Consider the following 258724-nt stretch of genomic DNA (forward strand, 5'->3'; position numbering starts at 1 on the left):
ATAAATAAAATAAAATCTCTAAATTACTCTAGAAGCTATTAATTTTATTAGCTTAATTAGCTTACTTTTCTATAATCTTTCTAATTATAAGCTCTTTTTAGAGCTTCTTTTAAGCTTTTTACTTTAAATATTTAATTTATAACTCTAAGTGTTTTATCTTTTAATTTAAAAAGGTTTTTAGGAGGTATTAATATTATTCTCTTATTATTTATATTTAATATTAATATTTTAAGTTAAATTTAAGGTTTACTATTTTTACTTTAATTTTTATTAAAAGTAGTATAAATATTATTATCCTCCTCTAAAATATCTATAATTTCTTTATTTTATTTATAAAAGTTATTATTAAATAAGTTTAGTATATTAATTTCTCTTTTTTAGTTTCTAATTATAACTTAAGGTTCTAAAGTATATTTAGAAGTAGAGAAACTTCTTAAAGCTTCCTTTTAAGTCTCTTTATATATTATAATATCTTATAACTATATAATTAAAGTTTTTTACTTTTTAAAAGTATTTTTTATTATATTATTAGCTTATTCCTATATACTTAGAAGCTTAAGTATAAAGTTTAAAAATAACTTAAGCTTTAGTTCTTCTTTAATAATATAATATATAATCTTAGCTAGTATTACTATATATTTATCCTCTTTTAAGTAGAACTTTAATTTATTAAACTATATATTATATATTATAATTACTCTCTTAAATATAAGTATTTAGATTTTATATATATTATATATATTATTAATATATCTAACTAAATATCTAAGGTATCCTTATAAATATACTTTATAATATATTCTTTTTTATCCTTTTTCTTATTCCTTTTTAAATAAATATATATAATAACTATATATATATCTATCCTTAATATAATTAAAAGTTTTTCCTAATTATAAATATATAAAAAGAAACTTATTAATAGAAATATTAAGTATATTATTCTTCTTTAACTTAATTTAGTAACTTCTAATTAATCTTTTACTATAAAGATTAGTTAAAAAGATAAATCTTTATAAAAGTTAACTCTAGCTATATTTTTAGAAGTAGATTAGCCCTTTTTTATATCTTAATACTTTTTAAAATTACTTTCTAGCTAATATGCTCTAAACTTCTAATTAGCTCCTTTATATCTATTAGGGGCGTTTTAAGTATAATTCTATTATTCTTTACTTAGTATTAATAATATATACTACTACTAATAGTAATTATAGCTACTTTATTATCTTAGTATATAATATAAATTACTAATCTATATTATTTTCTAACTTATTATTTAAAGTAGAAAAATATTATAAAGACTTCTTTAAGTAAGTAATATATTAGAGGGAAACTTTATAGTTTATTTAAATATTTATTCTTAATAATTAAGATATAAAAAGTTCTTAAGATTATTTTAAAAAAATAATAAAAGATATCTTAGAAGATATAATAATATAAATAAATTACTTTATTTTCTAATTTTAAATATAAAATAACTTTCTTTATATAAGTTCTAATATATATTTTATATTATATCTATATTAAGCTATATATCTTTACTTTCTAAATATTTTTAACTATATATTTAAAAGCTTTAAGATCTAAGTAGCTAAAATAAAAATATTATAAGTATATATTATCTAATTAATCTCTATAGTAGTTATATATATTTTATCTATAAAGGGTTTTTACTAGCTAAGTTATAATAATAATATATATAAAACTTATTAATATATTTTTAAAAAAGTATAAAGAAAAAGGTTTATATTTAAAGAAAACTAAATTATATTTTTAGATTAATATAGTAATAATTATACTTTAAATAAGGTTTCTTATATATAAAATATAGTTAAGCTTATAAAACTAAATCTTCTATATATTAAAGTAGTTTTTAGATATAATATTAATATAAAAACCTTTAATATAAGTAACGTTTTTAAGTATAAGATTACTTAATATCTATCTATTTTAACCTTTAAAGATCCCTTTAAGAATATAGGTTCTTTAGCTTAAAACTAAGATCTAAGTTATACTTATTTCTATAATATTTTTTAAACTAAACTCTATATAAAAGTTACTTAGTAATAGTAATTTATTATTAACTAAATATATAATATTATAGTTATTATAAACTATACTATATAAAAAGATATATAGTAAAATAGATATATTAAGTAAGTATATCCTTAATATAATTACTTTAAGAAGGTTTTTTAAAATAATTAATATAGTTATAATATTAAATAAGACTTTAGTATTTAACTTCTAACTAAATCTACTATTCTAATTATTTCTTCTACTATAGTTTCTATATTATTAGCTTCTTCTACTATATAAGCTACTTCTTTTATAATTAGTATTATTTATTTAAGTTAAAATCTATTTTTTATATATAATTATAACTTTAGCGCTTATCTATTTATTTTAATTAAGTTTAGAAAGGATTTTTTAAACTTTATTATTATTTATAGAGATCTATTAAAACTTATAAAACTCTTTATAAATATACTTTAAGTATTTATATATCTTAGAGGTTTAGGAATACTCTTCTCTATATAGGTAGTTATTAAGATATATATTAGAGGGGTTATTAGACCTTCCTCTTAAAATAATAAAAAGTATATTTAATTTCTAAGATCTCTTAGTAAATAAATACTTATAAACTAAAACTAAGAAAATAATCTTATATTACTTTAAAATATATATTAAAAACCTTAAACTAATATTTATAATAAGTTATATAAGTTTAATATAAACTTAGTTTAAAATAAGTTAATATCTAACTACTTTAAAGAAAGTTTATAATATAAGTTTTCTCTAAATCTCTAGAATATTAAATCTTTTTATTTCTATATAATAATAATACTACTTTATATATTAAATAAAAAGGTTAATATTAGAATTAGCTTTTTTAAATAAATAAAAATAGTTTTTTTAAACTATATTAATAATTATAAGTATAATAAGTATAAACTATCTCTTAATCTTATATATAAAGACCTATAAAGTTACTTCTAATTAAGTTTTATTATTTAAGATAACTAATTTAGTATTAATTAGAATAAAGCTTAAAACTATTTTATTAACTTATATTTAGAGGTTAAAGTAATATATTAAGAAAGTTTATTAATCTAAAAAGCTTATTATATAATCTTTAATTACTATATTATACTCTAACTTAATATTTTTATAAATAGTAGTTTAAAGTATTTATAGAGATTTTAAAAAAAAAATAATCCCTCTATCTTATTAAGAATAATACTTATATCCTCTTTATTTCTTAAAGTTTCTATAATTAGATAAATATTCTTTAATATATTTTTAATAGCTTTTATTAGATATTTAGCCTCCTCTAGATATTATTTTACCTATTTATTATATTCTTCTTAGTATTTTATATTTAAAAAAGTTTAATATTTAATAATAAACTTAAAGATCTTTAAAGTTATAATTACTTATAAAAAGTTAATATAATTATTTATATCTAAATTAATATAATTTTAAAAGCTTTTTAAATATATATAGAACTTAAAATAAGTATATTATATAAACTAATTACTTCTTAATATAAGAATATTTCTTATAAAAGGAATTTTATTATTAATAGAGGATATAATAAATAAAGATAATAAAAGAATTAATAAAAAGTTAGGAATAAGTTTTTTATATATAATTTATAGTAAAGAGGTAATCTAAGCTATTAATAAAGCTAAGTTTATAACTTTTATAAATTATAAGTATATAAGTTATTAGGAATAAAAGTATATTATAGGAGTAACTATTTAGAAAAGTAGTCTATATTATAGGTTAATATCTATACGCGTAGCTTACGTAATACTGCACGTCACGTGACAGGCGGTGAGGCTACGGCTCAGATTGAGGGTATCGCAATAAGATCTGTGATAGCGAATTGTCATTTTTAGTGACGCATACCAAGTTGGAGATAAGCGCGCCTTAGCCAGAATCCGACCAGTACGGACAATTGGAGTTACACCCTCAAGATAAGCGCGCCTTAAGGAGTCATGTCAGCATCAAGCTGAAGTGGGCTTTGCAGGCTAGTAGGGCTTAGATTCTGCCGGTTCTGATAGCAGCAAACCATTGAACATCAGTGATCTAATAATGTAGGAGTTCGTTGCCTCATCCGTCGCAGTATATCAGATCGATGGTGTCCTGAGAATTGGATGAACTCAAGACTCAGCCGTCTAAGATCACATCACATTCGCAAAACTTCAACCGGATTCGCAACTCTCAACATGATGGATGCCGAAAAGAAGGGAGCAAACGCTCCGGACCTTCATGACTCTAGCTCTGTGAGCTTCTTCATCTAGCTCCTCGTGCAGAATACGAAAGCTGACCGATGGTGATAGTCGCTGAACGACCGAGGCCAGATTTCTGCCATTCAACTTTCCGAATATGGAGTTCATAGAGGGTTGCAGTCGCATCACATCCAATTACTGGCAATTTCTGGGGTCATTGGAACAGGTGAGTTGACATAGAAATTCAACCAACTAGGGCAAAGGTGTCATGGTCAAAATATGAATCCGCGCAATGACTGACAATCCAAGGTCTTTTCGTTGGCACATCGGGCGTGCTTAGTAGTGCTGGACCCGCTGGCCTTCTCATCGGATACTCCATTTGGTGAGGAAATCGCATAGCATAGGCCCTTTACCCATGGCCTGACTTCTTATAGGTGCATTTTTCTTCTTTGCGTTGCTCACGCCATGGGAGAAATGTCGGCATTTTTACCTGTCCCAGGCTCATTCGTCACACGTAAGTGATATGATGTTATCCACACTGACCCTACGGGATAACTCAACATCTTAGACATTGGACGGTTCGTTGATGAAAGTGCCGGTGTGGCCATGGGATGGGTGTACGCATACAGGTAAGGGTTCCGTTGTGAGGTCAAATGTCAGCATGCTAACTCTACCCGAATTCAGCATGTGAGTAACCTTTGCACACCAAGCAGAACCTGATAACGTGACCTTAACATAATTTCTTTTCTCAGGATGTAAGTTTTGGACTGGGTAAACGTGGGGATCTTTGAGCTGATAATTTTCTCTGCAGGATTTTCACCGCCGCCGATTGCACTGCCTTGGCTGGCCTTTGGTCTTACTGGTTCCCGGATATCAACCCCGGCGTCTGGGTAGCCTGCACATTAGGAGTCGTTTTCGTTCTCAACTGCCTTGCGGTCAAGTACTTTGGTGAGGTAGAGTTCTATGCTTCAATCTTCAAGATCTTCCTGATCTTTGGTTTTTTGCTGTTCACCTTCGTCGTTGTCCTCGGCGGCAATCCTAAACACGACCGCATCGGCTTCAGATACTGGAGAGACCCTGGGGCTTTCAACGAGACATACACAACGGGAACCACAGGCCGATTCTTATCCATCTGGGGGGTCTTCAACACGGCGGCTTTTGCCATCGGCGGCCCTGACTTCATTGCCAACTGCGCATCGGAGGCCGTCAACCCGCGCCGCAATATCCCCAAAGCTGTCAGGCGTGTTATCTATCGGTTGATCTTCTTCTTTATTCTCTCAGTCTTCGCAGTTGGGCTGCTAGTACCGTACAATGACCCCACCATGCGTCAGTTCTAATGTTTGTCACTCGACGATGTCTCCACAATGCTGACACTAATCTCAGTCACGGCCATCGCAAGTGACAATGGAGTTGCCAAGTCGCCTTTCATCATTGCAATGAACAGACTTGAAATATCTTTCCTTCCTGATCTTTGTAATGCAGTTGTGTAAGAACAGTTTGCACCTTTGGGGATAGCATCGCTAACGTCTTATTCTCAGCATCACATCTGCTTGGGGTTGTACAAACTGTCTCCTTTTCCAGGCATCACGAACCGTATTTGGTCTCGCCAAACATGGAAGAGCACCCAAAATCTTTGCCAAAACAACAAAGACAGGAGTTCCCATTCCGGCATTGGTCCTGTCTACCGCCGTTGCTTCTCTTGCCTTCATGACTTGCAATACCGCTTCTGCTGTCGTTCTAAATTGGTTTATCAATCTGGGATCCACAGCTATCATGGTTGCTTACATTCTCATGATGGTGAGTTTCGATGCACTGGATTGATGCTTACTACGAATTGCTAATCCGTGCAGGTGGCAAACCTTCAGTTTCATAAAGGCCTCGTGGCGCAGGGAATCGATGCCGCAGGTCTTCCTTTTAGAAGCAAGTTAACACTTGAGTACAATGTCCTGGACCTGTGAAATATGACACTGATAGTTTTCAAGCCTACTCCAACTACTTCGCCATCTTCTGGGTCGGCATTATCCTGCTTACGAATGGCTATGGCAAGTCGAGACCGGACAACCTCTAGGAGCGTATTTCTGACACGTCACTAGGAGTTTTCATCGAGGGCCATTGGAGTTTCTCTGGTTTCTTTACGGCATACTTTACGCTTGTGTTTTTTCGTATGCTTTCCACTCAGACTGATCATGGACTCATGTTTCAGTCTTCGATATTTCAGTAGGAACGGAGACTGACGCTCTTAGTGATCATATTCGTTGGTTGGAAAATAGTAAAGCACACGTCAATCGTCAAGCCCGAGGACATGGACTTCAGGACTGGACTAGCTGAAGTTGAAGCGCATGAGGCTGCTTTGGTTATCAACCCCCCGGCGACGCGTTACGAGAGGTAAGCTTGTTCAAACCACAGGTATCCCGACCGCAGCTAACAGGCTAGATTTATGGATTGGTTATGGTGAGAGCGGAGGGGGGATAGGGATGTGCTGCACTCCATTAGGCCTGTACACCTGAGCACATAGCGCACTTGAATGCAACTTTGAACGTCGGTGTATGTATTCGTGCTATGCATCATTTTGTGCTGACTGCAACCTCGGAGAGTGGCATTTGCAACGAGATGAAGATCGTCGTTTTTCACCCAAGATAGTGACAAGCAATGATCGTCGAATTGAATCGCCGACCATTCCGGCCAAGGTTATGGGAGAAAGGGGATTAGCACCGTCTTGGACTGCCCAGAGAAGTTCCGATGAGTCTTATCCCCTAGCAAGTTGGGATGCAAAAGCAGGGATACTAGGTGGTCCTGCTGCAGCGCAACGGGAATCGGAGATCCTTTTGCAAGCATCGAGTTTGGACCGCGTGCACTGTCTTCACAGCGTTTTGTCGGGGGTTTTAGAAGGGGGGGCTGGTCCGATCTGAATGGTCAACTATCATCCTCTAGGGCATCGAATGCGTTGTCTTGCTGCCTGAAGAAGTGTGCCTTGGGCCCTCTGAGAGTAGTCTGCTTCTGTCAGATTTACAATTTTGACGCAAGTCAATGACTCTCACCCAGCTGCAACCTCTTAGCTGCATCCACTGCGGCCGTGGGGCAGACGTCTCAATGGCACCTTCGGCAGGGCTATTTATGCGCCTGGCTGAGCAAACTGCAGACAGTGTGTTGGTTGGCAGAGACAATTGGCACACAGGCCCTACAGTGGCACGAAATCCCAGCCGCTTTCTCGGCTCTCATTCGCTCTGAAGCAGCGGTGATGTGTCTCTTGCAGGCATAACATCCGTCGGTGAACATGCCTATTCATTGGCCAGAGTTCGGGTGAGGGGTCGGCCCACCCTGCATTTAAATACATCCCGCGTTCCAGGACACCGTTTTGGCTCGCGTTGGAACCATCTCGCGCTGACCCAGCTTGTTGGTTCAGCCTCATTCCACATGGACGACCTCAGCATGGAGGACGTCGACAACTTCGATGTCGCACATGCGGTGGAACATGCCACTTGGCCTAATAACGTGCCCGATCGCGAGGTCGTCATCGAGGCTGACGATCAGGTGATCTTTCATTCTTCTCGTTTACAATTGAGAAGTCTAACTTATCGATAGGATAACGACTCAGCCATTGGAATTGTCAGTGCCTGCCTCCAATATTTGATGTGATCTTTCGCCATGTATTCAATCTACCAGCGGAGCTGACTCCGATATCTTGTCCAGCAAACCCTTGCTTCATCAAGAGGGAGTCTTGCAAGTTCTATCATGGACTATCGCGTTGAAAATGGTAGAACTTATCACAGATATAAGGATGGAAGTGAGTATTGTGAAGCAAGGGGAACCGTGCTTCGCCGGGAGATCTAGGCTGAATGAGATTTCAGAATACAACATCCCCAATGATGAGAAGGAAATTGAGAGACTTGGTGAGTTCCTTTCAATAGTTCCGTTGGTTCATTTATAATGTCAGTGACATGTCTTCCATCATCTTCAGTCATCGGGACTCTGCTCTTGTGACCCCTCTATCTGCCCTGACCACCGAATACCTGCATCGTCGCCTTCACCCACTCCAGTGATGGCCTCTCAACAACCATGCCTTTTGAATCATATACATGTAGGCGAGAGCCAACGCGATCTTTCCCCATCAAGACTCGTGTGTCTAATATGCGAGCCAGATTTGCAACATACTCTATTCCTACTCACTTTCAGCGACAAGCTCGGAATGGCCCCTCCCTGTGATAAGGGAGCCAGCGCTGGCCACGTCCTCGATATCGGGACTGGGACTGGGATCTGGGCGATAGATTTTGGAGACGAGCACCCAGAAGCAGAGGTTTGTTATTATCCTCGCAACCCTGATATTATGCTTATGCGTTGCAGGTTCGTGGGATAGACCTTTCTCCTGTGCAGCCAGATTTGTATAGCCTTGCCCAGCCGCTTCTGATGACCAAATATTGATGCTGATAATTCTAGCTTGCCACCAAACGTGCGGTTCGAGATAGCAGACTTTGAGGAGCCATGGCCTTTCGGTCGGCATTTCGACTACATCCATAGTCGAATGATGAACTCATCTGTTGGTGACTGGAATGAGTATATTCGAAAATGCTACGAGTAGGTCAACTGCGTCTTCGATGCGACCATGCCTAATTTTGTCTCAAGCAATCTCAATCCTGGCGGGTGGCTGGAATTAGTCGAGGTTGATATTACCCCATTATCCGACGATGGCACTTTGCGACCAGAGCACTCAGTCTCGAGAACGGCACGATTACTACAGCAGGCGTCAACACTATACGGACGGCCATACCAGGACGTCAAGGAATTGAAATCAATCATGATGGAGGCTGGATTCACTGACGTCACCCTCCTGCATTTCAAGTGGCCTACGAATACATGGCCGAGAGAAATACGACATAAAGAACTAGGGGTCTGGCATAACGAAAACCTGGTCAGAGGATGGGAAGGAATATGTATGGCCCTGCTGACAAGAATGCTCGGCTGGACAAGGGAGAATGTCCTTGCTTTGATGGAAGAGAATCTGAAAGAGTTCTCTGACAGGAATATCCATGCGTATTTCTCAATGTAAGTGGACAAAGCCTGAAGAGCAGTTGCAACTGATATCTTGCGAGCTAACGAACTCTTCTTAGTTGGTCTATTTATGGAAAACGGCCTGTACAAGCAGGAGGAGTTTCTTCGGGGAGCATTTGAGCGTTCATATTTGACTTGCAATGGAAGGCATTTGCACACTGTAAAAGCGCGCTGTAGCGTGGGATCTGGCCATATTTATTTGATCAATTTTAAGAAGCGAAGATCTTGTGTCGCAGGGCAAGAACTCAGCCTAATGACTCAACAAGTCCTTTCATCGCCGCACGGTACGTACAAGCTGTGAAGGAGAAGTGCAGTCTGGACTTTACATCATACAGACATTCTAGCCATTTTGGTAAAACTGAGGTAGATTATTGATTTGCCTCCATGCTCTGAGCTGCCGTCCGGACCCTGTCACCTCGGTTTGACGCGGTGTGGAGAGTGACATGCCCAGGTTGGAGACAGACCGGCGTGCCCCATTCCCTGCGGAAGCCGGATCTCGGCGGCACCTCCACCCAATTCTTCATTCGAGTCAGGCCTCACACAATAATCCCTTCACCATTCTTCAGTAGAAGGGGAAAAAGGGAGCTATGCCGGCACCTAGATCTAGGACCACGTGCTATCAATGTCGAACTAGAAAGGTAAGCCTCCCAAGCATGTACGTACGTTTACTCAGTGACTAAATCGCCAGTCAGGTCAGATGCCAGGGCTGGCCGAATGGCTGTACAGCCTGCAAACGCCTCGGTTACCGGTGTTCCTTTGAATCAACTTCCTTGACCTCGGACCCGACACCGACGCAATTAGAGCGTCGACGCGGCGAGCGGGCTTGTAATGAATGCCGCGCGCAGAAGATCAAGTGTTCAGGCGAAAGCCCAACTTGCGCCGGCTGTCGGCGGCGGGGTCGAGATTGTGAATATCCAGAAGCAAAACGACGCAGATCACAAACTCAGACCAAACAATCATTGGGAACGGTCGCCGTTCATGATGATTCTGACAAAGCCGATGCTTACAACGTTTCAGACTCCACAGTGTCTTTGAGTGCTGCAGAGTCAAGTCTTGTCAATCTCGAGCAACCTCGACGAAACTATCATTCGGACCCACGGGCTCAGGCCTTACCACCTACTGACACACAAATCCAACTAGTAGATGATTTCTTCAACCATCTTTATCCTCTTCCTTTGTATTCTTTCTTGCATGAACGGTCAATAGGGCAACGATGTCAAGAGGGTAGCCTCGATGAAAGCCTGATTCTTTCCATATGCGCTATTTCCGCAACCCGTCTGCATCGCGCCGCTTTTCATCCAGACTCAACCTCGGTATGGGTTCAGAGGGCAGAGAACCTAGTATGGTCTCATTTGGAGCATCCCACAATCTTCCGTACCCAAGCACTGCTTCTCATCTGTCAGTACCACATCGAGACTGGCGGGCTTCAAAAGGCCTTCATGCTTTCATCGATTGTTTCTAGAGCAGCAAGTGCTCTTCGATTGCAGTACGAGCGGACAGACATACACCCACTTGCCCAAGAGATTAGGCGTCGACTTATGTGGGGTTTAATACTTTTGGATGGGCACTTTTCGAACGGTCTGCCCGAATGCGAGCTTTGCCCATTTGAGAATGTCTATCTGAAACTCCCCTGCTCTGAAGAGGAACTTACATTGCTCCACAACCCTGAGACCAATGAGAACTCGCCCTCTTTGTCTCTGGGGAGCGATCCTGAGGGCGGGCTTCTCTCCACAATCATTCGAGCGGCTACTATAAGGAGAGATATTTCAAGATTGAAGCGGCAGATGTGGCTCTCTGGAACACCGCTACCGCAACTTGAAGCTCTCGCAAAGTCATTCTCACATGGTCTCCAGGCGCTGAAGGTCAAACCATACTGTAAGGCGACTCTACGGAAGCACTCGACGTCTCGTTGGCTCTTGAGGTATGTAGTATCGCATTTGTCATCGCACCAAGGACATTGCGATTTGCATCGCCTTTTTCTCTCCGGTTACTCCGAGGCTGCGTCAGACGTTGTTCTTAGCGCAGTCTCTCAAAAGTTTATGGCAACGGCTGCAACAGAATGCTTTCAGCATGCCACATCTATCCTTGAGATTCTCCACGACTTCAGCGAACTAAGACTTGATATAAGAGTACCCGATGTCGACATCGCCATTTGCAGCTATCATGCAACACGGATACTCCTTTTCCTCGGCAAATCCAATCTCAACCCATATAACTCGGGTCTCGATCCGGATACAGCTCTTAACAAGGCCAATTCAACATTCAATGTCATACATAGTCTATTCAAAGGCTCAACAATAGCACGTTTCATTCTTGACGACCTAGAATGTGCTATCGCGGCATATCAGCCATCAACACCTGGGAATGATCATATTCCTCCGCTGGATAGTGGGAAGACAAGTCCACATCGACCGAAATTCGCAATTATGGCGAAGAAACACCAGAACCTGGCCGTTCATAGCATATTGAGACAAGCGCGATTTGTTGACGACAGTTCGGCTGCAGTAAGCTCTTCGAATGAAGCAGCGAAACAAACACAGCACGCAATGGCCCATAGGTCTCGCAGCGTCGAGGTTCCAGTAAGTAACACCACACCAAGCCAAAGTTTAAGCTTGGTGGAAACATCTACCGCAGATTTGATGTCAGGCACGACTGAGTGGAATGAGGACGTGCCAATGGTCGAAAACCTAGTTGAGGCCTCCGATACAAGATTTTGGGGCGACTGGAACGAAACTTGGGGTCTCGATGAGTGGCCGATGGAAGCAGACGAGCACTACTTCTGATGGGATCCGGGCTTTTCTAATCTTTCAGTTTCGCACGATCGAAGGGTATTTCTGATGGTATCTGCTGCCCATGTTGACTGTTTTGTCTGTGTTGTCTACATTATAATATCTGTGGATCTGAAATCTTTTGTTTCTATTGTGTTTGCCATCTTTTGTCTCTATTCGGCCGATAGCTAATTTGCAAAAGGGCTCTGCCGGTAATTTATTACTGCCATGGTGGAGGGTGAAACTCGAGTGATTCAATCAAGTACCGGCATCCAGTCTAGAAGCCGCTTTGCGTGCACACAGTTGTAAAGAATGTAGCGAACGAGGTCACTCAAGCCAAGTACTTGACTGCCTCCTGCCGCTTGAATGATATTTATAGCTCCGAGTACGTGGTTTGAAGCCATTGATATGTCCTGAATCATAATCTAGGGTGACAGTCAGCGCAGCCATTGCATTGAAAGTCATCACATAACATACATCGTCGAATGCTAAAACCAGGGCTCTTGTGACGGCTTCGCGTCTCGACGAAGGACCATCTGACAAGATCGTGCGCCGAAGGTCTTGGATATATCTGAGTTTGTATTGAATGGCGATTTCGGCGTACTCTTTTTCTGACTTGACAGTAGAAAGGTGACGGCAGGCCGCAAGTAAGAAACCTTTGAGAAAGTCTGTGTCTTCAGAGCTTAGAAGCACCCAATTATTTCGTACATGGTCGTTGTGCTTGCCCATGTAATTTAATACTGGGCATTGACTAAGCATTTCGGGCACGACAACTTGAACATCTAGGAGTGTGGTCAGCTCACTTGTGCACGTTGCAATCGACTTATGACCGACGACGTATCATGATACTGTAATTAAGTGCAACTCACAATGCTGAAACATGTAATGCTCTCTTGGTGTGAGTGACCCAAGAAAGCTCGCCAAGGGTTCGTGCTCGAATGCCCCAGAAATATTTGGCGGAAGCACCAGAGTTATTTCGTCACGTACGAATGATGCCAATTTTTTCCAATTACTTGACATGCGCTCCTCTGAATAGGCACCCTCGCTGTCACCTTCTGCGACCCCCGATATTTCTCTACGTTGCGTGTGCTCCGCCATGCGACGCCTTCTTGCCCGAGCGTGAGCAACACGAGCAGCATGGGAATGAGCCTGCCGTCTCAGGTTGGCCGAGTCTTTTTGAGCCGGGTGGACCATAGTAATGAACTCCATTTCAAGAGTGACCTAGAATCAGGCTGAAGAAGATGAAGGAAAATCGTGGCGACTTAGATGAAGCGTTCGCAGGCAAGTTGCGCTCTTGAGAGTCAGTTCCGAGTCAGATTATCATTGGTATGAAAGAATCCACATTTGTCAGCACAAAACTCGCCGAAAAACTGCCTTGAAGTTCGCCAAGAGTTGCTCCTACTACATTAGGACTAGCTCCTCGCAGTTCTCCGCATAGAGAAACATGAATGATGGGTCTCCCTAGAAATGGTACGGAATTTCGTCGCCGATCTCCTCATACACCGCTTCGATAGCAGCCACCACATCGTGCGGCAATGGTCCTTGTTCAATCATGTCAATGTTGGACTCCAACTGATTCACGCTAGAAGCACCAATGATGATCGAGTCGCCGTGCTTGCTACTAAGAACGCTGTGATGTGCCGTCCAACGAAGCGCAACGGCGTGACCGGCGATGCCGTGCCGAGATGCGGTTTCAAGTGCCTTTTCGGTGGCGGCCATGATGGAGGGTCTCAAGTAGAGATTTGCATACACCTCGCCAGAGGAAATCTTGTGATGAAAGAATCCATAATCAGCCCACCGAGCGAGACAGGCAGCGCCAGCTGTTAGGGGAGTGTGCTCACCGATCTGTCCCATCGCCCACCAGCCTTGGCGTTTTTGTGATTGCCAGCAAACAAGCCTCCAGCAGCGGGGCTGTACGCGTAGAAAGCAATCCCATTCTTCCGAAGAATAGGGAAAAGATCCTTTTCGCCACTTCGTACAACTGCATTGTACTGACCCTGGTAAACACTCGGTTTCACATAGCCGTATTCCTCGCAAATATCGACAAACCGTTGGACTTCTTCTGCTGTGTAATTAGAAATCCCCCAACGCTTGATTTTTCCTTCGTTGTATGCCTGAGTCATAGCTTTACATGGTTCCTCGAACGGGGTGTCACGGTCAGGAACATGCAGATATTCGATGTTGATTTGCGGGATCCGCAATGTCTCGAGCGAGAGGTTGATCTCGGACAAGACTTCGTTCTTAGCATGGGTTGCTGGCTTCCAAGACATGACTTTGGTGTCGATGACAAATCGTTCACCCGCTGAAACAGCTGCAAGCCTAGGCTCGCAGCTTCCCGGTGCATGAGGTGAATACATGCGCGAAGTATCGATTTGGTTATACCCACGCCTTGCGAAGACGTCTAGGAAAGACCTGACCTCGTCAGGTGTGTCAAAACGTGCCATGGCGTCGATAGACTTGTCCCCGATCTGCACATAGCCATGGTCAGACATACTCCAGCAATGGCGTTGGTAGAACTTACATTGGCGGCGCCTAGAACCAAATTGATGACAGATTTCCGGCTGTGTGACATATTTGCTTTGTGTAAATTTATAGAAGTATCAAAGGTAGCGGTTGTTGTTCGAGTTTGATAACGAATCTTCAAACCGCAAGGACGGGACTTTTACGCCCTTATATACATCGATCATGTTCATCGATCAGTCACTGCAGAAGCATCAATCTTAACCGTAAGAATATGCTCCTACTAGATCAAGCAAGTGCAATAGTTGGTACTCGGATTTCGTATTATTAATTGAGATGGTAACGCGGACAGCCTTGATGCTCCGGCACATAACCCATGCTCCTACTCCTTTAGGCAATTGCAACGTGGAGCTTGCCAACTAGCCTCCAAAACCCGGCGCTCTCAGTGGACGCCATTGAGCAACTTTGATACAGCCAACTTGGTATGTATCGGTTCGTCCCCAATCTCAGCCATCTTCTCGCTAAGAAGCTTTGTCATCTTCTTCACTATGTCTAGGTATTTGGGGTCGTTGTAGCAGTTGAAGAGCTCGAGCGGATCCTCCTGGCAATCGAAGAGCTCCCACTCCTTTTCTTCCCCACCGGGACGCGCACCCTCCATTCCCAAATCTTCGTTGTACCAGTAGATCAGCTTATATCGCTGATCGCGCACACCATAATGCGCATAGGCTTCGTGGATTACATCTCGATGCATCCAATACCTGTGGTATGCCACTTGCTGCCAAGACGGCTCGACTCGATCTTCTCCGAGGAGGAGAGGTCGAATGGATCGCCCTTGCATGTAGCTCGGGATCCGGACACCGGCAAAGTCGAGGAAGGTCGGTGCAAAGTCCACGTTACAAATAATATCATTGCACACAGACTGCGGCTCAATGGCCTTGGGGTATCGGATCATGAACGGCATCTGGAAGCTTTCCTCGTACATGAACCTTTTGTCGAACCAACCGTGTTCACCCAGGAAGAAGCCCTGGTCAGACGTGTAAATAACGATAGTGTTTTCTGCAAGACCCTCGGACTCCAGCCAGTCGAGCATTCTGCCGACGTTGTCATCGATGCTTTGTATCGTTCGCAAATATCGTTGCATATATCGCTGGAACTTGAACTCTGCGAGCTCCTCCTTAGTCTTGAAAGTGAAGACTGTGCCGTCATCTTTGCAGACTAGCTTGAGCTTTGTGACATCCTCAGGGGCAGGAATTTTGCGATCGTTCCACCACCAAATGTCGATCATCTTCTGGCCAACTTCACTGCTGGGCCCCTCAGGCTGGACGATCCCAAGGTCTCCATAGGTGAGGTCCTCGGCGACACGCATCTTGGCGACTTTGGCTGCATTTGCCCGGTTTTTATAATCATCCGTAAAGGTGTCAGGTAGTCGTACCGGGTCGTTGTAGAGGTGCTTGTGCTTGTTGTCGCACTCCCAACTGCGGTGGGGAGCCTTGTGGTGGCACATGAGGAAGAAAGGGCGCTGTTTGTCACGATTCGACATCCAGTCGATGCATTTGTCGGTGATGACATCTGTTGCGTAGCCTGGTACCCGATTCATGGTGGACTTGCCGCCATGGGGACCAGGTTCGATGAACTGAGGGTCCCAGTACTCGCCCTGTCCTGGGACGACGCTCCAGTAATCAAAGCCGGTCGGTTCGCAGTTAGCACCCTCTCCAAGATGCCACTTGCCCACCATTGCAGTTTGATATCCACCGGTCTGGAGCTGTTTGGCCACATTCGGAAGCCTGCTGTTGAGCTTGGAGTCTAGGGTCGTGACGTTGTTGACGTGGTTGTACGTGCCGCATAGAATTGCCGCTCGAGATGGTGTACAGATACTGTTGGTGACATAGCAATGATGAAATAGCATGCCTTCTTGGGCAATTCTGTCAAGATTGGGGGTGCTATTGATACCAGCACCGTAGCAAGAGATAGACTTGGCGGCATGATCGTCTGCCATAATGAAGACAATGTTGGGGCGGTTTTGGGACTCCATGATGGTACGACTGGGCGTTCTGCTTGATACAGACGAAAGAGATGGGAAATGGAAACTTCTTGAAGAACAAACACTCCCTGACGTCTACTATGCCTTCCCGTCCTCTCAATAGGATCGATTCGTGGACGACTCGGGTGAAATCCGGTCGGATCGGTCCTGGATGAGACGTCTACTGCCCGAGGTGGGCACTGCGTTGCTTCCAGGCTAATGCAAACTACGGTAGTCGGCGAACGATCGGCAACCGGAGCAGTGCGATGATGATTCGTCAATCGTGAGTGGGGGAGCATGGAGACCCCCGGCCGACTTCCAAAGACGGCAACCAGAACCTGGTCAGTGTTGAAGGAACGAGCAGCTGAACATCGAGCTCCCCTCATCGAGTCAGAAATGGTACGAATCCGACAACCGGTCTTTCTTGCGTGATTTGATGAGCGGGGGCGCGAGTTCTTCCTATGTCCTTTCACTCCATCAAGTACATGACCTTTTCTCGATCGACCAATCCCAACTCAACGCGACCGACTGCCGACACGCTGAACCGGTCTCGTGGGATCTTGAGAAAATATCTGGCAGGGTTCTAGGTCTTGAAGTGCTGGTTCTCATGACGTTCCCCGCGGGGTCTCCGCATTACCGGTCTGGTGGGAACTCACAAGGGGGCACCCATCATTGCAATTGTGCAAAAGACCAGCTGAACACGAAGTAGGGGATTTGCTTGGTGTGAAGGATAACAGCAACCGACGTGTAATTGATAGAAATTCACTTGATGATTATAAGAGCTGTAAACCCCCCACATCTGGGACTGGACTGTCATGATCACGGGCATCCCGACACCTCTCTTTGCAAATTGATTTCACGCCTGCATGCCGCGAGTAACATCATGAAAGACCAGCTCTCTGCGACTCATGTTGAAGACTCTGCTGACAAAGATGGCATTCGTGAGCTAGGTTCAGCTTCTCAAGGGTCAGAAACCTTGACTTTGAGACAGACATTCCGCTACTACTGGAAGGCTGTCGCATGGTCTCTCTGTGTGTCCAACGCAACCATCATGGAGTCATATGACCTTCTTCTAATCAACTCGTTCTACGCTTTTCCGCAATTCCAAAATAAGTATGGCGTGGAACTACCAAACGGAAGCTATTCTGTGCCGGCGCGCTGGCAAATTGGTCTGTCAATGGCCAACTTGGTCGGCATGATCATCGGAGTATTTGCCAACGGTTACTGCGCAGACCGATGGGGCCTGCGAAAAGTCATAATAGCTTCGCATGCTGCCTTGATCGGCTTCATTTTCATCACATTCTTTGCGCCATCTGTTGAGGTTCTCACAGTTGGAATGCTCCTGTTGTAAGTCGCATTCAAGGCAACCCTTGGGCAAGCAACTCCAGCTGACTTAGTCCTGTCGATGACAGATCCCTGCCTTGTGGTTTCTTTGCCGCCGCAACCCCTTCTTACGCCGCTGAAGTTAGCCCTCCTCAACTCAGCGGCTATCTCACGGTGTATGTCAATCTCTGTTGGGTTATGGGAAAGATACTGGCCTTTGGCGTCTTGTCCGGCACTCTCAGCATAGAGGGTGAATGGTCCTACAGGATACCTTTCGCGCTCCAGTGGATATGGCCTCTGCCTTTGATGGTGGCCACATACCTAGCTCCAGAAAGTCCTTGGTGGCTTGCAAGAAAGGGGCGAATTGAGGAGGCTGAAAACAGCCTCCGCAGGTTAGTATCTGCGCCCCTAACAGTCATCGACCCCAAAGATTCGCTTGCCACAATTGTCCGTACTATTGAGGCGGAATGCCTGATGAGCATCCAAGGATCATACTTAGACTGCTTCAGAGGTGACAGCCTGCGCCGGACAGAAATTGCAATGGTCAGCTGGGGCTGCCAAATCCTACCTGGATTCGCCATCCAAGTTTACATCACCTACTTCTTCACCCTTGCTGGCCTCGACTCGTCGGACTCCTTCAATCTGTCGATAGGTTAGTGCGGTTCTGGCTCACATGTGATCACGCTGACCAGGGATACCTTACAGGCAATGCTGGCCTTGCGTTCGTAGGAACAGTGTCGTCGTGGGCTTTGATGACAAGATTCGGTTGGCGTACGATGTACCTTGGTGGGCTCATTGCCATGTTCCCGGTCATGTCTCTCGTCGGTTTCCTTGACTTGGCAACAAGCACGCCTTCCGGAGACAACGTGAGATGGGCCCAGTGCGCCATGCTTTTGGTCTGGTTCTTCATTTACGGTAAGTACTCTTCGCATCATCGACCGATAAGCCCAAGCTGATGTGCCGACCAGGTGCAAGCATTGGACCCGTACCTTACGGCATCGCCGCCAATGTTGGTGCAACCAATATCAGGGTCAAGACAATCTCGCTTGGGAGGAACACCTATTACTTTCTTTCAATTATCAACACCATTGCATCTCCGTACTTGTTGAACCCACAAGAGGGTAATTTGAAGGGAAAGGCAGCCTTCCCCGCGGTGGCGTTCACGTTGCTGTTAATCGTCTGGGCTTTCTTCCGGCTACCAGAGATTAAGGGCATGTCGCCCGAAGTTCTCAATAAGCTATTCGAGCAGAAAGTCCCAGCGAGGAAGTTTTTGCAAGAATCAAAGAAGTATCAATGAGAATTTAGGGGGGGTAGAGGTGCGGTTTTGCTCTCACCAGCAAGTTTAACTGGAGTCTCTGAGGGTCATCATATAACAAGGTCTGATGCTATGCAATGCGAGATCTCTCCAAGTACAATCAATGTAGAACCGTGTCTTTACAGCACTTTTCAGACGATGAGTGGCTAGGAAGGTATTTGAGGCCATGTAGTCTAAACAATCAAAGAATTCTCTGTAGGATGACAGAGTGTGAGGACACGTGAACTCCTTGATTCTTGCATTTGAGACACCAAAAGGCAAGCACAGCCACTCCACTCTCACAAACTCTTCACCATCGTTCGGCTTCCTCCAAGGTGTGTGCGCCCCCCATAGCGTAGTATATCATATCCGACATGGGGCGCCAACGTTTTGATTTTGGCGGCGTCGTGAAGTGTTTCGGAGGCCAAACATAATGGTCGACATGATTGTAGGCGTCAACCTCAACTTCCACGGGCTCATCGTTATCTTCCTCTCTGATCTCGTTTGTATCAGGGTCATAGATACGTGCTCTTATGCGGAACAAGCTCTTAGCTGGTTCTTCCAACCCCCATTTGCGAATGTGTGTCCAACTTTTGCTGCCAAAGTCTTCCTGAATATCGCTTTGCTGAATGTCACTTCCACTAAGTGGGAGGCTTTCACTGTGTCTGTGATCCTCTTGTCGTCTTTTCTTGACAATCACCATGATTTCTTTCCTTTTCTCCTCCCCATTCATGAAGTGTCTCTGAACTCCAAAATTGCCCGGCAAACGCGTATCCTGAGAAACTGGAACACGCGTGCTTGCATCAAGGACGTTGCATGCTTTCCCAGAAATGGTTGAGCGGTAGATGGTGACAGTGGCGGCGTCATCCCGATCGTCCAACAACTTTTGCTACGTGTATGGCTGAGGCCATCGCAGATATCTATCCATGATTGACTCGTCATGGAAAACATGACCGAATGGCACAGCTTCGTCCATGTGGGCTACCAGATCCAGGCGACTCGCTGGTTCCCTGGCCATCGCGCTGAACGGTCCGTAACCTAGCAGTGCCGAGCTATGGCTGATATATCGAAGCTCCTTCCATCCATGGCTTACACCAATCAGACCCGTGAGAGTGCTGTAACTAATTGGGGGAGATCGAGTGCCAAGCACAGTGAGTGTTTCTAAACATAGATTCGGGAGAAATTTGAGAACAGAGGCTAACTGATAGAAAACGCAGAGGTCGCTGCGTCTTGGGTAGTCAACTGCCAGCTGGAGAGGATCGCCCACAACGCGCATATGCCTGATTTTTGGTATTGTTCCAGGAGGTGCCGACAGCAGCATGTCGAGCATCGTCTCAGGATCCTCGAAATGGAAGAGTACATGGCCGATCCAGGTGTCTCCGATTGAGTTGTAAGCTGTTCGACAAGTTCGCAATATGGCGAGGGCATTTGGAGCTGGTTTGATCCTGATTCTTTTCAGTCTACCGACGTATCGCTTCCCATGACTGAGCCTCGTAGAAGCGAAAAGGTGCGAGAAAACGTTGTTGCGTAGCTCTTGGGGTATGCCGTGGAAGAGCCAATCCTCTCCGCTCATGTTGTTTTTTGCTTGCTGATTGGGCATCCGTCGTGGTGGGTGGATGACAGCCATTTCGTGATCGGTTATCGACGTAAGAGAGATTTTATTGAGAGATACTAATAGATATATATCAAGTGATGTCAAGGGACTGCATGGTACACATGTGTCGTATTTGTCTTCAGCACGTCTCACATAGAGTAGACCTGGTGGTTTGTGCGTCGCTCCCCTAATCCTTTTTGTCTGACGACAATATGCACATCCGCAGAGATGCCACGGGATCCATGTATCGTGGCACAGCAACAGCCATTCCCTACATTTGCATTGTTGATTACCTTTTCCTTCTTTTCCCTTGACCTTGGTTCTTGGCCCCTGACGACGGCGACGACGACGACCGCCTCTCTCCGTGGCTTCCGCTTCAGACACGATGGGCTAGTGTGCTCGGTTTCGCAACTTAAAACACATGCACTGGGCAATCAACGATGAATGCCCCAGCCAAGAACGGCTAAAACTGGGTAAGCTTGATCATGGACACAACAGTAGATCTCTGTGGCCCCAGATGCTATGACAATGTGATTTTCCCAGGCTATCTACCTAGCTGATCCAACAGGCTGGTCTCCGAAGAATGAACCGACCTGGAGAAATACCTGTCGCAGACTGAGACACGAAGATGACAGGTTAGATACGTCAAGTCTCAGCGCAGCATTTTGTGAAGAATTCTTTTGTGAATTTTTATATAACTATAGGGAATATAAAGACCCTTTTTTCCTCTACCCTAACCTAAGTTAGTTTTCTTAACTACTATATTTTTAAATAAAAGTAATAATAGTAATTAACTCTTAGAGCTATTTACTATATTTCTTATTAAATATCCTATTAATCTCCCTTATATTATTCTTATTTTTTAAGTTCTTAGTAATTTTTTTAAATCTCTATTTAATTTAATAGAGAACTTAGTTCTAAAGGTTTTCTAAGAACTTAATATATATTATAAAGAAGTATAGAGATATTATATTATTATTTTTAGTTATAAAAATATAACTAAACTATTATTAAATATATAGTAAACTAATCTCTTTTAAATGTTTAATATTACTAATAATAAAAACTATATTAATTAAATAAGAAGTATATATAAAATTTATTTTAGAAAACTTTAAATATAAGTTATAGTATAATAGGGGGTTACTTCTACTTAGCTAAGTAGTTTAAAAATCCCCTTTATATACCCTATAAGTTAGCTATAGAGGTTACGCTATAACCCTCTATATATTTCCCCGTTAGAGTTATACAGTAATTAATAAAGTGCGCTTCTAGGCGGTAAACTGCGAAGAAGAAAACTTAGAAGGGAAGAAAGGGGGTCTCGGCGCAGCTTGTGAATCCCTAACCAAGATCTCACTGACAGTTTCGGAGAAGTTGAACTTAAGAAACCATTGATTTCATAGGCCTACCTGTGTTCCGGTCCAAGGCCTTCGCTTCCCCCCCTTGGAAGCATCTCGATGTCATTGCCGCCCTGCCGTTTCCAGTGCCGACGTTTTGAGAGCCCGTTCCTGAGGCCCGTAAAGAGCGGCGACGACATGCCCCCATTCTGTTGACGGCGAAGATGCTTTGATTGAACGACATTGGGAAGGCTTGACCACAGGTACCATGCCAAGAAGGTTAGGCCCATCGGAGACAATGACAACAAGACATACTCCCAGATGCGATGGGCTCGGTCTTCACCAGTTATCTCATAGATATTCATACCGTAGATACTCTTAGTTGATGACTTTGATCAGCAGGACATAGCTTGATCTCTAAACAGATAGAGGCTTACCGCAGCGACTTGCAAAGGCAAATAAAAGAAAGTCAGCAACGCTACACGTCGGATGCTAGCTGCGAGGTAATTCGCCGCTTTGGTCTCCTGAATAGCTACAACCGTGTCCGTGAACGAAGCAAGCTGGAAGACCTTCACAGTTCCGCAGATCAGCCCGTTTGTCTTGATATTCCAGTAGCTCATCATTCTCTTACCAAATTCACTAGGACTTTAGTGGTCGCATCAAGATCTTCAATCCTCTTCTCTTGGGTATTAAAATCATACTCTATTCTTCTCAAAGAGTTTCTTAGAGGCTCGAACTCTGGCGCTTGCGAGACAATGTCATTGTGGCGCATGTAGTCCGCAACTCGGGCTGCTTTTTCAACGCGGCTGCGGGCGACTGTCCAGAGCCTAGAGAATTTGTGAAGGGAAACTGAGAGTTCTTTTTGGCGCTCATGCGACGTCTGTTGTTCTGTGATGGTCTGGCTCTGTTTCAGACATGGCATTAGCTGCTTATTCTTGCGCGGTCTCACAAATTACTGCTCACAATCTGGTCCAGATGCTCCTCGGCTTCAGCGATGAAAATTGACCAGTTATACGCAATTATCTGGAACACCTGAGGAATGATTTGATTCAAACCATGGTAGCCTTCTTTGGTCCCCACCCAGAGGTTGTCTTCTCTGCGTACAAGCCTCTTTAGCCCCTCAAAGATAAGCGTGTCAGCAGTGTCAAGCAGAATCAGCCCGCCGCCGCTAATTCAGCATCAGGCGAGATATCTTCGTGATGAGACTCGGAGGCGTGGAACAGATAGATAAAGTCGATTCGCGTCGCAAGCCATGTGTGGTCATCATCGAAATTGGCGGTCGGGGAGGTTGGATGCCTTGTTGATTCAACCGGTTTGATGCCAGTGGGGTACATGTCCATGAGTTGGAGATTGAAGTAGATTTCTGTCAATGTAGGTCAATGTGGGGTCAGACGGTCTCTCGGAGCTTCATTACGTACGCATTGGGCTACCCAGTCCCACACTTCGAGGGACGTAGTGGAAGTTGAAGAAGCTTGGTGGTATGCCCATGCAGTACCCCAATATCTGTACAACTCTCGGGCAAATCTCGGTAGCGATGCTGTCGGCTGATTAATTTCCGCATAGTCATATAATGGTGATTGATTACGAGAACGGGACGACTTACAGGATGTCACTCGCCGACTCATGTGGAGAGGGCCACATTCGGGCGACGTCCAATAAGTAAGGCAAGCCACTCGCGTCACCCCTCATATGAGCCCATTTCCTTCCAGAGAACCCAAAATGATGAACATTGAAGTTTTCATTGTTCAAATGATCCCGAACGTAACGTTCCAAAGTGTAGCAGCATCTCAGGATGAGACTCGTCCCACGGCCAGGCAAGATAGGATTCGTCGTGGTCCTCGTCAGCCACGGGAGCCACATCGTGGTCTTTCATCCACCAAGCTTTGGCAAGAGCCATGAGGATGATGATTGGGATTTGAACTGCGTTAGCAAGACTCAAGACGGCATCTTTAAAAGAGGTCAGGCAGCGATTTACTACATGTATATCCAGCCTGATTCGCGTGTTCTGGCTTAGCAACTCTTCCTTGTCGCGAGGTATGCATGATATCGGGGATTGCCGGCCTGAAGCTGTAATTAATTACACAAACATCCGCCAGCAAGAAATCAGGATATAGTATGGTTCTGTTTGTCCCCGCTCGATTGTATAGGTTTGAATAGCTAGCATAAGATTACCCGGCTTTCTAGTCAGAGGAAGTAGACGTCTCCATTAATGCGTAGTAGGAAGTTCATGTTGGAAGGCTTATTCAGTGTGATCAATATTTATCAATTCAGGCTCAGGATCTCAGTTAGGTCATTAATCCCTAATTCTCATATTCGGCCTATTCGACCGCAGTGTTGCGCTCGTAGTCGGGATTCAACCATCGTCGCCATCTCGTCTACGCGAAATCTGCCTCATCAACGTTCCTCAGGAACGAAGTGTACCACTTAACCAAGTTAATATGCCCCTTCACACTCGTCTTCTCATCGACGGTGTGAATACCCGCCCACTCGTCGCTCTCAGGATCATATCCAGGCAAAAACCTGAAGATATGCGCCGTCAGATCCCAGTAGTACCGCGTGTCCGTGTTACCCGTCATAATCCCCGGCGAGACAACCACCTCCTCGCCATACAGCGCCCTGGTCGTCCCGCTCAGCACGCCATACGGCGTCACGCCCTCCACGCTCGTGGGCGTCACCGGCGCGGGCTCGAGCTTCTTGTCATTCCCGCTCAGCGAAATGCTCGACGGCGTCTCCTTGCCGTCGAACGCGTGCAGCGTGAGGTTGTACTTCTCCGCAACGGGCGCGATCAGCGCGGCGATGTGCTTCTTGACCGATTCCGTGCTGTCGCCGACGTTGACGCGGTGGTTCACCACGACGCGCACCCGCTCCGGCAGCGCGTTGATCTTGACACCGCCCTCGATGATGTCCGTCGCCACCGAGGTCGTGAAGAGGTACTTCACCTGCGGGCCGGCCTTGGCCGCCTCCTCGGCGAGCTTGTCCGACCTGCGCTTGCACGTCTTCTGGCTTCCCGAGGGCAGGAGCTTCTTCAGGTTGGAGGGGAACTCCGGGGCGTACGAGGCGCCGCACTGCAGCTTGCCGAGGTAGGGGTTGCCCTCGAGCAGCTCGGACTTGTAGGGGCTGCCCTCGATCTTGGTGACGAGCTCGGAGAGGATGCCGATGCCGGTGTGCGGGGGCGGGATGGAGGAGTGGCCGCCGGGGGTGCGGACGACGACCTCGACGTCGATGTAGCCCTTCTCGGCGGTGCCGGGGAGGGCGAAGGTCTGGCCCCATTGGGAGTCGAAGCCGGAGCCCTCGTCGATGAGGATGGCGGCGCCGTCCTTGCCGTAGCGCTCGAGGAGGAAGGGGGCGAGGTGGCCGGCGCCGCGCTCGCCGGAGATCTCCTCGTCGAAGCCGAAGGAGAGGACGACGGTGCGCTTGGGGGCGAAGCCGGCGGCGAGGAGCAGCTCGACGGACTCGAGGATGCCGATGAGGGAGTTCTTGCAGTCCATGGCGCCGCGGCCCCAGACGAAGTAGCCGTCGTAGGCGCCGCTGAAGGGCGGGTGCGTCCAGCTGTCGATGGTGGTGGGCGCGACGGGGACGGTGTCCTGGTGGGCCATCAGCACGGTGGGCTTGAGGGAGGCGTCGGAGCCGGCCCAGGTGTAGAGCAGGCCGTGGGTGTTGACGCGCTCGAGGGAGAGCTGCTCGTGGACCTTGGGGAAGGTCTTTTTGAGGTACGCCGAGAAGGCGAAGAGCTTGTCCCAGCGGTCATCCACGCCGACGTTGCCGTAGTTGTCGAAGGACTCGGTGGGGATCTGGATGGCGCCGGAGAGACGGGCGATGGTCTCATTGCGGAACTTGGGCGTGTCGAGGAACTTGTCCAGGTCGGAGAGGGCCGCGGTGGTGAGGGTCGGGAAGAGGGGGTCGACCTGGCGGCAGGCCGGCGCGGCGGACGAGCCGGCGCCGGGGTGAGTGAAGGAGGGGATTGGGATCGCGGAGGGGGAATGGAGGTATGTCAGGAGCAGGGCGGCCGGGAGGAGGGACCACCACGCCGATGCGCGACGCGGGGCCGAGGCCGGCGGGCCGTCGTTGGAGGTCAAGGGGAGCTTTTCAGACATGGTTTGTCTCGGTCGCAGCCGTTCGGATTACCTAGTAAGTTTGCCAAGTCCCAATTGAACCGAGTCAATTGCAGATGAGAGGAAGAAAAGGAAGGAGAAAAAGACAGAAAGTCTGCTGGACAAGAGAAGACAGAAAGATAAGGCGAATCGATGATGTGCTCGCCTATGACAAATCGGCCGCTATCGCCCCGTTGCCGAAACCTCTGACGAGCACGAAAGCAAAGCTAAGCTTGTGCGGGGCCGTTTCGCAGAGCTTCGAGCTTCCGTATCGGGTGCGAGTGGAGGTCCCAACGGACCGGGATCAGTGCTGCTGCGACTGCTCGGCTATCGGGCGCTTTGCTCGGCTGTTCGTCTGATTCTGGATGGCTGCGCACTGATGCGGAGACACTTGATCGGCACCTTGAGCCGGTAGAGGGAATGGTAAGTTGTGGTAGTACTATTGTGGTCAAATCATGAGGTATCCGCTATGCTAATGTCTAAATATCAAGCCACCTCTAGATGGCATATTATTTTCCCTTCAACTTATCCAGGCGCGTCCTCGCGGCGCGAAGGAGAGCCCACGCCACAATGCGGTAGATGATGACGCACCCCGCCAACGCCGCAATGTTGACGTTGGGGTTGACGTTGAACTTGTACAGCTGCAAAACCTCCTCGCCCGTCTCGATCGGACACTGGCCATTTGGCAGTCTCTGGTCGTCATTACAGGAAAACTCAATGCCTCGCAGACTGTACGGCGCGACTGCACGCGTAGCATATCTAATCGGAGACAGGTAGTTAAAGATTTTGTACAGCTTCGGCATGTCAATAGACATGATACCCGCCATGGTGTTTGCCACCGACATCAAGACGGAGATGATGTTGACGGCGAACCCGGTGTGGTTGAAGAGCGTGTTGAACATGATGCCCACCGACTCGCCGCAGGAAACGATGCCGAAGCAGGCAAAGGAGCACACAAAGTACATCTCCACCGTCCGCGGAAGGCCGACTGCGAAGTCTGCCAGCACACCAAAGATGAGGGAGCTGATGATCTCGAACGGGAACTCGAGGACAGAGTAGGCAGCAAGAAAGGCCTCCACGCTGTACGCCCCATCGTCATCCTCGCGATAGAAGACGTCGCGCTCGGCGGGAAACACAGCGACGTTCTGCAGCATGCCCACGAAGTAGAAGGCGGCGATTTCTTGGATGAAACCCATGCGGTTCTGGACCGAAAAGTAATCCTTCTTGAGCGGCGCAAAGAAGAGAGCGAGGACGACGCCCAGGGACACCACCTGCGCTATCCGTGCAACGAGAAGTGGAGGCTGACGGCGGAAATTGATGAGGCCTCGGTGCAAGAGAATGGGAAAGGCCGTGACGAAGGAGGCGCGTTTGCGGACCAGGGCGCCGAGTTCTGCAGGGGTGGCCAGGGACGCCTTGTTGAAGGATTTGCGGGGAATGGAGGGAACATTAGAGGGTGATTTTGTAATGGCGTCTTGCGCCTCGTCTTCTTTGGCATCAATGGGTTGCGTCTTTACCGACTTCGTGGAGTTGCCCTCTTCGCCTTCTTCGATGCCCGGGAGGCGCTTATCCAACGTTTCTTGAAGGTCGCTGCCAGATTGTGTTCGCCATGCCTCGACAAGCTTTCTGACCTTTTCACGGCTCTCAGCTTCTCTCTGCTCGTGTTGCAGGTCGATGGTGATGAGATCAAGTGCAAAGTCGGCAGGGTTGCTGTGCGCAGGACACTCGAATCCCTGGCGGGTGAAATACGCCAGCATGTCTTTTGCCGGCCCGGCGTAAGCTGCGGAGCCACCTCTTGCGAGAAGAAGGACGTTTCCAAAGTGCTGGAACAGGTCGGAACGAGCTTGGTGGATGGTCAAGATCAGCGTCCGGCCTTCGTTGGCGAGACCTTGCAACACTTCCATGATGGAATTGGCCGTAAACGCGTCTAGACCGCTGGTCGGCTCATCCAAGAGGAGGACTCGGGGATCGCTAAGAAGTTGTACGGCGATGGTGACTCGTCGCTTCTCACCGCCAGAAATACCCTTGACCAGCTCGTTTCCGACGAGGTTATCCGCGCAATCCTTAAGACCCATCTTGAGGAGCACTTCCTCCGCGCGTCGGCACTTTTCGTCCTTGCTCATGTGTGCAGGCAGACGGAGACCAGCTGAGAATCGAAGAGTTTCGCGAACAGTCAGAGACGGCAACAGCGCATCATCATCCTGACAAACATAGGAGCACACGGAACGGATCACCGTGTTGGACGGAGCAGCTCCGTTGAAAGTCAGCTTGCCGGACGGCAGATACCGCGTGCCGATGCTGTTGCGAAGTCGCAGGGCCATGGCGTTCAGAAGGGAAGTTTTGCCGCTGCCCGAAGGGCCCATGATGATGTTCAGCTTTCCAGCCTGAAAGGTCGTGTTGACTGGGTTGAGAATGGTCTTTCTTGGCAGCTTCTTCCCCGACGGAGCCCTCTTATCCAAATCCAAGGCAAACTCATCTAAGCCGACATCGATAGTGCGCATTTCCGATATGGAGCGTACTTTCATCTTTTCCTTGCCTGCCGACAGATCAGTGTCGGAAACCCGGGCGCGGGCGATGGTCATCTCTTGCTTGATAAACTGAAGGCCAAAGGCAGATATCAAGCAGAAGAAGACGACGAAAGAAGCCATTATGACGATTGGCCGCCATGTCCAGTTTGGCGGAAAGCCCAGGGAGTTCATCACAAAGTTGCCGGTGTACTGGTTGCACTCCGGATTCGAGAAGCCTCCCTCAAAGGGACAATCATATAGCGCGTTTGTGAACTCGTTGCCGCAATAAGCACCGAACCCGTAGAACTGCAAGTGTTAGTGATCATATCTTGAAAGAATTGTGATGACATTACCTGGTACGTAATCCACTTGAGCCATCTCACATAGACCGGTATCGTGTTGGACTGGATGAAATATCCGCAAGCCATGCTTTGCAGCGTAAACACCATGTTTGCTATCAAACTGGCGCCCGGAAAATTGCGAGATGCTGTCACACACGTCATGGCGCATGTGACTGCGATGTAGTGGCTGATGAGGGTGATGGCAAAGAAGGTGAAGAACTGCGTGGCATCGTTGTCGAAGCCGGCCATGAAGTAGAAGATGACCGAGAAAAGAAACGGCACAGGGAGATCTTCGGTGAAGAGCCGGGCGAGGCGGCGTGAAAGGAGGAAAGGAATGGCATCAACACAGTGTTCGCTGTGCTCGCGGTCGTATGTCGGGATGTCCAATGTGAGGCGATACACCTCGAACACGAGCATCAGGTAACCCTGCAGACCGGAAATGGTGTAGAGTGCACCTTGCCGAGATCGGATACCAGACAGGTCCTTGGGCAGATCGTAAAAGATGTAGCCGGTAATGATTGCCATCAAAATGGCTTCCATTATGGCGGCAGCCATGCCCATAGGGTCGCGGTAGGTGATTTTGAAAGTTCGATCGGTTAGCACACGAAGCTGTCGGCCATATGTGGCATGCTTCGTGGTAGCAGACCTCAGACTCCGTCTCCGGCCTGACGTCTCCACGATCTTTTCCGATGGCGCGTATTTTCGCTGGCTCTCATGGATCCACGCCGCCTTCAGTCGATCAACTCGGGCTGTCGATTCCTCCTCGAGCTCAGGTGTGCGGTTGTCAATGGCAGCGACGTCGATAACGTACTCGGCCGGGTTGACGAAGGGGGGAAGCTTGAAATTCATACCCTCAAACCACGGCACGCAGTCCTTGGCAAGGCCAGAGTATACCGGGCTGCCCTTGGTGAGAATAATCAGGTTGTCGAAGAGGTCCCAAATCTCGGATCGAGGCTGGTGGATCGTGGTGATGACCGTCCTTCCCTTCGTGGCCAGCTTCTTCAAAGTCCGCACCAACTGGAATGCGCTCGTCGCATCAAGACCGGTTGTAGGTTCGTCGAGAAAAACTACCGAAGGGTTTGCCAAAAGCTGCACGCCGATGCTGACCCTCCTCTTTTCACCTCCAGAACACCCGCGATGCTGGTTGTTTCCTATTCTTGTGTTGGCGCATTCCTTCAGTCCCAATTCCAGGATGACCTCTTCGACGATGCGCCGTCGCTCCTCGGCAGTCGTTGGCGGCGGCAATCGCAAGTCAGCAGAATACTGCAGTGTCTCACGCACAGTCAAGGTCGGCAGAAGAATATCCTGCTGCATGACATACGCATGACGAGCATTATATACGCCCTCGTTTCCATTGAAAGTAATAGACCCGCCCTGCGACAATCGAGTGCTGAACATGCGCTCCGACATGGTGTTGAGCAGCGTCGTCTTACCGGAGCCACTTCCGCCAATGATGGCTGTTAGGGTCCCGGCGGGCAGGGAAGCGCTGACATGATGCAACAAGGTTTTGGAGCTCGACTGGGGATTAAACTTTGCCTTTGCAAGCTCTAGGTATGTTGCAGGGTCGAACCATGAAGGCGAGGTGTCTACGCTCACTGCCAGGTCGCGAATCTGAACGTCGACGGCCTCGACATCGTCGAGAGAGATGTGGCCGGCGCCGGAGAGAGAGAATCGCCGCGCCAGGCCTGTCTGATCAGCCAGCGTATTTTGGTCCATCGTTGTGTCGACGGAGCTTGCGCGATCGATTTTGTCAACGTCGACCACGACAGGTTGATCGTCGGCTGGCGGAGTGGTTTGCGACAGCTGGTGGTCAGCAGCCATATTTGCTTTTGGTTCTGACATGGCGAGAACGGGCTCGGCGACTTTTCACTCTAACTCGTCCTCGTCCTGGGCATGCTGCCTCTTCAACGTTGCTGGTTGGGCCGAGAAGTGGACGGTGAGATCTTGGCGATAACCATATAGTTGATGTGGACGAGGGGCACGGGTTAAGAGGCGATCGAAAAGCTGACAGCAGAAGCGGCAGCTGGACTAATAACGGGTTCGGATTGGCGATGGAGACGAGGTGTCGACGGGCCGCGAGGTGAGAAGATGACGGCGTGTGAGAATGTCTCACAAGCAACTGCTTCGAGAAGGAAAGCGACCACGAACTTCCGTTTGGGGGTGATGGCGCCGATAGTCAACTGGTTTCCAGGACGAGGCTCCGACTCGGATCGCCGAGAGTAAAAACGTCTGGAGGAACAAGTCGCTGGCAGACTATCCAGTGTTGATCGAGGACTGAGGACTCCAAGGAAAGGGTCGCAGGAGTCGCAAAGAAGTCAAATGTCAGCCCGCAGCAATAGACAAGATATCTACCGAAACCATGTGAAGAATGGCTGGTTGACAGGAAGACAAAAAGCGCCACGAAGATGAAAAAGTGAGATGCGGCTGGGTGGTGGATGCAACCTCGAGCTCCCTCCCTCTGTATGCTGGTGGTCGATCTCGAGCTCACAGCTCACCGTCCAAGACCCCAGCACGAGCGTAGAGATCCGGTCAGAGTGCTTGAGTGCTTCGTTTCTCGTGCAGGCGAAGGGCGAAGCGAGGAGGCCAAGCCAGGATCAGAGCTGCACATTGCTTTTCCCCTCCACACGAGTCCACACACTCAGTCCCGCAGTCCCGCAGTCCACAGGCCCCCTCCCCTCGTCTTCGGTTGCAGTCACGGGCCGGCAGGGTCCATGGCGACATACCTAGTCAATAGACGTAAAGTATTGGAGCGAGTGCGTCGTCTGTTGGTCGGTCCCGAGGCATTATGTCTGTTGGCGCGCAGACGTCTGTTCTCTATGCTGTCCTTTGGCGGTCCAGGCCCATGCCTCTGGCATTGACGGCGTCCATGACAGCGCGGACGGCGTGCGGGAGGCGGTCGTTGGCAATGCGACCCAGCCAGCTCGGTTGCTCGACAGGAACATGGGTGGGCGGGTTCTGAGAGAGACGCCATGTGGGTGGAGGGGCAGGGCGAGCCAAATGGGGGAAGGGAGGCATATCGACAACTGGGCGACGGACGACGGTCGACGGATGGGGCTTAGGGGTGTCCAATGTCAGTGATTCCTGGGCTGGGAGGGATGGCGAGATTTGGAGATTCCCAGGCGGTTGGCGCATGTCAATGACACGCCGATGGCCATCGACTCGACAGATGCTACCCAACCCAAGTTGTTTGTGCTGTGCTGTGTGGCCTCGGACCTCGTTTGCTCTTGCGTCTGCGCTGCGTCTTTGCGCTCTTCCGTGGCTTCGGATCCGTGACAGAGTGACTGATCTGCTGTTGGTGGATCGGACATTGTGAGATTGACAGGCTGAGACCAAGCCATCTGGCAGATCGTGTCTCCTCCTCCCTGGCTTGAGGCTGGCTGGCTGGAGATTGAAAACGAGACCGCCATCCCATCGACAAGTTGTTTCCTCATCAAGAAAACGCATGTCACCGACCGACAGGAAACCACCACTGGGCAGTGACTGCTCCCGGGGTGTACCTTCGATTTCCACTGCTCGCTTGCCTGCACAGTGGGTCCCGGTACGTATCTACCGTTCAAACCCGTTGAACCCCTGACATCGCTTAGCTCGTATCATTCGGTTAAGGTCGTGCTCGCTTAGAAGCGTACGGGCGATAATGCTTGGGGGCCGCAAGTGAACGGAGCCTGCACCGCAGCTTCAGCAAACGAAACCCACTGAAGCGTGGATCACGGGGTCCCTGGACGTCGTGATCGCGGCTTGTTGACGGCGGGCGTCGACTGTCGTCAAGTGTTTGCTACAGGTACAATGTCTACCTAGGTACAGATTCCCAGCTCTGTGCGACGAAAGACAACCACCTGTTTCCCATTGTTTTGGATGCCACAATTCCACGTGAGATGGCGACTTCTGGTCTTGGAAGTAAGCATGTTTTCTACGTTGTCTCCCAGGCCACCCAGCTTGGAATGTCTCACGTCCTCATTACCAATACCACCTCAAAGCCCAGCTTGCGCGTCGTCGTTTGGAAGTCAGGAGCCAAACTCATCAAATTCTCCCAATTCAATCTCAATCTCAAAGAACCAAAAAAGAGCCCCACGAGGCCAAGTCCGGTCCCACGTCGCTTAGACGCCGCCAGTTTGACAGCCCGGATAGCAGCATCCTCGGTTCGCAAGCGAGGCCGACTCCAGGTCTCCGCACGTCTCAATCATCTCCATCTTCATCTCCCTCATCGAGGCGCTTGTCTTTGGCCCGGCCTCTCACCGATTCTTCAACGGGAATTTCTCAAAAAATGTACCGGCGGTCGGTCATCTCCGCGCCACCAACACAAAAACACAAATCGAGCGCCGCAATGTCTGTCAAGTACTGGGCTGAGACCTGACTGATCGGCGGGATGCATGCCCGGGAGATCGCGTCCCCCTCGCCTCGAGCACCTCGGATAACTTCTATTGCCCTCGTGCCCTCCAACGACAATCCCCCGACACACCTCCGTCATTGGCTGGTTCAACGGCGTCTACTGTCTGGATCATCATGAGCTTCATGACTCGATGGCCCGCAAATGACTTCGGTCTTCACTGGTGTGAAGGTTCTTTTTGTCCACCCCAACGAGTGTTTGGCGGCATTCGCAGAGGCTCTTTACCCGCGCCGAAAGAGGCCACCTGCCTTGACGTTCTTCTATATGACTCTGCCGTCATCCTCCCAATCGTCATCGCTGTTTCCTGGGTATGTTAAGTCTCTCAACATCGAGTATACTCCGAACACAAGGCTTTTAGTCCCATTGGCAAACAATAGCTGCTCTTCTCAGAAATATGGGACTACAGCCTGTTTGGAACCCTGTTTGACTTCAACCTATTCTCAGTCTATCAAGTGATGGGCTTCTTGGCCAGCTTCAAGAATCAGACCACATTGCTTTCCACGGCGTCCAGTCCCAATTGTGGTTTCCATCAACAAGTCCATATCAGTGCGCCAACTTTCAACGCGCGAGCACTCGTTGTCTGTGACAACCAGGGAAGTAGACGGTTCGGCGATACCCTCATTACAAGTCTATCAAGAAAACAGCTCAAGCATTATCCAAAAAGATATCATTATTTACCAAAATGCGCGCTACAAAACTCCATCCGTGCAAAAAGCCCCCCTCTCCATCCTCACTTCGTCCTCTTCTCGACGATAGCCTGACCCACAGGCTTGCCCTCAACAAACCCGCCATTCGCACCCCCAAACTCCCACACCTTACGTCCCCTCACCCACGTCTCCAACACCCGTCCCGTAAACTCCTTGCCCTCCCACGGCGAGCACTTGTTCTTCCACCGCATATCCCCGCTCCGCAGCGTCCACACATCCGCATCATCAAACACGCACACGTCCGCGTCCATCCCGACCTTCAGCGCTCCCTTGCGATGTCCCAACCCGACCTGCGCCGCCGTCTCCCGCGCGCACAGCCGCACAATATCCACGATCCCCGGCGCCGCCCCCTCCCCGCCCTCCCGGATCCGCGCCTGCGCCGCAGAGTGCACAATCGGCAGCCCCAGTCCCACGGACGAAATTCCGCCCCACGCAGCGAAGAAGTCGCCCCGCGCGCTCGCGTCCGCCGTCGCGACAGCCTGCTCCTCCACCAGCTTCTCCGCGATGATCTTGTCGACGCTCTCCCCGGGGATCGTCATGTCAATACCAGAATCGGAGTGGTGAATGTTGAGCGGCGGGCTGTCCTGGCCGCTGGTGACGGTCGTCGGCTCGAGGCTCGCCGGGAGGAGTTTCAGCTGCGGCGTGCAGGGCGAGTGGTCCGAGACGATGGTACGGATGCACGAGTCCGGCGCGACGAGCTCCTCCCACAACCCGTCGCGGTTCGAGCGCTCGCGGATCGGCGGGCAGCACTTGTGCCGCGTGTCGCCGTCCTCAATGTCCTCGGACGCGAAGCCGAGGTAGTGGAAGCACGTCTCGGCGGTGATGTTGATGCCGCTCTTGCGGGCGGCGCGGAGGAGCGGGATGGCCTGCGTCGCGGAGAGGTGGACGATGTGCAGGTGCAGGTCCGGGGCGAGGTGCGCCAGAGACAAGATCTCGTCGACGGCGTATGTCTCGAAGGAGGGGGGCCGGGACTCGAGGAAGGTGTTGTAGGAGGTGAGTTCGCCCGTGGGCGCGGCCGGGGGCTCAGACTGCTGGACGGCGTCGCCGACGGAGTCTGCGATGGGCGGGATCATCTCGGCGTGGAACATGAGCGTCGTCGGGGTGCCGTTAAGGGTCTTCATGGCGAGGGCGACGTCAGAGGATGAGACGGCGGGGAACTCGTCGACCTGGGTTGTGTTAGTTACTGAGGCTGTCACAAGGGATGGGTGGTACTTACACCGGACTCGATGAGGAAGCCCTTGAACCCTCGCACACCAGCTTCGACAAGCGGGAGGAGCTCATCCGCGTTACCAGGGATCACGCCGCCGTAGAAGCCAACGTCAACCCAGCATTGTCCTTGACTGGCAGCGAGCTTCTCCTTGAAGCCTGCAACGGTGGTGGTGGGCGGGATGGCGTTCAACGGCATGTCGACGACGGTGGTGACGCCTCCCGATGCCGCAGCGCGGGTACCAGTCCAGAAACCCTCCCATTCGGTGCGGCCGGGCTCGTTGAGGTGAACATGAGCGTCGACGAGGCCGGGCAGGAGGAGCTTGTTGCCGTGGTTGATGTACACCGTCGACGCCGGGAACGAGGTCTTGGGCAGGACGGCGGGGATGATGTTTGTGATCTTGCCGGTGGAGGGCGAGACTGTGATTGTGGCGGGAGTGAGGACGAGGTTGTCCTCGACGGTGAGGACGGCGCGTGTCGAGACAAGCACGACGAGGGGCGCCGCTGGCTCTTCGGGGGCTGTCATGGTGAAGGGCCGATAAGAGCTTTGGGGGCCGGTGATAAGATATGAAGGTGGTTAGGGAGCTGTGAGCTTTCCCCAGGTTCAAAAAAAGTTGGTTTCTGGGGGTGCTGCGAGCTTATCTCTCGCGGGGTGTTGGTGGCGGGGTGATCGAGATAAGAGCTCGACGACGGTTGTTGCGGCGTGGCTTGTGATAAGAGGTGAGAGTCAAGACGAGTGAGTGGTGTTGGGTATCTGACGAAACTCTATGAACTCAAAACTCGCAGCGTCTACAGGTGGGCGGTAGTGTGTGTGAGAAAAGAAGAGAATGAGAAAGAGAAGGAAGAGGAAAAGAAGAGAGAAAAGAGGGCGTCAACGACAATCTCACAGGAAGAAGTCGTCCGTCAGTCGATCCACAGCCCACCGCCTCGCCCATCGCTCACCACAGCCATCCCGTCCTTCGTTCCAGGCCGCACTGATTGCCCCCCTTCTTCCCAGCTTCCATTCTCAGTCCCGTCCCGATGTCCCGATAAGATAACATTTGCTCTGACAAGCAGGACACACGACAAAGGGAACGAACGGCCCCGATCAGCCAACGAAATCACAGGCCGAGACCTCCCACACCCCTCGTGTTTGGCTGCCGTGGGGTGCGTTATCGAAGCCTTCCTGAGTTCCTTTGACTTCCCAAAGTCGCGCACCCCGGGGGACCCTGAATGTCTTCATTGCTGTTATCAGCAGCCTGTGATTGGCTGGCCGCCATCGGATGAGGCCGTTTCCCGATCTAGAAGGCTTTGGTAAGCAGCCTGTGTCCAATGAGAGCGCGTCCCAGCGACGGGGGGCAGATGAGTCCACCTCGGGGGTGTCCATCGGCCGTTCTCGGCAAGGCTTCCTCGGGCTTCCTCCTTTCTTATTTTTCTTCTTTTGATTTCCGATGGGATTTTGGCTTTGTGGTGGTCATCGCCGGCGTCGACAGAGGGACCGAGCTTTCAGCCTTTGCGAGTTTCGATCGAGTAATGATCGAGTAACAACATGGCTTCTTTGGGGAGTCTGGCCCGCCCATTGTTCATGCGCGCCAGCAATGGAACTGTGGATTCTGCTTAGGGTTTCCTTTTTCTGCAGAATTTCCCTCGATGTGATGCGACCTGGTCTTGGCCTAGACCTGCTGCGTGTGGTGTTTGCCAATGGGACAATTTGCATTCTGCATCGAGTAACGGCTTCAACACCAGGCTTGGCCGCTGTTGGCTGGGGGCTTGCTCTTACTCGATAGATTCACGATGAAGGCAACCCAAGCCTGGCCTAGATACGGTGGGCGGCGAATGAGAGAGCCTCCGATGGCGGTGATCACGCACCACCTACCGCGCAAAACCCCGCCGTCCCCGTGCCCCCGAGTCATCGACTAGTCCATCCGCGAGGAAATGCGTGAAGCGGTGACGATGCATTCGCTGACTGACCGACCCGGCCCCGACACCCGGGGCCTTCTTCTGCCGTTCTCCCGTTCACCCAGCCCTCCGACCCCCGTCCTGGAACGCGTTTCGAGAGCACCGACGGCGGAAGACGTTGTTTGATCTGTGCTTGGCACATGCTTTTAGTTTTCTTCACTCATGTTCCCTCTTTTCTCTGTCAGAAATAAAAATCTTCCTTCGTCCACGGCAGCTGAGATCAGATGAGACTTGAGCAGGCGAGTTCATCGGCTGAAGGCGGGAAACATGGGACCGGCCGCCAGGCTAAGCTTCGCTGGTCCCTGACCGATCCCTGCGTCTGATCATGCTGGCCCTTTCGGGGCGCTGCAAGCACCTTCGCGCCATCGAAGCAAACGAACGAGCAACGTAATGAAAACACCGTCTCCACGGAGGTCGCCGTCCTCTCAGGAACCCGTCGGCCCTGTCGAGGCCTTGTCGGCTTTTGAGTTTCTGGGGGACTGTATTTTGATCGAGTAAAAGATTCCCGTCTCTCCAATCACTAGTTCAGTCCGGCCATGCAGTCAGTTCAATCCCCGACGGCTGAGTCGACGTCGAGGCAGGTCCATCACCACCCCCGAAACCCCGCGTCCGCAGGCTTGTGTCGAGTTTCGTATCAAAATGGGAAAGTTGTGTGGTATTGAGCTGCAGGTTTTTGGTCCTCTACCTCACCTCGCTGAGTCCCGAATGCCTTCCCCTCCCCTCACCCCGCGCGCCGCCGTCTAAGAGTGTTGTATGATATCGTTACATGTACTCGCCGAAGAGCCCAGATATTCTGTTGTACACGTCGAATGCAACATACCATAATGCATGCATTCCAGGTTTTTGTTTGTACAGTTTTGTGTGTGTGGCCTGCCGATCAATCATGACCGCGCTGCTGCCACCACGCACTCGTTTACTTCGTCCTCTTCAACGCCTTGACGGCCATCTCAATAAGCCCGTCCTTGGCCTCGCTGTCCGGGAACTCGCTAATGGCCGCGATCGCCCGCTCCGAGTAATCCTGCGCTAATGCCCTCGTCTGCTCAATACCGTCGCTCTGCAGAACCAGCTCGCGTGCCTGAAACCATGTTAGCTAAGCTTTCGTCCGGACTGTTGGACGAGCTTACCCTTGTCACGTCGCCCTCCTGCTCAAACTTCCTGCCTACCAACGCGCCCAACTCCGCGTTCTCTTTCCACGCGAACAGTAGCGGGGCTGTCGCCAAACCCAGCTCCAAGTCGGCTCCCGCCGGCTTACCAAGCTCCTTCTCGCTCCTCGTGTAGTCCAACATGTCATCGACCAGCTGGAACGCGAGACCCAGATTCTTGCCGTAGGCGTAGGCGGCCTCGACCGAAGCAGCATCCGAACCGCCGAGAATAGCGGCGGCACGGCATGACTTGGAGATCAGACTGGCCGTCTTGAGGTACGTCTTTTGCAGGTAGTAGCTCAGAGTCTCCTCCGAGTATACCGGCTTGCGCTCATCCTGGGCCGTGTTCTTCAGCTGCATGAACTCGCCCTCGACGAGGTTCGCAATGACAGTAGCCAGCAGCTCTATTACCTCGGCATTCCTCAAGCGAGCCAGCGCGACGGAGGCCCTTCCGAGGAGGAAGTCTCCGGCCAAAACGGCCATTTTGTTGCCAAACTCGAGGTTCGCCGAGGGGGAGCCGCGGCGTGCTACGGAGTGATCGATGACATCGTCGTGAAGGAGCGAGGCGGTGTGGATCAGCTCGGTGATCTCGGCGAGACGGCGCTGGGAGGGAAGGATATCGGATTCCGAAGTCTCAATAGGGTCGGCGGAAGTCAGCGGAGAGCTGGGGTTGACATCGACGAGAATGCCGGGAGGAGATATCGCGGTATCAACACCGCCGGAGGGGGGCTGCATGCGGGGACCCTTGGGGCACTGCGCTGTCGCTCTTGACATCAGCAGGACAATCAAGGGTCGCATGTGCTTCCCCTCTGCCTGTGTATAGTACTTGGCGACACGATCCAGAGACGGATGACCTGAGCCCAGCAGCTTGCGAATGTTGCCCGTCAGCAACTTCATCTCCTTGGCCACCGTCCGCAACGGGTCGATGTGCATGTCGCCCTTCGGCACCACCCGATTAATAGCATTGGAAGCAATGTTGGAGGCAACAGATACAGCAGCTCCCCATGCTGAGTTTCGGTTCGGAGTAGAATGGTAGAGGGCGGCGGTCACGGGTAACCGAGCATCGAGGGGCGCAATTCGCCTACATTGGGCGCATCGGGAGGAGGGGAGGAGAGATCGTGACGTTGTGGTGTAGGTGCTGCGCAGCACCGCTGCTCCCGGTCGGAGCTGCATGGCTCCGGTAGTGCTCCAAAGGGTTTCAATGGAGAGAATAGGAAGTCGCTAGAGATCCCAACGGCATCTGTATCGTTTTGACGCACTCAAGACCCGTGGTTGTGGCAATTGGCAGCTGGAGGCGAGTGGTGATGATACGACTTGATGACTTTTTTTTTCCCGCTTTCCATCTCAGGCCGCACCAAGCCCGGTCCTTCCCTTCCACTGTGGCTCTTAGGTAAGGTACGTACCGCGGGACGAGCTGCTGGGCGATCCAGGCACAGCTGGTCAGCTACGTACTTTTTGGGGAAAGTGGTGGGACAGAGGCACCGTGATTGGCTGCTTTGGCTTGATCCTTCGATGACAAGCTGTGCTGTGTGCCTGCCTCGGTGTCGCATCGGAAAGGGACGTGGACTTTCCAACCATGTTGTTGGAGTCGAGACTTTGGAGAAGCAACACAATTACCCCGATCTGACGGTCGTTTCTTCTGGCTGCAAACCATCTTCATCCGGATTTTTATCGTGAAGGGCACGAGCACATCGACAACATGGTACGACTTACGATGTCGCCTTCCATCGTGGAGGGTCTGCAGAAGCTGGCTGAGGCCAGGCCGGAGATGGACGATGCGAAAGTCCACGAAGTAAAGACAGACGATGCAGAGCAAACGCCAGAGCCAACACCTGAATCAGGAACAGAGCACAATACTTCAACACTAGAAGAGCCGAGTCTTGACGAGCCTGCTGTCGGAAGCCCCATCACCCACAGTCAGATACTGGATCTATGGAGGAACCTCAAGCAAGAAGGGGTCGATGGCTTCTCCCTGGAAAGCTTGCTGCGAGGAGCCAAGGTGTACATCCCGCCGCCGCCCCCAAAACCTGAACCGGTAAGGGACTTCGATCGTGTCGATTCGCCTTCTTCAACTAATAACTTTACCGCAGTCCGACGAGTACAAGGCTCTCATGGCCCGCCTACGACGCGAAGAGGAAGAGCGAACCTACCAGCGCATGTTGAAGCAGCCCTCCCGAATGGAGGCCTTCTCGCAGCAATTCCCGAACGCCTCTTCCAGAGCACACGTCTTCGCCGAGGTCAACCGGCCGATGCGCGAATCCGACAACGGCGACGACGAAGTTACATTCGGTGATGTTCAAAAGCAGGTCATGGTCATTCTCAACTTCCTTCTGAGCGTCGTCGGCGTAGGTGCGACAATCTGGATCGCGGCTCGCTGGTGGAGCCTCACATCTCGCATTTTCTTGACTATGGGTGGATGCATCGTGGTGTTGATCGCTGAGGTCGCCGTGTACTCTGGCTATGTCTGGAGAATGACAGAGGCCAAGGCGAGTCGGAAGGAGCCCAAAGAAATCAGGGAGGTGATGCAAACATGGGTCGTGGGCCAAGACGAAAAGACAAGCGACGGGGACACGGTGTTGCTCGACACGAAGATGCAAGATACGGACGAGGGTATACGACGACGATTGAAGGGCTCGGCATAGCCGTTTATTCATATCGAATTATTAAGAGTTCTATGGCAACGAGAAGATGCGCATGTACGTGCGTGTGGCGGTCATCCAATCGTGCCGCAAGCTTCTGACTGAGCAGCCTGCCACTTGGCTTCGGGATCAGTACCAATCATCCAGATGGCAGTAACCAGCATATCCATACCATACAATGATGGTGGTTACTCGTCTCGACTGCTGAATGTAAGTCAGAAAACCAAGCCAAGTTCACGTTGGGTCACGGAGCAGCCCGGCCGTCTGGGCCAACAAACTCGGCGCCGATTCACATGTCCTGTTGTAACACGGCAAGCGGGGCCATACGAAAAGCACAAGATCTCGCCGATTAGCACCCCCTGCACTTTGACATTTGCCCATTAAACTCAATCCATGTCATATTCCAATATCGCAAGCGTTTGGGCGCGAATGCAGGCGCCACACGTGACCTTGGTGGGCGGAAAACGCGACTCGACGCGGTCGATGCACGTCATTCCTGCCGCGACGCGCTTCGGTGGGGCCCCGAAAGCTCTCGATCGATCCGCCATCGCCCTGCGAGGCAAAGACAAGACACCACCACAGCATCGACCTTGATACCCGTCCGTCTCTATTTATTGCTTCTGTGTTGGCGTATTGTCAGTTTTCTGGTCGCACTCATATCCTCGACATATCGGCATGCTCTTCTAATCTTTCAACAACATCTGCGGGCGTGTTTCGTCTACAATAACACGGCCCACGCGCGTCGCGTCGCATTCTACCAAATCTCAAATCCTCACCACAACAGAACCCTCGGGGTTTTCATCCGAACAATGGAACAGCCAAGGGAGATTGAAGTCTCCTCAATTTCACGCGATGCTTCTCGTCCGACGACCGAGAAACGGTACGAAATCTTCCTGCACTCTGTCGCGCATCGCTAACTAACGCCGTCCAGACGCACCTTGCGAACATACAGCAAGCGGTCGCGAGCAACCGAAGACGAACAAGCCTCGAAGCCGGCCAAGAGACAAAAGATCGTCATCGAAGAAGTCCTCGCGAAACAACCAGAGCTCCCTCGTATCCCACCCCCGCCCCCGGCACACACGAGCAACATTCCCAAGAGCTCCATCCTCAGCTACTTCAAACCCTGCCGCTCTAGCTCAGCAACCGAACCCTCAGATCCCTCAGATCCTCTGTCCGATTCCGAGAAGCTACTCGATACGCCTCCTTCATCACCACCGATTGTTAGAAGGATACGAGAGCCAAGGAGACTGCGCCTGCGACACAGTCTGCCTTCTCCAGGTGGCGACGATGCGGAGGCCGACGAGCTGGACAAGAGAGAGGACGGAGAGACGGCAACACGAGTCACGCGATCAAGTCGACGAGAAGGAAAGCAACTGCAGGAGGCGAAGGAAAGCAAGTTGAACGCACAGAAGGAGAGTCCCGAGCCGAAGTCGAAAGCCGCGACGGCCAAACCAAAGGCAAAGTCGAAGCCGGTTGCGACGATACAGACAACCATCAACATCTCGTCAAAGCCCACATTTGAGGAGTGCAAGGTCTGCCGGATGGTGTACAACCCACTGCACCCCCCTGATGTCAAGTTTCACATGCAAACGCATGCTGCGCATCTTCGCAAAAAGGCGAAGGTAAGGGCATAGGCAACTATGTGGACGGAGTTGGAAAGAGTCTTGAAAATGGTAGATGATGGAAGGAGACGAAGATTGGATCAGGAGCTGCTGTCTTGACAAGAGACTGGCATGATACCACTTACGAGATGATAATCAATGATACCCCTTAGCAGTACAAAACAACTTGCATTTCATTCCGTTCGTAACAGCTATCCAGAAGCAACATGTACTAAGCGAGTGACAAAAAGCGAATGACAAAGTGAGTGACAGAATAGAATGTTGAGCACCAAGCTCAGCCAACCCTCCCCCTGACCGATCAACAGCCGCAACCACACATCCCCTCGATCCCGCCATGACCATTCCCTTCTACCCCCTAATTCGATCTCCCCTCAGACCTCTCAACCAATGCGGGCCTGGAGGAATCGCGGGGCCGCAACAGCCGCATCAGTCTGGTACAAAAAGTGCGCCGGCAGGATGAACAGGGTGCCGTAGCAGACCGCGTCCGCAATGTCGCAGTACACCTCGGTCTTGGACGTCTCGAAGTTGGGGATGCGGCCCAGGTTCTGCAGGTTCTTGGTGTACCCGAAGAGCACGACGCCCTTGATCTGGTTCTTGATCGTGGTGCTCAGGCCGGAGATGGAGCCCGCCATCACGGCGGTGCCCTGGCTGTAGCCGCCCGAGACGATGGCCGCGTTGGGGCACTTGGTGTTGGCGAGGGTGAAGAGGCGCCTGGCCTCGTTGATGGCGGCCGAGGAGGTGCCGTCGGGCAGGAAGTTGGAGGCGAGGTCGGCGAGGTAGGGGCCGCCTACGCCCTGGACCCAGACGTCGTTGGCGCCGTAGATTCTCTCCAGGGCGTCGGCGACGATGGGGCCCGCACTGATTCCCTTTTTTGAGATGTCAGTATGGGTCTTTGAAGATGGAACGAAGGAAGTTTTACCATGTTGCCGGGCTCAGTCGAGGCACGGGCAAAGATGTAGATGACCTTGGGGCAGGCGGAGCTGCTGCCGGTCTCGAGCTCGTTGCGAGTGGACGACTGACGGGTCTCGAGGGCGACGCCGGTCTCAACTTCGACGGGAGCCGCCGCGGCGAGGGTGATGGCCAGGGACACGATGCTGAGGAACTTCATTTTGAATGTTTGGGGACGGGGCGTCGTCTGAAGAGAGTGGTCTCTGAGAGAATGTGCTGCGTCGGCTTGGAGCGAAGGAGAAGGCGGAGCTGTCAGTCTGAGCGAGGGCTTGAGTCTGATGATCCAAAAGCAAGTCGTGATTGAGAGGATCGTGAAGCCCTATTTATGTTGTTCGGTTTCCACGGCTGTCATCGTTTCGTCCTGACAGTTGACACTTCATGACAGGCGTAGGTCGATCCGCGAGATGTACCAAGTACAAGGTCTCTTGAAGTTGATCAATAGATGAGAAGTACGAGATCTCGCAAGACAACTCATGCAAGCTCAGTCAGTTCGCGATATGAGGAACAGATGTCAAAGTGACATGTCAGTTCATCCCATCAAGAGCCCTGACGACTTTGATCCTTCACGAGCTTCGATCTATGCCTGAAAGCAGCGACTAACCTAGCTGGCCCTGATCCTCAAAATCGCTCGTCAACAAGGTTCCCTCAATCAGAGTCATGGACTCCGTTATTCCTCCGCCAGTCGCATCTTGAAGCAATCCCCATCACCAAGATTCCACAGTCGGTGAGCTGGGCGTTCCAAGGCCCACGATGCCACGTGAGGGTCGCCATTTCGCAAGTTTCCATCAAATTGGGTATGGTCGGAAGACGCTCCGCAATCCCTCTAGTTGTAGCAATAGCGAGCCAGGGAAAAAAAGGGGCGAGCCTCGGGACAAGACATAGCATCAGGGAAGATAGCTCGAGGTCTGGAATGAGGGGCCTAATGCGGCTTATGTCTGTTTCCGGCGGGTAATTCCTGTTGGGTGAGGATGGCTCTTGTGGTTTGAGCCAACGGGAATCGTGGAAATCCTTCAATTTCTTCTGGTCAAGGAAAGGACCAGGCATGATGGATGGTACTCCATTTACCAGTCGCCCAGAAACCAACAAAACCCAGCGCAACGGGAAACCCTTGGCCCTGCAAGTCGGCCGGTAGAGATATGCGGCCCCGCAGAACCCCGCAACTCGGCGACGTTGGATGCCTCGGCTCGGGCGTCTGACTAAGTCGTTTTCGGAACGGCTCGCAGAGGTTTCAGGCTTGAACAAGTTCCCAAGAGCTCATCTTCGACGTCTTACTGGTTGGGAGTTGTGAGTTGAGAAGGTCAGCCAAGCTGGGCCTGACCGTTGAGCTGCATGTACAGGTATGCGTGGAGCGCGTGTGCTACGCCGGCGGTCGGTACTTACCACTTTGAAGTGTGGGTTGTCTGGGGGGCATAAGAGTTGCATGCGATGAGCTAGTCCTCATTGTGTAAAAGTTGCGAATTTCTTTTCCTTGGCTGAGAGTCTCACCAACGGGCTCGCATGCGTACGCCTAAAAGATCTGTACCCCGACATCATGCGACAAGCACGTTTTCACCGGGGGGCTAGAACAGTGTGGAGACAATTGATAATGGTTTAACTAGTGAGAGAGACGATCACGGAATGATAGACAACGACGTTGCCAAGTCAAGGCCGAATTATTGACTTGGCCAGAGATCTTTGCCGTATTTCGTACTGAGACCCCATGATCCACCAGAGACATTTGACTCAAAGGTCATCGACCAGAGGGCTGGGGCCTTGCGGCATACCAATTCTATCCTCGAACATCATTCGAAGAGCCTCCACTCTACCACGATCCGACATGAAGCGAAGATACTCGGCAGAGTTGGTCGTGTCCATATCCAGAATACCGGGGTAGCCTCCAGGGGCAGTAATATCCTTGCGGGCGCTCCATTGCGACGAGTTGCGCTGGAACTCATCACTCAAGAGGAAGTTGGCAAAGAGCTTGGAAGACTCGGGGTGGGGTGCGTCCTTGAAAATGGCAACGGACCTGGGCCAGCTGACAAAGAGTCCCTCGGCAGGAAACGATGCGTTGAGGCTTCCCGAGGCCCGGAGACCGATACTAGCGGTGAAAGTCACGGACTGCGTGCTGTTGGGCTGACGGAGGACGGCCAGAGGCGAGCCAGTGCCGCGAACCCAGCGGGGATTATTAGCCAAGAGGCCATCGAACCATTCGGGGCCGTACTGATTCATCCTGAAAGAGGTTAGCAATGTTTCTCTTTGAGTGAGTCAAGCATCGTACACGAGGTCGAAGATGTATGCGATCGCATCGTCATCGCTTGGGTGCGTCAAGACGATCTTTTCCTTGTACTCCGGCTTCAGAAAGTCAGGCCACTCGCGTGGCGGGTTCGCTAGCTTCTGCGTGTTCCAGACGGTTGACCACGCGTTCATGGCAAAGCCGTAGTATGCGGCGCGAATGTGTCTGAAAGGGGCCAGAACTTTCATGTAGTTGCTCGGCGCGTAGTGCAGAAGCGCTCCCTGAGCATCCCAGCGGGGGTAGTCCTGAAGGGCTTGGAGGATGATTGTGTCGACTTCGAGAGGTTGGCCTGAAGCGAGCTGCTTGTCGATGTTGACGCTGTGATATTTAGAGCGGTTGACCGTGACGTTCAGTGTCATGCCCGGAAAGCGTGTCTCGAAGGCACGCTTCAGACCGTCTTGTTGATTCACTTCGTCACCGCCGTGCCAGCAGGTGACTACACCGCCTTCTGCGAGGGCTGCTTGGTAGATCTCGTCGATAGTGCGGTTCTCGTTGACTTGGGGTGTGTTGAAGCCAAGAGAAGTGTCGTAAGAGACGACATTCTGGGCCAGCAAGGCGACGATGATGGCATGAGCAAAACGCATCTTAGAACAGTAAAGGGAAGACTGGGCTTGTCTGAACGAGTGACTGTGGATGAAAGATTCATCTCATCTTTGGACCCAACCGCATTTATGTCTCTTGGAAGACATGATTTAGGTACCCTCGGCGACCCAAATAAGGCTTGGGAGAACAAAATATCATGATGCTTGGCAGCCGCGTAATATTCAACGTCTTAACACTGCCCCAAGTCCATGTCATTTCCTTCACCAAGACTTTAGCGATGCTCGTTTTCGCGACATGATCAAAATGCCAGGGTGATGGTCCATATTGACGCTGTCTGACCAGTTTCCTGCCAGAGAGAGCTAGCGCCAATCAACATGATGGCTGACGTTCATACCGGTCTTTGCCTTACCGCCGAAGATCAGGTCGGGATCCGACAGATTATACTACAGAAAATTGGCCTTAGTCATCTTGCGCATAGATCTTTCCCCCTATCTTGTTACAAGTGTAGTCGCGCGCGCGCGTAACTTGACTCGCGGTAGTAGTGCACTTGTGTTAGTCTATCTACCGGGCTTTCCTAGTGGAGTAATATTTCGCCTCTGAATACAGAGTTTACAAGTTTCAACACCGTCTCATTTGACTGTACTCGTCAAGCGTATCCATTTACAGGGCTGTGATCTTGTTAAAGACCAATTACCATGCTTCCTCATTAGCTTAAGGTTATTTGAATGACGGATGTATGATCCGATGCCATGGCACGTGTTGATGCTAAGTCTAGAGCAAGGGTTAATGGGATGAACAGGAGAAGCCAAGCCCCGCGTGCTCTGTCTACGCTAGAAACCTGGATGTCTAATCGTCCAAGATTTAGGAGCCATTGAAAATAAGCAGAATGATTCCAACGGGAAATGGTTGGTGGTACTAATTCCATTTGCCAGATTGGCGTGGAGTGACGTGGAGTGAAAGGAAATCGGGCAATGTTGTCGATATTGAAGTACCCCTTATTTTCCGTCAAGGGCGCTTTTGGTTCAGCAGAGTTCCCTGTCACGGAGCGGCCCCTATTAGAACGCCGGCCGAGAGGTCGCATGCTTGCCAGAAGTTGATAAGACCGTTTATATTCTGATTAGACCTGGATCTAGTGTATTCGTGCTTGTGTTGTTTTTACCGCAGGAAAGTTCATCTGCCACAAGGGACCCTAGAAGGTGCGTGGGCAGGCCTTCATACGGTGAAGTTGGTCCTCTGAGTGAGTATGAGTTCTAGACTGTGGCCCATACTTAGTCTTGATGTCCTACTCTCGACTTCATGTGGGGCGGCTAAAGTCTCAACCGCTTGCACTAGCTACTGCAAGGACTGCATGATGAAAAAGCCTCAGTGCGATTAATGAGAGTGGTTCAATTTGGTTCTATGAAAGTTCAACGAGGTAAGAAAAGGTTCATCAATTCGTCAAAACCAGAAAAGTCCGCGATACCGCAAATAGCAAACAATCTTATTAACCGAAGGCTGACATCCAAATACAAACGACACCTGACAGCACGTACAGTCTTGGTCGTGACGCTGCCCCTTGTGCCAAGATCATGCCTGAGGCATGTTGCCTCCTTGGTAAGGGACTCTATTCGGGCCGCTCTGGGCTCCATCTCTGTACGTGTAGCCTGGATGAGGGATTTCTCTGGGATCTGACTGTACTCTTGGAGTTGTGCTCCGCATTGCGTCCGCCTGAAGCTCGCTGTTGTACCCATACTGCATTGACTGCGGCTGAGCAGGACGAAGGGGCAGAGGAGAACCATCGTGGCTCATACTTGGGTGTAGATGAGCCTCTCCAGAATGTGCAGGTTGCAGTCCAGCCTGCGGCGATTCGTACAGGGGAGCTTGCTGCCTCTCCATCGGGAAACGAGTATCCGTCTGAGCCTGCTGGCCGTGCATCTGTTGATCATGCGCCGGTGAGTTCCCATAATCTCTGAAGCTACCACCTGGGGTTTGGTTATACGGAGCTGCGTTCCCGTAGCCTTGCGCTTGTGAACTAGCTGTGCTAGAATATTGTCTCTGGTGGCGATGCTGGTCATGGTGAAATACTTCAGTCTTTGTGGTGAAGGAAGGTGACATGTCCGACAATCTGCTGTTAGCGTGGTGTGGTCGTCGGCGTTGTGCGGGTCCCGGTCGGGAGTCGAACAGTCTTTGCTTCTCAAAGGGAGTGTTTTTCCTTGCACGTAGTCGTTGCTGGAATGCTCTGTCATCGCCTTCAGTGCCCTAAATATCAGCCAAGTACTCGCCAAAGTCGAGATAGGCTTTCTGGACGATCTTGAAGTATTTGAGCTGGAGTGACACGGGTGCGGATTTGTCAATCTCCAAATTGATTTCTGATCCATTCTTCTGCGCATCAAATTCTGCGAGCGCTAAAGCAGTATGACAAGCATTGCGGATTTGCCGTCCATTCCATCGGTTGTATGGTTGATCAGCGTAATGCTGGCTGGCGAAGTCCTCGACTGATGATATGTCGAATGTAATCGTTCGACCTTGCTTCTTGAATCTCTGTTCGATGAGATCAAGATGAAGTCTGAACACCTTCAGAGTCTTGAGCTCATCAAGCTCTGGGTAGTGAAGACTCATCTGTATTCTAGAGGCGAAAGCTTCGTCGAGATCCCCTATACGATTAGTGGTGAGAAACAGGATGCCGGTATAGTACTCAAGAACGCGAAGAAAAACTGCATGCAATATGCTCAGTCAGCTTTGGACTTCACGCCATCACTATCACCGGCCACTAAGCCGTTGCGTGCGAAGTCATTTTTAGAACGCGCAGCGAGGAATACGTCTGCTTCGTCGAGGAGTAGAATGCAGCCCCATCTACTTGCCAGTGCAAAGCTTCTCTCGAGGTCTTCCTCTACTTCTTTGGCGGTAGTACCCAAGTCCCCTGAACGAAAGGGAATGCGTTGTCAATATGAGATGCGGAAGGCTTCTAATATGGTAGGCTATTACTGACCACGAGTAATCTGGAATAATGGCTTTCGAAATAGTTCTGCAATGCCCTCTGCACTTTTGTTAGCAGAGCTTCTTTCTTCCCTTCTAAGTTTTCTTCTTCGCAGTTTGCCGCCTGGAGGCGCACCTTGTTGACTGTATCTGTTAGCAGAGCTTGTTCAAAGGTCTGTGCCGATTATTGCCCTTTCGTGACTCACCTGCAGTAGTTGTTTTGCCGACGCCAGGAGCACCGTGCAACAACATGATCAATCCTTTGCCTAAATGTGTCGTCAGTACGTATTGCAGTGCCTATCGTTAAGTAGCGAAAGTTGATGCATACCCTTGCCTTTAATTAGGTCTGTCTGCTCGTCCCTTGTGAATGAGGACTGTCTGTTGCGGAAGTGCTGTGTGACAAGAGATTGGACCAGCTCTCGATGGCCTTCCGGTAACTCGAGTCGCTCGAAGGCATCTATAGTAAGGTCCCTTTCACTAGAATTTTCATATCGTACTAGATTCAGGTCAAGCTGGGCTAAGGGCATGGAAAACGTCAGCGAGCTCACAAAGGGTGGCGAGTATGTGTGGAGTCAAAGTGGTAAAATGGAATCTCACCCCATTTGCGACTTCGGAGGACGAAGCCGAAGACTCTGTAAGTCATGATGAGAAGCTCTGTTTCTGTAAGCTCATCAGTAGAACCAATTGTTTCCTCTAGAGACCTCGGCGATAAGATGAGGGATCGACCTCCAGGATCTGGTACCAGTGATTCGATGTAGTCCGTGGTCATCTTTAGGTCAGTCATGAATCCGTCGCATGTTCCATGAAAACGGCAGCATATTGCGTTGCAGGACACATGTCGTCGATCTTCCGGGGCAGTGTTGACAGGACAAATGGTAGGCTTCCAAGCCGCTGACCTCTGTTCATCTGCCAGTGCTTCGCTGAAGTCTCTTACCACTTGACTATCATCCCCCTTGTCGAGAGTAGCCCCGGTATAGTACATGGCTTTAAAGTCCGCAACCTCTAATAGAAGTCGGCCTCTTCGAATGAGGTTTTGTCGTGTCTCTTGTCCTTTGAACCGGACAGGGTAGATTGGGAGGGACACGACGGGCTTGAGATCGCCGAATGGAGAGATGATGAAAGCCTTCGAGACAGGGCCAAAGTTCTTCCCGTCAAAGTCTATAGATGCGCAATGGAGAGTAAAATTAGATCGATCTTTGGTGGCCTGTTCTTCGGAATCCTCATTCAACCGCTTGCTCCATCGTCCCCAAGGCTCCTCGATCTTGTGAGCTGGAACCTCGACCCTCAGTACGACGAAGGCTTGTCTCCCCCCCTGATCAATGACTTCTGTACCGGGATTGAAGAGGTGCCATAAGTCTTGAAAGCTCACATGACTGCACATGGTACTCTCCACATACTCTCGCCTGGGCTTGATCTCATTGTCAACGAACTCCAAAAGACTTCGGAGATGGATCAAAGCCGTTATAGAATTAGCCAACGTTTTCTCGCGAGCACTAAAGCCATCTTCGTCGCTATCCGAGTCCTCATCAATGCTCTCGGGGTCGTCGTCTGCTCTGTCGGAAGTCTTATCTTGATTTCGATGGGGAAAACTTTCATGGTCGATGTTGCTCTGCCCGGGAATTCCCATTTCCGCTACCACATGCTGTACGGCAGAAATCGATACTGAACTTTCGCGTGTAGGAGATCCTGTGTCATCGTCATTGTGATCGTTCTCGCCACTGTCCGCAGAGACCCCCGGGGGGTCTATTGACCCATCATATCCTTCAAAGTCTTTCTCCAGGCGAGCTAGCCACTGCCTCAGTGGTGCATCGTAGTAGAACAGGTCTTGGTATGGACGCAATAGCATCACTGCGCCGCCCAAATCGCTTGTCCAATAAGCGTCTTTCGTCAGCCTTGACATTATGACCATCAATGGTGCTGATAGATCTTAATTCTTTCAGGCAATGCCCGATTCCTTCTTGTATCTTCATCTTCTCCAGTAGGCAGCTGTCGTTCAACGAAGCGTGATTTGCGGGGTTTTGGTCCGGTAAGTTGCAAGATTGTCCTGGATTCTGGCTCTCCAACGACGACTTCGATCGGGTAAAGGATTGACGCTTCAAAGTCTGTGTCCGTTATAAAATCAACCCAATCTGCCTGGCTCAGCTTGGCGCGCTCTCCGTTCAGGAACGCCTTCGTACTGATCTGTCTTGCTGCAACTGACTCGATAGCGTTTCGTCTTCTCTTTGTTCTTCTTCTTCGATTCTCATCTCGCTCCCTCTCCATTTCGAGAATCGCCTGATATGACTCACGAATTCTCTGCATGAAAAACATGCTATCTTTGAGGAATGTTACCTCGCCATTGTATCTTTGATAACGAAAACTTGGTTTGCCAGAAAATAGACGCGCTAGAAACGCATCGTGCTGCTCATGAACTATTCCTTCTGTTGTTGACTTGTGAAGGTCGTACATTATGTCAACCAGACCGACTTTTGACTCAAGCTCGTGGAGCCTTTGGTGGAGATTTTGAACCGCCCCCGAGTCTTGCATCGGCAAGAAATAAGCCTTTTCAGCTTCTGGGTCTGCCATCGCGGAAGGAGGTGCCATCTCAGGTGCTGGTAGCTCCTTGTCTGCCAAGCGTGCCGGAGCCCCGTCGATAACTGCTTTCTCAATATCAGCTCGTCAAATCGTAACGGGAGAGCTTGGAGATATACAATCTATAGACGGTGGGTCGTCTGTACGTGAGCCCTCCCTCATGGTGAATATAGCTCATCCTACGATATGGTGATATGTTTAAATTGGTCTGTCAATTGCCAAGAAATATCATGCGGTCCACCAAGCAATATTCTGGTCCGTCCTTCCCTACGACTTGGGGCTTGTGAGCCATTTATTGATTGTTCAGCCATCCTGGCATTGTACGAATGAGTCCCAAAGCCATGCCTATCCAGATCAGGCTGCGTCGGCTTAGCACCAACGCAGCCTTCCTCTCTATTCCACTACTGCTAGGGCTATGTATGGAACCGCGTAATCATCTGACGACGGCTCACGTACCCTCCAATAGCGTACTAATGTGAGAATCGGGTATCACGCGGGAATCCCATGCCATGTTCTTACTTGACGATTCATGATGAAAACAGGCTAGGATTCGCATTCGCAAATATGGGTGGTTGAACGAGGGCCAGTAAACGAGAGAAACGGGCGCACAACACAAATGCATGTAATCAATATATGCAAGCCGTTCCCAATCTTACGATCATATTATTCATAGCACATGTTGCTGCCAAGACTTGAGACTGTGTTAGTGTCATCAAGCATGTGGCCACCATCAATCTACTCCAGTCTCAACCTCAACCACCAAAAAGAAAAACGTCACTCGGTCAGTACCTTACCTTAGTCACACAGCTCTTCTTTCCGGCAAGATGTTAACAATGCTGCAGGGCTTGCGAGTTGGTTTCCCGTTTTCCCAGTCTGCTCCGCCTATCCTTCCTGTTTCTGACAGCCTTCAAAGTGCCTGCAAGAAAAGGAAGTCTAAATGCGATGGTCGCGAGCCTTGCGGCCGTTGCCTGAGTTCTGAAATAGGTACAGCTCGAACACGAGTCTTCCACTCTGCTTCAAAGCTAATCACTGCGTTGTTCACACCAGACTGTACTTACGTCTCGTCATACAATCGTGTCCAGAGGTTGAATCCGGTAATAGGGGCCAAACGGAGAGGACTGACCCTACAAACACTGACAAGGCAAATAGCAACGCCGAGGCCGCGTCACAGCCGGTAAAGCAAGAACATCCTCCAGAACCGCTGCCAAGTCATCCAATGCCAGCAATTCTTCTCAAAGGACCGAAGAAGAAAACCAAGATCCGCACACTGAGAATAGCCAGTCGATTCCACCAACCACTGCCCGGTTGGCCTCGGAAGGGGATGCCAGTGCTCATGGCTTTCTTCGCCGCGTCTCGGACCATCTTGCCAAAGTCGGCCAAGGTCTCCCTCGAAGTCTATTCAGCAGAGAACGAGATCTCTTGGATTCGAACGATCCCTCAATCTTCTCCCTTCCGCCAAAGACCATCACTCAGGGATACGTCGATTGTTTCTTCGATCATGCTTCCGTAACATATCGATGTGTCTATCGTCGTGAAGTCGTAGACACATTCGAAAAGGTATATGCCGACGATCAATCAGTCACAAAAGACCACGACCGGATGGCAGTGTTGTTTTCGGTCATGGCTATTCGGTAAAGTTTCTTTCTCAACACGTACGGCAGTATAGATATTAATCGAAAGTAAGATGCTTATGTATGTCATCCTGGAAGAACGAACCATTGCCGCCTTGGAGACAGAAGTCGTGCGTTAATTGACCTTGAGAATCACTAGTACAGCATTCGCTAACTTTTAGATAGATACAAGTTTCTACAGGTTGCTGAGACAAGGCTCGCAAAGACTCAAGGTCAATTCCCTCCTTCCGTGAGACACATTCAAGCAGTCATGCTGAAGGTTCGTGCGTTTCCACACTTGTCACAGACTTGGCTGATCAGCTTCCAGTGTCAATTTGAGGTGGGATCTGGTCGCTTTAACAGCGCCTGGATGTCACTAGGCTGCGCTGTAAGACTAAGCCAAATGGTAGATATCCACCGAGAACAGAACCTGTGTGATCCCATCGAAGGTCACTTCAGGCGATGCCTTTTTTGGGCTATGTTTATGATTGATCGGTGATTATTATTTCTCCCTCTCTGAAGACTCGAGAAGTAGCTGAGCATGGAATTCCCTCGCTATAGATACCTCGCTGCCATTCTCGGTAGACCGATGGCGATACATGATTCGGATGTTGACATGTCATATCCGCACGTTCTAAACCCCACCATCGAATGCTACCTTTCAACGACAGAGAAACGGTTAATCACAGGAGTTGTTGCTCATGCCAGGCCAGTATACTCAAGCTAGTAAGCCATATGGCTTTTCTAACTCTTCCATGCAGACTAACCAAGATACTTGGGCTCGCCATTTCCAGACTTTACCTCGGGGCAGTCCACACGCCAGAGTCTCAAGAGCAAATTGTGACCGAGCTGGAACGAGAAATTGATGATTGGCTCCGAGATACCCCTGATTTCTTTCATCCCCGGCAAGAACAGGAAAAGGGCGGGGATCAAGAGTTCTACGAAATTTCGTGGGTGTTGCGGAGGCAGCAACGAACCACGCAGGCTGCGTTTCTTTTCAACAAGATGATGATATACCGAGGCTACCTGCTCCGAGAATTTCTCGACCAGACGCCGAGTACGCCGTCCTCGAGCTCCTGCTCTGGTCGTATCAGAGCATGCGTTGACAACGCCCTTGCAATGGTGTCTCTTGCGACCAATGTGGGCGCAGATGAATGCAAGTACAACGCCGCTTTCTGGGTGAGTAGAAGCCTTCTTGGCCTTACCGAGTGATATTGACACAGACACAGACAACCTCCCACTTTCTCTTCTGCGCCACATCAATTCTTCTCGTCTATTGCATTCTTTACCAAGACTCTGATGACACGGATAAGGTTCATGCGGCGATTGAGGACGCTATGAAGGTGCACCGAGAGCTTGATTATGGCGCTCACATTAACGATCAAAAGCTACTTGAAGTACGTCTTGGATATTTCTATTTAAGGCTGGATTGGTTGTCTGATGTTTGCAGGAATCCTGTTCGCGAGTCCACATTGTGAGGCATATGAACTCAACTTCACCAGTCGGCAATGCCGAGGTCGTCATGCAAAGTGGAAATTCCCCGTGGAGCCACTCAGACCAAGTTTCTATCTCGAACTTTTTGACGTCGCAGACATTATCAGAAGATCAAATTGTCCTCAACGACAACATGCAGCAGATTTCTGCGCCTACATCTCATTCTCAAATGAGACCAACCGATATCTCCATGTTTGGAATGTCGGGAGCCATAGAATCCAACCATTTACCGCTTGGACAGCCACACACAGGAGCCTTTGGAGAGCAACAAGGCTTCCAATTGACTTCTTTTGGATCTGTCAGTGATTTTGATATGATTTTGGACATAGGCTTCGACAATACTCCAAATGCTACGAGAAGGGGACCGGGTCTGGGTTAGCCTCGAAAAGGCAACTGTAGAGTGTTCTTATTTGTGTCTTATCGCTTAATTTTCAACCGGTAGACGAAGTGATACCGCCATCCACCACAATCTTCTGACCCGTGATGTATCTGGATTGTGACGAGGCCAAGAACAGAGCCGTCATGGCGACATCAAACGAGTCACCCATCCTGCCCATAGGTACAGCTTTGTTTCTCTTCGCCTTGAAGCCCTCAACATCGCCACCGGCATACTTGTCGGCTAGCATACCAACCAGAGGTGTGTCCATGAGACCGGGCACGACCACGTTCATCCTGATATTCTTGGATGCGTAAATAACCGCCGTGGCCTTAGTGAATTGAATGACGGCGGCTTTGGTGGCGGCGTATGCAACTTGGGGCTTGCCGATATACCGCAGACCGGCAATCGACGCCACATTTACCACAGCTCCTGAGCCTTGTTTCTCCATCAGGGGAAGAATATGGTGACAGCAGAGGTAGACAGACTTGAGGTTGACATTGGTCTGAGCATCCCAGGCCTTCTCTGTCATTTCAGCGGGGCCACCAGGCTCTGATCGGCCAACGTTGCTGGAAGTTTGTTAGCACATATCCGCCTCATGCGAAGGTCTCAGTGGCCATACTTGATCAGGATATCGATACGGCCGTACTTGGCTAAGCACGCGTCCACTGCCGACTTGACACTGTCATCATTTGTGACATCCGCAGCCACAACGGTCACGTCTCCGCCCTCAACAACGATACTCTTTTGCGTGTGTTGAGCAGGCTCCAGGTAGAGATCGCAGCCGAAGATCTTGGCTCCTTGCTTAGCTAGGAGGCGTGCCGTGGCGGCTCCATTCCCCCACATTTCCTGGTTGCCTGACTGACCAATACCGGTAACTTTTCAAGTTTCCATACCAGGTCAGTATGGTCTCTGGTTTGTTTTATAAGTATAAACTTACGGAAGACAATCTTGTCCCTAAGATCCGGGTAGGAGGCGATGACAATATCGTCGTGGGTGCCGTTTTGAGCCATAATGACAGCGATAAGAGGACACAATGCAATATGGAGATCTGGATTGGGTTTTGACAGACTTCGACCACTAGAACAGTCTTTATACGTAGGCGGCAGTAGTCTGTCGCATATATGCTCTTCCGGCGATGATGAGCGAGGGGGCCCCCAAGTATCCCGACCTCGGAACAGGTTCGTCAGAAAGCCTCCGCCAAAGCATTCGTCTCATGGCTTGTCATTGAGGTAGAAGACTTTTCTTCGGAATTTTATAGCTAAACAATAGCACTGTCACAGTGTGGTATGGCCCCGGTTGATTCCGTCGATTCATCCAGGCAGAGGTCAGTTCGGTGGACAGACGTCTCTCTCGGCAACGGTCTGGGATGCCTTGTTCACCACAATCGGCTGATTAATATGTCACACGTAATTTAGCTGTCCCTAGTATTCCTTTAAAGCCGATCCGCGATGAGTTCACCTCATCAAACAAGATTCCGCTCACAACATGATTTTCCGACATCTCCGATGAGTCGTCGGAAAAGATGCCCACCTTCAAATTACGCACGAGACTATTTTCCGACAGCGCCCCAATCCCGACCTGTTATCGGGGTAAACGCAACCATCCGAAATACATTGGCTGCGATGCCAGCAATCATCAGAGAATGTGATCTCCTGGCCACTGGCTCTCGGATCAACCCCACGGGGTGCTCGACTCCCCGATCTGCTGCTCCACCGCCTTACTGGGATTGTTCTGGGGTAATAGCAAGGACTCATTGAGACTGGATGAGAACTACAAAAATGCCTCCGTCCCTTTTCCTCCGTCTCCATTATCGCACTATGTGTTGAAGCAAACCTATATCATCGCCGTCTTGAGCCGTTTCAACACTCTGCGAAACATTCACGTTTTGACGTTGTCGAGGGCGATTTCACATAACTTTGTCTTCAAGATGTCGGAACGACGACCCGAGGCTGTCGAGCCCATCTCCGATGCGGCTTCCAACGTTGACAAAGGGAGCGATTTCGTCCACCAGGAGGTAGTTGGCGAACTCACTCCGGAAGATCAAGCATTCCTTGACAACTTCCCCGAAGACCGAAAGAAGAGAGTGATGCGAAAGGTCAGTTCCTGTTCTCTTCAATTGCTTTAAAGATTAGTAGTTGACCCCCTGTTGATAGCTCGACTGGCGCCTGGTTCCATTGCTGGGGTTGCTCTACCTAATTTCATTCCTTGACCGAGCCAACATCGGCAACGCCAAGATCGAAGGCCTGCCTGAGGACTTGAATCTCACGGGACAGCAATACAATATTGCACTTTGTGTTTTCTTCATCACATACATCTTGTTTGGTATGACCACTAGTCGGCCCTCTTCTCGGCTTATCCACCGCTGACTCTTCATTCACTTGAAAAGAGGTACCTAGTAACATGCTCCTCTTGAAGTTCAAGCGCCCCTCAACCTACATGGGCATTTTGGTCACAGGATGGGGCACTATTATCACCCTGACCGGCCTCGTACAGAACTTTGGAGGTCTCATTGCAGTCAGAGTTCTGCTTGGTGTGTTTGAGTAAGATCAGCCAACATTTGCAGTCGGTCCTGAATAGTACAAACTGACAATGGGCAATCAACAGGTCTGGCTTTTTCCCCGGAGCGGTCTACACTATATCGAGATGGTACCTCCCACACGAGACCCAAACGCGAATCGCAATAATTTACAGTGCCAGCGCTCTAGCTGGCGCTTTCTCTGGCCTTCTTGCATTTGTCATCGTGCGGATGGATGGACTCGCTGGCATCGCGGGCTGGCGGTGGATTTTCATCATCGAAGGGATCGCTTCCGTCGTCGCTGGCGTTGCGACCTTCTTCTTACTTATCGACACACCTGCCCTCTCAACAAGGTGGCTGGACGCTGACGAGAGGAAGTACCTTGAACTGCGTCAGTATGCAGTCCAAGGCAACAGCATACGTGTGAGAGAGGCTGAGAAGACGCGCAAATGGGAAATCCTCCGCTCCGTTTTGCTGGACTGGCAACTTTACCTTCAGGCCCTGGTTTACTGGTCTAACACGGTGCCGAATTTTGGGATGAAATTCACAATGCCCCAGATTATCAAGAACATGGGGTACACCAGTAGCAATGCCCAACTCCTAACCATTCCTCCGTACATCGTTGGAGCCATCTCCGCCTACGTTTCCTCGTCGCTTTCCGACAGGTTCAAGTGGAGGATGCCTTTCATTGTCTTTGCCCAAGTCTTGGTTCTGATATCGTTTGCCATATTGTTCTCCAAAGCGGAAAACATCCAAGAGAACATCCCGGCTTGCTACTTTGCGATCTTCCTGGCCAGTATTGGCTTCTACCCAATCAACCCTGGCGGCAATGCGTGGACCGTCAACAATCTCGCAGGGCCTACGAAACGTGCTCAGGGAATCGCCTATATGATCTGTCTAGGAAGTATCGGTGGGATTGTGGGCAGTTTCATTTATCGCGAGGAGGAGAGCCCGAAATATCCCACAGGGTTTGGCTCGTCATTTGCATTTGCCGGGCTCGGTGTCGTCGCTTGCTTTGTGTTGGAGTTCCTATTCTGGAACATCAACCGCAAAAGAGACAAGTTTACTGAGGAGGAAATCAGAGCCAAATATTCGGATGATGAGCTTCAAATGATGGGAGACAGATCACCTCTTTTTAGGTACACCTTGTGAGGAAAGCACCTTTGGACATCATTTCGACCAGGGCCCACTAGCCCCAGGAACGAAATATTCTGGCCGTCTTGCTATCCGGCCCGGCAATTCCAGCTAGCCAGCTGCCAGGCGTAAAACTACCTCGATTGAGTGTTCACATATGTACCCCCACTAGTCTATTCCCTTTAGGGGGGGGATAAAGATTCAGATTTCAGAACTATACCACTGTACTTCTTGTTATTGGCGATACTGCTATGGTCGTTGTTGTCGTCGTTGTTGTCGTCGTTGTTGTCGTCGTCGTCAACGGCCTCTGCTATAATCACTGACCATCCAGATGGCCGGAGGTACACGTGTGCAATGGAAAATCACTTGTAAGGTGCAGGTTCGACATGGGACATCGTGCGAGACGAAACTCAATTCAAAAATACGTAGTGTCCTCTCGAGGCTCTTCACAATGACAGCCTCGCTACTCTAAATGGTACAATGGCTCCAGCTTAGCATCTTTCTGAAAGAACAGATATCTCTTCATCACCCAAGGAAGCCATGTGCGGACCTGATATGCTGCATGGCGACGGGTAGGAACTCCAAATATGTAGTCAAGCTCTTCCAAGGTGCGTTGTCTGTTGATAGATATCAGCAAATAGTTTGCGAAGAAAGATGGACGGTCACTTACTTGGTTTCTGGAATGATGAAGAAGATAACGAAGAACGCAAGCAGATTCAGACCAGCATAGAAGCAAAATGCACCGGTTGGTCCGATCTTGTGAAGAAGTTCGGGAAACGACAGCGTGAGAGCACTTCCGATGGCGTTATTCACACAGATGGTGAAAGCCGAGCCAATTTCGCGATGAGACAGCGGGAAAGCTTCGGAGAAGTAGATTGACGGTAATGGGCCAATTCCTGGTGATCGTAAGCAAAGTGTTGTATCTGCATCAGAGATCTCGGGCACTTACCAGGTCCATACATCGCCGTGAAAAGATAGATGAAGAAGGCGATCAGTGGCACCCTCGCACTTGACCCTGTGTTCATCAAGAAGCTCAGCCCAGCTGCTAAGAGGCAGAATGCCATTGAGGGAAAGGTGGCGAGCAACAGGTTTCTTCTCCCAAAAGTGTCCATCATGTATACAGCCGGGAATGCAAAGACGAACATGATGAGACCGAAACCCATGGAAGCCAGAAGGCAGTCTTTATCTGAGTAGCCTGCTTGCTGAAAGATCGTAGAGCTGTAGAACGCCATGATGTTGATGCCTGAGAACTGCTGAGAGATGACGATCCAAGATGAGGCGACGGTTGCTCGACGCAAGCGGGGCACAGTCAGGAGTTCCTTCATACGGCGGAGGAGTGTCTGTCCGCCAAAGGCATTGTTCTCCTCGATGACTTGCCGGTGTGCGTAGTACAGGTCACGGGCAGCCATCATCTCAGTATTTCGGATTCGGCAAAATGACTTGAATGACTCCTGGTATCGACCCTTTTTCATAAGCCAGCGTGGAGATTCTAGATGACTGTTAGCTCATACAATCTTGGAATTTGAGGACAGTCGATCACTTACCTGGACACATCCAGACGAAGATAAGAACGGGAATGGCAGGAGCAAAAGCAGCAGCTAGCTGGAACCGCCATGCAAGATCTCCAATGCGGTACCAGATCAGGTTGGAGCAGAAGCCAACAAAGATACCAAAGGCAACCCACAACTGGAAGCTCGTAACGATGCCTCCACGAATTGCAGCAGGGGCAACTTCGGCTGAGTAAATCGGGATGGTTGAGATCTTGATGCCCATGCCAAGGCCCATGAAGAGCCGACAAATCATCAAACCCCACCAGTTCTGCGTAAAGGCCTGGGCGAGTACTGGGAACACGCAGAAGAGGCCAGTGAGGAAGATGGTTCCCCGTCGACCAAGGTAGTTGTTGATTGGGTCTGCTGCCCAAGCACTCAGCAGACCAAACAAGGTCGGACCGGCGTTGATGACTCCAACAAGCGCTTGGTTGTTCTCGATGCCGAACTCCTGAGGGAATGAGAGGTTGGCGCCATTGGCACCTGTGTTATCCCAGCCCTGGATTGCGGAGCCGAGAGAGCACAGAGCGATGCTGTAGTAAAGGTCCTTGGGAAGATGCCACTTATGCGTGACCTCGCGGTGAAGGACATGCTTATCGTCTTCGGTGAGGTCGTCGATATTCTCATAATTCTCAGGGTTTTGCGCAGCGAGCGCCCCACGGTAGAAGACGTTCTCTTTCTCTTCGAAGCCAAACTCACGACAAAAGCCAGTGACTTGAACTCGGAGATCTGAACTAGAGATGCCGATCAGAGGATTGCGGATCCTATGGCTGGAGGTTAGCTTCATGTCAGCGTCTCAAATGGTCGACCTCTCACTTTGCATTGATGTTCCGTGAATAGTCGGCACCACTGTGCTCGACATGGCTCACATCGAGCTTGGACTTCACATCGCCCTCGACGTCAGAAACACGAGACATGATGATACTCTTGGTGTTGAACAAAAAGCAGAGGAATCATTGAAGAGAGCTGTCAATAATGCTAAGTTTTCTACGTCGTGAAGTTAAAAGTCCACGGAGGCTCTTATATAACCCACTCCAACTCTTCCGAAAGCATCCTTGCCCACTTGTCGTCCCCTCCCCCATGGGGTAAGCTGGATCTAGCTTGCTCCCGAGTGTTCGTCACCAACGTCAGACCAACAAGCATCAATCGGCTGTTGAACGGGTGTTGCGAATCCTTCGGCCCCTTACCCCGTGACCAAAATCTGCTGTCGCAAATGGCCTGCGCAGGGCCGAACGACAGCGATGTTTGTTCGAAACCTGGGGATCCTGCGGGGTTGCCCTGTGTGTGTCCATGAACTGGACGGGTTGGAGGTCTTGGAGACGAGACTAAGACGCACTAGTAGACTGCCCTGCACAGGCGCTAGCTTCTTGTCCTGTGCAGGGCATCATGGATGAGTGCCGGTTGCAAACCTTGTCGTCTGACTTCTTGGACCTGCCCAGTAGCTCTGAGCCGGCAATCGTTCACCGAGGTGGGGTAAGATGTCACGGCCAGCATCATAGCTCCCTGAGCTGTTTTCCGGGTTTGTCACTTGCATCTGCCCAACACTACCTACTCAACTGCCCCTGAATGCATTCATGAAATTCTGCGAGGCTGTTGGGATCTACCTCAAGAGGAAAGCCGTCACGCAAGCTGCCACACCACTGGTCAGTGTTTGGGGGCAGGAAATAACATGGTGGTATTCCGGGACATTTACCCCAGAGTATCCTCTTTGACCCCCACCGGCCTCCAATGTGTGATCAGACGATGACCGGGGTGCACCCTAGAAGGTGCGGGGTCCCAAATGCCCTGCGTGTGTGCTCCCGCTGCCCTGTGTGTGGCATCCTGAGGGGGCTCTGAGGATGTCTCATCATTGGCCAAGTGATTCTCGGAATGGACTCGTTGAGACGCCCGATGACGAAGAAAACAGACACACGCAGGGCGTCGTGTGTTCGTCCTGTACAGGTCCAAAAATCAGACGGGCCGGTGGGGTGAGGCATGATATTAAAGGAGCTATCTTGTACGTATTCTAGCAATGCAGATGGGCAAGCTCGAACAATTCGATACCGAAACAATACCTCCACTTACAACGAAATCCCAATTGCGAAATTTTACACGATGGGAAGCAAAGGCGCCATGACCTGGCTCGACAAGCTCGAGGAGCAGCGTGCGTCACACAGCAATGTCCTCATGCCAACACTCACGTGCTAATGTGAATAGTCAACGTTGACGTCGATTGGATGGACCCTGAGTACATCAAGAGCATGCCCATCGTCCCTCACGACCAGACCAGCAACCAATTGTGGGTGGACATCCAGCTCGGTGATGCTTCGAACAGGGACATGTTCCTCGAGACTGCGAAAGAGCTGAAGAATGAGGGTTGGCTTGCCATCTATACGCGCATGGTATGTCGAACACAATGCACTCAGTTGCAGACTACAAGGCTGATGTAGAACCACAGGCCGTCCTCATGTGCAAGAAAAACATCAACTCCATTCGCGGCCGTGTCTTGCTGCAGACCCTTCCCTCAAACGCGTTCAAGACACAAGAGACCCTTGAGCACGCCCGCCTCTACGACCGTGAGTTCGCCCGAGCAGGCATCGGACGCGATAGATATTGCATCAAGATCCCCTCGACCGGCCCTGCCCTCAACGCTGCCAAGATCCTGTCTTCTGAGGGAATCCCGACGCTGGGCACAGCCCTCTTCAGTCTCCCCCAGGCCATCGCCTGCAGCCAGGCCGGCATGCTGTACATCAGCCCGTACTATAATGGTAAGTTTGCGCATGAGATGCACGTAGAGTGACGCTGACTTGAGAACCAGAGGTGAGAGCTCATGACGAGCCAGACACTCTCTGGCCCAACGTCGAGGATCCTGCGACGCAGCACCCCATGTCCGCCCGCATTGTCCAGATCATCGAGACATACAAGCGTCTGTACAAGGAAACCGGCAAGGAACAGCCTTTGGTAAAGAACGCCAGCTTCATCTCCGCGAAGGAAGCCATGGCAGCAGGCGAAATGGGCTGCCATTCCGCCACCATCTCACACACCGTCCTCGACCAGCTGGCCAAGCTTGAGTACGATGGCACCAAGCAGCCCGGCGAGGGTACGCCTAAGCCGGTGCACGTATACAAGAACGCCGGGCCTTGCCCTGAGCGTCTCAAGAAGCTTGCCAATGTCGATCCCTTGGCGGCTGCTGAATGGGACGGCAAGCTTGCAAGCACCGACATTGACTATCTGGCCAATGGAGGTGCTGAACTGACGAAGGCTATTGAAGCTGACCCCATCTCCACGACTCGCCTTGCAGACGCCCTAAAGCTCTTCATCGGTGGTGAGGAGAGAAGCAAGGCCAAGGTTGAGGAGGTCCTTAAGCAGATCTAAACTGCGATAGCGTCACGCACAGTAGCATGAGCATATGATAGACCCTGAATAGATCATCCTGGCCAAGAAGCCCATTGTTGTTGCTGCTGGTGCTGGTGCTGCTGTTTCTGCTGAAAATGCAAGTCTTGATTCGCGACCGATGGCCCGAGAAAGGCAGGCGAAATAGGTACCTGCGAGGGATCCATACCGTCGAACGTGGGCGTCCCAGTCGATGAGAAGTCCATGAGCATACCATTTTGATACATTCCTCGCCGATCATGATCGATTCCTCTGAGAAGCTGGTAATCAGTGATGTTCGTACTTGAAACAGGCATTGATTCTGACTGGGCGTTGGATGACATTGCTGTGCCCTGGTCTGGCATGGCTAAGCTTTCCATAACTGTTCCTGAAAAGATGCGAACCGACGGTGACTCGGTTTCTTCTGGCCAGGATGTATCAAGCAATAGATTGTTCAATTCTGATACCGCGCGAGCATCTTGTGTGGGCTCCGAAGGTAGAACTCGAGGGACCTGAGCGGCTTCGTCTGTCTGGTTGTTTGTCGATGACCCAGCCTGCGAGTGCTCGTCGGTAGGCCCGCCAGACTGCTCAGAGCTCTTCCTGGTCGGTCGGCCCAATTGCAAGGCGACGCGCCGTCGCGACTCTCTCTCTGTCTCGGCAAATGCGTCCATATTGACGTTGAGTGGCCTTGGCTGCCGCATCAGGGCGCCATTGTTCCTCCTCCAATTATTCACCTCGTCCAGGAGCTCCTCACGCTCTTGTAATAGAGCGTTAATACACTGGAGCGCATCGCTGCATCTACTCTCTAAAAGCTTATGTCGAGCAATGCTTTCGTCGATGACCACATGCTTCGAGAGGCGCTGGGGATCGGTATCCGCTAGAGCTGGTAGATTGGCAGCGAGCTCCTACAATCGATTGGCATCAGCAATTTCGGTCTGGATGGTTATTATCCGCGGGAACAACATACAATCAATCGCTCTTTGAAGGCTTCGCGACGGCCCTTCTCGAAGATCCGATGCGCAGCTCGGTCGTCGGCGGTAAAGTTTCGAACGCGTTTCTTGGGCGCCTTTTTGCTCGGAATCGTCTCCGGCGGCGCGGTCGCAGTCGGACCAGGCGTAACTGTGTCTTGCGCGGTCGTGTTCATGGGGTCAATCACCGTCCGCGGCGGTTCTTGATGAAGCGGTCTTCCATTCAGCAGATTCGGGGATGGTTGTGGTGCGAAGGACGCAGGTTAGAGATCGGGAGGAAGCTCTGATGTATCTGTTGGATCGGGTCGAAACACACAACGAGAGGGGTCCTCGTGGTTTGTTGTTCAGGTGAGGAGTAAGGCAGTCGTCCGATCGATGACCGAGGAAATGAAAGCGTCCCTGTGCCGCAGCATTGCCTGCAGCTCTTCTCAGGGATCATGGCAGTGACGAGCCCCTTGTAAGACGAGCTGCTGAGACCCCGCACGCATCGAAGCTGAGCTCCTCCAATGCCTAATTGAGTATGCCGCCGGCCGAAGCTTGGCGCCTAGCTTCATCGACCTTGTCCGTGTCTGGGGCTCAATCCACATTCCACAACCGGCGAGGGCTTGATGAACAAAGTAACGGTCATTCATCGACCGTGAACCCGTTTTTCCTGTCCATCGGACGCCGACCGAGCACGAAACCGGGCCTCGGAGGACCCTTAGGCGTCGGCACGGCCCCGCTCGGCTCAAACACCGCGCGGATCGTCATTGGGCGGTCCGGCTGAACTTGGAACGCGCAATACATGTATCGTTGAAGTCAGATGGCAGGCTATTCAAATCCATTGGGTTTTCTATTGACTTCTCGGGTATTCTCAGTCTGATATACGGGGCACCAGCTGAAACAGCCCTATTCAACTTTCATCGCCCGCTTGGCTGCAACAGTACGAGATTGCGAGCCATGGGCAGCAACTATTCGTGGCTTACTCGCGGCCAAGAATTCTCCATATGTTGTCCGCGGCAACTTCGCCCGTCTCATATGCTCCATGAACACAGCCCGTTCCGGTACGGGAACAGTGCTCACCGGCAAACTGTAGCCGCAAGTCCTTCTCAGCCTCCAATGAATCCCATAAAATTCGCGGGTCGTCTCCAACCTTCGCAGTAAAGTATGTACCGTTGCCCGCAAATTCGTCCTTCGTCCAGGAAGTGACCTTTGCATCCACCATCTTCGGAAGCGATTTGTATGGCTCGGTTCTGAATAGCTCCAGCAACGGCTCAAAGTAGGTAAATAGCTCATCCGGATTGCCGCCCATGGATTCAATCTCGTAAACAACGGGAGGAGATAGCAGGATGCAAATTTTCTTTGCACCGGTCATGACCCACAGGTTGGTGGCCGTGAAAGAGTAGGAAAGAACCGGGTATTTGTTCTTCTCGCTGTCCTCGTCCAAAGTAGCCGGTGTTGGGAAATACACCAAGTTGTCGTTTTGCTTGGACCAGAAGACGTCTATGAACTCGAAGAACACCTTGCCGAGTGTGCCGTAGCTGGTCCTGGACATGCCCATGGCGATACTCTTCGGAATGGAAGGCTCAAACATGATCTTGTTCTGGTGCAAGACTCCAAGTGGGACGGTCACAACAATAGCGTCGCCGTCGAAAACGACGGGCTTCCCATCAGGACCATGGGCATGAACTGCAACTGGTGAAGCGCCCCGCGACCGACTCCACTCGATATTCTGGACGACATGGCGCAGCTTTAGAACGCCCGGCAGATCACGGACTGGCTGAGCAACGTGGTGCACCACGCGATCGTAGCCACCCTTGACGTACAAGTCACGTTGAGGAGGCAACATGTCATTCAAGAATCGGGATGAGATCTCACCGAGAGCCAGACCGAGGGTTGACTCGACAATGCGCAGCGCTTCCGGCGCCCAGATCCGCTTATCATCGGTGATAAGCTCATGCTGTCCCACGAACTTGCGAATGTGTTCCTCGGCCGAGTAGTCTGGTCCGTTGGGGTTCTTTTGGATCCAATAGTGGAGATAGTCCAGAAACTCATCGGCAACGTTCTTAGCCTTGAAGTTGGGGCCGGCGGGTCCGAACTCCGTGAAGTAGAGCGGGTTGCCGTCGTCGTAGTAGTGGTCGATCTTGAGCTTGGAGATGAGCTTGACGAGGGGGTTGTAAGAGGTGCCGTGCATCCAGGCGGCTCCTGTCCGGTGTTAGTCCGTCAACTTGAGAAGGAAGGGACGCCGAGGCGGGCTGGATCTTCACCCCATACAAGTCCCTACACAAGCGGGGAACACCCGTCCTATCAAGATCAATGTACAGCAAGTTACCTTCCATCCATATTCTCTACAACCCACCCATATCAATGTTGTCGACATCTTCGTGGTCGGTTAAAATGCGTCCGCCAATGCGATCTCGGGCTTCTAGGACAACGACGTTGAACCCTTTGGCAAGAAGATTTGAGGCTGCACATAGGCCAGAAATACCCGCGCCTACGACAACAACCTTCTTTCTGGCATTGCAACCGTGAGTGACACTGACGTTGTCCATTTTGAAGGTTGCTCTTGAGTGGCAATTTCGTCGATTTGATGTTATTTTTGGACGACCAGAATTTCAGAAAGCCTTGAAATTCGAACGCCTAATATACTTTATCAAGAACCCTTCCATGTCTGAAGTCGGGTTGCGCAACGATACAATAGAAACACTTGATCAAGTTTGCTTCTGAGCGGGCCCGCTATTTTCGGGGCCGAGATTCGTCACGAATGACTCACATGGGTCCGCATTGGTCGATTTACTTGCCTTTTACGGCACCTCTTTGCCGGTTACTCACCAAGATGATTTCACCCAATGCTTCACAGGGCAAACTATGTGTCATGGACCACAGGAGATGTATTTCATGACCACGTTTGTTCGGTGGTAGACCAATTGGCAAAGTCCAATCCCACTTGGTCTACTACGAAAGGCGTAAGTGGCGTAAGAGGCGCGAAGAGCGTGAACGAGAGGAACTCGATGGGAACTTCAAGACAGGGCGATCAATGTATCGAAGTGACATCCTGCGCACAGATCGAACCTTCAGAACGCCATTGGATAAAATTGTCTTAAACCCATACTTTTCAATCGAGTATCAAGCCATAGCGAGGGACCCCCAAGAATAGCTGAGAGTCGGGCCATGTCCATGGAAAATTAATTGTCAGCTTGTTACCCCCTAGAGCTCGTTCTTGATCAACTCTACTTATAATCTGTTGAAGTATGTAATATGGCTGTCGGGCTCATCTTTCGAACGGCCCAAACAATTGTTCGCTCGTTTGTAGCCAGCAGTTGAACAGCATACGAGGTGGTCCGTTTCTCTTGCGCTAGAGCAACTACTTTTCCCGTGAGCTCAGATATTCCCCTTATTACTATCATTCTCCATCGGCGTCGTTATCGCTTCTGTTGTCGTTCTTGTTATCGTTGTAATTATTGTCATTGTTGTTGTTACTATTGCTGTCGCTATCGTCGTCTCTTTTATTCTTAGGACTTCTACTGTCGCCCTCAAGCGAGCTGGGTGAGCAGCCAGGGTGATCAGGCGGTCTCTTTCAAATGTAAAATTTTCTATTGGTTGCTGGGTGAATGTCATCGAGCGCAACGCCTCTATCGTGCCCATTTTCCTGAAAGCCTATTTGTAAGTTGGGGAACGCGAGTCATAGTGGAATCCCACTTCTCGCGTAGATCAGTATCATAAGCACGCAACAACTCTATGGTAAAACAGGATGCAGACCTTCGAATAGCAAACTAAGGGACTTAGTGAGAAACTCCATCGAGACGTGTGAGTTACGGGTTATTGTACAACAGCGACAATCTGGACCATAAAAGGCCAGGCATAGACTCAACTCTCATCTGACCTGCTCAGGCGCTTCTATTCCAAGACGCTCTCACTACAACAAAATATGGAACCATCTACAACTTGTTAATCCACTCCTCGGAGTTCGTCACATTCCCAGTCCACGAAAAGACCTTCGTCGTCAGAACGCGATGCACCTCCTCGTCTCGATCCATACACAAGTCTTCCAAAACCGTAACATCGTAATCCCGATCAAATGCCTCGCGAACAGTCGACAGGACAACTCCACTGGTCGCAACTCCCGCAATAGCCAGATTCTTCACCCCCATACTCCTCAGCACAACCTCCAAATCGCTGTTGTAAAACGCCGAAATACGCGGTCGGTTGATGATGATCTCGCCCTCCCTCGGCGCGGCCTCCGCAACAAAATCCTGCCCTTCCTTCTTCTGGCCCTCGACGTGCACGAAGTCGTCGGTGGAGGAGATCCGGGCCCAGAACGGGTTGGTGCGGGGGACTTCGGGGTATCCGGGGCGGAAGTGGATCGTGACATGGATCACCGGTATGTTCTTCTCTCGGGCCGCCGCAATGCCGCGGGACACGCGGGCTAGGTACGGAGGACGCGGCTAAAAGTATTCGTATATCAGGGGGCCTATATCGCCGTACGATTATTAGTAGGGTTATAGCTATAAAAACTATAAATAATCTTTTACCTATTTTAGAAGTAATATTAGTACGTTAAAATAAGGATATTTTAAGTAAAAATTAGCTTATACTATTATATTAATATTAATATCCTATTTAGAGGTTAGCTTTAAAGGGGGGAGTATCTTTATTTTAAACTAAATACTATTAATACTACTATATATACTTAATATTAGTAAAGTTAAAAGAATAAAATATTATAATAAAAGCTTTAATCTTAGTTTTATAGGGGTTAAGTAAGTTAATAGTTATTAAGATCTATAGAGATTTTAAGATACTTTAAAGTATATTTACTTTAATATATAAAAAAGCTATAGATTAAAAATAGTAGCTAAGAAACGCTATACTTAATATATATATTAAGAATAGCTATTAATATAGGTACTTATTAGTTATTATTAATAAACTTAAGGTTTTAATTTTAGATATTCTAATAAAAAATTTAATAACTAAGTAGTACTTAATATAGTAAATTATTAATATAATCTACTATATATTTATTTAAAATAACTTCTTAATTAGTTAGTAAACTATATATTAATACTTTAAAAATAAGTATTTCTATAATATTAAACTAATAATTAAGTTTAAGCTAAATAACTAATAAAAGAAAGTATAACTATAGTAAGTATTATAGTATAATTCCTAGATAATTAAGGATTAGAAGAGGGTTATATAGAGTAATAAGACCTCTATAATATTAGGAGTAATCTATAGTAAGTAGAGGGTTTAGTAGAGACTTTATAAAGCTTTTTATTACTATATTATTAAATATAAGTAGAAAAGTTAGTAAGAGTTTATATTTTAGGGATATTTTTATTAATATAAAGTTAGGTTTTACTATATATAGTAATAGGAAATAAAAAATAAATAAGAGTAATATATATAGTAGATAAGTAGATATAATTAACGCTATAAAGTAGTAAATTAAGTAAAATAGGAAGCTATAGAGGTTATAAGAGTAGCTAGCTTAAAAAGGAAGCTTTTAAAGCTTAAGTAGTAGAAATATATAGCTAAAACTAATACTATAGAATAAAGCTTAAAAAAAAGTAATATTAATTAGTATTAATATTAATATTTAATTTTAAAGCTACTTTTTATATCTTTTATTAAGTAATAATAATATACCTACTTAGATATAGTAATATAAGAGGATAATATTAACTTTTATACTTTATATTAGAATTAAGAGCTATAAGTGAAGTTAAGTATAACTCTTATAAGCTAGCTAGTTAATTTATTAGATCTCTTAGTAATTAAACCTCTTTAAGTATATCTAAAGTAGTAGTAGAAGCTTATTAATATTAATAGTTACTAAAAATTAACCTAAATATAGAAAGAAAACTAAAAAAACTTCTTATTTAAGAAGTTATAGTACTTTATAGAGTAAATCTAGCGAAATATTTAGTAAATAATCTAGCTAAAAAGAGGTAATAAATATAAAAAAGGAGTAACTTTATTAATATTAATAATAAAAAAAGAAGTAATACTATATATTAAGATTAATATTTTTTTAGTTTAGCTAGATATTATAGTAGTAAATAATAATAATTTATAGTAAGAGATAATTAATAAGCTTAATAATCTTAACTTAGATTATAAAGCTAGTAAATATACTATATATACTACTAAAGAAGTAGAATAGTTAGAAATTAATAATATAAATAATTTTAATATAGAAAAGTAAAAATCTAAATAAAAGAGGATAGGAGAGATTAAATATAGTTTTAGAAATATAATATTTACGTTATATAAAGTATTTTTAGTAGTATAATAAAAATTCAGTATTTTTTTATAATCTTAGTAATAGTAAAATTAACTATATATATTAAAATAGAGTAGAGGGGTCGTTAGAGGCGCTAGGGGCTAGCGCTAAAGTTTAGCTAGCTTCTAGTTAGCCGTACTGTGATTAAAAGTGGGGATGTATGAATACTTTTGGCCGCGTCCTCTGTACTCCTCTCTGCCGGCCTCCGGCAATCTGTTGACAATATTGTGGATCAGGTCCATCACCAGGAGGGCCGTGCTGTTTGATGAAGCCATGGCGGTGGATATTAGGGGTGAAATAGAGTTTGCCTGTGGGATGGTGTGGGATAGTGTGGGATATTGCTTTTTGCCGGTAATGAATCGCGCCTTTGTGAATTTGGATTTCGAGATGCTTCAAAATATCTCAAAAGTCTCATGGTTGCTGCCAAGACGTCAAAGTTTTATACATGATGATGCCGGAGTTTATTATTAGATTAAATCCGCATGCCTCTAAAGTCCGTCATCGCCGTCGATGGATTTGAACCTGACGTTTGGGCTCCGACTTCACAACTGCAAGTGGTCAGTGCGTTGGACCCTCGATGAGTGAATCTCATTTTCCCCTTTCCAACTCATGGTTCGGACCACCAAAATGTGCGAAACCGAGTGGGATGGACGATCGTATATAAAAGTAATCACCCCGAACTCTGGGGCCCAGCGTTGCAGGCATGCCTAATCTTGGAACGGCGCTACGGCGATTCTTGAAGTCTCCTGTCATCGGGACGACCGGGAGTCAGTGCTTAAGTAACTCAGGGCCATCCATAACAAACCTCTTATCACAGAAAAACACCATTGCAAGAGTCAAGACCTTGGCAGCTGAAGTCGTGATGCCCGCAGTGAAACAATCACTTCGGCGGAATGCATGTCCCACAGCAACAGACCGATTTAGTACGACAGCCACCAACGTACCACAAGCACGCGTCCATTCCAGTGCAAACACAACGCCCTCGCCAGCATCACACACACAACGCCATCAAACGAACGACCCCCATTTCCGACAACCCGGAGCCTCAATGCCCATTCCCTGTCGACCCAGTCTAGGCACCAATTTAGACCACTATATCTGAGTTGCCCTGTCTGCCAAGGTCACCCCCCGTAGACAAAAGATCCCCAAAAGATCCGGAATGTGCTCCACCGAGAGTAACCTTACCACACATGGCCAAACGGAACAAATACTGCGAAGTCGCCTGTTGAGGCTGACGGACCGTCCTCGACTCCTTCACCACGTTCGTTTCCACACGCTCATTTTCACACTCACTTTCCGTCGTCCTCGTCGCGACAGCCACTCCTTACAAACATGAAGTTCTCTCTGGCGCTCCTCCTCGCGCCGCTGGCCATCGCCACGCCCCTGCGCATCGCGACCACCCACGAGCACGCGCACCACCTCGCCGAACGCCAGGCCGCCGTCAGCATCGACACTCTGTTCAAGGCCAAGGGGAAGGGCAAGCTGTTCATCGGCGTCTCCGGCGACAATGGCATCATGCAGCAGGGCAAGACCGAGGCCATCATCAAGGCCAACTTTGGACAGGTCACGCCCGAGTACTCGATGAAGTGGGATGCGACGGAGCCCACGCGGGGTAAGTTCTCGTGGGAGAACTCGGATTTCCTTGTCAACTGGGCGACGAATAATAGCAAGTCTATCCGTGGACATACGCTGCTGTGGCACCAGGCCCTTCCCACGTGGGTTTCGGCGATCAGGGACAAGAAGACCATGACCAGTGTTTTGCAAAACCACATCAGCACTGTTGTTGGCCGTTACAAGGGAAAGATCAGGTCCTGGGTAAGTGGTTTTCTGGCCCAGGTTTTCATATGTTTTTGCTCACTAAGCCGGACATGAAGGATGTCGTCAATGAGATCTTCAACGACGACGGCACGTTCCGCAACACCACTTTCTTCAACGTGCTGGGCGAGTCCTACGTTGGCATCGCCTTCAAGGCCGCCCGCGCTGCCGACCCCACCGCCAAGCTCTACATCAACGATTACAACCTCGACAACAAGGACTGGGGCAAGCCCGCCGCGGTGGTGAAGAAGGTCAACCAGTGGATCGCGCAGGGCATCCCCATTGACGGCATTGGTATGCTCTTGAGTAGGAAGTGATCAAAAGTGGACATGAACTGATGAAAACGCGGAACAGGCTCCCAGTGCCATCTCGCGCAGAACATGTCGAGCAAGATCCAGGGCGCGCTGGAGTTGCTGGCGACCGCCAAGGTGTCCGAGATCGCCATCACCGAGCTCGACATCAACAACGCTCCGCCGGCGCAGTACGCCGAGGTCGTGAACGCGTGTGTCAACGTGCCCAAGTGCCGCGGCATCACGGTGTGGGGAGTTAGCGACAAGGTAAGAGGAACGCGCCTTACCGGATCGGCAAAACCAGCTAATATCTTTGTAGCAATCTTGGCAGGCTTCCGCGAAGGTTCTGCTGTTCGACGAGAACTGGAACCCCAAGCCGGCGTACAACGCCATTGCGGCCGCGTTGAAGAAGTAGGCGCGTAAATCCGGATGGCTAAAGCCGGGACTCTGTACATGAATGCCTTACACATATTTTGTGAGAGACATGGCAAACTCAAGAAGTTTTTGTGATGGCCTCATCTCACTTAGATATACAGTTCAACATCGGAGGATTGCTATGCTTCGAGCCTAGTACTTACTTATACAAGAAGACAATGTTGCCTCACACCTTCTACAAGTCTTTCGTAATCTGTTTCATCTACGGAACCTGTTCACATGGAAGATCAATATTGATCCTGAAAGGCCAGGAAAGCATGATTCTGGTTGTAGTTGGGCTAAATAAGATTACCCACATGGGCCCCTCTTGTCGAGGTTTGATGTATTTCTGTGGGCCGCTTGTTCTTGATATCAGTATTACTCATAATTTGACGTGATTAATGAACCAACGTTCGTCGAATACCACAAAAGACAGCAGCTGTCAAAACAACTTTAGATTTTCAGACCTTGTTTTCTCCAAAGAAAATTCTTTTGCGGAGAATCCCTAAATATCAGTCAAAAAATCGATACAAGTTCTTAGGAGGTCAGATAGACACCGCAGTTTATCAATAATATGTGTGGGAGGGATATCTTTATGAAATATTACCAATAATACACTCCGTTGCGTTGACAGCGTCCGCCCCCAAGTTTGACCCGGAAGGAAAATTTTCCGCTAGCCCAAAAACCCCCTAAACCCCCCTAAACTTCACACTTAGATAACTCTATGCGTACGTAATGCGTGTAAATGAAATATATATCAATCGATAGCCCTCAATTAGGTGATTATAATGATATCTTTTTTATCTACGCGCACTGCGTACGCATAGAGTTATCTAAGCGTGAAGTTTAGGGGGTTTTAGGGGGTTTTTAGGCTAGCGGACACTAAACGCAACGCTGAAAAGAAAAAACGAAACCCCTTGTACGTAGTGTTCACAGTGTCCTCCTTAAAAACCCCTTAAAATTAGCCTTAACTTCACACTTAGATAACTCTATGCGGACGCAATGCGCGAGAATAAAAAAGATATCATTATAATCACCTAATCGAGGGCTATCGATTGATATATATTTCATTTACACGCATTACGTACGCATAGAGGTATCAGTGTACGAAGTTTAGGGCGTTTTGGTGGTTTTTTGGTAAAAAGCCCCTTTTTTTGCCTTTTTCGGGCTAAAAACTGCGGGGTGGACGCTGTCAACGCAACGGAGTGTATTCCTAGAGACCGCCTAATTTTCTTGTGTCTAGGCGGCTATATTTTCTATGTACATGGTCACTTTTATGAGCATGACGACGAGAGATAATAATAAGGGATGACGACGAAGGACGATAGTAATAGATAACGAAGACAAAAAGCGATAATAATAACGACGACGAAGATAGATAACGACAATAGTAACAATGATAGCGAGCACATAGAAAAGCTCTAGCACAGGAGAAATGGGGGTAATGTCTTCTTGCCTCTACTAACCGTGTGAATCCAAATTATGATCGCCCTTAGTTTATTCTTTTAGACAGCATTGCTATATTTCAACTAGATCGTGATCGTGCAAGTTTAATATCACTTTTCACTTGACTTTAGGACCTAGGATAACATGGTCAAAGCAAAGTAATGACGAGGAAGAGTCTCCCCAGATATCTACAACTGAACACTCGGACAGAACAAACCTTCAGAACTTGGCACCAAAATCCACTGCTCAAGGTTGAACACTACTAGCCAAGGTCCAAGGAGGCGGAGCTACCAGTCTTTAGCTTCAGTAAACCATTTCCTTAGACCCAACATGTCAAAACGTCATCATCAACCACAGAGCCGCAGCTAATCCAGCTAGCAGAACAGGCCCAGATGTGCCAAGGGCACTCAACCTCAAACGCTACCGCGCATCCCGCCAACGTAGGAACATCAGCAAAGGGGAAGAGAACCTTTGCAGAACTCAGAGCTTTCATTCGAGCAGTCTTCCTTCTTCTTCTTAACATCATCCTGTCTTGGCGGAATATGCTCCAACGCGCAGAAGAAACCACGAAGAAACTTCTTGAGGTCCCGCGTTCTGCTCTATAACTCGACACCTGGCCGGCTATCGCCTCGAGCAACAAAGATCACGCCTCTTTGGACCCCAGGACATGTCGTTCCCTTGACCATCGCGCTCAGACAGTCTTGCAAACACCGTCACCCAAACTGCGTAGAGTTTCTCCAGTTTGGCGCGGCATCAATTGACCAATGACATTTCACCCGTCTGCAAGAAGGGCGTGGAGGGTTGATCATTTGTCACACCAAGACCACTGTCGATCCTTTCTCCTCCTGCGTCTGTCACAGCAGCCCACCTTGTGATTTTTTCAAAGCTGGCTTATCACAAATGCTGGCGCAGGTGGTTGGTTGATTGCTCTTCATGCCAGAGTTTGGCGTCTTGAAAAGCCTAACACAAGTCTCGCGAGATGAGTATCGATGGTTCGGCTACACGGTCCTGGGCCCATGGCTCCTTGTACGATTTTGATAAGTGCAACTCATAACCATTCCATTACTCATGTCGCATCCTGGTAATCCGTAAATGTACAAGCCTGGTTTAAAATATCCAGCTGCCCCTCGAGGGCATGGCTGTCCGCTTGGCGGCAGCCTTTCTATTCCAACACCAACCATCTATCATCGCGCCGTCAGACATGCGTCCTACTTCGCCTGTTGCGCCCTCAAAGCGTCTACCTCACGCTGCAGCGCGTCCAAATCGGCAAGAATGTCTGCACCTTTGCCAAAATTGGCCTCATAATCCTGTGCCAGGTCCTCTGTCCTTGGCTCTTCTGGCACGTTCGTGCTAAATCCTCTCGTACTATCAACGCTTGGCCTTCTTACATAATCCATGCTTCCGCGACTGCTCCCTCGTTGTCGAGGTGGAGGCGGCGGAGGAGCTCCCTCTTTTCCGCCGCTCACCTTCCTGCTCGTTGCGTCAAAACTTCTCACGCTTGGAGGACGGCGTGTCGAAGTATTCCGCGCGGGAGGTGGTGGCGGCGGAGAGATCTTTGGGGGAGTGTTGCCCGACGCAGTGTTCTCAAGGTCGGACGGTACAGGGCTGAACGAAGCCGCTGACGGTGAAGCTTGGAACGACTGGCGATGTGATGCATTCGGTCGCCGAGGTGGCGGGGGTGGCGCAGGGGCATTGATACTCCGGAAACTCTCCGACCGCGAGCGCTGCGATTCCAACGAAGACCGAGGCGGCGTATCGGCCTCATTGCCCGCCTTGCTCGGGACATTGGCCCCGGCGGACGCCGTGAGGGATTGGCTCCGCGCGTGGCCCCGTCGTGGTGGGGGTGCTGGCGTTGGCTTTTTCGCCGACACCGACGTGGCCGGGGTGGGTGTCGAACTGGGAGTGGGGGAATCCTGATCGGGGATCTTGCCCGCGGCCTCTCGGGCAAAGACATCTTCCGTCCCCTCCCCACCATACGAGCTGGGAGCGGGAGGGAGGGGCTTGTTCACATCGGACGGAGAGATCGGCGATGCCGTCTCAGATGAGATGTGAGGTCGTTCTGGCGTCTGAACGCTAATCTTCCTTCCATGCCTGGAACTTGGCGGAGGGGGCTTTCTCTTTGTCGGAGGTGAAGCAAGGATGATACCGCGGTCCGCGATGTCCGTTGATGACCGGGGCGTCTCCGCGAAAGACGTATCTGATCCGGACGCATTTGCGGCCTCTGCAGCCCTGTCGCCTTGGGATTGTGCCTTTTGAGCCGGTATTCCAGCTCCAGGTTGGCCGGTAAGCAGCAGCATCTTGAACGCATTGACGTCGAGGGATTTGGCTGCCCCGCCAGACGAGGCCTTTCCGTCCGTCAGGCCTTCCAGATCCTGCAACGTCTTACCAAAGGGGTTTTCAGGCGTGTGGTTGGGGACGGCGTTGGCGATGCGCAGCGGCGCAGCCTCAGGAAGGCCGTCGGGAAGCTCGGGAAACCTCTTTGAGAATTGGTCGTCATCGTCGTCTGAGCCGTCGTCGCTACTGTCGTCTTGACGACCAAAGCCTCTACTGTGCACCGATTCGGGGGAGGAAGGCGAGGAGGGCGGCGGAGACAACACCCTTACCCTTTTGACAACCTTGGCTTTCGCAGGTCGAACTTCGGGAGGCGAGGGAGCGTTATCCCTCGAGATTCCGGATGTGATGGATTCGAGAAAGGCAGATGTTGTGACAGGCTGAGGGGTAGAAGAGAAGGAAGTCGAGGTGGTCTTCCTGCGGAAGGGGTTATGTTCGGAGGCCATGGTTGCGGCGGGCGGTGGTTCGGGAAGGGCGGAGTGGGTTCAAGTCGTGCAAGAAATGTCGAGGCAAGTATTAGGCAGCCGCCATCGTCAACTCCCGAGGGAAGGACGTAATCGCCAGGATGACGCTGTGTACGTAGGCAACAGCGAGATGGAGGATTTCCGGCGTGGAGAGAGAGGAACTCGATTATGGAGCGGTACTGTTGGACGAGGGGAGGAGCTGGAGTGTCGGATTGGTAACTGGAGGGGGTTCGGGGACTGCGGGCGGTGTCAGTCGAGGCGGCCGGAAGAATCGGTAGGGAGACAGTGCAATCGCAAGGCGACGGAGTTTTGGATTTTGGGGTCGGGATGACGGGCAGACCAAGTGGGAAAACGGGGGCCATTCTCTGCTTACCTGCAATGTATCTAAGCAACGGGGATTCGAGCGTTAGAAATGTTGGCAGCAGACGAATATGCGACAGCAGACGACAGAGCTGTGCCCGACGGCGGCAGCGGGACTAATCGGTCGGTGGTCGACGTAGAGCAGATACCTGAGAACTACTGGCTGGGTGGTGTCTGGTGTCTGGTGTCTGGAATCTATTGCTTGGTATCTGGTATATGCTGAGGTGAGGTATTAAGGTATAGCCGGTGGAAATTGGTGGTGGTGTAGTGGCAGTGCTGGCTGGTGGTGGCCGTCTCGACGTCGTTGGGTTGGCTTGCGATCAGGTCGGCCGGCTTCTTTTGGGCGGTGGAAGACAAGATTGGACAGGAGGAGGGGAAGCTGGTTGGATGACGGCCTGGCCTTCTCTCGTTTTGGGGGGGGGCCGCCTGGGATTTGAGCCAGGGAATATTGGAGCAGGGGGGGTCAGAGGCAGAGTGCGAAGTGCGAGGAAGGGAGTGAGAGCGAGGGAGATACGGATAAGGTAGGCGTAGAGTCGCAGCAGTTATCAGTATTTGCTTATCGCAGGTACTGGTATCTGTAGGGCGGACGATGCAGATGATGGACGAGGGGAGGCAATAAGCGGGCAGGCACGTAGGGTAAGGTAGGGTGGTGCCTTGCTGGGAAGCGGGTGGTAGCGAAGCGACAGACGGTGGACGGTGGTGATTGACGACACTTTTGATGGGACCTGGGTGGGGGAGGATGATGAAATCCCTCCACGTCCACGTCCACGTCGTTGCCGACGACTCCTTCCTTCCTCTGCAATTCACATACTTTCACAATTGCATGAGTTGGTCACACCCGCCAGTCTTGGTCTTGGATCCTTGATGCCCACTTTCCTCAAGTTGCAGAATTGCAGTTTCTTGTTCCAGATTCAGTGCAGCTCGGTCAACCCGCAGCAGCAGCAGCAGCAATAGCAGCAACGGAGGCAAGTCTCGACTGAGGTGCTTGCATCTGCACCGCGCTCTTTCCTGGGTTGCTGTCTCTTGCCTCGTGCTTGCCGTCGGAGAATGCTTCAAAGTGAGGTACCGTAGCACAGGCGCAAAATGAAGGAACCCCTCAAAGTAAGGTAGGTACCTGCCACGCATATGCCCCGTATCGCTACACGGTCGGTACTTCTCTCCCGTTTCTGTTCCTGCCCTCTTGTCGATGTCGATGGCACTGCGTCCCTAGCGGGCAAAAAGGAAAGGTACGCAGGTAGGTAGGTCCCTCCTCCCCACATACCCCGAAACGGACGGGAAGCAACATGGGCATCGCATCGCACAGGCCAGCCACTAACACCACCGGCGCCATTCTCTGAACGCTGCTGTTTGATCAGTGCGTACTGCACCTCACTATCAGGTCTCTCCTCTAGTGCTGCTTCACACTGTTTCCTCTCTCTCTCAACATCATCCTCGAGCCTCTTCGTCTCTCATTTTAGATGCAAAGCTTCCATCCACCCTCTTCGCCTCGTCTCTTCTCGTCACCCAATGCTTCTCCTCCCATCTCGCCTCACACCGGCCACACTGTGACTTGCAGACAAGCACATCCCCTCGACCTCGACCCTCGACATCATGCTCCATCCCAGCCTCAGCTCCTCGACACGACCCCTCCTCCATCATCAACACCTCGACCACTCACTCGCTCCATCATCAGGCCCCCAACCGCCTGTACGGTTGCACCCTGCACCTGTCGCTCGTCGTGTTCCGGATTGACGACAGGGATCCCGACCCGGAACCAGCGCCGGTAGGGGACATGGTCAACGGAATCTGCCATTCAGCATTAAACCAGAATCCCGCTGCCCAGTGACACTCGATTCATCGGATTCTTCTCGCCGCTTCTGACAGACAGCTCAATGCCGCCGCACCCATCATCCATCGACCTCGTCGGCGCTTGCACGTCACTCATCAGCCCAGCTCCCGTCTCGACACACCTCACCTAACAAGACTCGCACAAAGTACCCCATGTACCCGCTACCTCCCTCGACCCCTAGCCCGAATTCTCTCTGTCCTCCCCCTCCAAACATGAAGGTTTGTTTCAGGAACACCAATGGGAAGCAAGCTCGGGGCTAGCTATCCACGTCACTCCTTGCACATCCAGCACGCCCACCTCTCTTCCGCTACGGAACAATCACCTCTCAACTCTGCACTTGCCGCAACCTGCAGCGCACTGCTCCCGGCCGACTGATGAGCTGCAGAGCACCGACACCAGCACCAGGACCACCACCCGTTGGTGTGACGGTGACGGCGCACACAGAGGTGCCCTTGGGCCGCGGTGAAATCCTGCGTCTCTGGTCTCCGAGCTCGACATTTGACACCGTTGCACCATGGCCCGTAGCCGCCCACCCGCTCGCTCGCCCTGTCTCGCTTTGCCTTTTCTTCAAGCCAGCCTTCCCCGCATCGCCACCTGAAGCCTAATAAGCATCGCCGTTTACTGTGCGCGTTCTCGTCGTAAAGATGACTGAGATCTCTAGAGATGACCAACATACGAGAACTCTCAGCAGTGGAGCGGCAGGCACCGGTCAATATGACTCGACTGCACCAGCAGTTCTAAGTCCGCCTGTCAGGCCCTGATCTTGTTCCTCCGTGCAAACGAGCGGACGACCCTCATCGTCAGTGACAGCAGCAAGTCAGATGATCAAATGACGCTCGCCCAACAAAAGTCGCCCCTCTGCCCGGCTCAAGATCCGTATGATCGGTGTGGATGGGACGGGTCCCGGCCACTGGTGTGGCGCCGTCCGCTCGCCGCACGTGTCAGACGGCCGCCCTGCCTAGAACTCGCCGTGGCCGTCGTCGTGCATCACAAAACCCAACGGCGACGTCCACTCAGGCACGCTGACGACAAGTCCAGGGAAGAGTCCAAACAACGCAATCAACCCGTGAAAACCATGCTCAAAATACTCCGCGACACGTCCTCCAAACCTCGAGTTTCCAGAATCTTGGGAAGGGCTTGGTACCTGCGTTCACCAAAAGCGTGTTCGTCCAGCGGTCTGTGCAGCCAAGTTGACTGAGTCGATGTTGCGATTAACGCCGCGTCCAATAGGGTCAGCGGGCGGTTCAAGTCTCATCTGACGCCAGGCCAAGTCAGCCCACAACCAACGAGCCATACCGACAACTGAACCACCATGCAACAAATCTCTTTCGCATCACAACGTCGCGAGAAAAGCACCAGGCAACAGCCAAAACACCGCAGGCACTTCTTGCTTTCTAGAAATAACTCCCCGAAGGATCCCGGGCGGCCGGCGGAGGAGGCACGTGACATCCCTGACCAGCCGACCGTGACACGCCCGGAGCTCACCTCAACTCGCCCCAAAATGTAAACAAACCCATGAACCGACCGCGTCTTGTCTGTCTCTCTCTGTCTCTCAGCCCCACCCCGAAACTCCCACGCGGCCCTCCGGCACGTCGCACCCCGTCCGCCTCTGCTCTCACTCTCTCCCCTTTTCCCCAGAAGGTCTCCTCTTCATTTCCGTTGTGCTTGCTCGGACCCAAGACGAACATCAAACGAAATAACCCTTCCATTCTGCTTGTAGAAAGGTAGTACAATAATTCATAGCCGCGCCGGCCGCGCCGTCTGGTCTGTACCGTACCGTAGCCCCCCTGACGTGACTTGACTTGACCACCGGCCTGACCGCCTCTGACGGGCTTGGGCCCTCGTCAACCATCGCCATCCCCGACCGTGAGATCACAACAGAGCTCCGCTGATAAGAGTTGCGCTTCCTTTCGTGAAGGAGCATTTTGCAGTTTCTTTGCGCCCGAGTTATGATAAGGGTAGATCGTCGACAATCGACTGGAGTTGCCATCCAGAGAAAGATGATACAGGCAGGGCGCGGCGGTGTTTCGGAGCGTCGTAAGTACGCGAAGTGATTGTCCAGCCTTGCCAACTCGTCGCGCTCCGAGGCGTGACCAAGACTGAAAATCTCGCACTTCCACCACAGAAACAGAGTATTGAACAGTGAAAAGTCTCGTCATTGGTATAATCGCGTGAGCTATAGTTACAATAGTGAGAGGGCGTCGCCGTCCGGGATCCGCCGAACCCGTCTCAAACAACGCGCGCAACGCGACCGAGGGTGAAAAAAAAAACAGTAGAAAACAGAAACGACAAGACACATTCGTCCCAACCCGATGATCCCTTCTTTCAACAAGTCAAGAGTCAAAACTTTGGTTTGTTCCCACCACCGTTGCCCGGATCCCATTTGAAACCCCATTGTTGTTCCCGCCAAGTAATCGAGCAATACTCCCGTAAACGCCGTTCAGTTTGGACCTAAGAAAGATTCGTGACCAGAGCATGCTTGCATTCGTCAAGGAAGACGACGACGAAGAACAACGCTCTACGCAGATGCGGCAGCAGGCTCAGCCTTGGCCTCGTCCTTCTTGGCGGCAGCCTTCTTGGCCGCGGGCTTCTTAGCCTCGGTCTTGGTGACGCGACCAGTCTTGGTCTTGGAGATGGCAGCGGGCTTGTCCTGATGAACATGTCAGTACGTGTATTGTGCGAAGGGTGTAAGATGAGAACGTACGGCCTTCTTGGCAGCAGGCTTCTTAGTCTCCTTCTTCTCAGCGGCGGCCTTCTTGGGAGCAGCAGCCTTCTTCTCCTTGGGCTCCTTGGCCTCCTTCTTAGGAGCGGCAGCCTTCTTGGGGGCGGCCTTCTTCTCCTTGGTCTCCTTCTCAGCAGCCTTCTTGGGAGCGGCGGCCTTCTTCTCCTTAGGCTCCTTAGCCTCCTTCTTGGCAGCAGCCTTCTTAGGGGCAGCGGCCTTCTTCTCCTTGGGCTCCTTGGCCTCCTTCTTCTCGGCGGCCTTCTTGGGGGCAGCCTTCTTCTCCTCCTTCTTGGGAGCCTTCTTGGCAAGCTTGGTGCCGCCGGAGGGACCTGTGCAAGTCAGTATATGGGGTTGTTAGATGGCTAAGGCACGTCGACATACCCTTGGGCTGCTCGAAGTGACCCTTCTCAACACCGGCGCGGAGGGCCTTGTTGAAGAGAGAGTCGAACATGGTGTCGCTAACAACGTTGATCTGGTTGTTGGCCTTGACGTACTTCTTCAGGGCCTGGCGGGAAGATCCATTGCGTTCCTTAAGCTGTGAGAGAAAAGACGCGTCAATAAAAGGTCGGTACACGAGATGCTTTGCCGCGAGGCAGGCGAAAGCGGGTGGTGGTGCGATCAGGGTTCGCGAGGGTGGTGGGCGCGGGCGAGGGCACTGAGACCCAGTAGCGCAAGCGAGACCCGACTGGCACCGGTCGCGTAACCCTTTTGCGCCGGAGGGAGAGGAGCTGGAAAACATACAGCAACAATGGCCTCGGTGATCATGTCCTGCAAACTGTTAGCAAAGAATGCGCCATGCAAAAAGACCGGTGAATCGGGGACGGACCTGGTAGCTGGGGTGGGAGGCCTTCTTGGTAGCGGCGGCAGCGCCCTCGGTCTTCTTGGGAGGCATGGTGAGTTTGGGGGTGGTGGTTGAAGGTTTGGGTGTTGGAAAAGGGTGCAAAGTAGCGGATGCAATCGAAAGGGCGATTGAAGTCGATGGATAAGTCGAAGTAGATCGGTTTGCGAAGAAGATTGACGCGTTGTGTTGAGGGAGACAAGAAGAGAGAGATCGAGAGCAAGAGGGGGGAGGAGCGCGTGCGTGGAGGGGATGGGGCTTGTTTTTATAAATGGGCGGGGGCAGAGAGGCGCGGTGCGCAATCAGTAACTTTGTGGTCTTGGGGGTCTTGGGCTGCGGGCACCACCACCTCTGGCCTCGCTGGGCTTTGGGGGGTTCCAGCGTGCCCCCATCCATCCCCTCCCCCTCCATCCACCACGTCCTTCACCCCCCGGGAAAAAATAACTGTGAGCTAATGGCCCGCGTGGTTTTTAAGCGACCGCCCTCGATCCGCGCGACCAGTGACCATACCACGGGCAGCGCAGCACCATCCACACCACAAACGATGGAACATGGAGCCGGGCTGCAGGTTGAGATGTGGAAGAAAGAATTTCGACGGCTCTCCCCTCCCGTTGGGCCTAGCAGGGAGTCGTCGAGTCGGGTAGCTAGCGGTGCAGGAAGGGTAGGGCAGCAGGTGCAAGACAGGTTCGACTTCGACTGCCTTGCCGTGCTTGTTCTTGCTTTACATGGCGTGCAAGTGCAGGTGCTGCAGGTGCAGGTGCAGTAGGGTTCCTTCTCTTCTTGGTCGACCTACCTCCCTCACCAAGCTCACCTAAAGAGGGCAGGTAGGTACATCAACCGTCAACCGTCGAACCGTTCCTGCTCTCCGATGCTCCTTCTACTAATGCTCCGGTGACAGACAGCAAGGTAAGGCAGGCACGAACATAGACAGGAGAGTAAGGCAGGTGAGGTAGGACTCGAATGCAGGTGTGGCAGAGCCCCAGCTTCCGTGCTTTCCATCCTTTCCTTCCCCGGCCCTACCTTACCTTCCCACGCACCTGCACCAGCACCTGCATCGCACCCACCTCGTCCCTCCTCCCACCTCCTTCTCTCCTCCTCCTCTTCCTTCCCCAACCTCACCTCTCCTCTACTGCTCTTTCTCGTTTTGTGATGTGTCTCGACTTGAATCGGCGATTAGCGCCAGTTGGGCTGGAACGAAGAGGCGCATATCTGTGTGATTTGCTAGACGCGGTCGAGACGGACAAGACGGGAGGCTCAAGACACAGATCAGATCCAGCACCCTCTCCTCTCCCGTCGTCTCCTTCCCTCGTCTGCCTGATGTTGCCACTTCATCCAGTCCTCCAGGCTGTTTTGTGCTAGACCACCACTTCCAAGATAGATATTATCTGCAGATCTACATGGTCAACTTGTCCTCCGTCAACTCACAAGTGGCGACGAAGATCGCAGCAGCGGGTGGCACATGGCCACATGGCAGACGCTCCAAGGAAACAAAAGACCAAGCTCCGGACGCGTCGCATGAAGCTTCTGAAGCTTCTGTCGTCTCTGCTGTCACACCCTGGACACCTGGACACCGGACGGGGGGCCCCTCTTCTCCCCTCAGCAGCTTGACTCCCTGTAAATCCAATCCAACGCCTCCAGTCCAATCCGTGCAGGAAGGGAAAATAAACGAACACCTCACAGTGGATGCCCGCCCAGGTGAGGTGGCCTTCTGGTGCTTCTGGTGCTTTTCCACGGCTCCTCCCAAGGGACCCAGGCCAAGCCCATCTCCCATCTCCCATCTCACCTCACAGGGGGCCTCTGCCGCGGCAGCGTTCCCGCCAAACAAACGCAAACACCTCCATCCCCTCCTTGGCTTCGCGCATGCCGCCATGCCCTAGGAAAGGTGGTTACTGGTGAGGCATGCTCCCTGACCTGCTCGAAGCTCCCCTCCCCTCCACTCCACTAGAATCAGATCACACCCAAGATCAGTGTCAGTGTGTGCCTGCCCATCCTTCCTTCCCCCGTCGTTGGTTTTCAGGGACCGCCTCAGACTCCCAGACAGACTCCTGCCTACCCTGCTAAGCGGCACTGCACACTGCAGCAGGCGCTCCTTCCCTTTCCCCATCACGACTGCCACGCCGTTCGACGACCCAAAAAAAAGATACCTACCCCAAGTACCTTTCCCATTTTCCTTCCGTCGCATTAAAATAAAAATGCCCTCCTTCCCTCGTCGATTTTTCTGATTGGCCAGATTTTCGCAATCCATCCGCTGAAAGACTGTCCCCCCGGGCTCCCAAGTCCAGCACAGCACAGCGCAAAGGACGAACGAAAAAAAAAGCTGTCTGATCCGGCACCTTCGCATCTCCCACCCAACTCATTCTCATCGCCCACCTCAACCACCTCTCTTTTTCCCTTCCCTCTCCTCTCTTCTTTTCCCTCTTTTTGCGCTTTCCTCACCCTCCATCACGCTAAATGACTCATTTCTCGCTTCCATCGCGTTTTTGGCTCTCGCAAACCCCCGATCCACATCCCGCACGCCCGGCCCCAACTTTCCTCACAGCCCGACTCCTTTCCCTCGCCGACTTGCCACTTTTCGCACTTCGTCCATGATCTCCTCAACACAACCTCCCCCGTCGCATCCGGTCTCCCTCCTCGCCAGTCCGGTTTCATCCCAAGCCAGCACCACTGCTGTGTTGCCCGAATTTTTCTTCATCACCTGATGCCGTTTTGTCTCCATTCCCAACGCGTCCCGGCCCGGATATCCCGCACCCCGTCCCGTTCGGTCTTCCGTTCCGTGTGATTCGGTGCGCGAAGTTGGCGATTGAAGCTATCCGCACATCTTTGCACCACCACCGCGCAACCACCCACAGCACCCTTCTTTTCATCTAAAAAATGCACTGGCCCATCGTCTAGGTCGACGATCTGCTCGGGGATATTTTTTGTGAATTTGTGGCATTTTTGTTGCTTGAAATGACTTACACCGAGTTTCGCGAGCGCCGCCCGCCAAAGAGGGGCTGCGATCGCGTCACGCGACCGATGAAGAGTCGATGAATGACTGCACGCGCGCTCGTGACCACACAACCGCTCAGCCTCAAAGCTGATGGATGATATCACCTAAATATGTCGCCAGGCTACATCTGGCGATATCTGCGGTTTGCATGCTCCCGTTGTGCTTCATAGGAGAGTCAAAAGCCCGTGGGAGACATGAGAGGCAATGGAAGCTATTCGCGATCCATCACCCTTCTACACGAACAGCGACCTCTCCCCGCCGACAACACTCGAGGGCCAAAGAATCTTTGGCACTACGATTCGAAAACATTCTCGATTGACATCAATGTAATTTTGACAACTTCAAATCCTCATTGCGGCCGCCAAATGCCATCGCAAGCTTGACGCATGCATACCCAATGTGGAGGAGAACACGTGTGCCAGTCACCGTCTGTTCTCCGCCCTGACCGACACTTGCGTCCCTCATTCTCTGAACACCACACCGACCGAGACGGCATCTGAAATTCATGCAGCACAGGAACAACTCGACGGCATTCTGTTTTTCTGCATCATCAATTGCGGTTTACATGAGATTGCCCCTCGTCGCGGGACGTGATTGTCAAGCCCCGCGAAGTCGCGCGTCTAGCGAGACGAAAAAGGGGGACCGAACAGGCCTCACGGCACCCGCACCGCGCCTTGCTTTGCTTTGCTATGCTCGCAAGCCAGCGCACTCTCTAGCAAATGCTTTTGGACTCCGACATTGAAATCTTCCCAATTCAAACGATAACGACTTCGTTTCGCTATTTCAAAGAAAACGTTGAGGTAGCCGTGTAGAGCGCTGCGCACCAATCCGTCTCGCGCGAAAAGCCGGCCGGCCGCACGGGGAAACTCGGGCCCAGACGAGCCAAACTCTCCATCCCCCTCGCGAGCTCCGCGAAGTTGCTTCCAGCTCGGCCTCGAAACATGACCATTCTTGATATCAAGATTTCATCTTCGTTCACAAATTTTGTTCGTTGGAAGAAGTCATTCAGCTGAGGCCAAGCCAGAACCGCGATGGGCAGCGGTGAGGCCGAGGGGCAATCTTGTTTTGACCCGTCCAACGCGTAACAACCCCCTTCCATTCATCCCCTCCCATTTCACCGAGGCAGCCTATAGAAGAAACGAAATGATTCAAAGTGATCAAGACTTAAGAATCAACTGAGAATCTTCCCCAGTCCAGGACGTCAGAACCGCAGCGTGCCCAAGCATCGAACTCTCCGTCAAACGCGTGCGCACCGCTGTGTGCTCCCCGTCCCCCCAAAAAAGTCGCGCGCCGTGCGGTGCGGTTGCAAGTGACAAGTGCGGTCGCAGGTCCCCTCCCTCCCCTCCAGTTGGTTCCTCCCAGATCCGGAAAGTGGGTCTCTGGGAGCTATGACCAGCTCGCAGCGGTCGCAGCTCCGGGCCAGGCGCTCCCACGTCCATCGCCCCCGCCGCCGCAGGGCCCTGCGAAGTTCCACAAGACAAGCATCCCACGCCGGTGAAGTTTGGCTTACCGCGCTGACCGAGGGGCCGTTGGAGTGGGGACTGCGTACACCGCACACCGAGAATTCTTCAGCCGGTGAGGGGCGCGGACACTGTGCACGCTCGATACCTTAGAGAGCGAGAGGCGGCGATTAGAGACGGGACATCTCGCGATAAAGAATCGCATAGTACAAAGCACAAAAAAAGACTCGAGATTCAAATGCTCAATCCAGCATGAGATGATGGTCTAAAAAATGCATTATGCTTGAAGAAAAAAATCAAAAAGGATGGTTCTCCCCTTCCAGAATCGAACTAGAGACCTTTCGATGACAATGTAACCATTACAGTCGAACGTGATGAACCAACTACACCAAGGGGAGGAACAGGGCTAAAGCCCCGCTTGGTGAGATGCTCAGTGTTCCGCAAAGCCAGCCTAAGTTGCGTGCCCTGCTTGGGCCCCCGCACAGCAAACACCTCCCCCACGCGCCTTTCGACGCCCTGAAAGCCGAGACGAAAGGGCGCAACTACCGAGCCAACGGCCCTGCCATCGGAACCAGCGCCCACTCCATCGGGTCGCGCGCCCCAATTGCTGCCGACGGAAACCGAATTTCCTCATCCTTCCATCATCCACACCCTTCTTATCAAAATTCTTTCCTCCAAATTTTAGTCTGCAAAGAAGAGCTTTGCTTTTTCTTTGTTGTGATATCGCTTTTTGTCTGCTTGTGCGACTTGTTTTATAGATACCGTACCACGCGATGCGCCCCTCAATCTCAGCTCTCCGCGGCCCCGTCGCCCGCCGCTGCTTCGGCACCACGACTCGTCTCGCCGCGTCGGAGAACGGGACCGGCGCCGCGGTCAATCCGCGCTGGTTCTCGGAGCTACAGGCGCGCATTAAGCGTGTTGCCGGTCTTAAGCTTGACAGCGCCCAAAAGGAGGAGCTGAAGGGGCTGCGGGAGGCTGTTGACGGGCAGTGGCTTGAGCTGCTTGCTGGCCGCGAGGGATTCCTCACCGGGCCTGGGTGGAGGGGCTTGGATAAGCATACCGTTACCTGGGGAGATCAGGTGAGTTTCCCAAATAGTGCTTTACGGTGAAGCCATGACATTGACGATGAGCTGCAGGATGCAATGGTAAGATTGATCGCGGGATGTTGTTCGTGAGCACTGACTAACACGGCGCAGGGTACGCTCAAATCGCGCGGTGCATGAAGCAGAACAGCAGCCATCTAACTAAGTGAACTAGGTCATGTGAACAACGTCGTCTACAACAAATACGCCGAGTCCGCACGAGTAAACTGGCTGCGCAACTTCGCGACGACAGTGGACCCCGAGAACGCGGATGAATGGAACCAGCTCATGTCGCCCAAGGACATTGGCCTGATCATGAGGAGCATCAAGACGGATTACAAGTTTGTAAGTCCCCCCCAGCTCATCCTCAGTCGGATTTCACCCTCGCCGGCCGAGGCCCGTCAAGCAATGCGGCTCCGGACGCTCACGCTTCACAGCCAATGGCCTACCCGGACAACGTCACCGTCCTGCACAAGCTCGCCGCCAAGCCGACCTACGAGTCGGACTTCGTCCTCCTGGAGGCCCTGCTGGTCTCCGAACGCCACCGCCGGCCCGCGGCGCGCTGCTTCGAGGACATTGTCGTGTACGACTACAAGACCGCTAAGCGCACCGCTCTGAAGCCGTTCATGGTTGACAGGCTGCGCGAGACGTACGAGGCGCAGGAGAGGAGCAAGCAGGAGTGCGAGGAGAAGATCGAGGGGCTGGTGAAGGTTGTCGAGAGGCTTGAGAAATCTGCGTGAGGGGTTTCAGTTTGATGAAGAAAGAGAGTGTTGAGATGGACTGCAATGCATATAGACTTAGACATAGACCTCGCATAGAGGAAAAAGTAATAGACGCAAAGTTGGCGATGCAGATCGGCCGGTTAGTCTTGGGGGGGGGGGGGGGGGGGGGGGGTATGACGGCGTGAAAGCGTTAGCCGGGTTAATGTGGATCATTGGCCGGTTTGCCCGGGCGGCGCGCCTCCTCAATTGCGAACCCCACAGTCCTCGTGCAGCTGAACCAATTCACTCAGCAACTCATTATCAAAGGAAGCAGACACCAACGTCAAGATGGGCAGCATCTCGTTCCGCGAACACATTCGCTGGGTGCCCGACGAGGCCGGCGAGCCGACGTCCACGATCGTGCTGACTTCCCCGCAGCGCCGGTTCGTGGATCTCCGCATCCTGAAGGCGCCGACTGCGGAGGGGCAAGGTGAGTGTGACTACAACCTCGACCCAAACTCCGGCCCAGCGCAACACTTGCAGGGGTGACATTTTGAAGACGGCTAATGGAACGCAGAAACACACGGCGCTGAGCGCCTGGAATGGGGCATCGCCGGCACGTCCTCATCGTCCCTCATCCCCGACGGCAAAGGCGGCGAGGTGCGCCACTCGCGATGGGACCACTGGATCGACTCGCGCACGACGGAGCCCGAGACGGCGGGCGACGAGGGCGACATGTACCCGCAGGAGGGCGACCTCACGCTCGAGAAGGGGCGGATGGTCAACCCCGCCACGGGGCAGGAGTGCGACTACGAGGAGCTCTGGCGGGACGTCGACCCGGAGCCCGCGTCTGTCAAGACGGATGACGCGGCGAAGCCCGAGTGCGTCGTGCTGAAGTATGAGAGCGAGGCGAGCAAGGCGCGCGGGATGATTGTGTGGCTGGGCCGGTTTTGCCAGGGCATCTCGAGGGTCGGGGAGGATGTCAGCGCTGAGCGGTGGGAGTGGAAGGAGGAGGAGGGATGGAAGAAGACGATTTGGATCGGGGCTGAGGGTACCATGCCTTGTGAGGTTTTGCTGAAGACGGGTGCGCAGTTGAGTGTTGGCGCGCATGTGAAGCATGGGGAGATGGTCTGGGATGTGCTTGAGAGCAGCGGGTAGAATGTGCCTTGATACCTAGGGACATCATAAGGGCATTTTCGCAAATCGAAGGTTTCAAGATTCTGCGTGGTTTATAATGTTATTCAGATGCTTGTGAAGGCTTTTCATGTTTTGTTTTACCTTTTGATGATTGGTGAGGACTTTGAAGAAATTATTGCATGTTTAAATCACGGTCATAATTCAACAAAGTGAATCTGAGAATCCGCCACAAACATGATACCAAGCAGCACCCAGCGTGTCTCAGTAGTTTTCACGCACTTCTCACGTATTATTCGAGTGGGAAGTATGATTGATACTCTTCGGATTTCCTCTGTCTACGCAAATACTATCTCGGAAGCCAGTTCATCGTCCTCTCAGTGAGTCGTTACGCGTAGGGGTTTGACACCACCCGAAGGCTTGCACACACGATTGACACCTTCCATGTCTCAAGCCGGGTCGCGAATGACACTATGCCAGTATCCATCGACACAGTCTTGTTGTTCCTGCCGGTCATGTGGTTGCTGTTATTTCTGTCGTCAGTCGCCGGTGTCCTCTGTCGTCGTCGTCCCTCGTCGTCGCTGTACCACGTCTTCGCCCCCCGTGTCTTCCTACTTCAGCGTCTTCCTCCATTGTCTTCTCCCCATCATCTTGGTCGTTTCGGTCACAGCCTTTCCATTAGCTAGAGTTATTCCCAATCATTAATGCCCAGCCATCAGGTACTCGTATGCTGAGCACATCTGGAAGAAGCCGGTATTAGCATAATGTCTCTTCGACAACGTGGGAATATCATTCATCGTACCTCCGCGCAAACACCCGCCGATGAAGTTCCTGCCTAGCCCCAAAAGACACCAGGAGCAACCTCCACAGGCAGCGGCAAGTCAGGCGGTACAAGCGGTCCAAATAGCTCGTCGAAGGTGACCACGGCCATGCAGCGTGCCCGAAGGTCGCTCACGAAATCGCAGCGCCAACGGTTGAGCATGTTCGTAGAGTCCTTGCAGAATCTGTGCAGCTTCCAGTCCGCGAGGCTGCTTAGCTCGCCAACAGCGAACCTGAAAGCATCCGAAAAGCTTAGATCTTCGAGCAGTACGTCTGGGAGCGGAGCATTGATCCATTGGTTCTCAGCAGCGTCCAGGTCGATGTCGCGCTGGTAAGGATTGATGTCGCGAATGGCCCAGAAGCGGCGCGCGCGGAGACGCTCGTCGGACCAGAACACCCATCCGCAGCGTCGAAAGCCAAGAAGGGTTTTGACAGAACCGCCATGACCAAGGACCTTCCAGGCGGTGTTGGGGGAGTCTCTCTCGCATTCGCAGCTAACGCGGCCGGGGATGGTGATGACTGGGTCCTCGGGACAGACTTTTCCGTAATGGTTTGCCCAGGTCCAGTTGGAATCAGCGCCGACGTGCTCGGCCTCAGCCGGGGTGCAGATATCCTTGAGGACCATGTCGGCGTACTTGATCATCCACTGTCTGTACTCTTGGATGGGCGAGGTGAGGAACGAACGCAAGAAGCCCAAGCCGAAGGTGGCGATCTGCTTGATCAACGTGGACTGCGTCATGGTGTCTAAGAATTGGATCTTGTCGATGCGGGCGACGGTTTCGTCGTGGACGTGTGTGGCATACCATGTGCGTTCACCAGAATCTGAGCGCGTTATGTTGTACCTGTCGGGAATCTTCCAGACTCCATTGACGGGCTTGAAGGCGCGGCAGACCTGTCTGAAATCCTCCTGAACGTCGCGGCCGTCATTGGCGCTCATGAACGCTCGGAAAAGGTAGACGTGGAGGTCATTGACGTATTGGGAGACGCAAAGTACCTCTTCCATCTCATGCTGGTCAAAGTAGGCGTCGAGCAGCTCGTGCTGAGCCTTGAGATACCAGAGCTTCAGACCAGGCCTAGCTCTGAAGACATGGGACAGGAGCTCGAATCGGCAGAATGCGCGGAGAATTCGACGGCTCTCGTCGGGGTGGTAGGAGGTAATCGCGGGTGCCTCCAGCACCAGCGGCTGGTAAGCTCCTTTGAGGCTCGACTCGGCCCACTGTGGGAGGCGCATCTGGAAGTCTTTGGCGTCGAGATCGGAAGTTTTGAGGGCAAAGTCTTCGGCAAAGAGAACGATGGTCTTGTCGATGAAGTGGCAGACGCCCAATTGCTGGGTGGGACTGCGGGTGCAAGTCATGAAAAGCTCAAGACTCTGCCAGTTCGTGAGATGCTCCTTCATCGCTTTTTTCTTCTCCTCGTCAGTGGCCAGAGAGTTCAGCTTGGCGAAGGAAGGGAACGAGAAGGCGGCGAGGGCGTCGTTGTAGATTGAGCTGAGGAGATGGGTGCCGAGCTTGTTCTCCAGCTTCTGGTGCTGGCGTCTGGCGATGTCCTTCACAGCGCTCATGAATTTGTGGCAGACGGGAACGATACCGGAAATATCTTCGATGTCGGATAATCCGTAAGTGTGCTCGTCGATGATCTCGCTGACGATCGCGTTGACGATCTCCTGAGGGAGATCATTGATAGTGGTGGGCGCCATCTTGAGGCACAGGCAGCAGAGTAAACGAATGGGCAAGACTGGATTACTGAAGTAATTGACCGAGGATAAGAAAGGAGAGTCGGCGCGTCAATAATTGGGTTGCCGAGCTGCGTGTGACGAGCATCGACTCTGGGAGGACGAGTGTTGAAGTGGAAGTCGAACGTCGGAAATTCCAGCAGCCAGAAATATGAGACTCGAGGGCTAGACACATCTGGAGGCTGCAAGCAAGACTAGGGTCCATAGTAAGGTGAATTGCAAAAAGTTCAATAATATTTTGTCAATTATGGTCTCGACTGGCCGCCCCGTTCACCTCAAGGCGCCAAGTCCTCTCCCCCGCGCCCACCCCAGGACCTCGGAGCCACCGCCCTGCTGTGGCCCAGTCCATCCACCATATCAAACAGCCATGAGTCTGAAAGAATCCATGGAATCTCTACTATTTAATTGATGCCCGCGCTCATTCTCGATGCTTCCAGTCTTCATCCGCCTCTACAAAGCAAACAGAGCCCGGAGCCACCAACTTATGACCTCAAAAGAAGCAGTCTGCAAGCACCCAAATCTCTTCAAAGCCCTAAGATGCCTTTTTCAGCCCTCAAAGAGTTTTCTACGCTTTTTTGGAGTTTCCTGCGCTGAAGCTGAGTTGCCAGCGCTGAGTGCGAGTTGCGCACTCTCTTCCAAAGACACCCACCTCAACCTTCCGTGGCCTTCCGCAGCTCAGAGATCAGCAAGTCACAGAGCTCTGCTCAACCCAACGACATCATAACCACCTCAAAGCCACCCTGCTCTCGCCCTTTTGGTCATGGAACACCACCTGGACCCGCTACCTGATCTCTCGATACCTTCACTTTTATGGTCAACCTGACAACCAACCCCCAATCGGCCAATCACAAAAATCAGAGCTGCAGTGTTTTCCTCGAGGCACCCTTAGTTCTCTCTTGCACTCGCCCTCTTGAAGCAGTCAAACGAGCGGAGACTGTGCCCTTTGAGAGAGGGCTGGCACAGGCTCGCCTCAATCACTCCCCCATCAAGTACAAATATCCCCCTCCTCTACCCTCCTCTCGAAAAACTTCTTCCTCTTTTCTTTTTTCAACCCACGCAAGTACATTCTCTCTCTACTCGCTTCTCCAAAGCCTTGCAACCTTCACTTCAACCCTTCACAAACACCCAAAACCTACCCACTCTCGACAGGTCAGTCAACTGCTTCTCCCTCTCTTCTCTCTCGTCCTTCTGACCATCACCAGCCGGCACAATGAAGTTCTCTATGAACACCAAGCTTTCTGTTGCCATCATTGGCCACTTTGCCACGCGTGGCGCTGCTCAGCAGCGTGTCAAGCTCACCGACAACACCGAGCTCCGTAAGTTTCCTTTCCCATCTCATCGCAACGCCTTGGCTAATTTTCATTTCCATCCAGCTCAGCCGGTCTTGACTACTATCCTCGGCGATGCCATCCATAAGCCAATTCCCACTGGCGGCAATGACTTCACTGGTACGTGTTTTCAAGTTTTCACTTGTTTCTAATTTTTCTGGCCTCGTCTGCTGACTTTTCTGTAGTCATGAACAGCGAGGTCTGCCGTCCTGTCACCACTACCACTTGTGAGTGGATTCAGGTCACCTCGACCATGTCCTCCTCTGAGGTCATGACCACTTCCATGGTTACCTCCTCTGAGGTCACCACTTCTCTGGTTCAGACCTCGGTGATCACTGAGGAGACCACCAGCGTGGCCACCTCCACCATTGGCACCGCCTCTGGCAGCACTTCTGCTGCCATGACTCCCACTGCCTCTGCCTCTGGCACCATCACCCCTATCCCTTCTTCGGGTGCTGACAAGACCGGCGCTGGCCTCGTCGCCGGCCTGGCTCTTCTCCTTGTCATCTAATTTCACAACATGAGCCATCCGGGCTAAGTGTTTGGGTGGTACATTTTGGGATTGAACAGGACTTGGAATGCCTTGGGCAGGTTTTCATCGGAACAGGACAGCTTGGTAGCAGCTTTTCAGATTGGTAGCTAGATTGGTCTCTCACCTTGGGCATGCACGAATGGCACGCTCCGTAGCAACCAATGACACAGCTTCACACATTTATCTTTTCCCCTTTCCATCGTGACTTTGGAACTGATGTAACCGCCACTTGACTTGACTGTGACGCAAAATTGGCTTCGCGTGATATTTCAGATGATGTACCCGATGCTTGACAGGTCACCAGTCCACCTCTGACACGCTTCAACCAGGAAAGGTCTCGCTGGGCGAGCCGGTGCGACAAGTCTTCCTTGACAACAAGCGCGTCGGGTTTCTGGATTTATATAAAGTGCCACTTGCGGAAAGCTCAGCTTGACAGTTCGTGGCCATCTTCGGCGGGCCGCGGACAACAGCTTTTGCAAAGAGATCGCGAGGCATCTGCGTCGACCGCTCCCGATTTTCTTGGGGCTAAATTCGAAAATATGGAAAACCAGCATAATATGGCCTCTTAACTCACGATTCACACAACACCAAGCACTTGGCCTCTGGCTGTGGCTCTTCCAGTCCGTTCTTCCCATCCCGGCGCACATGTTCCCTTGCCCTGAGGCTTTGATAATCCATCGCGATTTCCAGGTTCGACAACTCTCAGATCGTGGAAAGCATGCACTACAGGCATAGATTCCCGGAAATGGCCGCACGAAGCGAGTACAACCGTCCTCTGGGCTTGGAGAGGCAGCGCTGGAGAGGTAGTCGTGCACGACTTGAGCTACAATTTGGACACCAGCAAGAAAGAGCGAGAATCAAGCCAAAGCCCAGAGACAGAGCCCAGAGACAGCAACGGATATGGGGAAAGGCAACGAGGGCAGCAACGGAGATCGCAAAGGAGAAGGCAAACAGAGCGAGTGATATCATGATACGTGTGACCAGCTGTTGGCCTTTTCGGCGGCCTTGGGACATAGGGATTTTTACGACACAAATTTTGCCTGGAAGGACTCGTTCGAAAATGCTCAACATGGCAAAAGATTATCACGACGTCAAAAATCGACACAACTCCATGTCTTGAGCTCCTTCTGCCTGCATCGTGATCCCTGTCGCTGCCTCCTTCCTTGGAGTGGCCGGGGTGTGCGCACAGACTGCCTGCCCCCTTAGTCAGCCACTTAACGCGTCCAGCGGCGCGTCATGACCTCACCAGGCGCGTCAACCTTTCGCACTTTTCGACTTCCCTGCATCCAACGACTCCCGCGACCACGACAGCAAAATGGGTATCAAAAACCTCTACCAGATCATCAAGGAGGAGGCTCCCAATGCCATCAAGGAGGGCGAGATCAAGGCCCACTTTGGCCGCAAAGTCGCCATTGATGCGTGCGTCTTCCCCTTCCCTCCCCCGCCGTCGTCGACTGCCCCTCGCTGACTCTGTGTCCAGGTCTATGAGCATCTACTCATTCCTCATCGCCGTGCGATCCGATGGCCAGCAGCTCATGAACGAGAGCGGCGAGACCACCTCGCATCTGATGGGTCTCTTCTACCGCACCCTGCGAATGGTCGACAACGGCATCAAGCCCCTCTATGTCTTCGATGGTGCCCCGCCCAAGCTCAAGTCTGGCGAGCTGGCCAAGCGATTCCAGCGAAAGCAGGAGGCCAACGAGAACCTCGAGGAGGCTAAGGAGACTGGAACGGCCGAAGACGTCGAGAAGTTCTCCAGACGGACGGTCCGCGTCACCCGCGAGCACAATGCCGAGTGCCAGCGCTTGCTCAAGCTGATGGGCATCCCCTTCATCGTCGCCCCGACCGAAGCTGAGGCGCAGTGTGCCGTGCTGGCTCGCGCCGGCAAGGTCTACGCAGCTGCTAGCGAGGATATGGATACCCTTACCTTCGACACACCCATCCTCCTGCGCCACCTGACTTTCAGCGAGCAGCGCAAGGAGCCCATTCAGGAGGTCCACATCGACAAGGTGCTCGAGGGCCTGGGTATGGAGCGTGAGCAGGTTAGTATTCTTCCTCCCCAACACCCTGATATCATTCGCTGACTTGACCCTACAGTTCGTCGATCTCTGCATTCTCCTCGGCTGCGATTACCTTGACCCGATCCCCAAGGTCGGCCCCTCGACCGCCCTGAAGCTCATCCGCGAGCACGGCACTCTGGACAAGCTGGTGGAGGCGATCAAGGAAGACCCCAAGGGCAAATACCAGATTCCCGAGGACTGGCCCTACCAGGACGCTCGCGAGCTCTTCTTCAAGCCTGACGTCCGCCCGGCCGACGACCCGCTATGCGATTTCAAGTGGGAGAAGCCTGATATGGATGGTCTGGTGCAGTTCCTCGTCACCGAGAAGGGATTCTCAGAGGACCGTGTGCGCTCTGCAGGAGCTAGACTGGAGAAGAACCTGAAGAGCAGCCAGCAGGTTCGCCTGGACGGATTCTTCAAGGTGATTCCCAAGACGGAGGAGCAGAAGGCTGACGCCAAGCGCAAGCTGGATGCGAAGAACGAAGAGAAGAAGAAGAAGCAGAAGCTTGAGAAGAAGGAGAAGGCGGCGGCCAAGGCGAAGCCCCGTGGTGCGTAATTGTGGCTGTAAAATATCTCTGGAGGCAGGAATGGCTTGGCGTTTGGCGTACCTAGGTAGCCTTAGTCCGTCACAGACGGCTCGATATCAGTGAAAAGATTGTTCGTTATTTTCGTATCTAAGTTGTATCCTCTAAGCTAGCTTGTGCGTGGTTTTATTCCTGAGTCTTCTTTTTTGCCTTAAAGCCCTGTGATCGTTGTAAAATGATCACCTCCGCTGAAATTGGGGGTGCCGAAGCCAGCGTCTACGTTCATGTCGATCCGATCACCACCAGTCTCCTACTTAATATGCTCCGAGCGGGAGCCTCTTGACTATCGGTGTTGCGAACTTATTGAATCGAAATCAGTGTCTACTATTCTTCCACTTCCTGCCATTCTTGCAGGTCTTATCATCGCACCATAAGACATGCTTCGCCTCGATGTCGTCCTTTGCCCCGTACGATTGTGGCTCCAGCAAATTGTTGGCATGCGCATACCACGGCGTCCCAGTACCGTCTGCATGTACAAGAGCAGCTGTGTGCCTGCTAAGAAACACGAAGCGGTCCTTTCTGGTCCAGACGAAATTTCCACAATAATCTCTACACGTGACTTCGTGTTTGACTGGGTATTTGTCATCTTGGGACAGGAAAACACCCGAGATCCGAGTCGTGCCTTTTCTTTTGCAACCGCGAGCTGGGTGATGCTTGTCTACCCAGTCGATGTTGCGGTCGCATGGCGATATGCCCCCGATTCTTCTGTCGCCTCCGAGACAGACACAAAGGCGCGAGTCAAAAGGCGCGAGAAGTCTCTCGAGAGGAAGGTGCGGGCACAGCATGTCGCCGTATGTCTTCTCAAACTCTCTCAAGCGCTGTAGTAGGAAAAGGTATGTAACACCACGGTCCTCGGGAATCTCAAAGACAGGGAGTGTCCAATCGATCAAGAACATGACCTGAGAACGGTCTCGGTAGTCCGGCCCTGCATTCACTAACGAAACCTTTGGGGGAGTAATGTTATTGCGAGTGCGGATATCCTCCCCCGCGAGCTTGCCAGCAACGGCCTGGCAGACCTGACAAATGACAATATCGTGGTATGTGTGGCGATCCTTTCCGGCTATGCCGATACGATCGACGTATTGTAGGATCAACGGCATAGACACAGTCTCGTGAGGGCAGACTCGGAAGTGCCCCTCCCATGAAACACAGCGAAGGCCGACATACTTCTTTTGACGCTCCTTGTGCGAGAACCAGGATCGAGGATGGTCTCTTCGACAGAAAGAACAGTAGAGCGTCTTGAACTGGAGGCTCCATATGGGACTGACGATCTTTTTCGATTGTGTCTTGGCGATGCACCTATCGCAATACGCCTGGTCTCTTGCCCGTTTCTTAGTCTCTTCATCGTGCTCGAAGCCTTTCAGCCCCTCCTTCTCGATCTCATAGAACAACTTGCCGTCCCGATGGAAATTACGGAAATACTTGCTCTGGTAGATGCGCCAGAATGTGAATGAAACTTGGCGCCACATGTACAAGTCTGGAATGTCGGCCAGCTGCAGGATAAGAAGCAGGATTTCTTCCGGGAGGTGAAGCAGGCGGCTGTTTTTGACGTTGGTTTCAAAAGCGAATTCCCACGGCGGCAAAGAAGTCGTCGGAATCTGCATCAAGCTTCGAAGGTTCGGCCGGAACGGTGGTCGAGGCTCGGCAGTCAAGACAAGAGGCGTGTTGAACAGCGGCGGATGAGCCATAGCTATCGCATGGTGTTTGGGGGCTTTTGCGGTTGAAACGAGGGCTGTATTCGGCTTTTGAGTCTCGGTCTCGCCGTCATCGGCACTCCGTTCGGCGGGTGTTTCTGTTCCCGATGTCGTCGTGAGCCCTGCGGGTTCTGATGGCGCAGCGTTCCGAGGCTGGGAAGTAGCCGAGGTTTCGACGAAATGTGGTGGTACAGATGACGCGGTAGCATGGGATCGGGGAATAAGAGCATGGATAAAAAGGCCTAGAAGAAAACTGACCAGAATCGCGCATATTCCGAGGAAGGTTTGGCGCTCGCATTCCACAACTCCCATATGGGCGATTCGAGTGTTGCACAGCTCCATTGCAGTATTGTTGCCCGGGACAAGCGCAGGACAACAATACGAAGCTGCCTGCGATGGAGGAAGAAGTTGGATGTCTTGAGTCCATGTTACATATTAGGGAAATCACCTTTTATAGATATCTAAACAAGGTTGAAGTGCTTGCTTGAGACCATTAAGTTGCTGAACCTTGTTCGAACGTGCTAAGACTCTGAAAGACCCAAGATGTCTCGGTAGATCGTAAATGAGAGTGGCCTTTGATATTCTGCGGACAACAATGGCTAGCCGGGCGATAGTGACATTGGACGATAGCAGTACTCAGTACAACGACGACAGCGACGACGACGACGATAACGACAAAGACGATGGCCATAATAATAAAACTCAATAGATCGGCCTTGAATATAGCTTCAAGATAGAAAGAATGACTTGACACTGCCGACTTCGTCCTGCACTTTGATACATGAGCCCGGCCAAAGAGGTTGCTTGAGACATGGAGAACAAGAGGTTCATAGATGAAGAACACAATGATAGCTCACAAGTCACTCACAAAGACAACAAGGTATTATCATTAATATTATTGGTCATTATCATCTCTATCTAGAGACCCCTTCGTTCAACTTCTATCGCGATCTATGCTTTTTTCCGGCCAAATTCTAGAGAGCCTTTGACAAAGGAAATAAAAAGGAGACTTGTTTTGTTCCAAGCATATGCAAAATGCTCATGAAGTGATATGGCTCTCTTAAAACAGGAGCATGCCCGCGGCGATGGCTCCAACCAAGCTCATCATCTCGACACGCAGGGCCTTCTGGCCGGCGGTGACCACCGGCGTCGGGCTTGAACCAGGGCTGGTGCCGGTGGCAACGGGTGGCACGGCAGTAGTAGGCTTACCCGGGGTGACAGGGGGCTGGCCGGCCGGCTGGGTTGGCTGTTGAGGGGTTCCCGGGACGCCAGGTTGAGTAGGCTGCTGGGGAGTTCCAGGCACGCCGGGCTGGGTTGGCTGCTGAGGAGTACCGGGAACACCAGGTTGAGAAGGCTGCTGGGGGGTGCCGGGGACACCGGGCTGGGTTGGCTGCTGGGGGGTGCCGGGGACACCGGGCTGGGAAGGCTGCTGAGGAGTTCCCGGGACGGAGGGTTGAGCAGGGGGTTGTCCGGGGATAGTGGGCTGCTGAGGAGTTCCAGGAACGCCGGGCTGAGTAGGCTGTTGAGGGGTGCCAGGGACACCAGGTTGAGAGGGTTGCTGGGGAGTTCCGGGCACAGTAGCACGGGTGGTGAAGCTGGCAGGGGGGATGACACGGGTGTAGCTTGAGGTTTGGACGGTCGTGACGACGCGGCAGCTAGCATCGCAGGTAGTATAAGTTCTGGTCCTGGTGGTCTGGCCTGTGGTGACAATAGGCGGGACGGGGTAGGTTCTGGTGATGGTCTCGCAGGTTCCGTTGAAGCGGCAGCGTGTGGCGGTGGTCACGTACGGCTGAGTCGTAGGAGGAGGGAGGACGATAGGAGGTGTGGGAGTCGTGATGGGGTAGGTGATGGTTGTGACGGGCACACAGGCTCCGTTGGCGTAGCAGGTTGTGACCGTGATGCAAGGCGGGAGGGTGACGATGTTGCAGGTGCCGTTGTAGTTGCATGTCGTCGTGACGGTGGGGGGAGGGATGGTCACGACGGGAGGAGGGAGGGTGATGGTGGGCTGGCCTGTGCCGTTGTTGAACGGAGGGCCGGTGCCGTTGTTAGGAGGAGGCACGGGGGCGACTGTAGGCGGGATCGGGACGAAGGGGATCACGGTCGTCGAGTTTCCGATGACGACTGTGGTCGAAATGAAGGTTTGGTTGGGATCAACCGGGGGCACCGGAAGGGAGGTGTTGACCGCCGGAGGGACGGTGAGGATGGTTGTGTCGGTGGTCGTGGTAAAGGTCGTGGAGAGAGACAAGCCGGGGTCGATGAAGGAGGAAGTTGAAGTGGTGACTGGGATGGTAGTAGCACCAGAAGCGTCCGTGGCTGTGATCACGGTGGTGGATGTCGGCGCGGAGACCGTGACGGTGTCGCTTCCCGGCAAAGTGACCACGGAGGAAACGGTCCCAACGGAGGAGTCGGTTCCCACGGAGACGGTGGAAGATGCCGGAACGGTCACAGTGGTGTCAGTGCCGGAGCCAATGACGGTGGTACCGGCAGGCGTCACGGTGGACACGGTGCCAGGGGTGACGGTGGTAGTCGGGGGGACTACGACGGTGACCTGGGTCGAAGAGGATTGGGCTTGGACGCCAGCCAAGAAGGCCGCGGCGAGGATGAGACGGGACATTGTTAGCGAATGTGGGGTTTCAAACGAAAGACTGCTATGATTGTGATTGTTGTTCTTGTGAATGGTGTTGTGATGATGAGAAGAAAGGAGGCTTGATGGAGCGGCTCATGGGGTCCTGATATATGCATTTCTTTCGATGAGGACTATTCATGTCGAAAGCTTCTTCAAGGGTGAAGACCCGGAAACGGTCAAGGTAGAATCCGCTCGCTTCACAGAGTTCATCAGGAAGGTTCAGCAACATCGCGAAGATGAATCCCGAAGGTCGACGAATGCGGACGGCCATGGCGTGAGATCCGCGTGCGCTCGCCGTTTTGGCGTTCATAATACAGGACGAATGAGGGAAAGCTGCAGCTATCTTTGGTACAACCCACGAGAAGAACACGAGAAGGTCGTGAAAGTTTCTTCTGTTCTTTGCATTCTGCACGCGAGAGCCGGTTCAGCGGGGTCGCATCCAGGAGACGTTGTCGGATCCGGCCTGGGTGTGAGAGATTGTTGCAGGGCCAAGACACTACGCAATAGTTTGAGGGGGTGTGGGTGGAATGTGGAGGCGTCGATCGTGGGAAGAAGCGGCGTTTGAGAGTGGGCGGGAGTGAGACATGCTCATGGCCTTGGAAGCGGAAACACGAGGTTGGCGTTGCAACTAAGAATTCTTGAGCTGGAAAGAAGACATCGTTACGGCAGAAAGTATGCTTATCCGTCTTGATGGGAGTTCACCCGGCACCGGTGCTCGAGAGCGGAGCTTATCTCGTCATCGACTTTGCGGTTCGGATGAACTGGTTCGCGAGAGTCGTTGGCATTCCAGTCACCTCCTGCAATCAGAATTACCGTCCCGTTTCCAAGCAATTGGAGGAGCGGTTTGGGAAAACCGATGCTGTGCCCCTGAATATCACCGATAACAACGACGGGAGCGCTGACGTCGATCTCAACCACATCTGTCCCAGCTCTCGGCAGTCGGGCGAAAGTTTCGAGGAGTTTCTTTCTTCCTACTCCGCTCGGCTCCGAAGATGTTCTTGGTGAGCTGTTTATTGATGCCGATACGAGGTTTTCGGTTTCTTTCATCGCCGCAAACGGACATCGAGCGGAGCCAGTCCGGAATTCGGCCGTGAGAATCGGTCCTTTGCCAACCAGGGGCTCATTAACGCGATCAAGCGCGTGCGGAGCACGAGAAGACCGAGGTAGAACGATGGAGACGTATGGTCATGGTACCCAGGCGAGCGACAGGAAGCTTCCACGGCTTCCGACTACGTCGTCGGATGACTGCTTCGGCAAACCAGAACCGAAGACCCGATCAATTGTCATAGGTGCTATCGCAATGACCACGAGAGGAACATGAGTGGGCTAAAGAGAACGATCTCGTATGATGCAAGTGGACGCGAGGTCTTGCAGCTTTTGATACCTAGATGCGCGAAACTGAATTGAGATCATGTACAGGCCGTCACTGAACTGTCCGCATGAGAGCTTTCCCAAAGACTTAATAACCGGGCAGTGTTAGTTAGGAAGCCGGGCACTATACCCTACAACTTTAAACAACGTACCTAGTATTTCTACAAGGACAGCCGTAGTAGAGAAACCGATAGGGGTAGCGATAAGAATAATGACGGTAGAGATGACGGTAGAGATGACGGTAGAGACGACGATAGAGACGACGATAGAGACGACGATAGAGACGACGATGGAGGACGACGATGGAGGTCGACGATGGAGGTCGACGATAGAGGCGACGATCTTTGTCCAAACTTCGCGGAGACATCGGACTCGGGCGACGTCGTATTGAGCCCAACGACGTTCTGGTTTCGCTGTGGTGTTTTGGCGAAGACCGTAGCAGGCATGGGCAAATAACGAGCGGGAAGAAGACTCCTTGCTTCATGGCGACTATGCTGGCGATGAGACTGCAGACGGAAGAGTCTCCTTCGAGGAACGTACCTCCCCGAACAGCTGGGCAGACGGCTGCAACGGCCCCGGACTCTACCTTAGCTGGATGGATCGCCTCGCCCGTGGGGCTCGTGATACAATAGTTGGTGCGATGGGATCTGAGAATTCAATCCAGTATGGACCTCAGAACTCTCACAGAAGCCAGCAGTGTATACGATGTATGTCTGGCAGCACTCAAAGGTACGCCGAGCACGGCATACAGCTGAGTGGTCAGATGATAGACGACCCGAGGGCTGACCAACCTTGTTTTATTCGTATCATATGAGACACAGAAAAGTAATTAGGGTTCCTGGAAGACTATGTGGTTATTTGTGTTTGTACTCGATAGACTTGTGGAAGCTTCAAGAGAAAACAAACATTTGTTGGTGTCAAACATGTTATGTGCGGAGGTGAAAAACAGTTTCACCTTCTAAATCGAATAAAGAAGGCGAGAAGTGTGAAGTCTGACGGGTCTTGCCTTGGTAGTTGAAGTTTGGCAGCTGCGGCTCCCTCAATTTCCAATCGAGGACGAAGGAAAGCACACGCGCCTTCTGTATTTGGAGCTCCTTCTTCAAAAAGCAGCAAAACCATTCGAAAGGAAAATCTCCCCCCCCCCCCCTCTCTCTACCTCTTTCTCCCTTCTTCTTTCACAAACGAGGCCTCGCCCAAACCTCCAGGGCCGCAACCTCAACAACTACCATCCCAGGGGAGGCCTTCGACCTCCGCACCCAAATTCGTCACATTTCATCTTTCTAGACTCCACGATTTCTTCCGTTTTCAAACCACCCGAAGTACTTGGTTCCGGGTTTGCGCCACGTGGACGGCCGAATTGCTCTTCCTTCAAACCTCATCTCGAGTCCTCCACCAGCCTCTTGTGGCTTCACCACAATACGACACCTTCCGAAAAGCATCTCAACCCGACCGGACCCTCCAATCTCACCTTGAATTTCCATCCATTGGTAAGCCTGTTTCGCACATCTCCCAACCAAGCTCACCTCTGCAATCCCATCCGCCAGAAGTCTCATCCCGGCGAATTACTCGAGGTTCCCCGACCAAATCACTCTCCGAATTATGAACGATCTCGTCACACCTCACGTTTCAAAACTTTTCTTTCTTTCACTCAAGTTCATCTCATGGCAGCTCACCTGCATTCTCTTGATCCGCCAACCGGAAGCCTGCAAACGACCCTTCAACAAATTCTCCCTCCACCCCAGAAGCGGCACAATATTCAAAAGAGAACCAAACCCATACTTCAATCCCCCAGAAATTACTCAGCCCAATCTTCAACCTGATCTCTATTCTACACAACAACGGTTCTTTTATTACAGCTCAACTTAACTGATCATCTCTAGGCATACTTTGTTTTGGAAGCCCCATTCTCCATCTCCGACCAACTGAGCAAGATGGCAAACAAGACTCAATCTCCTGGACAGTTGTCCTCCGACACGTATTATCCCGATGAGTCGCACGCGGTCTCCACTGCCGCCGCCGATGTTGATGAAACTGCCCCTGTCAGCAACGCAGCCACTCTTTCCACAGCAAACTCCGAAGAGCAGACTGAACCATTTTCGACCTTTCATCTGTTTCCACGCCTCCCTCCTGAGATCAAGAACATGATACTCGAGTCAGCCGTCAACTATTCCCCGGCCGTAGTGCATGCGCGATGTATACTTCGCGGGCCAGGAGCCAATTCGTCGACTGGCGGCGTGGTGAAATTTCAAGCGAGCCACTTCACCAAGACTTCAGAATTCAATGAGCTTATGAAGCTTGGCGGCGCAATTCCAGACTTCAAGTCTTTCATTGAGCACAAATTCGGCGCCAAGTTCGAATCCCTCAGAGGAAACGTCCACCTCGCTTTGCGCGGCAACCAAGATATTCTCGCCTTGGACATGCGACTAGGCGTAGTGATTATGAGTTGGGGGGTTCGTGCGACTGAACTATCCCGTCGTTATAATGCCTATGGAATCCACGAGCCAGGCATTCGCAACATCGGCATTTACTTCAACGATCAGAAATGCAAAAGTCTGGAATGCAGGGTTAGATGTTGGCCCCATGTGACCAACGACAGCCGCGAACATTTGAATGTGCCCTTCTGCTCCTTCGAGCTTGCCATGTTTTCCAAGAACTTCTCTCACATTCAGAATGTCTTTGTGTTCGTTACTCTGAAACCAAATCATTTCGTCAGACATCAGACCACCGGAGTCACAATTGACGAGGTGAAGGAATGGGTTCGACAGAGGCAAGGTATGTTTGCATCTTCAAACAGCTCTACGATTGCCAAAACTTTTATCCCTTTTACAAAGACTGACATCGCTTTCTAGGTGAGGCACGCCAGCAAAACTTGGCGGTATTCCACGATCAGCAGCGGACGTGGGTTGAGATCGAGAACGTCAAAGGTGTGAACGACCAGCTGGTCAATTCCATCACAGCAGTCTTCAAGCTACTCAAGCAGACCAAGGATGTGTTCAACATGCGCCATTCAAACATCAAAGACAGCGCCGTTCCGCGTCAAGACGTTTGTTTCCGTGTCCTGGCTTCCAATTTCTACATGAAGTAGACGCCGACGGTAGTTTTTGATGCGGAGTACACGAACGCAGCAACGTCAGCGCATCGTTGTCATTTACGGCAATCTGAGAGGGTTGGGAGGGTTGCTTTCGAACTGGCACACGGTTGCCATGGTTTTTATTTTTGGACTCGGTCATAATGAGATATGGACTTGCGGTAATCGGGGAAGAGTTTGGCATGGAAAGCATTTACTAGCTGGAGGTATTCGCAGATGCAGAAAATGAGATTCTTTGTGCTTTCGATGCTCACATACTGTGACAAATAAGACGTTTGTGCGTGGCTTTTGCTGCGTCGAATGGAACACCTCGTCAGTAGTAGCGAAGAGTAAGCGGTGACTTTGGGAAGCCTGTCATTTAAAGGGCGAAGACTGAACGCGAATGTTCAAGATTGACAGTGGCCACATCTCATCCCGTCAGCGAGAAATGCGAGGGTTTAGCTCCTGCATCAGATGGAGCGACACCGTTCGGATGCATTCCGTTCCCTCGGAAGTCATGCCGATCGGCGGGCCTGCGTGAGCAAAGATATCTCAGGCGGCGCCCCTTATCACATGGAAGCTCAATTTCTTCAGCAGACGGCGCTGCAGTGCTGACACAGAGACTAATTTACAGTGGGTGTCTCGGCGCGGCATCGGAGGTGATTCGCTAAAACCGAAGCGGATTGACTAATTTGGACGGCGACATCGTCCGATGCCAGAGCGATAACTGACCGAATCGAACCTTGCTCATCCTTCGCGACGTCACCGAGTTGTTATAATATGTAAGTTGCGTCTGAGCCACTGATACATATAATTGTGTGTATGATCATCTTCATGAACTTCAAGAGGACCAGCAGCCTGTGATGCATCTGAGCCCTCAAAAGCGACCATGACAACCGCGAGCAACCGCCCTATCGCCGGGCCTCAATGGCTCATAAACCTCGTGGACGCCTTTGAGGCGATAAAGCTGGTTTGTGTCCCAATCGCGTCAAAAGACTTTGCTTCGCGGGTTTTTAACACTATTGGTAGGCTATACTTCAGTCTGCCCCAAAACTCCTCATCTCATGGCTCTACGTCCCCTTCGGCATCATGGCCATGCTCGCCGCATGCTTCGGCGTTAGCGTCATCTTCCAGACCGTCGGCGTCTCGTTCCCAGCTTCCGTCGCCTGTCTCATTCTGCTGTTCTTCGGCTTGCTCCTGTCGGAATTGGTTCTTGGAAACCACAAAACAAAGGCTATAGTCGCAGTCATTGACGTGCCGGTAAGCATCTCACTACTCACTGCGATCACCGCAACTAACTCCGGCAGGCTGGTTGGTCCCTCCGATGGATCAACGTCTTCTTCACTCCCTCCTTCATCATGCTCCCTCTCAGTCCTTCTATTGGAATCATCGAGGTCATGAAAATCATCGCCGTCTTCAGTGAGAAACCCAAACCCCTCGCAACAGAAGCTCCTAACGCCCCCCCCAGTCATCGGCTTCGTCATCATGATGGCCCTCGCCGCCTACCTCACCCGCGGCCTCCAACTCCTCCTCGGATCCTCCAAACGCGCTCTCACTGAACGTGCAGAAGAGATGGGCAACGAGACCGACGAGATCCCGCTCGCCGACACCCCTCCGCGCACCGATTCGACCCCAGGATCGCGAACCATCTCCGCCGCGCCGTCCTCTTTATCCCTCAACACCATCGCGCCGCCGCCCACCTCTCAAAACGCGACTCACAACTTTCTTCCAGCCACGAACAGCCCTCTCCGAGCTTCCGACAACGAAGATGAGACTCTCACAGTCCAGAATACGTCTCTCCCTCCCCAAGTCCCTCTGCCAATGCCGCGCGCCCAGCTCTGGGCGGCTTGGATCTGCGCTCATCTCGACGTCACCATCTACGCTGCCATCTTCCTTTTCGTCGGCTTCCCAGTATACTACGCGACAGGATACGGCATGCCTCTCCATCTGAGCCTCATCATTCTCATCTATATGGCCGCCGCCTCGATCCCAGCAAACTGGCGCCAGTACCTCCACCCCGTGCTCGTTTCCTCGCTCTTCTCCGTCCTCAGTATCTGGACTTTGGCGGCGATCCGAGGCGACAGCTTGCCGACAACCTTACAATCTTTCCGAACAGGCGCGAATTACACGTACCTATGGCTCCACACCCACTCTGGCCGTCTCCCGGGCGCTGGAGATATGTTCAGCACCGTCCTGGATGCGAGCATCGTGTCGCTTGCGTTGCCAATGTACCAATACCGCCGCGAGCTGAAGCAGCACTTCGTCGCGATCGTCCTGCCCAACATCGTAATGTCCATTGGCTGTCTGTTCTCGTACCCCAAGATCTGCTACGCCATCGGGATCAGCGCAGAGAGATCCCTAGCGTTTGCATCTCGCAGCTTGACGCTCGCCCTTGCCCTTCCTGCGACGGAGAATCTGGGAGGTGACTCGAACACGGTAGCTGCGATTGCCATTATGAGCGGCATTGTCGGCGTGCTTGTTGGACAGCGGATGCTGGGATGGTTCAAAATTCCCGAAGGTCAGAAGCCCGGTTTCTGTGAGTGGATGAAAGGACTAACGTTCAAACAGATGACTATATTACGCGCGGAGTCACGCTCGGCGCCAACTCATCGGCGATCGCAACGGCCCTGCTTCTCCGGACTGACCCTCGTGCGGCTGCGTTGTCGAGTTTGTCTATGAGCTTGTTCGGCACCATCACCGTTTTGTTCACGTCCATACCGCCAATTGCGAGCGTCATCAAATCTCTGGTCACTTAATCTTTAGTAAAATTTGTACAAATAGTGAAGCGAAAGAGCCTTCGCCGAGCCGGCAAAACCATCGGAGAACCTCACGCCCGTTACGCCGGGATGCTCGGTGCCATCGTCTTCCAGAATTCGCATCTAGACCCGCGTCCGCCCTCCCACGAATCTGCAGGCACGACAGCAATCGCGTTCACCTGTCCGGGTGCTTGGAACTGCGTCACGGTTACACCCCACTGGGTGGTGAACTGATACGGTACGCCGCCCGTCTGGTTAAGATTCAACTGCTTCGGCTCCGTCTCTGTCCAAACAGGCCACTGGCTCGCCCCATTCGTCGCACTAGCCTCAGCGCTCGATGCACCGTTCGCCTCTTCATTGCTGATAGACGGGTCATTCTTCGTAACGAAGTTGCCCCAGATCTTTCGGAAGGCGAGAACGAACTCCGGCCCTTGGTTCAGGGTCGCCGGCCCAAAGTATGCGGGGACATCAGAGGTGTGCCAGGCAAAGGGGACAGAGTATTGGTAGTGCCAGGCAGACTTGAGGCCTGTGAAGGCGGAGGAGAGCCAGTAGCTCGGGCAGACGAACGTTTGCTCGGCATATATGTTCTGGGTCTCACGTCAGCGCATTGCTTTCGGCGGGATACGAACGAATTTACGATGGCTTGCTGCAGTGGTCCCGCCCCGGCTTGGCTAATGTCAAGGGCCGTGAGACCCGTCAGCCCGTTTGTTTCGAAGCGGGTGTCGTTTGCTCCGGTCTTGGTCGGGTTCTTTGCTACGATGTCGTCGATCTGTGCCCCTGAAAGGTTGGGAAACGAAAGTTTAAGCCAAGCTGTGAGATCGGAGTTGCTGGCAATGTTGGGAGGTACGAAGAGAGGGCCTTCATTGGCGTTGTTCTGTCGCTCTACTGTCAGTCATGATCACATATCAACTACGGATCAACCAACTTACCCCGACAAGAAGGCGTTCGCCGTTAACTTTCTTCTGTGTCAACTGCTCACTGGCCAGGCCCTTGATGTATACCCCATCAGTGACCGGGGAGAAAGCCCTAGATATCTCGATTAGCAAATGAAATCATTCAAGGCAGTATCAAGAGACATACCATCGGCCATAAGTCTGCTCGGCAGTGGTGTTTGCGCTAGCTTCTTGAAGAATCATGCTATCCTTTCCTCGGAGGCATTCGAGAATGTCCGCTTCCGAAGAGCAACCCGCCTTCTCTGCGAAAGATTGATACCTCTGAGTTGGGAACTCGGCGTCGAACCCATACTGAAACGGGAGGTACGGTGAAGCCGCAATGCCCTGGTCCTTTAGTCAGCTGTTGAACTCATGGCAGCACGGCCTTGATCACTCACGTTTGTGAAAAACAGCGAACCAAGGCTGCCGTCCACCGCTAGCGCATGATACATCACCGAACCTGCTCCGGCCGACTCGCCGGTAATCGTAATCCTTTTGCGATCTCCGCCGAATTTGCAGGCGTGCTTTTGGATCCAAGCAAGAGCAAGCGCCTGGTCCAACAATCCTGCGTTGACCACGCCTCGAGATTTGATATCAGCAGAAGACAGGAAGCCGAAAGCACCGAGCTGTTGGCGGTTAGTCTTGCACAGTAACCTCAAGACTCAATGACTGGAAAGCTTACGCGATATTGGATAGACACCACCACGAACCCATTGTCGTTCGCGTTGAGAATTTCCGACATATCCTGCCGTCCATCACCAAAGCCGTATCCGCCACCATGAATCCAAACCATCACTGGCAGGTCTTGAGCCCCAGCCGGCGCATAGACGTTCAGGAAAAGGCAGTCTTCGGAGCCGGGGATGAACGGTGCTGCCGGCACGGCAGGGTAGTTTTGCGGGCAGAAGGGACCGAATTCGGTCGCCGGTGTTGTCCCATTGGAGAATTCGGGAGACGGTGGTTGAGGAGGTTGCCAGCGAAGGGCGCCTGTCGGCGGCGCTGCGTACCGGATGCTGAAAATGGTCAGCCATAGCTCACCCTGATTGCAGAAAGTGAACTTGCCCTTTCCAGATGTTCAGCCCACTTGTCGCATTACTGTAGCCTTCATACTTGGCATACCCAAGGTCCACCGCAAGGGCACTCTGCTGACACGAGACGTTCGGGGACCGTTTCTCGATGGCTTGTGTCGATGCAATCAGCTCAGAAAGGAACGTTGAGGCGGCATCTTCACCCCTCGCAAACGACGGCGCGCCAGAGCACAAAGGCAGCGACGCCAGCGAAAGCGCAAAGAACCCGAAAGACTTCATCTCAACTTCAACCCTGTCGGTACCGAAAAGCAAATAAACAGCCAAGAGCAAAAGAAATAGCGCGGGAAGCAGCCTTAAAGCAAATCTAGAGTCCCGCATTTTTAACGAAGCGGCAACGTGCCGGACAGCACCTGGATACGACGTCAAGCCTAATGGCCCTTGAGCGTGGCTTTTGTCATTTAGTTTAATTTGCAGGTTCTCCGCGTGTCCGGCCCCGGGGCGAGATCCTCGTGTTCCTTGCATGCGGGAGCAAGGCACGGGCCCAATCGGTTGGAGTAGTCCAGGCTTTCCGGCGGCCTGAGAGTGGTGTTCTTGCCGTTTAAAGACGGAGAGATGCAGTAAGATACCCGCGGGGAGAGGGGATGTCATGTCAGCGTTACATCGCTGCTGATGCCGGGTTCCTCAGTGAGGGGGCATTGTGGAGGGGTGTTGCTGGATGGTTGAGTAAGTTGGGACGGCATATGGGGTTTGCAGGGTTGGCAAACTACACGATTCATGGTTTCCCTGTTTTAACATCAAGTTGATTATTGATCTTAAGGGGCAATTGGCACGGAGTATATTGGTGCTTATAGCCCGCTAACCTATCTTCTTTACAAATAAGACTCAAATTGGTTCCGGTGCCTATTTAGATGTTACTTGCATGTTGTCATGTGATGGCATTGTTCAACATACTTTCGGCCAGCTTTTCAGCCAAAGAAGTCATGGTGTTCGTCTGAAGTCACGCACCCCCTAATCTTATATTCTTGGCTATACGAGTAGCTGCACATGAATATTGGCACCCGGCAGTGATATTCGTTATCGCCTTGATCATTCCTTGACATTTTCGCTGTTCAGGTTGGATTACCTGTCACCAACGGTAAACCAGCTTCGCCGGACGGTTGGATTTGCATCATATTCAAGGTCCGCATTGAAAGAGAAGCCTAGCTGTCATCCCCGCTACATATTCTCTAGAGTTTTGCTAGTCGGGCAGTGCTTTCTGGCTATCCGGGCATTGTCCACACACACGTATGTAATCCGTAGCCTATTTCTAAAGCGACTATATTCTAATTCTCACTTTCGTAGTTATTACTATATACTATTATTATCGTCGTCGTCGTCGTCGTTGTCGTAGTTATTATTATCGTCGTCGTCGTCGTCGTTGTCGTAGTTATTATTATCGTCGTCGTCGTCGTCGTCGTCGTCGTCGTCGTCGTCGTCGTCGTCGTCGTCGTCGTTATTGTTATCGTTATCGTTATCCTTATTACTACTTCTATCGCTCTCTCTACAATCACGAATCATAGGGGACACTGCCCGGATAGCCAAACTCATTCTCTATTGTGCTGATGATCCACCCCATTCCGATAAAATTGACTTTTCTTCATTGGACAGATGTCATCTGCATGTCATAAGAGCCAAGACCCAGCTAAGCAAAAGAAGCGGCTGATTTGCTGGAGTACGAAAATGGTCCCGATAACCGATTGGTCAGGCAAGACTCGGGCTTTCAGCCGCACTAGGTGAAAGGGGAGGGAGCAACACCTGACATTGCAATCAACATCACAGCCTGTAAACTTGAGCCAAAATCTCTGCGAGTTCTTAGTTGCCATCATGGGCTCAATCGTATCATCTGTCGAGAATCAACAAGCTCCATCTCAACACCTTCTAGAAGCTAGTCCCCTCGCGTTCAAGCCGGTTCTGCTCAGTGCGCTGTTGAAATGGTGTGAGCGGGTCCAAAATGACGCTGGCCAGGTCTGGCATCGTGGCTGCAAAATGAGCCTGGAGAATGAAGACATATGGAGACAAGAGATGGAAAATGGCTGCCCGTTCTGCACTCTCCTTTACGAAGCTGTTAGGAAGCTCTACGGAGACTATTTGACTGAGGGCCGGTCCCTCAAATGGACGGTTCCCTATCCACGTACGCCGGAGGCCATCCGCGATGACGGTGGAAACTCGATTTACTTTTGTGTCCCTGATGGTAGGTGCATCATTCGCGGCGCATAAGAGAGGTTGCATCACTGGTGACTACTTGCTAATACTTCTGGCAGACGGCGATCTGGCTCTTCGTTTGCGAAGGTTCCCCAACTTGTGGCGTGGCAAAGGGCCCTCGGGCGATGTGAAGCCCATCCTTCGCAATACAGCCTCGGAAGATACACTACAGACGATCACGGGCTGGATCAATGAGTGCACTTCTACCCATCCTCTTTGCAGCAATGCCGACATCGCCCGGTTACCGACACGGGTCATTGACGTTGGATCGGGGGAAGACAACATACGCCTGCAAGAGACAGGACAGTCCACGGGGGTGTATGCATGCTTGAGTCATCCGTGGGGCAAACGGCCTTTGGTGCGCACGCTCAAAGATAACTTCTCCCAGTTCAAGAGTGGAATTCCCTGGTCAACACTTCCGCGGACGTTCCAAGACGCCATCGACTTCACCCGCAGGCTCGGTCTGCAATACATATGGATCGACTCCCTCTGCATCATTCAAGATGATTCCCTGGACTGGCAAAAAGAAGCAGCTCAGATGGCAAACATCTACCAGCATGCCTACGTCACATTGGCAGCTTCTAAGGCGACCGACTCTAGTCGGGGGCTCTACACCTCGTCCCCAGACCCAAAGTACCAGGCCCAACAGCTTTCGCTTGTCAATGATGTTGATGACACAGATTTCCCGCTACAAGTCTGCTCTGATCTCCTTCATATAGATGGCTTCTTCGACTTCTTTCCCATTTCTCGACGGGCTTGGGTGTATCAAGAACGGCTACTTTCCGCGAGAGTCGTGCACTTTGCCGGCGCGGAGGTCAATTGGGAGTGCAATTCAGCGAGAAACTGCGAGTGCGGCCAAATTTCGTCAGGGGCGAGCGTCTTGCCCGACAAGATTCATTTTGCCGGCAGCTTAGCAGAGTTGAACGGGAAGTTCAAAGGGAAACGCCGAGAGCTTGCAGAAGCGACCAGCGACACCACCGACATAACAACTGATTACAGCAAGTTTTCGAGCTCGCTCCTTCAATCGCCTCAATGGGGTCAAAGCGTGAAGGCTTGGAGACAGGCGGTAAAACAATACGCACAACTTAACTTGACCTTTTCAAAGGACAGGTTCCCTGCTCTCGCTGGTATTGCCAAGATGTGGAACCCACAATATCAGGACCAATACTTCGCTGGACTTTGGAGAGATTCCATTCATCTGGATCTGCTCTGGCTTGTGTACAAGCCTGGACGGAGGCCCGATGAGTGGAGAGCTCCCACATGGTCATGGGCTTCTCTCGAACATGAACACCAAGAATTTCTTCGTTTCGACTCGGATTTCGATTGTCTAAACTCGGGGAAAGGAAGTTGGTTCTCTCTGGGCAAGACAGGGACCGAAGATTATGCCCCTGTTGCAGAGGTCTTGGAAGCTGTGTGTGTTCCTGCTGGTATTGATCCTACTGGAGAGCTTAGCTCCGCGCATCTCTTGCTGTCGACCAACGCTCTCCATGGAACTCTTGTTAAGTGGCCTGGAGTCTTCGTTGAATACGGATGCAGTCCAATTTGGCTTGTAATTGGAGACATGTGGGTTGCTCAAGGTGACACACATACTCGGGGATTTCAGTTGGATACACCGATTACCAACACACCAGGACCATGGTCGATGCCTGTTCAGATCATCCGTATCACGGATTTCGGCTTGAAGACCGGTAATTTTCCTGAGATGGCGTGTCTCGTCATTCGGGAGAAAGGTTCAGCGATGACTGGCGAGGCTGAGTATGAGCGAATTGGGTACGTGCGTTTCGTTGAGCGTGGATTCTCTCCGGGCTTTACAATCTCGGCAGAGCATACAAACTCAGAGCCTAGCATGAGGAGCTGGACTACCAGACACCAGCGTGATGTTCGTGAAATTCGTGCTGGAGCAGGCGACGGGGAAAAGACTGCCTTGGAACGGCTCACGAACCTTTTTCAGGGATCAGGACGTCACATATTCAAACTTATATAATGCTTAGAACGAAGAGCATTGATCTTAGATCGGGGGGAAAAGACTTCGTTCCACTGCCTATGTTGAGAAATCCTTCCCCGAAGTAGACTTGTCGCGGAGTCGCATTCATCTAGCCTAAAGCTAATACAATTCCCTGCTGGACCATGCATTCGAGCCATGTCACTCTCCCTCCACCATCTCGAACATGCCACACATGCCTAGTAAGTTCCATCGCATTCTTGTAAGTTGGGATTCTTGTGAATGATAACAGATGTTGGTGCGTCTGTTCGACCACCAGTCTTTGGTCTTGGCAACTTGATTGGAGCTCCGATCCGGCAATAACTAACAACGGTCCCACGCAATTAAGCAAAGTATCTTTCTGTGGGATATCTTCAATGGTTCCAATAACGTTGTGGACCTTCTCGTTGAGCATCCATGAGTCGATGGAATCCAAGGGTTCACACACGCTTCGCGCTTGGTAGAGCATTATATCTCCCATGCTTCTGTACCCTTCACTCAGTCGTTCTAGTTGAGAAACAGAAGAGCACCCTTCCGAGGACTTCCATTCCAGGAGTCGTTTTCTCAGATCTTGGTCTCGCCTCATGGACCATTCCTTGCATTCCACAACGGCGCGGTAATACTGCCCTATTTCCGTGATAATGGGACACAGCGTGGTCGCGATTCCTGTGACAGGGTGGATCAATGTGCTGAAGGGCGGCTTGTGGGCAAGGGAAAGGACCCTCTGGTCCGGCGTTCCCTGAATCGATGCAGGAACCAAATAAGATGAGAAGCACTCGCAGTATGTGTACATGCCCAACACATAAAAAGCGAACTCATCGGTTGCGTGCAAGTTAGCCACCATACGCATTAACTCCGTACAGCCAGAAAGAAACTCCATTTCAAAGTCTTGTCGTGAGGAATTCAGCCAGCTTGCTGAGAGACAGAGGATAAGGGAGGAGATATTCATGACACGAATCAGGACGGGATGGCATGTCGTTGATTGGATCCGGCTAATTCGACCCCGAAAAGAGACAATCGCCAAGCTTCTCTCCTGAAGTGCACCTGTGAGGTCACAGGGATCGAATTCCCTTCGATGGCTATCCGACACACATTGGATGGTGTGACGTGGCGCCTTAGATCGTTGGAGTCGTTTGGCTAGAGTGAATGACAACGGATCTGTGGGTGGTGGCAACACGGCCATAATGAGACATGCTTCCTTATATCATTATCGCATCGTCTCGATTTCTGAGACCTGTCACGGAGCCTTGGCCAGCGGTGAACCACGGGCGTCCGATTCCCCATGTCCCTTCGATCTCGAAATGCCCGCTGCGAGTTTCTCGACGCTCTTCACAGCGAGAGCAAATCGGCTTTTACTCATCGCATTCGACCTTTCTTCTTTCGCATTGCTCGCAACCGGTGCGTTTCTTGATCGATTCCGTTGTTCTCATTATGGTTCCTCACGAAGAATTAGTCAATTTTGCAGCGTAACTCTCCATCATGGTCGTCACGTCACAGAGCTCGACACTGTTTTGCAAGAGTAGTGACAAATATCAATTGGCATGCCTGCGACCAGATGCTTCCATGGGATTACCCCTCATATGTGTAGGAGACTTCCGCCTCAAACACCCCGGGCTCCGTAGACAGTGTGCATTTGAAGGTACTCACAAAACCGATATTGGGGCTATCTTATCAACGATACGCAGGCAAGATTGTGAGGGACTTTTGCCTGATTAGGGCGACCGAAATGGGATTTCTTAGCCAACTGGACCAAGCAGTCTGAATGAGGCCAAGTACGTTGAATTGCATGGCCCGAAGCCGACGCTTAAATGGAAGGGGTGGTAAGTTCCCGGACGGTGCCCTCGTATACCTCTCTTCTCAAACTCCAACTTAATCCATTCCGCGCCCACCCTGAAGTCGCAGAAGTCGTCATAGTACCGACTCATAAAGTATGGAAGGTAAGCTTGACCGCAACCCAGTTCGTGCTCCTCGACGACGAACTTAGCCGAAAGACTTTGGCTGCGTAGCTCCCCGGCAATTAACTTGCATTCCAGCATTACGAACACTCTTTCTGACCCCAGCATGCTGTCTGGTAAACTCTTGCACGATTGCCTCAGCTCCTAGATTGAGACCGAGATCTATGTATCAACTCTCGAAGTAACTGTAGCGACTGCTCCAGCGGGTCTCCTCTCTACGGTTGCTACCAGGTCTATAAATGATAAGCGGCATAGGCTGCGAGCTCTGGGTTCTTAGATTTTCTAAAGAACTACTTCGATATTCCTTGTTCTTCCGGCGATATCAGACATGATTCCGTTTCAATCCCAACAAACGACTAAAAGAATGGAGCAATTAAGTCTGCAGCCATCGCAGTGAAATAACAATAGGGACAACGGTTTTCTAAGGAAGTAGTACGGGTGTATGGAAGCACAGTATGCACAACTTCAGCACTTTTAAACCAAGAAGTGATTCAATGGCGAGTGTTGTCATTATTGAAAGCTGATCATCCTGAATCTACCAAGGCTAGCAGTTGCTTAGTCGACCATCGGCTACACCGACTTGAATCACACATAAACTTATCATGGCTACCACGCAGAATTGAAGTCCGGGTTCGGAATATCCTCCTTCAAAACAGTTCCGTTATCAAAGACTGTCCCATTTTGCAGAATTTCTAATCGGCCAGGGTGCAAACCGGGAGGTGGGTGGTCTATCGTAGTCCCGTTGGCGAAAATGATGCCATTCCACGACGAGATGAGCGGGTTGACGCTTCTTGTGCCGCGGTCCGGTCCAGGCAGTAATGGCGATCGCCGCTTGTTAATCTCGCAATTCTCGCTGACCATATATAAATTGAGCCCAAGGGTGAGGATCAGCAAGTCATTGCTGCGAACCGTTGAGTCAGGGCGTACTCGCCCAAAGTAATCGACCATCAGTACGCTGGGGAAAACCTCAGGAGACATCTTATTGACACCCGCCCAATAAAGTGACGGATTGGTTGGGATGAGAGCAATATCCTCAAGGCTTTGTACAAACGTGGAGAATGCGGCATTTGGCGTGCACAGCCACTGGGCTACATGCAAATAGCCCCTCGACTTTCGAGATTGCCAGTCTTTCACCGCCCAATCGACCATTGGTATCGTTGTTTCTTCGTTTGGCCAGGCGTCTTTCCATTTCATTGAGTTTTCCCAGTGGTAAAACCCGTCGGCAACCGAGATATGTTTTTCCTCGTCAGGAATCTTTCGCTTCAGGTTGGAGGTGTTCAAGAAAATGAGCACGCAACCTTTCCCACCGTTACGACCCATCAATTCCCCCATTTTATGTTTATCGATGGTGTTTGAATCGTCGGTATTCAGATTTGGGCAGCGATTGTTAATTTTTTTCAGCTCTTTGAAGAACTCGTTCTTCATATTCTCGTTCCAGAATGAAACTGATGGAGGGAGATACATTGTGATGCCAGTGAGATAGCGAAGTTGAAGGATGATGATCTCGCCGGGATTCTCGCTGGTGAATTTGTTAATTTCATCGATGATGGTGCTGAAGCGCTCGCCAGTATTACCAACTGGAAAATCGGCCGTCTCATCGTTTAGATGCATGGACCAAAACGTGAAGTCATCGAAGTTTCCAATCTTGTGAACTGATGATACACGTAGGTCAAACCAGCGAGAGCCGAAACTTAGTTGATCGTAGATATTGAGAGCCTGTGTCTGTGTATTCATTTCGCTGCCGAAGCTTGCAATTCCATTCGAAATTATGCTCATGCCAGAGTCGTGCGTGCCCGGCATAACCACATCGGCGAGGCTGCGATCTTTAATCACGTCCTTGATGGCGCTCATCCAGCCGGTCGGACCGGAGGGCGGTAAAGAAGTGACGAAACCGAACGATGCACTGCCTGTAATGACAAGAGTGACGCAGGCCTCTTCTCCGGGAAATTTGTACTCGCGCTGGCCATTACCCATGTCGCTGAGGTCGAACATGACGACTCTGTCACCAGGACCAGGCACGGGCACCAGTTTGGAAGCTGACCCGACACGGACGTAAAAGCGCTTGCCAGTACCGCGGATCTCGTAAGACGCCTCGCCACCGCCAGCACTCGACCGATAAACCACCGTATTTTGGGCAGCCCTGCCAGGAGGGACGGATCTCCAACTGAAATTTTCGAAGTTGCGCGACGGTGATGACTTGAGGTCGAAAACATGCGGAGTCATATTGACAATGGTGACGTACTGTCTTCCTGTATCTCGCGAGGGCGTCCAGAACTGTCCAATGGGCTGCGTCGTACGGTCGAATGTCTTTTCCGCTTTAAAACATGTTATGTCTGAGCCGGGCAAATCCTCATCTTCCTTGCGCTGCTTGAATTCCATCAAATCGACAGCCCAGTCTGTTGTGCCACCAAAGTTGAGTTGTCTGACCCAGTCTGAGCGGCCCTGTTTAACAGGGGCCTTCATAAATGCAACATAATCGGCTTCTTGACGGGTACCATAAATCAGAATGTTTGAATCTGAGCTTTTGTCGAAAAGTTGGCGGACTAAAGGGTATTGTTTTGGGTTTGACTCAATGATCTCCTCTATTTCGGCGTTCGAGATGTAGCCACCCGTGTCTGTACATCGGCCATGATAAGCATCGGAGCGACTCCTCGTGCCTGTGTAAGTGCACATAGGGCCAAAGCAATCTGGTTGACTCATGCGAAAACTGCGACCGTAGCTGGACACACCTACAAGCACCTTGCTTGCTGGTACGCCGGCTTTGGTAATCACTGAAATTGAAGATTAGTGTCGAAGTTCGATCAGCACCCCGGGGCCATGCATGATAATACATACTTGACAGAGCGGTTTCCGTCAGCGTCTTATTTATGTGTGATCTAAGACAGTTTCCCTTTGGACAGCCAGATGTTGCCCACTTGTTGTTCATATCCCATTGACCGTGAAAGTCATAACTGCCATCCAGAGTCAGCGCAGGTAGAAGAAAGTATTGAGGAAAACTCACGTCATGTAAACAAAGTAGTCGCACACTTTTGCAAGCTCCTCCAATGGGTACGGCTTGAGGTACCAGAAAGAAGCTGGGAGGGCGATCGAGAGCGTCTTTCCGGGGGGTAACTTGGTCCTGACTAACTTCAGAAACTCAAGATAGTTCTTTCCTTCGGCCTCGGAACCCGGTGGAACTCCATCGATGTCAGGCGCAGAAGGGTACTCCCAGTCGAAATCGAGGCCATCAATTCCCTCCTTGATGAGGAATGCGACGGCATTTCCCGCGAACGTGAGCCGGTTTTCAGCTTTAGTCGCGTCTCGAAATCGCCACAGAGTATCAGGCTTTGTGCTGAAATCCCATCCCCCGAATGATGCGACTCTCTTCGTCTTGAGCTCACGGAATTGCCGCCATTGTTCCTTCACGTTATCATCGATAGACACCCCAAAGTCCTTGTCGAGTGTCGCGAAGGCGAAATGGACGTGATTGACAGCACGAGTATCGATTTGTCTCGCGTCCATCTTCAGACATGGCCGCCGATGGTTCCAGCTCTCGAAATAGCCGACTGTTCTGAAGAAGGCCGGTGGCTTGTCGTTGTTGACAATATTGGTTCCGCAGTTGGATATGCAGCCGTTGGTCCCCGGTTTGGCAGTCCCAGGAGCGCCTGTGTCGGCCGGTGTCTTGGTGCAGAACTCTGTCGTTGTCCCGCAAAAGCCCCAGACGTCGCAGCAGGCCTTGAGAGGACATGGATTGAGTTGTTCCCAAGGAGTGCCGTCGATAGGTTTCTTGGTGCCGAGTACTTGAGGCCCGCATTGGGTGTCGGGGACGGCTGGTGGAAAGGGTGGCGTTCCAGGACTTAGGCAGATTCTCTGGCCCTGTTGCAATCGGGAGCAGCCAGCCCAGCCCCAAGTCTTCTTGTTCACCTCCTCGATTCGATTCTGATCAATACCAAATGATTCTCCAATAGACCAGCAGCCGTCTTCAGACTGGACCTTGTACCAGTTGCACGTGCCATCAGGGTTAGGTTGAGGTCTGTCTGGGAGGGCGTAAGAATATGCCAGTGTCAAATTAAGCTTTTCTTGTACTTACGATCCGGCAAATCGCCTGCTGTACAACAAACCCATTGCTTGGGCTTCAGAGTTGAGCAGAGGTCTTTTTTGGGATTGAATTTCGTGAAGTCGTTCCCGGAAATACGGCATCGGCTTGCTAGAGAGGCACAGCTGTCTCCGGCCGCGACTTGTGTATCCCGACACAGTGCTCGTCGGAATCGTACTGCGGTTGTCGAGATGTTGCTGGCTTCTATTTCTGAGACGAGAAATCCCAGGTCTACGTCGAGTGACTCATTTCTTGGATTCTCCAGAGTAATGCATTGGCCGTTGGTCCATGATTTCACCGCTCCTTGGACCATCGATATTTTGTCCAGGCTGCCCACAAAGACTCCTAGCGTCCGGGCAGCGATGCTATCTGGTAAACAGACTTGTAGTGTTCGAATGGCAAGGCTCGTGTGTTGCTGTAGCTTCTCGATGACTTTGGCGGCGCTCTCCCGTTGAATCTCTGCACCTGAGTACATGCCGACAACGACGTTTCCAGACTTAGCAAACATGATATTCGTTCCGCAAGGCGCAGCGCGTCGGATATACGACACAAGTTGGCCGACTGCTTTGCTGACATCTTCACCATCAAGTTCGAAGGTAGGCGAAGATTCTGTCTTGGCGGCTATCTGAGCCTTCAAAGAAGTCTGGCTCAACTTGGCGCCGCAGACGGTGTGTACAGAGTTAGGCGGGCTTAGGGGGTCAGAGACGCTCTTGCTTATGGAATCTGCCTGAGAACAAACACTCATAGTGATTTGGCTGTCGATATCGTCCACGGAATTTTGTACGTTGATGTCGAATAGAACAGGATCATTGCAGTGCCCTAGGTCGCTGAGGCGGTAAACCCGCGTCCAGTTGGCCGAATCGGAGCCCACGCGGCTGCATGGCCAAGGGCAGCGGTCAGCATACTGGCCAAATGCATTCTCTCGAACGGCATGGACGCAAATTAACGCCCAAAAGGTGCTGATGAGTAGGCACAAGTGAGATTTTGCACTTTTCATTGTGCGCGGTTAAAGTGAGCAGCTGTTGACGCGATAGTAGAAGAATAGAGACGTAAAATGACCTCTAGGCAATGACAGACTAGTATTGTGCTCTTGCAAAATATCGTGGCATCATGGAGGAGCATGTGTCGTTTTCTGATTCCCCTGTCTGCTTTTAACGTAGACTTCTTCTTGATCAACCGTCGGTGGCGGGTTTCCACGACACGATGGCAAGCAGCAATACGTCCTTTTTCCTAACTCGGATGAGGTACAACATGTAAGGGAGTGTTTTAAGACAGCTAAAGGCACTTTGATGTAAGTACTTAATATGGCCCAAAGTAGAGGCTCCCTTCCTAAGTTTTTCCCTTCTGAAAAGTCTGCTGATCTGTTTTTCGAATCTTGGCTCACACAATAGAGAGACACTTTGTGTCGTAAGTCAACATAGATTGCGGCTGACTTCCGGATGGTACGATCAAGCCTTTGCAATGTCCCCAAGATGTTATGAAGAGCACCTGAAAGGCATGTTGATGTATGAAAATAAGCGACGCAGAATGGCTGTCTGTCAGTGTGATGCAGAAAAAATCGCGAGCCAACAGGGCAACAACTTCAACTTCAATGTTCTTGTCGATGCATCTCACTACGGCTTGTGGACGGATCTATTTCAGCCATTGTACTTGGCTGGAGTTCCCATGGCATGTCTCGATTACGTGTTACCTTCGGCTGTACCATGTCTTGGTTATGAAGAGGGGGCCTCAATTGGGTGCGCTTGTCAGGCTTACGCCAAGCGATCTTGAAGCAGGTATCACCTCGAACCAGCATCTTCTTGGTTGTGTACCTGAAAGTAGAGGATGTCTCTGGTCGAAACAACGGTCATTTTTTGCTAGCCTAGGAATCAAATCATTCAATTTCAGTAGTTCGCCGCAAGCTAAGGGTCCAGGTATCGCAGTATCCCCAAAACATCAACGTGGCACTCGTTTGCAAACGACTGCAACCCAACCCGTGTTTGACGTTGAAGGGAAAACCAATCGCAAAGCTCTCTGGTAAATAACTTCCGTCGTCGAAGGTCAATGACTTGACGAAAAGCTATTTACCTACCGCTATGAGAATCGGCCACTCTATCACTGACACAGACGTAGGAGTCATCGTCGGGCTATCGACGGAAATCGACTTTGACGGCGCCCTGACCTTCTTCACGGTTTTATTTCCATGGCGATCGTCGGCTTCGCCGTTACAGTCAGCAACGTTGAACTTGCCTCCGCCCTTGCCACATTCTGGAGGACAATACTACTGGGTAGCCGCGCTTGGTTCCTCGTCAATTTCACGTCCTCTATCATGCCTGACTGGCGTCATCACTTGGGCTAGCGCGGTCTGCGTCTCAGCTCCCGTCTGCCTGGTGATTTCCCTCAGCACATTCAACATGGTCGCAGTAGTAAGACCGGGCTTTTGTAACATCCCTGGATGGTCATCGCCGACTTTCAATCTGTCAACATTTTCGCTTCCGGTTTCAATTCTTGCACCGCTTGCTGCCCTGAGTTAGCAAGATACCCCTGCTTTACACCTGCTCGATGGTCTTCGCCACCTTTGCAGCCCTTCTAGCTGGGAGATCCGAGAAGCAGACAGCTCACAACTTCTTTGCCGAGATCTACAACGTTTCTGGGTGGCCCAACGGGGTCGCGTTCCTGATAGGCCTCAGCGCGACAAATTGGGCGTTTTCATGCCTTGACGCCGTGGTCCATCTCACGGACGAGATCCCTCAACCACGCAGAAACATCCCAATGGCTCTCCTGTGCACTGTTGCACTGGGAACATTCACTGGGTTACCGATAGTCTTTGCGCTGTTCTTCGCGGCTACGGATTTGCCGGCCATCGCCGCATCTGGCACGCCCTCTCTCGAACTGTTTTACCAGGTTTACCAAAATAAGACAGTAGCCATCGTGCTTCAGAGCCTCGTCACGTTTTCGGCAGCGGGTGCCATGATCGGCTGTCATACATGGCAGTCTCGCATGGCGTGGGCATTCAGCAAAGACAGAGCGTTTCCATTTCACAGACACATGTCGAAGATAGCACCCAAGCCATTCGATGTCCCTGTCTGGGCACACGTCTGGTCATGCTTCTGGGTCGCTCTTCTCGGATGTCTCTACCTAGCGTCGAGCCTTGCCTTCAATTCCTTTATCTCCGCGGGCATCTTGCTGCAGTATATCACATATTCGATAGGAATCCTTTGCCTCTTGTGGACGGGCCGTTCTGAGATGGTACATGGACCTTTTTGGTTTCCTAAGCTGGGCTTTATTGCGAGCATAATCACGTTGGCGTGGTCCGCTATTAGTGTCGTGTTTTACTCCTTTCCCTACTACCAACCAGTGGCGACCCTTGAAATGAACTATGTGTCGTGAGTGTTGGTAGGAGTCGTAATCTATGCTCTGGGTTATTGGATTGCAATCGGAAGAAAACAATACGTCATGCCACACCCAGGGTAAGGGTTGGTGAGAGTTTCTTCCACGCGAGAAATCCCGAGCTCGGGAAAGAGTCACAACTGTTATGCTACGGTATGCAAGGACTTCCAAATTAGTGTAACAATATCTGAATGAAACTGGCAAACTATCCATGCACATTTTGACGGGGCCTTCCGAAGAAGACTGCTATGTTTCGTGTGTTTCCAGCCACTGAAGGGGCCGTCAGTTGAGTTTCTTCGTTTCTCATAGTAAGTGAAGCAATTTGGCACAGTCAGAGGCAGAGGCAAGCAGTTAACCAATCAGCACGTATTAAATGTTACACAAATCCACGAAAAGGTGTGATGCAAAAGGATCGATGGGTGTGCCAAGAACATAAGCAACATATTCCGAATCACGTAGCCTGCCTCGTCACGGCATATCAGGCAGCACCGCAGAAAATATTATAATGTGTGAAGTCCCTCCTATCATACCAAGATTGTGCCCAGCCAAGTTCCGTCCAACTCATGAACCATTTCCTTCCAATTAATGCATAACGTTCTCACAGCCACGGGTTCATCATGGACAATGACAGTTCGAAGTGTCCCGAGGATAGCAACTCAACCGATTGCCTCCTTCGGACTCTCATTCAGCTTGTTGGCGATCAAAACAGAGCGGACGATGCGAAAATCGATTGGGACCCAGTTACATTCGTCTTCACCGCCATCATTGGCGTCATAGCCATTATTTTCGCCCTCATTCCTGTTGTCCAGGCTTTCCTCACTGCTGGACGAGCGAATCGAAGGAGCAGCAGGCGCGCAATTGGTCCCTGGTCAGAGAATAGAAAGCGACGATGGAACAAATCCGAGTGGACTTTCGATTTCGTGGTTCAGGTCCCCATCTTTCGCAGCCTAAGCCTGCAGGTAAAGGAGTGGGAAATGGAGCGGGAAGAAAGTGATACGAGTGGAGAGATACGCGGCCCCGGACCGCGCAATGAGAAAAAGGTTGGACGGAAGTACGCCTTCCAGCAGACGGCAGCAACATGGCCGAACTTTTTCAGAATGGTAGGTCTAGATGGAGTTGTGACGCAGGACGAGTATGGATTCTCCCGGTCTGTGGACGTCGGCTTTTTGCCCGATGATCTCGTGCCGCACCTGCATACGCGGAGATCGGCGTGATCATTTCCACCGCTGCCTTGTATCCGGACACACACACTCTGTTGCTAGAAGGAACCACTGGCTATCCTATCATACTCGGTCACAGCTTTCAGTTCGAATTTCGCCAACACCCCTTACTAGGGCTTGTGGGCGCATGTTTGAGTTTCGAGTTCGACAGCAACCACATTTGGACCGCCCCTCTTAGGCTTTCAGAGTTGCGCCAGGCAATGAAGCATGCCCATGGACAGATTCAAATCCATTTCAATGGATTTATCTGCGACTTCCACTCGGCCGAGTCCATCGTGTTTTCGGGCCCTCCAAACATAAAGATGGTAGACTTCTCTGAAAAGAGCCTTTCCACTTTGAAAAACTCCGTGGATCAGGCTTTCCGTCGCGCTTCCGGCACCCCGAGATTCTTCCTTCCAGAGAATTGGATGTTGGAGAAGTACCAAGTATCACTTGCTAGCAACTTCTTGTTAAGAGCGCCAGAACATGTACCCGCAATATTTCCAACCTCGAGGTTGGGCGTCGACTTGCCGCTGGTTCCTCTCGCACTCAACGGAAAATCAGCGCTGCTACCCAATCAAGCCAAATCAATCAAATTAATCAATTAGCTAATCAAAACGAGGCTTTTTTTAGAGTTAATTAGCTAAACTCATAATACCCTTAGTTTAACTATCTTAATTAAACTAATATTACTTAGAAGAATAAAAATCTAACCTCTAAACTAATTAGAATTTTTAAAAGATTTAATAAAAAAATAAAAAAGTTAACTAGATATTCTTTTTTAGTAGCTTAAAGTTATAACTTTTTAAGCTTTTATACTATAGTTAATAACTTAAGCTAGTTTTAAACTAATATCTCTATAATTTCCTATATAGTAAACTTACTATTAGCTTATTAGGTCCTATTATAATATATCTCTAAAAAAAAAAAGGATAAATAGTTAATAATATTAGTTTAGTAATACTTTTATACTAATAGGTAGTAAAGTAGAGCTAAATACTTCTTAGTAGTATTAGCCTTACTACTAAGAAATACTAAAAATACTAGAAATATACTTTTTATTATACTACTTAATTAATATATTTTTAGCCTCCTTACTAAAGGTTAAAAAAAGCCTATTTTTAACCTTTTTACTAGCCCTTAAAAATAACCCTTTTTAATATTACTACTAGTATTATTATTACTACTACTACTACTATTATACTTTAAAACCTTACTTCTATACATTTCTAAATACCTTTTTTAACCTCTCTCTTACTATTATAATACCTCTACTAATATATAACTAATATATTAATCACTTTATTAGCTATAAAATAACTTCTTAAGAGATTACTACTTAGATTTAAGCTTTTTTAACTATTAGTAATATATTAACTACTAACCTTAATAAGTATACTACTCTTAAAGCCCTACTTTATACTATCTAGAAGAGGTAGCGCTATATTAATATAGAAGCTATCTTAAAGAAAAGTAATTAAAGTTATACTTCTTAGATTAAAAATAAAAGTATTTTTATCTATAAGATCTTCTTAAGTAGTATTAGAAGTATACTTATTACTTACTTACTTTCTACTATACTTTTTTATATACTAATAATATATCTAAGTAATACTTATTAGGTTTATTAATACTATAATAAAGCTAGTACTTTTAGAGAGCTATAGAAAGCTACTACTATATCTAATACTAAGAAGTACTTTAAATTTACTTACTATATCTATAAAGAATACCCCTATACTAAATATCTATTTAGTAATAATTCTAAAAATAATAAGCACCTCTCTAAGCGCTAACGTTCTACTCTTATTACTATACTTTATAGTAAAGTTTCTTAGATTAAAGAGCTAGCTATTAACTTCTTTATTAATACTAATAACTCTTTCTTAATATTTAGTAACTAATATATATAGTATTTACTTAGTCTTTTTAATTATAATATCTATAACTAAGTATATTAGTTAAGAAACTCTTAGAAAGCTTAACTATATTACCTCTATATCTCTAAAAAGGAATAAATTAAAAATAAGATATAGAAAGTACTTATAAAGGTCTATATATTATTTAATCTATAGACCTCCCCTAATTAATATACTATTATTACTATATTTAGCTACTTTATTAACTAATTAGGGAAATAGACTTAATATTTATTAGCTCTCTACTACTAGCTTAGTACTTACTCTAGTAAGAATATTATTATAACTATTTATACTACTCTTATAAACTAAAGCCTTATTAATTAGGTTAGTATTATTATATTTAATAACGCTATAAATAATAATACTTACCTTAAAGCTCTCTTTCTTTCTCTATTATCTTTATATATAAAAACTAACACCTAATAATACTAAATTTAATATTATAGCTATATCCTTAACCTTATTAGTTATATTATTATTTATAGCGTTAATAATAAAGTGTTTAAAGAGGAGTCTAACTATCTACTTAATATTAATAGAGTTTAAAATAACTTAGCCTACTAGAAGTAGAAAGGCTTTATTAGTAAACTCTAGAATATTATTAAGTATATTAGATTATTACTATAATAATCTAAAAGCTTTTTAGCTATTAGTAATAAGGCTACTAATAATAATACTAACTTTACTTTATAGGAAGAGTTATCTTAAGAGCTAAATTTAATATTAAATAATACTACTTAATAAAACTTAATATATAATATAATTAAATAAGCCCTACTTAAATATAGCTAGATTAATAGTTATATCTTTTACACTCTAAGTTTTCCTAATAATATAAATTATATCTTAAGTAAGGATATCCTCACTAATAAAGACTAATAAATTCTCATAGAGTTATATAAAATACTTAAACTACTTTATAAGTAAACTAAGAAATATAAAAGCTAAAGTAAAAATAATAAGTATAGCTAACTCTAAGAGGTTCTAATAAGTATAAAGTATTTCTTAGATTATCTTAAAGATTAATATAAGCTCTTTAATACCTCTATTAATACTAAGATTAATTATATAGCTACTTAACTTATTAAGAGTTAGTTATAGTAACTATCTTAACTTATAAAAGTATCTTAACACTCTTAGTAAGGCTTAATAGTAGTTTTATAGTCCCTATTAATTAATAATATCTCTACTTACTTATAGCTTAAATACTTATAGTTATAATACTCTTAAGGTATTAACTTTAACTCTTATAAATATCTATACTTATTAATTATTAATAGCTAATAAGTACTTAATAAATATTATATTAAGCTTATAAAGTCTCCCCTCTATACTACTATAGTAATTCTATATCCTAAGTAAGGTTTATAATAGCTTTAAAAGTATTAGAATACCTTAGAAACTTATATATAAGTATATAATACTTAAGAAAGACTTTATAAGTATTAATAATAATAATATACTAATATATCTAACTAAGCTAATCTATAGCTTTATCTATAGCCTCTATAAACTATATTTATATTAATTACTATTACTCTAAAAGCTAAAGACTCTAAATATTATTAATAGTTAGCTAATAAGGCTTATAACGCTACTATTAATAATTTTAATAAGCTAGAGTAATATTTCTATCTCTCTATTACCTAGCTTATTAATAACCTTATTTAATAGTAGATTTTATATTAATAAACCTTTCTAACGCTTAGTAAACTTACCCTTAATATTTTTACTATCTTAGTAATAATAACTAACTATAAGAAAGTATTTAGCTTTACTAAACTTCTACTAATATTATAGAAGCTATTAATAATACCCTTAATACTTAAATAAACTTAATACCTCTAGAACTAAATTTAAAGTAGTATTATTACTATAAGTAGCTACTACTTTAAGTAGAGGGGCTAAAAAGGGTTAGATAGCCTCAAATTATTATATAATATATATTTTAACCTTCTAAGAATATTATAAGAAGTATTACTAACTTCCTATTTAAGTAATTATATTTAAAACTAATTAAAACAGTTAATTTAAATAAGACTATTATGATCGTTAAGTTAATTAGTTAAATTTAACCCTTAGATTTAGCTTAATTGATTGGTTAGCAGCGCTGCGGAAAATACTGGACAGAGGTAGATCTTGACGACGTCGAAGAAATGCTTGAAAGGTTTTACTTTTGGGACGTAGCTGCGAAGCCCCTTAGGCCTGGTTGGAAACGATTCAGATGGTGCGACCAGAATGAAGACCTCGTGAAAAAGCACCGACACGAAGGATTCAGTGAACCGCCCAACGGATCTCAGTCAACAGAGGAACTTCCGATCGAAGGCTGCAGAACTGCACTACACACTTGCCTTAACTTACTCCGGTCACCGTTCAACACGAAGCTTGAGTTTGCGAGGGTCCCTTATTTTAGTGTGCAACTCCGGGAGCTTGCTCTAGCTCAGCTGAAGGAGGTGGACGAGTGGCTTGACACCAGTTACACTCCGTTGCGTTGACAGCGTCCGCCCCCCTTTTTTTTCCCCGCTTATGCAAAAACATGAAAAAAAGCCAATTTTACGCTGTGACGCGCATTTCTCTGCATCGCACGCAAAACGCGTCAAAGTCATCACCAACACCTCAATTGCCGTCAATCACTATAGTCCCAGTAGTATTCAAACGTATAACTACACGATAGAGACATAAGGTGTGTATTTCATGCTTCCGTAGCAGTCAATCTACCCATCGAGGCATTGCCAACCCAGCTAGTCACCTCATCCCCATACCATTCGACCAACAAAAGGTCTATTTTCGTCATGAGAGATCAAGATGACATTTGCTGAGGAACAGAAGAAGAGACCTGCTGTATGACTTTATATATCTACTCAGCATACGGTTTGTATGGCTCTGAGTAATATATAAGCATACCAAGGGGCTTGATACGGTTCTTCAGAGCAAATGCTTTGGCAGTCAACAGGATTAATGACTCTCCTGATAGCTCAGCTTGTTCACGATATTGAGCAAGAGTCTACTGCTGTATAGATTGTGCCCTGTTACTTACAGTTTGCCGCTGGTCAGTACATGTCCGTGGTTTATTATATCAGATACATCGAGAAAGACGCCGGGCGACGACGACGATACAATGGCGCCCAGAATATCGAATCTACAGCTATCGACGATCGCGATGATACTGCCATTCGAAGACCAAAAGACCCACGAGCTGGCAAGTATCGTTGGCTGTACCGAACGAACGATTCGACGACATAGATCACGACGTAATATCACTGGCGAAGTGCAGAGATATAAGAGGTGCCGCCAGAGTCGACAAAAGATGGAAATATGGCATCGTACAGAGCTTCTTGAACTACTGCAGTACCGCAGCGATCTATCTCTTGAAGAGATGCAAGATTTCCTATTTGAAGCCTTCGAGATCCAGATCAGTCGTTCTGCAATCAGTCGACAGTTAAACTCAGCTGGCTGGACGAACAAGAAGTCCAAGATTATTGCTGCTCAGCGAAGTGACGAACTACGATACGAGTACTTGTACCGTATACGACGATATCGCCCCGACCAGCTGGTATTCGTCGACGAATCCGGCGTCAATAAGGATACTGGGATACGGAGGACTGGATGGGCGCCGAAAGGGCTTGCTGCGTTTCGAACTGCAGAGATTGATCGGTTTCAGAACTCTCGCGTACAGATCCTGCCAGCCCTCACGTTGAGCGGTATCCTACACTTGACTACGTATTATGGTACGACTGACGGCGATGGGTTCTTTCGTTGGCTACAGGAGTGCCTTATCCCGAAATGTGGGCGTTTTCCAGAGCCAAACTCTGTCATCGTTATGGATAACCTCTCCTGCCATCGTATACCTGAAATCGAGGGTTTATGCCGGGTATCAGGTGTCCATCTCGAGTTTCTGCCTCCGTATTCACCAGACTTCAACCCCATCGAAGAGTACTTCGGCGATCTAAAGCGATACATCAGGAAGACGTATTCGAAGTGGAACAACGATGAGAATGACACTCGGGATTTCATGGAATATCTACGTGACTGCGCTATGGAGATTGGGTATCGTCTACCCCAGATCGAGGGCCATTTCCGCCATTCGTTCGTCAACTTTGATGGGACAGAGCATATATTTGACGATATCGAACTATAAAAGGGAGGATTTGCTGCCAATATTGAACATCAGCAAGCAATCCAAATTTTCATCGTGCGTTCGCGCGCAATAGATCTTAATCGTGTCGTCATATGATGGTCAATCATCAAATCCATGATTGTAGCCAACAAGATTGCCAAAAGGTTAGCCACAAGCGCACCAGAACACAAAAAATATACCGTCGTCCATTGTTTTCGTCGGTAGCTACGTATACATATCAATTTTGCCTGTATAACGGCTGAAACGCGTTGTTGATGCTTGTGACGATGATTTGTGATGATGACACGTCATCACGATCAGAGACTTCAACCATAGTCAGAGACTTCAACTGCCCCTAACCAGTATCGGGATGGACCGAAGTGTATTGTTTGCAGATCCAAAATAACAGTAATTCTATTGCTTTTATACGTATAGAGCGGCAGTGTTGAATCTACGGCTATGGGTAGACTTTTCCGTGGTTGAACACGTCATGCAAAAAAATCGCGCATACAGTCAAACTTCACACCACTCTTGCTGTATCACTCTTCTTCGTTATCCTCCTCCGAGTAATACGTCTCTGTTGACGACGTATCACTCGAGATTTCAATCTGATTGTCCTCATCGCCTTGCTCGATTTCGTCTTGTTCGATCTGTAACTGCGTGGGCAGCATCTGCGACGCTGACAGCAGTGGTGACGAAACGAAACCAAAGAGTTCCGAAACGCCTACAAAGTTAGCCATATTCGACAGTAAACAGCTCTATATACACTCACCACGTCGACCAACTTCAACTGGCGTACCACGGATCTCTTGCTCGATGGATTGACGTGGCACTAGGGCGTCGATATGTCGGGATGACCCCAACTCGCCTGAAACTAGCGCCGCAGAGTTTTCAACTGGCGCCGCCGCCGTCCCTCCTGGCAATCCAGCGTATATTCTTGTATAAACATCTCCTTCTGACTCTCGATGGTTTGAATGAAGTTCAGAGTGAGATACCACGTCGGAGAGGGCGTCAGACTGCCCTCCGTAGTAGGCGCTGTTGTCTATGAAGGATTTGATCGAGTTCCTGACATCTTCGGTAAGATCTTGAGTAAAACCCTGTTCAGTAAACCAAATATCTGGTAACTTGCGAATTGCCCGCAAGCTACTGTCTACTGATCGCAGTTTCTGTAGCTTCTTTCTGAACCCTTCGTCGACGTTATATCGCTTGCCGCGGACGGATATAAACCACTTGATGAAGCTGGCCACTTGATCTAGAGCTTTTCGAGGCGAATCCGGTACCACTGGCGAGGACGAACGAATCGGGAGTGCGATACTTGGTTGACGAGTGCTTGGAAGGTTCAATGGCGGAAGAGTTGGCAACGAATACTGTGAGATGTTCGCATATGGCCAATATGCCGGCGGCGGCGGCGCCGGCGGCGGCAGCTGTACGTATGGGTTAGGATATTGAAGATGACGATCTGGCGCCCCCGCGTTGCCGTATATATTGACGATGGCGTTGCTGTTGGCGTTGGTTAGGCCAGATCTTGACCCTGATGATGGAAGTGCGGCATTTTCAGCCTTCTCTTCCGTCATCACTGTCGTCTCCTGGTTATCATCAACCTCCACGATATTCTTACTTCTCTTGCCCTGGCGTTTCTGATCCTCTATAAACTGGTCGTGAAGAATCTCACCAAGCAGTTCTTTAGGTGGTTCCATATTGTCAACGCCAGCCTGTCCAGTCATAATAGCCTTCGCCCACTTCTCTATATGGTGAGATTTGATCTTGTAGTGCTTCTGGCCTAGTATATAGCACCAGTTGAACTTCTCGTCGCCCGAACTATTCTTACATCTCTGGTACTCTGGGCAGATGTGCGTACGGAGAAGTTGTCTGTGCATACCCTCCTTCCGACGCTCGACGTTTGCAGGATCGTTAGCCTCACGATCGATCGCCTCTTGCATGCCGGCTGAAACGCCTGCTCGGCCACCTTTTCGAGGCGTTCGTACGCCAGTCACTATACCACCAGAGATTGGTACGGCGCTGTATTGCCACTTGACGGTGAGGTGGACTTCACCCCTCTCTTCAGCTTGTTCAAGAGAGGGGACAATATCAACCCATGGAATACTTGGCCAAGTGACCCCTCCAGTAGACGGATAGACCCGAGTGAAGATTGGTGTTGGTTTAGATGCGTTGGTGGGCTTCCTCCAAGCAACGACAACAGCGATATTGGCCTTCTTCACAATATACGAGTGAGCCACTTCTGCCTCAAGTTGGGCGCCGCTGTCTGCCTCCCAGTCTCTACTATTCGCATCTAATACAGGAGCAATACTGAATCTGTTATACGCGATGCTCTCGATGGTTAGATCGAGAACAGGTAAACCGTTACCCTTGAGCGCTGGGCCACGGGTAACCTGGATTTGTAGCAGAGTTGGTTCCTCGTTACCCATATCGTCCTCCTCTTCAAATACATCGTGGAACGACATAAACGTATCATCAGCGCTATGGCGAGGGGCCGTAGGCGTATCGTCCGCAAATCGAGTGGTTTGACGAGGGGTTGGGTTAACTGGGGTCGAGTCTGGTCGAAACGGTGGCATCGACGAAGGCAGAGTACTTCGGAGCCGGATCGTATGCGGCGGATCCTTCTTTCGCTTCCTCTGCGTTGTCGTTGCTTTTTGGCGAGAGGACGCTTTTGGAGCTCTTCGTGATGACGGAGGGGCTATAAGTACACGCTTTCTTCGCGATGTAGACTCAGCCGCCACCAAATCATTAGTCTCGGGTCCAGCCTCGGCGACGATAACCTCCTCGGCGGCCTCCTCGGCGGCCTCTTCGGCGGCGGCAGCCCGGCGAGCCCTCTCGGCGGGCGTAACGATCCTGATCGACGGCGAGGCAGAGCGTTGAGGAGGATCTCTGGCGGCGTCCTGTGCCAGTTGTTGTATACGTCGTTGTTTCCGCGTACCGTTGGCGATGGGTGACGGACGATGCCCAGAAGGGTCATCATCCGCCTGCCGAGCCGCGCGGCGGCGTTTAGGAGGCATCACGATGCCCTCAGATAATGAGATTCAATAGAAATAGATCAATTGAAGCCATCAGAATAGGTCAATTGCCGTACTACGAATATCTACGTGGCGTTGGGCAAATTTTCATGTATATACAGGGATTATGCGTGCGTAATTTCGGCAAAAAGGGGGGGCGGACGCTGTCAACGCAACGGAGTGTACAAGAACCGCCAGGGCTATGAGATCGTCAATGCCCACGCCAGTCGTATTTGCACGACAACAATGTTGCTCTTGGGAGCTGTGGAAGCTACACGCAATGGGATCTTTCAGAACCCAGCGAAAGCGAGAGACCCCGACCTATCGTCACATTCCAAACAAACAACTTTTGGGAATGCCGCGGAAACTGGGTCGAAACAAAGATCAACAATCAACACTCTGGAATCTTACGGCGATACTCTTTTGTCCATTCGCCAACTTCTAGACCAATTCAGCTACAATAAGGCACATTTCGACTTGGAGGGGTCACATTCTAGCCTACGACAGTCTGTGGAACACGAGGATTTGCTCCGGTGGTTTCGACAAGAGGCGGATCACTATCCTGCCTTAATGAAAGACCCAGCAGACAATATGACAAGACAGGAATTCGACGACTATCTTGTGGGCCTTCACAGCCAGTACGAAGCCCTGTTAGGTCCAGGATACAACAAGCCAGAAAAGTATTCCAACACTCATCAGGCTTTAGATAGGCTTGGTGAAATTGTGATATATCACTCAGAAAAAGAAGACAACTGGCCATTGTGGGATCGTCACAGTATACACAAGCTGGACGACGAAGGAAGAGAACTCGACGATGTGATTATTTATCGTTATCTTCTTGTTGTTCTTCTTTTCCGAACAGCGGTAGATAGTACCGAGATACCCAAGTCAAGCCTGTGGGGGCAGGTTGTACCTATTTTATAAGTGGAGGTGTATACAAAGATCGAAGAATAATGGATGGGGTTCTCTATGCCACAATTCACAATTGCCGACAACGCTTTGCTATGCCCTATATTCTCATGTCATTCACTGGTAAAAAGAGACCGGCTAAGTTTCCTGTGTCTGCGCGTCTATATTTCCTGTGCACTTGGTTACTTCTATTAAGAGCGATAGTAGCGATGGCGACGATGAGGACGAGGACGAGGACGAGGACGACTATAACAATAGCAACGATAATTGTACAAGTAACAACGACGACAACAACAACGACAACAACAACGACAACAACGACGACGATAGTAAAGCGATTAGAGTATAGTCACAAGACAAATAGACGGTCGCGGCAAAAATAGCGGGCTCTTCCTCAATGCGTGCCTATGATGGGGTTTCAAGAGGCAGTAACCTTTACTCTGTATTCCTTCACGCTGATAACCCCGCCTCAACCCAAACACTCTCGACTGCTTCAATCCGACGTACAGCAAGTATGGATACCTCGCTGTTAACCACCATTGTGCTCTTCACGACCGCCCTCTACGCCTTGCTGAACCCGCAAAATCTCTCTCCCCAGAAAGAAGTGCAGCACGCAATGCTGCCACAAGTGGACATCGATCTGCCAGACGTCTTGCTCAGCCGGACTCGAGCACGCGATCTGTCTCTTCAAGTAAGCTCAAGCAAGAGTCCTACTCCCCTCTTGTTCCTGAAGTCTTGGCTAATGAAATACCACAGCTGCAGTACGCCACACCGATCCCCTACTGAGCTTCTCACGCGAACAGGATTCTAACCCCTGGTGATCTAGATGGCTTCGGCGCCTTTTCCTGTAACTGTAAGAACCAGCAGGGCCTTTGCAGCCACAGGGCTTGAAACATATGGACGTTGTCACATCCTCGGAGCTTTGAGGGTTCTTGAAGCAGTTGGAACCTGCGAAGGCAACGGGTGGATTCTGAACCACCACACATTTTCAGATCTGTTTGGGGAGCTTGGGGCGTAGTCTCCTTTGGTCATCAGCTTGTGCCGGCGCAGTACCGGTGTCACTGTGGCTTAGCAAGTCACCGCGGATCCCCTCTTGTATTCTCATTCACCGTGAAGTATCAACTTTACATACTTTCGTCAATGTGTTAGACACAAGTCTTAGACGGCCGTTACTGAAGACCCAATCGTACGAAGGTTGTAATCTGAAAATTGTCAGTCAAGTCATCATCCTGGCCGGTATAGAACACCCTCATGGGTCTTGTAAAAAGTAGGCAGGATGTTATCCTTCTCATCTGACGCGTATCCTTCACACACAACGTGGCAGAAATAATCAATAACTCGCATTCCAGTAGCCATACCTAAGGAGTCCATGTTGTTACGGACAATCCAGCCAACCCGTATTCCCATCCCAAGCAATTGAACCGTCCAAGTATACAAAGCACACGCTCTCTCGCCCGCGGTTTTCCTTTCGTCACAGCCCAGATATACCCATTCATCCATTTCCTCATTTCCTCTCCTCAAAGTAAAACTTGCCTAGCTTCTCTCCGCCCTGCGGGCTCCCCATCGCGACGTTGCCGACCCTGCCCTCGCCCCCGTCAAGCCGTTCTCGAATGACGCGCTCTGCTGTGTCTCGGGCCGTCGGTGTCGTGCTAGGATTTGCGCGCGGTGTTTGACCTGGGAGGTGTGAGACGGAGACGGGGGGCTTATTGGTGGTGTCGACAAACATTTCTTCATCGGGAACGCCGGCGCCGTCATTGGTCATGCCGTCCATCATCCTCGCCTCCCGTCGCTCCTGCATGGCGGCGGCGCTTACTGGGGTGTCGCCGCCCATGGTCACGTCTCTTGCTCGCTGCGTGGGGATGCCGTCGCTGAGGCCGGACGCGCTCCTCTCGAGACCCCATTGGACTCCGGGAAGGGGGCGGCGCTGGTAGATGGGGCCGGATACCGTGCTGTTGGCACCCTCGCCGAATCCGACGAGACTGGCGGAGCCATCGTCGCTCATGCGGTCATCGTATCCGCCGGTGGAGCGGTTGGTCATGTCCTCGTCCATCTGCTCAGGCTCGGCGCCCATGCTGGTAACGGAGTCGGCCTCGCGGTAGTTGGTGTCCATGCTGAGCATGTCCTCGTCCTGCTCGCCGGGGGCGGTGCGGGTCTCGTTGTCGTCGCCGACGTAGCTCTCGGTGGCGCTGGCGGTGCCGACGGTGCTCATCTTAGTGTGGGCGGTTGGCTGACCGTGAGCGTCAAAGTACGCCGGGGTGAGGTGTGTAGCGGGCGGGTAGTTGGGAGGAAAGCCGGCTGTCGACGTGGGGGTCGTCTGGGGAGAGAGGGAGGAGGCGGCGTTGTTCTGATTCTGGGGCGGTGCGCGGAGGGTGGAAACTCGCTCGAGGCCGGCGAGACGGGAGATGCGGTCGGCGCGCTCGGCTTCGAGGCTCGTGGTGGAGGGGTGGTGGGCATGGCCACGGCCGGTGGGACCCTGAGGGAGGTGACCTCGGTGACCATCTTTAATAGCGGTGGTAGAGAGGGCGGACAGGGAGGTTGTCGTGCTCGTGGGGGTGCCACTGGAAGATAGAGGTTAGCTATTGCCTGGACAACAGAGAGGAGAGGGAGGCGCACGGCATCTCAGACGGGGTGTCTGGATTGGAGGTGGGGGGAGGGAGGTTGATGAGGGTGGGATGCGATGCCGCCATGGTTGCTGAGATGGGCGCGGCGGTGGCAGAGTCGGGAGGGAAGTTGTCGCAATTCGTTCGCGTGAAGGACGACGACGGTTAGGTGATGGAGAAAGGGATGTTGCGGCAGCGAGAAGGAAGAGGTGGAGGTCGTAAGTATGGTAAAGTAAGGTAAGGTGACGGGAGGATCAAGTTCGGCGAGATGTCACGGTAGTCCCCTGATCCATGAAAGTGAAGCGTGCGACGGCGGGACCTCCCCTTGCAGATGACTGAACCAGAAGCTAGGTCTGGGAATGCGGCGTGGTATGAGGGAGCGGCGTGGGGGAGCAAGAGAAGGAAGAGGAGGATGTCGACGAGTATAACAACGGCGACGACGATGAGGACAATGGACAGGTCGACGAGGGTGGGATGCCGTGGTTGATGAAGGACGGACGCAGGCGTGCAGCTGAAGGTAAAGGCAGGTAAGGTAAGGTAGTGTTGGTGGGGGAGGGGAAGCGGGCAGACGGGACTCTGGAGTCTCCTGTGGTGTCCGCTGTGACGGTCGACCTATGGACGGGACCTGCCCACTGTGGTCTGGCCCGACAGGCAGCCCGCGCAATGGGAATGGGAATGGGCTGGGCTGGGCTGCCCTGGCCCCAATGATGACAGTGAGGTCCCCTGCGCTGCGCTTCACCAACCAACCGCAGCGGCCGGTGCAGGTAAGGCGCGGCTTGGTCCTATGACGTAGCCCCCCGGTACCCTGCACGCCCCGCCTGTGTTCCTTTTGCGGTGTGTGATTGGCCGAAAGTCATCGATCGTGATTGGGTTCCAGCGTCTGGACCCTCAGGCAGCGAGCCAGACCCCAGGCTCAGGTCCGCCATTGGGCCCTGGACCCTGAATGCTGGTGCTTGACGGTCCCCTCTGTCCCTGCATTGTGCCACTGTCCGCTGCTTGGAACCTGCAATTAGGGGTCACCAAATGCCAATCTCGACACGCATCACTCGGTCCCCCCCGATGACTATTCGCTCTTCCCGTCAAGGCCGCACAATGATGCCATTGCGCATTCCTCCTGGGATGAGATTCCCTAGCCCATATCCCCGGGAACCGACTGTTTCACTCAGAGGCCTCGTTTCCTTGGCCTCGCTTATTTTGAAGACGCACTTTGTCTTTCAGTTATCGATGTCCCACAGCTGAATTCCTTGATTGAATGAAGGCACAATACAAATTGCATACTGACACATGGCCAATGTTGGACATACAGCGAGGCATAAGAAAAAAGCGATCAAGCAATCTGACTGATCATAGCTGAAAAGGCTAACCAAACAGCCAAATGTCATCACACGGCAATCTCATTACCATTACACAAATCCCACCCAACCAAACCAGCACCTCACCCTCCAAACACACCCGGCGTAAAGTCCACCACCCGCGCCTTCAAAATCACCTTGCCCACCTCCGCGATGAAAGCCTGGTGCGCCGGGTCCTTGTGGACGTAGTAGTCCCTGTCCTCCGCGCTCTCAAACTCCACCACGAACACGTGCGTGATGCCGTCCGACATGCCCTCGGGGCTATTGTCCACCCCGCCGACGGCTGACTTGATGTATGGCTTGCTAGACGTTGGGTGGATACAGTTGTCCTTGAGCGCCAACATCGAATCGCATATCTGGCCCATGTCAGTCGTGTCTTTCAAGGTAGATAGGTAAGGATTTGAAGGGGGGGGGGGGGGGGTGTACCGCCTTGACTTCCTCCTGCGGGACAAGTTCCTTGAACTGAAACTGTACAACGTGAATGATGGTCATATTTAATGATTGAATTTATTCTGTAAGGCGGTCGAAAGTTCTTGTTTCCTCGTGAAATTGAGGTCTTCAACCAGAGGCGGAGTCGACGACTTCAAAGCGGCCCATCCGTCGCCACTGTCATCTGCGCCGAGTGCGGGGTACAGCCAATTGCCGCCCGCATCTGCGACTCCGTCCAGAGTGGGAACCCTTGACCGGACTTCAGATGAACCGACCGATAGCTTCAACCTCACCTCATCTGTGATATCAACTTTGAGCTGCGTATAGGTTAATCACATTGGTGGGCCACTCAACACCTTTGGGACGCATTCTGGCAAAGCGGAAAGAAAACCCCCTTCAACGTTCAATTGCTATCGAGTGATGGAGAGTCTCTCCAAAGCCATGCGAGGAACCTGCGGTCTCATTTTTCTTGGCGCTGGTGAAATAGAAGGCGATTGTGGTTCCTAGAAACGTTGGATAGTGACGTCTATTGTACTTATTCGGCTGTTATCTACCTACCCTCTTGCCAGGCGGGTAAAATAGGACTATCACTCCCCTCCGCCAATTTACATAAATACCAGTTACATTAATACTAAGCCTAGGGGGCTGCCATCTAAGTCAGACATTTACGTACGGCAAAGCTGGAAACTGCAGGCAGTATTATCCATCCGTTAATCAGCTTTCGTTTTCAACATAGATATTAGAGCAGAGAACGAGAAGCGGGGAGAGAAAAGAAGTAGAAGGAAGACAGGAAAGGGGAATCAAAGCAGTGCCGATGAAAGAGAAAAAGGGCAAAAAAGCTCAGATTGCGTTGCGAACCTACTTGATTCGAAACCCAACCCTACGAAAAACCGACGGTTTTTACCTACATCAACGTCCAGTCTGGACCACCTGACCAATGTGACTCATTGCCAGTCTCTGTAGGGGGACGTCTCCCCCCGACAACTCGACGCAGAACTCACCCCTATGTAGGACACTCGCACCTTCCATTGATCCTCAGGCAGTTAGGCTCATATCACTGAATTCATCACTACTTACCAAAAGCAGCATAGACATCATACTTCAGCCTCGCACTTCATTTAACATCCTCTCTAAGGGTATCATCACAAACCAAAAAGCACGCTTCGTCCAATCATCTCCATCCCTCATACTGTTCCCATTCACCCAAATATCCCAGCAACAACAGCCATAACCCCAACATACACCCCCGACACAAGCGCCCCCTCCGCCGCCGCCTGCGCACCTCCTCTCTCCTTGCCCGCCCCGAATATCCCCGCCTGCACGACCGCCAGGCCCACGCCGACAGCCACGATCGCCACCACGGCCATCCGCCCCGCGAACGCAGGTATCACCGCAAACGTAAGTATCGGCAGCAGGAACGCCGCCGCGAACGACACCGCCACGGCGAGCGGGTAGCTGTTGCGCAGGAACACCTCGACCTGGCGCAGCTTCTCCGACTTTGCGCCTTGGAAGAAGAGGAAACCCGGCGTCGGGGGGGCTGTGGTGCTGGATTTGCGCGGCGGCATCGGGGTGCGCAGGTCGTCTGAGAACGAGGAGGAAAACTCCGAGGTCGAGGGGGAGGGGCGCGCGAGTGAGACGAGGTCGTCAGCCGGGTCGAGGAAGCGCGTTTCGATCTCGACGATGGGGTTATGGTTTGCGAGGTAGGCGCGGTAGTAGTCTACGTCCCGCGGGTCGGGGCTGGGGAGGTTCTGGGTGTCTTTGAACGATGAGAGGACGTGGTCTGGCGGGTGTTAGTCTTGATAAACGCCCAAGGGGCGGTGAGAAACGCACTGTACTGCCCGAGCTTGTACCCGATCTTGCCCAACACATCCGTCTTATGCCATTGCAGCTCGCCCGCGGTGAGGGCCTCCTGACGTCGCGAGGCGGGAAGGATACAGTTCTGCATGCGCCGCGTCTGCGTGTCCGCCGTATCCAGCCGGTGGAGCTGCTCCTCCAGCTCCGCAAGCTCATCCTGCAGATGCAGGAGCAACCTATGATTCAGAGCCTCGAAGCGGCGGTAGATGGGCTTGATGCTCGACCTGTCCGCGTCCCCGGCGCACAGCTTCGAGGCAATCACCTCGTACCCCGAGAGCGGCAGCTTCTCCGCCCGAGGGAGGTGCTTCGGGTGGCCCTGGTGCATGCCGGGCAGCCGCGGCTGCAGAGCGTTCGGCGGGAGGTGCGGCAGGTTAGCGTTCCCCCGTGGCATCTCCGGCGTGCCGTAGTTGCGGTACCCACGCTGCTGCCTCTGCTGCGCGGCCGCCGCGAGGTGCGCGTCAAACTTGCCCGGAATGGAGCCTGGGGAGGCAGGATCGCCATAGGCACTGTGATCTGGGGAGCTGCTGCGGTCGGTCTCATGGTCGAGCTCGGAGAAGACGTCGCTCTGGAAGCTGCTGGAGGCCGTGGAGGCCGTGGAGGCCGTGCTCCGGGTGGAAGGGGACTGGTAGCTCCCGTCCGGCGGCATCCTCCAGTACGACTGCTCGACGGAGCGCTGGATGGCCTCGGGGGTGACGTGCGGAGAGTCTGCGTCGAGGTAGCTGAGGGCGGCGTGCTGCTGCTGCTGCTGCTGCTGGCGGGGTGAGCGACTGCGACGGCGTTTGAGCTGGGACTTGTCGTGCTGTCGCGACTTTTCGCTGCCTCTGCGCCGCGGCCAGGATGCTTGGGTTATCGTCGAGCCGGAGCCGCTGGAGTTGCTTGAGTGGTGTGTTCGTCCTGTGAGTGCTGTGAAGTTGGTCAGGGTTGGCGATAACGGGTAGTGAGGTAGGTTTGCGTCTTCATCGTCGTACGGCTCCTGGACGACAGTCTCATCGGACGAGGACTCTGGGTCGGCAACGGGTTCGGGATCGGGCTGCTGCTGTTGGTCTTCTGGGCTCATTGCGACCTCGTCCGGTTTTGTTTGCGCTGGCGAGACGGGGAGGGAGGGAGTGCGCCGGACGGTTGCGCTGCGAGGACGCGAGCGGGCGGGTGGTGAGTTGTCGTCGGCTAGTGGCATGTGATGTCTGTTATCTGTCGCGAAAGCGGCCGAGGGAAACGGCGCATGGGCGGCGCTGGTGCTATGCGCGAGTCCGTCGTTCGGGTCCGGAGCCAGCCACGCTTGAGCTGGCGCTGGGCTGCCGGGGAGGTCGTCGGAGACTGTGGGAGGGCGGTAGTCGGATGACATGGCGGTCGTGGATTTGGCGTGGGATTATTAGAGCGCGATTAGTTCTTCCTACGGGAGACGGCTGGCTTGCGCTTGGGGGAGACGGATCGCCGTCTGAGGTCGGGTGAACCTCGTGTCCAAGGACGAGGGTGGGTGTACGACGTTGTCTCGGATTAGCTGTAGGGCCTTGCTACTGCGGGTGGTACAAGAGCTGAAGAGGTAGTCGGGCGATAGTACACATTAGAGAACGGTCAGGACAGTAAGAGAGCAGATGAGGTAGTGTACAGGAGGCAAGGGCAAGGGAGTTTAATGGTCCGGACGATGCCCAACAGCTGTGGAGGGGCGGGATCAGGCTGGGGGCTTCCCGGGGAGATCAGAGTCCTGGAAGGCGGCGTTCAGGCGGGTGGCATCACGGCGAGGGCGTCCCAAAGTATGTTGGCGAGAGAGCGGCGGCGAGGGGCATGTAATCGATAATTGCCTGACTGGTACATTAGGGAGGGTGGGATAGGAGTCTATTCGGGGAGACAGGATGGCTGAGTCTAAAAACAGGGAGGAAAAAAGAAAGACAGATGGCAGCGGAAGGGAGGGCGCCATATGATCGGGAGAGGAGTGTGTCAGCCGTCGACGGATTTGTTTCAGATGACCAGGAAGACTGGACCAACGGATGGGATGGGGGGAGGGGCTGTCTTGTCAAGGTGTGACGGGCGAGCTGAGGTGTTGGGTGCGGTGCGATGATTCCTTGGAGCTGATGGTGGTGTGGGCGGGGAGCTGCTTCTGAGGTGAGTTGTGATGTGTTGCGAACATATGTGTCGACTCCTCTGAGGTTGGGCTGCTTTTTGTTTAAACCAACAACCAACCGGTATCAGAAGATAAGAGCAAATGGAGAATGTAGAGTGACGAAATGGCAGCCAGGTGAACCCAGTCTAGCGGGACGATTCCACGTTCCCGGCAGTTTCCTCTAGCGGCATTCCGCTCCCTGGACTGCGCAGCGCTCCACTGAGTGACCAGCATGGGTGCGCTATTCGCAAACCCCAGCTCGCTGAGCATGAGCAAACGGGATCATCCCCTGATGTCTTACATAAGCATCCCGCCGACGCCCACGAGGGCGGAATGCAGCCCGGAACCTTGAGCGGCCCGAAAAGCTAAGCTGCCGTCCCGTCACCGGCCGGTCCAATCTTCACCACCGTTGAGCTTCGAGGCTATCCCCAGCTACAGCTTCAGCGACACCGACCAGTGCCATTGACTCGAAATATCGACGACGAGCTCAACAGGCCAGCCCTCCGACCACGGCCCAATTGTCGTCCTGCAATGGCTGAAAAACCGTTACCCCTCCACCTATCAACGAGCCGACCCCTCCAATCACGCATAATCGAATCCCCGCGGCCACTCGCTGATGAACACGAAAGCCATACTATGTAAAGGGTGTACAACATACGGCTAAAACAGCTACAATATCTTCTCAGCCGCGATTCGTCCACGCCACACTACAGTCTGCGAAACCCTTTGGTGCACATCATCCACCCACTACCCAAGACAAATCACCCGCGGCATCACCACCACCATGCGGCGCATACCAACCCGCGAACTGGCGCGGTACCTCTTCAACGGCCAGCTCTCCCGCAACGGCTGCCTGTCCACCGCCCGCCGCCTCCCGGCCCGTGTCGCGCCGGCCTGGTCCTCCCAAAGAGCGCCGTACACAACCACCCAATCCCAACCAACGCCCACCACCGAAGCACCCCCGCCGCCGACACCCCTCCGTAAGAAACTCAAAGAAGAAAAGAAGCTCCTAAAGAAGGAATCCAAAGGCAAGAAACCCAAGGGCTCAAACCAGACCGTCCCAGGCTGGGAGCTCACCGTCGGCATCGAGATCCACGCCCAGCTCAACACCGCCCGCAAGCTCTTCTCCCCGGCCGCCACCCCGTCCCCCCACACCTCCGCGCCAAACACCCACGCCGCCCTCTTCGACCTCGCCATCCCCGGCAGCCAGCCCGCCTTCCAGAAGGAGACCCTCATCCCCGCCCTCCGCGCCGCCCTCGCCCTCAACTGCGCCGTCCAGCCCGTCAGCCGCTTCGACCGCAAGCACTACTTCTGGTGGGACCAGCCCGCGGGGTACCAGATCACGCAGTACTATCACCCCTTCGCGCGCGACGGGCACGTCGTCCTCACCGCGCGGGATGGCATCGCCGCTGAGGACGGGGAGAGCGTGCGGATTGGGATACAGCAGGTGCAGATGGAGCAAGACACGGCCAAGACACTCGCGCAGCCGAACGACGTTTCGTGGCTTGATTTCAACCGCGTGGGCGTGCCGTTGATCGAGATCATCACGCGGCCGGAGCTGCACCACCCGCGCACGGCGGCGGTGTTCGTGAGGAAGGTGCAGACGCTGCTGGGCGCCGTGGACGCGTGCGTGAGTGGTATGGAGGCGGGCGGGCTGCGTGCGGATGTGAATGTTTCCGTGCGGCGGACGGGCGACGCGGGTATCCCGCTGGGCACGCGGACGGAGATCAAGAATCTGAGCACGATCAAGGCGGTCGAGGACGCGATTATCGCGGAGCGGGACCGGCAGATTGCGGCGCTGGAGCAGGGCGAGGAGATCAAGAGCGAGACGAGGGGGTGGACGCTCGGGTCTAAGCACACGAGGAGGCTGCGCGGGAAGGAGGGCGAGGTGGATTACCGGTACATGCCGGACCCGGATCTCGGGCCGTTGGTTATCGGGGAGGACCTCGTGAGCGCTTTGAAGGAGTCTGTGACGGAGTTGCCGGACGCGGAGCTGGATGAGCTTATTCATGATTACGGGCTCACGGCGAAGGATGCGGTGTCGTTGATGTCGCTTGACGACGGCGGCAGGCTGGAGTACTTTTACCAAATCGTAGACGACCTTGGAGCAAGGCTCGCTGAGGCTGGCAACAAGCCGGAGCTGCAGTCGTACGCGCCGCTCGTCGGGAACTGGGTGCTTCATGAGCTGGGCCGGCTGACCGTCGACAAAGACCCGGAGGCCAGCGAGCGCACGCTGGAGATTAGACCTGACGGACAGTGTGCTGCTGTCCCCGTCACGGCTCTTTCGGAGATTCTCCTCCACCTCAGGAACAAGCGCATCACAGGCAAGGTGGCCAAGGAGCTGCTTATTGCGCTCTACCTCAACAACCTGGAGCAGTTCGAGACCGTCACCGAGGCCATCGAGGGTTTGGATCTCTGGTTCCGCGAGCTTTCGGAGTCCGAGTACCGCCAACTGGCTGAGACGGCTATCGAAGGCGAAGACAAGGTTCTCATGGAGTTTGTGACCAAGAAGGCGTATCCTCAGGGCAAGCTCATGTACCTCGTCGGCAAGATGATGCAGCAGGGACAGCCGGAGCGCATCGATCCTGCCAACGCCGAGAAGATCATGCGGGAGGTCATCTCCGAGCACACCTCATCCCAGAACTAAAATTCCGATAGATTCGCTGTATAAACTCACGTAAATGCGTCTCAGAACGCTGATAGTGTACAATACATCATGACATCATCTCGATAATACGAGAGCTACTTCGTATCAGGGCTGGGCCTCCCGCCAATCGTCTCCGGTGCGAATCCGTAATTAATATTCTCCCTCTCCCGCAAGAACCTCTCGATTCTCTCCTCCCGCCCCTTGCCCGCCACTGCGGCGTTCTGCCTCCTCAGTCCCTCGCTAATGTTCGCCTCGTGGAGCGCCCTCTTTTCGAGAAAGACCGCAGAGTGGTTATCCATGCGAGTCGTCTGCGCTACCGTCCCGACCGCCAGCGCTGCCAGCACCAGGGCTGCGAAACTTGCATTGGACATGTACAGGGGCTGCTGCTTCTCCTTGCCCTCATTCCGGTCGTGCCATTTCTCCCAGTCTTCCCAGGTGGCATTCATGCCCGGGTTGTTCGGGCTGTGGCGCCATCTGCGGTCGGCTTCACGGTACATCTCGTGAATATCGCGGGTGTCGTCCGCGCCGGTGCCGGGTAGATGCCAGCCCGCGCCCCACGAGTCATATGCGCGGCGTTTGTCTGGACTAGAGAGGATGTCATTTGCGAGGACGACGAGGCGGTAGCGTTCTAGACGAGTGGCAGCGGGCAAGGTGTCGAGAGGGTTTGAGGCATGCTTGTCGGGGTGGTACTGCTTGACGAGCTGGGCAAAACGGGACTTGGTGTAAGGTGCCGATTTATGGATTGCGAAGATATCGTAGGGGGTTGGATTAGGTGTTTTTGGCCAGGCGGGGCAGCTTTTACTGCCGTCGCTAGAGGGATTGGTGGTTGCTGTTGCGTAGCATCGTGAAGACGGCCTTTGTCGTGGACGAGGGGCTGCTTGTTGTTCGCGGTTCGGGCGTCGGGGTGGTGACGTTATTGACGATGCGGGGACGGCGAAGAGGTTCAAGGCGTTGGAGGAGGAGCAGATTGCAAAGGCGGACGTCTTCATGCTGGTTAGGATCTGTGGTGCAAATAAGTGGTATTCAGGGAGGTTGCGGAGGATCTTGGGATGTCATTGTTTGAGCGGACCTCGGAGCTTTGTAGAGGTTGCTCGGCGATTGTTTGTGAGAAGGATAGGTACAAAGGACGACTTCGGGGACTTGAGTGGTTCGACTCTCTCCATGTATCGGGCGCATTCATGCTTAGTGCTCAGTGCGGCAGTAAGTAGCAATGGCGCGCACCTGCTCTTCAGTGACCAGTGCTCCTGCTATCGATCCGATAGCTCCGCTGCAGGAGCGATCGGGCGGGGAAGGGGCAGCCAATCGGCTGAGGGACATGGCCCAGGGTGAGCTCGGTGTGGAACCAATGGCAGAGGGCAGGAGCTCCCGGTGAAGGTAGAAGCCAATGCCCCTCTTGCTGACCTTGACGTAGAGAGGCCACTGGAGGCAGGAGCAGAACAGAGCAGCACGAATCACAAACACGAATCAGTCCTTCTGAGATCCAAACACCATCCCCCGTTACATCTCATACCTTGATATTGACATTCGTTATCCAATTTCCAGGCAAGCCCCTTGACCAGCATCACTTGAGTATCAATTCACCCGACGTCAAGCAGGTCACGTGGACCCACCTTCCCGCTACCTCGCATAGGCAAGGGGTCCTGCCCCAGAAGGCAAGGTGAGGCGCACCGCACCGCACCGCACCACACGACGCACAGTGAGTAAGGTAGTGAGTGACCTGGCGCTGAGTCCCACGCCCACGCCCACGGCCCACGGCTTCGGTCTAGTCACCACAAACTTGCTTCTTCCCTCTCCTCCCACATAACCACACATCTCCACGCAATCCACCACCAAACAACCACTCTCGCGCTCTTCTCGTGGACGAAACACATTTTTGCTGTTTCAGTATCCCGAGTCAACAAACGACAATCACAAGAACAATCGAAATCGCGCACTCAACCACCTCACCACCCCTCTCTCAATCCTGCAATCCGTGCACCTCCCAACTCCTAGAGTCCGGCCGAAATCCACCACCACCACCTCAACCTCCGGACACGGAATCCAGACGATCAACCACGCGACTGCTGTTCGCTTTCTCGAGACCTTCATCCGAACATCCTATTTTCGAGCGACACATTTCTTTGTCGCCGAATAATCCCACCCTGACCTGATACTCGTCGAGTCCGACTCGCCCCTCGATTCACCGCAAAGTGGGGAAAGCAAAAGCCCTTTTGCGCAACTCCCCTCCACGACTGCCATCTCCCTCGCGATCCTCCCCTCTTCGCCATTAGGCACATATCCCATATTCACACTTTCAAATGGCGGAAGCACTCGCAGACAAGCTTAAGGCGACGTCCTTGGGGTTCGTAAACCTCTCCCACCATCTGTAAAGAGTACATGGACTGACTAGCCTAGCGATGGTGCCGCACCTGAAGACTGGAAGAAGAACCTGAAGCTCCCCGCCAAGGACAGCAGACATCAAACCGAGGTATGTATCCGCTGCGCTGTCGTGTTTGCTGCCAGGTATTCACATCAAAATCCAGGATGTCACGAACACGAAGGGCCTGGAGTTTGAGAACTTCCAATTGAAGAGAGATCTGTTGATGGGCATCTTCGAGGCTGGTTTCGAGAAGCCGTCCCCCATCCAAGAAGAGGCCATCCCCGTTGCCCTCACCGGCCGCGACATCCTCGCTCGTGCAAAGAACGGTACCGGCAAGACTGCAGCTTTCGTCATCCCCGCCCTCGAAAAGATCAACCCCAAGGTCTCCAAGATCCAAGCCCTCATCCTCGTCCCCACTCGTGAACTCGCCATGCAAACATCACAAGTCTGCAAAACCCTCGGCAAGCACCTCGGAATCAACGTCATGGTCACCACTGGAGGCACTGGCCTCCGCGACGATATCATCCGTCTCCAGGATCCAGTCCATATTGTGGTCGGTACTCCTGGAAGAATCCTCGATCTCGCCGGCAAGAACGTTGCCGACCTCAGCGAATGCCCCATGTTCATCATGGACGAAGCCGACAAGCTTCTTTCCATCGAATTCACCCCCGTCATCGAACAGCTTCTCCAGTTCCACCCCAAGGATCGCCAGGTTATGCTCTTCTCCGCTACATTCCCTCTGTCCGTCAAGGACTTCTCTGACAAGAACATGGTCAGCCCCTACGAAATCAACCTGATGGACGAACTCACCCTCCGCGGTATCACCCAATACTACGCCTTCGTCGAAGAGAAGCAGAAGGTGCACTGCCTCAACACCCTCTTCTCCAAGCTGCAAATCAACCAATCCATCATCTTCTGCAACTCGACCAACCGGGTCGAGCTGCTCGCCAAGAAGATTACCGAGCTGGGCTACTCGTGCTTCTACAGTCACGCCAAGATGGCCCAGCAAGCGAGAAATCGTGTCTTCCACGACTTCCGCAATGGCGTTTGCCGAAACCTTGTCTGCTCCGATCTCCTCACTCGTGGTATCGATATTCAGGCCGTCAACGTTGTCATCAACTTCGACTTCCCCAAGAACGCCGAGACCTACCTTCACCGCATCGGTCGCTCCGGTCGCTATGGCCACTTGGGTCTGGCCATCAACCTGATCAACTGGGATGACAGGTTCAACCTCTATAACATTGAGAAGGATCTCGGCACTGAGATCCAGCCCATTCCCGCTAGCATCGACAAGTCTCTCTACGTCTACGAGAACCCCGAGTCCATTCCCAGACCCATCTCCAACTTCAAGGCCGGCCAGCCCGGTCCCCAGGGCCAGCTTCCGGCTCCTCAACAGCTCCTTCAGGGTCAGCAGCCCGCCCCTGGCAACTGGCAGACCCAGAACCCCCAACAACAGAACGGCTACCAGGGCGGCGGCAGAGGCCGCGGACGCGGTCGTGGCGGTTACCGTGGCCAGGGCCGCGGCGGCTACGGTGGTCGGGGACGTGGAGGCGGCCACCACGCCCAGCAGCCCCAAGGACAGGCGTCCTAGGCAGGCGTGCTATCTTCTCCATTATAGAAAGGCGTTATGGAGTATACGTCGCACGGAACACGCGACGGCGTCTACTGTTGGATTGTACATATTTTCTTTTCCCTGGTTTTGAAGGCGGCAAGGCACGACTAGACTGGGTCGGGCGTCTCACACACGAGCTTCCACATTCTCTCACACAACTCAACGATCACGAAAACGAAAACACCAATCAACCCCCGCCACTCGTCGCCAAGCAGCAAAAGCTTCGTTACATATTCGCAAACTTTGGCCTGTACCATACCCCTCGGATCTTACTGGTCTTTTGTTTGACTTCTTTTTCCTTTCCTTTGGCCTTCTGACGGCAGCATTTTCAACATGAGCTGGAATTGCGTGGTGTCTGGAGACAACAGAACGAGACGACGGGTAACACATGGGACGAAAAACAACAACTACCGCAGGGCGTGGCGTCTGGTCCTGAACGAGGCTCTTTGATGGTGTGGAACATTCCGATCCCATCTTTTCATGTCATGTTGGTTCTTCTTTTAACGACGGCGTTTTGGGGGTCAACAAGCGGCTGAACGGCATCAGCCCCGGGATGGCGTTCGCATGGAAGACGGCCATATTTGATTTTGCTGGGGAAAAAAGTGGAGTTGGTCCTCGTGGCACGAGGGCGGGAAGACGGGGCGGTCCGGTAGCTCATCGACTGGTTTGAGCGCCGCGGTGTGTTTTGAGTATTAATCAATCAATCGCGGAGACGACTTGAATGTTGGGATACGAAACGGAGGGCGGTCGGGGTGACTTGGCATCCAAACGGCGTCTGTCGGGGCATGGTTCCCCATCTCATCCATGCATTTTCTTTGGCAGGGGGAGACTTTGGCTGGAAGACACCTCGTCCGGGATAGGAGGAGCGTCGTTGTCGTTGGTCGACAACCAAGATGTCTTTCTTGGTAGCGGTGGCGGTTGCCATCCGTTACGTATTCTACGCCTATACCCTGCTTCTTTCGCGAGAGCGGGCTCGACGCACGACCGCAGAAATACCCGAGTATCATTATGATGTTTGGCTCCTTCGATCCGGCGACCCACTGAAGTCTCGGAGACGCCTGCAAAGGTAGATCTTGGGACGAATAGCTGGTATTGCCAAGGTTTTTGGAGGAGAGAACATATTTTGGTGCTCACAACGACAAGAAAATATCGGAAAAAAAGGTTGGGAGAGAATCGCTGGACGGACTGGAAGGCTTTTGGACTGGTTCAGCTTCATGCTGGGACTGGTGGGCTAGATAGTTGTCTGAGCATTCGGAATGGCAACGTCATTATTCTCTCTCATACACATTACTGCCCTGACTCGATTCGTGAAATGTTGTCCCAGGCTACCGATAGGTGGTAGTCATGATACTACTTGCGCTAATCTATGTCACTGAAGCTGGTGACGCAGATAATTGTGTTGGATTTGTCGGTTACGGTCTACACTTTGAAAGTCCGGGTGAGTCGAAGGCGTTGCAAGGTGCCTTAACATCCTCGTGTGGTATGATATCATGTCTGGCACTGAAGCAGACAGTTGGGCTTGTGCTTGCTGAAGCGAGGTTCGGCACATGAAATATGCCCTCTTCTGAATGACTGGCCGCCTTGATGCTAACGTCACGGCTCGATTACAAGCAGTAGCCAGAGATTGAACAAACCTGTGCCATTTAAGCGTAGTTTGCATGACGCTGTTTCGAATTCTTCTCGTCTTTCGTTGAGCCTCTGACTTCTTGGGTTTAGACACATACTCTCACTCTTGAACATTAATGGGTGAACGACCGCGCCGCGGATGGAAGACTTGGAAAGGTGCCACATGATACTGGTCAAAGCCATATTATCATTCTCATCTCATGCTTCCACAAATTACTACATCGCCCTTAGACTTCACCCCGCAAACAACACCTCCTGCAACCGCCGGAAGACCTCGTCCTCTCCGGGATAATCCGGGCCCTTGATCGACTCAAACGCAGGCAGCAACACGCTCTCGTCAATCTCCTTGTACTTGCCCAGCTGGACGTGGATGACCTGCCCGTTGCGGGACGCGTCCGCCATCAGGAGGGCCGCACCGCGCGCAACGGCCTCCGCGGGCTGCAGCTCGACGCCGATCTTCTTCATCAGCCCCTTCAGGTCAGGGAGCACGCTGCTGTCCGTCCACGTGGGCGCCAGCGTGTTGACTCTGACGGGCAGGCTGGCGGCGCCGAGCAGGGAGAAGAGGCCGCGCCCGAAGCCCAACACGGCGTGTTTGGCGGTGGCTTCGTGAGATGGTTAGTCTGGGAGTTGTAGGAGTTGTAGGGAGGGGAGGGGCATACAGTAGTCCACGGCGCGGAGTCGTTGCAAACCCGTCGTGGAGCCGTTGATGACGATGCTCCCGCCCTCGGCCTGCTGCCGCATGTGGAAGATAGCGATCGTGGCAGTGTGCATCACGCCCTTCAAGCTAACATCCAACAGCGCATGCGACGGCTCCTTCAGATCGCCGTTCTCGTCGACCTCGGTGGAGAGGTAATTAGCATTGGGCCCCATGCCGGCGTTGGCGAAGACATGGTCCACGCGCCCGTAGACCTCCTTGGTCTTCTTAAACAGCGCGATCTGGTCCGCCCAGAGGGTCACGTCCGTCTTGACGAACGTGTAAGACGCCTCGGGCTGCTGCGGCGGGGGCTGGATGTCGGCGTTGACGACGGAGGCGCCGTGGGCGAGGAGGGTCGTGACGGTCGCGAGGCCGATGCCTGACGAGCCGCCGGTGACGATGACCACCTTGCCCTTGACGCCGGCGAGATCTTCATCCGCAATCAGGAATTCGGCCATGGTTGCGAGGTTGCGATGCGGCGCATGGCGTGTGTAACGCGGGCGGTCTTGGCGAGCATGTCGTCCTCTTTATTTAAACAGCTCCTGCGGTGAAAATGTCCGAGAATGCAGCTGTTGATCTGCCTTGTGCCACGTAATCCCCCCTCCGTTGAAGAAATGATTGCAGAATGCTCCGGGGGTCTAGTGTGCTTTTTCTCAGAGTCCACTTTGCGCTCCGTGGGAACATGGGATGTTCACCCAATGGATTGGCGGGGACATGGCGATTGCGGCACTCGCACGATGCGAGGAAGCCAATGGAGAGGTGGCGACCCTTGCCTAGCGGATGAGCTACAGAGTGCGGTATCAGGGGTTTTTGAGAAAGGGACGAGGGCCACAACTTGACGTGGCATTCTGCAATGACACTCCCATCGGCCTCGTGCGCTTCTTGTGGAGTAGTGTGAACGCAGAGTTGTGGACGCAACTTGAACCAAAGTACCGTCGCTTAAGAAATGTGGAACAGCTGCGGGCTTGGAGTTGCTGGCATTCTCAAAGATCAAAGCAAGAATCAACGACGTCCTTAGGATTCAGACGACATGGGCTGTTCGCCATCTTCAGCACTCTTTTCTAGTTTGGGGCAACGCATGATCTCGTGCTACTTGGTGTGATAGTCATGGTAGTTTGATTAAGTCTCATGATCAAGTCGTTGAGTCCTGAGCCCAACCTCTTTACCCAATCAATCTTTGAAACTTTCAATTAGAGAAGCAGTTATTTTGAAGAATTATCAGATTACGAACCAAATCTGACGCTCAACTCAACGAGTGTCGGAGTGTTTCATCCTGACGAATGTGCCCAGTGCATAGATTTGATTTCCACTGCAATAAGATGAAGTCGACAACCCTGTAGCCTTCTAAGCTATGCCCGTGTCTTGACTCCGAGGAGATGCTTTGCGGAGCTGAGAAGCGATGTGAACTGGAAGTGTCAGTCTGCTGCCCTTCATTTGCCCAAAGAATGAACATTACGACTCACTGGCAACATTCCATCGCTTACCAATCTTGTCCGAGAGGCTTTGTACCACTTCTCGCAATAGATCCTGGGTATCTCGACCATGATGTTTTTCCAGAAGGATGGCGGTAAATCCAACCCTCTTGTATAGAACCACAGCTGGGAGGGGCATCCTGTCCAGCTCGAGGATATCGGCAGTCTTCTCCACGCGAAGCAGGTCTTGAGCAATGTTGATGGCCGATTCCAGAGCTGCTATGGATGATTCTCTAGCGAAGGAAGGGATCTCTTCCCCGCCAGCACAGGTCAGTCTTTTTTCGTGAAGTTCTATGAGCGCCCTGTCTAACGATTAGCTGACACGTCTGGATGCAGTGTGAAACGTGTACTTCCAAGAGATATATGGTCACCACGGTGTACTGGTGCTCCAGCCTCTTCCAGGATAGTGTCAGTGTTTCTCGGATCTTTCTTTGCACCAGCAGATCGAGCTTCCAAGACTCGTGGTCCAAGAGTGTTTCTAGCTGAACCGACGGGTTTCTTGTAAGCTGCATGACACACTGCAATGCATGCAAGGCTTGTATCTCGCTAGCGAAGAGTCCGTATCTCTGGGCTTCATCCACTGGGAACGACAGAACTGGCAGAGATATGTCCCCGAAATCATGGCGACTACTCCATTCCTCGTCCTCTCGTAGGAGGGATCGGCCGATGTTAGAGTTGTGGACAAGGAATACTCGTTCAGACTTCCCATTGGCGTAGAAGTCCAGTCTGTCGAGGAAACAAATAGCCCACCATACCCGTATTCTCTCTTCGTCAGCTGCTGTTATGGAGCATTGGGATCGATGGAGATTCGTAATGTAGCCGAGACTGGCACAAATTGCTAATGTGGCGTAAGCGTCAGACATGAGGCCTCGCCCTTGCTCGTATATGGCGAGCAGTAAGCCTGACTGGACGGTCTTTATGTGACGCCTTGAGCACGTCTGCAGTAGTAAAAACGATGACTTGCAGTCATCATACAGCGACGGCAAGAGCGTTTCGTGATGTTGACTAGACGCCGACGGAAATGAGGGAGTGATGAGCAGAATGTGTAATAGAAGACAGGCGAGCTCGGCGGATGGTCTGCTCTGCAAGGATGCCACTTGCTCTTTCAGGCTGACTGGGTGAATGATCGGGATCCATTCGTGTATTGACCTCAAGTAACCGTCAAGGACACCCTCTACTGCAAGGTTGAGCTTTTTTAGCGTAGCGAAGAGGTGGGATGTTAGCAAATCGTCAGGGTCCTGGCGTTTCGCGACACTTGGTCCTAGATAAGAAGCAAGACCTAAGGGCTGTTCCTTGGGGTCCAGGTCGTTTGACGGAGGTTGCTGCGCTTTGGACGAAGAGCCATAGTGACACACGCTGTTGCGACTTTTCGGCATCAGAACTGATCTGCGTGTTAGACTAAACCTTGCTACTTACCCTACACATCGGCCGCAAGCCGGCAGTGACCGATCGCAACCTTTTTTTCTCACCGAGCACGAATGGCAGGCATTCGAAGCCAAGGCGCTTGTAGACATGTCATTTGTAGTTTGAGATCAATCATGATAGTCACCTCGTTCAAACGAGTCTGATCTCACGCAGGACTTGACGGGTCACGGAGTTGATGGTTGTGTTGCTGACAAACTCACTGTTCCGGGTCGCATTTTGAGCTAGTCCGCCGCTAGTCCGCCGCCGACCCGCCTCTGGCGGAGCCGGGACTGTTCCGGCAGTCGGGGTAGTGTCGGACAAGTGATGCGCCCGTGCTATGATCACAACAATGCGTTTCTCTGAATGGCTGCAACAGTGAACCCGAGACCATTCGACCGTCCTGGAGATGGGTGGCAGTCGTTACCGAGACCCTTCCCAGCAATCCAAGCCGATGGACGTTTCTGAAGACCTAGAAACTATAAGTAGGCCAATGAAGTCCTCATTTGCAGTAATGTTGCTGAGGAAGACAAAAAAACATTGTGACAATTTCTCGATATTGCAGCAAAAGTCTGAAGAAATACTCCACCTCTCATTATCAAAATGGCAACTCCAGGAAAAACCCGCGCGCCATCCCTGTTCATCAGCCATGGAGCAGGACCTCTTCCGCTCATTCTCCCGGACTTGGAAGATTACCGACAACAGGTTGCCAAGTTGGGAAGTAGGCTTGACGGCGTCAAAGGCATCATCCTCCTCTCAGCACACTGGGAAAGTGACGAGCCCGAAATCACTGCCCTTGAGGACCCTGGGCTCTATTTCGACTACGGAACCGTAGCCGGAGCCCAGGATCTCGTTCCGCCCGAGGCCTACGAGACCAACTACCCTGTCCTCGGAAACGCAGCATTGGCCATGGAGATCAATCACCGCCTTCTGGACTGCGGCTTCAAGCCGGTCCTCAATCACAAGCGTGGTCTTGACCACGGCGTCTTTGTCCCGCTCAAAATCATGCGGCCCGAGGCAGACATACCGGTTGTCCAGGTGTCTGTCCTTACAGGGTGGGACGAGGAGGAGGCCACAGACAAGAACCTGCGCTTGGGTCGCGCCTTGGAGTTTTTCAGAGACTATGGGTACGCGATCATGGGGAGCGGCGGGTCGTATCACGACTTTGATACTACAATGGCCGTGTTCAAAGGCTCTGGCGAGCTTCCCTCTGGGGCCGAAGAGTTTGAGGACTACCTCAATGCAACGGCAGCAATACCTGATGCAAAGGCTCGTGAGAAGGCCCTTCAGGGCTGGCGGGATACCCCGTCGAGCTATGTCTCCCACCTGCAAGCCGAGGCAGAGCACTTTTGGCCGTTTCTCATTGCTGCCGGTAGTGGTGGAGACGTTGCTGGGCGGCGAATCCTCAAGCTTCTCTCTCAGGGCGTGCCCATGAGCTTCTTCCAGTGGTGAAAATTGGTGTGAAATGGACAACGGTAACTGGCTGGGAGAGCAGGTTTGAGTTCAGGACGATGCGGTTGTGGTGTGCCATCACTGCTCATTACGTTGAGAGTTTTACTGTAGCTAGGCCCAGCAGGAAGACTTTGTGTGCTCAATGGAAGTTAGCCGTTCCATCAGCCATGCGAGTGTGTGTCTTCCGTGCTAGGTCCACTCGTATTGTATGCTAGAGACATAATGTGAGCAAAGTCGAATGTTTGCAACCAATCAGATCATTCGAATCTTCCACGGAAGGGTGGCCGAGTTGGTTATGGCGCCAGGTTAAGGTCAGCTTAACATCTGTTTCCTGGTGGGGCAACCCGCGCGAGTTCGAGTCTCGTCCCTTTCATTTTTCCTTTTTTTTCCAAAGTCTGGTTCGTGCATAAGCCGGAGGAGTGCCTTCTTTTTGAAGAGTGTTCAAAAACTACAGGTACGCAAGCTGAATCCAAACCATGCATGGAGCATGCGCCTTCTTCTCAAGGTTCATCCAGAAGGAGGGGGGTCTCTTTTATTCGCTGGCAACATCGACAGGTCTAGCCCATCATCTTAGATGCCTTCTCCAGTGCTTTGACCAGACGGGTACGCATCGTCGTCGTTCGGTCTCAAATGGTGTATCTGAACCGCGGACTCTCATCCCCAAGCTCCGCAAGCTCGTCATCAGACATATCACGATACTTATCCTCCGCAAGACCGGCCTCCCGCTGCTTGTTAGCCCTCCAGTACCAGAACCACATGAAGCCGTACAAGCATGTTCCCATTCCGACCATGCTCAACGTCACCGCGTGGCCTCTGATGTACCTAGGCTTATCGATCGCTTGACTATACCGTCTGTCAGTTGCTACTTGCCTCTCACTTAGACGGCCGAGGTACTCACTAGATGAAAGACGACATCACCCCAGAACAGTTTCCAATCGTCAGCTGCATCCCGCTCGCAGTCGTCCTCTTGCCATATCTCGGCGAGTTATTCGGCAGCTGCAACATCCCATTAGCCCAGAAGCACACGCACTCTGTAAGAGGGAAAGGCTCACCCAAGCAAGCGGTAGCCCGACGACGACGTACAACCCGGCCGCCACCAGAAAGCACCCAAAGTAATGCACCCCAGACGAGGTGTCCGAGATGAGAATCGCGTACCCGATCACGCTGACGCTTCCGAAGACGACGCAGAACAGCCCGCGCAGCTGCTTGCGGTCCGACAGGAAGGCCGCGGTCATGTACACCACCACGCCGAGGGCGTAGCACGGCACCGTGAGGAGCTGCACCTGCGCGACGGTCCAGGTGCCGAGGCCGTTGATGATCGTCGGGAGGAAGGTAGAAAAGCCTGTTCCGCAGTCAGCCACCAGCTACACAAGACTTCCGGCAGCACACCCACCGTAGAGCATGGTATCCACGCCAAACTGCGCCACGCAAAACACCCAGACCTTCCAGTCCTTAAAGGCCTTCCACATGTCCTCGCGGCTGAACTCCTGCGCGCTGCTCGTGTTGCCGTACTCCCGCCCCCTCCGCTCCACCATCAGCCTCTTCTCCTCGTCGCTCAGGAAACTCGCACTCGCAGCGTCATTCGGCAGCAGGAAGAAGGTCACAACACCAAGCACAACCGTCGGCAGGCCCTCGATAATCATAATCCACCGCCACCCGCTCAGCCCAGCCACGCCCTCCATGTGCCCGATCCCATACGCCAGCAGCCCGCCGAGCCCGCCCGCGATGGCCGCGCTGACGAAGAGGTAGCCCACGCGCAGCGCGAGCTCATGCTTGCTGTAGAAGAAGGTGAGGTAGACGTTCAGCCCGGGGAAGAGGCCGGCCTCGACGGCGCCGAGGAGCAGGCGGCATGCGATGAGGGCGCCGTAGGAGTCGACCAGCCCCGTGAGGGTGGCGATGATGCCCCATGCGACGGTGATGAAGGCGATCCAGCGGGAGGGGGTGAAGAGCTTGAGGACGAGGTTGGAGGGGACCTCGAAGATGATGTAGGTCACGAACAGGATGGAGACGGCGACCTGGAACTGGTTTCCTTGGAGGTTGAGGTCGGACTCGAGGTTGTAGAGGCGTGCGTTGCCGATGTTGACGCTGGCGGGGTTAGAGAGAGGTGCAGGTGGGCAAGGGATGGCAGACTCACCGGTCTAGGAAACTTAAGAGGTAGAGGAGCATTACGAGGGGAATGATGCGCGCGTCTAGTTTTCTGACCAGCGCCTTCTCCCGCAACGCCAGGTCGTCGTCGACGGGCTCTAGGTCCCGGGCGTCGATCTCGGGCGAGCTTGCGCCGGGCCCGGCGTCGGCGTGCTTCTTCGCGGCGTCCATGCCGGCGGTGTTTCCGTGGAGGTGAGAGAAAGCCGAATGACTCTTAGTTGCAGACCAGCAATAACCCCGCGTCAATTGCGCAAAAGTTTCGTTGTCAGAGTTTGAGAATCTGTCTGCGTGGAAGGGTTGACGTTGACTCGACGCTCCCTTGGATTCCGGCGGGTTGATCGTCACTCAATCCCGATGCGTCAATGAGACCTCGCGCTGGGCAGGATGATGCGGCCGGCGGGGGTGGTGCCGTTGAAGATGGCGGGGTGTCGTGCAGATATTACACGCGGGCGCGGTGCATGGGACGATTGAGATCTTCCCCTTCTGCAGTGTTCGTCGACTGTAGACCCCTCCAGTTCCTATGTCGGCGGGGTTGGGTTGACTAGACAGAGACTATGGCACGATGTTTGTAATTACCCGCCTAATAAGACAGTGGCTGGCTGGGGCGAAAAACAACTCAACTCGTGAAAGACGCTTGCATGAGTCAGGATTGAAGACTTCAGAGAAGGCGGAATTGTTGAAACAAAGAGGGTTGGAATTCTGGATGGCAGAAGACGATAACTATCAAATGGTTCCTCGGTCTACTCCCCGCCTTGCCTTGCCCCCGCGGTATCTTTCTTCAGAAACCAAGACATTGCAGATAAGATCCTGACTTTGCTGCCCCCGGGGTCTGGAACCCATTCGGAGCTGCAGCTAAGAGAAGACAGAAACAACCGCAACAGGGGTGCTTGTGCTTGTTTGGTTCGAGCTTACGCACCGTTTTTTTTTTTTTTTTTTTCCCTTCCGTTGCCCGCCGCCCACTCTGTGCACCCGCCGTTGCACTTGCGCCCCAACTCGCCCGCAACGTAGGAGATACCCGACCTGGTGCCACCGCTCCATGGAGGAGGGGCTCTTTGGCGAGTGTTTCTGGCATTGTTTGAACCCTTGGGGCCTTCGGGGGGAAAGGGTGGGTGTGTTGCGTCCAGGGTGGACGTTCGTGACCATCAAAAGGCTTGGCTTACATGAAGCATTGCAGTCGGCAGAAATGCCGCCGATGGCTCGGGTCCGGACTGACAAATGGCACACCTTCAACAACAAGATGGTTCCGCGTGCTGACGAAACATGGACGGTCTTCTGGAACTTTCAGAGCCGGTGAGCGATGGCTTTGGGAGGAATGATGGTGACGTCTGCGTTTGCAATTTCCCTTGAGCGGGACAAAATGAGTTCCCGGTAGCAAGACTCGGGCTTTCGGGGCTGTCGACCAGACGTCTTGGCGGCCCATATGAAGCTCTTCATATCAGAGCAGGGTCGCATCGGCACGCAACCACAAGATATCGACTGATTACCAAAAGCCTGTCCCTTCTTTCCCCAGGATGCGTCTCTCCAAGACCCAGGGACAACCACTGACAACCCAAAACAGTAAAACTTGGGATGAACGACACCTCGCCGGGATGCACCCGTAACAGCCACGCTCCCCCCAAACTCAACTCATGTCCTCGTCAAGCGCATTTCCAACGTCACACAGAAGACTCTTAGCTCTCTCATCTCCCCTTGTCACGCAAAGATGCTGTATGGTGCCAAGAGATAAGGCGTGAGACCAAGGTGCTGACACTGCGTCGTCGTCGACGTCCACAATGCGAACATGCAAGCCATATGCGAGCTGGAGCTGCCCCCCTCCCACCGGCAGAGCTAAGGACGCACATCATTCCATGGCGCCAACGTCGCGCTCTTCAAGATCTAAGACAATTTGCGCAAACGTCAAAAGACTTCACATATATAACACTCTTTATGGCCTCTGGCCAGCTACTGTGACTTTTACCTGGAACCTGTACTGCAACGACCTCTGACTTCACCCTTCAGCTAACAGCCTACTGGTCACGTGATCCCAGCTTCAGCCCTATTTCCCCCACACACGCTTAGGTGCACCATCACAATCTCATCACCTTCAACATCACTTCGATAATAACTTCATAACTTTAACTAAGTTTAATTACTACAGACTTTCTCCAGCCTTCTAACCTATCTATTAACCCTCATATACACCCTCTATCGTTAAGCTTAGCTATCTTTTCTACTGCCTACACTATATTCTATATTTATCAATAACACCTACAATTTAGCTTAGTTAACTTATTAGCTACGCTGCCCTACTAAGGACGTTATTAAAGTAAGCGTAAATATTAGGATTAGTAGCAAACATATCTATATTATTAAGCGAGAGGCTTTACTAAAGTAGGTAGGCAGCCTCCACGCTATTGCTACTGAGGTTAGCCTCTAGGACCTTAAAGTAGGACCTAGCTATAGCTATCTAGTCCCTAAGGCTCTATATATTAAAGGATATTATCTTACTAATCGCTATAAACCTAGCCCTATAGTTAGTATTAATCTTAGTATCTTAGGGCGTACCTTAGGCAAAGCCTTACAGCATGAGATCCCATAGATCAGGCAGGATAGAACATATTATGAAGGAATCTAGGTAGTTTGCTTAGTGAGGAATAGGCTCGAGGCTTAGCGCAAGCAGCGTCTTAAGTACGTGGCCAAGACAAGCTTTTCCGTGGCTGAAGACCTTGTGAAGCCATCTCTGCGTAGCGTGAGTCATGCGGGCGAGGCTGTTAACCTTACTGGCAACGAAGCCATCGTTAACAAGGCTGATAGCCATAATAGTATATACGTCTAGCCTAGATGCTTTCGCTTATACGCAGGCGAGTTAGGGTTGGCGCGGGCAGTTATTCCGGACCCTTGGGTATGTATACTGCGAAGCTACTGGACTGGGCACTGACCGAGGTGCTTTTACTGCTTTTTCCCCTACTGTGAAAACCCCTACTGGGTGGGCTCGAAACTTCCTCAACATATAACACTCTTTATTTTGACCCATCATGCAATTCGCATTGCCATGCTACCTCGTACACATTACGAAGATTATCTACCGGAAGAGAGTTTTGAAACCCCAAGTATGAACCCCCTCAAATGAAAAATGCTTCCCGCGCGGCCTCGCTTCCATCTGCCGCCAGCCTGCCTTCCTGCCCCGTGCCCAAGGCAAGGCAAAAGCTTCAATGCAACGCTTCAGTATCCTAAAACAAAATCCAAGTAATAGCCTTTATGTATATATTTACAAACCCCCACCTCATCTTCCAAATCTGCCACAAAAGAAAAGGTACGCTACACACACACACACACACATGCATTATCGATAGTTCTGGGCAGGCATCTCGTACACATCCGGCACCGGCCCAGACTGGAACGACGTCATATGCTGTCGTTGCTGCGGCGGCTGCGGCCTAGGCTGCCCATCGCCCATCTCGACAACCTCGTCGCCGCCCATCTCAGGCGGGAGGATGCGCGTGCCGCCCAGCTCATTCGCCCCGTTCGCGGGCCTCGTGTACCCGGAGCCGTAGTCGTTGGCGGGCGACACCGTCTGGTTCGACATCGGGCTGACGCTCTGCGTGGGCGGCGACAGCTGGCTGCTCTTGCGCGGCACGGGTTGGCGCCTGTGAGTCGGCGTGGTGGCGGCAGCTGCGCCGAGGCCGGCTCCCGTCTCGGACATGCCGTGGCCGTGGTCGTAAGACGGGCCGTTGGGGTCGTAGGCGCGCATGTCGGCGAGGTCGGCCGCGCTGGGGCGGTTGGCCTTGTGGCGCTTGTAGAGCCACCAGCCGATGCCGAGGAGGAGCGCGAGGCCGACGACGCCCACGCCCGCGCCGATTCCAGCCTTTGCGCCCGTGGAGAGGCCGCCGTCGCCGCTGCCGCTGTCGCTTGAGCCTGTGGCCGAGGTGCCGCTGTCGGTTGCGGTGGCGATGTTGCCTGTCGTCGGGCCGGTGTCGACGGTGGCGGCGGAGGTGGTGTCGACCGAGGTGGAGGTGACGAGCAGAGTCGAAGTGACGGTGATTGTGGTCTGGGCGTTGTTGAAGAGGGTGCTGATGATGGTGGAGGTCTGGACGAGGTTGGAAGTGGTGGTGCGGACGACGGTGCTGGTGCGGACGTTGGTGACTGTCGCGTCGGCGCCGGCAGTGCCCGTGACGGTGACGAAGACGGTGACGATGGCGCGCTTCTCGATTACGGCGTGCTTGCGCAGGTCGGCCGCGGGGGTGATTTGGGCGGCGGGGGCAGCGACGGGGGCGGTCTCGGCGGGGAGGAATTTGATCCAGCGCTTCGCGAGGATGGTGGAGGTGACATACTCGGTCAGAGTGGCTGTTGCGACGTCGTTGCTGGTGACGGTGGTGGTCTCGAAGGTGGTGGTGGTGACGACGACGGTGGTGATGACCGTGCGGAGGAAGTTGGACGTGACGGTGACGGTGCCTCCGCTGCCGCCGCCGACGGTGACTGTGTCTGTGATTGTGGTCGTCGCCTCTGCTGCTTCGCTCGTCGTGGGCGTCGATGCCACGGGGGTCGTCGATGTTGGTGTTGAGCCTGTGCCAGACCCCTGTCTTGGGCGGAGGCCGGGCATGGCTTTGGCGTCGTCGGCGAGTGGTGATGCTGTCGCGATGTTGCTGCTGCTAAAGGACCAGAGCAGGGCCAGGAGGCCGGCCGATCCGAGACGCATGGCTGCGGTAGGTTCGCTCAATGGCGAGAGGGAGCAACCTGAGTGTGTGTTTGCTGGACAAAAGAGAGATCCGGGTGGATGTCGACGATAGTTGGAAAGGTTGGTGATGAGGGTGGAAAAGTGTGAAGCGACGTCGTCTGGCTTCGAGGGAGGGAGGTCCAGGAAAGGTTCGAGAGTGAGTGTGTGCCACCACGGCGAAACACGGTGGAATGAAAAGCTCGTAACAAGTCACCAGCGGCCAGAGACACAGGAAACGGTTTATTACGAGACCTGCTGAGAGGTACAAGCAGTAGCGCACAGCAAAGAGTGCAGACTGCAGAGGATAACCGAGCAGGCGGAGGGTGCGGGAAGATCAGATGCGGTCTAGTCGACCCTAGCTACCTCCATACTAACCGTAGATACGTATCTCCCTCCTGCTGTATTCGGTGATCTCCTCTGCACCTCCTAGGTAGGTAATGTACCCAGGCAAGCAAGCACTTATTAGCAGGTACCTAAGCGTGTCGGCCGACGGGTGCTAACAGAAAAGCCACTCGTAATAGCGTCTCCAACATGGTGGCGCGGCAACTGTTTTTTTTCCTCTTCCTCGCTCACTTTTCGCGCTTTTTTCCCATCAGGTAATGAATCCCCTCTTTTCCTCGCCGCCCTCTCCCTTCTGTCCCGGAGGTTCCTACATCCCCACCGTCGGAGTCTGGAGAGGAAGCCGACGGGCTAGTATAAAAAGGACATACGGATAGATTAAATGAAAGAAAACAAGTGGACACCAGGGAAGGGCCTGAGCCTGACAAGTGACATTGACAACGAATTAACCTCTCAAATGGCAGGTGGTCCTACCGACAATGTGCAAAATGGAATGAGCAAAAGGCTGTGAAGCAGGGGTCCTTCGGGAACAGGGGGTTCCTCTTTGCTGGTTTATCGGTAGGAACATGCCTGACTGGGAAACACAATGACACAATTGCACAAGGGGCACCTCCCAGAGCAGCACAAGAGACGGAAAAGAGACCAGACGGTGGTGTTGATGGGTAATGGTATGCCCTGTCAATAGCACATCCCCCCAACAGGGCTCCCTTGTGATGATGTGTCTGCGCTGCCTCGGAAGAGTTGGCTGCTGCGCTGGCAGTGCTGGACAGCAGCTGGCAACCAACCGTCGCCTCTGGCCTCACCAAGTGCTGACAGGCCTGCTTCCCTTGGGCACCTTACGGATACTGCGCATGTTCATGTGCTTCGCAGTCGTGACCGATGGACCCTTGGACCCCTGAATGCGACCCGAAGGAAGCGCGCAGCTTCTGCGTAACTCTACCGCGTAATGAGAGGGCCTCGCTGCAGCCTACGCACGATACATAGGCCTATGATCATCAAGAATAAATGGGAACAGAGTGGTCGATGATGCGGAATTCCATTGGGCAATGCGGGGAAAAAAAACACGAGAAAAACGGTGCCCCCCTCCCTCCCCTGGATCCTAGCCTCTAGCAGAGGCCTAAGGAGGTCTTGTGACGGGATCCTTGAATCTCCCAGCCAACTCTTGGCCCGTCATGCGGCCGGGGAAGAGAAGTGTGGGCGGCGGGCAAACATACGATGGGCTGAGTAACCCGAGGCCGAAGAAGAAAACATGCAACGCGAAAGGGCTCCTGCTGTTCCATCTTGAACATGTCGAGAGACATTGAGAAACAGCAAGTCGCAAAAGGATATCGAGGTTTGCCAGAGATGTTTCTGTTTCATCCGAAGTAGAGCTAGCTTCGTCAGGAGCAGCAGAGGTCCTCCAACCCGTTGCCGCTCCAGCTTCCAGAAGCGAAAAAGCCTTCCCGACCCGGGCGACGACGAACTTCGCCATCCACGCCGCCGCCGTGGCGCGGGTCACCCGCCGTCAAGAGGCCGAGGCCCCTCCAAGTCGGCTACCTCAATCGCGAAGCCAGGCGCCAAAAGTCTCCCCGTTTCAGAAGCTGTGGAAGTCCGCGCTGTACTGTTAATGCGGCTGGATCTGCGCAAACCACGCAACCCATCCCTCCAATGCGATCGACGCGTCGGCATGAATGATATCAGCCTGGGCAGACGCGGGCTCAAATACGAGCTGCAGGCCGACTCTTTCTCTCTCTGCCTCTATCAGCAGGGCGCGCGTCTCCGCAGATAGGGGCAATATCAAGTTGCAGAGCAGAGGGGATGCATCAATTGTTGCAGATCAACTTATCTCGCACGTCGGGACGATAGGCAAGAAGTCCTCTGCCATCGATTGTCGCGTCAAGAATTGTGTTCACAGAAGTCGAGGTATGGTTTGACAGCCAGGTACCAAATCTAAACATCCCGCCCCCCTGTCGTGCTCCCGCGCAGAAAAGTCAATTTCAGCCATAAGAAGCGCTGGAATCAACGCTTCACCGTTATGAGAAAAATCACCGTCAGCCACCGCTAACCCAACCCCGTTTCCGTGCACGTTGAAGCTGCCCTCCCTCACGTCGCGCGCCGGCCTGCCTATCGTGAACGCTGCCCCTCCGAGGTTAGCACGCGGACGCAGAGGCACCCGGAGATTGCCCAGAGACACTGCGTCCACCGGCCGGTGACGGTTCGTCTGCGGCCAAGCAGCGGCGGCGTTGCTCATTGAGCAGCTTTTTCCGTCGGGAACGCAGGGCTCGATAGAAGAGTTGGTTTTGCCTCATGAGGCGTCGTTCTCAGAGCAGTAAAGTATGCCAGTCCTTTCCTATTGAGCATAGTTACGGTTGCATGCCGAAGAGGTCCCTGCCGAAAGAAGCAGTGAAGGGTCATTTTCATGTCCAGTGAGCTTTGGACCGTTCTCTTGGAGCGCTACTTTGCCCCGCGAGCCACCGGAACAGGTGCAGGTTCCAGCGAGACAGCCGCCACAAATGTGGCTTCCCTGACCAACCCACGAACGACTGCCAAGAGCATCAGGGTGTCTCCTCTCGTTTTTGTGCATGCGCTTCTGTTCAGACTCACTTGCATCTTACAATAGAGGCTTGATTGCTTCATGTGATTTGGCAATCCGCCAATGTGAACATCGCAATACCTCAATGAACTCGAATGGAATTTCAAGGCGTGTCTGAGGATCGCGGGCACCACATCGAAAGCCTCCCTCCAAGAGAAGCTGCCGTGTCATACCCCCATTATTGATGTTTACCAACTCTTCATTCCTATCAGGTTTTGTCCGCGGATCCGTGAGCTTGCTCTCTTCGAGGCAGAACTTATATATACGATGGATAGGTAATGAATCAGCCTAGCCGCACCCCTTCCTAGACAGTGTCACGTCACGAGCGGGCGCTGTCATCGACTCCGAACTACACCTTGAAGCCGGGACGAGTTGACTAGAGTGGAAGAAAATGTGTTTTGCAAACACTTGAAAACGGATCTTGGAAAAGTTCGGCCTCTCTAAATTACTTGCAGAAGGAGACCGTCCATTCTTTCCTGTGGTTATATACTCTACTGTACTTTACCGTCGCCGTCGTTGTCGTCGTCGCTGCCATCATTTTTACTATTCTGCTTTCTTCACCTATATAATCTCTACCGTACTATCGCCTCCGATAGGAGTAATTGAGTACAAATGAAATATAGTCGCGCAGATACATGAAAACCAGACGGTTTCTTTTAGAAATGACGAGCAACCCAGCCTGGTTTCTCATGGAGAATGATCAGTACGCCCAACTAGTTGGTTACATCGCGTATGCCATCAGAAGCCCCAAGACAATGATACCCTGCCTCTTTTGACTCGACATTGACGGATCGGGTTGTCCGTCATCCCGACCACAAGCTTCCCATTGCCTTCTTCTAATACTCATCGACGGATGCTTGATATCGCCCTTTTCTCTTCTCGCCACCATACTCGATGGGAAAGGTAGGTCTACCGCTTCATTCGTAGGCCTGCTGATCTCACAGCATCTTGATCTCCTCTCAGCTTCTGATCACACCCGTCAAAGGCATGCCAATCGTGTGGTTGGAGTATTTGCACTGGATCGTTGTATGTGTTTAAGACCGGGTCGAAATGCACCATCAGCTGCTTCTTACTCTGCGAGCTCACCACCCGCTGGCCTTTCTTCCGCAATCACACCGTCACCTAGCAAACGTTATCGACCTCCGAATGACTGAGATGCTTGATTATCATCATTTTGCAATAATATTCCTAATTTCATCGTTCAGTCTCATCTACAGCCTTCGTAAGTCTTAGTGCGTTACAAACAGTCCAACCGAGCAAATAATGTGCCGCGGCAGTGTGGTCACCAGAGAAGAACGTGAATCCAGTCGGGACGGCTCCTTCCAACATACGGAGAACTCACAGCATAAGTCACTGCTATGAGACAGATCCTACAAGATCACAACTTGTAGCCAACACGTCTCCTCAGCCGTCGTCCTCTCATCTTCAACCAGCCAGCATCGGTGATAAAACACCTATGTCTTGACACATCGTCCATCTCCTCGCCTCCCTCCGTATCCAGTACTCACTCAAGCAGGAACGCCCGTAGACGAACGGACACAGAGAGCACGATCTCCCCTCGCCTACCTCTTTCACAGTCATCCTAACAGAGTGAAGTAGATAAGGATAGTCTTGAGAAGGCGATCAAGACCATGAGGTGCCAAATCTGATCTCAGGCTGAGAGCAATTGTGATGCCATCAGTTACACCACAGCTTCAGCAACAAACAACTCACCCTCACCTACATACCTCCCCTCTGCAAGATAAACCGACCTCCGCGGAACGATTTACACATCTTCACTCACCTATCAATAAGCCACAGATGCCTCATGTAAAACCACACCCATTCACAACCCCCACTTCCTTCTCCAAAACATCCCCTTCACAAGCCTCTTTAACTTCTCAACTCACATAACCACCAAGCCACACCCTCATCCTCATCCTCACCCTAATCCTCCTCATCCTCCCCCACGAGCCTCAGTCTACAATCCTACATCCCACCCAATCAAACCCCCCTCTTCCTCCCAAAACGCCTCCCAAAACCACGCCAACCTCCGATCGCCAAGCGATCGCCAAGGCCCAATCACCCGTCCGATGTACAGACACCCACATCCCAGTCACGTTTTACAAAGAGTGTCGCAGAACAGCCCGCACCGTCGTCATCCAACGTGTTGCAAAAAACCTTGCGCCGCGGCCTGCAATCCCTGCGTCCGAGCGCTTGCTCCCGCCAGTCGTGCGAAACAAGCCGACACGTTGAGAGATAGAGAAAAGAGGGAAAGGGGAACCGAGGGATATGCGCCCTTGGCACGTCTCAGCTTCCAGCTGCACTCGGATATGCAAACGCACGAGCAGGCACGGATAGGTTGAGACCAAAGAACACCAGGTAATTTCGCAAGAGCCATTTGCCCTGCAACATCAAGACTGTCTAAGTATACTGATGATGGCATCACGCTAGGTACATGTAAATGTCGGTAGTAGTAATAGTATATCCACAGGGGTGCGGGGATGACGCCGAAGATTATCATCATCCACCGATGCAAAATTCCTCCACATTTCGCTCTCATAAACCTCCTCTCGACACTGCTTCCACCCTGCCTGAAAGTCCCCCTCGGCATGTCGGTGCCGCCGCCGCATTCGTCACCAAACCTGCCGTCTTCTTGGTCCTGGCGTCCGGCGCACCCGCGATATGCATCCCAGTGGATCAGATTCCAAACAAGTAACGTCCATAATGTTCCACCCTGCCATATTGAATGGACAGAGGCAGGAAGGGACAGGTAGGCAACGATGCTGATATTGTTGACAAATAATATGACGTAAGAGGGAAACGAAACGAAGTTGTTGCCTTGTGCCACGGCCTGGCTTAGAAGTTCTCCTTGCCCCAAACAAAAGAGAAGCTGGACAATGTTAGCATGATATGTGTATGATACTCTGAGGTCATGTCTACTTACCCAGGTTCACTGTACTTATTGCAGTAAATGTGCAGCGCGCTACCCAGACCCTTGGGTCCGCAGAAGAACACACCAGCCTCGGCCGGGGAGTGCAACTTGCGGATACCTCTGAAGATCATGTCCCAGTTGGGTCTGCCGAAGTTGGTAGGAGAACGCAGACCAGTGATGGTATCCTTGTCGGCGTTGGCGTCGTTAATCATGATGTTCGTCGCGTCGTCTGCCTTGATCTTGGCGGTAAGGTAGGTGTGAATCTCAATGCGGTTGTCAACATCCTGAGCCTCGATGGCGAGAAGGAGAGAGCGGAACCACTCGAAGGAGCCGAAATCTCTGCAGATCCAGAAGAAGTAGACCTTGCTAAGACGGGTCTTCTTCTGAGGGTAGTTCATGCGGTACCAGATGGACTTGAGGATAGAGGCGAAGGGAGTAACACCGATACCGGCACCGCAGAGCACGGAAACCTCGTACTTGAAGACGTCCTCAGATGCCGAGCCGAAAGGTCCGTCGACGTAGACACGGGGAAGGACACGGCGGAGGGCGGGGTCAACCTCGCTGGAGTCGCTGTTGACACCGACAACCTTGGAAGAGTCGTCCTTCTTGCGGTCCCATTCGCAGCCGAGGGCCTGAGAGACACCACGAGTGAAGTCACCGACGACACGCATGTGGATGGAGATGTAGTCCTCCTCGGGGGCGGAAGTCAAGGTGAAGGGGTGGTATTGCCACAACGAAACGGCAGGGCAGCAGAAGAAAATGTACTGTCCGGCCTTGGTCTTGGTGTGCTCCTTCTTGATCTGGATCTCGCAGACGTTGCTGGGGTGCTGGATAACCTTGGAAACGTACGTCTTGTGGCGTCCGCGAAGCTCACGAGCAATACGCTCAGCGAGGTAGATGAAGCCGCCGTACATCCAGTACTGCCAGAACACACCGATTGCAGAGGTACCGATGCTGACGCAGAAGGGAGCAAAGTCGGGCTGAATCATGCAGAAAGCTCCGTGGAAGGACCAGAAAAAGAAGAAGATGATGAACATGTGGTGAGTGTACCAGAATCGCTCGTAGTTGGCACGTCTGGGCTTCTCAACGGAGGTGAAGACCATGCCCATGAGGGCGATGAGCATGACATAACCAGTCCAGCCAGGGCCGGAGACGAAGTTGGCCAGCAGCCATCCGTAGATTCCAAGGTTGTTCTTCGCAGCAATCTGGGCAAAGTTGTTCCAGTGGGCAATCGTGTGAACCCAGGAGAAGAAGACAATGGACCACGCGGTGGTGATGTGGAACGTGATGTTCTTGTCGAACTGGATGATGCCGTTGAGCGGGGTCTGACGAGCCAGAGAGATGAGCGTGCGGCACACGGGGAACAGAATCAGTGCGACGTCGACGTGGAGAACCAAGGCGGCAGAACGGGCAATGACGAAAGTCGGGCCGAAGGTATCGCGAGACGTTTGCAAGTTGTCCTTGAGACCGTAGTGGACAGTGGCAAAGGCGAAGATGAGGGCGTGCAGCAGCAGGAACACGAAGACGAAGCTGTGTGATGTTAGTTGTGCTTCGCGTGGCAGCGAACAGCGGCAGGCAAACGTACACTCTGCGGTATCCTTCGTTAATCATCCATCGATCGAAGCGTTCCCTCATTGTCAACTCCTTTTGCTTCTCCTGTGTCATCTCTCCGGAGAGCAGCATGCGGGTAAGAGGTGTCCATCTCGATCGCTCGGAGGGCTTCTCGGAGCCCTGAGAGTAGTAGTCCATGGCGGGCGGGTGGTCTGGCTGTCGCAAGCCAGGCGAGTCGTGGGCCGATCCTGCGTTCGTTTTCCTTCTGATCCGTATTATCCCAGAGGGTGGTCTTCTTCTCGACTCTTTCTCGGATCCCCAGCAATGACTCCTTCGCCCAAGTTCCTCCTTTGATCGGGTGGTGCCTGTCGGGGTGGTTGTCCGGCGTGATGCGATTAAGCGCGGGTATAGTCGGTCGGTTGTGGTTGATTCAGAGCCTGCTGAACGGGCAAAGAAATAATGTGTCTAAATGAAAGTATACGAAGAGAAGTGCGCGAACCCAGAAAAGAGCGGAAATTGGAGCCTGCAATCCGACAGTCACTGGGTTAGCGAAAAGACGGCTTCATGCACCAGGCGGCGGTGGAAGAAGGGCAGCAGCGGGCGGGAGGCGGGAGAGGGGGAACGAGCTGGAATGTGAGTGACAGAAGGTGGCGGAGGGGGACAGGAAAGGAGGGGAGGATATGGCGTAGAAGAGAGTTTTTGGAGGAAGCGAGGAGAGTCCGAGGGATGGCGCAGGGGAGTGCGGGAAGGATAAGGCGACTGGCTTTTGGGCAGACGATACTCGAGCGGGCGGCAAAGAAAGAATCGAGTCTGAGGAGCGAAGGTATCGCCAAGCCAGCCAAGACTGGACTCTGGGTTGATGAAGTGAGGGCAACGCAACGTACCTGCACACAATGCCTGCACTCGGCGGCTGGTTCTTGGAATTCGCGGTCGTTGAGGAAATCGTGGAATTATTTTCCCTACGTGCAGTAGCGGAAGGGGTGTGCGAGATGGGAAAAGGAAGAAGGGGAGGAGAGAGTCAAAAGAGCGTCCGGGAGGTGGGCGATCACAGGAAGATGAGGAGCGTGTGAGGTGTGAGAGGTGTGAGAGAGGTGGATGTGCCTGGCGGGGAGGAAGGGGGGGCGTGGAGTGTGCGGACAGGGGGGCCAGGGGGGAGGGGTGGCCGGATGAGCGTCAGGGCAATCGCCAGCCAGGGCCGTCGCGAGATGGCAAGTGGTAGCCCTCTCTTGCTCTTGCCCAGCGGAATTGGGTGGAAGAAGGCAGGAAGAGACTAACAGCGCAATTGGGGAGGTCATGTAAGAGAAACCGCAATCAGCAACAAGGCAGTTACAAGACGAGGACACAAGAGGCCCGCGACATCATGCCTACGGTGGCTCGAGGACCAGGTATCGCTGGGTACAGGCTGGCTGGCTCTGGCTCTCAGTTGAAGCAGCCGCAGCACGCAGCACTCAGGTGGCCGTAAGGTGAGGAACCCAGCACTCGACAGGGACTGGACTTGCTGATGAGCAAGAGAGGGGTGTGTGTTGATCGTGTAGTGGGGAGACACGGAGAAAGAAAAAGGGCGACGACAGCGACAACGACGACGAAGAAGACGAGGACTGACTGGACTAGAATGGACCAGTGGACGCAGCAGAATACGCAGAATGCGACGCAACGGCGTGCCGGGCTGGGTCTTAGCACAACGCAGTAAGAGTCCCTCCGTCACCCCTTTCACCCCTTCAGTGTTTGGCGGTGGCCAACTGGCACGTAAGTGGCAGACACAGACGGAAACTGGCACTCGGCCGGCGGGAAAGGGCCGGACGGACAGCGAGTACCAAGCCCATCCATTGGAATTGGAGACTGACTGACTGACTGACTGCTTGCCGAATTGCTGCAGACATGGCTCCCACCGAAGAAGAATGGGAAAAAAACGTCTGAGCATGGCCCCAGGGCAGGGATGCCAAGCAGCAAGAGCCTCAGGGGCCAGCCCGGATTACGCTTACTTTTATGGGTCTGGACACGCCGCCGACGAATGGGAGGCCACGCGTGCCTGACGCTTTCTTTGAGGAAGTGCGAATGCACCAAAATGAGTCCTTCTTCTACTTATGTCTTCTCGCGGCGCCGTTCGATAGACTTCCCAACGAGGAAGCAATTACTCCCCCCTCAAAACAAATTTACAGCATCCCTAGCTCAGGTGAATCTGAACAAAGTGCGTGCGGTGGGCAGGTCGTGGGGAGATTCAGCGCGGCAATGGGCCCAACCCGCGGCCAGAAACACCAAAAACGAGCAACCCAGTCGGCAGCAAGGCAGCCCACTGGATGTGTCGGTCGTCGTTCGAGTCTTGGCTTTCTCGCTTGTCAAGTCATGATCCCCGTCCCACCACGCGCTGCGCTCCTTTTGTGGACCTGCCCTCCCGTTCCTGGGATTCAACGCCGTTGGACCGGCCTGGACGGCAACCACAGTCCACTCTTCACTCACCCATGCCCACACGTCCTACGGATAGGTGCCAGCCAATATCGCAGAGAAGCCTATTCCGACAGCTGCACCTCCGTGGCATCCAATCACCGTGATGAATCTCGCATCCAAGCCAAGGCCAAGCCCCAAGACCATCGCCGCGACGTCTAATTAACCATCACGAAAGCCAAGCCCCGCCTCTCGGCCATGGCTGTCTGCATACCTGGTCATTCCACGGCGCATCCCGAATCCTCCTCCACCATCACCATCACGACCTCTTCGCAGTTTGCACCGGTCTGGCCACTCGATTACAGACATCCGATGCACAAGCCATACCAGGACCGTCAACCCCAGGTACAGATGGTCTAGGTACGGATTCTACCGCTGGGTTCCTTATCTTTTGTTCTCTTCACATCACTACACACGCCACATACATACAACAACTGTTATGCATCAACAGCCAGCCCCCTCGACCTCACCACAGCCGCCTACGCCTCGCCGCTGTTTGGGCCACGTTTGGAACAAGGCTGCTCTCCCGCATCGCATGTGGGTAATGAGGCCATAATCCCCTTCTGCCCTACGACCCCAAACCGCCCAGTTGCACATCGAGACGCCCCAAGACTCCCGCACAACAGCCCAAATGCCACCAAACGGCCAGTGACCTGCCTCGTCATCTCGTCCACCGCATCCAAAACAGGACAGGGCTCGGATTCAAGATGCGATACGTACCCTTGGCAGCTGTCCGTTTATCGGCCTCTGATTGGCTCAACCGCTCTTTTCGCCATGCACAAGAGGGGCGTGCGTTTGGATTGGTCGCTTGAGCCCGTGTCGCAGCTTGTTTCGCCAGGGGTGCTCTGACACAACTCAGGATTCGAATTTCACAAAAAGGGTGGGCATTAACACTGAGAAACTGTCACTCGCCTGCACCACCATCGTGGCGCTCACTGACACTCCGCCAGAACCCTTCGCTGTCAACTGTGCTTCACCCAAGCCAAAACAGCGCTGTCTCTTGCCGCCTCTTGCTGAGTAGCACCGTTACTCAGCGGCTTGGACTGGGAATGCCTTCATAGGCCCCTGTCAACTCCCGTCTCACAACCTTCTTCCTCCGCAGCACACACACCACCCCGTTTCCGCGATTCACTCCTCGCCTTGCCGCCGCCCTCCCGTCCCCGTCCGCCCTCCAACTGCCGCCGGAATATTCTTAGCACCCTCATTGGCTGGGATCCCTCGCCTCGACTCGACTGAACAGTCACGACAGCCCAGATGCCCATCGCCTCTGCCTATCGCCGCGCGGCTGATTGCCAAACCTCTGGCTCTGCCTCCCCTTCCCACGGACGTGATCCCCCGTCAACCAACTCTGCACCCCGGTGAAGATCATTCACAAGCACGCAGTCGCTCCCGGCAAAAAACGCAAGAATCAGTTCATATCTGAAGCCGCCCTGCCCCTTCCTTCACCTGCCAGCGCAGATCGTCCACGTTGAGCTGAATTTCATCGTGGTTCGTCATCCACCACCGCGAGCTCTTACGCAGAGCAATCTCTCGTGTCCCCTAGCTCAAACCCGTCGAGACGCCTCCTTGATAAAGGGGTTGGCGACAATTCGTGATTATGCCTGCTGACCAAATCGCTTGCACTTGCGCGCCAACTGCCATCAGACACCAGGGAAGCGCCACCGGGGTTTGGTTGAGGTCAGCATCATCCCCATACATGCAACTCAAGCCGGCATCTGCATACAAACACCAAGAACAATCTCCCATCTGCCAATCAAAGCAAAACTCTGCCCAGATTCCCGGGTATCCGCTCAACCGCCAGCTGGCCCGCCCTCTTGAAGCATGACTGCAGGTCATCACGAACTCAACGTCGGCATTTGCTGCATTCTAGAAGATCCCCCACTAAACAGACTTGCCATCCTTCAGCCTCAACAATCTATCTGACACAGACGTCTCTCTAGGTTGAAAACCGGCACTCTTTTTCATTCATTTGCCGCGCTCTTGACGTGCTTCAACGACCAGATGACCACCAACCTTATCAACCTTATCTCTGTACAGATACCACTCGTTCGTTCTTGTTCGAACTTTGCCGTCACCCGAACAGCTCCACGGAACTGAAGCAACTGCTACGCGAACCCCCTGCCTGGCCCCGTCGTCGTCGGCGGTCCACAATCCAAACGCCGTAGCTCAACCTCCAGCACGACGATGTCTACCTACACGGCACAAACATCCGGATCACGGCCTCCTTCCAAACGTTCTATGCAGTAACCAGGAGTCGGTTGTTGTTGCTGCTACCGTTATCAATCTAAGGCCCCATTCTCCTCCCGCAGGCGACCAACTTCCGAGCATGAACCTCAGCCTCAAAACAACCCAACCACAGTTTCAAAACGAGGTGGGAAGAGACCAGCAAGCAAACAAGGCAGCACAGCACGCATCGAAACCCCTTCTTTCTCAATCTGAAAAAGCACAGATTCCCGTCTCGTTGCCCGCCAGACGTGCACGGCGCCTGCCTCGCATCCGCCGCCCGTTTGAGTAATTGCCCTTCCCACGACTCCAAACCCACGTGCCAGCGCAGAGCCTCACCACAGAACCTCGACTCGCCAACAAGACAACCACCTCCTCCGTCCCATCTCTGCCCTCTCAAATCCCGTCGCCGCACCAAACTCGCCCGCCCGTCCAACCGTACCTCGGGTCCCCTCACACGTTTCGTTTGACCTGATCTTCCACAACCCGCCCTCCCTCTCCATACCTACATCGTGATCCAAGCCACCGTGATTTCTCCAGAGCATATCGCCGCCTCCACAACGAGGATATCCTTCATCCTCCCAATGGCGATACCCGAGATGAAAGAACCCTGCCCAGTCATTATGCAAGCCAAAGTCGTAACCACTCCCAACCCAGTCCCTGCTCTCCACGTCCATCTCCCGTAACGCCCCCATCACGACCTCCAGCCCCCAAAATCCTCCGTGCCATCACCATCAAAAACCACCGCCGGCCAACCCTCCGAACCCGCCTCGGAGCCGGAGCCCGGAAACGACACATCCAGCCTGGAACCGGCCCCCGAGATCCGCGCATGCCCCAACTCCTTCCTCATCTTCTAAACCGCCCCCATCCCATCCATCCCATGGCCATATCCTGCGCCCTACCAGGCCTAGTCCAGAGTGATCCAGGCCCTCCTATGACGTCCCCCGGCCCTAAACGTAAGACAGACCCGAGATACCGGGCGGCCTTTAAACAAAGCGGCTTCGGCACGGATGACTCCCATCTCGTAGCGAAGGACGGCTACTCTTCCCTCGTCAATGTCACGTCGCGTTCCGCTGCCATGCCTTGACCTTCCCCTTCGCGAGGCCGGACCCCGTCTCACGATCTCTGTCACGGTGTCGGCTGTTACCTAGGGCGGCGACGTTTGTTCCCCATGGCCCTTCGGATGCCGAGACGTCCCGGTGGATGACGTGCCTACTGGAGGTTTTCTACGGAGTTGGTGTAGCCGAGGAGCAACTGGGATATCTAGTCGCCCTCCTCCCTATGTTTTGTTTCTTTGTTACCTACACGCAAACATATGTCACCATCATAGGCACGTAGAACGTCACTCGCACACTGGATGTAAAGCGGTGACTGCCGGTCGTCTCTCTTCTCGGTGTCAAACCAAAACGCACGCGTCAATGCAGTAGAAAACATGAAGCCTTGCCGTATGATAACCCGTACGTGGTACCTGTGCTGCTAACTCTGATCGGTCTGTCTTCTATCCACACCGCTCCTCGCAACCTCTCTCGAAGGTGCTTTCTGCTGCCGCCACGAGACTGCAGCACCGCATCCTTTCTTTGTGCTGGTCAAACGAAAGAGATCCCAAACCGCAACGCAGAGCAATGACCTTGACCTAATCATACGCCAGCCGTCGAAGAGAGAGAGAGAGGAAAGCCATCGCTTGTCATACTCGTCCAACCCCACACCCTCCGGCACCGTCTAAATGGCGTACTTGCGAGTCCACTCGCGAGCAGTGGCCTCGTATCTAGCGCGGTCCGTCTTGTAGACGTGTGCGATTTCGGGGACGAGCGGGTCGTCGGGGTTGGGGTCCGTCAGCATCGAGCAGATGGAGAGCAGGACTATCGACGGTTAGTGAGTGCTGTTGGTACAGGGGACGGATGACATACCCTTAGAGATGGTCAACGCCGGGGACCATTGGTCACGCAGAATATCTAAGCAGATGCTGCCGTTGGAGTTGATGTTGGGGTGGTAGATACGGGTGGTGAAGTTGACCTTGGGAGGCTTGAAGGGGTAGTCGGTAGGGAAGTGGATGGCGAGGAAGAAAACACCGCCAGAGTAGGGAGAGTCGCCCTGCATCGCGTTAGCTTGTGTTCGGTCGCAGATGCTCCGGATTTTGATGCTGGCCATAGCACGTGGTAATCCCGCATGCCGTGTCCAACATCAAAGTGGTGTACTTACAGGTCCCATGATCGTAGCTTGCCAGTGGAACTGCAGTCCCAAGTCAGCACATTATTCCGAGTCTATCAAAGACGTGTGGTGAAGCCGTCGTCTCGACTCGGCTGAGTCATAATCGAGGCATCATCACCGCGGTCTTCTATCGGGGTAGCTTACCAGGTCCTCGCCGACGGGGCCGGCAGAGCAGGAAGAGGGCGGGTCACTGTGAAGACGACGATGTTAGCATATTGTCTCTCTGTAACACTGGTTGCCTTTGCAGGCGTCACTCCGCCGTGACCGTCGTCATCGACGGCCCGAGATATGATGGATGATGGAGGGCGTCTCGCTGAAGAAGACCCCGCTCTCCGATCGCCCCACCTTACGTCTCGGGCTGCGACAAAAGCTTGCGGTGACGACGGTGGACGGCAAGGCTGGGAAAATGGGAAGCAAACATACCGGCCGAGGTCAGTGAGCTCCTTGTTAATTCTCTTGAGGGCCATTTTGGCAGAGTTATGTGGTTGTTGGGGTATCTAAGATGATCGGTCGCCCGCGCGAATGCTCTGTGTCTGTTGGTGTGAGGGGCAAAAGTCAGCGAAAGCGGTCGAGGTGGGCTTTTTCTGGAGTCGGCGGGCGGTGGGCAAGGCAAGACGCAAATGGGTCGGCTGCTGCTGGCGAATTTATGGCTGAGCTGCTTTATTGCTGCTTTTCCTTGCTGCGGAAAATGACAGATGTAGGTCGAGGCAGTCGATGCAGGCGATGCACAGATCGTAGGAGGGGGCAGGCAGGCAGAAGAGGACAAAGAAGCCAAAGCAGCCTCGAGTATTCTGTCGTCGGGCAGCGGTCTAGAGTCGTCGTAGGGATTCGTCGATGTCGATGCAGCAGGACTGTCGGGTGACGCGAACCAGGATATCGCGGTGGTCGAAGCAATGAAAGCAGCAGCAGCAGCCGATGCGTGGCGAGATGTTGGGTTGGTTGGGACGGGGACAGTGAATGCAAATCATGTGTTGCGTAGCGTGCGTACCTGATGAGCGAGCGTGTCTATCCCGCCGAGACTCGATGCAGAAAAGAAAGGACTTTTATTTGGATTGTGAGAGTCGTTCAAAATAGTCGTCGGTCGGAGGTATTACCGTGGTGGTGCCCGAAGGAAAGTCGTGGAGAATTCGATTCGCTACGTACGTTCCCGTTACAGGTTGATGTCGAGATTGAATTTGGGTGGAGGAGAGGAGAGAGAAGGGGAAGTCACGGTCGGGCCTACGAAAAACGACGGGAAGGGTCGCTGCTGTGTGCGGTGGGCTTTGCTTTGCTTTGGGCAGTGGAAGGCAGTGGGCAGAGCCACTCTTGCCCACCAGTCAGTCACTGTGACTGGAAGGAGGGGGGTTCCTTTGCTTGCCTTTCCCCTCCTTCCTCCATCCTGCCGCCCAGTCACGACTCACCAGTCAGTGAGGTACCTACGGTAAGGTAGAGGGGGAGCAAACCCAAGGTTGGCTGGCTGCTTCCACTCAGGTTGGCCGCAGGCGGAAGTGAAAGTACCTTCACCTGCCTGAGCCACAGTCCAGGTACCTTGCCTGACCAGCCCAGCAGGAAGCTGCCCGTCCAGTAGCGTCATGCAGCCCAAACAAACAGTGGGCTTGCCGCCCGACAAACCGCACTTTGGTTGGCTTCAGTCATGACGCTCGTCCCTCAGAGTCGTGTGCTCTGTTTTTAGTGCTCGCTTTCCACCTCAGGTACACCTGGTGGATGCGCCCCGCTGCAATGGGAACCTGGACGGAACATGCGCACCGCCACACATGCCATCCAGAGATACTTGCACCACTAACAGATGGCAACTTCCTGCTGCGTCAGGATTGGTAATACTTGCTGACTGTCCCGGTTATTCAGCCCATTCCTCAGCCTCAGGCTCGTGCAATCGACCATGTGCTTCCCTGTCCTTCTACCACAACTGGCAGGCGACTGACACGGCAGCCCGCCATCTTCAGCGAACTGGCCCAGTTGCTGCAGGCCGTGGAAGCAGCGGCATTCACGTCCACCAGACACTTTCTTGATCCTCCGGGCCGGCATGACTGGCAACCCTGGACCCAATCTGACCGCCTAACAACGCATCACTCACGAGCAAAACACCCTCGAATCGTGTCATCGCCAAAGCATGTGTCGCATGAAACCTCGTGTCCTTCTTGCTGCAGTCAAGCGAGGCTATTCATCCTCGACACGACTGCCCAAAAGCCCATCTATGCATCTGCCATCCCATCGCGAGTCTGCAAATGACGTCCGTCTATCGCTCTCAAACTGACAACGGTACATCCTCCAGGCACCACACACGTCTAAATGCAGTGGTACCTCGCCCACAGTGCACTCTAGCATCCCATCCTGGGTCTGAACTCTGACCCGGCTGCTGCCGAACAATGGGCCACTCCCAGAAAGCATCTCCCCGGCTCGTGTCGACATCCAGCACCGCTGCTCACGGCTCGGCTTCATCCACTTGTCATGATCTTCGCTGCTGCATATTGTGGCGGTGCTCCCCCGAGAGCCACGGTGCCGGCACTCTGGGGATCTGGGGAATTCTTGTTCAGTGCGCATTTACCACGCCGAACTGATTACAGATATGCAGGCACCATCGCCGCAACTGGCTGGCACTACCCAGCAGCAGCTTCGTTCAGATTGTCACTGCGACACTGCAGCAACGTCGCCGACGACGTCATTCGCCGACGTCGGTTCATTATGTAATCATGATACTGCTTTCCCCGACCAATGAGAGCAGCTCTAGTTTGTGCCTCGGATGGTGCTCGGGACGTCCACCGGCGGGGCAACGCCTCGGGGTCGGTAGTTGAACGGCAGCACTACCATCATGCCGTTTACACGATTCCCCTCAAACCACCTTGTGGACGTCTCAATTGGCAATTCTCCAACATGTATCGACCAGCCCTGAGGACATGCGCAAGGCAATGCGTCGCCAGACGCGCCGTCCCCGCCTCGAGGTCCTTCGCCTCATCCAGCGGCCCGGTCTTTGACTGGGAGGATCCCCTTAATGCGAAGAACCTGTTGACTGAGGAGGAACTCGCGATCTCAGAGACTGCCGAGCGTTATTGTCAGGAGCGCATGTTGCCGCGCGTGCTCCGTATGTGCCCCGGCTTCCACCGTCGTCGTCTAGTCTGTGTTAACTGTCTGTAGAGGCCTACCGGGACGAGAACTACGACAAGAAGATCCTCGAGGAAATGGGTGAGCTGGGACTTCTCGGAGCGACGATCGAAGGATATGGCTGCGCAGGCATCTCGACCGTCGCTGGTGGTCTCATTACAAAGGCTGTGGAGAGGGTGGACAGCGGCTACCGCTCTGGCATGTCAGTCCAGTCTTCTCTCGTCATGGGCGGCATCGCCGAGTTTGGTTCCGAGGAGCAGAAGGAGAAGTACCTGCCTGGCATGGCCCAGGGTAAGGTGCTTGGTGCCTTTGGTTTGACGGAGCCCAATCATGGCAGCGACCCTGGCTCCATGGAGACCACCGCGAAGCCTCACTCGACGAAGAAAGGCTACTACTCCATCTCCGGAGCCAAGACGTGGATCACGAACTCCCCCATCGCAGACGTTCTCATGGTGTGGGCCAAGCTGCAAGAGACCGGAAAGATCCGTGGTTTCCTCGTCGATCGCTCCCAATGCCCCCCGGGAACTCTCGAAACCCCCGCTATTAAGAACAAGAACGGTCTGCGCGCCTCAATCACTGGCATGATCCAGCTTGACGACTGTCCCGTACCGGAGGCGAACATGTTCCCCGAGGTTGAAGGTCTTCGTGGTCCCTTCTCTTGCCTCAACAGCGCCCGCTACGGCATCTCTCTGGGTGTCATGGGAGCCTTGGAGGATTGCATCGCTCGCGCCAGGACATACTCCCTCGAGCGCAAGCAGTTCAAGAACAACCCGATCGCCAAGTACCAGCTAGTCCAAAAGAAGCTCGCGGACGCCGCGACGGATGCCGCTTACGGCACTGTCGCCGCGATCCAGGTCGGAAGACTCAAGGATGAAGGCAAGGCGACGCCCGAGATGATTAGCATGGTCAAACGCCAGAACTGCGACCGCGCGCTGTTGAATGCGCGTGTTCTGCAGGAGATCTTTGGCGGCAATGCGGTCAGTGATGAGTATGGTATCGGCCGTCATGTGGCGAACTTGTTCGTCACGCAGACGTACGAGGGGCAGAGTGACATTCACAGTGAGTTTTGCGCGTGGCCCAGTCATAAGGTTATACTAACATGGGACAGGTCTGATTCTTGGCCGTGCTATTACGGGCATCCAGGCATTCGTTTAAGCGAAAATGAAGTGAGGTCGATGTATCCAGGATTGTGCCGGGCAACGGACACGGCTTGTGTGAATAACTCGAAAATACGGTCATTTATGCCTGTTAGTTAGCTGTTCGTTGAGCGAGCAAATTAATCAGTACAAAAAGCAAATTCAACCAGAAAACGATTTTCCCTGGCTGTGGAGGCAAAAGATAGGTCCATCCAGGATTCGAACCTGGGCTTACGGAAAGAACTGATGTTAATCAGAATCCGACGTCCTAACCAACTAGACTAATAGACCGTGTATCGCAAGCTGATTGCTGATGGTGGTCGGCGACGAAGGCACTCTTGTGGGGCGATTCACTGCTCACGATCATGCGTTTCCCCACCACCTCGCACGCCACAGCAGCTGGTCTGTGAAGCTGCTCCGACTTTTCAATATCTAAAGTCTTACCTACGATGCTTACTCTATCTATTATAAGATATATATATCTAAGCCTACTTACCTCAACTTTATCCTAAAGAATTATCGCATAAAATTAGCTCTATTGTAATGCAGGCACTCCTCAGAGTGAGGTGTATGCACATAACAGCTGCGTCTCAAAATGGTCTGCGCAAGCATTGCAAGATACTTGGACTTCACTAGCTCCTAAGTATTCTCCTCTCCATCTCCTTAATAAGTATTATTGTTGCTTTTCTCGTTGTCCTTGTCGTTGTCCTTGTCGTTGTCCTTGTCGTTGTCCTTGTCGTTGTCCTTGTCGTTGTCCTTGTCGTTGTCCTTGTCGTTCTCATCATTATTGTTATCTATCATAAAGTACAACTCCAATTCATTAGAGGTATGGATACCGCTTTTTTGGAGTGCCTGTTTCCGCGTCAACCACTCCTGGAGTTATCGCTCCCGCCTACGGCGAGCGCACAACACCTGATGGTGGAAGCTCTTATAGAGACCTACAATGATTACAGTTAGGAGAATCCTCATAACGGGGGATATCTCTCCTATGTGATATGGTTAAAGAAGACGCTTTGGGGGGGGGGGGGATTCAGGATGCGAACAGTAGGAGAAAGGGAATGGGCTCGCCGTGAGACCATTGCAGGTCTCAATCAATACACATGCAAGGTAGCTAGGAAGAAACCAGAAGATTAGGCGGTCTTGTATGTTATTTCATGAGTAATACCTGTATCACATGGTTTACCTGATATAGCTTCTGATTTCCTCCTGGATCCAAGCATCATTCCGGTCTTCAGAAAACAAAGTCCAATGCTTGATCCACCAATATCCATCTGAGTTACCTTGGTCTTTCAATTTTTCGAACATTCGTCTCATGGAACTCACGCGGCAAAGGCTCTTCCAATCCTCCCCATTGAGGAAGCCTCTTGCGCAGTCGAGTACCACTGCAGCGATCCCGGCAGCAATGGGCGCCGCACATGACGTACCGCTCATTTGTCCGTGGTCATCCTGCGCCCCTAAGTGGTGTGGCCACGCCGACTCTATACACTCCCCAAGAACCATGATCCGCATGTTATCCATCGGACTCGGTGTGAACGTGGAACGATTGCCGTATCCATCCGCCGAATGGACGCATATGACATTTTCTTCCCGAGCTGGCCATGCAATGCCATCCGGCCGGTTCTTTCCCTCGTTGGATGCAGCTGCAAACATCAGCACGCCTCTCCGAGCCGCGTCCTGAATCTCTTGGTACAGCGCGTCGTAATTGACGGAGAAACCAAAAGACATGACAATAATATCAACTTCCCACACGTTTACAGCGTACCGAAGGGCCTAATTCAGTCAACTACTGGACAGTCTAGCCAAACAGGACGTATCACCCACCTCAGCAATAATTAGCGCAGATTCGTCGCCCTTGGGCCTGCTTTTGCATACTCTGGCCATGTGAATAGCAGCATTTGGTGCAACCTTCCGTAGCAGGACGGCTAGATGGGTTCCATGCCCGACGTCGTCTCTCCATCCGGTGTGCCCGTCGACCCAGCTTTTGTATTTGATCCTGGGCTCAAAGTCGTACAATTCTCGGTGTTTTGAACTAAGCTCGATGCCACTGTCCAATATGGCAATCTTGATTCTTCTTGCGTTTGACATCTTGACGTTGCGCAACTGTTTGGTTCGAGAAAGAACGTCTTCGTGGTACTCGAACCACTCCTTTGTTCTCCTGGTCCTGCATTATCTTGAGCTTTAGCCGCATGACCGGCTCTCAAGCAAAGCGATTGAGGGAACTTACGCTTCTTCGTTGACTTTTATATGTCTCTCATCACCATCTGCCATAAGACATAACTCATGTCTCCTCGTAACCTGAACCTGGGATGTTGTTTCCACTGTGAACATAAGTCAATTCCGGCGTGCTGGAAGATAGCTGCAAGATACGAACCCTCGGGCACCGTTGCCAGACTGCGACTCCAACTTTCCGGCGTTTGCTTGATGGAAGTGTTGGTGTTTGCTTCCTCAACCTTTCCGAGACCGTTCAGCTCTTTTTCCAAGGACGTGTGTAACTCCTCTAAGCGAATTTTGTAACCATCCACCAGCTCTAATGCCAGTGGAAGAATGATGCATGATAGTATGTACTGGCGTATTGGACCCTCTTCCGCCAGACTGGAGCATGGAATGTTTGGTGGCGGCTTCAGGTCAATGCAAGCCCTGATGACCTTGCGGAGAGCGGAGGGTATGTACTTTCGCTCCATTTCCAGCTTCTCCATCTGCTTCCAGGCTTCCAGGAAGTCTTCATTGCACTGTTCCCAGCTGAGGTCCGCCGTTGTTTGAGAGCTTCTGGGGAACACAGATCCTGTGGCAATTTCGAGGAAGATGATACCCAGAGCCAGGATGCTCGGATGCGGGTGAGCTTGCATGTGCATGTAATGTCTGGATGTGCTAGTAGCATCTTGCACATCGTGCATTTCGACAGAAAGATAGGGGAATGCCAAGGTGACCGGTTTCAAAGCGGAAACACCCGACCGTCGAATGAAGTAGACTTTGGTACTGTTCCACGCAGTCCGTAACCAGGAGCCCGGGTACAGGAAGAGCATCGAGTTGGCCAATATATAGCAGAGCGTCAACTTTTCCTTATCAGAATAGTTGCTAACTCTGGACATGGACATGCCATCCTCCAAGAGCTGTTGAAGCGATTCCATGGATGTGTGATAGTCGGCGTTGGCTGATCGACGGGGTCTAAGATGCCAGAGCCCATCGTTCTCAACCAGAAAATCCACTGGAAACCCTTTGCTTTTTTGAATCCATTGACAGATATCGTTGCTCACACATTCACGATCATGTGTGGCATTCCCGCGATTACTATGATCAATTTAGAAGCCTATTCATCGAACTTCTCTTTGACAACTTACTGGGTGTCTTTGCTAAATGCCACATTCGTCACTTTCCACTTCGTTTGATTCTGGCAAACTGGGAGAAGGACTTCATAATTGGCTTTATGAACATTAATCTGTGCTTCAGCGCCGGTGGACGACATTTTCAGTGCCAGGATATGATGCCGGATCAGACTGAGTCTCGCCTCCCTCGGTCTGGACGGCCTAGCAGCGTCACAGGTACACTTCCAATTGCGTTCCAATATGCCATAAATCTTGTTTGAAATATCTTTCAATCCGCTGCTGGGATGTTTCGAAAGACTCAACTCGTTGGTCTCCTGCGCCGTGTGATCCCTGCAGTAGACGTTCAGCATGTGCACCGCAGCCAACTTCACTGGCTCCAAGAACTTTTCGCGTCGCGATTTGGATGTCTTCTCTTTCCCATGGAACAAATGAACCTTTAGATCTTGACGAATAACGCCTAGGTACTCATTTCGTTGATCGTCTGTTTGGGCTGACAGCTTGCTACACGCTTCGTAGCCACCAAGACGATGTTTCTGGATGGTATGTTCGAGATTGTAAAGCTTATCGAATGGTTGCTTTATTTCCGGGTCTTCCAGACCAATCTGATGACTGGTTAGCTTGATTTCATTGAACAATGAGGTGGCAAACGGAAGACTTGCTGCATAAGTCTTGATGAAATCGAACGGCTTCCATTTCTTCGGAAGCCGGCTTTCCAACGCCTTCAATAAGCCATTTAGCTCTTCCTCTCTCAAACCCGAAGTCCATTCTCCGCAGGATACAGCAACAGCTATTCCTATGCGAATAATGTCTGAATAACAGTCTGAGGCATCTCTGAGCAGATCCTCGTCCTGTTTGTCGCGGTCTATGAAGTCTTTCCCTAGCGCCACGAAGGCCGGGATGACATTACTGAGTAGAGCTAGCTGCCACATGAAGTCATGCGGCGCAAGCGACCAACTGAGATTGGACTATCGGAGTATCAGGATCACGCCGGCTGTGTGCAGCACCGGATGGCCTCGAGATCGTTGTGTGATGGGGAGAGCTATGAGGCTTTTGAGCATATTAAAACTGAACCGAGAGATCAGGCTGAGAGGGGTCGCAACACGGAGGGGGCGTGTGACATCTTCTTACCCAGGGTGCGTCTTACATCTCGGCGGCGGCGCAGAGACACCCATGTCAGCAGCACCCAATGACCGTCATGTCATATTATCCGTCCTGATCCAACGGCGACCATGCATGGAACGCCTGATTTCACCTATTACCCCTCTCCATCGACCTCACTTGATCACATTCGTATCTAATGTAGGTCTCGAAATTGTCGCCATGGATCTCGAGGCGGATGTGAAAGACATTGAGAGCCTTCAATGGCTGGCTAAAAATTGTGCGAAACTTTTGGAAGCTCTTTTACGTGAAGAAAATGCACAAGCTGAGGACATCATCGCTAAAGACGGTCACTGGGTGTCTCGACAGTATGCCGAGTTCAATCTGTGGTGCGTCAAGGTTGGCGTAAATGGCCAGGGACTGGGATCTATTGACGTTCGCCTCAAAGATGTGCCCGAGACCTGTGCTGTCATCAGGGACTTGCTCAAATCGCTTCAGAACGATCTGCAAAGTACGATTTTATCAAGATTTGCCCCAGCTCACTCAAGCTTACCATCATTAAAACTGTAGAAATTCAGCAACCCGCCGACAGCATTCAACGTTTGAAGAAGGCCGATGTTGAAGCCGACAACTCAGATTCCGGATCTGATAGCTCGTCTCTTTCATTCGACTCCCTTTCTTCCCTCGGTGGTACTGAATCAAGACAAGGCCGTGAAGACATAACACTAGAGGGCAAGCAGACTCTCATATTAAGAAAGCACGTCGAAGACACAGTAGACCGTCTGCATGGCCACGCTTTACAAATCGACAAGGCGGGAGATAAACACCGTCAGGGACGAGTCAAGGTCTATGTTGAGAAAGACGGCCCAAGATTTGCTTACCAGGGCTACAGGGAAATCGCGTATCGAAAGGCGAAAAATCAATTTCCCTCGGCGTCTGACATCTTATGCCATAGGATGGCCGAATCATTTGCAAGACGAAGGATACGCTTTGACTACTTGAGAGAGCACCAGAAGAAACGCGCCGTCCAACTGCCAAAGGCACAAACGAGACCGCCCGTTTCTCGGCCGCCGAAAAATGTGCTCGTGGGTAACTTCCCAAGGGTGCCTACGGCCAAGGAGGAGGAAGCTCCCAGACGTCAAAGCCGTCGTATAGAGCAGCAACCAAAAGATCAGCAAACTATCTACTCAGCCACAGAAAGAACGAAGCTAGAGAGTCCCGTACAAAGACAACAGGAGAGAGCTGAGAGTGTGGTGTCTATTGCGTTGCGCCACCCTGGTTTTCCACCGCCTCCAAAGATCACTGGCCACAGCTTCCAGTGCCCATATTGCCGTTTGGACTTCCGGGCAGTTGAGGGGGGGAAGACCCGTTGGAGGTGGGTAAAATTGCACCAACCCAAGAGCTGCTCTCACTAACCGACGAACCACACAGCCAGCATGTCATGCAGGACTTTGAACCTTACTTTTGTCCCATCAGTCTTTGCGAAAAGCCGTTTGATCTGCCGAATAATTTTGACGGCTTATTGCATCACTTACAAGATCACGTTGAGGAGCGGTACCATATAGACCTTCCTGAAGGAAAGCATCAAGAACTTGGCGAAGAGGATTTCGAGAAGTACATCAGACAGCGAGGTTATATCTCCGACGAGAACCTAGTCGTTCTGAAGAAGGCCGCACGACGCAAAGGGGCCTTTCTTTTTGATGACTGCCCTTTTTGCGGTGGCTTCCCAGACGTGCTCGAGAAACGCTTTCCGGTACCCAGTGCTCCCGAGGCGCAAGTTGAACTGCGGAGGCACATCAGACAGCACATGCAAGACATGGCTCTGTTTCTCCCGCCATACCGCGAAGACGTTTTTGACGATGACGGCGATCTTCAAAGCTCCATCTTTTCCCGCGAGCGAGGGGAAAATAGCAGTCTCGAAAGCTTGGATGACTTCCAGATGTTTTGCGATCGAGACGCCTGCGATTGCAGAGACCAAGGCAAGTTCGCTGCCGACGTGACTGGAGAGCTGGAAATTCCGGGGATAGAAAGCGCAGTTGAACCTGATGCGTCGGACTTCTGGACCGAACTATTCCCGGAGTTGCCTCGCTTTGACAGGTCAGATCTGACCAAGGAAGATTGTGCCCACGATGGCATTCTTCACACATTCCTCACATCCAAGCTTCACTCTGCCCCGGAGCTTGTTTCAGGGGGCTTGGGTGCGATAACGGAGCCGGCGCAGAGAACTCCTGAAAGCTTTTCTCAGATAAGCCGGAGAGAAAGGCGATCTACAATACTGGGATCAGTCGCAATTGACGACTACAACATGCGTCAGCGTGAATACTGCCGTAAACGATGTCCTGGAACTTATCAATGGCTTTTAGACACTGATGCTTATCGGATATGGCTTTCTGAACCTAGCCAGATCTTTTCCTGCTATGGATTCCCTGGCTCTGGGAAAACTATTCTGACTTCTGCAGTGGTAAGCCATGTCGTTGATTACTTTGCGAACGACATTACGACCGGAATTGCCTTTGTCTACTGCAACCAGGACAGAACGGAATCCGGCGCAGGTGACGACGCTTATTACTTACTGGCGAACATACTTAAGCAACTGGCTGAATACCTCCCTTCAACAAGCCCTGCACTGGAGTTTCTATACAATATGCAGGATTTTTCCAGCGTGCCTGATTCTATCTCGGAAATCTGCCACACAATCGAGCGTGTAGCGGAGAAATACTCGAAAATCTTCATCATAGTGGATGCGATCGATGAAATTCAGGAGGGTCCTAGAGGCCGAAGGGAGTTTTTGTCGGAGATGGTGAAACTACAGAAAGCATGTGGTTTGAACATGTTTCTAACTTCGAGGCCAATCGTGAACATCACCCAGAGATTCCTCTCCCTGACACCACTATCGATCGAGGAAATTACGAGGGACTTCCTTTCTCTGACGTTGAATCACACGAATCTTCCTCAGGGGTTCAAAGGCAACATCCAGATGGACTTTTGCGCGGCTGACGAAGATATACGGAAACTCATTCAGCACGAAATGCCGCAATTGCCATACCCAATCAGGCAAAAGCCCAAACTGCAAAAGAAACTGGCGGACTGGATCATTCGCGAGGCTGACGGAATGTGAGTTGACACCACGCGTCAAATGATGGAAAAGAAAACTGAGATATTGTGATGACGTACTGATCCGGAGTAGATTTACAATGGCAGAGCAATTTCTACTTCAACTCAAAGGACTCGTACATGCCAATGACGCAGATCGGGTAGAAGAAAGCATTTTGACGATGCTTGAGACGCACCATGCTGATAGCATTCACTGCCACGGCTTACGCGAAAAAGTGTTGCGCCACCTTCGATCCCTAGAAATACTATCCGTTAGCTATGAAGGCCATGCGCCTAGTCTTTAGCTCAAGACGGGATCTTAAGCCCATTGAGTTACAGCACGCGCTATCCAAAAGCTTCATGAAGCCCTCAGAGGAACACCGGCCCGACATCAACGACATCCTTCTTGCCTGTGCTGGCCTCCTGGAAGTTGATGATTGGATTGACATCATTTATTTTTCTCATTACATCACCAGAGAATTCCTGCAAGAAAATTTGGACGACGACCTGGCTGCTCTTTGCATCGACTGCGTCTCATCTGAGGCTTTCGATGCCGGCCCCTGCTCAACAGAGGACGAGTTCCATGAGCGTCTACGATCATACCCGTTTTATTACTACGCTGCATCGAACTGGGGTTACCATGCTCGTTAGTCTTTAGGTGTCTCCTCATCGGTGGCCAATTTTCTCTCCGCAGAATCTGCGGCGCAGGCGGCGGGCCAGGCCCTTGTGATGTCGAACTTTCCAAGTCAGCAATCAAGTAGCTTCCAAACTATTCCCAGCAGTATAAGTGGCCTTCATCTGGCAGCTTATTTTGGTTTGGATGAAGCTGCAAGGCTGTTGCAGAACAGCAACCCAGATCCCAGAGACAGCTTGATGTATGCTGTATTGCAGGATCACGTGTCTGTATCTGAGCTACTCATTCACCGTGGGGCTGATGTTAGTGCGAGAGACAGTCAAGGAAGGATGCCTCTGCATTTAGCTGCCATGTTGAGCCGTCCTGACATGGTTAATCTGCTACTGGAGTCAGTAGCCGACGTTGACGCAATAGATAACTTTCGTATGTCTCCACTGCACATAGCTGCCGGAGAGAAAGACTCTTCTATTACGACTAAGCTCCTCACATGGGGAGCCAGCGTAGACGAGAGAGACTACATGGGATGGACACCGTTATTGCAAGCCACACTATCTGGCCGCGAAATTGCGGTCGGGGATTTACTCCTGGCCGGTGCTCCGGTTAAAGATGCGGACGAGAACTACGGCTACATCAGCGTGCTCTCAATCGCCGCAATGATGGGCTACCACAGCATTTTTTTAACCCTGCTTGACAATTATGCCTATATTGACATAAGAGACAAACCAGGCTGTACACCGTTGCTCTATGCTGTGGCCAAAGAGCATCCGCGGATAGTTGAAATCTTGTGCAAGCAAGGGGCTGATATCCAAGCAAAAGGGGAAGATGGCAGGGATCCGCTGCTCATTGCCCTATCGATGGGGCATGAATTGATTGCCAGACAACTACTATCTTACGGAGCGGATGTCACATCCACAACGGAAGGAGGGTACACTCCAGGAGGGTACACTCCTCTACTGATTGCCGCATACCGAGGATATGACGACTTAGCTGAGCCTATTTGCCGATTTCAACCCCGGAAGACAGGGAGGCGAAGGAACATTTTGGACAAACACCGTTGCTGGTTGCTACGAGGCATGGCCACGTGGCCGTAGCTAGAGTACTGCTCAACTACAAGGTCGACATAGAGGCAAAGGAGGACAAGTTCGGTCAAACATCATTGCTCCTAGCAGTTCGTCTTGGTCACACAGGTATTGTTCGACTTTTACTGATGCAAGGGGCCAATCCTGAAGCCACAAGATTCGACGGCAAGAACGCAATACAAATCGCGTCTGTGCCTGGAAGAGAGGATATACATGGCATCCTAACCAAATGGACTTCCTAGCTCGCTAAATATCAACTTCATCTCCACTTACTGAGGCTCCGTTCCTTACCTAAAGTAAGTCTTCTCGCCTATGATCCCCCCTTTTGTGTGTTCAAGGGACATGTAGATGGCGAGGAAACGTGCCATAGTACACAAACCCGATCCATGACTGAGTGAATCCGATCGAGTGAAGCTGCAGAAGCCAGAATACGATGTCCGCAACCGAAGCTTGAACGGGTCCGGAGGCGTCGGGATTGACGTCAGGAAGTACAAGGATGACCCAGTGACGAGACTTTTTGGTATACACGCCTTTCGTCCTCGAGAATGAGATACTCTATCTCGTCAAGGGACGGCTGATGACACGGCCCGAGTCCTTGGCTAAACAGCGCCTTTGACCATGCGCCCTGAACCGCCCTGAACATGACTTTCCCCGTTGTCAAGGGCAGCAGTCTCCAACACTCAAGTTTCCCAGGGATGCTGATGCTTCTGGCTTGGAGTACTCACAAGCTAGCTTAATGGGAGGGTTGTAAACGAGGATGCGAGCAAGAGCTGACTTATTCTTGTCCACTTCCATAACCACGACGTCCTGCGATTTCGCAAATAGTAGTCCTCAAGAGAGCTTCCCGGCGAGCGTGCGGCTTTATATGGGATTCAAGTAAAGCACCGTTCAAAATCGTAGACTGTCCTATGATCTTGAGGTCAGACGTACTCAAGTCTATCCAGAAACCTCCAATACCACTCGTCCAGGAACTCGAACCACAAGAAAGGGTCTATTCGTCATCGCCACAACATACAATAATCATACACAAACCCCCAAAACGCCATCATGCCCTCTCCAGACCACACCCTTCATCATGAATCTCTCCTCTCAATGCCAACCATCTCATAGCCCCCCTCCCCATCGCGCCCCCTCCCCCTCCCTCTCCCCCTCCCGAACCCAACACCCTCCTCCTCGTCCCCTCCAGCAGCCCCATTCTGCTGCCCCTCCACACCTCCTCCTCCCGTCGCCGCGCCCGCCGCATGCCCGCCGAACGAAATCGGCCTCAGCTCGCGGTACCGCGACCCCCAAACCGCCAGCGCAACACATATCGCCGAACTACTCGCCATCGCGCCCCACCACATCATGTTCCGCGGCACGCGGCCCGTGTACAGCGACGAGACGACGAGGTGCAGCCCGTGCATGGTGAGCGCGAAGTCCGGCACGAGCTTAGAGCGGCCGATCAGGACGATGATTGCGACGGCCCTGTTTGTTCCTAAGTCAGCCAAAATCCGCACGCATATCTGCTTCCTCCCCCGAAAACCCCCAAGCAAAGGTAAAAACTCACATGCAGAGCCCCCCGTCGAGAACCCACACAAACGCGCTCAGCCAGCCCTGCGTCGTGTCCCCCCTCACGGCCTCCCACCCAAACACCAGCTCCATGCTGAACCGCGTGCCGGCCACCAGCGCCGTGAAGAGCATGAGAACCAGCGCGCCGGCGTAGTACAGCCCCTGCAGCGCCGCGATCTGCGACGCGATGCGGAGCGGCGGGAGCTCGCCGAGGGCGCCTGGCCGGGGCGGCTTGCGACGGCGGGGCATCGTTTCTGTCTCGGTGACGGTGGAGGTCTCGACTCGGGTACGTGTGTGTATTCGATCTCGTTTCTTGCGGAAGTTATGTCAAGCTTGCGGTACGGCGTATGCGTGTCTTGTTCGTTGTTCGTGGGAAAAGAAGAGGTTGCCTTTCGTAGGTGTCGTTCGTTCCCCAGGGATGGACAGGCCGGGGGGGACGGGTAGTTTAAGATGGGCCAACGGCGCTCCGAATCTCGCTACCGGCGTCGCATATCAAAAAAAAGGGCGGCCTATTGTCTTTCTGCGTTTTTGCGCCCTTGCTCCCTAATTTGGAACGGTAATCAAAGAAGAGTCTAAACCCCGGTCTATAGCAACAAAGAAGTGTAAAAGTTGGTTGAATGTAGACAGGTAAAGAAAAACGGCCCGCCGGACCCCGAGAGGTATGCGAAGCAACCTAGCCAGCAGTAGCGTCAGCGGGATGGAAGGTGTGTCCAGTTTGCGCCACAGCGCGCCCGAGCTTCTGGAAACCGTAGCAGCAAGGAAAGCTTCCAAGGTAACCCGCAAGTACCTGCCACGTCAGGGGATCGTCGAAGCCACAGTCGGGGCCGGCGCTAGCGCCCAAAGGGGACAAGGCTGAGGCTGAACAGGCGCGGAAGCAACGGCCCCCACTACCAGACCTCGCAATTCGCATTACGCTGCCGTCCGTCGCTCACCGCCCGCCCGGGAGAATTCTGCCCCTCCATCCGCGCCGACATCACCAAAGAAACGCCGGTCGCCACTCCAACACCCCAAACCACACAAACCCCCGCGAACCCCTCCGTCCTCGACCGCGAATCCAGGCACCGAGAACACCGTCCAATTCGAACAGCCGAAAGAGACCGAAACAATGGGCTTCTTCTCCACAAAGTCGGACGAGGACCGCCGCGCAGAGGAAGTCCGCTCCGGCGCCGTCGCCCCGAAGCGCAGCGAGCGCCGCAAGTGCTGGGACGCCCGCGACGCCTACTTCGGCTGCCTCGACGCCAACAATATCGTCGACGCCCTCAAGGACGACCGCCAGGCCCGCAAGGCGTGCCCGACGCAGAACGCCGACTTTGAGCGGGACTGCGCCGCTGCGTGGGTGAGTCCTCCTCCTCCCCAGACTGTCTTCTTTCCCGGGATTGTCTTCCTCCTGCCGAGAAGCTGGCTTGCTGACTTGAATACGCCATGACATAGGTCAAATACTTCAAGCAATGGCGCGTAGCCGACATCGCCAAGAAGGAGCGGATAGCACAGCTCGAGGCCGAGAACGCCATCAAGATGGACGTGACCACCACCTTCGCCGACAACTCCAAGGGCACGAGCAAGGCCGATCTGCAAGATATGCTGGCGTCTAAGAGGCAGTAGGGCCAACTTTGACCTCCCTCCCTGCCGATACAAAGTCCCTCCGTCCCCGACATCACCCACCACCCACTTGATACCAAATCTCTCCTGTACAACACCATCGATGGTCCGGGACGAAAGGACATGTGTAATATAATGTATTCATGAGACAAAAGCTTGCCGTCACAAGCATGGCGCATTCAATGAGAATCAACTCTTCTATTTTGCTACCTGGCCGAGACCAACCGTATGATGGGAGGAAACCGCCTCTGAATACCGTTTTAACCCATGAGTCTTTCCCTTTCAACCCTCACCCCATGTCCACCGCCTCGGGTCGTCACTCCACAATGATTTTTTACGTGATGACCTGTATGTATGACTTCTGTATGGAGAAACAAGAGAAAAAACAACTAATAAGGGAAAAGAGAAAAAAAAAAAAAGGAGAAAAAAGAAGAAGCATGCTTAATGCAATGGTGGTATCATCCATGTGAGAAAACACTAGTAAAAAGCTCTGTGGCTCGTCTCGGCTCTCTGTTGCCTCTGGTCGCTGTGAGACCTCATTGAACGAGCTTGCAGAATTGTCATAGACCCCGTTGATGCAATTGTGATTTTGTCGATCCCTCCGCTGCTTCTGCTGCTTCGTCCCCTTGCTTTTGAACTTCACCTGTCGTCACAACCCGAATTCCTCGATTCTTCTTCCGTAACAGGGTAGCGCCCTACGCAAGCCCCACGCGGAACTGGCTCTCGCCGGCGGCCTCCTTGGGAAGAGGAGGTAGGTCCTTGTTGAGAGACTCTTTGCTTAGGCGAGACTTGAGTCGCAACGAGTCTTCGCGGCTCATAGATCCATTGCCGTTGGGGAGCGCCCCGTAGCCGCTATCCTGACTCTCGGGCTTGAGGTGGTGCCCCTTCGGCGGCGTGGGAGGCGCGTAGTCCCGTAGACTGGCAAGTCTGCGTTCCATGCTCGTCTTAGCCGGGGTTGCTGGTCGGTAGTCGTCTCCGTCACGGCTGCGACCACCCACAGACGAAGCCTCGGCCGTCTCCTCAACAACTGGAAGGATGGGCGCTCCCTGGCCCCCCGACTCGCGACGGTCTCCCGATTTTGTCGTCAACACCATTTCGGGCACGTTGGCCTCCGATGCCCCGTGTCTCTCGGTACGACGAGCTTCCTGGTTGGCGCGCTCGACAGTTTCGCGGGCTTCAGGAGATCTCGCACCTTCCGGCGGCGTTGGCGGAGGTTGATAGTTGGGCATTGGCGGAATGTTGTTCGCTGTGGATCGCCGCCGTAAGCTGGAACTCCAGCTGGCGACGCGCTGACGCTCAGCAGCCGCTGCAGCTTCAGCCTGTTCTTGGTCCTTCCGCGCCGCTTCTCTGTGCGCCTCCTCAGGCGACATCGTGATGCCCTCCACGAAGTTGTAGAATCGATCACCGTACTGTTCAGGGGGAAGGGCGGAGATCTGCGTCCTATCGCTGGTGAGACCCTTCCAAAAGTGCTCAATCTTTTTGATCATTCCGTACTACAATGGTCAGCTTAACTCACTTAACAATGCGGGTCAACTTACGTGAGTCAGACAGTCGATGACGCCCAGGTAGTAGATCTCTTCGGCAGGCGAGTTATCCTCGTGGGTAGCCTGGAAACCGCCATCGTCCTGGTTGAAGATGTAGTTTGACCGGCTGTGCCCCTCCTCAAGTTCATTAGGCATCTGGGTCGCCGCCTCGCCCATGGGTATCGGACGCTCGTGTCGAATCATCTGCCTCAGCTCCCTAGCCTTGCGCGCATTCTCCAACTTAGAGGGCGTGCGCAAGAGCACCGACGGAGGCTCGCCGTCCTCCCCTGTGTTCTCGCCGCCTGGGTTGAACACCTGAAGCGTCTTGCCGCGGAGGTTCTCTTCGTTACCCCTGTTGAGATCGTGGATGCCGATGAGAAGAGAATAGTCCATTATTTTGAGCTTCTTCATCAGGACCACGTCCCGCTGCAGCTGCTCCAGGAAGAGCTTCTTCTTCTGTATGCCAAGTTCAAGGTGGCGCTGTCGTCGCAGCCAATTCAGATCCTTCAGAGTCGCTCGTGGGTTCTTGTCAAGGTCGTCTTCCTTATAGTCGCGGCCGATCGTAGATCCCTTCAAGTCGAACGTGGTGTGGATGTCGCGGTGCGGAGGGAACAGGTTGTTCATGACGACAAAGTGAATCTTCTTTCCGTATGGCATCTTGACTCTGTGCAGGCCGTAGAACTGCGACAGCAGCGTGTTCGGGTTCTCGGTGACGTGGTGGTAGTAGTCCTTGAGGATCTTTCGCAGAAACTTGTGCTCGGCGTGGTGGATGGTCTTGATGATGTACTTGTAATCTCGGGAAAAGTAAAAGAAGCTGCCACTCTTTCCTGGGGACCCAAGCTCCGAAAGAATATACTTGCCCGTCAACGACATCAGGTAGTCGGCCGGATCGAGACGGAAGAGATTGCGCAGATGTCTGAAAACCCACGGGGCGTAATCCTTAAATTTGAAATCGTACTTCGCCGAGGGAACCATCTCATTGCCGGCGCTGCGAATGTTAGCATATGAGCAAAGGCTGGAGTAAAAAGCACGTACATGTCAAAAGTCGACTTTTGCTTCGCGTCGAAATCAGCATCCGTCAATGGGCGATCCAGCTTCGCGTTCGTTCGAGAGACGGAGACACGAATGCCCGTCAACATGTTGTAGGCGGTCACCCAATTGGCGTGGTGCTCGTCCACCTTTGTTCCCACGAGTACCCTGTCGTCATCCTCCTCTTCTTTCCTCTTCCTCTTGCTCGCTCGCTTTTGCCTGTAGTGCTCCGCCCATCGCAAAGCATCGTCGTCCGGAACAACCTCGTCGCGGGGAGCATCGGATTGCATGGATCGGGTGTCTCTCCGCACCAAGTTCAGCGATGCCCTACGCACTCTTTGCGTGGTGCTCGTGTGAGAAGTGGGAGAGAAGCGGCCACTCGAGAATGCCGCGTCGGACCCATCCTTGGATCCGCGGTTGGACTGGGTGCCCGGAACCTCGAGCGTATGTCGGTGCTTGAGGCCGGGGTTTGGCGGTTGCAGCCCCGTCGATGTGGATGCATTAGGTGTCGCGCCGGCGGATTGGTATAGGGGCGGGGAGGAGAACCGTTGCGGCGATTGCGGGTTGTTGTGGCTGTTCAGATTGGGGGACAGAGATGAGGTGCTGACGGCGGTTGCCGGCGTCGTGTAACCGTTCGCGTTGCTCTGAGAGGGGATCGGCGGGGGTGCGTAATTGGGGCTGCTCGTTCCATTCGTCTTTATTGTGTGGTCAATCGAGCCGGCGGCGGGGGATGCAATTGATGGGGGCGTCAGGTAGGCATCGGTAGAACTCGAGTTGTCTGTGTCGGATGCGGGTTTCCTCACGACCTTGATTGGCGGCGGGGGCGCGGTGCGATCGGGCATGGCGATGGTCGCGCCATTTTGCAGCGGGTGCTTGTGGTTTCTGTAATCGGAGTGATTGTTTTGATAGTCGTGACGGGAGTCGGTGTCGTGATAATCAAAGTCTTGGCCTCCTCCGGCCCCTGCCGAGCCGTTGGGCAACGAGTTCATGCTAGTCGGCCTCGTCCCATTCATCTGCGTGGGGATGGAATCAGAGACGTCGGAGGCGTGGGTTGACGACGTTGAGCTTTCGTCGAAACTATCATGGAGGTTGTTTGAACGGGAGGGACGAAGGGGCAGGGAGTGGGTAAACCCATTAATTGGGTGCTGCTTGTGACCAGACAGGTCAAGCGTGTGGTTTGGGTCGAGATCCAGAACGTCCGAGTTTGGCGAGTAGATGGGGTCGTTCTCGCGGGTAAGATACGTGGGCATGGTCGGTCGGCCGGGGTTCGAGACGCTCGGGAGGACAGAGGGAGGGAGAGTAGGAGTGGAGGATGTGACGGGGGGTCAACGACTACTGCTATTGTGAGCGACGTCGTCTTTTGGTGTCTGTCCCTGAAGCGTCGTCGGGGGTGGGAATGAGGATTTCGTGTGGTTGGCTTCGTTTACTAGTCGGCAGAGAAAAGGAAAAATGCTGAGCGAGACCTCAGCACATGCTTTGGAGACCTGAAAAACGGGAAGAAAGTAAAATGCAGAGGCGGCCGTTCGTAGGTATCGTTGGTCGGTTGGGTATCGTTGACAGTATTGTGTAGAGCAGAATGGGCGATGCCGTTATCGTGCCTGGCAGGATCGATTGCGAGAAGCCTCGTTCCGGGCAGAGGATCGGAGATTAGGGATGGGGATGGAAAGGTGCTCCCGGCTGCGTCGCCGTCGTGCTCGTTCTCGCGACGATGGCAGCTGGAGCGGTGGTGGTGAAGACGGAGCGGATTGAAAGTCGAGACGGAGGAGGATAAATCAATGGATCGGGCATGTCTCTGCGGCGAGGGTACGCATGGCTCCTTTGAGGTTGGTCGATGGGAGGAGCGAGTTGGCAGGTGGTGGTGGTTGTAGTGGTGGTGTGGTGTGGTGTGGTGGTTTGGTGAATGGGAAGGAAAAGCTGGGGGACAGAGGTTTTGACGATGAGCGCGCGTTGTTGCGTGGGTTACGAGAGACACTGAGCCAAGGATACAGGGGCAAGCGGCGCTGAGAGACAGGAACAGGACCCGGGGCGTCCACTGTGAGAGGTCGGGAGGAACCACTGAGAGCCACTGAAGGGCCGACGTGGGCGCTGGACGGGGAACGACGGGGCCAGCCCAGGGGCGGCAGAGGGAGACGGCAAGGGTACGTACCGCCGATGTTCAGGTACCGATACAGCAGGAGAAGTGGAAGGTGCAGCAGACAAGATGCAGAGAAGGCAGGAAGGAAGGGGTGGGCGGGCACCTGCCAGCAGACAGGACGGACAGGCAGGCAGGCAAACAGACACCGACGCCGACACAGACAGCACACCTCGCAGCAGCAGCAACAGCCGCAGGAGGCAGGAAGCAGGAGACAGCACGAAGACTGGACGGGACTGGGCGGGACAGACACACAGCACAGGGCAGGCACAGGACACTTGAGGACAGAACAGGCTGTGACGGGCGGGGAAGAGGTATCTCTCCATATTAAACTAGCAGGGCGATACTTGTCGACCCGCAAAAAACCAAATGAAGGGCTAAATGGACAACCCTGACTGGCCACAGCGTAAAGGGCACCTGGGCCGAATGAGGCTTGGCCGTCCACCGTCCAGCGTCCCTTGAGTCTTTTTTCGGGGGGGCTGGAGATTGGGAAATGAGTCCATCGCCCATCCAATGTCACTCACTCCCGTCAATGGTCACTCACAACCACCACCGCCGCTTTCTCCCATCGACCTTCCAGAAGCATTTCCTGTCCCCGTCTTCTGGAGGCCACCGTCTTCCCTCCCTCCCGAATACACGTATTCAGAGATGAGAGCTCCAGCAAGGTCATCTGTCATCATTTGGGGCCGCCCGGGACGCAAGCCAGCCGTCGTTTAGCCCGCCATCGTCAGCCCCCCGAAACGAAGCCAACCACCGCCAGCTCACACAAGACTTCACTAAGGTTGCAGCCAGTCTACAGAGTACCTCTCTACCTCTCTGCGGTATCGCCATCGCCCTTCGCTCTGGCCGGCGAAGCCAACGAGCACTGCACGTCCCGTGGCCAATCCTGTCCCGCCCAGCCCAGGTTCCAAGACGCCGTCAACGCCGTGTTTCCGGCCAACTGGGTCAAATTCGGACAAGCCCGCGCCCAATATTGACGAATACAGCAAATACAACACCCACGCTGCCAAGCCTCGACTCGAAGCAGCCCTGCGGCGGAAGCCCCTTGGATTCTTCTTTCAATGGAACCCACAAAGGTAGTCTCAGTATCAAAGACACAAGAGGTGCTGCGTACGCGACGCTATCAATGCCGCTTCTCGTCCCCGTTGTATTATGTAAATCTTCGGGGGCACCATCGCGCCGTTGAAGATCTGTACATGGACTCGACGTCCACCGTCTAGTCCACATCAGATGGGCCGCCCACCCCGCGTCGTGGTGCGCCGTACCTACATGCATATGCGGTTCCATCTTCATCATCTCTCACTGTCACTATTCATAGCACACCATGCAGATACCGACCCCGACCGCTACCTGCCAACTGCCATCGCTCACTCACTAAGAAGCCTCAGCCAACGGCTGCGACATTGTCTCCTGTTTTGGCTGCTCCCTCTCCCAGTCTATCGAGTTGGCGGCGGCGGCACAGCGACCTCGCATGTCTTGCTCGTGGATGGGGGCACGTTTCTCATCTTGCTGCTGCTCGAAATCACCCTCACTTCAATTATGCACATCCCGGCAGCCCTCATCTCAATTCCCAAGAAACGTCTGAACATCAATCCCCCATCCCGCCCTCTACCTGAATCACCTTCACATGGGGCCTCAAAAAGGGAGCCGCAATCCCCCAACCCGCAATGCGTTGACGCGTGACACCTCCTATCCCTCGCCAATCCCATCACGTACGCACCTTAATATCAACGACCTGCATCCCGCCCCCTCAGAAGCCGGGCCCCTTCGACCCCTGCGCAGCTGGAAACTCCCTCCTGCATAGCGGGGACCCTCATTACCACTCTCTCTGGTGGTATCCGCCTGCACCCAGTATCCGTACCTGTATCCGTACCTTCGAACTCGAACCTCCTGTACCGATACCTCCGTTGTCCTTTGGCTGTCGCAGTCACTCCTGAGTCCAATCAGTCAATAAATAAAGAACACATCAGGACTCGAAAATGCGGGAACGCATGCGTCAGTCTCGGGCCTCGAAAATAGCAACGAACCACCTTCACCAAGAAACCAAGACACAAATCTCCCGCAGCGAAACACACAACAGACAAGTCACCAATCTCAAAGAAACGCAAGAAGAACGACGACAATCCACAATTGAAATATCTCAGGTAAGCCGCAATCGCTAGCGCAGCCGCGGGGCACGGGGAACCCGAGCACCCCGTGGCCCGGCCGTTCGGTCGTCGTCCTTTTACCCTTTTCTAACAACTCACTTTTTTTTCATTCGAAGCTGGGTCCCGTCGAACCCGGCTTGAGGCTGTGAAATCTCTCCTTGGGAATTCTAAATCCCCTACCTGGCTGCCGGGACGCACAACATACATCCCAGGGGGGGAAGGGAAGAAGCTCCCACACCGGTCCGGTGAACGGTGAGCACCCCCCAATGAAATCTTCATCCGAGCACCATACAGCATCAACCCGGCACCCTCAACAGGTACAATCATCGCATCCCTGACCGCGCAAAGAACCGCAGGGAGCGCTCCATTTCCGCAGCTCTTGTTGATGAAAAATGCCACCAAGAAAAAAAAGAGTGATCCATTCTGTCATCCAATGCAGAGGAGATATTTCGAGTGTGCCACTAAACGCTGTCAAAACAACTCACCGGCGCATTTGACAACTCATCACCAACCGCCCACGCACAGCCCATGATTGTCATCCAGACCGGCCACATCCATCCCCCACGCCCCCCCTCCAGACCGCCAAAAGGAAAGAAACCCGTGGTAGGTATAATAAAGATGTACAGCATGATAAGCCGATCCGTGACGTCGTACCGCCGCGGGCCCTGATGGGCTGGCTCTAGCTTGCAGTACCTACCTACCCAAAAAAAAACACGCCTTTCCCTGAATTCCCGGATCGCCAGAACACACAACACGCAACGCACGTTGCAACGTGAGCCCCCGGGAAACACGCAATGAGGTCACCGCCGCGCATCTTCATGAATCAGGCTTACCGTACCGCCCAAGCAATCAACCACCACCCGCGCCCATGCTTTCGCAGTCGTTTGCACCTTACCAAAACGGAGAGGCTCTACAACGTCCTCCGTATGATTCCGTGTAAGGACCGACAGCCATGTGATGATGGCATCAAACTGCATTTACCACCTCCCAAAAATACCGTGACGTGGAAAAAGGCCCGCCGTGGCCCCCATGCATGCCCCCTTTCTTCGACCGTGCTGACTACCTTACTCACCTCACCTCACCTCAACCTCCCCCCACCAAGGATGAACCCCTTCCAGCACAGCCCGCTAAGCGCCGCCGCCGAGGAACCACGACACCGCACCCGCACCCGCCCCCCCTCGTGGCGCGGCACGGGAAGGGGCGCGCGCTACCCTTCTTCCATGCCCATGCGACCAACCCAATCCCAGACTTCGTTCTCGTTTTTTCGTGAATATCCCGGGAATTTTCGTCTTGTGTTGTTTTTGGGATCGGAACTCTTCCGTAATTCTGGACGTAGATGCGTGCCCACCAGGGGTTTCCTTACACGCGAACTGGGCCGAAGAGCAAATCCTGCTGGTTCTCTTGGGACGAAGTCAGCACTGTTTCCCATCCCACCGGATGGGATCGTAAGCTTCCTTTCCGTCGCGGGAGAGAGGAGGCATATCTGAAAGGTCTGATCGCAGCGTTGGGAGTTAACCATGAATCCGCCGGGACGGTCCCGGCTTACGCGAAGTGATCCAGCGCAGGTTGCAATATCAAATGGGCTGTTTCTTCTGCACCGCTTCGCTGCCTCATCCAACTCTGCAAATGCGGTCTGAACAACATGAAGTAGATGTTAACTCAGAAGTCCATGCATTTGGCGCTATTGGAACACGCAAATCAGATACCTTCACGTTTCTACTGTAGCTGTCGATGATTTGGTGTCTCTTGTCCTCGCCAGTCATAAATACAACGTTATATATTCTCGTCAACGTGATCCAACAGGAGATGTTACCAAGCGCTGCTTCCACCGTGCTAATATTTTCTCCCTCGTAACGAGGATGGCCCTGAGATGTCCGGGAGACAGGTTTCAAAATACTGAAGCTTTTCAACGCTGTCGAGAAGTCAGTAAGGAGGAGCCGAGGATGATGTTGTCAAGTGAGAACAGACGCGACATGCCACCCGCATGAGCTTTTACAGACAGGCTAAAGAAGCCGATCGTCGAGCGTTTGAGACTCCTCCGGAAGGATGTTCTTGATCCTTTTCAGCCCCTGTCGACAAGTCTTGCCTGTGTATCTAGCTACCAGAATAAGTGCCCTCTGTCCTGCATTCCATATCCTATGAAAGAAGACCGCGGCTGCGTAAACATGCTTCCATTTAAAAGACGCAAAGAAGACGAGGTATTCAACATGACGGCAGTCAGGCCCAGGCTGGCATCTCTCGCCTGTCTTCAGTGATGTCGCAGACCACTGACCCAGCTACAAAGCCAAGGCTGTTAGGATGCTGCGAATGGTTCAGGGTTGTATCAAACCAGCTGGGCATCTTGCGATACGCTTCAGCGGCTATTTCCAGTGCTGGCTGACAAGATGTGACGAAATTCCGAGTGCTTTTCAATGTGGTACGTCACGTATGCATTGGAGTTTCCTTGTACATGAAAAAGCTATCCAACAGCAAACAATATCTTTTCAATATACAACGTGTATGTTGCAGTCTTCCAGAAACCGATTTGAATTCCCGCACTTCCTCAACGTCACTGTCAAATCTAGCCAGGCTAGGCTCTGGCGCCTAGGCAGGGAGAGTATAACAGCTAACGAGAAATCGTTCACGCTACAGTTGACGCACTCAAACTGAATTTGAACCGGAATGCCACCTCGTTTCGGTCGATGCGTCAAGGTCTACACACTACAAGGTAGCTTCGTACCAAATGAGCCATAGAAAGTTTCTTCACATGCGTTATAGAGGCAGCAGTCCATCCGTTTTAATATCAAGATAGCAACTTCAGGTTGAATGCTTCAAACCAGTAAAAGTAGATCCTAGTTTAACTAGCAACCGTGACATGGCCTTGCTTATATATTGCTCGTCGTAGAGACCAGCTTCTCTATCAAGTATCAAATTCCTACACCATGTCAAGACATCCTACGTTTCCATCACAACCCTGCTCATCCTGCACAACTGACTTGCCTCATCACAAACATGAATTTCACGAGAAACGAGTGTCAAAGCCGAGGTCAAGACCAAAAGTCTAAGGCCGTTCTATTCCAGCCCCTCCGAAAAAAAAAGCCCGCGAAGCCGTATTTTACATCTTACAAGAGATCTCATCCCCAATCCTCGAAAACAACTTCTCGTTCTTTAGGCACCAGCAACCACCGCCAGACCGTCGTAAATCATCCGCTTGACCTCGTAGAACGTGCTCCGGTGCTGCATCATCGTTGCCGCGTCCGTGATGCCCACGCTCTCCACCTCCACCTTGCCCGTGCTCGTCTTTCGCACCGCCACGGCCCCGTTGATGACGAGCGTGCCCTCGCCTCTGAACTCGGCCGTGTACCCCGCAGACTGCATCGCCCTCCGCAGGTCCGTGAGTCTGAGGTCGCCGACATGCAGCGGCTGCGCGACCGAGCGTACAGCCGAGGCCATGTTCATCGGCAGCAGGTCCAGCGTCGGCACGACTTCGACCTCGGCGTCGGCGTCTTCCTGGGCCGCATCGGCATCCTCCGCCTCCGTCTTCTGCCGCTTGTTGGCCCCGTCGTCCTTCTCCGCCAGCTTCTCCTTTGCCAGAGCTTCCGCTACGAGCTGGCCTGTGATTGTGACGATGCTGAGGCCGCGCACGTTTTGCCACTTGAGCTTCTTCACCAGGCTGTCCGTCAGCTTAACCACCCAGGCATTGGTATCGACACTAGCGTCCACCCAGGTGCCCATGGACGGGGTGAACACGTCGACGACGCTTTCTTCTGAGGCGCCGAGTTGCGCAGCGAGAGCCTTCTTGCAGTCTGTCGCAAGCGCTGTGGTCTCCTCCGTCGTACCGCCGACCAGAATCAGCTTTCTAGGCTGGATCAGTGGTATAAGCATGTTCAAACTCCTCTTGTCGTGTAGACCGCTGAAGTCGACAAAGGCGATGCGGAGATTGACCGAGACCTTTTCTGAGGATAGAATTAACTTAGATGGGCCTTGGATCTCTTCCTCGACAGTGTCTTCCACATCATCCAGCTCATCAGCCACATGATCCTCGCTTGCCGTGCCATCCTGGTCGTCTCCAGCTGTCTTTGCATTTTGGCGTTTATTGGCGCCCTTGGTGCTTGCATCATCCCATTTGCGTTTCTTTCCTAGTCGGTCCTCGTCATTGTCGCCACGCATTTCGGTGTCTGGTACATCTTCCTCCTTTTCCTCAGCTCGGAGGTAGTCTTCAGGGCGAATAACATCTCCAAACTGGTCGTCACGCCTCCTGCGCATGACCAAGGGGAAAGAACGTTCACGGCCCTTTTTACCTCGCACATCAAAGTCATAAGCACCACGCTTCTTTGTCAGAATGTTGATGCCCAGATCCTCGTCCGTTAGCACAACCTTCTTTCGTGTCGCCTGGCCCATGGTTGTTGAGATGTTGAGAGCCTTTCCCTGCTGCTCATTATCGGATTCGCCAGAGTCTGAGGAGGATTCTGATGAAACGTCATCAGCTGCATCTGCCGGTGCCTGTAATGATGCTCCACCACCGCTTTGCAGAGTGGCCTGAAGCTGTCGTTGCGTTGCTAGCCACTGCTGGTAAACGGTCAATTCGTCTCCTTCGAGGGCCTGTCTCTTGGCCTCCTGAATCTCCAGCTCTCGCCCGCCGCCGTACACAAACTCGATGCTGTCGCCGCTGCTTGTCTGCTCTACCGTGGCACCATCTTGACGTTCTGTCCACCAATCCCACAAAGTTCTTGCTATTGATGGCTGTTCCGCTCGAGATTTTGGCGGCTTGTCTGTCAAGACGACGAGGTTTCTGGAGTCTTTCGCCAGACCCTTGATCAAGTCCTTAGAGAAGCCCCATTCCAAAGTGTCGTCGCTCGCAAGAATGACTCTGCCTTCTGATTGGACATTGCCGCCACTGCTAGAGAGCAGCTTCTCGATCTGCGCTCGACGCTCCACCAGCTTGAGATACCTGAAATCAAAGGGTACAGCCTCCTTGGTCTTCCCGTCAGCGCCGTTTGCTTTGCGCTGACCGTCAGCAACTGATTCGAACTCCCGGACAATATTGTCGTCCATCCACTCCAGCATGCTTCGCGCATACCGGAGCGTACTTGACATATTCCGTCCAGCGAGGTAGAGCTTGGCTGCCTTTAGAGAACTGTCATCAGTCTCGGAGTCGACCTGCCATGTGTGCTCGAGCAGATACGCGATTTCCAAAACACGAGCGCTTGAATCGACGGGGATGAGGCATGTGCCTCCTCGACTGACGCAAAGCTTGATCATGTCGACCAGCTGCTCGTCACGCTTTGCGCGACCGCCTGCCTGGGCAACCTTCTCCGCACCACGACTGCTGCAAACCAGTGCGGTAGGCTTGCGTAGTTGCTCGATAACCTCCGCACCGCCACCTCCCGCTCCTCCTAGCCATGCGGCACCGGCATAGACATTCTCTCTTGCCTGGTTCCAATCCACCGCATAAACAATTGACTCCAAGCCATGCTGAATGTGCCATATTGTTCCTCCCAAGCTGTGGCCCGCATTATATGCAGTGATCATAAGACCATTGAGGGGCGGAGAGAACGGGGACGGCAGCGGTTCGTGAGGTTGTGAATACTTGAGAGGTTGGATAAGGGAGAAGTATCGCGTGATTTCTTCAGGGGTCGGCGCTTGCAGGAGAAAATCGCTGTCGCCGGTCGGTTGCTGGGAGTAGGAGTAAGCGGCCTCGCTGAGGGAACCGTGAGGGATCTTGGTCGCAGCCAGAGGGGTCGATGCGTAGAGGTCTTGGGTGAGGGTGCGACCCAGGTCGATGACAGGGCGAGTCGCGTACACGGGAATGCGCGTAAATAGAGGAAAGTTCTTGCAGCAGTGTGCGAACGCAGCGAGATGCGACGTCGTGGCGTGGGTCAGGAGGATAATGGACAGCGTCGGGACCTGTCTGTAGGCATGTATTAGTATCTTGAAGCGCATTCAATCGGCAGAGGGTACGGTACTTTTCGAGCTCCCGCAGCTTCTCAACATCGAAAGATTCGTCCCATCCGAGATCGATCAGGATCTTGACACCTCCATCGAGCTCGAGAATAGACTGCGACGCCGACGACTCGGAAAGAGCGCCCTGGAGGGGGCAGAAGGTAAACATGTTTGCTGTTTATGGCCGAGGGTCGTGATGCATCGTCCAGTGTCTGACTGCGACCGATGATGGCAAATAGTATTTCGAGTGATCTTCGTCAAGCAATAACCATGTTGCTGGCGCAGCGACCAGGACGAACGATTGCGTGTCGTAGTCGGATAGCGAGCTGCGAGTCGAGGTTTGACTGTCGCGTAAAAGAATCCAGGATCATGAGAACCGGGTGCTGCAAGACGCGGTACGTACCTAGAACCTTGCCAGGCACCGTGTGGTCTGGTCTTCAATGCGAAGAGCAGGTGCAGGGGCCACGGAAGCTCCAGCAAGAGATCCGTCACTGTGGGGCCGGCCCTGCTGAGATCGGAGCGGCGGTGAGTTCTTCCGCTCCCAGTCCGGTCTAGCTCAGGCAAGCTGCATAAAGTGGGGTCCTCTTGCAAGTGGCAGGTGCAACGGGGGGCAGATGAAGCTCCCGCATTGGATGGAAAAGTTCCAGGCTGGCCCCTCGGTGCCGCTGCTCATCGGTCTGGAAAAACGCATCGGAAAGTTATCGTGTCAATTTGGTCCAGATCCCTGTCGATACGTGGTCAACAAGCGTGTTGCTGCAAAGGGGACACAATTCGAGCCGTCACTTTACTTTTTTTTTTATTTGGTCAAGTCGGCTGGCCCTCGAACGACGACATTTCTCGACAGTTCCCAGAGAATGGCGCACTCTTGAATGCGTGCGCACATATCGACAATCTCTCCGCGAAGCTCCCTTTCGATTCCCAACTACAACCGGGCACCATAGCTTCAACTACAGCTCAGCTACATACTCCTCCATCAGTAGCTGCCCACACCTAATACGATCCTTCCGACCACGAGCATCGAGAACGATTCCTAGGATCACGCCAACCCCCGAGCAGTCGAGCATCGCACACCTCCTACAATCATGTCCGACTTCAGCACATATCACCACCTGGGCCAGGGCGAGCAGGACCCCTCGAACCCGAACCGATCGACACAGCCCGCACCTCCCCAGTTCTCCCCTCCCATCGCGGGGCAGCCATACCAGCAGGGCGCTCCCTACGGAGCCCCTCCCGCGCCGGGACGGCAATACTACGGCGGCCAACCGCCCATGCCTGGCTCGGCGCAGCCTCAAGGCTCACCGTACGGCGCTCCTCAAGGTCAGCCCTACGCCCAGAGCCCCGGATTCCAGTCCCAAGAGAACTTGGCGGCGCAGATGGGTGGCATGTCTTTGGGCCCCGGCGACGGCCACAACACTCTGAGGAAGAAGAAGAAGGATCGCCATGCATACCACCAGGTCGAGGCCACAGGGTCCTCGCAAGCTTTCAACGGCATGCCTCCCCCCGGTACCCCGGCCACGGCCTTCTTGAATGCCGATCCCTCGCAGGCCCAATATGTCAACCCCCAGATTACCCCTGCGATGAATCAATTCCCGGCCGCCGCTGGCCAAACCTTCACCCCCGGTATCCCCGCGACCCAGGCCGAATTTGCGACCCGGAACGGCGCCGATGCCGGTGGACCCCCGGCCGTCGTCCAGACCGGCGGACACCAGAAGCTCTCTCTCGATGACCTACCGAGTGTACCCGTGTCCCGCGATTCCCTCCAGCAACACTACTTCTCGAATGTTTACCCCACCTTCGAGAAGCACCTGCCTCCCCCAGCTACCGTCTCCTACGTTGCTTTCGATCAGGGCAATGCCTCGCCGAAATTCGCTCGCCTGACGTTGAACAGCATTCCCGCGAGTGCCGAGGGGCTCGCACTGACCGGCCTTCCCATGGGCCTGCTCCTCCAGCCACTGGCACCCCTGCAGCCCGGTGAACTCGAGATTCCCGTCCTCGACTTTGGCGAGTCTGGCCCCCCGAGATGTCGCCGCTGCAGAGCTTACATCAACCCCTTCATGATGTTCCGGTCCGGCGGCAATAAGTTCGTTTGCAACCTGTGCACATACCCCAATGATACCCCGTCCGAATACTTCTCCGCCCTCACCCCTCAGGGTGTAAGAGTAGACCGCGACCAGCGTCCCGAGCTTACCAGGGGAACCGTCGAGTTCGTTGTACCTAAGGAGTACTGGACCAAGGAGCCTACAGGCCTCCGCTGGCTGTTTGTGATTGACGTCACCCAGGAGTCTTTCAACAAGGGATTTATCGAGTCCTTCTGCGAAGGCGTTCTCGCGGCGCTCTACGGTGGCGAGGATGCTGAGCGGGACGAGAATGGCGAGCCAAAGCGTGTAATCCCCGAGGGTGCCAAGGTCGGTTTCGTGACATACGACAAGGATATTCACTTCTACAACGTCAGCGTAAGTGGCTCGTCTGTGATTTTGAAAAGCAACGCTGACAAGCGAAGCCTTCCCTGGATCAAGCTCAGATGATGATCATGCCTGATCTCGAGGACCCCTTCGTGCCCCTGAGCGACGGCCTCTTTGTTGATCCTTATGAATCCAAGTAAGCTTCCAAACTCACGGCCGCAGTGACATGACTAATAGTCTCAGGGCTGTCATCACTTCCCTGCTCACCATGCTTCCCACCATGTTCTCCAATATCAAGAATCCCGAGCCTGCTCTCCTAGCTACTCTTAACTCGGCGGTTGCCGCACTGGAGAAGACCGGCGGAAAGATTGTCTGCTCCTTGGCTGCGCTGCCCACATGGGGCCCCGGCCGTCTGTTCCTTAGGGACGACGGCAAGCACCCAGGTGGTGAGATTGACAAGAAGCTCTTCTCTACGGAACACCCGGCCTGGAAGAAGGTTGCTGAGAAGATGGTCGCCACCGGTATCGGCGCCGACTTCTTCCTCGCCTCACCATCCGGCGGTTACCTTGACATCGCAACTGTTGGCCACATCGCGGCTTCAACAGGCGGCGAAACGTTTTACTACCCCAACTTTATCGGCCAGCGCGACAACACCAAGCTGTCGATGGAGATCAAGCACGCGGTCACTCGCGAGACCGGTTTCCAGGCTCTCATGAAGGTTCGCTGCTCGAACGGGCTGCAGATTAATGGCTACCACGGCAACTTCATTCACCACACCTTCGGTGCAGACCTCGAGATTGGAGTTATCGACGCCGACAAGGCCATGGGTGTCACATTCTCTTACGATGGAAAGCTCGACTCCAAGCTGGACGCGCACTTCCAATCCGCCCTTCTCTACACCACGGCATCAGGTCAACGCAGAGTACGCTGCTCCAACATCATTGCTAGCGTCTGTGACAACCCGCGAGACTCTGTCAAGTTCATCGACCAGGACGCCGTGGTCGCTATCCTCGCCAAGGAAGCAAGCACAAAACTGGCCACCACCTCCGCGTCTCTCAAGGACGTCCGCAACCACCTCACCGAGAGGACAATCGATATCCTCTCTTGCTACCGCAAGAACTTCCTCACCGCAGCTCAGCCCGACGGCCAGCTCGTCATGCCGGAGCGCCTCAAGGAGTTCTCAATGTACATGCTCGGCCTCGTCAAGTGCCGCGCGTTCAAGGGCGGCAACGAAAGCTCCGACCGCAGGGTACACGAGATGCGCATGATCCGCTCCATGGGCGCCATGGAACTCAGCCTCTACCTCTACCCGCGCATGATCCCCGTCCACAACCTCGCACCCGAGGAAGGCTTCCCCGACGAGTCAGGCCACCTCAAGGTGCCCCCCGCCATCAGGACGTCCTTCTCCCGCGTCGAGCCCGGCGGCGTTTACCTTGTTGATAACGGCCAGCAATGCCTCCTCTGGTTCCACGCACAGACGTCGCCGAACCTCATCGCAGACCTCTTCGGCGAGGACAAGACGACCCTCCAGAGCCTCGACGCCTACACGTCGTCGCTGCCCATGCTCCAGACGCACCTCAACGCCCAGATCCGCAACATTGTCGAGTTCCTCAAGACGATGCGCGGGTCCAAGGGCCTGGGCATTCAGCTGGCAAGGCAAGGCATCGACGGTGCTGAGTACGAGTTCGCGCGCATGCTGGTCGAGGACAGGAACAACGAGGCCCAGAGCTACGTTGACTGGCTCGTACACCTCCACAGGAGTGTGCAGCTCGAGGTATGATATTGCCCCTATCATGACCACACAAACACTTACTAACGTGACTACGTAGCTGTCCGGCCAGAGAAAGAGAGACGACCCGTTGACGGACGCCAACGCCCTAGCCGGCTTCGCTGGCCTGCGGCCTAATTACTGGTAGGAAAAAGGTTACTAAAGTGATTTGGTAGTAGTGGGCAAAAGGAGTCGGGTTGTGGCGTGGGCGTGGGCGTGGGCGATGCGGCAAGCTGTGTTTTCTTCTTCTCTCGTGCTTTTGAGCGTTTTCCAGAAATGCATATACATTTTGGTGGGCGGTGTCCAAGGGGGCCCTCGTCCCTCCGCAAAACAGTCCAAGAAAAAAAAAGAATACCTCCCCAGCTCGTGCTGAACGAACTACCCGCCGTTGGTCGAGTACGTGAACTGACACGGCCCTTTCCTCATCCATGGATCCCGCTTGGAACTTCCCGTTACAGGGCTCCTGTCTCGGTGCGCCTGGAACGCAACGGGCTTCATACCACTACTGCTCTCTTGCTTGCTTGCGTGTACGAAACCTCACTTTCGAGGCGGTGAGCAGCGCTGTACCTTTACGAAACGGGCTGTCGTGACACTGCGAAAATGAGAGGTGACACAGCACAAGTGATGCTCATATTCTCGAGACCGCGTTCTATCTAACCTCGGCACAGCTCCCAGAAGGCCCAATATTTGCCTCCCCCCTTTCGTCTTGCGCCCAGTGTTCACATGCCCTTCACTCTTGTCCAGTCGTCATGATTCTTGGATAATGCGCATCGACCGTGATGAAGATCCCTACGGCCCAACGAGTAAGACATGACAGAGAGAGATGGTGGACGCGGCGCCCCAACGTAAATCTGCCCAGGCAGCGAACGTCGTCACCGCTCCCGCCAAAGATAGTCCCAAGAACGGCGCACCGAGAGACATCTACATGAAAGGTAGCCGGGGCCTCTGTCTTTCTCAAGTGTCTATCCCAAGGGAGCGGGTGGACGAGCTGAACGGACCCAAGGGGGTGGGGGTGCCGCCTGTCATCTGATCAAACTAACTACCTGTGCCCGCCCCCTGTGCCGCCCAGTTCCTACTAACCTGGGACAAAACCAAAAGAGTCAAATCGGCGTTGTGATCAAAGAGAACCGGGGGGGTTCAGGAATAATGAGATTGTGAGATGTGATTTCTGACAGAAGATGGGGGAGTTATTCTTTTGGGAGGCATGTACGGCGCAGGCTAACCCGTTCTTCGCTGCCGGTAACGACAGATTGGGAAAGGCGGACGAGACATTTGACATGGTCTTTCGGTATGGATGAACCGCGGACTCTACCGGTTTGCCAAGCTTCACACGGCATGGGGCGGGAGGTCCTTTCTCATCCGTCATGGGTTTGATTGATTCCCTGCGCTGGGCTGGGAAAAGGATAAGTTTGGTGTTCTCTGGCTGAGACAACTTGTGGGCGTACATGAGGAACACCTCGTTCTTGCCGCCGGGTATGAGTGTTCACAACTGTGTGTGTGTGCTTTTGTTTGTTTCCCGCGAGGAAGGGTTTTCTCGCATTAGAATGGCTCATCGGGTATCCGTACATGATTGCCTTTGTTCGGCAGCGCGTGGTATAATCAGGCGAGAGACGAGTGGTCGACGTTGAATCCCAGGGCAGTGAAACATGCAGGCTGCCGCTTTTCCAACCCCCGCCCGCCAGCTCCAAGGCCAAGGCCGTGTTGAAGGGAAAGGGAAACGGGAGGAGGGGGGCGTGTGTTGTGCATGATCTGGAAGGCGGTCGATGGGAGGTGATCGACGGGTTCCCGCCTGCTGGATGGACCGGGAAAATGGGAGAGAAAGGGGGGGTGGGGGGCACGGCGATGCTGAATGTGAATCCCTGACGCAGATCGCTGCATTTGCTTTTCACCAGAGAAACAAAGAGTCGGTGTCTGTTGAGCGAGTCCCTGCGAGGCGGTCCTTCAGTGTCTCAGTGGTCTGGAACGCCGTCGTAGGGCGGGCGGGATCTTCGTCCGGGACTGGGGACATGAACTGATTCCTGGGATGCACTGCGGTCCAACATGCCAAAGTAGGAAACTTTCACGGGACGGGTGCCTTTGTGGTAGGTTGCCTGCCGAGGGCGGTGAAGAAGAGTCTTGCGTGTATGGAAGAAGAACCGCCTGGACGCGGTCGGGGAACGATTCCGCTCGACGCATTGGCCTCATGGATGGTAATTTGACCCAGAGGCGGGCTTCCGTCTCATCCTATGTCGACATCCGTCTTGACGGTTACAAGCCCTTCCCGGCCATCCAGAGAAAGGTGGCGGTCAGCTAACGGGTCGCCGGTAGGAGCCGCTCAAGGGACGAACCGCGCAGAATGCTGTCGACAGAGAGTGGCTGCAATAGCAAGTATCATAGACTCTCGAGGGCCAATCCGGAAGAGGAAACCTCATCATCAGGTGGAAAAGCAACGCCCAACTCTGAACGGCAGTCTTGTTGCACCCACTTCAACAGAAGAGGATGATGATGCCCACGGTGCTCCCTAATAGAGATAGTCCTCGCGAGCTGTCTTGGGCATCTTCACCTCGCCTCCTTGCGGGTGTGCGTGCGTGTTTGTGTAACCGACCACACCAAAGAATGGAAAGGGAGTTGGTTCAGAGGTCCCATGTCCCGCATGATTGGATGTCCGATGTAAGGGCCTGAACGAGGCTGCGTGCCCCGAGGAGCGTTGTCCTCTCCGGTTCCGCGTGGTCGGGCTCGGGTGGCGTCAGCCCGGGTCAGGGGTCGAGAAATATTCCCTCTTTTCTACACATTATGTGCCCCTTCCTTCACTCCCCTTGGCACCCGAAACCAAAAGGCCGGGATAAAGTCGTGTTTCTCTTGCTTGTTGAAAAAAAGTCCCGAAAGGTGAGAGAAAGACCCTCGATGACGGCTCGAGCCAACCCCCCCTAAAGGCCGTAAGTGAGGCCTCTTCATGTCTCGGCCGTAATGACCCGTCACACAGAAGCCTCGAAGATGCCAGCCTTCAGGTCGTGAAAACTGAAAAGTGACGGCAGCAGTCAGGATACCGTAGATTCTCTTTTCTGACTCGGCGTCCACCTAGATAGTCCTCCAGCGCCTCTTGCCTGATGTTCTGGGAGTGGGGGCCAATGCGGCAGGGGATACGCAGTGATACCTAATCATCGAGATGATCGTACACCCCTGACCAAGATCTGACATGAGGAGCAAGGATTTGTTATTTGGATTATGGGGGCCCCTGCTGTTTGGCTTGCGTCGAGGTGCATACGAAGTAATGATGAGGACACCAAGGAGCATTGTTTGCATCTAAAATCATGTCAGCTCCCGAAAAAGCAAGCATGGAATACCTTCCGACGCAGGCAAACCCTGTCGAAGATCCCGCCTGGGTGCTAGTCTTTGCTAGCCTATCATTCCGCGTCGAGGACGTCCCGTTGCCCATCATCGCTAGAGGACGCAGAATGGAGACGCATGCAAAATACTTTCTTCTCCCTTCGGGGGGGCCTTCGGGATGACTGCCCTTCGAAGGAAGCCGCGGCCTGTTGCTTGCGGACAAGGCGAGTCGTTCCTTGCTTTTTTTCGTCTGTTGTCCCGCCGCAGCACGTGCTGGGCAGATTTCGACAGGACCGAATGGGACGGGACGAATACGAACAGGCAGAGACATGCTGGTCTGCTGGCCCATTCCACCTCCACGGATTCTAGGTTTGCCGTTGACGCTAGGGCAAATTCGGCGAGATGTGGATGAACGAGTGATTGAGCCAGCTCTGATGTTGTTGGCATTGTGAAGGCCGAACGGGGCTGCCGCCAGGCGTCTGTCAAAGACTCGGTGGTCTGATGATCGAAGTTAGAATCGTAAGTTGACTTCAGCCTCACCGTGACAATGAGTCGAAGATCTCTGCACACTGGGAGCTGAACAGCCTGGTGGAAGAGACAGTGTGTTGATTCGTAGTTGTATCACTGATTGATTTGAAATATCATTTCGGAAAATGAGGCGGATGTCAGGACCGTCTCCGATTCGACGTCCCGGCAAGCTGGAGGAACGATACCTGCCCCCTGCGTCTCGTCACCCGGGGTGCGTGCCTATTAAATGCGGTTCGTAAAGAGAAAATGTGATGGAATGATCGAACAATATGTCCAAATTGAGACTCGTCTGCGAGGGGAATAGGTTTAACGTGCTGGAAATCACCAAACGCCGTCCAAGGCTCCGAGAACACACTCAATTACATAGACCCTGACCAAACTTCGCGACTCGCCAGAACGCCGCCAGCCACGACTATATCGCAGACCATGCCTACCACGATAGTGATGCAGGCTTCCGTGAAGACTGAAAACAAAAGAAACCCCAGGGAAAATCATAGATCCCTCCCAACAGACCCGTCAGGACTTGCTGTTGGCGCCCGACGTTGTAGATCTGGGGTCCCTCGAGATCGCAAGGAGCCTCAGCCCGATGTGTGCAGGAGCAGAAAAAGAAAAGAGCGTGGGCCGCTAGATTGAAAAGCTGACCAAATAACGCGGATGCTGGGCTCCCTGTCCTTTGGTTGCGAACCAATAGGAAGACCCGGACAGGGAAGCGGCTGTCTGATGGCGTACGAGTGCATGGGTCGCGAGACATACAAACACCCTTTGTTTGTATTCATCATGTCGACATGACAAGGCCGTGCCCAAAAGACAAATCTTTTCTCCCATGGTATGCTACTTCAGCCCGCCTGACGTACGTCCCAGTCTCACCGGTTCATGCTGAGTACCCACGACTGAGACAAGCAGCCCATCAGTGATGCGCCAAGAGCGTATCGGTCAAGAACCGTCCATGATCGCAGAGAAGGCGTAGCGCGGGTCGGGCTGGCTTCGGACTCGTGCGATTTCATTGGGAGCGAAGACGTCGCTGAAGATTTTGAAATCGCTCTTGTGGCCGGATGAGCTGCTGGAGCTCGACGATGACGACGAGCTACTCTTGGACTTGCTCTTCGAGCTGCTGCTGCTGCTGCCCTTACTCTTTTTGGCGATATCGTCAAGGATGCACTTGGCCGTACATTGTCGGTCGTCCTCGAAGGCAAACATGACGGCTGAGAACTGACCCCTCAACTCCGGATCGTAGAGAAAGACCTCGCGCCAGAGCTCTGCCAACTCCTTGGGCGGGTTGCGATATCCGTTGCCAAGACCAAAGTCGCCAATGACCACATGGTTGTAACCAATAGAGGCGCAAATTCTAAGCGCTGCTCGCATCTTGTTCCTTACCAGCTCACGCTCCGTCGAGAACGAGTATTTCCTGCCCATGTCGGTGAGCTTGGGCCAGCGCGCTGGCGGCATGGAGATGACCGGCAGCGATCTCCAATCCTTCATCTCTAGCGACTCGATTCTGTCTTGGAACTGGCGAAATCGGACTTGAAGACATGGAGTCAGTGCTTGTTCCGAGATCGTGGGTCGGTAATTGCTTACCAACGTCAGGGGAGTAGATGGCTCCCTCGATCGGTATGGGGTAGTTGGACGCCAAGTAGGTCTCCGGATGTGGGGCGGCCAGCGTTGCCGAGAGGTTGCTTCGACGGCATAGTCTTTCCTGTACCAGATCTCATTAACCTTCTGTTGACTCCAGAACGGTTCCACCGTCGTCATACCTCATATCCAACAACTCCCGTTTCCCAGTCTCCTCCCGGGCGTTTCTCATTGGCAGCACAGATGAACGGAATGCGAACGCCCTCGCTCTGAGCCCATCCGATGGCGCAGTCAACCGGATCTCCGTGAACGACGTCTGATGGCATTAGTTGGGAACCTTTCGTGAGGCCAGAAGATTGACTCACAGAATTTGGGAAGATCTGAACTCATGAAGCTGGGACGGTTCAGGCAAAGTTGCTCCAGAGGCTGTGCGTATAGAACCGAGTACGGAGGCCATTCGTCGCGAAAATGTCTGTTGACCTCTGGAATGAGCTTCTTTTTGGTGTCAGCCGCAACCTCGGAGGGCTTGATCTTCAAAGGCTTTGAAGAAGGCATCTCGGTCTCGTAGCAGTGAGATCAAAGACGGATGAGGTGACTGGAGACAGACAAATATCCGGACAAGTACTGCTCCCTATGGAGGATGGATGAAGGGGCTTGAAGATGAGGAACCGGGAGCATGTCGATGGGAGTTCTCTGGCCGACCTTAAATATTTATCTCGCAACGAAGAGGCAGTCTATCCAGCTTCAACAAAGTCCATGCCATGTCGAGAAGCGGCATGGAGGGTAGAGAGAAAAAGAAACCATGAGCATAGCTCTCTCTCTCTCTCTCTCTCGAGCCGCCATTACAGAGAAGCTGCTTCGCCTCTAGCAAGCGAGAGCGGTGAAGGATGAAGGAGGGGAGTGTAACCAATACTTGCCGGATCTCAGTCAAGTCTGCGACATTCCAGGGTAGTGTATAGGAAGGGCGCGTAAAGAGCGGGTGGGTTTGCGGATGGTCGTGATGAGATGTGTCTTGCTTATACAGAAACCCGGGTCGTGCTACATGAAGCCTCCCGTGGTCTTGGTTGGTGGAATCCGATCGAGATACTACTGCAATCTGCCGCAGTTATACGAGATCTTCCTGTCTCCCAAGATCTCACTTGAGATGTCTTTGCGAGCCGGGGGGAGAGTATTGGGGGCAAGCAGTGCAACCAGGGTCAGACATGTTGGCTCAGAGGGGAGCATGGGAGGGCGGACGGGAGCTAAGCAGCCAAGGCAGGGAAGGGAATGTAAGGCAGAAAGAAGCAGGGGCCCCCTTTTCTGATGGCATAGAAAGAGGAGGGAGGAGAGAATGCAGGGCCTAGCCATGTTGCTGGGCAGCAATAAGCAACCTAATGGGCGTGGAAGAAGCAACAAACCCAGCTTTGTGGTTCTTGGATCTCCACTAGGGTGTCCGATTTGCCAGGGGTTGGAAGCAATGAAGAAAAGGCGAGCAGAGTGAGGCAAGACGGGAGACGGGAGACGGGATGGTGGATCTTGCAAGACCCATGCTCGGAGGGAATGCCAAATTTGGGAGGATATTGGTTGTGAGGATATGCAGCTGTGAACCCGTAATTTGACCATGTTTGTCAGTCACATCTGGTGCTCTGACAACTGTGACAAGGTGCATCCGGCATGATTTGAGTATCGCTTGCAGAGATGGAAGAACAGTATCGGACCCGAAGAAATGCTCTGATCCCAAGACCACGTCCTGGGATTGCGAATCAAAGACTGCATTATCCCGAGGTCGTCACCCGTGGGTTGGTGTTTGGTGTCTCGGGAGTCGACGACCGGCGGAGCTGAGCCGGGTCCCTGCGACAGCAAGTCGGTCCGCAAAAGAGGAGCCGCCTGTGTGTGTTTGTCTGCTGCCTGGCATGGCGGAGTTGTTGATTGTTCTGGGGTTTTCACAATGAACAGAGAGGAACTGGAGAGAATCGGAGGTCGAAGGCTGTCTTGAAGTTGGTCAAAGGAAGAGAAAAGAAGCAGCAGCAACGCATTCGACGAGGTACATTCAATGTCGCAAGTACGTACCTGCCTACCTTCCACCTTCCTTATCCGCGATGCATCTTATCTAATCGGCGATAACACTGTCCTTATCTTATCTAAAGTGAGTCAAGGAAGGTCCGGCGGCATTGGAGCTTCCCATTGGCGCAGCACCACCATGCTTTTTTGAAGCTCCTGTTTGTCTGTCGCATGTCATCGTCGCCTTCGACGTCGTCCTCGCAGCCGCTTCCATCGCGCAACATCGTCCCGGAAATAGCCGCCGACGCATCGTGCTCGCGCCAGGCGACACCGGTATTCTTAACAACGAGGGACCCATACGATTGCCCTGCTCGACGAGTTCGCGACGAACCATGACGATACCCCGCCAATTCGTGAGGGCCCTCCCCTCTGCCAACCTCATTGGTAGACGACAGCTCATGACACAGTCCTGCCGGACAGTTGCGCAATTCTTGGATTGGAAACCCGATACAGAAGTTCAGAATGTCGTTGTCAACGGCTACGTTCGGTCCGTCCGGAACATGAAGACTGAGCAGTTTGTCAACATTGGTGATGGCTCAACAAGGACCCCTCTCCAGGCCATGGTCTCGAGGAGCCAAGACGAGAGGTGGGCAAACTCAGCTGCCCCAGCTTCGTACATGTCTCGGAACGTCTGATTATTCATAATCGAGTAGCTCAAACCTGCGAGTCGGTGCTGCAGTCCGCCTACGGGGCTCATGGGTTCCCTCCAAAACCGACGGCCAGACTCACGAGTTGAAGGTCGACAACGTGGAAGTTCTCGGCCCTTCCGACGCCAAGGTATGTCTCCAAAAGCATTCATTTCCTTTTCTTGTCCCATACGCCTAACACTCGCCCTTCGATAGACCTTCCCCATCCAGAAAAAGTACCAGACGCCGGAATTCCTCCGCACGATGCCTCATCTTAGACCGCGAATACCACTGAATGCCAACATCCTACGTCTGCGCTCAGAGGCCGTTGCTACTTTGACTCAGTTCTTCGCCTCTCGAGACTTTATTCAGACCCATCCGCCTATAATTACATCGTCTGATTGCGAAGGGGCCGGCGAGGTCTTCAATGTCACCACGGGGCCGGCCGAGACATCGTCCCCAGCACCCCATAGTCGCAACAAGAAGACCGAATTGTTCTTCCGCTCGCCAAAGTACCTCACCGTGTCTTCTCAACTTCATCTCGAGGCCTTGGCCCAGTCGCTTGGCCATGTTTGGACCCTCTCTCCGACATTCAGAGCTGAGCAGAGCGATACCACCCGCCACATGAGCGAGTTCTACATGCTGGAAGCCGAAATGAGCTTTGTCGACGACCTCGACGACGTCATGGACCTGGTTGAGGACATGCTGCGTGGGCTGGTCACGGGCTTATCCGGTACGCGGGCTGCTCAGGAGCTGCGTCACAGGCGAGCCCAGGGCAAGACACGAACCGCCGAGGACGATCTGGTTCCAATAGAAGAAGTCGAGCGTCGATGGAAGGGTATCATGCAAAACCCGTCATCTAGATGGCCACGCATTACCTACAGTGACGCGATCAAGTTGCTTCAGGCAGAGGGAGACCGTTTCGAGATTAAGCCCACCTGGGAAGGCGGCCTACATTCGGAGCACGAAAAGTTCCTTGCCAAAAGCTTGGGTGTTACCAATGAGGCCGGCGCTTACATGCCCGTCTTCGTCACCCACTACCCCCGCGAGATCAAAGCCTTCTACATGCGTACATCAGCCTCTTCGGATCTTGGACCTGATGAAGCTGGTGCGACGGTTGACTGCTTCGACTTGCTGGTGCCTGATTTGTGCGAGATTGCTGGTGGCTCTATGCGTGAGCATCGCCTGAAAGAGTTGCTGGCAACCATGGAGGCTCGTGGCATGATCCCGCCGTCCAACGGCAACGAAGCGAGCAACGCCAACGGCAACCTCGATTGGTATGTTGACCTACGCCGTTGGGGCTCCAACCCACATGGTGGATTTGGTCTGGGCTTTGACAGGCTTCTCAGCTACCTTGCGGGAGTTCCGAATGTCAGAGACGTGGTGGCTTTCCCTCGCTGGTTTGGTCGGTGCGACTGTTGAACTGCAATTACCAAAACGGCGGTTGGCGGCCCCAGGAATGAGAGTTCGTTAAGCTTTGCCTACCTTGGATTCTGGAAGCTGGCTTGATGAAACAAGCACGACGCGTGTTACACGGCGATCGACCGCCATGTGTTACCTTTGGAGGCCGAGTCCACTACCGAGTCACCTCGTGCTTGTGTGCCACGCATGCAGCGTCCCCATCCAGACAACCTGTTGCCCGAGACCTGGGTATACAACATGATGTCTTATCCTCCGGTGGCTTGCAGATGACAGATTCAGAAGCCCACGGAATGGTCACGCGAGGTTGCACGACAGACGGGTGCCGTTATCCTTGACCACAGTCTCAGACTTGTATCTCAGGGAAGCGATCGTCATCTTCGGCAGCTCTGGGTTGATGAATGTCATCCATCTCTGATTCCGAAGATGATCAAGGGAAATGTTCGAATCGACTCAAACTGCTGGGCCCATCAGGTGCCCAGTCGCTGGCAACACTCGTGTTGAGATCGGCCCTCTGCACGAGTTGCATGTTCATCGACTCGGCCACGCCAAGTCTTACACTCGTGGAACGTCACACAGCGCAAGACCCTGTATCATTATACCGTACTTGTACAATACAACTCTGGATGTCTCGAGTTCCCCTTCACTTGGCACAGATTTCTTCACCGTTCTTTCTGCAAAGACACCGCAAGAGTTGACATAAGTTAAGCAGGTCAACTGATATTTGTCTCGATCTAACCTTCTGCACGTCGACTATTCGAGGTCCAATTCACCGGAACGTTACCTCACTTGAGACTGGAATCGTGCGACATGACAGGGCTGCATCGGTTACCTGTCGGCTGCTTAATAGCAATGAGTTCTCCCCGGCGAATCTGGCGATGCATGGTGGCAGGGAACCAAGACTCCATCACTTTCGAGAAAAGTTTGATGATATCACTGCGGCTCTTCTCCCCAAACCTATGAATTGCATTGACTTGTCTCTCTGACAAGCAGATAGATAACCTCTCAGCGGGCGGCCCGTTCGCTCGGACGTTGGCGAATTACGCAACAGCTACAGCCTTCTACTGCATGACAAACAACTTCAATGACTATAGGAAGAGTCTTCATATGACCAATAGCAAACTGTACGGTACCAACAACAACCGTCGAGTCAGCAAAGAACATGTCTCTTGTAGTGACACTGCTGCAATAAGTGAGAAATTACGTGCACGAGCAGGTACTTGGTTCGCGGCTCTCGTGCGACGCCAGTGTGCAAAGGACCTTGAAATTGGAAACAGCAGTACCTTCAAGTCTTGAAGAGCTAAGCTCATTGTCTCAACAGCCGCCGGGTTACTGATCCGCTATTTCTTCAATGTTAGCTCGCAACGAGATACGCAGACTAAGCGCGCTTGGAGATGACGCAGCATCCGAAGAATGCAGAGGATCGAGAGCATCAGACGTCGAGGCACGGTCTGTACATCACGAACAGTGCAAAGAGCTAGAGCAAGCTGACTTTGAACCACCGGCGCGCTCGCATCGGCGACGAATTCGCGGCCAGTGACACTTCCCCACATTCCCAAGACGAGATCACTTGCAACTGTAAAGTCTCACCGCTGCTGAGTCGTCGCTGAGCGTGCGTGCGAATACGCAATACGGGTCCCGTTTGCCCCAAGGCCAGGCAATTTCACTGCATCCGTCCAATTTAGTTTCATCTAGAGAAAAGCTTAAACCCACCAGCGACCTGCCAGCATGGAACAAGTTGTGTCGTCTTTCAAGTTCACTAAAGTTTGATTGGATTTTGATTACACATGCGGATTTTCGGCACATCGGAATTGCGGCATAGCGGCATGACGGCAACGCAAGACAGGACGAAGATCAGTTGGGGCATTTGCGAGCCCTCAGACGAGACGGCAATACGGATGGATACTCGCAATACTCACTCAAGAGCGATGATAACCGCCAACCATGATGAATCTCCACCAAATGAACAGGGCTCGGCGCTGGCATCGCCAAGGGATGAGCCTCTCTTAGCTTCACCCGTTGCTGTCCCTGTAAGCCCAAAGTAGCAGCAGGTGTTGACAACGAGCCGGCGCTTTGCAATGAACATGCGCACGCCAAATCTGCCAAGCATCTTGGAGAATGCTTGGCAAGAATATTGATCCAAGAGCAAACGCGAATCTTTCTTGGCTTGAGGGTGATGCGAAGACTGAAGACAGTGCGCGTCACGGCACCAAGCCCCGACCGAGGAAAGTTTTGGCGACCGACGCAGGACAGAGCACAACTGACACGGTGTCACTACTCAAGCCGCGAAACTCTCATCCACTGGCTGAGGACTGTCGAATGTTTAACCAGCCAGAAACTGTGCATCACGGATGGCCCACCAAAATGACATCAATTCATGCTATGTCCCTGGGCAGTATCCACTGCTTGAGAGGTCCTTGAGAGGTCGTTTTCGCTGGTTTTCGGATCCGGATGGCCACCGTTGGCTAAGTGATCCGTCTTCCGAAGTTCCGCACTCACATAACATCTCCTGGGCTTTAAGCACAAACGCCGAACAAAGTGCACCTGAACTGTACAGCAGATCAGCAAAAGCTTCGCCTGAAGTGGAGGGCTGGGGCAAGACCTTGATTGGCATCCAAGCGCCCATGTCACAGCGCCTGTCTTACCAGGGAGAGCGAGATATCCTCATTCACGGCAATCAAATCCGGCATCCTTTCTTATCAATAACAACGCATGACAGACAAGACCCTTGGCTAAACCCGCTGCCTGGATTCCGTTCATCCCCACAACCCGCTGCGAGTAGGTGAGCGAGCATTATGCGCAGTACGTACGGACAGCCTCTCCAGTGGTTGCCTGTCTCGACATGCACACCAACATCAAAGATACGAAGGGCCTTTCAGAGCTGCTGCTTACTCCGATTTTGCCGGCCCGCATGCCACGCCACGAGGTATCCAGGATGGCGCTATCGATAGCGCTCTGCCGTCAAAGACTAGTGCGGACTACTCCATCCCCCTCGACCCTAACGCCGTCGATGTGCTGAGAGGGCCGCGTAAGCAACCAACCGGGAGCTTTTCTTCGACAGGAAATCCCCCCTTATTAAGCCACGGGCACAGAGTTCCCCACCGCGGAAGAAGCATTCGCTTTCGGGCTCAAGCAGGGGATAGTAGTCAAGGTGGTGGGGCTCACGGCGTGCGTCGAACGAATGAAGGTCGACATGGCGTGGTGATGACACTCAGTATCGAATTAAGCTTAAGCACACCCTCGGGATTACCTGTGGAAAAATGACCAAGGGACGATTAATTTGCGCAGACTCCCGGCCTGTGCGCCTTTTCCTGGCCAAGGAACGTGGTGAATCACACCCACTTTAAGCTTGTCGGAGTTGGCTCTCCTTTCCCGGGGGAACGCAAACGAGTGGTCTCAAGGGGACCGTTGGCGATGATGTGGCCTGACGAGCAGACGTTCAGCTCTTCGGATCTGCCCATCTGGCATTCCATCGCGAATCGTCGAAACAGTCCGATTCTCATCTACGCAGTAGGGGAGACGCTTGCAATAAGCTGCCCTGTTGCAAGGGTTGAAAACACTGGCGATGGGTCATACTCCCATCAGTCGCTAAGAAACAACCGCCGTTCACGTTCGATAATGCGGCCATCGGTCGCGAGGGGATCCAAGCTTCCCACAGGCTGCCGCCGAGACGGCGTTTCCAAGACTCCGTGGTGGTTCACCGGCGCCGAGTCTACTGCCTGCTCGTCGCCAATGAAAACACATCGTTTGTGTTTCTTTTGAGTTGTTGACAAGCCGCCAAGCTGCATGCGACAAGCCTTTTGGGCCATCGGCTACGATGCTGAGCAGTCGCCAATATCTCCATCCTTGTCAGGGCCCTCGGCGACTCTGTACCAAGCGTCGCCGTTGGCTAAGACGGCCGCCTAATGACTGATATGCTAACATCATTTGTTGCGTTCTTTGCGATCTCATCTCCGTCCGTGTGGCATGCACAGGTGGATGGCGGCCAGCACTGCCTCAATGCCAATGCATCGATCGGGCGGCCACCAGCGGAATACGATGCTGCAAAAGTTAGGGCTAACCAACGTCCTGGAACCTTTGAACCACCGTTGGCCGGTGGCCGACGTATCCGGGCACCTGGCCGCAAATCGACTGTGAAGCGGCACCGTTCTGTGCCGTTTAAGCGGGACCCCTTGTCGACATCCGCTCGTTTGCCCACCCGTATCCCGGCCACCTGCCCGCAAGGGACTGATGGCAAAGGAACTTTGTAATAAGCTCAAGTCAACCACCAACAGGCACGCCAAGGATCTCGTCCTTTCCGACAGAAGGCTACCAAGGAGCGAGAAGTTCCCTCGACCCTCGAAAGTTCCCCGGGGAATCGGCCGGCCTCGAACGTCACGCTACGTCCGGCCTGCATCCTACGAGCGGCGTGCGATATGTTCACCGCTGTGATCGGATCTGGCTATGGCGCCGGGCAGGGCCTGCTGACAAGACTTTGAGCTCCACGGCCAGGTGCTTTCATGATGCAGCAGGCAGCCGTGCCCGGCCATGTGAAGCAATCGTATCTGGACGACAGATTAGAGTTGTGAAATAATGGGCCGCTCTTGACGAGTCGATTTCTCCTCGACGCCGCTAATGCACTTCGGGCCCCTGCTGCACACCCATCTCACGGCGGACTGTTCATCTTTCCTCCAGCAACAAGACGGAAGCATAGTACTTCTGTGACAGACCACCTCTACCTTTCCGTGGCGGGCCCAACATGGCATAATCATTGCTAGTGGCTGTCATTCACGCTTCGGTCGACCGCACCCTTGGGTTGCAGAAGCGATGCCAGTGATCTAGCTGCAGCTCAAGCGGACCTTGGCCGGAGTGTTGACCGCCAAGCAGATCGGAACTAGCCTCTGGTCGTAATCCATATCAGCCTGCGCCTGACCGCAGCTTTGGTGTATAGCCTAAGCCTGACCAAGACATCTCACACACCATCTCGTTGAACTCTGATGATTTTCAGTCGACGAATGGCACGACAGGCACAGGGCCCAGAGAAAGGGTGCTGCCTAACGCAGGCAAGATTTGGCGCATGCTTTAGCCGCAGGTTGCCCGCAACTGGGCATGCCGTGGCCACGTGAAGCTCCGCAAGAATATTTCCCTAATCAACAACAGGCTTTGGGGGCGTTGGTAGGTGACGAGACGTCGTCTACTACTCGCCCGTTTAATATGATACCAACTCAAAAGTGTCCCACTCATGATGCATCGAAGGCTTCAGACTCTGAGGATGCGCCTCAAAGCAAGCATAACTTGACGTTGAGTTCGATGGCATAGGTTGCGGGCGCTCAACAATGTTGAACCCAGAATGCGTATCCATCGACGAGCGGCCTGCTGGTCGACCTGTCGGCGCAAGTCGGCCACAAACTGTCACTATCCAACCCTTGAAGATTTGGATTCCGTCAGTGATCAACGGTTACTTGCTCGATCTCAGCTTTTTGTCCGACGTTCGGTGCCACCAACGGCTCAAGTTGCCCACTCCAGTCACAACACCAATGGAAGTCTGCACTGCATACTGCGTACAGCACCAACAAGCGATGTACAAGGCAGGCACTTCCCCAACGTTGTCGACAACAGCCCGGGCATCTTCATGCGGAAGCACGCAACTAGACAACAGATGATTAGCTGTGTTTGGCTACATTAGGCGAGGGCGAGTACTGTCTGATGCGCGTACGAGAGCAACCGAGTGAAAGTCTTGTGGCCCCGAGAAAGTTTGCAGGCCGGCTAAGATTGACCACACTTTGACTCGCAAGACTAATTGTTGCGTCTTTGGCGCTTGAGACTTGAGCTGTCATATCATGGCACCCACGAGTTCCGCTGTTTAGCATGCAATATGGAATATTGCATTCCAGTGCGGGCAGTCAGTGCTATGCGTGCGCCGCAGCATATCGCGGTAGCTCGTCGACGACTTGCGAAGCAAAGGCATCTTGCGGTCTGCTCGAAAGGAGGCTGCTCAGAGCTTTGGCAGATGTGTGAAAGAACGATGTCGATTCAATCGCCTATATCGTCGCCAACATCTGAAAGCCATGATGCCGTCCGTGGTCAAGGGCGTCTGCTGCGAGCATCCGTGACTAATCATGACATCCAAGTCTGATCTGGCCGCTCAGTCAGCGGCGATAAGTCTGCCAAGGAACAAGCGCCGAAGAGTTGCCAACATGTCAAAAAGGTTGCATCCAAGGATCTATCTGGGGAGAGACTCTCAGGGAAACGGGATGCTCGGTCGCTTCGGGTTCGACAGCAAAACACACCCAGCGATGCCTACGACATCTATTCTTGTCCCTGATGCGAGGGGGCCTTGGCAGCCTCCTGTCCCTGAACGCCAATCCTTATTTCTCGATAATTATCGTTTCCCTTCTCCGAGACGACATCCCTTCTTTTTTTACACTTTGATTTAGGGTTTGCTGTCACGACACATCCTTTTTATGCGGCGAGTCAGGGTGGGAAGCCAAGCATCGCTGTACCTGACGCAACAGAACGTCGGCGGCCGAACTGCTGGGTTGTGGGCGAACTGGGGCGTCTGATTCGGTTGGCGGCATGCTAAAGTGGTTTCTTGTAGGCGTTGACTCAGCTGACAATCGCCCAACTGTCGCCGCTTGAAAACGTACCGGGCCCTGTGGAGGCTCATTGTCAGCCTTCGGCTAGGGCGAGCAGGGGAGCGATGATGTGCCCAGCCGGAGGCTTTTCTCGTTGATTATACCTTCTTTTCTATTGAGGCTATACTTGCTGAATATGCTAGAGTCTTGACCCTGGCGATGTATCACCTTGATATCGGGCTGAGCTTCGGATATCGCGATACTTTCTTTCGGACATGTTGGACGGCGTGCAGCGTGGCAGCAAGGTCCAGAAGAGGGTTCGTTGGTCGCAACCTTACGAGAGTCCTTGGTTGGCAATTGTGTTGACAAGTCAGCATGTTGGAGCACGCCAACACGCCAGCGGGACCCTGAGAAAGTAACCTGGAGGCTGGGAAAGCGTATTCGTACGTCAAGTACATTTTCCGTACAGGCATGCAGGCTGCAGCGAGGAAAATACGGTTATTCGTACCCTCCTGCAGGATCGATCCCACACCGGCACCCTGAGACGGAGTCGAACAGGCAGGCAGACAAGCAAACATACGGGCAGATGGGATGGCGGGCAGGTTCGATTAAGGTAAGCTCGGGCGAGGTGGTCGCACTGGGCAAGCAAATCGACGGCCTGCGGTTGGTTGGGCTGACGCCTTGCTGCTGTCATCCTGTGCCCTCCCTCCCTCCATCCTACGCCTACGCCTGCGACTGCGACTCAAACTACGGCGGCGGCACAGTCATCGTCTGGGCTGGGCGCGGGCTGCTAGACCGTTTCGCCCGCCCGACGGCGCGTCCTTTCAGCCTATTCGACTGCTTCTGCAGCGGGATCATCATTATGAAACTGCAAACGGCATGCAGTAAGCCCAGTGGTGGTGAGGCTCTGGTGCCTCGGAAAAGGCTCCCACCGGCTGCCGCGGAATCGTGTGTGGCGGCTGATTCGGTGAGGGTAACAGCCAACAGCGATATAGACTTTTCTCTCTGCGCTTATGTACAGCGGCGATCCGTTGCAGGGCGAGAATACCCACGCAGCCACGGCATCCTCAGACAAACCCGTCCATCAGCCTTTGGACCTTGGGGGATCCTGTCAGAGATACCCGCGCGGGCAAGCACGGCTCACCCGAAAGCGAATGACCCGGACTTTAACAAGGTCGCAACGATCTTAACAATAAGCTTTTCCCCTTGGCCCCTCCTGGGTCGCCCAAAAGCCACCACAGACACACAGTTCACAGCGAACGACGAGTGGAAGCCGCCGCCCCGTCTGATTAAGCATCTTACTCGGGACGGTTGGCACGAGAAAGAAGGTTGGGGCTGCGCTGATGGCACACTCTATCTGCTGCGGAGGCAAACCTTGGGTCAACTTGTGAGAACTTCGAGAACATGGGCCACCCCAGGACGCACACCCCGAGGCGATAGACCAAAGCCGCCGTGGAATGCGTACCTACTCGAATACCGCTATCTGGCGTTCTATTGCGCGCTTGTCCGCCTCGCTTCCGTGGGCCAAGCAGAATCCCAGCGTATAGAGAAAGAGGGATCGATGTCCATGCTGACCGTTCGCCGGGCGCGTCTCTATTTTTCCAGAAACCTTTTCTTCGGACCCGGTGCCGCTCCAGAGTCCGACGAGGCCCCCATAGCTGCGGAAGCCTGAAGGGGGGAGGGGTGGGGTGGGCGTGGATGGGGCCAAGACCTTTCTTCTCGGTCTTATTCGTTTATGTACTTTGTCCCTACGTCCACGCCCCCTCTCCCTCGTCCTTCCCAGAGGAGCATCGCCAGATCCCAGAGGAGCTGTGAGGTATGCCAAGAATACCAAGACGACGCTAGGAGCAGTGGCTGACAACGCTTAAATTCATGCTTAAACCTGCTCGTGGTGCAATGGCGTTTGCTTGGCTCAGCGCAGCAGCAGCACACAGCAGCAGGCCAGTTTTCAGCCGTCTTTTGCTTGCTCACTGCTGCTGCGTTATTACAGATTCCCATCCAACCAAAAAGGCGCAATCCGTGAAAGCCGCTTTTTGTTTAGCTCGACCCTTTCGCCTGAGACTAGGCTCGGTCGTTTTGGTCAATCTGCGATCGTGACTGGACGGCCCGCCAAGGGCCATTGCATCTGGCGCCTTTTCGCTTACCAAGTATTCGTAAAAGCCCACACTGCAGACATCAGGCACCGCATACCCGGCCGCCTCTCCTGCGGCACACACACCTCAAAAGGTCCCGCTCGCAATTTTTCTCGCATTTGATGGAGCAGGAGGGGGCGACGCACTCGAGCGGGAAGGAGACTGAGGAAGAGGCGCAACGAAGATACGACCCGTCAAATCATGTTGGACCTAAACAAACCGTATCCCCGGCCTGGTCCCAGGGATACGAACGCTGTGTCCGTGGGAATGCCAACCTGGCCTTGGCTCCCCAGTCAGCTAGGCCCGGTGCTAAAGCTCTTGGTGCATGCCTCCTCGTTTGCGCGCAGGCGCTTCGAGGCATCATCCTGATAACACCCCGATGAGGATCATCGCCAAGATATGCCCTGGGGCTAGTGGTGGCCCTTTCTTGTCTGCTGGCTGCCCAGGGCGCCGAGGCGGTAGAAACAGCGGCGTTTTCTTGTCAAAGTCCACATTTCAATACTCGATACGGATGCAACGGGGCCCGATGCGGTTCAATTTACAGGCAATTCCGAGGAATTGATGAGCGATGATCCTGCCGGCCCTCCAGCTCTCCGCTTTGCTGCCTCACGCCCCCCCTTTCCCCCCCCTCGTTCACGGCTCGACTCCAAGGAACAGTCCTCGAACAGAGTGGGAACGACGCAGGCCGAGGACCCGGAACATTTTTTAAGAGAGGAAGGGAAAAAAATGTCGCGCGCTCACATTCTCTCACTGTGTCAATTCTGCCGAGTTGCATTAGAGTACGGCTAGCAACGCTACGCTACCTAGATTTCGAAGAGAGGGGGATCCCAGCGGCGACGACAGATGCCCAGCCGACGCCTGGTGCCCGGGGTAGATTAGAGACCGCTTTTACGGTTTGCCGTGCCGCCGCCCTCGTTACCCACCTGCCGCCGCAGCTGTCATTGAAAGAGGAGGATCATCATTGCCCCTGGCCCCGTCGAAACGAGGCAATTTCACCTTCCGTGGGCCCGCATCGTCGACGATCGGTGCGGTTCCCTCGAGATGAAGATCGTGAAGCGGTAGCAAAGAGAGGCAGAAAGGGGTTTAGTCACAACCCCAGCCCGGAACTATCCATGCCGTGCTGACGAGTCGAGCGCCTGTGGCCCGCGGAGTCGCTGACTCGAGAAGGGCCCAAAAAGCCGAAAGTTGCTGGACTGGACGGCCGCCGCGTGCCACACTTGCACGGCTGCCACGGCACCGGCTGCAATTAAGCAGCTGCTACCCTTTCAAATCAACCATAATAGCGTATTAGCTCTCGGGCTTTTCTTGCTCGTTGGGGGTTGGTTCGGATCAGCTCCGCAGGGCTGATGGTCTGCTTCTCCCACCAAAGGCCGCGCACGCGCATTCCCTTTGTCGTTCGACTGCGCTGCCTTCGCTGCGACCTGATCGGCTTCTATGATAGTCCTGGTTTAGTGCTTGTTTCGAGATCCCAAGCTGCTGCTGCTGAGCGACTGCCAGGACGGAGAACCCCTAAAAAAGGAACGCAAAAGTCTATCTCGGTTCATTCTCCGCGACCTAGTTACGACGGCGTGCCAGGTGTTCCGGCACCATCATCAAGGGAAGGGATAAGGACGCATACTATGACGAACTCGGGTTGGGGCAGCTGGCACGCCGGCACCGACTCGGCCATCACACATACATCATCATCATCTGTCATCTCTTTGGAAGAAGACATGTGTGCGAAATATGCTAAAGATGAGGAGATAGATGCCTTGTTTCCCGAGATTGCGCACGCGCGTTACGAATGAACCGGATCGTCGGCGCCCTTGGACTTGAGGAGGGGGGCGTGGTGGCAGGTTCTTCCTGTTTGGCGGCCTAGGAGTACAACACGGGTAAACGGGCAACGAAAGCACAGGTTGCTGGTGGCCCAGCGCTATCGCTACAGGCTGCTACCTGGGTTTTTACTAACCTAATACCAGAAGGATTAAACGCTCACCCCCACCACACGCACCGGAAATCCCGTTCGTCCAATTTGAGGGGGTCGTCTATCTGACAACCTTAATACCACGGCGCTCCTTGGGGGAAGGGGGGGAGTCAGGTGCGTGCACCGTATGGGCTGGGTTGTTAGGTGTGTGGTTCGAGAAGCATTTCCCCAAACGGCGCTGCAGCAGCACATGCCGGTGTCCCGTGGTCCATGCTGCAATGATGCTGCGTGCCTTGTATCCGTACCGCCGCAACACCTTTTTGCCGTTGTTCCCGTTGACGGGATGGTAAGATGGGCCACAGGGCATTTCTGAGCCCGGGAACGCTTTTGGTCATTGTACCCGGCATCCTGGGAGAGCAACAGGACCGTTGGGGGCGGTGCACGCGGGTACTCGAACGGTTGGATCATCACGGTTTGTATGGGACAGGAGGGACGTTTGTGACGGGCAATCAGGGCGTTGCACATGTATACACTCCCAACTGCCTTTGCCCATTTCCTTTCCCGTTGGGCCCCGTCGGGTTTGGGAAGGAGCTTGTTGCACCGCCCAGACGGTTGTTCGTTGGCGAGACTTGGGAGCCGAACATCGTTGGACCGGGTATGAGTGCGACATGTCAACACACACACAGAGACACACATACACAAACACAACGGGCGAGTTCGAGTCTGGTGTACGACCTCCCAGGTTTTACCTCTGTCTCTTGTGTGCGTGTGGGTGTGTCAAGCTCTCCCAATCTCGGCTGTATCGTCCTCTGTACACCCTAACCTGATTTCGAGTCCGGTTCGGGAAGGTCAGGAGACGGATTGAGCATGTTGTTGGTGCGTTGGTGCGGCACGGTTGGTGATCTCTTCGGGGGTCTGGATATTGAATTGTTGGTGGCGGACTGCTTGTTGGAGGTGATACCAGGGGGGCGAGGGGACTGTTTGCGGGCTTGGCTGTAGGATGCCAATTTGGACCTCATCGTCTTTACTTTCTGAAAGTTACTCGCAGTATCTGGGATGCTGTCCTCTTCTGCGATGCTTACGTCCTGCTCGCGAGCGATGTCCCCGGGAGACGGTGCATTTCGCGGGGAAGCAGGAAATTGGGGATTGGAGCTTATCCGGGGCGGGCGGGGTTCAGAACGGACTGCTACCGCCGGCCTTCCGGCACGTCCGGGCGGCGCTGCGTTGATCGGCCTCTGTTCCTGGGCCCGTTGGCAATCTTCATCAATCTGACTTTGCAAATTCTCGCCTTACCTTTGTTAATTGCAGGGGCACGCATTGCCGGCGGGTTGCGGCGTGGCCGGTGGGATTCTTTGAGATATCGAGGCACAATGTACGACGCTTTTTAGGCTCATCTTCCCCGGATCTCGCTGTCAGAAGTTAACTACCGCTTACAACTCACATCTCGGAGGAGTCCGGTGACGATGCGTGATACGGAGCACTGGCGATGGCCCAATCCCGGCGCGCACGAATTTAACCAAGAAGTTTAAAGAGAATAAGGGGGGAAATGGCCGGTGTGTGTGGAAAAATCCTGAGACGAACTCGTCGCCCGCCAGAGGGAAGGGAGAATTAAGCTTGAAGTATGATTGACTGCCAAGGCTGCCTCGGCCGGGGGGATGCTTGGTGACAGGTGGGATGTGGCCGGGCACAGCGCGCGTGTGCGTCCGTCCTCTAGGTGGGATTTCATTTTGGCTGTGAGAGTGATGATGCCTTTTCGGCGGCCGAGGGAGGTTTGATTGCAACGGACGGACGGGCGGTTCGGAGGTTCCTGTTCCTGTGTTGCGGTGGCGGGGCGGGTGTAGTTAGGGAGTTAGTCTTAACCTTCTGTTCCGGGCGGCCGTTGTGGGATGACGGTGACGATGCACGGGGTTGGGACTCGGGCTGTTGCTGGCCTGAGATTACACTTACACAATGTGCGATTGTACGGTTTACTCTTTCTTGGGGATGAGGGCGCTTGCTCACTTCCCGGCTTGCGCTTTTTGCTTGATGGGATGAAAGGTTCCTTTAGGGTGGGAGCTTGCGAAGGCTCCGGTTGGGGTTTGGCGGTGTGGTAGGTTTCTGAGCATCATGAGATTACCGTCCGCCGGTGTAGGTTGGTTCGTTGGCACTGCCCGTTGTGATGTACGTGGTCTACGGGAGGGTTCCCACCTGGGACGACGACCACCGTGCCACGCAACGGCTGTGACGTGCACATCAACGGCGCACCGGACGTGACGAGGCGCGAGGGAGGCTGTGTAATTGAATCGCCTCTTGCTTCGACGTTCAGATCGTCCAGCCGGGTTTGCGTGTGAACCTAGGTACTTACTCCCCATCCGGCAAGTCTGAGCAGGTGTCTATCTGCTGCTGCCTCAACTGTATGCGGATTTTACGTTTTTGACACTCGGTTTCTGGGACGTCAGTGTGACCAGTGCTTTCCTCCCTTGAAGTTCGGATTGATTCTGGCGCTTCTACGTCTTCGCTCGTGTTCTATTGGAGAAGAGCGATCCAGACGGCTGGGTTGGGGTGTGTTTGGGAGAGCGAGGATGGGATGGAATCATGCCGAGGGCTGGCTGATTGGATACATCGGATGGTCTGGGTAGAACCTTGAGTTTCCTATTGCGGAAAGCATACAGAGCGTGTGGAAAATGGAACGTCTTGTTCGCAAGAGGCAGCCGGGTTGTCAGCGTCAGCCGCGCGGATGTGTCCGTGGATTGTGCATGAACGTTTCTCTCGACATCACCATCACCCCTCTTCCCTCCCCCTTGCACATCCATCGCCACTGCGTGTTCATCATGAGGGGGAGGTTACGATTAACATAGATCAGCATCGCCATCAGAGGGCTGAACGGCATTCGCATGAAGGGAGGGATGCTATTTTCGGGGCTGAACGGTACGTTCCCCCACAGCGGCGGCGTTTCTGGTAGAGCAGCCGCATGAAAAACTGTACGCGTCTACGGCGTATACGATGCCAAGGTTAATTGCTTTGTGGGCATGGCTGGCCTGGGCTGACAGAGGGACAAGGGCCAGCTGTCGGGGAATTACTAGCACGACTATGGGCGAGGGTGACTGGGGAGCAATAGCGGTCTTTATCTTATGGACAGCGGTTGGATTTAGGGTTTGCGGTGGACGGGCGCGGGTGTTTGGGTGGCTTCGCGGTTTTCTTGGTCTTTGCATGATTTAGGATTATTTTTGACAGCTGGGCTGAGGCCGGCCGGGGTGGGAGGGAGGGGGAGCATCAGCCACTTGGTTTGGGGCCCGGTGGAGGCCAAGACCCGGTGCGGCGACGGCGAGGGCGATGCGGAACGGACTGTGGGCGGACGGAACGGGCGCGGGGCCAGGGGGGGTTTAACTGGCGATGATGTCGTTTCGGTGGGGGAGGGGGTGAGTGGTGACGGAGTCAGTTATGGTTTGGTCTTGATATTGGGATTTGCCAAGTGAAGGGGGTACACGAGGCGAGGCGAGATTGTGTGTGTGGTTTTCTGGGCTTGGCGGGTTGCGGATATGGGTGCGTTGTAGAAGGGAGGTTTGATGGAATACGCGGACAACTAGACTTTCGTGAGAGAGGTGTTTTGGTGGTGTGGTTCCTTTTGGTGATGTCGATAAGTTAAGGGATGATGAATACAGCCTGAGTCAAGGCGCGGCTTCATTGGTGATGTGAGGGAAACCGGAACCGAGCGGCTGGGTGGCGGTGGTCTGTGTAAGGCCACTCTTCTTGCAACTGCCTGTGCATGAAGGAAGGACGTTTGTTCAGTGACGCGAGACTGTTTGCTTGATGTGTCACTATTCATGGTGTAGGCTGCCGACATGACGGTTTCGGTGTCGGTGTCGGCGTATTGTGGTGGTTGTTAGCGTTTTGCTGCCGTCTGGGCGAAGGGAGAGCGCAGAGACAACGAGACCGAATTGATGACGGGGGCTATAGCCCGGAAGCTCTAGCTTCTTTGGCAAACTCTTTGAGACCAAGGTGCAACCTTTTTGGGGATTGGGTTGAGTCTTGTCCGTTGGAATGCGAGGGATTGTCATGGTTGTGGAATTTGGGCTATGATGAGGTTTATGTCGGTGCCTTGGCCAAATTACGTGTTGGAGGATGCTTCTTCTTCCTACCTTACTGCGGCTTACTTTCCGCTGCAGCTGTCAGCTTCCTCTGAGGGATCTCGCCCGATCTCTCCTCTTGGGACGAAGGACCTTTCTGCCAGCGATTCCATGGTGCGGTGGAAGCTACTTAGTGCACCGCGGGCGGCCGGACACGCCCCCCCTGGTGAGGCAGGTGTACCTTATTTCTCTGATCGCCGGGCTTGGCTTATTTGCGCATCTACATTCCGAGTTTGAACCAAGAAAAAGTTCCCACCCGTCCCCCCGAGTTTATTTGCGTCCTCGGGGGGCTACGCCGTGCTATCTTGGTGCTAATCTGGGTGAGACGGATGCGAAGAACATTGAAAACGAAAAAAAGGACACTTGGACAAGTCGTTTCTTTCTTGGCCCTTCCATCACAGGCGATGAGTTCTCATCTATGTCCCGTCCTGGGATAGGTTGCTCGTGAAGATGGATTATCCGGCGCGGGGCGTCGGTCAGCGGCGCTTGGGGAATTGGAATCTTTGAAAATTTACCTTTGTCGATTACCTTTGGTGCTAGCGGAGTGACCCGATGGAACGTGGGAGGACGGGCGTGTAGGACGGAAGGGCCAGTCAGCAGCGGGCGGTGTGCTGTCCTGAAGCTTGTTGACGTGCTCCGCTGGATGTATCCGCCAGGATCCATGGCTTCTTCTCTACTCAACTGTGTGAATGAACGCAGATGGGACAATATGGGGGGTCTTGGCGAATCATGAATCGGGGGTTTTCCAACATGAATCGTGGATAGATGGAGATGGGGGCAGATTTTGTGGGAAATTTCAGCGGTGGTTTGAGCTGGTATTCCAGAACGCACTTGTCATGTTCACGCAGCCAATCTATTCAAACCTTGCGGCTGAGGGAAGGGGAAAAAGCTGGGCTGGATCTTCTTGCTCTTCAACGGGATAAGGTATGCTCTACATATTGATCTTAGCGACTTGCTTCTGCGCTTTGCGTTCCTGCGACCGAGACATCTAGTCGGAGAGTTTCACAAGTGAGAATTCAAAATACGAATAGTCCCGCTTGTGCGGCTATTATGTCTCGTGTAGAAAACGCAAGGATTTTTTTTGCACCTACAATTCAGCCGGACATTTCCTAATTACAAAGGGAAAGGAGAGACACCTTAAAAAGAAGCACTAAATTAACGTTGGTTTGACTTGGAGCTAAGCCGATGCTTGGCGGACGCCTCGCATCCACCCAGCCTCGCCTCAGGATTAGGGTCGCCTATCCATATTTTGACTCAGGGCGCGCGATGAAGGAAGCCCCGTGACCGTGGGACTGTAGCCGCTGCTGGAGCAGTCTCAGTCAGTTGGAATCAATCAGTTGATTAGTTACTTGTGCAAAGTAACCACTTGCCTGCCGAAGACGATTGGCACAACGGACGGATAACCTGTTTGCGCAGGTGCTGTGGACTCAACATGCCCCCTGCCTGAACCTGTCAGATACAGCGGGACCAGCTTGATTGGCTATTTGGCACGAACGGCACACGGCACGGGAAGGGTGTGGGCGGGCGCCGCATGGGATGGGGATCAGGGGAGGGGGGCTGTTACGGGCGGCCTTGGGGATAGGTCAGGTCAGGTCGACCGCAAGGATGGCAAGGATGCTTGGTATTATGGTTATCAAGTCTGGTCCCGTGGGCGAAGGCAAGGTTAGGGGCAGCCGAGCCGTTGTGAGGCTTTGCCCAGCGGGAGTGAAGATGTGGTTGATGATCGACCATGCTGAGGTGCTTTACATCGGGGTGTTTTGATTGGATGGGGGCCGGAAAATTGGTCATGACATGATTTGCTGACGGGGGGTGGGTGAGATTGCGGGCTCGGATGGAGGTAGGTTCATTTTGGTGCTTATTTCGATGGGATTCTGGGCTTTCTGTTGTATGTATGTATGCTGTTGAATTTTTTGTTGTCAGATTTATTTTTTGGTCTATGGGTCGTCGGGCGATGCAGGCTTGGTCTGGGTCGCAGGATTTGCGAAGGATGGGATGGGAGGATGGGCGTCGCCATTGGGGATGGGATGGGATGGGATGTGGGTGGGTGGGTGTCGTTCTCGGTTTATGCTTCTTCTGCGCCTCAGAGGTACATGCAGATACTGGATGGAGACAAAGGGTGAGCCGATATGATGAGCAGTCATGCCTGGAGCCTCGCTGCGGTTGGTGCGGTCTTGGTCTCAAGGTCTTGGCCCATCACTGTGTGCTGTGGTTGTTCACTGGTCTGAGTCTCTGGTGGGTTCTTTGGCTGAGTGGCTGAGATGTCTCTCCTGTCCACGCTTGGTGTCGGAGCCAAGCATGTCCATGGACATTTTTCTGAGTCAAAGTTTGGGGGGGACTTTGATGGTTTTTGTGCAGAAAATGTCTTGAACCGGTCGCCCTGTTTCCCTTTCACTGGAGAGCAGAAAAGGTCTTCGGGGTCTTGGGACGTCCACATTAGCCTTGGTATGTGTCATTTCGCCAAGGCCGCCTCCCTCTGGGTGGCTCCCCTCCGATTGACGATGCGCCAATAGAAGATTTAGGGTTTTGGATAGTGTCCTGTCGGGAACGGGGGGAGCCTGAAGGGGGAGGCAAAGGCAAGGAAGGGGGGCGTGTCGACGCTATTTGGACATGGGCTGAGGGCCAGTCCAGAGCGCGAGGTTGCCTTTTCTGAAGGTGATCCGTAGAAAAGATGACATGCTAGCGGTTGCCGTTTGTAGAATAGCATTGGCAGACGACAAGACAAGCAAGTGGTAGGCGGACTTTGCCGTGTTGCATGGTGCTGCGGTGGGCGAGGTGGGATTGGATGGGGTGGACGGTACGCTATCTGCGCTGCGTGTGTGCCGTTCTTTTTTACTTTTTTGTCATTAGGTGCATGGAGAACAAGGTTGAGTTGATGCTCGGCAGAAACTTGGCTTTTTCGTTCTCGGTGGGAATTTTGAGATGATGCGTGCCTTTCCGGGATGTGGAGGAGGGATGGTTGTGGTTGATTTGTTGGTGATTAGGTAGAGATTAGGTGATTGTAGTCAGCAACCACCAAAGTTCCGTATTTGCACGGAGGCTGCTGCATGCCTAGGCAAGGTAGATCGGAGTCTGGGTCCGTTTCTTGGGGGGCCATCATCAACAAGCCACCCCGTCCGTATCCGAAGTTAACGGGGTTGGACGGATACTGGATATGGGATACGTATTCGTGCTACTCGCCGTACTGCACTGCACTGCGTGCGGATAGTCGAGGTGACAAAAAAAGACGCCGGCGGTTGGGGGTTGAGACTGGGCTCTTTTATTTGAGGGTGCAGACGCATGGAAAAAAGAAGCTTGTTCTTTTTCTGGAGCGGTTCCTTGTTTCGGTAGCGACGAACTGTTGCACGAGTCGGGTCTCTGATGAGGGCGGACGTTTCGCGCGACGACGGACGGTGGTTTGTTCTCCAGATTTCGGGTTGATGGGAGGCACACTCTATCGGCGATCGGAGTTGGTGTCCGTTTTTCTTCTTTTCTGTTTGGCGGTCCTGGGTTACAGTATCCGTTCCACGTATGCAGTAAAAGGTACCCGTACCCGTTGGAGTGCTTCAGGAGAGAGAGGGGTTTGCGTGCATTGTATGCATCTCAAGTCGGGGAAATAGCGGCCTTGCAGGCAGATAGACTCACCGAAGATGGGAATGAGATGGGAATGCTGGAGCCCAGATACGAAGTGGTGAAGGTGAAAATGAAAGTGGAACCCGGCATCTCGAATACAGTGGTGGTGACGTTGTTTTTTCGTGTGGCCGCGGGAAGCACGGAACAGTTTTGGCGTTTTTCTGGAGACCATTCGCACCTTGTTTGACGGTTATTTGGGCAGCAGAATACCTTCTCCAGTGGGGCCCAGCGCCGGTGGCTTGCTCGGCCTGGCTTGGCTTGGCTGGGCTCGGCTTGGCTTGGCTTCCCACGGCCAGGATGATTTTTTTGTCAAATGTCGAGTTGCGTGGGAGGGAGTTGGGGGTGAGGCTAAGAAAAAGGCAAAGGTGGCACAGTGACTGGGCGAAAGCGAGCGAGCGCGAAGACACTGGGAGAGACTGAGCTGAGCTGAGCGAGGTGCGGTGCTGAGAGCCTAGAGGTGAGCCAAGACAGAGACAGAGCCTCGGCGGCGCATCGTCATCGTTCCTTTTGCCTTGGTATGCAGTCGCCGTCGCAGTCGCTGTCGCATTGCAGTCGGTCGCATGTGGAGCAGATGAGGCAGGCAGAGGAGACTGGGAGGATATCCATCTGTCGAGTCGAGACGTCGAGGGTCTCTCCGACTTCAGAATTGCAGCATTTTTTTCCTTTTTTGGCACCTTATTCCCAACTGTACGTAAAAAAGGCACTCGACAAAAAAAGCCCGTCCGCCTAAGCACACACCCCTGACTCGGCCGACGAACGAGAGGCATGGGACAGTCAGCAATTGAAAGGGTACGTATCGGCCTCGGACACGGAGACATGGACCTCCACTCTAAAAAAGCTTGGTGCAGCGACTGTCGAAATAAGCTTGATTTTTTTTCGAGAAGGGAGGGAAGGAACCAAACGATACGGCAGGTGTACGTACCCCCGACCGGCCGACCGTTCCTTCCCTTTCCTTTCAGTCAGGTCCCTCCTTCAGCACCACCCACCTTACCAACGAGGGAGGTACCCGCCTGCTGCTGCTGCTGCCTGTACCGTACTTTCCACAGGCAGGCACTTACCTACCTTAGGTACCTTAGGCTGCACCTTCTGGCAATGGCAGACACCACTGAAATCCTCCACTTCCAGCGCTGCTTAGATGCCTACAGGCAGGTGCGAGTACATGCTCCTTCCTTCTAAGCCAAAAGTCCTTGCCCTGCCCATCCGTAGATATCACCAGTCTATCAATCAAGACGAGGAAGGTGAGACTGTAAAAGTGAGAAGGTACGAGAAAGTCGCAGGTGACATGAGTTTGCCGCGCCTTCCACCCAAGCTTCAAGTGAACGGAAGGTAGGTAGGTAGGTAGGTGCCTTCCATCTCGTCCGAATGGCAGCCCGTGGTTTCCCCCACCACCTCCAACATCAACACCACCACCTTCGTCTTCGTCAACCTCCCGCAGCCACTCCCCTCGTCTCAAGTCCGTCGATTCGTCAGTCCTGCCTGCAGCGTCTGTCTCGGCATCAAGTCAAGCCTTGGCTGCTACTGCTGCTGCTTTCTTACTCGGCATCATCTACACTCTGCCTCTGACACTCTCGGGTCGGACGGTTATTACAGACACCTTATTGCCATCCCATGCTCGCATCGCATCGCATCGCATCCCACACATGCAGCCATAGCCGTTGCCGCACCCGTCGTCGCATTCGTGCTTTCGATCCGCTGCCGCCTCTGCAATTACCACCTCGTCGACTTTTGCCATTTCTGCCGACCGACGGAGGGCCTGTTTGTCTGAGCTGAGCTTTTATTAATCACTCACGGCCTCCCCTCCTTCAGCTTTATCCTCAGCAATCACCGTCCGCCACTCCCCGGTTTTCTCGCCCTCACCATCGTCGTGGAGATACAAGATAATCAGTTATTGGGGCACCAGGGATTCTTGGCGCCACTCTCACCCCAACCACTCACTCCTTCCACTGATACCATAACCCACGATCGCAGCCGAATCGGCAGAGGGACTTTCGTCTGCCCACCGCATATACAAGATACAAGCTTAAGCGGAGCCGTTGTTCGTCAAAGACCGAGAGCGCGAGGGCCACCCAGGGGCAGAAAAAAAAACGAAGGGAAGCGAGTCGTCAGCTTCTTCCATTGTGGCAGAGACACCACGGTGGTGCAGGTGGCCAGACCACTGTGGAGGAAATCCGAGCCAAGATTGTCACTCCTCACCACTTCCAACGACTCACGCCCTGGCTTCAAGGTTGGGTTGCCAGTCCAGTGAGCACATTTTCTCGCGCCCGCCCTGAGGCACAGCATCATTTACTGCAAAGTGCAAACACGCAAACCCACGCCATCTGGATCACTCGGCACGCCAGAAACGCCAGACCCTGGGAACCAATCCTACCGCCTGAGCCTATCGATTTTAGCTTATTCCCGTGGGAGCCCCAATTCCACCCGGACATCGCTTCAGTCTCAATCTCATCAATCTGTGCCGCTGGTCCTGCCGTGTATCCGCACCCTAATACGACAAGAGTCAAGTACGGCACGGAGAGAGACGGCCGGCTTGAGTTACTGGTTGTGGCGGCCATCAAACACACAAAGTCTTTACTGCTACCACCAGTTCTCTCCTGAGCCATCTAACCGGCCGAGGCATGCAAAGAATAAGGGAGGCCTACTTGTTGCACGCACTTAATTAACAACCGCCGTCGACATACGTACGCCGGAGCCCTCGTCGTCATCATCAGCCTCAGTCTTTGAACCGTCTCCATTCTCCCCCAGCGCCATACCCCAAAAAAAGAACAGATCAGTCCGACTGGTCGGGACTTGGTCCGTTCTGACTCCTGGGAACACCGCGTATCCTGCGCACTATCCGAGGTAGGTAAACAGCCACCGAACGCTACACCTCACTCTCTCTACACAAGACACCGCATACTTCGTCTGTTCCGTCGCCCTTGGCCCCATCCTGCCCTCCGTCTCCATCTACAGTTCCCGCCGCCGAACACCTCCCGCATCCCGAAGACGTACGCAGCCCTCTGCCCATCCGTGGCCCAGCCTGGCTCTCCCCTGAACGGTGGCTACGCCTTACGCCGATGATCAAGAACAAGCTCATTCAGGCCGCGGGAAAGTTGGGGCTTGCGTTTGACTTGGGGTGACGCTGCACACTCAGATTCTTGTTCACAATACCCACCCACCTCCCACATCCCGATGCCGACGCAGCCCTGGGATCTCAAGCATCCCAAGGAGCCCTGTACTTTGCCCTCACTCTGGAGCCCCGGGGACGTCCAGACTCTGGCAGCCCTGAGTCTGGTACGGATAGCTTACCCAAGTCCCTCGTCCCCTTCCTCACCTTAATTTTTTCCGCCGTCAATCATTGCCCACTGCATATTCCCATGTTCCCACATATTACTGTTAACATACCGATGCTGCTCCCCCGTTGCCAATCATCCCAAACTGCGCCCGTCTTGCGTCGTCATCCCTCCCGTCCACACTCCCCTACGCTAGCTAACGCTACACATGCTGACCAGTCACTTCACTTGCACAAGTGTCCTTTAAACTTGACTACTGTGGAGCTCCGGAAATCCCTAACTCTACTCTACGCAGTAATATTCCCGTCCGTTCGGCCTCTTGTTCACTCCCGTCCAACCAGCAAACCCACCGGCCATCCGTCCTAAAGCTTGTCACCACTACGGGATACATCTGCAAATACATGGCAGATACCGTTGTGACCACCATTACCACCACCACCAGCCAACCAACCAACTCTACCGCAGACACAACCGCAGCAACCAACGGCCTGTCCGCGTAAACCCAACCCGCCCCGAGGTCACATCCCAGACACGCCCAGCAAACCCAAAAGCGGCATTGCGCACCCAACCTTTTCTGTCCTATGTCCCCGATCCGCCGGGCCTTGACTTGCGGCGGTATCCCTGAAGACCGTTAACTCTGTGGCCCCGTCACCCTCCCCCAGAGGCGCCAAAGAACCGCCCGCCGACAGACTCGCTCTTTCGGCACTGGATCAAGCATAAAGAAGCCCACGCAATCGGCAGCTCCTGGCTCGCCGCAGCCAATCTCATCTCAACCATACACACGCAAACCGGGCCTTGTCGTTCATCTCCCGCGTGTCTTGCTCTTATAACAAGTGTCAAGATTCCCCATAATCATTCCGCGGCCTGACGCCCATCAAAATCGAGCTTTCCAGACTTTGGACGACGATCCGACACACGACATTGACGCACGCATCCACCCGCACCCACATCGCCGCCGCCGCCGCCATCATCGTGGTCACCTTTCCGCACTGCGGTACCCATCCAATCCATACAACAGCCTCACCGGCAGGCATCAAACGGCACTTCATTCTGCTCACTGTGAAAGGTACGTCTGCGCTTCACGTTTCAATCATCATTACCGATCCATTTTGTCCTCTTTTGTTCTGCCCCCGTTTGACCCCATCTCGGCCCCTCTTCCCTCGGTTTGTCGTAATCAAGCTTCGTCGTCGATCAGGCGCATTGTCTCCTTGTTTGAGCTGGGCTTCCGCACCTGCGTCACCTCTTGTCTCCCTCGACTGGTCCAGTGTCACCCTCTTGCCAGCCGTCTTGAGCGACTTTGGGGGCCATAGCAGCCTTGCAGGGGCCTGTCAGCGATTGGTCCCAATGCACCAGTGGTGTTGCAAGGCATCAGCAGCAAAGGGCAGAGACGGACAGACAGAGGAGGGAGTGAGTTCACTCCAGGCTCAGCAGCAGGCGTCGTCGTCCAAAAACGCAGCACGGAGAGAGACCTGTCAAAGGCAGATCATACGTCTGAGCCGATGTATTTCCCAGTGCTTATCGGCTCGGCTGAGCATCATCACCCAGTAAGCACATTTAGCACCGCACATCTCCCATATCTCCGACGACTTGATCGTCGTCCCTAGTCTATTCAGTCGTCTGGCTTCTCATCTTTATGCACATCGCCTTTTTTCCCATGGTCGGCCCAGTGTCACTCGGCCATCGGTCATCTCGGCCTCTCTACACAACCCGCTCAGGGATGGTCCAAGAGGCAAGTTTAGTCGAGAGCCAATACCCCCTCGTCCCCGTCATCTTCTTCAGTGGATCGGCTGTGACGGCGCAAGTGCTGTGCGCGCAGGGTGATTCCAGAAGGAATTTTGGGTCACTCGGGTCACCTCCTCTTCTCTTGGAGAGTGGAGGTCCCAAGTCAAGTCCAAAGTCACTTTATTCCCCGCCAGCCACACCCCCCCTCCTCCTTTCCCTTCGCCGTCACACGCCCTCCCGCACCCCTCCCCCCTGCCAACCCTGTCCACTCTAGTACCCTCCCTTACCCAGACTCCCCTGTCGGTAAAAGCTTGGCCTGCCTGGGGGGTGCGACTGCTAGTGTGGGCTTGCGCGTGTTGTATCAGGATATATATGGTACAGGTGCTGCTCCAGCCCAGTCAGACAGCCTCGACTCATACCCGGCACGTCTCGCAAGCCTGCTGCAAGCGCTCTTCACCAACTCCAACATCCCGTTCTCATCTACAAGATCCACCCTTTCGAAGCTTGACGTGCGACTCAATGCGCCGCAACTCTTCACTTTATCGTGTTGTGAATAAGCTTCTGTCATCACCTCTCATCGCCGCCTGCGAAACACCTTCATCCTGTCTCTGAGAGAGATCCTCGCCTTCGCCCTCACACGCCGAACCGAACCTGAGGAGCTAACCCACTCTCGCTTTGCGTCATCTAGCCTACGCAACACCGTTTCTTCACGAAGCAAGCGTTTGCCAGGAACACCTACGACAAACGCCGTCTAAACGACCGCCAGACGGCAAGCTTGGACCGTCAACCAACCTGACGAGACGTCTCACCTGTTCTTGCACTTTGTGTTGATTTCTTGGCGTGACCGCCGATACCATCAGCCTGGTCACAAGGGTTTTAACCATAGCGATTCGGTTTAACTCTGTCCTGTGGCCGCGGATTACCCGACTTTCCCATAAGGCGCACCTTGTCAGGGATCTTACGAAGTCGAGGGCAACTTGTGCCGATACCAACTCGGACCACCCCTGCCCCAAACGAACCCAGTGGGGCCGCCGTGGAGGACCACCGGAGGGTTACTTTCATCTTAAAAAGGTTCTGTCCAGCCATCACCTTCTTCCATTGAAGGTTCTTGGTAGACCTACTTTTCTTTCCTCACTTCACCTTCATCACACTTCACCACAATGGAAACATATCACGGCTTTGTGCGGACACCCGCAGACGCTATCAAGCTCTTCGAGGCTTGCAGACTCGGCCTTCTCCCTCGCGTCCAGCGCAGGCTATCAGAAAAGGAACGCCAATCCATCCGATCGGGCTCAGTCTTTGTTTGGGACGAGAGGGAAGCCGGCATGAGGAGATGGACCGATGGAAAGTCGTGGAGTGCCAGCAGAGTTTCCGGCAGCTTCCTGACATACCGCGAGATGGAGGGCAAGCGCGGTAGCGGCTTTGGCGGCGGCAGACGTGGTGCCGGCAAGACTCCCGACTCTGGTCGCGGTAGCGACGAAGACCAGGAGGACGGTGAGCCTGAGGGCTACAGATACAAGGCGGACGGTCTGATGAAGCAGTCCTTCAGCATCACCACTTCGACCGGCCAGCACCTTCACCTCATTTCCTACTACTCAAGGCCGCACCCCGGAACACCAGAGCTCCAACAGCCCAGCACCGACCCCCAGCTGAGGCACATCACGCCCATGAAGGGCATGTACCCCGAGTCCAGCCTGCACGAGAGCAACCCGACGCCCGCCCTCACGAGAGGACCGATGATGACCCAGGCGCCCTACATGGCTCAGCAACACCCTCAACAGCAGATGCCCGCCCAGCCTTACCCTCCTCAGTACGCCCAGCAGCAGACCGGCTACTGGCCTCCGTCGCCTGTGGCCACTCCTCCTTACAGCCACTACACCACCTCTCCCTACCCTCCTCAACAACCTCCTCAACATCACCTGCCTCCTCCGCAGGTTTCGCACGCGCCTGTGCCAGCTCCCCACTACTCTCACGCGCCGCCGCCGCCTCACCACCTCTCTCCTTACGAGAGATCTCCCCTCCCACCGCCAACGGCCCAGAAGCAGACCCTTCCGCCTTACGCTCCTCAACACCAGTCTCCGCGTCTCGCCCAGATCCAGATGCGCAGCACTTCAGAATCTCCTCGCATTTCTCACCTGCAAGCCCAAGCAGCCCAGGCCGTCATGATCGATCCCAGACTTGGCAACCGCGGTTCTCAAGGGCCCCTGCCGGGAGTCAACGCCGTTTCTGGCCCTCCCTCCACCAGCCACCCCATCACCCACACACCTCCAAACCGCACCCTGTCCGTCTCTCCTCCCAGGAGTACGCACTCGGACGCCAACGGTGTTACTCCTGCCCCGGCGAACAAGGCCAGCCTGTCGGCGCTCCTGCTGCACCCTACGCCCTCCAGCTCGGAGGTCAGCAGTGCCAACGCCATCAGCAGCGCCAACAGCTCCCCGAGAACAGCGGGTGCCATTGCCGGCTTGCCGCCGCCGATGGACCGTCCTGCGGGCATGAGCCACGACGCCAAGGCACTCCAGATGCTGGACCGCAAGTTCTGCATTTAGAAGAAGGGGAGTAACGCGTGATGGACACCACTATTGCATTGTTACACTAGCCTCGATTCTTTTTTCACCTTTTCTTTTTTTTTGCATCGCCACGGCGTACGGGAGTCATCAGACCAGCCACTTTGGGCAGTCCATCAGGGAACCACGGATCACAGATCATGATATCGGTCTTGCGTATTTCACAAACCTCACGGGGGAGGACACTTGGGTTTTGCATCACGGACAGAAAAACGGGGGGAAGAAACGGTTCCCATCACCGGTAGTTTTTGCGTCGTTTACAGTCATTACTTGAACCAGTACATAGTTTTACAGAATTTGCCCCCAATCGCCGGTTACGACCGCAGCGGAATAGACTGGCATCACTTCAAACTACCTTTCTGCCTCTACTCCACAGACGTGAACGATCTTTCTCCCGTGACAAGTTTACAGTTCCCACGCCAACGGCTCTGAGATCCAACCCAGATCATGACAGCCGCCACACGTCGCAAAGCGGTTTCGAACGGGTGGTGCCACGCGCAAAGAAAACCACATTAGCGAACCTATCTGTCTTTGCCCTCGTAAAAGCTAAGGCCCCGAAACGGAGGCGAACTGACAGCGGAGTATTTCCCCCCCTCCCCCGTCGATCACTCACTTTGACCTTTTAGGCTCAATGTCGTGTTAAGCATCAACCGCGTGGCAGGGTGTACCATGAGACGAAAAAAAAAAAAAAAAAGTCGAGGTACGAATACTTGCCTACCTTGTGTCTGTCCTGTCGTCTGTCGTTGCGGTTGGCGTCGGGGACCCCCCCTTTTCGCCGTCTTTGTCCACCACAGGGGTTCTCCTGCATTGGGGCTCTGTCTTTCGGTGGCCGAGGGATACAATTTGCGCGCGGCCGCCGTGTGGAGTTTGCCGTTCCCAGGTATGGGATGGCTTAGGTAAGGGCTTTTTTTTTTTTTTTTTCCATAACGCCGCACAATAAGAAGAAAAAACGGAGTGTGGGAAAGAGAGTGCAGGAGTTTGGGAGTGCGTACCCGAATCTGACTGCCGATAGACGCGAAGATGAAACGGCCTCGTTCGAGTGTGTGTGTGTGTGTGGATGGATGGCATTGGAGGACGGGGGAGGGTCGTGTAACGGTTGTGGTTGGTCTTTTGGGACTGTGGAGAGACGGAGGTGTTCCCATTCGGCGGTATTGGTTCGTCATCTGGGGGTGCCTATCTTTATTTTTCGTGAGGCTTCACTTCAAAACTCTTTCCTTTACAGTTCGGATAGTCGTGACCTTGAGGCGGCGGGTTAAGCTTCTGTACTGGCGTCGAACCTCTTAGGATATCATCTCGTGGTCTGTACCTTACTGTCCACGACGAAGTACAGTTCGCCCATTTTCCCACATGGGCGGGACGGTGGACAGGGGCTGTTCGTGGGGCATCGCGGTCTTGGCTTTGTGGGAAAATAAATGGGCGGCGCTGAGTAAGAATCAGACTTGACGGTCGTCCCCTTCAGGAACGTGTAAGTATCGTGTTTTGTGGGGGCGATGCGATGAAGGGGGGGGGGGGGGGGGGGGGGGGGGGAGGGGGGGGGGGGCAAGTTTGAACGGACGGTTTTCTGTTGCCGTTCGGGGCAGGCAAGGACATGGGCTGCGAATATGTTGACTTGTTTGGGGAGTTTGTGGGGTTCCCTCTTTACCTAGATTTTCTTTTTCTTCTATTATATTAAAAATAGTAGACTGCTAACGGTTGCTTAGCTTTTAGTTTTATTCATCAAAAACAACGTTAGAGAAAGACTGTCTCCAAGCTCGTGCGACGTTGGCTACCATAATGTGCAAGCTACGTTTTCCCCCTTTAGAAAGATCGATAGATGATATACAGCTTTATTTTAAGTTTTCTTTTTGGTTGAGCCGCCCATCCGTCCCCTTCCCCGAGCGTGCCCCTGGTCCGTCGGTGAAGATCTGGAGCGGCGCTAGTCAAGCAGGATCACCGCGACGTCTGCTCCTGTGCGATTTTAAAGGTGGTTGGCATCAATGATCGTCGGCGAAGGGATGAGCATGTTTTTTTGTGATAGGTGCGTGGGGAGACAATCACTGGAGAAAGAAGGTTTCCTCAACTGGCCCATGTTTTGTTACAGAGTACTAAGTAAATAGGCACGTAAAGCATACAGCGTCATCCCGTCCGGCGACGCGCGCGGGAAAAAAGATAAAGTCCGTATTTCCTGCTTAATAGGCGTCTGCTGGAAGCTTGTCACGGGTTTGGCCAGGGTTGCGGTTCTCTTACGCCTGTCACGCAAGAGAGTCAAAAAAGAAGGTTGTGTGGGAACCGTTGGCTTGGAGGGTGTTTGGACGTTACGTATGCCCGACGCTGCTGACTTTGCATATGTGATGCTTACAAAAGCACAGAAGTGCTATCTATACCGTTCTTGGCGGCGGCATGGGGCGACGTATGCACACACAGTTTGTCTGCCTCTCTACGGTTTTTTTTATGGTGCTCATGTTCCAGGTGAGGCAAAGGCCGCAGGATGCAGGACGGCTGGGATTCGTATAGGCCAGCGCCGTGCCATTGGTTCCACATTTTTGATTGTGTCAGTTCGTTGTGCAAAGTGGGCTTCCTTCACCCTCTGGGCGGCTCTCACCATGTTTTTGCGGCCTGCGTGCGTGGTAGATGTCACATACCCTTGGGGGTTTGTTGGTAGGGTGGTGGTGGTTGTGTAGTGTACGTATGTGTCTCGGTGAGGCGCAGCGGACCTTATTTTTACGCATATCTCGTGGCTTGAGGGTGGTTCATGTATAATTGTTGGATTATTAACTCCTGGCGAAGGTTTATTTTGCTTCCGGGCGTACGCAGTATGTATGTTGGCTGGCTCTTCCGCGGGCTAGGTTTGCAACGACTGACGTGACCAGTTCTTCAACATCCCGCTTACTGTTCCGCGGAGTTAAGCCCGCTGCCGTGAGACTGATACCAGGGGCTGCTCGTTCGTGTCCCAGGTTTCCGTCGTGAGTGAGAAGATAAAAAAGACCCTTGAGCGAGATGAGACCAAGCAGCGCATAGTTCGGCCGATATATGCACACGTAAGGCGAAATCAGTCAGTCCACTTCACGGCATGCGATAGCCATTTTCTGCCGATCTTTTTCGTTCCCTTGGTTTTCCACAGAGTGTCACCTACGTCTAGGAGACGCCGTCAGCGTTCTGCAGTTTCATGTCCGCCTGCGTCGTCGTCCGTTGGTCCAAGCGGCCTGCAATGCAGTTCCAACCAAACCCGCCTACGCAGGCAGCTTTCGGCGGATTGTCCGGTTAGCGTGCCGCGGACCTGGAGCGCTGGCCCTTGCGGCGGCAGGAGCTGCGTTTCTGCGTTGGGAGGTTTTGCCGATGGTGAGTGGAGGTGTTCCGATGATGTTCGGCGTGTTGGTGCCGTGATGTACGTATGTCACTAAACCACTGACGATGATGTTTTTTTTTTTTTTGGTTAAATGTAGCAAGGAGAAAATCGGACTGTTTGAAGTAGAGTGATTTTGACTTGATGAACTAAATGTGTCAAACGGTTGTAATTGTGGTGTTCTGGGCGTTAAGCAGCTGTGTGCAACGCTGCTGTGAAGCCTTCAATTGCCGATGGACAAATAGACTTGGCGCGTCTGCCCGAGCAGTTTATCCCGTAGTGACGCAGGCTCTTCTGGCACCTCCAGGGCATCGTCTTGGATGGTAATGCAGCGATAATACGGCAAAGTACGGCAAGGCACCCCGTTATGGACGCGCCAGCAGGTGGTTTCGTGTCCCGGGGACATGTCATGTTTGATTGAAACTACACCGCACCAAAAGTCCGTATGTCCGTCTGTCACTTAGCTGACTTCTAGACAATTGCGTATTATCGACAATGAGAGTGGTGTTGGTTTCCTCATGTCATTGTACATCGTAGGTTCTTCATGTCTTCGAGTCAGCGCGAAATGAAGCCCTTTCAGCGGACCTGACAGCCCTGGCCTGTGTCACTGTCAATAGCACTATGCAAACATGCTAAGGGCAATGAACACGAGCAGTAGAAGGCCCAAGATACTTGCTTAACGACATACGAACAACGCTAGATTGTTTTGCCGCTCACCAGCTTAGAAGCCCGCGATCAGACGCCCGCTGAAGACACCCCTTCCAACAGACCTCCTGCCAAGTATCACTTAAACAGCACGGAGTAATCCAATGAGAGACCATCATCGGCCTTTAGTGAACTTGTCACCTCTCTGTAGACTCTCGATTGGATCGACATCTACCGTGAAGACAATCAATCGGGCGTCTTCCGATGCCCCCCTCAGGCGCCCATGAATCGGTGATGAGAGGGCGTACGATTCAACGCCAACCTCCAGGAGCAACCGTTTCGAATCCCGCATGCCATCTATCTTTGGCAGAGTAACAAGACAGAAAAAGAGACCCAGCGTCTCCGCGTTCTCCAGTATTCCGCATCTCGAAAAGTCCGATTGCAACTCGCCAAATACTTGGGACGGAGCCAAGTCTCCTGTCGTCAGGCTTGTTTGGAGAAAAGCGCAAGTAAAGCCGAGCTCCAACGGCCAACAGCACGGTTCAGTGGTCGCATTCCGTGGGATGGGCAGGGTGCCAGGTGCAAGGTGCGCTAGCCGCCGTGGATCTTTCGCCTGCACTCGCCCTCCTGAGACTTCGCTCAAGTCTTAGCTCTCTGGGGCCTTGCCCACCAAGCATCGTCAATTCTTGCCCCTGGGTAATCAACTGGCTACGGTGTGATGTGCCTCTGTCTGTCTCTCTTCACCCACTGGCAGGCTACAGGCTACAGGCTGCCACCCACCCACTGCAGACTGCCAACGCGGAGCACCGGTCTTTTACCGTTTCGTCAAAGCTTGCCTCGTTTGCGTTTTGAGTTGGGACCCTCGCCCCCGTCTGGGCGGGGATCGGCAAGGGGCGGCAGGGTAAACTTGCTTCAGATTGCAAACAGAGGACGCATTTTGGGTTGTCTTGGCGGGCCGAACGGCGCGGGTTAGACGGGCGGCAGGGAAGGATTAGGAGAGATTTACAGAATAAAGGAGGCTTGGCGGCCGATGGTCTGTCGCGAATTCTTGCCCGGTGGATTTAACCTCACTCAATTTTGCTATTCCTGTCGTATTTCATGTCCCCCTTCACTGTTGCGATGGCCTCCTCATTGGTTTCGCCAAGACAAGGGCGGATTTCCCTTGGTGCTTTTTTTTTTTTTCAGTTTGGCTCTGCAGCTGGCAGCAGCATGCCAACCCGACGTTCACCTCTTGGAAACATTTTCAGGGGGGTTCACCCCCCGGCCTACGCGTCTTTCTTGGGGGTTCGTTTCTTGGTATCTGTTTGACCAGTGGTCAGCTGCGGTTTGTGATAGACACCCGGTAGGCGCTGAGCCAAGACTCGTGATTGCAGACTCGTTTCCAGCGATTCCTATTGAAGGATTGAGAGCGTACGTTGGGATGCCAAGTCTTGATTTGCGGTTTCATCGCCCTTGACGGACGAGTCTATTCAAAGCTTCGCCCCGAAATATGGACCTGTCTTTTTGAGGTTGTAAAGACACACCTGTCATTGCATGCTTGACATACGTCTTGATCGACTGTCACAATACGTACAGAGTACACTCCGTCGACCGTCCAACCCCGTTCAACGATGAGATATCCATCGGAGCGCCACACAACGGCGCTTCTTTGCTCAAGTTGGTACTTTTCCCAACCCTCGAATCCTTCTAGCGAGAGTGGCCACTGTATGTATCATTGAGACGTAAACCCTTGAACGGCACGCTGCCGTATTTCTTACTCCATGAGGAAATACAGTGGAGAATTGGAACGCTGCAAGATGCAAGAAGCGAGAAAAACGCGAGCGGTTGGAGCTGCGAGAAGGACCAATCCCCCCGTTACGGCCTCCCCAATTATTCCCACAAAAAATGGTGACTGGAATTTGGGGCGTTCCACACGGTAGACGGGAGACGGATACAAACGGAGGGAGGCAAGGAGGGAGTGGTTGGAATTGAATGAAGCCAGCAACGACGCACTGGCGCAGGCGTCGCATCCCCGGCGGGACGCCATCAACACCGGGGGGACACGCAAGCCTTGGGGAATTACAGGTTCGAGCCCGTCGACATGGTAATCTAAGTGTTTCTGGTCCCATGGGTTGTGAGTTATGACGGAGTTCGGGCGTGTGCAGCCGCGGACGAGGGAGGCAACGGCCTTCGAGTGTGCGTCTTTTGGTGGGAGGCTCCGCTAAAGAAGCGTGAGATCTTGACAGCATGGGTCAGAGAGCCAAATGAGTGCAGAGGGCAGGTTGAGCCGAGGAGGGTTAAGCTTGAGGGCCACGACCCAGTTGATGGGATCGCAGTTCGTTTCGAGTTGGCCCTGGGTCCTGGTCGTGCGTGGTCCCATTTCCCACCTACCATCGAGCGATTGTCTATTCCGCCGCCTCGGAAAGGTTCCCTCGGAAAGAATGCCACTTTTTTTTTTGGTCCCCTTACGATAGACGTTAGTACAACATGATTGAGCCGTCAATGCCCGCTGTAGGTGAGATTCGGGGATGTGAAGATACAGGAGGCTCCCCCGAAATGAGGTGGACGCGAGGGATGACGGCAGACGCGGCGACTTTGCACAGCCTCAACTCCCCTATCTTCCTTGGGCGCTCCCCGGCTCGAACGGATTTAAACCACGTGGGACTGAACGGCGCGATGTGCCGCTACGCAGGGGAAATAAACAAGTTGCAATATACTCATTTCCATATTCGAGATTTTCCTGTCCACTTCGTCCGTCATCTTCGGGGCCGATGGGTTTGGAGCAGAATGCAAAGCCCGTGGCCCAGCTGGGCTAGGGCGCCGGAAAACCCGGTTTAGTGGGAACTCAATGGAGCCCTTAAGGAGGTCTGGGACGCTGCCTCCATCCACTTTCACCTCCTGGTGTTCGTCAGCGAAAGCCATGCCAAGGCGTGACATGTCCCATCAGCGAACCAATGTCTGTCTTTGGATATCACCTCCAACCCAACGGTTGCAGAGGTGGACACAGCAGCCTCGCTGGTCGGCGCGGACGCGGCGCCGGACAAGTCGTCTCGGGCCGGTGGGGGTGGATACTCAGGTGGCTCGATCATGGCCCCAGAACGGCGCCGGACTCGTCGACTTTGGAGCTTACGCGCGTCTTGTCAGATTCCCGGCTGGCAGTGGTGGCCCAAATCTCACTACGCCGCTAGTTCGATAGGTTAATCGAACAATACCGGGGGGGAGGCGAAGAGACTTGACGCAGGGGAAGATCCTTTAGTGATGCCCCATGTTCGCGCATTTCTTTTGGGGCCGAGATGCTCGGCGCCAAACGCATCTAATTCAATCTGCCTCGGAGTTTTCACTCTTGTATGGTTCTGCCCGCGCAAGCCGTGGAGACGCTGCACTTACAGCTGGGTAAGGTTCACTTCCGCGCGGCCCCCAATCTACGCTCACCCCCTGCGAACCCGCAGATGGTACAAAGGGGATGGATGGTCCATTTGGGTTCTTTTGATGGTTGGGAACACACCAGACGCTGGGATGGCATCCCATGTCGATGCGGGTGATTTTAAAGTGCCGCGCAAGTTGCCCAAAGGGCATGAATTCGCGAAGCCAAATTCTGGGGGTTAAAGGGAGAGCCAAAAATAGAGGGCATGTCTAGACGAGACAGTTCGCGTTGCCGGTGTCGCGTGTGTATCTCTGTATCTTGCTGGTGTGTGCTCGCCTCGCGTCGCAAGGACGTTGGGGGACAGGGAACGTCGGGAAGGTGGGAGGGAGTGCCTCTAAGAAACAAGAAGGGAAAAAAGCTAAAACGATTTAAGGTGGTTGTGGTATTGCCTTTTTGCGTCATCAGATGGGACGGGAGTTGGGAGGCGGAATTTTCTGAGACGACCGTTGTTCGGCACAGGCTTCCCAACATGGGTCTGCTCCTCGACCGGGTGCACAGGAAGGGGGCTGTTCGGTGCGAGTGATCCGAAGATGGTGGTGCCAAAGGTTTTTGAGGTTAACCTTGCGTTTTTTCGACCGTAGTACAGAACACTTTAGCATAGACTTTCTGGGCTAATTATCAGGCGTTAGCCTATGTAGGCCTAAAGTTGCGCGAACCATCACCTTGTTTCGATGAGAGTTTCCGTCTGGAGGAAACACGCAATGAGCGCACAGAGACACACAGCCGCAGCCCGCACGCTCAGCGACAGCAGTCACGCAGCAGCGGTTCGGTTCGGTTCGTATTTACGAATAGGCACCCATCTGCTGGATTAGGTTCCCGTCAAGGTTAAGTCTTTAGTTTAGTTGGCAGTCTTCGTCATCGATCTCGCAGTCGCGCCTAAGCTTCAAGGTTACGAGCTTAACTCACGAAAGGCTCGCGTGGGAGCGCAACTTTACAAGCGATGGAAAGAAGATGGTGTTCGCAGCCCGCGGCGGCCGCAGGCAGGTCCAACCGGCCAGTGGGATCTCGAACTTCGGGCGAGGCTTTAGACGAAGGTTGGAGATCGACCCAAGCGATTGGAACGTGAACATCACGGAGCTAGCTGATTCCCCCGGCAGCTACCAAATACAAGCTGTTCTCGCAGGCTCTTGTGTCAGTTCTTGTTATCAGTATCATTGCCTCTGCAGATCAGCAAATAGCTGCTCATCATCTAATTCGAGCTTCTTGGCAGGTCGCAGTCGAGTTCGAAGCGTTTGAAGTTGGGTCTGATAGATAACGTTGCCAGGCTCAAGGGACAGCCTTGTTTAAAATATGCTTGAATTGCTGAAACTAGAATAACGTGAACATCAGTTTTGCAACTCTATCGCGTCTGGCTTCTTCCGCCATGGGAGCCCTAGTTGGGACAAACCATGATCAGGAGGCTGCTGCTGTTGGAGCCATTATCGTTGTGAATATCCTTTGGGCTAATCAAGGAAGGTTCATGTGGCCGCATGCAGCAGGAAGCTCAAAGATTCGGTTTCTGGTGACACCCGTCAAAGTCATTTAAGCTGTCTTAATACCTCTACTATTGCTCTTGACAAATGCATTATCAAGAAGTGTCATCAACTACTAAGCGTAAATGAAGCCGTCATGTTCCTGCCCATTTTAAGGTCCTTTAGGTCCAGCTGTGGGTGTTCTGCCAGAGCCTTTTCGAGGCTCGGCAGTTCAGATAGTCTCTCGTCGGCGCAAAATAGGGATTAACCTTAATGTTGTTCGTCGCTGCTGACATGCTATCGGCGACTCGACGCTCGGGGTTCCAGAAGGGATACCCATGGCACGTGTGAGGACTCGGAGTCCGAGCCTTGGGACGAGAGCATGGTCGCTCTTGGGCGCCCTGCTTTAACCAGTTCCTCGGTCTTGGAAACTTCGATGGTGATCACTTGACAAATACATGCGAAAACAAGGCTTTCCGACGGTCCATGCGTGCTGCGATACTCAGTTCGATAACCGGTTCCTGTGTCAGTTGTCAGTCAGCATGACTTGCATCCCACGCCCCCCTTCGAAAACCTCGACAATCTCCGCGCCGCCGCCGCCATTAGACTTTGGTATCAGAACGCACGGCAAAGATCCCGAGGATTTACACGAACCATACGTTGAACGTTCCAATGCGGCTGGGGACGGGATCAAGGGTGAGGTCGTTTAGACTATTATAAGCATACATTAGTGCGATACCGGGCGGAGGGGTGAAGGAGGCAGGAGTTGGCGAGCTGTCGCGTGCAGATCACACAGCTCCTGCTGTCTTGGCGGTCTTTGAGACGAGATCTTCTGCGACTGTGACACGACGATCATTTCTTGGGGGTATTTTTTCGCGTTTGAGAAGGGGAAAGGGGACGCGGGCAAAGCGGGGTCGAGTCATGGTTTGTCGAGTTGCTGTAGCTCCTACCCGAGCTCAAATAGGAAAGTCACGAAAGTTGTCTTGGTTGAATTAACCGGGAAAAACTCAATTGAAGTGTCGGGCCAAGCGTTGCCAAGCGGTGTATTTCGTTGCACCTGAATGAGTTCAAGGCGGAAAGGCTGAGCTTGCAGACTATTGTTCGCGGGCAAGGCAGCCGACGGGAGGCTCTCGTTTTCGCTCTCTCCTTCGCTTTAACCGTGTTATTCGGTTGAATTTCAGAGCTTCACTGCCCCCTTCTTGGCGCATGGATAAGCATCGGGGAGTAAGATATGTGCTATGCAGTAGTGGTGAATTAAGAAGACAGAGTCTGAACTCAATTGCTGCTACCATAGTTCATTGGCCAGCGGGACCGGGAATCGCCTATTTGGGGCGAGCGAGGCTGTCCCTACCATTCATATTGAAGAGACTATCTGGCTAGAGAACGAAAGTATTCGTGATAATATACTCCTGACTAGCCCGAACGTAACTAGAATAGGTTCCGGTAGCTTCGTGAGAAACGTCTGCAGATTTTGGGATCGGAACATGGCTGAGTGTATGAGTTGCGATGTAATCGGAACTAAGTGTGAGAACCGGTTCTCGGTCAACGATGGCGCGGAATGCTGTTCAAGTTTCGCGCTAACCATGATGTTGACCCAAGTGTAAGAAGCCTAGAGAGGTTTTGAGGCATGCTGCAGCGTTAGATAAGGGCTACTAACAGGGACAGTAAAGACTGCCTTGAGCTGAGCCAGAACACGCAGTAGGGCTTGCAGATATGCAAAGATCATGTCTAGGAAGACCTTCAAGGAACTCGGGATGTTGTGGTGAAGATTCATTCACAGACACAGACATCCAGTCACTGTCATTTCCTGCACATAATCGCTACGTGTTACCAACAGTCGTTTGTCAAAAATAGATCTAGGAACCATTAAGATTATCAAGAACACCTCTAGACCTTTTGTGTTGCTCTTCTCAAACTCATCGTTGACCCCCGGCAGGTAAAACGCTACGACAAA

The 258724-nt window shown here is 52.5% G+C and overlaps 64 protein-coding genes across 64 annotated transcripts; 28 read left to right on the forward strand and 36 right to left on the reverse strand.

The window, feature by feature from the left end:
• Nucleotides 1–4235: 4235 nt before the first annotated feature.
• On the forward strand, nt 4236–6306 carry PUT4-0-1 (Proline-specific permease; the record flags this gene model as incomplete). Its single annotated transcript, XM_036640907.1, has 10 exons — nt 4236–4292; nt 4350–4464; nt 4548–4620; nt 4673–4752; nt 4807–4867; nt 5050–5564; nt 5622–5724; nt 5777–6035; nt 6089–6143; nt 6221–6306. The coding sequence occupies 10 exons, from the start codon at nt 4236–4238 to the stop codon at nt 6304–6306; spliced, it is 1404 nt and encodes a 467-aa protein (XP_036493771.1).
• Nucleotides 6307–7652: 1346 nt separating this feature from the next.
• LAE1-1 (Secondary metabolism regulator LAE1) lies at nt 7653–8814 on the forward strand (the record flags this gene model as incomplete). The annotated part of the gene is made up of 7 exons (XM_036640908.1): nt 7653–7769; nt 7821–7844; nt 7929–8022; nt 8087–8128; nt 8378–8532; nt 8580–8617; nt 8673–8814. The coding sequence occupies 7 exons, from the start codon at nt 7653–7655 to the stop codon at nt 8812–8814; spliced, it is 612 nt and encodes a 203-aa protein (XP_036493772.1).
• A 4699-nt stretch (nt 8815–13513) lies between these two features.
• Nucleotides 13514–14624, reverse strand: sirO-0 (Oxidoreductase sirO; the record flags this gene model as incomplete). The annotated part of the gene is made up of 3 exons (XM_036640909.1): nt 13514–13819; nt 13894–14520; nt 14574–14624. 3 exons carry the CDS (start codon nt 14622–14624, stop codon nt 13514–13516), a joined length of 984 nt encoding a protein of 327 aa, XP_036493601.1.
• A 330-nt stretch (nt 14625–14954) lies between these two features.
• CGCS363_v009061 (putative sulfatase) lies at nt 14955–16544 on the reverse strand (the record flags this gene model as incomplete). The annotated part of the gene is made up of 1 exon (XM_036640910.1): nt 14955–16544. The coding sequence occupies one exon, from the start codon at nt 16542–16544 to the stop codon at nt 14955–14957; it is 1590 nt and encodes a 529-aa protein (XP_036493600.1).
• An 871-nt stretch (nt 16545–17415) lies between these two features.
• CGCS363_v009062 (General alpha-glucoside permease) lies at nt 17416–19152 on the forward strand (the record flags this gene model as incomplete). Its single annotated transcript, XM_036640911.1, has 4 exons — nt 17416–17879; nt 17930–18507; nt 18561–18770; nt 18824–19152. 4 exons carry the CDS (start codon nt 17416–17418, stop codon nt 19150–19152), a joined length of 1581 nt encoding a protein of 526 aa, XP_036493599.1.
• A 5303-nt stretch (nt 19153–24455) lies between these two features.
• Nucleotides 24456–26174, reverse strand: CPS1-1 (Carboxypeptidase S; the record flags this gene model as incomplete). The annotated part of the gene is made up of 1 exon (XM_036640912.1): nt 24456–26174. One exon carries the CDS (start codon nt 26172–26174, stop codon nt 24456–24458), a length of 1719 nt encoding a protein of 572 aa, XP_036493365.1.
• A 506-nt stretch (nt 26175–26680) lies between these two features.
• On the reverse strand, nt 26681–30837 carry CGCS363_v009064 (putative ABC transporter ATP-binding protein/permease; the record flags this gene model as incomplete). Its single annotated transcript, XM_036640913.1, has 2 exons — nt 26681–28981; nt 29029–30837. 2 exons carry the CDS (start codon nt 30835–30837, stop codon nt 26681–26683), a joined length of 4110 nt encoding a protein of 1369 aa, XP_036493605.1.
• Nucleotides 30838–34130: 3293 nt separating this feature from the next.
• On the reverse strand, nt 34131–35839 carry DAL1-0 (Allantoinase; the record flags this gene model as incomplete). Its single annotated transcript, XM_036640914.1, has 2 exons — nt 34131–35273; nt 35324–35839. 2 exons carry the CDS (start codon nt 35837–35839, stop codon nt 34131–34133), a joined length of 1659 nt encoding a protein of 552 aa, XP_036493604.1.
• A 2325-nt stretch (nt 35840–38164) lies between these two features.
• Nucleotides 38165–39566, reverse strand: CGCS363_v009066 (putative hexaprenyl pyrophosphate synthase; the record flags this gene model as incomplete). Its single annotated transcript, XM_036640915.1, has 2 exons — nt 38165–38326; nt 38376–39566. The coding sequence occupies 2 exons, from the start codon at nt 39564–39566 to the stop codon at nt 38165–38167; spliced, it is 1353 nt and encodes a 450-aa protein (XP_036493603.1).
• Nucleotides 39567–40092: 526 nt separating this feature from the next.
• CGCS363_v009067 (uncharacterized protein) lies at nt 40093–41035 on the forward strand (the record flags this gene model as incomplete). Its single annotated transcript, XM_036640916.1, has 2 exons — nt 40093–40428; nt 40484–41035. 2 exons carry the CDS (start codon nt 40093–40095, stop codon nt 41033–41035), a joined length of 888 nt encoding a protein of 295 aa, XP_036493602.1.
• Nucleotides 41036–41841: 806 nt separating this feature from the next.
• CGCS363_v009068 (uncharacterized protein) lies at nt 41842–42666 on the forward strand (the record flags this gene model as incomplete). The annotated part of the gene is made up of 2 exons (XM_036640917.1): nt 41842–41912; nt 41964–42666. The coding sequence occupies 2 exons, from the start codon at nt 41842–41844 to the stop codon at nt 42664–42666; spliced, it is 774 nt and encodes a 257-aa protein (XP_036493609.1).
• A 368-nt stretch (nt 42667–43034) lies between these two features.
• On the reverse strand, nt 43035–43762 carry CUTA (Cutinase 1; the record flags this gene model as incomplete). Its single annotated transcript, XM_036640918.1, has 2 exons — nt 43035–43520; nt 43574–43762. 2 exons carry the CDS (start codon nt 43760–43762, stop codon nt 43035–43037), a joined length of 675 nt encoding a protein of 224 aa, XP_036493608.1.
• Nucleotides 43763–45324: 1562 nt separating this feature from the next.
• Nucleotides 45325–46458, reverse strand: CGCS363_v009070 (uncharacterized protein; the record flags this gene model as incomplete). The annotated part of the gene is made up of 2 exons (XM_036640919.1): nt 45325–45811; nt 45860–46458. The coding sequence occupies 2 exons, from the start codon at nt 46456–46458 to the stop codon at nt 45325–45327; spliced, it is 1086 nt and encodes a 361-aa protein (XP_036492972.1).
• Nucleotides 46459–48655: 2197 nt separating this feature from the next.
• Nucleotides 48656–51272, reverse strand: CGCS363_v009071 (uncharacterized protein; the record flags this gene model as incomplete). Its single annotated transcript, XM_036640920.1, has 8 exons — nt 48656–49110; nt 49161–49316; nt 49382–49433; nt 49509–49516; nt 49579–49638; nt 49701–49889; nt 49970–50141; nt 50307–51272. The coding sequence occupies 8 exons, from the start codon at nt 51270–51272 to the stop codon at nt 48656–48658; spliced, it is 2058 nt and encodes a 685-aa protein (XP_036492973.1).
• Nucleotides 51273–54558: 3286 nt separating this feature from the next.
• CGCS363_v009072 (uncharacterized protein) lies at nt 54559–55031 on the forward strand (the record flags this gene model as incomplete). The annotated part of the gene is made up of 2 exons (XM_036640921.1): nt 54559–54732; nt 54783–55031. 2 exons carry the CDS (start codon nt 54559–54561, stop codon nt 55029–55031), a joined length of 423 nt encoding a protein of 140 aa, XP_036492974.1.
• Nucleotides 55032–55478: 447 nt separating this feature from the next.
• Nucleotides 55479–56436, reverse strand: fabG-17 (3-oxoacyl-[acyl-carrier-protein] reductase FabG; the record flags this gene model as incomplete). The annotated part of the gene is made up of 3 exons (XM_036640922.1): nt 55479–55992; nt 56046–56301; nt 56364–56436. 3 exons carry the CDS (start codon nt 56434–56436, stop codon nt 55479–55481), a joined length of 843 nt encoding a protein of 280 aa, XP_036492975.1.
• Nucleotides 56437–57353: 917 nt separating this feature from the next.
• CGCS363_v009074 (putative transporter) lies at nt 57354–59093 on the forward strand (the record flags this gene model as incomplete). The annotated part of the gene is made up of 4 exons (XM_036640923.1): nt 57354–57521; nt 57580–57748; nt 57813–57966; nt 58031–59093. The coding sequence occupies 4 exons, from the start codon at nt 57354–57356 to the stop codon at nt 59091–59093; spliced, it is 1554 nt and encodes a 517-aa protein (XP_036492976.1).
• Nucleotides 59094–59538: 445 nt separating this feature from the next.
• PLT2-2 (putative polyol transporter 2) lies at nt 59539–61539 on the reverse strand (the record flags this gene model as incomplete). The annotated part of the gene is made up of 5 exons (XM_036640924.1): nt 59539–59692; nt 59746–59971; nt 60025–60564; nt 60620–61386; nt 61439–61539. 5 exons carry the CDS (start codon nt 61537–61539, stop codon nt 59539–59541), a joined length of 1788 nt encoding a protein of 595 aa, XP_036492977.1.
• Nucleotides 61540–62716: 1177 nt separating this feature from the next.
• tal-1 (Transaldolase) lies at nt 62717–63976 on the forward strand (the record flags this gene model as incomplete). Its single annotated transcript, XM_036640925.1, has 4 exons — nt 62717–62765; nt 62819–63003; nt 63060–63369; nt 63420–63976. 4 exons carry the CDS (start codon nt 62717–62719, stop codon nt 63974–63976), a joined length of 1101 nt encoding a protein of 366 aa, XP_036492978.1.
• Nucleotides 63977–64029: 53 nt separating this feature from the next.
• On the reverse strand, nt 64030–65117 carry CGCS363_v009077 (uncharacterized protein; the record flags this gene model as incomplete). Its single annotated transcript, XM_036640926.1, has 2 exons — nt 64030–64878; nt 64941–65117. 2 exons carry the CDS (start codon nt 65115–65117, stop codon nt 64030–64032), a joined length of 1026 nt encoding a protein of 341 aa, XP_036492979.1.
• Nucleotides 65118–65902: 785 nt separating this feature from the next.
• On the reverse strand, nt 65903–67114 carry CBP1 (Corticosteroid-binding protein; the record flags this gene model as incomplete). Its single annotated transcript, XM_036640927.1, has 1 exon — nt 65903–67114. The coding sequence occupies one exon, from the start codon at nt 67112–67114 to the stop codon at nt 65903–65905; it is 1212 nt and encodes a 403-aa protein (XP_036492980.1).
• A 1962-nt stretch (nt 67115–69076) lies between these two features.
• On the reverse strand, nt 69077–69292 carry CGCS363_v009079 (uncharacterized protein; the record flags this gene model as incomplete). Its single annotated transcript, XM_036640928.1, has 1 exon — nt 69077–69292. One exon carries the CDS (start codon nt 69290–69292, stop codon nt 69077–69079), a length of 216 nt encoding a protein of 71 aa, XP_036492981.1.
• Nucleotides 69293–72541: 3249 nt separating this feature from the next.
• XYNA-1 (Endo-1,4-beta-xylanase) lies at nt 72542–73729 on the forward strand (the record flags this gene model as incomplete). Its single annotated transcript, XM_036640929.1, has 4 exons — nt 72542–73024; nt 73084–73318; nt 73379–73581; nt 73634–73729. The coding sequence occupies 4 exons, from the start codon at nt 72542–72544 to the stop codon at nt 73727–73729; spliced, it is 1017 nt and encodes a 338-aa protein (XP_036492895.1).
• Nucleotides 73730–76382: 2653 nt separating this feature from the next.
• CGCS363_v009081 (uncharacterized protein) lies at nt 76383–77951 on the reverse strand (the record flags this gene model as incomplete). Its single annotated transcript, XM_036640930.1, has 1 exon — nt 76383–77951. The coding sequence occupies one exon, from the start codon at nt 77949–77951 to the stop codon at nt 76383–76385; it is 1569 nt and encodes a 522-aa protein (XP_036493716.1).
• Nucleotides 77952–82675: 4724 nt separating this feature from the next.
• Nucleotides 82676–83771, reverse strand: HHO1 (Histone H1; the record flags this gene model as incomplete). Its single annotated transcript, XM_036640931.1, has 5 exons — nt 82676–82807; nt 82862–83208; nt 83261–83414; nt 83621–83647; nt 83706–83771. 5 exons carry the CDS (start codon nt 83769–83771, stop codon nt 82676–82678), a joined length of 726 nt encoding a protein of 241 aa, XP_036493718.1.
• Nucleotides 83772–88939: 5168 nt separating this feature from the next.
• CGCS363_v009083 (uncharacterized protein) lies at nt 88940–89988 on the forward strand (the record flags this gene model as incomplete). The annotated part of the gene is made up of 5 exons (XM_036640932.1): nt 88940–89245; nt 89303–89311; nt 89363–89381; nt 89424–89593; nt 89686–89988. The coding sequence occupies 5 exons, from the start codon at nt 88940–88942 to the stop codon at nt 89986–89988; spliced, it is 807 nt and encodes a 268-aa protein (XP_036493717.1).
• Nucleotides 89989–90297: 309 nt separating this feature from the next.
• CGCS363_v009084 (uncharacterized protein) lies at nt 90298–91107 on the forward strand (the record flags this gene model as incomplete). Its single annotated transcript, XM_036640933.1, has 2 exons — nt 90298–90439; nt 90527–91107. The coding sequence occupies 2 exons, from the start codon at nt 90298–90300 to the stop codon at nt 91105–91107; spliced, it is 723 nt and encodes a 240-aa protein (XP_036492899.1).
• An 811-nt stretch (nt 91108–91918) lies between these two features.
• On the reverse strand, nt 91919–93598 carry CGCS363_v009085 (uncharacterized protein; the record flags this gene model as incomplete). Its single annotated transcript, XM_036640934.1, has 1 exon — nt 91919–93598. One exon carries the CDS (start codon nt 93596–93598, stop codon nt 91919–91921), a length of 1680 nt encoding a protein of 559 aa, XP_036493719.1.
• Nucleotides 93599–94844: 1246 nt separating this feature from the next.
• On the forward strand, nt 94845–95473 carry CGCS363_v009086 (uncharacterized protein; the record flags this gene model as incomplete). Its single annotated transcript, XM_036640935.1, has 3 exons — nt 94845–94950; nt 95008–95082; nt 95148–95473. The coding sequence occupies 3 exons, from the start codon at nt 94845–94847 to the stop codon at nt 95471–95473; spliced, it is 507 nt and encodes a 168-aa protein (XP_036493721.1).
• Nucleotides 95474–96809: 1336 nt separating this feature from the next.
• dnr-8 (Flap endonuclease 1) lies at nt 96810–98110 on the forward strand (the record flags this gene model as incomplete). The annotated part of the gene is made up of 3 exons (XM_036640936.1): nt 96810–96913; nt 96975–97536; nt 97592–98110. 3 exons carry the CDS (start codon nt 96810–96812, stop codon nt 98108–98110), a joined length of 1185 nt encoding a protein of 394 aa, XP_036493720.1.
• Nucleotides 98111–98452: 342 nt separating this feature from the next.
• CGCS363_v009088 (uncharacterized protein) lies at nt 98453–100144 on the reverse strand (the record flags this gene model as incomplete). The annotated part of the gene is made up of 1 exon (XM_036640937.1): nt 98453–100144. The coding sequence occupies one exon, from the start codon at nt 100142–100144 to the stop codon at nt 98453–98455; it is 1692 nt and encodes a 563-aa protein (XP_036493723.1).
• A 748-nt stretch (nt 100145–100892) lies between these two features.
• Nucleotides 100893–102446, reverse strand: CGCS363_v009089 (Accumulation-associated protein; the record flags this gene model as incomplete). Its single annotated transcript, XM_036640938.1, has 1 exon — nt 100893–102446. The coding sequence occupies one exon, from the start codon at nt 102444–102446 to the stop codon at nt 100893–100895; it is 1554 nt and encodes a 517-aa protein (XP_036493722.1).
• Nucleotides 102447–105760: 3314 nt separating this feature from the next.
• CGCS363_v009090 (uncharacterized protein) lies at nt 105761–106914 on the forward strand (the record flags this gene model as incomplete). Its single annotated transcript, XM_036640939.1, has 2 exons — nt 105761–106601; nt 106679–106914. The coding sequence occupies 2 exons, from the start codon at nt 105761–105763 to the stop codon at nt 106912–106914; spliced, it is 1077 nt and encodes a 358-aa protein (XP_036493115.1).
• Nucleotides 106915–107785: 871 nt separating this feature from the next.
• On the forward strand, nt 107786–109652 carry CGCS363_v009091 (Plastidal glycolate/glycerate translocator 1; the record flags this gene model as incomplete). The annotated part of the gene is made up of 5 exons (XM_036640940.1): nt 107786–107866; nt 107926–108156; nt 108204–108315; nt 108365–109414; nt 109465–109652. 5 exons carry the CDS (start codon nt 107786–107788, stop codon nt 109650–109652), a joined length of 1662 nt encoding a protein of 553 aa, XP_036493103.1.
• An 80-nt stretch (nt 109653–109732) lies between these two features.
• LIP1-9 (Lipase 1) lies at nt 109733–111888 on the reverse strand (the record flags this gene model as incomplete). Its single annotated transcript, XM_036640941.1, has 7 exons — nt 109733–110239; nt 110290–110526; nt 110582–110678; nt 110733–110929; nt 110983–111210; nt 111267–111594; nt 111692–111888. The coding sequence occupies 7 exons, from the start codon at nt 111886–111888 to the stop codon at nt 109733–109735; spliced, it is 1791 nt and encodes a 596-aa protein (XP_036493113.1).
• A 1746-nt stretch (nt 111889–113634) lies between these two features.
• On the forward strand, nt 113635–115841 carry CGCS363_v009093 (uncharacterized protein; the record flags this gene model as incomplete). The annotated part of the gene is made up of 3 exons (XM_036640942.1): nt 113635–113839; nt 113910–115620; nt 115802–115841. 3 exons carry the CDS (start codon nt 113635–113637, stop codon nt 115839–115841), a joined length of 1956 nt encoding a protein of 651 aa, XP_036493114.1.
• An 8561-nt stretch (nt 115842–124402) lies between these two features.
• Nucleotides 124403–125230, forward strand: swnT-2 (Swainsonine transporter swnT; the record flags this gene model as incomplete). Its single annotated transcript, XM_036640943.1, has 1 exon — nt 124403–125230. The coding sequence occupies one exon, from the start codon at nt 124403–124405 to the stop codon at nt 125228–125230; it is 828 nt and encodes a 275-aa protein (XP_036493112.1).
• A 6428-nt stretch (nt 125231–131658) lies between these two features.
• On the forward strand, nt 131659–132489 carry CGCS363_v009095 (uncharacterized protein; the record flags this gene model as incomplete). The annotated part of the gene is made up of 1 exon (XM_036640944.1): nt 131659–132489. One exon carries the CDS (start codon nt 131659–131661, stop codon nt 132487–132489), a length of 831 nt encoding a protein of 276 aa, XP_036493053.1.
• A 5403-nt stretch (nt 132490–137892) lies between these two features.
• CGCS363_v009096 (uncharacterized protein) lies at nt 137893–139075 on the reverse strand (the record flags this gene model as incomplete). Its single annotated transcript, XM_036640945.1, has 2 exons — nt 137893–138946; nt 139002–139075. 2 exons carry the CDS (start codon nt 139073–139075, stop codon nt 137893–137895), a joined length of 1128 nt encoding a protein of 375 aa, XP_036493111.1.
• Nucleotides 139076–140423: 1348 nt separating this feature from the next.
• Nucleotides 140424–140832, reverse strand: CGCS363_v009097 (uncharacterized protein; the record flags this gene model as incomplete). The annotated part of the gene is made up of 2 exons (XM_036640946.1): nt 140424–140696; nt 140767–140832. The coding sequence occupies 2 exons, from the start codon at nt 140830–140832 to the stop codon at nt 140424–140426; spliced, it is 339 nt and encodes a 112-aa protein (XP_036493071.1).
• A 1136-nt stretch (nt 140833–141968) lies between these two features.
• Nucleotides 141969–143965, reverse strand: CGCS363_v009098 (uncharacterized protein; the record flags this gene model as incomplete). The annotated part of the gene is made up of 2 exons (XM_036640947.1): nt 141969–142549; nt 142600–143965. The coding sequence occupies 2 exons, from the start codon at nt 143963–143965 to the stop codon at nt 141969–141971; spliced, it is 1947 nt and encodes a 648-aa protein (XP_036493109.1).
• A 1540-nt stretch (nt 143966–145505) lies between these two features.
• Nucleotides 145506–147368, forward strand: CGCS363_v009099 (Glutamyl-tRNA(Gln) amidotransferase subunit B; the record flags this gene model as incomplete). The annotated part of the gene is made up of 1 exon (XM_036640948.1): nt 145506–147368. One exon carries the CDS (start codon nt 145506–145508, stop codon nt 147366–147368), a length of 1863 nt encoding a protein of 620 aa, XP_036493110.1.
• Nucleotides 147369–147463: 95 nt separating this feature from the next.
• Nucleotides 147464–148357, reverse strand: JID1 (J domain-containing protein 1; the record flags this gene model as incomplete). The annotated part of the gene is made up of 1 exon (XM_036640949.1): nt 147464–148357. The coding sequence occupies one exon, from the start codon at nt 148355–148357 to the stop codon at nt 147464–147466; it is 894 nt and encodes a 297-aa protein (XP_036493848.1).
• Nucleotides 148358–149665: 1308 nt separating this feature from the next.
• DHH1 (ATP-dependent RNA helicase DHH1) lies at nt 149666–151318 on the forward strand (the record flags this gene model as incomplete). The annotated part of the gene is made up of 3 exons (XM_036640950.1): nt 149666–149709; nt 149763–149835; nt 149891–151318. The coding sequence occupies 3 exons, from the start codon at nt 149666–149668 to the stop codon at nt 151316–151318; spliced, it is 1545 nt and encodes a 514-aa protein (XP_036493849.1).
• Nucleotides 151319–153199: 1881 nt separating this feature from the next.
• Nucleotides 153200–154117, reverse strand: ATR7 (Short-chain dehydrogenase/reductase ATR7; the record flags this gene model as incomplete). Its single annotated transcript, XM_036640951.1, has 2 exons — nt 153200–153567; nt 153625–154117. 2 exons carry the CDS (start codon nt 154115–154117, stop codon nt 153200–153202), a joined length of 861 nt encoding a protein of 286 aa, XP_036492632.1.
• An 886-nt stretch (nt 154118–155003) lies between these two features.
• CGCS363_v009103 (uncharacterized protein) lies at nt 155004–156645 on the reverse strand (the record flags this gene model as incomplete). Its single annotated transcript, XM_036640952.1, has 4 exons — nt 155004–155065; nt 155123–155335; nt 156291–156496; nt 156548–156645. 4 exons carry the CDS (start codon nt 156643–156645, stop codon nt 155004–155006), a joined length of 579 nt encoding a protein of 192 aa, XP_036492633.1.
• A 490-nt stretch (nt 156646–157135) lies between these two features.
• DODA-3 (4,5-DOPA dioxygenase extradiol) lies at nt 157136–157984 on the forward strand (the record flags this gene model as incomplete). The annotated part of the gene is made up of 1 exon (XM_036640953.1): nt 157136–157984. The coding sequence occupies one exon, from the start codon at nt 157136–157138 to the stop codon at nt 157982–157984; it is 849 nt and encodes a 282-aa protein (XP_036492909.1).
• Nucleotides 157985–158610: 626 nt separating this feature from the next.
• On the reverse strand, nt 158611–160300 carry CGCS363_v009105 (putative transporter; the record flags this gene model as incomplete). Its single annotated transcript, XM_036640954.1, has 5 exons — nt 158611–158827; nt 158883–158980; nt 159037–159326; nt 159378–160069; nt 160119–160300. 5 exons carry the CDS (start codon nt 160298–160300, stop codon nt 158611–158613), a joined length of 1479 nt encoding a protein of 492 aa, XP_036492634.1.
• A 3151-nt stretch (nt 160301–163451) lies between these two features.
• Nucleotides 163452–164804, reverse strand: CGCS363_v009106 (uncharacterized protein; the record flags this gene model as incomplete). The annotated part of the gene is made up of 1 exon (XM_036640955.1): nt 163452–164804. One exon carries the CDS (start codon nt 164802–164804, stop codon nt 163452–163454), a length of 1353 nt encoding a protein of 450 aa, XP_036493850.1.
• A 5767-nt stretch (nt 164805–170571) lies between these two features.
• On the reverse strand, nt 170572–172396 carry noxA-1 (Superoxide-generating NADPH oxidase heavy chain subunit A; the record flags this gene model as incomplete). The annotated part of the gene is made up of 3 exons (XM_036640956.1): nt 170572–170605; nt 170660–172177; nt 172233–172396. 3 exons carry the CDS (start codon nt 172394–172396, stop codon nt 170572–170574), a joined length of 1716 nt encoding a protein of 571 aa, XP_036492635.1.
• A 6186-nt stretch (nt 172397–178582) lies between these two features.
• Nucleotides 178583–179538, reverse strand: CGCS363_v009108 (Ubiquitin-conjugating enzyme E2-16 kDa; the record flags this gene model as incomplete). The annotated part of the gene is made up of 5 exons (XM_036640957.1): nt 178583–178722; nt 178771–178954; nt 179063–179092; nt 179216–179261; nt 179495–179538. The coding sequence occupies 5 exons, from the start codon at nt 179536–179538 to the stop codon at nt 178583–178585; spliced, it is 444 nt and encodes a 147-aa protein (XP_036492638.1).
• A 2404-nt stretch (nt 179539–181942) lies between these two features.
• On the forward strand, nt 181943–183325 carry CGCS363_v009109 (Glutaryl-CoA dehydrogenase; the record flags this gene model as incomplete). Its single annotated transcript, XM_036640958.1, has 3 exons — nt 181943–182150; nt 182204–183229; nt 183279–183325. 3 exons carry the CDS (start codon nt 181943–181945, stop codon nt 183323–183325), a joined length of 1281 nt encoding a protein of 426 aa, XP_036492639.1.
• Nucleotides 183326–183969: 644 nt separating this feature from the next.
• apr-2 (Subtilisin DY) lies at nt 183970–186434 on the reverse strand (the record flags this gene model as incomplete). Its single annotated transcript, XM_036640959.1, has 5 exons — nt 183970–184158; nt 184630–185076; nt 185128–185467; nt 185531–185624; nt 185678–186434. The coding sequence occupies 5 exons, from the start codon at nt 186432–186434 to the stop codon at nt 183970–183972; spliced, it is 1827 nt and encodes a 608-aa protein (XP_036493192.1).
• Nucleotides 186435–187949: 1515 nt separating this feature from the next.
• CGCS363_v009111 (uncharacterized protein) lies at nt 187950–190845 on the forward strand (the record flags this gene model as incomplete). Its single annotated transcript, XM_036640960.1, has 4 exons — nt 187950–188238; nt 188298–188628; nt 188683–189102; nt 189159–190845. The coding sequence occupies 4 exons, from the start codon at nt 187950–187952 to the stop codon at nt 190843–190845; spliced, it is 2727 nt and encodes a 908-aa protein (XP_036493191.1).
• Nucleotides 190846–191099: 254 nt separating this feature from the next.
• On the forward strand, nt 191100–191471 carry CGCS363_v009112 (uncharacterized protein; the record flags this gene model as incomplete). The annotated part of the gene is made up of 1 exon (XM_036640961.1): nt 191100–191471. The coding sequence occupies one exon, from the start codon at nt 191100–191102 to the stop codon at nt 191469–191471; it is 372 nt and encodes a 123-aa protein (XP_036493190.1).
• Nucleotides 191472–193797: 2326 nt separating this feature from the next.
• SYS1 lies at nt 193798–194330 on the reverse strand (the record flags this gene model as incomplete). Its single annotated transcript, XM_036640962.1, has 3 exons — nt 193798–193801; nt 193872–193997; nt 194080–194330. 3 exons carry the CDS (start codon nt 194328–194330, stop codon nt 193798–193800), a joined length of 381 nt encoding a protein of 126 aa, XP_036493189.1.
• An 856-nt stretch (nt 194331–195186) lies between these two features.
• new16 (Cytochrome c oxidase subunit 6B-like protein new16) lies at nt 195187–195683 on the forward strand (the record flags this gene model as incomplete). The annotated part of the gene is made up of 2 exons (XM_036640963.1): nt 195187–195417; nt 195513–195683. 2 exons carry the CDS (start codon nt 195187–195189, stop codon nt 195681–195683), a joined length of 402 nt encoding a protein of 133 aa, XP_036493196.1.
• A 692-nt stretch (nt 195684–196375) lies between these two features.
• its3 (Phosphatidylinositol 4-phosphate 5-kinase its3) lies at nt 196376–199482 on the reverse strand (the record flags this gene model as incomplete). The annotated part of the gene is made up of 3 exons (XM_036640964.1): nt 196376–197173; nt 197219–198191; nt 198239–199482. 3 exons carry the CDS (start codon nt 199480–199482, stop codon nt 196376–196378), a joined length of 3015 nt encoding a protein of 1004 aa, XP_036493195.1.
• Nucleotides 199483–205657: 6175 nt separating this feature from the next.
• On the reverse strand, nt 205658–208601 carry cft2 (Cleavage factor two protein 2; the record flags this gene model as incomplete). Its single annotated transcript, XM_036640965.1, has 2 exons — nt 205658–208400; nt 208456–208601. 2 exons carry the CDS (start codon nt 208599–208601, stop codon nt 205658–205660), a joined length of 2889 nt encoding a protein of 962 aa, XP_036493194.1.
• A 913-nt stretch (nt 208602–209514) lies between these two features.
• Nucleotides 209515–212750, forward strand: CGCS363_v009117 (Uncharacterized protein; the record flags this gene model as incomplete). The annotated part of the gene is made up of 4 exons (XM_036640966.1): nt 209515–210885; nt 210933–211030; nt 211078–212608; nt 212664–212750. The coding sequence occupies 4 exons, from the start codon at nt 209515–209517 to the stop codon at nt 212748–212750; spliced, it is 3087 nt and encodes a 1028-aa protein (XP_036493193.1).
• A 4619-nt stretch (nt 212751–217369) lies between these two features.
• On the reverse strand, nt 217370–218560 carry CGCS363_v009118 (uncharacterized protein; the record flags this gene model as incomplete). Its single annotated transcript, XM_036640967.1, has 4 exons — nt 217370–217956; nt 218012–218129; nt 218188–218321; nt 218371–218560. The coding sequence occupies 4 exons, from the start codon at nt 218558–218560 to the stop codon at nt 217370–217372; spliced, it is 1029 nt and encodes a 342-aa protein (XP_036493198.1).
• Nucleotides 218561–220377: 1817 nt separating this feature from the next.
• Nucleotides 220378–222093, forward strand: CGCS363_v009119 (Asparagine--tRNA ligase; the record flags this gene model as incomplete). Its single annotated transcript, XM_036640968.1, has 3 exons — nt 220378–220631; nt 220699–220822; nt 220888–222093. 3 exons carry the CDS (start codon nt 220378–220380, stop codon nt 222091–222093), a joined length of 1584 nt encoding a protein of 527 aa, XP_036493197.1.
• A 14982-nt stretch (nt 222094–237075) lies between these two features.
• On the reverse strand, nt 237076–237448 carry CGCS363_v009120 (uncharacterized protein; the record flags this gene model as incomplete). The annotated part of the gene is made up of 3 exons (XM_036640969.1): nt 237076–237096; nt 237149–237240; nt 237301–237448. 3 exons carry the CDS (start codon nt 237446–237448, stop codon nt 237076–237078), a joined length of 261 nt encoding a protein of 86 aa, XP_036493873.1.
• Nucleotides 237449–246545: 9097 nt separating this feature from the next.
• pac2 (cAMP-independent regulatory protein pac2) lies at nt 246546–247931 on the forward strand (the record flags this gene model as incomplete). Its single annotated transcript, XM_036640970.1, has 1 exon — nt 246546–247931. One exon carries the CDS (start codon nt 246546–246548, stop codon nt 247929–247931), a length of 1386 nt encoding a protein of 461 aa, XP_036493876.1.
• Between the last annotated feature and the right edge of the window lie 10793 nt (nt 247932–258724).

This window comes from Colletotrichum siamense (genome assembly GCF_013390195.1).
Source record: "Colletotrichum siamense strain Cg363 chromosome Unknown KSG_Cg363_contig06, whole genome shotgun sequence".
In the NCBI taxonomy this organism is placed as follows: domain Eukaryota; kingdom Fungi; phylum Ascomycota; class Sordariomycetes; order Glomerellales; family Glomerellaceae; genus Colletotrichum; species Colletotrichum siamense.